Source organism: Dipteris shenzhenensis, chromosome 17 (assembly GCF_047967505.1).
Source record: "Dipteris shenzhenensis isolate YYH24624 ecotype China chromosome 17, Dip_SZ_1.0, whole genome shotgun sequence".
In the NCBI taxonomy this organism is placed as follows: Eukaryota; Viridiplantae; Streptophyta; class Polypodiopsida; order Gleicheniales; family Dipteridaceae; genus Dipteris; species Dipteris shenzhenensis.
The window spans coordinates 33100125-33388482 of record NC_141612.1 but is presented as its reverse complement, the minus strand read 5'-3'; the positions used below and the strand labels follow the sequence as shown (position 1 = coordinate 33388482).

Below are 288358 nucleotides of genomic sequence, written 5' to 3'. Positions count from 1 at the left end.
TTGATGAATTCGTAATCAAGGGGGTAGCGGTTATGTGGAGAGTGCACAAGTCCGCGTGGGAGTATAGAGGTAAAGCAAGCACTTTAGAAAAAGCATACAATTTTTCAAAGGGAGGTGGGCTATTAAAAGACACTAGTTAAATTCACAAAAGAGCTTCAATCCTTCACTATAGAACTACTGCTAAGGAGTTGGTGCTAACATACCCGTGTATGTTGCACGTTCTTGTGTTCCCATCGCACCTTCTCCATAATTTCTTAGAAGCTTCTCCAAAATTCAAAAATGGACAAGAGCGGGGTGGGAGTGTGTTGGGCAAGGCTTCTGGGGGAGGATGGAGAGGGTGCCACACGGTAAGCCCTTCGTGCACTTTTTGTGTTATTTCTTCCTCTTTTTAAAATCTCATTTTGGGGAGCTTTGTGAAGATGACACATGTGGAGAGAGAGCCTCTAGTTCTAGAGAGCAAACAACATCAATTATATAGTATAGATTTGATAATAAAGTTGAACTAGTAGAAGTGCTCCAGCATAACATGAATGTACCCGGTGGCAAGTGCAAATTCTGACAAGTGGTGAAGGATGTGGAGAGTATCATTATTCGCTTGTTAGCCACTCTTGAATGTGATGGATGTGGTCTTGGGTTCTATCCTTGAAGTCAAGCATGGTAACTCAAATTTTGGTGGACAGTGCATAGCCACATGGAAGGCATGCGCAATCGCCTTCTCTGCTCTGGTCCCTATGCATAGCTAGATTGCCACATGATAGTCGTGTGTTCATTCGCCTCTCCAAGAAACTAGCAATTTCTTTGTGTTTTTTTAACCTCATTTTTCAAAGTATTCTGAAGGTGACACTGTAGAAAGAGCTTTGAGTTCTAGAGACTGAACAACATCAATTATATATAGTACAGATGCAGATTTTGGAGTTAAGCCTTGCATGAGTATAGCTAAGACAAGCAACTCATTCAAGACTAGGAGGAAGTCATATAGAGAAGAAGAAACAATGAGCACTGAGGGAATCTAACCTATGAGCAACACGAGTGTAGTAGGATGAGGAGGGTAGAAGAGAGAGTGAGCTTAAAAAGGTTAGCCAAGGGAGCAAGCTATTTTAAGCGATACTTTTTTTCTCCTTAGAGGTAGTGCTATAGAGAAGGATCAAAACTCCTTCTCTGAAGTTCCACCTATAATTTTAAAAAAATTTTAATTTAGTTGTTTGCCATTTATGGATAAAATTTGCCTTTGAATACAAAAGCCCTTTTTGCTTTCTCTTTTACCAGTATACTAGGAGGCAATGCCCATGCGCATTTATGCATTCTTGTTAATGAAAGGCCTACCTCAACTTGAAGCAAGCCCCAAAATGTGGTGAAAGTTCCATCTAAAAATAGAGACCCCTACCAAGGCCCAAAAAGTTGGCTTTATTGGGCAAGGTAAATTAGGCACAAGGTGCCATGTGTTCGGCGCAGCTACAACTTTTTACTCTGCTAGAAGTAGCAAATCGTGCTCATTTTATGATGCTAGCTAGCATCATTACTAGGCACATTAGCAAAATTTTAGGAATATTTTGAATTGTCAGGTCATTTCTCACCATTAGCCTAAAATAGGGCTCAGCAAGGACAAGGACATGCATGCCTTCATCTAACTGTTTTTTATGCAAAGAAATTGATGATGGGCATAACATTTAAAGAATGCATTGCTTTATTACAATTGATGAATGGATTAATGATGAAACTAAAATTAACTTTCAAACCCTACCTGCTAGTAGCTAGCAATATTGTCCCTTAATAGAGCAATAACCTAGGTGTCAAAAATAAAATTGTTAATTGTATGTTAACCTAAGCTAAAATAAAATCGCATTTAAGGCGAGTCTAGTTTTCCAATGTGCCTCCCTTCATTACATAACTTATTGAGTTGTAGGCTTGCAATGTAATTTTGAAATGAACAAGGATTATAAGGTTTCACATTTTAAGAGTTTTAAGGGTCAATAATCTTGTGACAAACCTTTTGCCTTGGATTTTTTCTTTTTTTTTTAACTTGTGGAGAAATCAATGCCTTATTATAAGGACATGTTGGAAGTTAGGGGTGAGAGTAATCACGAGATGACTAACTATACAACACAATTTGAACAAAGATAAGGGGACTATACAAATCTTAGTAATTAAGGGTTTCTTAGTTCCATCCACATGTCCATGACAAGATTGCACCTTATCTAGTACAATTATGCTATGCCCTAATGCCCCTTGTTAAATTCTGCTGGATAAGTAAGGTGTGTTTTACATTTTTGGATTATTTGAAATTGAATGTTATGGGAATAAAGGTGATTTGAAAACATTGAAATAAGTCAACAAAGTGCAAACTGTGTAGCAAAATAAATTATGTATATAGCATATAACTTAACCTTTACTTCTGAAGGGGCAAATTGATGTGTGTGTGTGTGTGTGTGTGCCTATGGGCTTAGAGTCCTATGCAAGAAGTGTGTGAGTGTAGGTGTGCTAGAAGGTTCTAGTGACTCATCAGTTAGGTGTGTTAGGTTGGTGTGATGAGTGAGTGATCATAGGAGGTGATTGATTGAGATAATCAGGGAGATGATTGTGGATCTGGGATCTACCTACATGGAGGCAGTTGCCTATATATGTAACCACTCTTGGAATAAAGATTAACATTGTGTGCATCATTGCTTCCTCATGAATCACACGTGGTATCAGAGCTTGGTTAGAATCTGAGTGCCTAGAATGAGATTCCTAGAAGATTCCAACTAGATTCTATTTTCTTCCCAAATGCCTCCTATCTCTCCCTCTTCTACCTTGAGCTTGGGAAGCTCTGTTCTCTCCATCCATGCAATGCTTTGAGGAGCCCCTTCAGCCAGGACCTTCCTTACTCTTGGGCGACCTTCCGGACCGGTGGGATTGACGAAATTCGTCGCCATGTCTGTGCACTGTCTCTCTGTCTTTTCCGCCTCATTTCTACAATGTTACTCACCTCAGTCAACTACCTTGCAATTCCTCTGAGCCAAGTTTACCCTACATCAAGAGTTACCCTCTGAAGAATTTTGGGGCGACTTGGTCCAGAAATGAGGGAGAACTAGGCAAAAAACCAGTTGATTTTTTTTTAGAAGACAGTTTCCTCAAGCAAAGGAGATGCTACTGCCCTAGGAGTTATAATGCACCATTTTGGCTATGGTCTGTTTTGAGCCTTTCTTGCATATGGATCTATGATTGCGTAGCAAAAGCCCCTATCTTGGTGATGCTTGGAGTGAGGTATTAAGCCTCCAAAGTTTCCATGTACTCTGCAAGCATTTCTAGTGTATTTTTTGAATTTTTTTATGCCACACTAAATGCTTGAGGAGTAAACATTTAGTTCAGAGATTATTCTTCCAAATTTCAGTTCAAAGTGTGTCATTTTAGTTCAGAGAATGTTCTTCCAAGTTCAGTTGGTGCTAATCTCTTGATAACATGCCAACCTCAAGCTCTCAAAGCTCTTCAAATGTCAAGAAGACTACAAAGACAAAGTACAAGGTGAAGAAGACTCCAGTTAAGAGGTTGTGGGAGAAGCCAACTAGTTATGATTATGCCAAACAATTAGGTTTTTTGAAATTCTTATCTTTTGCAATTTGCATCTATATGGTAAAGGTGATTTTTTTCTTTAGAAAGATTGACCTTTTGTAAAGGGATTAGACATTGCCATTAATTTGGTAAGACCTTCCCAAATGGCTTCCAAACTAAAAATAGATTAGTTTCAAGGAGAGGGGTTCCACACTTGGCAAACAAAACTAAAGTTTATTCTCATGAAAGAGGGAATATGGAAGGTAGCAAATGGAAAAGAAACTACCTACAACTAGAGAAGGAGAAGCTTCATGGCTTCGAAAAGATGAAAAAGCACTTGCTATAATTGCTCTTGGTTTGAGTGATTCCTTTATTCATCACATTGATGGATGTGAGACTGCTCATGCTGCATGGACTCATCTTGAGCATGTGTTTGGAGCACAGGGAAGATGCTCTAAGTTTAGCTTGCTTATCAAGTTCTTTGACTTAAAATTGGATAGAGGGGAGTCCATCTCTTCACATCTAAATTCAATGAAGAGCATTTTGACATAGTTATCTGGCATCAAGTTTAATCTTGATGAAGATATTGTAATTGCCATCTTACTTAGAAGTCTCACTAAAGAATATGGCACTATTGTAACCACACTCACCAATATTCCAGAGATAAGTCTGGTAGAAATTGAAGCATCGCTCTTGGAAGAGGAGAGAAAGATCAAACAAAGAAGTGATTACAAAGAAGGGGCATATTTGGCCAAAAGCAACTTAAGCAACTTCAAAGGAAAGAGCAAAATGAAATGTAACTTTTTTGGCAAACCTGGACACTTTGAAAAGGAACGTTATGCCAAGAAGATATGTTCAGCCAATCTTGTTGAGGAAGCAGAAACTAAAGAAGAAGAAGAACCAGAGAATGTCAAAGCTCTCACTGCTTACAACACCCAAGTCAATTCTGACAAGGGTAAGGATCCATATGTTTTCTAAGTTATGTGTGTGTGAGGTCAATAATGGTTCTCTGCCATGGATAGTCCATCCTTTAATGATTGTTAGTCTTTTGAGATTTTTCCTTGTTGGACTCATTGGGCTTTACATACAGAGTCATTGTCTATCTCCCAGTTGTAAACCAAGAATCCTAAGAGTGAGTCACAGGTTGGAGCCATGTGTGTTGCCACATGATGGTGGGCAAGCCATGGAGCATCCCATGTACGATTGCTGAGGGATGAGGTCATCAATTTGTGGGGGGGAATGAAGGGGCGAATTGATGTGTGTGTGTGTGTGTGCCTATGGGCTTGGAGTCCTATGCAAGAAGTGTGTGAGTGTAGCCGTGCTAGAAGGTTCTAGTGACTCATCAGTTAGGTGTGTCAGGTTGGTGTGATGAGTGAGTGATCATAGGAGGTGATTGATTGAGATAATCAGGGAGATGATTGTGGATCTGGGATATACCTACATGGAGGCAGTTGCCTATATATGTAATCACTCTTGGAATAAAGATTAACATTGTGTGCATCATTGCTTCCTCATGAATCACAACTTCCCCCCTCTTAAGTTGCAACTAGTTTTGGGACAAATACCAAGACAAGGATAACTTTCTCTCTACTGAAGTGATAGGGTACTTTAATATTCTTGTTCAGCCATTAAACATTGGGTTCTTTACCAGCTAAATGCCACTCATGTTGTCAAAGTAATATGTGGTACGATCAGTAGATAAAATCTGAAGCTTTCATCATACAATCTCAAGCTTTAATCGAGACCTTCTAAATAAAACTAAAGTTTACATGTGGATCCTCTTACTGGAATGGATCATAAAACCAATGTTGGCTACTTCTTGCCCTAGCATGATAAGGCTTTGGACCCAAGACTAAAGAAAAACCATTGGTATATCTCATGTCATTTATTACTATTAGTCGAACCTGCATCAGTAAAACCATAGACATGTAGGTCTTATGATTTAACATTTTTTATTCCATAGTCCCATGCACCTTTCAGATAAGTTGCATCCAAACGACCCTTTTTGGAAATTGTCATATATTGACTAATATTGGCGAAGGGCTCCGGCTGAGTTTGACATGTTGGGCCTAGTAATAGCTAACTTCCAATAAGTTGTGTACAATTCTGAGATGTTGTGTATAGTATCAAGCCTCTATGCATGCGACTTGTCATAAGCTAAAAGCTTTATGTTGGGATGAGCAGGGGTTTTCAATCATGCATGTGGAATTGCTTTAGAACATTTTAAGTGTACTTGCCCTTGAATCAACATAATTCCACATGCATCTCTCCATGTTTCTATGCCCAAAAAATAATGGAGGTTTTCCATGTCTTTTATGTCAAATTTAGATGTGAGCTACAATTATACTTCTGTAATGAGCTTATCATTGGAATGATAGCAAAACTATTACGTGTATGGTTTCATAGCCACCGTTAAGTTATCCTTACACATGAAATTTATATGTAATCTTGACCATGGGTCAAGGTTATTATAATGGGAATTGGATCAGGCATCTTAAACCCATTAAGTTGCTCATACAATAGGACGAGGCAACAAGAATGTTGCTTTGAAGTCATGATGGGCACTTCATGATAGGCATATCCTAGGAAGAATCCCTACTACCGGCTGATTGCGGCCAACTGCCCGAGGTGCCTTGTGCTAGAGCATGGAACTCATCACTACCTCGAGTGTGATACCATAGCATGTTACAAAAGCGTGCTTGATGGCTAGGAGGTAAGGAACACCGGGCTAACTTTATAGTGTCACATGAGAGAAGCCCGCCCGCTTGGCGAATCGAAGCTATCTTCCCTCTAGTCGACTAGCCACCTAGTTAACCCGTGCCATAAGCACGGTGGAAATGTGCGAATGTTGGTGTGCTTCCTACCTGTCGAGGTTAAACAGTGATGACAAGGTCTAGATTGGAGGATTTGGAAACGGCTACATGGGAGGTGATTATTCAACCCCTTGGGGACAGTTAGCAAAATGATATCCCAAGACACCAGAACCATAGGTTTTATTGGTGAGATCCAACGGTGAACTGAATCCCCGACTGGAAGTCATAGGACCCTTAGTACCTACCTAGCGCTCCATGCCACTTCGGCCTTTGTCCCATGAGCCAACTAAGAAAGAAAAGTGGCTCTAAACCCAACTTGAAGGGTGGGAAAGCATGGGGCACTGCAAGCGCTCCTCTACCTCATTCAGTTCAAGAAAGAGATAACCTCCAAAGCGCGCAAAAGCGCGGGCAGAGAAAAAGCGCTTCGGTTTCCTCCGCGACTGTGGGAAGCTGGCCTCTGACACTCCCACTTCGTTCCCGTCCCAGGTTTCTTCGAGGAATTCTGTTGAACGTACTTGTTCACTACACTTCCGTCTAACTCATCACGGACAGGGAAGCTTGCAGCAACGAAGCTATGGCCGGGGTTGATTAGTGCCATAAATTGAAACACATAGTGCCGTTGGCGAGAATGGAATGCAAGAGGTATCTGTCGATTGCCTTGCTTCGGCAGAATTATCAACGGAAGTTGAACTTGCAAGAAAACCCTTAGTTTATAAAGTGAAGACTAGACCCTTTGGTTGGTAAAAACTAGACCTTGTGAGCTAAGTTTTATTAGTTCAGATATAATGTAATCAAGTTCAACTAGTTCAATTGGATGGGAATTAAGTTCACCTAGTTCGTTTGGATGCAAACTATGTCCATTTGGTTTCGTTATAGTGTACTAATTCCATCTAGTTCATATGGATGGGAACTAATTCCATCTATCTCGGTTACCTAGTTTGGTTGGATGGAAACTAAGTCCATGTAGCCTAGTTACATTAACTAACTTCATATAGTTTGGCTACATTGGAACTAAGTCCATTACATAGAATACCATGGATTTTTAAATCTAAATATCAAAACCATGAACAAAAACCATGGCTTATCAAACCATGAGCCAAAACCATGACTTATTCCTATCAAAGCATGAGGTAGTCATTTTCTATGAAATTATGGGTTATCACCTTGTGTGTTAACTAGATAAGATGAGCTAACTAGTTAACCAAATTGGTCTATTAATTGATGGGTCATCAAACGGACAAGGCTTGCTACTCTTAATTGGTGGAGGAACTAGTTAAAACTAGTTACAACACCCGGAATTCACCCATAGAAGAAGACACCCCCACTTTAATTTGGCGAACACTCCACCCAATGCCAATGCACCCAAATGCTACTAGAAAGGGAACTTGTTATTTCCCCCCTCTTCCTTGCTTTTGGGATACACCTTTCTGGAACTTTTCCTTAGATTGCCACAAGCCCATATGCCCCCCACAGCCTTTTCTTCATGGGTGTCCCTTCTTTCACTATGAGAACATGTTGGAGGTACTTTTAGAGAAGTGTTTGGAAGTGGAGGAAAGGTAGTTCCTCAAAAAATTCCCTCTTCTTAGTCTCTCTCTTCACCCTTTCCATGCATTGGGGGCATGAAAAATGCATGAACATAAATAACTCTCAGATTGCATCTTCCTTAATATACAATGGTTTGTCATGTGTTTTGTTGCATTTTTACTCTATTTCAGTGGTGCAAGCTATGTTGTGACGAAGATCGTGTTGAAGCAATGAATTACCTTGAAATTTCCTTTATTGAGATCCTTTTCCTCTTTGTTAGAGGTAGGAAGACTAAGATAGACTCTTCAATAGAGCATAAATTTATTTCTGTATGTTTTGATAAAGAGTTAGTTAAAACTACTTGAGTGTGACATGAGCATCTAGGCGTTGTAGTAATTATTTTCCTTAGTGTGCTTCCTCCTTGGATTGTAAGAAGCATGGGACATGGATGATGGAATGCAAAAGATCATGACGAATTCATTGGTGTCTTATTGGAGATGATAAAAATCAATGGTGCCTAGATGGTTGATCAAGGGCTCTAGATAGATGTATCCTTGGCGAGTGAATAACCATTTGGGCCCCATATCGTGCACCATGAGTAATTATGATGTTTGCATCTCTTTCATGAGTTTTCTTCTATGTTTTGCAATTCGATTTCACTTATGAAATCTTTCCTTATGGACATTGTATAGCATTTGTTGAATTGTTATGTTAAGGAATAAATGGTGACCACATTTCAATTATTATGTACATGGGAGCACTGCCATATGTATATGTAGATAATGAAACACTACTTGTGCATAGCACTAAGAAAGCATGTGTGATTATGACATTTAGAAGCCTTGTCCAAGTTCTACTTGATCATCATCATCAAGGCCTAGACTATGGAGGATATGGCCACATTGGGCATTCTAGTTAATTCTTGCTTAATGACTTTGTTAACATTAGATGCAAAAGGTCACAATTGGCATCATTGATCTTCCACCAAGACCAAGTCGATGTGTTTTTTATCAAAGTTTGGCATTGTTCATAGTAGATGTGCTTTTTGTCAAAGCTTGATCATTGCTCAGTGTGAACACCTCCTTCTATGGAGACTTCACTAATTCATTGCAACACCTTGAAAATTCATGATTCTATAGATAATATGTATGCACCACATTAAGAATTCATTTATGACTATGGGTCTCTCTTTGGTCTTCAAGTTCACCATTCTAGATTATAGACATAGTATACGTGTTTGTGAGTTTGCCCTCATCATGAAATAATTGTCTTGCATTTTTGTAGCTCTTGACTATGAGACCTTGTTCAATACTCCAAAAATGCATCCAAGATTTGTCAATAATTGGACTCTTTGAGTTCAAAGCCTTGAGGGCATACATGATAGGTTTCATAATATTCGCAGCATCCTCAAGCAACATCCTCACTCTATTTCCATAATTTGGGCAATCCTAGTGTAGCTTTCACATCATGAATTTATCCTTTGTCATCCTATTAGTCAAAAAACCACAATATCACAAGCTTCGTGCACAATCTCCTTGAACCATGCCATCTATTTGTACCAATATTTCAACAAGAGGTTTAAAATGTGCTATTTGCATGTGTATGAACATGACATTTTGAACTCCCTTTGTAGTACTTTACTAGCCCTTGTATAGTTCTTAGCATTGAGCATAACCAATCTCCAACTATGCATCAATGAACATTTTGTTCCTCGATCATGTTCTTTGCAACAACAATGGAGACTAAACCCTTCATTTGTTTGATGGGAATTAAATTAGGATTAACGTTTTCTTTGTGAGGTCTCAAAATTTCCCTGCAACCTCCATATTCTTTTTCCATCATTGTTGGGTGAGACGTGGTAAGGGAATACCATTCACATCTAGAAATAAAATTCCATGCATCTAACATATGATCATTATCCACCAAACTAATTGGATATACATCCACAATGTAAAATTGATGTTCTGCTAATAATATATTGCCTATTATTCAAACCTTGAATCTAGATGCTCTCCACAATTGTTGGTGTCCTAAAACTAGGACTCACAATGGTTGCTCCGAAAATTCTTCTCACATGCTACATAGGAGTATTTGCACCATGAAAGGTATTGCACAATGAGTATTTGTAGTTATTTACATCCTTGAGCATGTGTACTTGGAGACTTTGATAGGATGATGGATCTTGCACCCTAAATGTCGCAAAATCGTCTCTTCTACAACTTGCCACAGTTGTCTTTAACTTATCTCTTAGATGCAGCTATTCCCAGGCATGGTAAATCTTTTTTATCAAATTGAGCAAATGATCCTTTATGCGAGATTCTCTATTGACTTTATCTTTTTCGAAAATACCTCCATTTCCACTCAACAAAGTCATGTCACACTTATCACATCATGGAATGCCTCTTTAAAAGGATTTGAGCCCTTTGTGTATGCCACGCTAATTGAGAACTCTCATGGATTGCATTTATCCTGTATGCTATTCTAATTGAAGCCTAGCTAGAACTCTCATGGATTGCATTTAACGACATCCTAGTATGGTATAAATGAGGATTATGCCCCACCAAGATTAATAATCTTTTTTTGATACTTGAATACAATAGTATCTCATAGTTCCAAATGTAATCAATCTAAAATCCTAAAACATATCATACAATTGAAAGATAATGGCAATGATTACTACTCATCTTAGGCATTCAACAAACATAGTAACAGATCTCAATGAAAAAGCATCAATCTCCCATGTGAGCTTTGCCACAAGCACTTTCAATTGCCAGTATCTCCAATTCAAGCCACTAGATAGGAAGAGAAAGATTTGCATACATGGACGAGCTCGGAGGTGTAGAATGTGGAAAACGAGCAATGAGAAAACTAGAGAAAGGAAACAAGGTACTAGAAGCCACAACACAATCTATATCCAAATGCACATTGGCTATATATTGGAGTGAGATGTATGTCTCTCAGTCAGTCTTAGTTATCTGGCAAGACATTGTTTCACACAATTGTAGCCACTTAAAACAAGATTCAAGGCTCCTCACATATTGCAATGATCACAAGAGTTGCTTTTATGAGAGAGCGGGACCATGGCCTATTCTTCACATATACCATCACACGGCCTTCATGGCATTTCCACAAATGGATTGTTTACAGCAATCTTGCTTCTTTTTTGCATGATTTTGTATAAGAGTTTTATAGGGTTTTGTCTTGTATTTTTGTGGGACAAAAAACTTTTCTTGGGGGAAAGAACCCACAATTCAAGAAATGGATTGCAATAGATTGATCAAGGTAGTCTAAATTGGCAAAAAGGTAAATCTTTCAATAAATTAGAAAGCCAAAATAATTCATTGAATAAAAACAATTGATAAAGTACTTAAACCAAGTTTAAGGATCAAAATTTAGAGAGTTTTAGTTAATTTAATTGGACTTTTTAGAGCTAGCATCATTACCTTCTATCCTTCACACCATAAATAATCAACTCAGGCTTCTTAGGCTCATAACTTAGGTTCAAAGCTCGAGTTAATATCAAATCTTCAACATGAGGAAAACCCAATGTGATCTATCTAATGTGCTATGAGTGTCTAGACGTGTATAAAACTCTTCAAAAGTTGAATGGTTTTGGAGATCATCTTGTCTCATTGGATATATATGTATTCTCAATCTAGCTGAAAATAAAAGTTATGCATGTTTGAATAGTTATAAAGTGTGATTTAACAAATCATACAAATCACTTTGAAAATGAAAATGAATGACATGGTGCTTTGATAGACACATTCTTTATACAATTCACGAGTAATGATAAAATGTTCAAGAGGTGAAAGTATTTAGAATCTTCTATCTGAGAATCACACTAACCGAACAAATTGGATAATCATTCCCTACACAAAATATAAACATAATGTGTTATGCATTTGATTAAAATATACTAGAGCCTCACATAATATATGATTAAAATATAAACATAATGTGTAAAATCATATGATTAAAATATAATAGATTCTAAAAGATTTGATTCTTTTTTATTAGCAAATTGAGAAATTAATGTATGTCATTATTGCTTCGAAAATGTGTTAGGATATTGACTAAGATTGCACATTCTCAACATTTTAGCATGTATTATTCTAACACCTTATTGTTTGGAATGATGTCAGGTTAGCTCACACCACTCTTAAAGATGGTGTACAATAAAAACATGTCAGGCATGTCACACACAAATATGAATCGTTTTTCATGATGTCTAAAAAGCATTTATCAAATAATGAAATAGTCCAAGAAATACAAGGATGTGAATGTCTTGTGAGTGGCACAATGCTTTGAATAATATCTATTTATATGTATGCTCAAGAACTCCATCAAAATGTTAGCATTTGATAAGGTGGGATGTCTTTAATCATTGTGTTTGACAAGTGAAGACATTGACATACATGCTCATGCAAAGTTTGATTAAGTTTTGTTTATATGTGCTACTATGTGCATGCACTTTGTGTGTCTCTATGTTCACATCCTTGCCTATGTGCCTCTTTGTTTTTCTGTGCGCGCTTGTTTCTAGTATGTGTGCATCTTTGTAAATATGGAGACAAGAAGAGTTGGGATGCCAACTAGAAAGCATGTGCTTTCCAAAAGCTGGGCCTACATTTCTTGCCTAGAATAGGCAATTTTCTCTAGAAAGCTAGGCTTTTTCTAAAGCAAGGGCTTTCTCCATAAAGGGACGTGATTTTATTGTTTTAACTCAAATGGGCCCTTCATTCCATGAGGCGCCAATTGTCTTGTGCTTTTTCCCTTAAAAAGTGGGGAAAATTAAGCACTCTCCAAAGGCGTGCACCTTGCACAAACAATATCCAACACTTTAACCTATTAGAGATAAGCCAAATGCATGCATTCTAGCTCCTCAAACTAATCCTAGCCCCTTGTGGGCATCCCCACAGTGTTCTTCTGACCAATGCAATGCAATGCAAAGCAAAATGAAAGTTGTTCCAGTTAACCGAAGTTAACTTTCTTTTACCATCAAAATTTCTCTTTTTATTTCTTGGGAGAAGTGCAAATATGTGACATCCCCTCAGCTTTTATATAATTGCTCTCAACTGAAAAGCCTTTTGGTACAACTGTAGAATTTGGGGTACTTGGAGAAAAAGTCTTTATCTACATAGTTGGCATCAAGTGACAAATAGTTCTTGAACTTGACAAGGTACCTATGGGTAACCTTGCCTCTAGGTCCTCTCTTCTCTATGTGATACACAATTTGTTTTCGTAGGGGGATCTCCTCCATTTCTTCCACCTCTGATGGCTCTTGTTAAACTGGTTCTATGGGTTTTGGTCCTTGAGAAAACTCACATGGAAAGAGTTGTGAATCTTCTAGTTTTGTGGGAGCTCTACTCGATACGCGACTTCATTTATTGGCTCACTCACCCACTATCTTATGGATGACTTGAGGATGAATCCTGATTTGATGGTAACCACTCTTCAAGTCAATCCTATGGAAATAGTGACTCTTTTCAACCTGTTCAACACATCATCAATGTGGAATCGGGAATCTTTTCTTGATGGTCATCTTGTTGAGGGCTCTATAGTCCACACATTCGACAAGACCCATCCTTCTTTTGAACCAATAACACAAGTAAGCAAAAGAGAGAAGAACTGGGTCAAATAAGTCCTTTGAAAAGCACTTGTACCTGAGTCATGCTTTCCTCATACGGGGACACACTCACCCAATAAGGGTGGCCATTGGGGGCTCACTTCTTGGAATGAGTTTGATAACATGATCCTCCGCCGCTCTAGAGGTAGCTCTCTTGGCAATGAATATAAAAAACAATCTTTAAAAGAATCTAAGAACTCAAATTTTCTTGATCTAGAGGATCCACTTCATGTTCTTTTTCCTTGACATAAAATCATGTAAGCTGAAACTAAAGGTTTTATTAATTTTCCAATGGCAACACTAGATACCACAGGGATAGTCTCTCCCTTTAGCAACAATGCAATGTTTTTTAACTCTATGATTTAAAAAAAGCGTCTTTTCAAGCAGAGACACTTGTTTTCGATAGAACCAAGTCATCCCCAAAACCACATCATATTGTTCCAAAGGTGAAACCATGAAGTTCTCGTGATCCACATAATTCTGAATATGGATCCTAATTTTTCCAATGAGAGGTGTCACGGGCACTAGCTCTCCTTGGAAAACCTGTTAGGCATCAAGAGACTACCCTCACTCTTCAGTCTTAATCCCTAGCCCAATGGCTAGATCATGAGAAATAAAGTTATCTCTTGCTCCAATATCAAACAAAATCAAAACATTATGATCTCTTACTTTGTCCCATGAGAGAGAGTTCTTTGGGCTTTGGATCAGCCACTCTAGCTAGTACGTCAAGGACTCGTTCCACCAAAGGCTTTGGTGGTTCTCTTGGCTTTTTCTCGTCATTTGAATCCTTGGATCTTCTGAGGCAATCCTCTGCCAAGTGTCTTGATGTCCTGCATCCAAAAGGCTTCCCCTCCTTTCGGAAGGTCTTGATCTGTTCTAGAGTGAATCTAGACTTTCCTTTATAGGGCTTTGGTTCACCCCTCAGCTTTTGTGGTTGAAACTCCTTTTGTCTTCATGCAGATACTGCACTCTCTTGATGGCATCTCCGTTCTTGCTTGTTGATGCTGCTACTGCTCATAGTAAATCTTCTTTTATTAACTTGACCACTGAAGCTGAGTGCATCAAAGCTTAAAATTTTGTCTTCGAGTCAATACTCACTTGGGCACAGATACTAAGCTGTAAACCAACCCTATACTTCCAAAGCTTTGTCTTTTCTGAGATATCTTTGAAGGGGGTAATCTGCTGACCAAAACTTCTTATTATAGGTCTTGACAGTATCTAAGGCAAGCTCTCCCACGTTGTATGAACATCATCATAAAAATCTTTGGGCAAAAGTCTTCCCACCAGTCTGGTGCTTCATTTACAACAAAGAGAGCTCCCCAACATGCACTTGTGGTACTTGTAATATATAAACTTGCTATCTTCAACTTTGACTTCTCTCAATAATGCCCTATCTTAAAAGCTATGTGAAATTGACGAATGACTTGTAAAGCTTTTTCAATTTCATCATATGTACCATCAAAAGTGGTGAAACAAATAGACTCGCCACCTTCTTGCTTTGAGATCTGGATCTCTTTCTTTTCCAACCATATGGGGATCGCTCCCTGGATGTTGAGGAAGAAGAGTTGCTAAAAGATGATGAGTTGAGCTCGGAGATCTTCTTCTTCGCTTCTTGTTCCGACCCTTGTGGCAGAGTCGAGATGATATCTTTGAAAAAGATGAAGAATCGTAGATATAAGCTCGAGATACATGCTACAAATTTCACAGTATAAAAAACATTGACATTGTCATGGGGATGGGGGTTTTGTGAGCTATTTTAGACACACACACACAACCTTTCCTTTGAACTATGTTGGTATCGGGAAGATATTGGACTAGGGGAGCAGCGCCAGCTTGCTTCCTTAGGAACAACCACTTGCTTAGTCAAATGTGGGCCCTTGAAAAGATGAAGTCATGGGATCTTCTTCTAAACTTCCAATTCGTGGATTTTAGTCTTTACAAAATCTTGATTGAGATCATTATCAAGTACGATAGACCCCTTCTGAGTGGGCCGTCGGGAAGCTGAATTGCCATGCTCCGAAACCATGATGTGGGAGATGAGAAATCAAACCCAAACTGATTCAAAGCTTGGCTGAGCCAAAAACAGACAATTGCCCTTCCCACTCCTCTCAAGGAGGTACAAGCAAGACGGATGAAGACCGGAGGCAGCCTGATGCGTGATGAAGTAAGGGTGGGAGTGACTTTTGGTTATATGGTTCAACCAATAGTCTGGGATTTGGCCACATAAATAGTAAACATAACATACCAACTTCTCCAATCGAAATTCACTACAATTTAGGGTTAATTGTGAGCCAAATCGCATGTATTCGGAGCGAATGGGCCTAGCTGAGGACCCAAAAACAGTAAACATAGCATAATCCACAGTGTGTGGGCCTGGCTAGATGGCCTGAATTGAACTGCAATCGAATTGGGGGCTCCTTGTCAAGATATAAACTTGCTATCTTCAACTTTGACTTCTCTCGATAATGCCCTGTCTTAAAAGCTATGTCAAACTGACGGATGAATTGTAAAGCTTTTTCACTTTCACCATACGTTTTAGCAAAAGTGGTGAAACAAATGGACTTGCCGCCTTCTTTAAAATCTTTGTTTTGAGATATGGATCTCCTTCTTTTAACAACATGTGGAGATCGCTCCCTGGAAACTGAGGAAGAAGAGTTGCTAGAAGATGATGAGTTGGAGCTTGGAGATCTTCGCTTCCTACTCCGACCCCTGTGGCATAGTTGAGACGATCTCTTTGAAAAAGATGAAGAGTTGTGGATATGTGCTTGAGATACATGCTTCGGACTCCTTTCCCTTTCCTTAGAACTGTGCTGGTATCAGGAAGATATTGGACTAGCGGAACGGCACCAGCTTGCTTCCTCACTTGCTTAGTCAAATGTGGGTCCTTGAAAAGATGTTGAAGTCATGGGATCTTCTTCCAAACTTCCCAATTCTTGAATTTTAGTCTTTACAAAATCTTGATCAAGATCATTGTCGAGTACAATAAACCCCTTCTAAGTGGGCTGTCGAGAAGCTGAACTACCATGTTCCGAAACCATGATGTGCAAGCTGAAAAATCAAACCCAAACTGATTAAGCTTGGCTGAGCCAAAACCAGCCAATTGCAAAGCCCCGGTGAAGGCGGGAGCCAACGCGATGCGAGATGAAGTAAGTGGCTTTTGGTTGTATGGTTCAACCAATAGTCCCGGATTTGGACGCATAAATAGTAAATATAGCATACCAGTCAAAATTCCTTGCAATTTAGTGCTAATTGTGATCCAAATCGCACGCATTCGGAGCGTGCGGGCTAAGGACCCAAAAATAGTAAATATAGCATACCAACTCCTCCAATTGAAATTTGCTGCAATTTAGGGGTTGATTGTGAAACAAATCGCATGAATTCGGAGCGTGCGGGCCTGGCTGGATGGGCTGAACTGAACTGCGACCGAATTGGGGGCTCCATGTCAAGGTCTTGGCATCAAAAAACACTATTGCGGGATATTGGATCTTGCAAGTTGCTGATGTCCTTCGTCAATTTGACAATTCTTTGGATCGCGGCCACAAAGGAAAGTGGCAAGACTGCGGGGGCTCCTTGTCAAGATCTCGGCGTCGAAAAACTCTCTTTCGGGCTGAATATCTTCTGGCTCTTGCAAATTGCTATTGTCCTTGGTCAATCTGACAATTCTTTGGATTGCGGCCACCAAGAAAAGTGGCAAGGCCGTGCTTTGATACCCATTGCAACCTTGACCAACCATAAACTCAGCCCTCATAGTCAAATCGCAACGGTCTAATTGATTCGCAATCATGAAACTAGGCATAGAAGTTTCTAGAACTCAAATCGCCTCAAGGGAAATCAATCGCAGCATGTTGGGGTAGATCACATAATTCGTAGCTGGAAACTTCCATAGAAACTCAACAATGGGGCTGAAAAGTAAATTGCTCTAGAGAGACAATATAGGAGAGAAAAAGAGAGGAGAAGAACACAGCACTAGGGACCATAAACAAGGATTGCCCCCCCCCCCAAGGTCTTTATTGCAATAGGAATCTCTTTGTACAAAGTGGCTCACAAGGGAGCAGAGTCTGGGTACAATTCTCGATACAACTGGGAGCCTAGAAGCCCTTAATATATAGACTAGGCCAGCCAACTAGAAAGCACAAAATACTTTTCTTGCCTAGAATAGGTGATTTTCTCTACAAAGCTAGGCTTTCTCTAAAGCAAGCGCTTTCTCCTGCTTTCAACTCAAATGGGCCTTTCATTATATGAGGCGCCACTTGTCTTGTGCTTTTCCCCTTAAAAGATGGGGGAATTAAGCACTCTCCAAAGTCTTGCACCTTGCACAAACAATATCCAACACTTTCACCCATTAGAGGTTAGCCAAATGCATGCATTCTAGTTCTTCGAACTGATCCTAGTCCCTTGTGGCGTCCCCACAGCGTTCTTTTAACCAATGCAAAGAAAAGTGAAACTTGTTCTAGTTAACCAAAGTTAACTTTCTTTGACCAAGGTCAGTAAAACATTTCTCTTTATTTCTTGGGAGGAGTACAAATTTTTGACAAAGACAACCATTGCCATGGCTGCCATAACCACTATCTGTATTGTGTGCATGTGCATGCACCCATATGTAAATGCATGTTCACATTCAATACATATGTGTATCCACCCTCACACACCACGAATGGTACATTTACATCCTAAACCTGCAAAAGAAACCCAACATTACTTGTCATCAAAATTCTAAAGTTCTCAATGATCAGCAAACTATAAAGTAACACCAAGGTCTCATCCAATTTCTAGGGCCCTTAATAGGATGGATACTGCTAGTGTTGAGAGTTTAACAACTTACGTACCTTGAATTTGTTTGTCACATGCATCATCCGTTAGATACAGGTGCACTCTACACTCTGAAACACCATTTTGCACCAACTCCAGTTGTGCTGTACGATGTGTATGGATTGACCATACATTCTACAGCTTGTTCCATACAGTTTTGACTGTGCCCCTTTTGCGTACACACTGCATTTTAGCAGAAATTCGTGTTTGGTCCCTCTTGAATCGTTCTGCACTCTCCCAAAACATCATTTTGCACAAACTCCAGTTGCATCAACCCCAGATCAACACCCCATGGTCCTAGCCGTCCATCTACTCAGCTCGCTCAGCAGAGCTCGAGGCGAGGAGCTAGACTTGTTGGCCCATTACAGGGGCAAAATGAGGAACCACCAAGGTGCTTACTTTCAGTACCAGCATAATAGCCCCACCTATCCAATAGTAAGAGTGAGGGGTTGGCTTGTTTAGAGCACTTCCCTTGCTCCTATATAAAGGGGCTCCTGCCTCCTTCCCTTCATTGGTCATTTTGAAGCACCCTTGAAGAAGTGTCAGGCCCCATTTTCCTTCATTTTAAAACATCATCCATGTAGCACTCCGTCATAAAGAAGATGGTGATGACTATTTATGCATCTCCTCTTAACGGTTAGTAAATTTCAGCATTAAGTGGTCAATATCCTATATTTTAGCAACTTGTAAGGTGTGCCACAAGGTGTAATGGTGATCCCACAAGAAAAGGCTAACTCAGTCTGCAGAAGGCACTCTATCTTCCTCATCTGTCGTTGCATGCAGCACCAAATCCAGACATGGCACATATCCCTCCCTTTTTGTTTGTCTACTTAATGTATTGAGCTTTCCATATATGTAATAAGCTTTCTGGTGGCCTTCATCACGCACAACAAAATTATGCACCTCATCCTTCACCTCAATAAAAGATTTCCCTGGCTTTTTCCATGCTTTTGCATGCTTTCTCAGTCCTTGCACATTGTCTGCATCCTCTGACATGCCAGCATCGGCATATATGCTTGACATAATCATATACCCAGAAGCAAATTCAAAGTCCAATGTAACAGCCGAATCAAAACAATGCCTTCCAAGCTTCATATTACCGTATGATTTGCAGTGACTCAGCAAAGATGTCCAAGTGATAATAGTTGGTCCAAATGGAAAGGTAAGAAGTAAGTCACTTGCCTCTATCAAGCATCCTGCACGGCCAAGAAGTTCAATCAGACAGACATAGTGAACAAAGCTTGGCATAATGCCGTGATTTTTGTTCATGGACATAAAATGGTAACAACCTTCCTGTACTAGGCTCAGCTGACTGCACACTGAGAGAAGACAAATAAATGTCACTTCATTTGGCTTGAGTCCTTCCATTTGCATGTCCTCAAAAGACCGCAGTGCCAGCTTATAATCACTATGCTGGGCATATCCTGCTATTAGTGCATTCCATGTCGCCACAGTTTTCTGTGAGACATTGTCAAAAACAATAAAAGCATCTTCCAAGCTTCCACATTTTGCATACATATCGAGAAGAGTGTTTCCGATCAGAACATTCGTCTCCCAACCTCTTTCAATGATGTTGGCATGAATTACCCTACCCTGACTAAGAGCTGACATGCTTGCACATGCTTTCAGGATGCAAAGGAATGTGACATGATCTGGTTCTATGCCATCCGACTGCATTTCCATGAAAAGTTGGAGAGCCTCATGACCATGCCCATGCTGCACATATCCTGCTATCATTGCACTCCATGTTACCACATCCCGCTTTTGTAATTCATCAAACAACCTACGAGCAGTGTCAAGATTCCCACCCTTTGCATACATGTCAACGAGAGTATTCCCCACAAATGCATTTAATTGAAAACCCATTGCAATAATTTTGGCATGAATCTGCTTCCCCTGAGCTAGGGAAGACATAGAACAACAAGCTTTCAGGACGCTGGCACATGTTATGCTGTCTGGCTCCACACCCTTTTGTTGCATGAGCAGAAAATAATGAACAGCCTCATCACTATGTCCAGATTGTGTATATCCTGCTATAATTGTATTCCAAGGTGCAACAGTTTCTTTTGGCAGAGTTTCAAACACCTTGCAGGCATCCTCAAGGCTGGAACATTTGAAATACATGTCAATGAGGGAACTTCCAATAAAAGCATCCAGCTCATAGCCCTTTTCAACTATGAGGCCATGAAATAGCTTGCCTTGACACAAAATTGCTGTGTTAGAGAAAGCTTTCAGGATGCTGACAAACGTGACATTGTCTGGTTCCATGCCTACATATAGCATTTCCCAAAAATGTCCAAGTGCCTCCTGACTATGCTCATGCTGGGCAAAGGCAGCAATCATTGCACTCCATGTTACCACGCTCCTGTTAGGGATGTTGCAAAAAACGCTGCATGCATCCTCCAAGCTCCCACATTTGGCATACATGTCAATAAGAGTGTTACCAACAAGTAAATCCATGTCACAACCACTTTTCATGATAAGAAAATGAATCATCCTGCCTCGCTCTAGGCATGCTATGCTGGAACACGCTTTCAAAATGCTCACAAATGTGACAACGTTTGGCTCCATGCCCCCTTGTTGCATTAGGTTAAACAGTTGAAGAGCTTCCTGGCAATGCCCATAGTAGGTACATCCAGTAATAATTGAACTCCATGTCACTACATTTCGCTTTTCCAGTTTGTTAAACACACTATGTGCATCTTCAAGACTCCCACATTTTGCATACATGTTGATAAGGGTGTTCCCAATGAATAAATCAGACTCAAATCCACTTTCAATGACATGGGAATGAATTAGTTTTCCCTGATCTAGAGCTGCTATGCTAGAACAAGCCTGAAGGGCAGCACTGAAAACATATTCACCTGGATTCACAGATGACTCTTGCATCTGGGTGTATAGTTTGAGAGCCTGCTCACCTCCTCCAAGCTTTGCATGTGCAGAGATAATTGCACTCCAAGAAAACACACTGGGATTTTGTAATTTACCAAACACTTGGTCTGCTTCCACCAGACTTCCACACAAAGCAAACATGCGCACCAGATGGCTCCCCAAAAAAGCATTTGACCCATATCCACCTCTTACAATAAGGGAATGTACCTTTCTTCCTAATGCCAAATTTTTGTTCCTTGTACAGGCTTGCAGAAGATAGTAGAAAATCCCAGTGGAAATACCAAGTCCTTGCTGGCTCAGGAAGTGAACTGCCTGAATTGCCTCATCAAACTGTCCGTTCTTGCACAGTTTCCACAAACCTTGTGAGGACACAGAAGGACGAAAACAGCTGTCATTGGACACTCCCTGCAGAGATCTCCCCCACAGAAAGCAGTGAAGGAACTGAGTAACAACAAGAGTAAATACCCAGGTTGGACTTCCTGAAGAAATTGATATGAGCTACCATAAACGGACGACATGTTGAACCTCACACATTCCTTAGACACTAATATGGAGCTGCAAGTTAACAAAAAAGAACAAATAAATGTTGATAGTACTAGCTCGTCAAATAATCAAAATTTGGAGAACTGTCTATAAAGTTGCAAAATTCGCACTGGCCCTTGTGGGTTAGCTAATGTTACTTCAAGCCAAAATTGTAGCTAGCCTACTTCTACCCAAGGCTTTAAAGAACAAGCTACAAATGTCGCTCCAAGACCAGACTAAGTTTGAGTTTCTAAATGACAGATCTTCCCTACCCAGGAGGTTCAGCTTATTTTGGCAATTTCCCATTTTCCCTGTATTGAATAGGACTCTATTGCAAGGAAAAAAAGATCTGCAGTCACCACACATTCTCCAAGAAAAATCCTTCATGGCTGAAAACAATAGCAGGGAACAAAATGGAGAACGGCTTATCGATCCATGATCCAATGATCATCTATGACTTTCCCGCTGCCGTGCCTTGCTCGCCCGATAAGGTGGCCAATCAAAAGGAGAAAGGAATAGGATCCAATAATCTATGGATTTCTCCCTGCCATGCCTTGCTCATGGCCAATCAAAGGGAGAAATACCTGGAATGAGATCAATCTTAAGACCTTCCAATCTCTGAAGTGGCTCACTCACGCAGCATTCGACAGGCTGTTCTAGGAAACCCACATTTATTCTAGGTGAGTTTATCATCATTCCAAACTTCTAGCAAATCTCTGCCACGTTCTCGTCTGTCTAGTGGAAGACTTCACAAGTGTAAGCTGAATGGTAGCGGCCAATTCCTTTGGATTGAAAAGGACTACCTCTTCAATGTTTGTCGGTAGGGGCATGAAATGCTCGCAAAACATGTGTTGCTAGTCATAATGAGAACTTTCTTTGCTGATTATCTGAAAAGACTATGCTTTTACAATTATGAGGAGTTGCAACAGAAAGCCTCCATTTTGGGTACAAGGGACATGATCTCTAAAGCCCATGATAAAAAAATAGAGGATACAGCGCTCCTCATCCATGGGTGGGAGCTCAAGAAATACTTGCACATTCTGACAATGAATTTCTGAGCTAAGTGGTTGCTGAGCTTATATGCTACCTCCCCAACTCTCCAAATGATCTGCTATAGCTCATCCCATTGACAAATGTTTGGTGGTGGTGTAACAAATTTCAGAAAGTCCAACCTAAAATATGCCTCCACCTATTTGTTCACCCTCTCACACTCACCATCAGTCTTAGGGTGATATGCTGCATTGGGAGTGAGTATATGGTGCCCACTGCTGTAAATACTTCCCATAGAAAAAGACCTGTAAATTTTGCAGCTTTGTCAGCGATAATCTCTTGAGGAAACCTATGGTGCTTAAATAACTGCTAGGTGAGATGCTGAATACCATGTCTTGGCATGGATAAAGTGGACTTGTTTGGTAAGCCTGTCGACCAGCACATACATGCTGTCCCATCCCCTCTCTGTCGAAGGCAGCCTTGTAATAAAATCCATGGCGATATACGTCCCCTTGCCTTCTAGAATGTGCAATGGCTGCAACAAACCAGTGGGTAGCTTATTGCCCATGTTGTTCTGCTAGCATGGCAAGTATGCTATGACAGACTTCACTACATCTCCCCAAATACCTTCCCAATGAAAACTGTTTTTGATCCGTTCGTAAGCTTTATGATGCATGTTTGTCTTGCCCTAGGAGATGAACACATTTCCCTCAAAAACTAACATGATAATACCATGAGTCTTGAACCAAATAAATCCTGTGATGAAACCACAATAAGCCATTATGCAACTTAAATTCACGATGATTTTGGCATGCTTTAGGTCTTGCAATATGGCCGCTTCCCTCACATCTGCATAAGCTCCTCCTGAATTCGATGTACCAATCCTAGTAGACAGTGGAGATAGAACACCAAGCCCACAGTCTGGACAAGGCATCTGCAATCACATTTTCTTCGTCCTTGTATTCACGGTCAAAGTCGTACAGTTGCATTAAAGCCAACCACCTCTTTTGCTTGGCTTGCAAGTTGTTCCATGTAAGAAAATAACATGACATCCGATGGTCTACCTTGACTTTGATCTTCCATACGGGTGGCGATGCCATCTTTTGAAGATAAGTGGGATTGCCAACATTTCCTGGTCAAAGACAAGGTAGGTGATCTCTTTGTCCTTCAAACTTTATGCTTTCAAAAGCTATCATCCCCTGCTCAGAATTGCTCCGCCTTAAAGCAACCCCCAATCTGGAACTGCTTCCACAATGAAAGATCATGAAAAGTTTGGCAACACTTTGTATCAATCAAAGCAGATTTCATAACTTTAACCCTGATTAGTGCTTCCTTTGTCCATAAGGTGGCATCTTTGTTTAGGAGATCTAACAAAAGAGCTGTCCTTTTTACAAAATGGCATACGAATCACCTGTAGAACATGACAAGGCCCAAATATCATCTCAACTGAATGGGATTCCCATTCACATTTCACCTTTAAGGATACGTACACAATTGGGGCTGTTACAACCCTCCCCTTCGGATAGAAGCGGAGGTAGTCTTCCAACTTCATAAGACATTCATTTAGCTCACGAGGGGCTCCAATGTCCCCTTTGAACTAATGCACCATGAGCTTGTCCTTTACATCTTTGGCAACATAGTACTAGGTCTAACCCACTCCAAAACTACAACCCTGATCTCTCTTAGGCTCATAGAGTGGCGAAATCGCATCTCATTTGTGATTCCTCGGGTCAAACATAATATGCCCGTAAAGCATTGGATAACATATCACTAATATCTAGTTGGCCACCCAGGCGATTCTGTTGCTTTGTGATGGGGAGGGCGTCAGTCCCTTGCTCCATGATCCTGCCAAAGGCATCATGTTGTGGACATTGCGAGCCAAAAGGCTAGGAGAAGGATTACAAATTACGATGTGAAGCCATTGCCTCACAAGGCAAGGCGATTGGCAAGGTAACTAGGCCAATGGTGCTCATGTGCCCTGCATGCCGTTAGGCCATCCACGAATAGATGGTTACACCTGGAGGGGCATGGAAAGCTGCAAACTATATGGTAGCCTGGTATCTACCATGAAACCGCCAGGAGAGCATACAACTTTACATGAGACGACAACTCACTCTGTGTGCATGCATGTAAGTAAAAGGCACTTCAGACTGGATAGCACACACTCAGAAAAAGAATATATATATATATATATATATACTGCCGACCTGGTCTGTAAACACCTGCATGCAGCCCTGCTGACTGACAGGTTGCTAAAAGTCCTCTTGCTTCTGCCTGTTCTGCTGGTCCTTCCCAACTCATTGGCCCACTGGAAGACCTCATGGCTGGGCTAATGCCAGCCCTATGCCAGGGCTTAATACCAGCTCTATGTGCTGGACAGGGTGGCTGACATGGCTGTCATAAAAGCAATCCAAGAAGAAATGATGCATGCTGCCCCATGTGGCACCCAGCTTGCTACCCATATGGCGGCTCCATCGTATGCCCCTTGTTCCCATCCCATGGTTCGTCATCCTCCCCATGTCCTCTTCATATTGGGGATCACAGGTGGGGAGGTGATCCCTAGATTCCAACAACTCTTTGATACCAACGTAAGGAAGAGGGGAATAGAGTAGTGGAAGGGAACATAGGGGAAGTGAGGGGAGGGAAGAAGGTACTGAGAGAGAGGAATGGACGTTGAGGCTGAAAGGGGAAGGCAGGAGCTCTAAGTATTTTAGGGAATAAGGAGTCAAAAATCAATATATGAGACTTGATGAGAAGACTAGGCCTTTTATAGCCCACCCCCCATGTAGCCTGCTCAAGCTAATTATACCCCTATTGTTAACCCCCACTAACTTAACATAATTTTCGCCTTCATTAAAGAATCCCAAGAGGGATGGACCCAAGATGCAATTTTCAAAGAGTGATTCTTTGGCAGTCAAGATGCCATGACGACAACGTCAAGTGTTTCTGCTGCATGAAGATGGAGCACTACACCAAAGAACTGCAATGGGAAGTAATCCAATAACTCCACCTAGAAGAGTAGAAGAAGCCCAATACGACATTAGACCGTAGAGCAACATTGTGCGACGGAACTGTCTTTGTCTGGATTGAGGAGCGACCGAACGAAGGACATGCCCAAAAGGAGTGCCATGGAAACAGTGAATCCCAACACCTGTCACAGTTACTCAACAACTCAAGGTGCTCAAAGAAAGGCAAGAAAACATCGCTGTGGTATGAACCAAATCTGCTTTCAGTTAGTACCACGCCAAAGTATAAGACTTTCATCATTAAATCTTAAAACGACAATGTAAATGCAAGGCAGGATACAACGCTTGTGGCTGAGGCAAACACCAGGTCCAGCACATTGCTGTAAAACACACCCTTGGACAAAAGACATCAGCATCTAAGTTTGAGTTCTCTAGCTTAGATGCAGAGAGATTTAACATGGTTGATCAGCTAATGACTGTTTAGGATTCCACTGACATTTGCAAACCTTGCCTACAAGGCAAGCATGGCTGCCTTCCCCTAGGAGGCAAGATTCTATGGTTTCGTTCCTTTATAATTGGTTAATTCTGATCTCTTTTCTGGCTAATTTCACAGGGCCAAATACTTTGAGACTTCCATCAACGATCAAGTAGGACAGATTAACTAAGAAGTCAATTGCTCTGAGAAAGTTCAAAGGCTGTCAAGCAACTGGTACCGAGCAAGTCTAGCAAGCGGCACAATACCTTCAGAATCCAAAGAGGGGGTGAGTTTCAGGGGGTACTGAGCCCCAACAAAAACAACAAAACAAACTGGCAGAACAAAAGAACAGGACTTGCACCAAAGGACCTTTAAATTCCTATTGGGCAGAAATAATACACAGGGACATCCACTTGCTTAACTGGAGGATGACAAAGGCCATTTATAGCGAGACCCCAACCAAATGAGCGCATATGCATCTTCATTGGCTACAGTACGCTGCAGTCCCTGTCGTCTAGTGAGCTGAAAGTTCATAGTCAACAGAGACACTATGCTCCAAGAGCGCTCCAAGAGCAGAAACAACTGCCTGACATAATGCCTCAGAAAAGCCAAAGACGAGAATTAGACACAAAAAACCAGGACCATGACAACATGAGGGGTGCTTCACCTCAGGTCTGCTTAACCATACACACTAACGTGATGTATTTTAACCAAAAAAAGGAAGCATATGTGAAGACTTGAGAAAGACACAAGCACAAACTTGTATACGTTATTCCTCAGTGGTTGGCCTAATGGTACATAATCTAGCGTAGCAATATGGCGGGTCCAAACTCCAATTTCCTAAAAGCCCTGCCCATATCCACCGACAAGTCTTATCTCGCAATGCAGCGGATGGAGCCATGCATGGATAGTACTACAATTCACGTGTTACACGTTGCATCAAGAAACTAACATCCAAGTAGCGTCATCTTGTATATAGAAATCCAGAACAAATCACTAACCTTGCCCTCTTCAGACACATCAATTAAAAGAAACTGAAGTTCCACTAAGACCAGACCTGTTGCTGCAGCTGCCTGGCATCCACCATAAGGGAGTTCATCAAAGTGCTGCAAGAACCCGGCTCCTAAAAACAGCCAGAATAGACCAGAATTCCGAGGGCCAAGCAAATTGCTGTACAGCATCCACATCATTGACTAGTTGGTAACTCCATGGAATGCGTCACTGCACTTGTTTCTTGATCAAGAAGGTTTGTCTTGTTTTGTTACAACTCCTGCAATGCTACTGAGGTAGATGATTTTCGTTGAGCCTTCATGGATATTGAGGTTACAGAAGCCGAACACAATACAGCTAGCCTCCACCGATGGGACTGTTGCTTCCAAGTTGCCACAAAAATGATCGTGCACACATGTAAACAATAACTGCAGAGGAATCACAGTAGTGTACAAAAGCTTGGTCAGCCTTGAATGGCAATAAAACAAGCAAATTTGAAATTCCTACCGCAAATTGGCTAGCATTACAACCTATTCAATAGATTCCGAGCTCGATCAAGTTCACTTTTTTGGCCAACCACCCAATTTGAAAATTTACCGGCTTGATGTTAAGCACGTGAGGTACACACCCCCTCATGAGGTACACACCCCCTCAGTGCCCGCCCAAGCTAGAAAAGTGTGTCAATAGAAGGGAAACAAGGTGAATGATATATCTATCATTCATTAGGCCCGCCTGTGCCTAGGTTAAATGCTCTGAGAGAGCATAAAATTGGAGGCCTCACTATGAAAAGGAAGAAGGAGATTAACAGTCTCCAAAGAGGAGTAATTGAGAATGGCCCAAAAGTCATACAATGGGACCCCAAATCGTCAATACTCTACAATTGCACCAACCACAAATTAACACTTAAGAGAGCATAAATAACAACAATGATTTTATTTTTCCCATCTCAAAACCACAACCTTCACTAAGGCCTACCTATGGGAGGCCAAAAAGGAATGCATTCATTACACAACCCAATAAATGCCGGCGTGTCTTAGAGTGGTACATATTCGAATCTAGCTGCTAACCTCTTGCCAGACATGGGTTGGTGATTAGCCTGGATGGTGGGTGCCCATTCCATGGGCACTCTTTTTTCGGAACGTGTCATTGCTATGGAGATGTGGTTGCCATGCAAGCAAATGCCCCTATCTACCCATACTTAGGTGGTCTTTGTGTAATCGACGTGAGGCTCTATTTTCTCAAACCTTGAATCACATGAGTCTGCCAAAAAATTCTACGCTAAAGTTTTTGGCTTGGCCCCAATGGGGTAGGGCTTAGTAATCGTTTGCCTTTGAAAGAGAAAAATCACGTATTTACTTATTGCTATGTTCACTTTTTTTTTGCATGCAGCAGCATTTGAGTATTCTATTTCTATCCCACTGAAATTCTCCACCTTTTTCCTCCCCTTTATCTCTTCTTCTTCTTCTTCTTCCCTTGACATGCTCCACTTTTTCTGCCCCCCTTTTTCATAAACCACTTGTTGTGGCAACCTTTCCGAATGACTTCAAATTCCTATTTTGTGCTTCAAATTCTTGTTGTGCCATCCCTATTCTTATTCTACCGTTTGGATTCCTATTCTAAAAAGAGTAAATGGTGTCCTCAATTTATGTTTGTCCGTTTGGTTGCTTGCTTTGTGTGGCATTGCTCTTGTTTATGCTCACTAATCTTAGTCAATCTAAACACCTCAGGTTGGCTCAACAACAAGGTTGGTGAATTAAATTCTTGATCATGTGTGCATCTCCCAACCTTTTTCTTATGTTCTTCATGCATTTGTTTGATAGTCAACATTGAGAAGAGAAGCGATGTTGATAGAGATCATGAGGAAAAGGTGTGGAACTAGAAAGTTTGTTTAGGGCCTACTCCTATAGGAGCTTATGGTCTTCATCCATAAAAGAGTTTGGTGATTAGAGACCGTTAAGGCCTTTTGAGGCTATTCATGATAGACGGCTTAAATGCTTTAGCTCACTAAAACCAAAGCTTGAGCATGATGTGATGCATTGTGGTATGTTTTAGTGGTAGTTGTATTGTCTATACATTCCACATAATAGGATAAATAGTGATTGACTATGTAGCATTTTAATTATTCATTCGTAATTTGTATTTTAAGCTTCTTGCTCTCTCTTTCTTTTCTTTTCTTTTCTTCTTTTTCTATTTCTCCTTATATTCTAAGACTTATACTTTTAATTTCCTCCCCTCTATCATTTTCATTCTTTTCTATGTTTTTCCATTTTTTTTCTTATATTTCAAAATTTCGTATTTATGTTTAACCTAGTTCGTTTGATTAATTCGTGTGTTTGGCTTTGGCCTAGTACTTTAATTTTTTGGTTAATTTGTGAGTAGTTTATATTTCATAATTAGTGGGTGGTATACTAATATTGTTGCAAGGTTATGTAATTTGGGTTCTTTGAGATATACCAAGTGCATTGTATTTCTTAATAACCCTTGAGATTACATGATGCTTGTCAATGTGTGAGCTACCTAGGAAGTGTGTAGCATTATTTATGGTCCATGATGGTTGGTACATAGTTGATGCATTCAAAATTGATATAATTGGCCACAAGTAGTAATGCTTACTATGAGCTTCTTCCATTTAATTTGGAGGCCATGCTCATTCATGTATGACTGTGCTTAGAAAATGGCCACTATTTTTTAAGGCCTACATTGTGGCATGAGTGGCAACACTCTTTAAAAGCCGAACACCACACCCTCCCTCTTAACAAAGAAATGGGTGGTAGCTATCTTAAGGGGTGTGTAGAGTACCACAAAGACATGCCCACTGGTGTATGACTATGCCTAGACAAGGACCACTATTTTTGAAGGCCCACACTGTGTATCTATCTCAAGGGGTGTGTTGAGTAGCACTTACACATTCCCACCATCCTATGACTGTGCCTAGACAAAGTCCACTATTTTTGAGGGCCTACATTGTGGCATGAATCTTTGCAAGCAAGACAACCCCCCTCCCCTTGCTAATGCAATGGATGGTAGCTATTTGAAGGGGCTTGCTAAATAGCACTTAGATGTTAGTAGGGAGCATTACATTAAGAGTGTACAAGCAGAGGATTGTTAAGCAAACACTGATAGCATAAGTTCCTTGCATGTCTTCTGCAAGATCCTTGTGAAATTTTCAATCTATCTAGGTACGCTGAAATGGACATTCCACCTAGAGTTAGGAACATGGACAAGGCATACACCCACTCCTTTTAACACTACAGCAGCCTGGAGATCGATAGAGATTGCATAGAGTATCAATTAAAAGCATTGGATGCTTGAATGCCAATCTCAAGAATGCCCTCATCCGTATAATATTTTTACCCGTCCATAGGGCACATTTATGTCATGTCTTAGAGGGAATGGGCACAAACATGCATCAAATTTAGCACATGAGAAGGAACCATGGCTCAAAAAATGAAGTGCCAATTCCAAGGTGAGGACCATTTCCTTTTCCAAGGAGATCCTATTTTTTCTTGTTATTATTCTTTCTCAACATTTCTTAATCAAGATGAGGCTTTATATTTTGTTATATATTATTATTTGGTGAAGATGGACTACCAACAACATTTTTGCTTGTAGTTCTTATCCCAACCCTAGAAGGTTTTGGATATACATAAATTTCCCATTGAGTATGATCCATTTCAATACCGCATGAGGAGTGGAACGCCATCTAACCTTCCCTGTATCTATCAAAAAATCCTAGATAATTTGGATGAGGCCAAAAAATGCGAACAAGCAAGAGTTTTGTTTGGTACTTGGGAAATTGTGAAGTTTTATTAGTTTTTGAAGTTGGTCAAGAAAAACCACAAAGAAATTGCTCAAGCAAAACCAATCCTTTCCATTTGATCATCTCTATGGTTCTCATAATAATAAAAGTTATTTGAGAGATGGTGGGTTTTGTCTCTGGAACAACACATAACCAACCAAATATACACACTTTTGGATGTAGGCAGCTTCATTTGGTTCTTTGCCAACCATTTTAGAGGCACCTATTGAGTTGATTGTCTTGCCCCCAAAAACTGGTTCTAGACCTTTGAGAGTGCTCCTGTTTTTTTGATTGTAATGACTCCATTTGGTTACTGCCAACCATTTTGGAGGCACCTATTTAATTGATTGTCCTGCCATTGGTTCCCAAAGCTCGCACTAGAGTTTTTGAGGGTTCTCCTATTCTGGATAGTTCTTGTTCATAGTCACCTTTCCATTTGCATCAATTTTTGGAGAATCCCACTATCAAAGGACTATCCATTTTGGCTATCTCTTCTTTGGAGATTGTGGCAAGGTAGAGATGAATTTTGAGGGGTACAATCCATGCAGCGAGTGACAAGATATAAAGAGTAGAAATGAAGTTGCAAATCTAGATCGCCGTCAATTGTTAGTTAAGGTCAAGATACAAATACTCAACTATACTTCTTGTTATGGAAATTTGGATTACCAAGTGTACTTTTTCTGTAACGGCTCTTGTTTATCTCATGGGGTGGATAATGTAAACTATGATAGAACAAAGTATGTAAATGGCATGATTTTTCTATGCCAATGACTCCTAAGAGATCCATCTTACTTTGCTTCATTGGGTTGTTAAGGTTTGACACTCAGAGGGGGGTGCATCTATGATAATGAATTAAGGCCAATGGAGTACAAATAGTGCATCTATGATAATGAATTAATCACTATTATGCATGCCCTAAGAATGTGGTAGCATTATCTAATGAAGGTCAAATTTCTCATCAACATAGATCAACAAAGCATTAAATAAAGTTGAGTTAGCCATCATTTATGCAAAGCTTCCAACCAATCGGGTAAGGGAAATGTTATTACCGATGTCTTAAGCACAAACCAATCCTTAATCATATAGTTGTTCTAGAGATTCAACCATTTGAAAAAACAAGGAATTCTTAAAAAGAAGATCCAAACTTTTCTAATATAAGAGAATAACAATTGGAATCCTATATCAAACTATTCTTATAATGATAACTATATTTTCTATGAAAATAGAAAATGCATCACTCAAACCTTTAGGCAACAACTAATGAAAGAAATGCATCAACCACCATATATGGGACATAGAGGAGTGATCGTACTTTGTAAGTGATAGCAAAGGGAATTTTATCGACCAACCTAAGGAATGATGCGGCTAGATTTGTTACAGAGTGCATCACTTGTCAAAAAGTTAAAAGGAAAAGACTCCTAGACTATTGATGCCTTCGTAAACTAATGATACCTTTACATATCCCTACTCAGCCTTTGGAGCAGATGTTAATGAGTTAAAAAAATGCCTACCATAGCAAGTTAAAATTATATGATCCAGACCATAGTGGATTACTTCAGCAAATAGGCATACTTTATTCCATGAAAAAGGCTCTATTTGCTCAATAAGCCTCTCACATTCATTGAGAAAGAAATTGTACATCATGTCTTGCAAAAAATAATAGTGTCTCCAAGATTCCAAGTTTTGTAGCAAATTTTGGACATCATTAATTGAGAATTTAGGCACTAAGATAAATGTCTCATCTTTTCATCCAGAATCAAATAGAAGTCACTAATAGTACCATCTATGGCCATGGCCCAAACTTTGTTTTTGCCTACAATTTTGCAATATTTTGTTGAGAAGGCTTAAATGCCTTCAGTAATTTGTGTTCCGTCTTGTTCTCCCAATTGTTTGATCCTGTATCTCAAGCATCCTTCCGCAACGAATCAAAACGCAGTATACACATGGAGTAAGATAGCCAAAGGAAGTCTTCATGCGTGTTTCAGATCAGTTAAGGGCCATCTCTGGATAAAATGTTGATCTGCACTTGACAACTGTCATATGCATCCCAACTGGAATAGTAACACTAATTCTCAAGTATGTAGCCCCCAGTCTCCATTCTTTTGCCCCTTTGCTAGGCTCACAAATAAACCCAGCCAAGGGCCTATGTATGCCACCTTGCTGGTCATTCCAGTAGCCCGCATGGCTGTGCATCCTCCCATGCACCAGCACTTCATGATACCCTGCAGCCAGCTCCGCATACTGCCCTTTTGACAGCGACGCTGCTGCGCCCATGGCAGCCTTAGATGGAGCTTCTAGCCTCTAGTTGGATCTATCCAGGCCTTCCCCAGGTGTACATAAGACCTTCAGGCATTATATCTATGTGATAGCCCATAGATATTCAGATCTGTGTACGTGGGAACCTCTACTGCTGCCCACATGCCTGTCATCTGTTGCTTTAATATCTTGCAGACACGGTTTTTTCCATACAGGTATGGTATGGATACCAAACGTTTGCAAATGTCTGAAAACAAGATGTATGAAATTTTTCAGACGTATGAAATTTCATACGTGACCAGAGCCCCAAAAAAAAAAGCAAAAAAAAGTTTTTGATGATAATAATGATCGTGATCATGATGAGGGAGAGGAAGAGGAAGAAGTTGACCATTGAGACTCTAGAGCCAGCATAATGAAGCTAGAGTGACTTTTGTAGCCTCATTCCTTTTTTGCAGCCTCATTTCTTTCTTGCCTAGGCTTTTAGAGTTTCCAGCTTTAATGCTTGAAAGTTGAAAGTTAAAACCATGGAAGTCTTTCCTAGACTCGTCTTTTAAAGTTTTAAGCCTCATGACTCTTCAATCCTTGATCATTGATATATTCGGCGACTGATGTATCATGAAGTGACAAGTCTTTCAATGTTTGTGAATCTAGATTCTGTAACTGTTGGTTTAAGATATATTTTTGGAATGCCCAAGTAGTTCAAACTTGAAACTTGTTAATAAAAGTTCCTTTACCTTATGTTTTGAAAGTATGAAAAATTTTAGGGCAGCTTATGGTTCAGCCAGGGGCATTTTTCCATACTTCCATACCAGTATGCATAGGCCGTATGGAAATGTATGGAAAAGACTATGCTTGCAGGTCTCATGCCCTGTAGTTGTTCTCATTTGGTGGCTCACAAGTGGAGCATTGACGTTCATATTCCAACAATCCAACTGCTGAAATCAGCTCAAGAAGCTATGCAAGAAGGCTGAAGAAGTAGGGAACTCGGAAAGAGGGACTCGCAGAGAGAGGGATTCATGGGGCTACTAAGAGGTAGCTTTGAGACGTTTTAGACAGAGTAATACACTGTTTGCAGCAGGGATCCAAGCATTCAGCCTGCTGCCACTTCATACACCGGTACGAAGGGCACTAAGTGGAGGGAAAGGGGGGTTTTGTTGCTACCCAATCTATTGTGTCATGTCCTCTCTTTTCATGCCACATGGATGAGGACATTTGACAGCCAGATCCAGGGTGGATCTGCTGCCCACATGCAGCCCTTAGATGCTGCCTTCATGCAGCCCACCATGCTGCCCACTTGCCTGCCAGTTTGCCACCCGTGTAACTGCACATAGAACTGAGATCTCCCCACAACTTCTGAGAAACTTTCTGCTCAGGAAAGCTTTGAATGATAGAGCGACAATAGAGATGCACAACTTGAATAAGCAACTGTGCAAACTAAAGAAACATCCTCAAAATAAATGCTCACCAAAACTCATTTCAGTGTCAATGAGTACTTTCAGTGTCTCCAGCACGGCCAAGGAAAATAATTGTAAAAAATATGTACGTGTTTGTATCCAAGAGATGTGGTTTTGCAGAGGTTTGAAATCACTTGCATTCAGCAGCTATCCTCTTCGCTTAGACCAAGAAAGTGAAAGTATTCAACAGACGTGCTTCTTCAAAGAACTTTGTTATTAGTACAGTCCCTTACAACAGCATGTCCCCTCCTTGAAATGATGGATACAAAACGCATCGGTCACTACAATTTCTCGCAATTCAATATCTGATATCATCTCGGCAACATTGTGGCAGTCAGTGCACATTCAAAGATTTTTTGCCACACGAATTGTTATGCCTTGAGGTGCAGCGCAGCACGGCCAAGGAAAATAATTGTAAAAAATATGTACGTGTTTGTATCCAAGAGATGTGGTTTTGCAGAGGTTTGAAATCACTTGCATTCAGCAGCTATCCTCTTCGCTTAGACCAAGAAAGTGAAAGTATTCAACAGACGTGCTTCTTCAAAGAACTTTGTTATTAGTACAGTCCCTTACAACAGCATGTCCCCTCCTTGAAATGATGGATACAAAACGCATCGGTCACTACAATTTCTCGCAATTCAATATCTGATATCATCTTGGCAACATTGTGGCAGTCAGTGCACATTCGAAGATTTTTTGCCACACGAATTGTTATGCCTTGAGGTGCAGCGATGAGCCCAAAGGCTATAGCTAATTTCTCAGAATGTCCACATAGTGTGTCTTCCTTGTCATTGTCTGACATGGACTCCAGAACTAAGTCCAACGGGGGCACATACCCTTGCTCCCTCATTTTCACACGTAAAGTTTTAAGCTTTTCATAAATATCATTTATTCGAGGGTGTGTGTTATCTCCAACGTTAAAATCATGTACTTCACTATCAATTTCAATAAATGCCTTAGCGGGCTTCTTCCATATATTAGCACATCTTCTCATATCTTCCACTCTCTCAGCATCAGCCCTGAGACCAGCATGCAAATAGATATTTGACATAAGCACATATCCTGAGGCACTTCCACCTTCCGCTGTTACAAAATGATCAAAGCAACGTGTTGCAAGACTCACATCACATTGTGTCCTGCAGGAACCGAGTAAAGAAGTCCACCCTACAATATTGGCCTGAAACGGAAGCGATTCAAGTAAGTCTTCTGCCTCTGTCAAGAAACCTCTCCGGCCAAGAAGATCAACCATAGTGTTATAATGGTCAAGCTTAGGGTCAATGCCATGCTCATCTCTCATATTCCTAAAGTGATTGTGTCCTTCATCCACAAGGCCAACACGACTGCAAGCTGATAGAATAGAAAGAAAAGTAACAGCATTTGGCTTCAGGCCTGTTTGCTGCATGGCCTCAAAATATTGTGATGCCATCACATAATTGCTATGCTGGGCATAACCTGTAATCAATGCACTCCATGTCACCACATCTCGCACTGGCATTCTGTCAAACACCATGCATGCATCCGCAAGACTCCCACATTTGGAATACATGTCGATGAGGGTGCTGCCAACAAACAAATCTGATTCGAACCCACCTTCAATAATCTGTGAGTGAATCTGCTTGCCCTGCTCTAGGGCAGCTACATTTGAGCATGCCTTCAAAAGACAGACATATGTAACATGGTTTGGCTCCAGGCCTGCCTTTTGCATTTTTGGGAAGAGTTGGAGAGCAGCCTGACCTTGACCATGCTGGACATACCCGTCTATCAATGCACTCCAAGTGATCACGTTGTGTTTTGGCAATCTTCCAAACACCAGGTGTGCATCCTCTAAGCTCCCACATTTGCTGTACATGTCAATAAGAATGTTGCCAACGAATAAATCGAGCTCAAACCCACTTTCAATTATGCGGATATGCATCTGTTTGCCCTGCTCTAAAGCAGCTATACTAGAACATGCTTGCAATAAGGAAACCCACAGGACCTTGTCGGGCTTGAGGCCAACCCCTTGCATTTGCTGGAAAAGTTGGAGGGCCTCCTGACCGAAGCCATGCTGGGCAAATCCTGCAACCATAGCACTCCATGTGACCAAGTTATGCATTGGTAATTTGTTGAACACAATACTCGCATTCTCAAGACTACCACATTTCGTGTACATATCAATGAGGGTGCTGCCAACAAATATATCAAACTTGAGCCCACTTTCAATTAGGTGCCCATGTACCAGTTTGCCCTGTGCAATGTCTGCTATGCTTGCACACACTTTCAAGAGGAGAGCAAATGTCGTGACGTCAGGTTGCAGACCCTCATGTTGCATCTGCTGGCAAAGTACAAGAGCCTCTTGACTTTGCCCATGTGCACTATACCCTGCAATCAAGGCAGTCCATGTAACCACATCTCGCTTCGGCAACCTGTCAAACACTGTTTGTGCATTTTGCATGCCCCCACATTTGCCATACATGTCTATGAGGGTATTGCCAACAAATATATCTGACTCCAATCCGCTTTCAACTATGTTGAAGTGGATCCGCCTGCCCTGTTCCAATGCCACTGTGCTCGCACACGACTTCAGGACTGCAACAAAGAGATGACCATCAGGTTTCACAGCAGACTTTTGCATTTGATGATACAGCTTGATAGCTTCCTCGTCCTGTCCAAGTTTGGCATGTGCAGTAATGATTGCACTCCATGAAAATACGTCTGGATTTGAAAGCTTGCTAAATACTTCCTTTGCTTCTGAGAGACTCTCACACATAGCAAACATGCGGATGAGGCAGCTCCCCAAAAAGGTGTCTGACTCTAATCCTTTTCTCATAATAAGAGAATGCAACTCCCTCCCGGCTGCGAAGTTCTCCTCTTTCATGCATCTCTGCAGCAGACCAAAGAGAATATTTGATGGAGCACGAATTCCTTGCTGCTCCATATTACCAACAGCTTGAAGTGCATCATTGAGCCGCCCCACATCACAGATCGTACTGTAAGCTCCAGAAGACACAAGAGCCAAAATAACCATCATTTCCTGGAATCCTGCATGATCGAGATCAAAAGTAGAAGCGATACACCGTGATTCAAAAGCAACTTACTAAGTGAAACACTCAACCTCAAATTTGAAATTTTGTTAACGAGCTTCCGCAAAAGACCCGTGTAGCACATTACAAGCTTCCGGTGTACTCAATAGATCAAAACTTTGTATACCTGAGGCAGTTTATGGCATAAGCATTCCGGCTGTCTCCTGCTCTTACTCCAGGATAGGCTTGGACGTCACCTTCCTGCTGCAAAGCGGATAGCTCTGATTCCAACAAAGAAGTGTTGCCGCATCTCTCAATCAACATCGCGTCTTTTACGGAACAATCAACAAATTCAGGGTGTTTTGAACTCTTCTGTAACAAACAAAGACGCTCATGTTGCAAGGCTCCAGCTGTAAACGGCATCTAGTTATGTGGAAATTCACATGATTTCCAAACATCAGGTGCTCATACTTACTCTTTTGAAACTGTTGACCCACCATAACTCGGGTGCCAAATTCGAAGTTTCTGAATACAAGAGACATGGCACGTCATAACCATTCAAAACGTTGTGGCATAACCGTGCGCAGGAAAGATAGATCTATATAAATTATGCATCCGAACACTCACCTTCCTTTCCGATGGTCACAGAACCCAAGCTACAGACTGCCCTGATAGGATATGAAAAAAGGTCAAGCTGGTGGCGAGGAAAGTTACGAGGTTCAACGGATTCGGGGAGGCCATCGGGAGGCATACATGCAGGCTTGAGGGGGATGGGAGAAGGACCCAAAATGGCCATTGGCTGAATGGGAAGCAAAAGAAGGGAAAAGCAAGGAATGGAGGCGAGGAAGGACAGCAAGCAAGAGGGCGTTCTTCTTCTTCTTCTTCTTCTTGAGTTCTTTGGGATAGATACTCTTCTGTTTTGTTCTGTTTTGTTTTGTTTTGTTTTCAGAGCCGGCTCTCTCTCTCTAGCCCACTACATGAATGGCCTAGTCACATTCATTTGGGTGTTTATAGACTCAGGCACCATAGGCATCGCGTGCATATCATCCATGCAAGAAGATTGCCGCCCACATCCAATGCATCATGGGCAAGCTCTTGGTGAGTAGACTTTTGTTGGTTCCAAGATTGAGTTCGATCCCCACGATTGACGCCTGATGACTCCATGAGAGCCCCGCCTTGTGGCCTCACAACGTGAATGATATTCAATCATTCATAAGGCCTACCCAAGATCAAAAAAGTAAACAAAAAGGAATCCAGTGAAAATGGTGTGGAATGGTGTGGAGGAAGACTCGAGGAGATGAAGGGGGGGGGAAAGAGAGAGAGAGAGAGAGAGAGAGAGAGAGAGAAGGGGGGTGTGGGAGAAAAGGTGGAGATAGTGTGTAAGACTTGAGGAGATAAAGAAGGGAAGAGAGAGAGAGAGAGAGAGAGAGAGAGAGAGAGAAAGTCAACCACTTTAAAGTCTTCATTCAAGTCCAATGAAGAAGAGCCAATAGGAAAAATGCACTTCCAAAAATTCAAGAAATGCCTAATTTCTGCTTTGCCCAAATTGCATCGTTGTTGCTAAGGCTACCTAAAGGGCATGCTAATTATTCTTCTCTTCTTCTTTTAGTCTATAAACACCCTTAGGCCCCGTACACACCAAAGCCACCCAAAGATGGGCAGTGATGTGAGGAGCTGGGCAAACGTAGGCAGTAGGGGTGTTGCACACCCTTGGTAGAATCCTAACGGTTGGTTCAATGTAGGTTTGGAGTGGATGTGCCCCTTGCGATGGACCATGAGTGTGTGAGTGGGTGGGTAGGTGTGAGGAAACCAAAAAAGGATGGGCGACGATGTGGCTCGATCAAAGTTTTAAAGTAGGTGAAACCCTCTACACATCACAAGGCCTCTTGCATTTCTTATGTTGTGCCCATGATAAGTAATTTCATGGGCAGTGGAGAGTTTCTGCCCGCCATTTAAAATCGTCAACAATGCATTAGATACTATACTTTTAAAGATTCTTGCTCTGGCGGTGTATAAACACCCTGTCCATTGAAGAATGCCACCTCTTGCCCTTACATTCAGCACACATTGGTGGGCGGGATCGGACGATGTGTACCAAGCCTTATTGCTACTTAGTACTAGGCACTTGACACTCACTAGACATTCATCTTTTTGTGTTGTTTTGAAAGCTGTCTTCCTCTCTAAGCACTCACACCCAATAGGCATTCCTCTTTTTGTTATTAGGTAACACTTAACAATTTGTTCGCTTCCCAGGCTCCAACTCTCTCTTGCGTACAACGACAATACTCTAGGCCGTCATGAGCACATGTGAGGGTTTCCCTTTTGATGGGGGGGGCTGTGAGCTATCCGCGCTGCCATGGCCTATCGACCCAATTTTAGCCAAAATGGACCCAATTGCCATTCCTGATGCATTTACATGCACATGAAATTTTGTATTCAAGTGTGGCTTCTAGAGTATTGGTGCTTTTATCACCCTCTGTTGCAAAGAATACTCTTGTGGATGTAGTGAGAAACTTGCCTCGGTTCTCAAAAAAGATTCCTTTCAAAACCATATTGGCCACTTTTTGAAAGTACTTTATTTTTTATAGGTCTATCTCCATGTGTAGTCCGACAGTGACCCATGTGTCTTGGGGATCTTGGAAGAACGACGACGGAGCCTTTACTTTTGATCAACTCCTTTTGGGAGCTTCATATGCATAAGCCTCACACTTGTGTCAACCAAGCATCTACCATCGGATTGTGTTCAAGTGATTCCATGAGAGAAGAGGGAGAATGGGGGAAGAGGGAAAAGGGAATGAGAGATGGGAATGTGGGTGAGATGAGGGAGGGAATGGTGAAGGGAGATAGTGGCAATCACAAAGCAATTAGCAAAGGCAACAAGAAGGGTCAAGTGTAAGATAATGTAGAGAAAGAGAGAGCTTCTATTCCCAATGTTGCAAGTACACAATGAAGACCAACTCAAACTTTTGTCCTTAAATACAATCCACCTTTTGAAGGGAGGGCTAACCCTTATACTCTCTTGTGCCTCTCTCATTCTCATATTACAAACACTTGGGCCGATACAGCTCTAGATATAGCTCCAAGGCAAATAGCATATGCTAATCCTCACACCCTCTCCTACATCTTTGCTTTGCTATTACAACATATGAAGTGTTAACCATTGTGATGGTTAACATGCCCCCCACTATCCATCCATGGATTGTGTTGGGTGCATGATGTCAAATTTTAGGGCATTGTTCATTATTCGGTACCGATCGAATGTCCTGTGATAGATGTAGCAAAATGAGTAGAGCGGCTTCCAAAAATGTGTCTCAAAACATAACTTCAAAGGTATGAATATCATGACCATGAAGCTTGTGGACATGTATGTACAGGTGCATGACTTGAGGGAATAAGGACCCCTCATTCAAGTTGAAAATAATTTCCACCCGGAGTCGTCGATGATTTTCTGCCGGTGGGTCTAGTGTAGGTATGTCTTGAAGCGAAATGATCACCAACCTGAAAGAATGCATCGTGGTGATGAATATAGGATCGGGGCCCCAGCAAAGGCAGTATTAAACTCCTCCATTTATTTGAGCTACCAAGGCCAAGGATGACCTAACTTCTAAAAAATCAAGCTTTGGGAAGTTGTAAGCAATAATCGAGTCAGCTACCCTCATTCGTTCAAAATTTGATTAGCTCCATCTGCAGCGTAGAGGCATATATGTGGGATTGATGCATCATTCTAGGCCCGCGCAACAATGAGTCCTAAAAAATGTTGCATGTCTCAAAAAGGGGACCCTCCATTGTGGTTGGAGGCCTACATCCGTATTGGTTCGGGGGACATGATTATAGTTGGGTCTATCATAGCCTCCCCTTGTTTATTGCTTATTCTATTGCTGCCAATTTTGGAAGCCTTGTTAGATCAAGTTTGTGAGTGCCCATACTTCCATGATATCTTTGCGGCTTAGGTAAAAGCTTTGAATTTTGCCTTTCCTCATGTTGACATATGCAACATCCTCGATCGTGCAAAAAGAAGGAATCGCCTCGTACCAAGTATCATGGTTGGGAGTTATCTCTTGGGGTTGCTAGTCCTCCTCTTCATGGTGGTGCTCATCCACCTCTTCTTGGCCTTCCTCCTCATATGGGCCTTCCCTGTCTAAGAAGAGCCTGGGCTTAAGGATTTTGTACCATTGAGTTGTGCGCATGTCTTTGAGTCCCTCCTGGCTGACCAATTGCTACTATGTATCTGTGGTATTGTGTTGTGAGGTGGATGGTTGTGATGGTTGGCCAGTGCCAATGACAATGGAATCGGGGTCATTGTTGGGTGTGGTGTCAAGTTGTGAGGTCGGTGGTGGCTGTGGTGCAGAGCTAAAGAGGGTCCAAGCCATATCCATATCCTCTTCCCTTACATTGATGGGTAGGCCACATGAGAGTCATCAAACTGGCTTATGTTGGTTTGAATCATTTTCTTTAGGGCTTTGAGGATATTGTTATATAGAACTATTATACCTGTAGGAGGATACCTTTTACTATTGGCCTAAAAAAGGCGGTTGAAAATGAATTTGGCATCACTGCGGCCATATCCTTGCGTCCATTCTAAGCTTCGACGTAGAATGTCAGGGTTTAAGGGAAGTCTTCTAAGGTAGTTGGTTTGATAAGTTCAAGCATAGGAGTATCATTAGTGAAGCCTAAAAATTCATGCAACACTCTCGCGATTGTAGACAATGGGAGGTAGAAAATTGTGAGAATGTCCACATCCTTGTCAAGAACTATATCTTTGTGGAAGTAGGCCATGATGGCGATTAGGGGGTGTGCTTGAGTTGACGTGCGGCGAAGGGTTCTTCTAAGTCATGCAATGTAAGAGCGTTATCAAAATTGATATTGTGTGGTAGTGCAGTGGCAGAGATGGTCTGGAAAAAGTAGTTGAAGGTGTCTTCAACTGTGCATGTAGTGAAGCAGAGTGTGGAGGCACATGTGGAGGCACATGATGACCTTCCAGTAGCCATTTGTGGAGGTTCCCACGCTCTTGCTATGGTGGTGTCGATGCCCTTGCTGCATGCAGGTCCATTTGTAAGGATATGATTTGTGGTTGCCACTATTGTATGATTGCATGCAGTCGTTTGATTAGCTTGGCCTATTAGGCCACCTTGACTTCCAAGACTTGTTTCTCCTCCTAGGCCCTTGTATATTGCTCCTAATCCATGGTCACCTAGGGCCTTGTAATCTTCCTGGAGCGTATCATTTCATGAGCATTCAGTGGCCAACTCCTCATGTGTCTATAGCAGCTTCCTTTCAAACTGTTTATTGATTTCTACAACATTCAACCTGCTAGCCTCTACGACCAGTCGGACCACCTTCTCAATCTATAAGGCCTTCTTCGATTCTAGGAGCTTGATGTTGGCCTTGGCTACTGCAAGATTCTGATGAATTGAAAATTATTGCCTTCATGCTAAGATGTTGCGAGCATTAACTGTCGTGGCCGTAATGGACTCTAATAATGCTAGCTCCTTCTATGCAGCCTGCCGGTCTTCATGAATTAACTTGTTATACCCCTCAACCATTGTGTAGGAACTAGGATGTGCAGAATTCCATAGCTTAATGATATATGCTTGGGCGGTAAGGGGGCTATAGCAGCTGGTGTCTGAGGCTTTGTACTGGTTGCCTTAGCTACGATGGAGGATTCGCTCTTATGTCATATCAATAATCTCCTTGCCATCCCCAATGGGTCTCTTTAGCCGCTGGCGTTCTCTGCAGAGCTTTTCTATATTTTCTGCCTCCCTCTTGCCAGCTTCTTCCTCTCTGATCCTTTGAAGCTCTTCTTGTCTCTTTTAGGTCGCTTCCTCATCCTGTATGCTTTAGGCTTCTGCCTCCTCTTGCTATCATTTGACGGCCTCTTCCTTTTGTTGCCTTTTAGCAGTTGCTTCCTCCTGTGCCTGTTGGCTAGGCTCCTCCCTTCTCTTTGTGGGTGACAACTTTGTTGGTGTAGACCTGGTAGCTGGGACTGATACAAAAGTAACATCTCTGGCCACATCGATGGATGGGCATTATGAACATTGGATTTCCAATTTTTTCCCCGTGTGTGCAGATACTGACCAATTCCCTGTAAAAGAAATCTATCCAGTTGGTTTCTTCTGATTCGTGAAGGTGGGCCAATAGATTATGCAACACCACACTATGATGCTCCATCAACTATATCTGTGCGAGAAGAGTGACTACCCGAGCTGCTTTTGCCAATGGGACATTCTGGATTAAGTTTGTAGGGACACCACCCCTATGTACCTTTGCATTGTAATTGATCACCCTCACAAGCCGCTTCTCCATATTCCTCAACTTTGCAAATGGCTAGAAGATGATGGGGAGGCCGAATGCACGTCGGACTATTTCCACTGTGAAATGCTAGTGGTGGTACTCGCCATTTGCATGAAGCTAGCTTGTCATGCTTGTGGACTGATTGTCCCTGTCTCTTCCACCTGCCTGCAAATTAAGATGGCAAGGGAGCCTCTTTTTCACTTTATGCAACCCGATTGCTTGGATGAGGGGTACCACATCTAGATCCTAAAGAGCTTGATAGGCATTGCCGTTGTGGTAGTACAAGTGGTAGTCCTTGGTGTTGCACTTGTACTAAGAATGAATGATTACTCCTTGGATCTACTCGAGCTATACTTGCTAGAGTGGAGAAAACTATGTGACTTTTACTACATCTTATAAGAAATTTTGCACATCCTCCATATCTAAGATACATCACTTCTAGAGTGTGCGAGTAGTAGATTATTGTGCCGATGTCTCTGGCACATGTGTAGCCACTTGCACAGATGGATCCCGCTCCATTTGACCTGGGAGGGAGGTGGAAAGAGTGCAGGAAGATGAGGCAGTGATGAATGATGGGAAGGCTAACGAGAATTCATTGGTGGGGTCGAGTTCCTCTATTGAGAAGAGACCTTGAGCGCTAATGGAACATAAGCAGGTGGTGGACATGAAGTACGAGTGTGAGCTGGAGTGATTTTGGAAGTTTTTGGAGGCTTTGAAAATTAGGAAAATTTTTAAAAGAGTTCAGGTACACTTCTAAGTGAGGACTTACACCTAGTAATGTAGTGGATCAGCATTAGCATTAGCATAGTGACTAGCGTTATTAAAGCAACACCTTGCGTTAGCAGGAGATTAGAGCAGTGACTCAGCATTAATAAAGAAATGGGTCAATGTTAATATAGCAACGGGTGGCATTAGCATTATGGCGTGTCGCTATGTTAGGAGTCGGGGCGTTAGCAGCGAGTGGCATTAGTAAAGCAACAACTTGCGTTAGCTTTAGTGTAGCGAGTTGTGAGTCATTGTGCTAGGCATATAGTAGCAATTGAGTCAGTCGTTGCATTATCAACCTGCGTTAGCCTTAAAGTAGCAACTTGATTTTGTGGGCCCTTTTTAGGAATCTGACTGACTGGCTGACCTCCCTGGGCTTCACCTAGGTGAGTGTGAGTGCATGTGGAGTGATATGGTGGGTGAGCCAATGAAATGTTGACTTTGTCGTTGTGTGACTTTGGCCGCGTGCTCGTTAGTGACCCTATGATTGGAGTGCCTGCGAGCTTGTGGACCCTAATCATTTAGTTGGACAACACTAAATCTTGATTGATGGTAGGGACTCTATTTTCATCTAAAGATGAGTTGGACTCGAACACTCCCTATTTTCACCTATAATGCCAACTCGCTATTCTCACCTAGACAGAATGCATGGATGGTGAACTGGAGTTTCTAGTACTTGAAGTTCCTAGCATCTCTCCAAGCCATGTACTTGCCCAATGCACTGATAAAGAGTGTGAAGAGCTGCATCCTTGAGGTATGCATGAACGGCATTGCTAGCTTGTTAGTATCAAATTGCCTTGGTCAAACACCCTCCTCAATTGGTAGTAGGACAGCTTGGAGTTTGGCATAGACTTGAGGAATCCTTCGAGTTTGTGTGGTACTGGTGAGAGGATCAATGCTTGCATCCAATGGCACAGAAGCAATGTTAGGTTCTTATGGGTTTGCCCACTTTTTCGGTGTAGGTTCTTGTGGGACTATTACATTCCTTGCTGATACTGAGGCAAAAGTAGAGGCTATCTTTGGTGGGTGGGATTTGGAACCTAGCGAGCCTCACTTTTTCCTTTTATAGCTTCTTGTGTTGCCGTACCATTTTTTGGGATAGGTTCTTGTGTGACTACTGTGGTCACCTGTATAGTTGTCTCTCGTAGCATAACTACGAGAGGATACAAGGGAGTTCCCTGTGGTCACATCTTAGCTAAATTTTCCCTTGAGGGTCCAACAGTAGGTTCTTATGTGTCTAACTCATTTTTAGAGGTAGGTTCTTGTGGCACTACTGCGGTCCTTGCCGTAGATGACATTAGAAGTTGCTTGGCATTAATAGGAGATTTATTGGGGTACAGGGTTGTCGTAGCCTAAGTTTTGGTCACTCATATGACGTTGTTACCTTTGTAAAAACCTTGATCCTCTAGCAACTTCTTGGGGACACACCTGGGGTGGCACTTCTATTTCCCCTTGATTGTCTTGCATCTTCACAAACTAGATATCCTAGGATGTGTAACTTGAACCTTCGTTGGTGTAGGAAGTGGGTGGAGAGGTGAAGCTGCATAATGGATGATCTTCCATAGACCGTGAGGTTGAGGGTAGAAGTGTTTCTTTTGGATGCCGGTAAGAGCTCTTTCCTTTGGATGTACTAGCCATTGGTAGATGGATGAGATGGTTGTTGATCCATTGTTGCTTGTAATTAAATCTGCAAGGGGATCACATTATTGCATGGATATTGTTGTCGCTGGAATAGCATCCGAAGCAAATGAAGAAGCTTCCACCGATGCTAGGGGACTCATGGACTTCTTGGTGGGTATCTGGATCACAAGAGGCATTGGACCTAAGGCCTTATTGTCGATTGAGATGATAGAGGTGTGGCAATCGTTGGTTAGAGTCGCAGTGCATTCCCACCAATTGATTTGGCATTTAACCGCCCAACACCAAGTCCTTTCGAGGATAACCTATTCATCCATAGCACCTGTAGGCATCACATAGCCATGCTGTGGTCATTAACTAATATATGCAAATTAATACAACCTATCACAAGTGAGATTTTTCCATTATTAACACGCACCATGGTAGACGTGGGTTCCAGGGTTACCTTGAACTTCAAAAGCTACGTGCACATCTTGTACAAAATCAGATTATGGCTTGCACTAGGATCGACGAAGGCTTCTGCACAGTAAATAGTGTTCCTACAAAACTGGAAGTTTGCTTTTACCCTAGTAGGGGCAATGGTGATATCTTCTATGGGGTGTAACCCTTCCATGGATGCCTTGCAGATAGTTATCAGCCTTAAGTTCTTTGCATTGACCTCCCATGTCCTAGCTTCCTTTATTGCTTGTTGATTCATTCAGGCAATGTGTAGTCTCAACGGTGACTCACGTGTCATGGGGATCTTGAAGGAATGCCAATGGAGCCTCCACTCCAAGCTACTTCTTGTAGAGCAATGCAAAGCACGGGTCATCCGCATGTGTCACTCAAGTGGCTCTCAGATTGTTGCAATGTATTTCCACGAGAGAAAGAGAAAAGGGGGAGAAGGAAGAAGAGAGGGGAGAAGGGAGGGCGAAGGAGGAGGGAAGGGGAGAGTGAAGGGGGATGGAATGGCAAACCATAAGGCACTACAAGGGAAACAAGAGAACATCCAAAGACACTCTTAGAAGAGAAGAGGGAGCTTGTATTCCAAACTTGTGCATACAATAATGAAGACCAAAGTCAACCATTTGGCCTTTTATACAAGTCACCTTTTGAAGGGAAGGCCAACCCTTTTCCTTTTTGCACATCTTTACATTCATAAGACTCTTGGGCCCATAGGGTGCCAAGGCATCTTTACTATCCTTTCCATCTCTCCTCTATTGTTCCACTCTTTGTGTGTCGGAAATAGCACTTGTGTTAGCCGTATAAAAGTGCTTGGGACAATCTTGGCATTAGGAGGTGGTCCTAGCCGGGGGGTCCCAAATAGTGCTTGTGTTAACCTTGCTCCTCTGAGTCCTAAGCCATTTGAGGCTCAAAACCTGGAGTGGTGAGGCCGATCTTGAGCCATTTGTGGCTCAAACCCTGTAAGGCTTGTAACCGCTTGGGTTATTTGTGGCTCAAACACTGAGAAGCCTGCAACTGGACTCACTCCTTGGCTATAGTCGTTGAAGTAAATCATGAAGCCTAATTACCTCTAATCACTCACGCACTAGCTAAAATACCTATACTAAACAAAAAAGAGCAAAAAACAACAACTTTTGATGCATAGATGAAAGATTTCTGCAAGTTGGGTTGTTCACTCTTAAGAACCATTTCCAAATTGAGCTTCTATCACCATTTTTCAGTGTTTTTGTTAGGATTTTCTATCACACCCTTAGCAATCTTAGAAACTACCTTCCTATCATGTCAAAACACTAACAAATATAAAAAACAAGTTTCCCATGCTCAAAAATGCTTTCCAACAGAAAATGACAGTTTTCCTCTCTTTTCTCTCATCCAAACTCACACTTCCTTTCTCATTCCTCTCCTACAACTCCACTATAACAAAGCTCCAAGTTCAGCTTGAAGCAATGTGCAATGGGTAGATTACAAAAGAAAGCAAATGCAATGCAAAAGCATACCTTGAACTCCTTGACAGCAACGCCAAAGATGTGTAGTCTCAATGGTGAGTCACGTGTCATGGGGATCATGGAGCCTCCACTCCAAGCTACTCCTTGTGAGAGAAATGCAAAGCATGAACCATCCGCATTTGTCACTCAAGCAGCTCCCAGATTGTTGCAATGTGTTTCCATAAGAGAAAGAGGGAAGGGGGAGAAGGGAGAAGAGAGGAGACAAGGAAGGGAGAAAGAGAAGGGAAGAGGAGAGTCAAGGGGAATGGAGTGGCAAACACAAAGGCACTACAAGGGAAACAAGAGAACACCCAAAGACACTCTTGGAAGAGAAGAGGGAGCTTGTATTTCAAACTTATGCATACAACAATGAAGACCAAAGTCAACCATTTGGCCTTTTATACAAGTCACCTTTTGAAGGGAGGGCCAACCCTTTTCCTTTTTGCACTCTCCCTTTCTTTACATTCATAAGGCCTTGGGCCCGTAGGGTGCCAAGGCATCTTTACTATCCTTTCCATCTCTCCTCTCTATTGTTCCACTCTTCATGTTTCAGAAATAGCACTTGTGTTAACCATATAAAAGTGCTTGGGACAATCCTAGTGTTAGGAGGTGCTCCTAATTGGGTCCTAAATAGCGCTTGTATTAACCTCGCGCCTCTGAGTCCTAAGCCATTTGAGGCTCAAAACCCATTTACGAGGCTCAAAACTTGGAGTGACGAGACTGATCTTGAGCCATTTGTGTCTCAAACCCCGTAAGGCTTGCAACCGCTTGGGTTATTTGTGGCTTAAACCCTGTGAAGCCTGCAACTGTACTCCCTCTATGGCTACAACTGTTGAAGTAAATCATGAAGCCTAATCACCTTTAATCACTCATTACCCTACATTTTGTGATTGTACTCTGTGGATGTTAACAGGCAACTTCTTTCCTTCTCCTTTTATTAAGGGCGGGCAATCACAGCGTAGTTCTAGATGAATCTACGATAGTAGCCCGTGTGCCCAGTGAATTTTTGTATGCCCTTTGCATTGGTGGGTGGGGATAATTCTAGGATAAGTTTGATCTTGTTCTAATCTGTGGAGATCCCATTCTTGGAGAGTACATGTCCAAGCATAACCCCATGTTTCACCCAAAACTGGCATTTCAAGGGGTTGAGGGAGATTTGGTAAAGATGGCATCTTTCGAACACTAGTCTCAGATACTTGAGGTGATCATCCCAATTGGAATGAACACACAAGTCATCTAAGAACACCTCTAGAAAGTCCCTTAGATACTCCTTGAAGGATGTAATCATTACTTTGGCATGTCGTGGGAGCATTCGTGACCTAAAGAGCATCACATTGGAGGCATATACTCCCCATTCTATGGTGAATGCAAGTTTGTTCTAATCCTATGGTGCTAAAGACACCTGGTTGTATGAAGGTATTTCTCCATGGCATGATGAAAAGGATAGGGTAAGAGAGGCACACACATGTAGATGGGATGTAAGCCTAGTCAGCCATAATGAATACCCTAACCCTACACTTGAGAAGCAATGCCTTGCAGAAGCCCTTGCCTACCCTAGAAAAGGTGGACGAGATAGTCTCAAATAGCACATCAGTGGGAAGGTCACTATTTCATCATAAGATGTTGAAGAGGATCCTATTTGGCACCAAGCTATAGGTGAGGATCACATGTCCTTTTATGGGTTTGAAGAACCATAGTCTAAAGGCCGAGAGTTGATCGAACAATCTCAGGATGTGGTAGGCTCGCTGCATTCTTGTCCACAGAGGTAAAGATGTGCATAGCTGCTCTGTTAAGAGGGAACCCCATCCTTTGGAGAGAGATCTCCAATTGGATGAATGGACAAAAGGTCACTCGAGTGGAAGTGTCCCACCGAGGTAGTCTAAGCCCCCATAGAAGAGCCAAATTTGCTAAAGATACTAGTAGTTTGCCTAGCGAAAGGATTGACTAGGCCGGGATAAGACAAATCAAACCGTCCAATAGAATTAGAGAATGACTCCCTCAGATGCGAGGCTATAGTGGAAGGTGTGGGGGATTTGGGGTCTTATAGAGCTGGAATCAGGTGCCATGGTGGCCCCAGGATTTGAATTCTCCCCCATTTCAGCATCAAATCTCATGGTGTCCTCTGAACTTGAGGACTTTGTGTGTGTGGGACCGTGCACTGAATATGAATTTAGGTTGAGATCTCGAATAAAACTAATAGTGTGGTGGTTGACAGACTGGCTAGGATGTTGTTTGAAGCACTATCGTTCAGCTCTGGGTCAATACCTATCACCCGACCAGACCTCAGGTGCATGTGTTTCTTACTCAGCTTGGTAGACTAGTCAGAATCAATCACTGGGCCCTTAATGTAGCAATCGCCATGTTAGCCTTATAGCAGCGACTTCATGAGTGCTGTGTTAGCCTTATGACAACAATGTTGCATTGGCTCTATGGTAGCGTCTCTTAATGCATCGAGTCCTCTCAGTGGGTAGTTAAAGCAACAACTGGTATAGTAGAGATAATGGTTGATTAACACAATAGGTCAGATATTGCAATGACTCCTGATGCAGCAAGTTGAGAGTCACTGTGTTATCAGTCAGTCGTTGCTTTAACACTAAAGCAATAACTCATAGTCTGAATATGTTGGTGGTTGGTTTTTGGTACTTATTGTGGATTTCTGAGTTTCCATGCAGGGTTTGTGAGCACAAGGGAATGCTATGCTACCTATTTTGCCTACTCAAACCAAAAAACACGAAAAACAACAACTTGAAAGCGTTAAATAGAAGGTTTCTGAAGGGGGTGGCTAAGAACTCACTCACGCCTCAACTAAATGTAATTCAACCTCATTATTTAGTGTTTTTGAGTGAGATTTGACACCACACACACTTTAGAAATCACCCAAACTAGATATTAAGATTTGACAACAAAAAGCAATAAAAAACAAGCTCAAATGCATTAAAAACACCCTATGGATAGAAATGATAGTCTTTACAAACACACACTTTCGTCCTTCAATCCCATCCTATACACCACTAACAACACTCCTAGTTAAGCTATAAGCATCGTGCAATGGGAGGGTAATGGCATAAAGCTTATGCAATACAAAAGCATACCTCAAACTCCTTGGCAGTGGCACCAAAAATGTATAGTCGGAGGGTGACTCACGTGTCATGGTGATCTTGGAAGAATGCCGATGGAACCTCTACTTCTAATCAACTCCTTATGGGAGCTTTGTATGCACAAGCCTCGCACTTGTGTCACCCAAGCGTCTACCGAATTGTGCTGAAATGATTCCATGAGAGAGAAGGGAGAATGGGGGAAGAGGGGAAGGGAAATGTGGATGAGATGAGGGAGGGAATCATGAAGGGGGCAACTAGCAAAGGAAACAAGAAGACTCAAGTTCAAGAGAATGTAGAGAAAGAGAGAGGTTCTATTCCCAATGTTGCAAGTACACAATGAAGACCAAAGTCAAACTTTTGGCCTTAAATACATTCCACCTTTTGAAGGGAGGGTTAACCCTTGTACTCTCTTGTGCCTCTCTCATTCTCATATTGGGCTCATACAGCTCCAAGGCAAATAGCATATGCTAATCCTCACACCCTCTCCTACATCTCCACTTTGCTATTACACATTGCTATTACACAATAGGGACTAATAACCATCAATGGTGGCAGCAGTTAACACTCCAAAAACCATTGATTTTACAAAAGAGCACAAATTTACATAATGCAACATTTCAAGTGGACTAAATACAAGTAGTTAGACTTTCATACTTCACTACACATAACCCTCACCTTTGAAACACATAACAAATTATGATTACTTTATTGGATTATAAGAAATATTTTAGATCCACAAAACTACCCTACCCTAAGAATCCATCATCGTTGGGTGGTACTGAAAATATTTTTTTTTAGTTCTATCTCAAAAAACAATTGATTCTACAAAAGAGAGTTATGCAACTTTTCAAAGTGGACTAAATAAATATAGTGAAGTTTTCATACTTAACTACACCATTCATAGGACATCTTCACTATGGAAACTTATTTCAAAGCAAATGAATGCCAAAGATCTTTCTTATGACATAAGTCATTAATAACAACATCAAATTGCATCACATAGTTTTTTTCCCTTTTAAAAAAAAATAAGAATAACAACTCATAACATGACAAGAATAGCATAAAGGTGTGTCATTAGGATTTTTATTAATTGATTTTGTTAAAAGAAGAAAATACGACACAATTTGATGCTATTATAGAGTTGTGTCATAAATAATGACAAAACTCGATGCTATTATTGAGTTGTCATAAGTGGTGACACAACTTGATAACATCATGGAGTTGTGTCATAAGTTATGACACAACTTCATAACAACATTGAGTTTTATGATGAGTTATAACACAACTCCATGTTGTTATTGAGTGTTGTGTCATAACTTATGACAAAACACAACATGATAATAGCATCAATTTGTGTCATATATCTATATTGATCTAAGAATAGGGGAGGTACATCGCCATGCTCTTGTGCTCTAAACAAAAATCATAACTCTTGTAGGCTTCCAATTGCAATATAGAGGTTAATTTAATGCAATTCCAGTTGCAAATGAAACAACTCCTCTTCCTACATAACTAGAAGTTATGATTCATGCACAAACAAGAGAAATGTATTTGGGTGCATGAAGGTCTCATTAATGATAGGAGTGACTTGCAAAAATGTAGATAGGAAGTGTGCAAGGCATAAAGGTTGTTTACATGATTGGAATACTTGCAAAGGATGATCCCCTTGGCCATTTATTTTGTATTGAAAAGGTGATTGGTTTGGTTAGATTAAAATCTGGAGCTATTGATTCCCCTGAGATGCATTGACAAGAGTCATGACACATACAAAGGAAAGTACACCCCTGAAATGGTGGCAAATGCTTCTAGCAAGGGAAAGTGAAGAGGGGTAAAAAATAAGTCTCATGTAAGTGTTGTTCTTGATGAGGTTGACACGCTTATTTATTATTTCAATTAATCAATTTTGGACATATTTGCACAAGGCCATAATTGACATCATCAAATAGAAGTTGCCCTCAAAGAATTGCATTGATAAAAATGGACCCTCTTCTGGAGTTTACTTGAAGTAGCATTGGGATTGCACAGGGATAAGGACATTGTGATTGTTGATAGTTTTGAAGATGATATATCATCTACTTCATTCATTGTGAGGAACTCAGGGATGTGGATATAGATGAGATTGAATACTTTATGATTTCTAAGATATTTTATATGATTGTTGGACTAGGAATATACAAAATTTATATGTTAAAGAATGGGTATTGGCTTCTTTCATTTTAATATGGAGTATAAATAATTGATATGATTGTTGGACTAGAAATATATTTTAAAGAATTGGTATTCACTTCTTTCATTTCGATATGGAGTATAAATAATTGATATTATTTTAAAAATTTCCCATGTCATTCAATGGTTCAATGAAAAATGTGCTAGTTTTTATATAATTTTTCAAACTAAGTAAAATATATAATGTTTTTATTTTCTTGTGATAGGAAGCCATGTTTTAATTTTGAATGACACTTTTTAATGGGGTAAGAAAAATAACGTTCCATTTAGTTCTTATTTTTACACATTAGTTATCACTTAATCCATAATAGTGTTGTGGCTTGTTCATTGTTCCATTCAACTCCCTTGTTAGTTGATGCAAGAGTTTGCCTACTGCAGTGAATTCCTTAAACCTTGAGAGAAGCCAAGGAATCCCTTGAACAAACAAACATACTTTATGTTGCTTGGCTCCTCCATTTTTTGAATGGTATCAATATTTGATTTCTCTATCATGATTCCTTCACTATTGTGCATTCTAGCAAAAGTCCCAAAAGATACAAAATATGCACTTGTATGGATGGAGGGACATTTGAGTTTCTTTGCATTTTTTGAACACTCTCTTCAAGCACTCAAAGTATGTTGGCTTTGTGCTCTACACTAAGAAATTGTCCAAAAAAATGGCTAAAAATTCAACAATGTATTCTTGAAGGTTTCCATCTCATGAGTCTTGAAACGTGGCTGGTGCATTCTTCAATCCAAATGGAATGACCTTGCCTAAATTTGCCCATCCATTTGGTGATGAATGTAGTCTTTTCATTGTCTCGTTTAGCTAGTGCAATCTAGTTGTGTATCCATCTTGCCCTTTGTCTAGGAATTATGTGTATGAATGGTAGTGGAAAGGGGTCTTTGATTTTTTATTCCATCCACTTTGATCTATTAAAAGTAGATGAATCCTTCCCCTAGTAGTTGATCTATTTTGACTTTAACTAACTTTGCATAGTTGGGATCCATTTGATATCTTTGTTGCTGTCTGATTGGCCTCACATATGGAATTAGGGGGATTCATTGTTGAATTGAATTTGGATCAATGTTGAATCAAATTTGGTGGTACTCTTCAGGTCTATGCACTATTTAGTAGGAGCATTATTGGTCCATTCTGGAAGGTCTATCTTCTTGGTAGACAACCTAATATGCTTTTTTTTGTTAGTATTATCATTCTTGGTCAATCCATCGAAAGCTCTATTCTCCTAGAAGGCAACTTAATTTCTTCTTTTGGTCTCACTAATGACCCCCTTCTCGGTTGCAATTGCTTTGTGTCATTATTAACATTCTTGGGTTGGTCATCAAAAGATCTATTTTCTTGGAAGAGAACCTAATTCTGCTCTCCAATGAGCCCCTTCTCAATAACTCTATGTTAAGGGGGTTATTGGTGAGCCCAAAAGAAGGAATTAGGCTGTCTATCAAGAAAATAGACCTTCTATTGACCGACCTAAGATGCTAATATTGAATCTTTCTTCTTTGCTTTGTTTTTTGTACATGTGTGTGTGAGCATGTGTGTAGAGGGATATATATGTGTGTGTGTGTGTGTGTGTGTGTGTGTTTGTGCATGCATGCATGTGTTTGCGTGCACTCTTGTCATAGACTTTTAATGTTTATGTTTGTCAACTATGCATCATTTGGTGAGGGCACGTAGCAATGAGGAACGAAGAATTATTTTGCCATAAGTGCATCATATTAGGGTACATTACTTGCCAATCTGGTGTAGATGAAAATACTCTCCAAGCATCCTTCATTGACAATCCTTCACAACCTGCATTAAGAGTATCGACAAACATTTGTAGCTCATTTGTACAACCTGAAGCATCCATAATGTGACCACTATGAGCACACTCATTTGATTGGTCACACTTGCCAGCTGATTGGTGAGCATCCTTTTGGATCACAAGTCAAAAATTAATTCTCTAACTTTTTGCTTTATTCCATTGAGCTTGAGCATGACATTTTGCTTGCTAAACTCATGTTGAAACTTTGTAAAAAGGATTCTTTCAATGCCATCCATGTTGTGACATGTCCATTTGGATACTTGTCGAACTACTAAATGGCTTTGTTTATAAACATGGTGGAAGAAATACTAGTTCATCCTATGCCTCGTGTTACATACTTGCTATTGTTCATAGAAAGCTTTACCAATGTGAATGAGGTTTTTCATACTCTCATCCCATATATTTGACCTTCCGTCCTACCATTGCTAGTTGATTCGCACTCAGAGTTGTTGGAAGCTTTGTGAAGTATTTGCCATTCTCACATAGCCTGCTATTGAACTTGGATCCCTTTCTTGCCTTTGTGGATTCAGTGGAGTATGCCTTCCTATCGCTTTGTCTCGCTATGAAATAAAATTTCCTTTGGAGGTAGAGGCTTGACTCTTTTGGTCTTCTTACACTTCGTCCCCTTTTTGCCCTCAACATTGTATTCAGTTTCAATATTCGTCAATTCTTGAATACTAGACATAGCCTAAAGCATACTAGAAATAAGGTATGTTATTCCAAGAACTTAGTGACCCCTTTGTTGAGAAACTTGTATATTCATGTGAGTGGAGGTGTAATTTCCATTGAGGAGTATAGGACACCAAATAAGTAAGTCATGTTTTTAGAAAAAAATGTGGATGAATTTTGGGGAGAATCTTTCTATTTACCAAGTCCTCATTGAAATACGGTTTATTACAATTCACATGACATAGGTTGTTCTGGTAATCTCCTATATAAGATAAACAATCATTGAAACATACATTGATCTCATTATAACTCATCTCTAAAGCTGATAACTTGGTCTTTCATTCATCCTAGTCTTGATGTTAGTAGAGTATTAATATTGGGAAGTAACATTGCTAACAAAAACCTACAAGAAGAGGTGCCAAGCCTATTTTACTCACAATTACTGAAAAAGGAAGTAAATACCTTGGATGTTTCACTCATGAGTACTTAAAATAGATACGTATGGAAGAAGATGATTCACCAAGTTATTAATCTACCATGCTTAGCTTGTAGATTTAAGATGAACACTTCTGGTAAGCCTTGGTAGCTTTGTATCCCTGACCAAAAGGTACTTATGTCTTTTTAGGTGCTTTATCTTACTTTTTCAATGTCCTTGTCCCTTGTTGAATCATAAAAATACATAGTCTTAAAAATTATCAAGTAGTATGTTAGATGTACCATTATCATTTGGGTCATCATCAATTGATTAGTCTAGTATTTATGTGCATATGATTTCCATATTTTACAAATTAACATGGGGTAGGATCCTTCTCTCAAATGACGTTTTTGTAACATTTTAGAAATTGCAAAAAGGTGTGGTCCTCTATGAGGTCTATATCTTTGTCTCAAATATAAGGTCCACATCTTGAAAATAATCATGTAGCATGTCATTTGTACCATCACCACTTGGATCATCATCAATGGACTACTCTATTCGTATGGAGTGGGGTCCTTGTCTTGAATAAGGTTTGAAAAATCTATTGACAATTATCAATGTCTGGTCCTCTATGGGTTCCAAAACTTCATCTTGATTTTTTCTCTAATATGTGGTTTGGATCTTGAAAACGATCATGTAGCATGTCATATGTACCATTACCACTTGGGTATCAATTGACTAGTTTGTTATATTTATATGACTTCCATATCTTACATATTCATATGCACAAGATCCTTGTCTTGAGTGTGGTTTCTATAATATCTTTGCAATTGCAAAATATATGGTCATCTATGAGGTCCATATAGTGAACCATAATATGCATGAATCACAAAAAAGAAGCAAGGGATTCATATTTGATTAAATTACCAAGATAGTGCTATTACTAACCATCTTGCAATTTAGTAATGTCTCTCCATCTTGCAAAGACCAAATGGTTAAAACTAGTTTTTTTGACACACGGGCATCCACTAAAGGAATTTTCTTCTATCTTGGTGATTCAGGCATATTATGGCTTAGTAAGAAGCAACCCACAGTGGCTACCTCAAGTTGTGAGGTAGAGTACAAGGAAATCTTCACAATCAAAGTGGAATATGTATGTTGTTGATATGGTATGGGTATGGATGAGCCATCCACAACTCCCATCTTCATTGACAATCAAAGTGCTTTGGTAGTAACAAAGATCTAGTATTCATAACCACATAAAGTGCATTGAGACTATGTTAGGGAGAGGTTCTTTACAGAAGAGATCATCATGATCTATGTGTCTGCACATGAGAATGTGGCATACATTTTCATCAAGGCCTCCATCACGAGAATTTCCTTGTACTTGATCAGCACATCACTCCATGGTGTTTCATAGACTATCAAGCTATGCTAGTGATGGGTACTCATCTAGGAACCTAGCCAAAGCACTTCTTATTCCAATTAGTGTAGTTTTTCCCTCCATGCATGGATACTCCTTTAGATTATGAATCATCACAATAGTGCATCCCTCCATTTCATGTGCATCTCCTTCTCATTTCATCAAGTATTTTATTCAAGATGTATTTGGTAATCCTTGTCACATAAGAATGAAAGAAGTAGTTGTTATTGGCAACTCAAATACTCTTGAGCAGATAGTTTGCCATGGTGTTTTTTACATTCCACTAATTTATTGCTTTTTTATCATCCATGTAGTGTCTCAAGTAATCAAAGTGGTCCCATTTATATATGTACTCAATTAGTGTATGATGTATGAGCATAAGAATTGGCTAGATTTTTGTGTAAAGATGTATATTCCATTTGTTTAATGATTAGATGATAGAGGGCATAGATACTAGGATAAAATGAAATGGAAAGACACTTATCCTCATATCAAGAGGCATATAATACTATCTATTAGTGTTGGCTTTCATATCCATTCTAAGATCTTAGGAAAAACATTATAAATATTGACAAAATGAACAACACCTCACATTACTCAATAAGGAGCAAAATAACAATACAATCCAAAAATTCAAGACATGTTGCATTACAATGCAATATTTTTCCTCCCAACAAGAGATAGAGTTCCTTTTATATTACACTAGCAATTCAACAAGAAGTATAACGACCTTAACAAAATTGTATAAGTTTCAATATGCTATTGATTGTGTAGTGAATAAGTGTATGAGTATGCCCACTTCCAATAAGAAATATTCACCGTGATAAAGACAACTAGGGTGTTACAAAACTTTCCATAGCTTGCCAAACATGTCTAATTTCTTAGCCTAGCCTTATGCATAATTGCCTCATCTTCTTACCATTTTTCCTATGTGGTGGCACTAGTCAAACCTTATCACTCTTGATGGGAGGATCCTTGTGGAAGAGAGGGTCAAATGTTCTATGGATGAACAACAGGCCCAAGTAAGGTGGTTGATGAGTTTGGATAGGAGGTAGTTAGGAGCAAGGGAGGGTTGGTTTGAGCAATATAGTCCAAGCCAACATTCTTGGCTAGGAGGTAGACAAAATTGGGAAGAAAAAATGCAAGCATCATAGCACAAAATGACCATTGTGAAAAAATGAATTGAATCGTTGTGAGATGGGGAACGAAGACATTGATCAGCAAAAGCATCGGTGGAGATGACCTTTGGCCCATGGGACTAATGGAATCGAAAGAAAATTGGAATGGGAGCACTAATAGTATGGAAACTAGTAGAATGGAAGGTAGTGGAATGAAGACCAATAGAATGGAAGGTCATGGAATCAAGACCAACAAAATGGAAAGTCTAATAGAAAAGCACCACCAGTGAAATGGAAAGACCAACAAAATGGACACTAGCAATATGGCCAATGTCACAAATATATTGCATATTAAATTCTTCAATGCTATCAACCCATAACTTGGTATCAAAGACTACTTAAGCCACATGCTTTGGTAGCTAAGTGAAGACTAGTATTGTCTTGATTCTTACTAATTCAACATTTGATTTTGATGCTGATAGCACAATTTTTTATATTCTTTTTGTCCACTGTTAGTGATTCCAGGAGTATAAGCATCACCATTGTTGTGTCAAAAGCATCAATTTTTCATCGATAAAAGCATTGATATTAACACTTTTATTGATGAAAGTATTGAAATGTTTTTAATGAAATACTGATGCTTCTATTGACACTTACATTGATTTTTATTTTGAAGATGCATTTTGTATTTTTCATGATAGATCGGGGTTTCCCAAATTTTCCAAATATCATATATAGCCATATAATAAACATAAAAACAATGAATACTCAAGATATTAAACCCTTGTATTGATTTGATTGATTGAAGCTATAACTACCATCTATGAAGAGGCTATGAAGACACTATGGTGGGAAGAAAAAATGCAAAGAGGAAAACATTGGGATGCATCGAGGATAAGCAACATCCACTATTCAACCCTAATCATTATTAAGGTTGTGTCACTCTTTCTCCATAGTTCTATCCATTGCCACCATGTTCTAAAGCATGAAAATAATAGAACAATTGAGTATATAATTCAATAATCACATAACAAAGTAATTGAAAAACACATGAATGTGAAAGAGTAGTCACTTTTGTAATTTCACTACAACAAGCCCATTAAAACATTTGTACCATTATTATAGGCATAACAATACTTATTCTTCTAGGGTAACATCCAAACACCATCATATGGCATATATGCATGATATGATAACTATAACTTGCATATTCAAAGATAAAGAAAGATGAGAACATACTTACAAAATAGGGATGGAAAATTCCCTTGCTTCGCTAGCCAAGTTGGGATTGTCCCAACCCATCCTTATGCACAATGGAATTACTTGTTCCATGGGCCTCTTCCTTGGCTTCCTTCTTATGATTTGATATGAGCAAGTGTGCAATAATATATGTCAAGTGTTGTAGGCATATCCTCAGGCATCTCCTCTCTACTAATGATTGTAGATGCTATTCATGCATCATGTCAAGAGGCCAACATTTGTCCATGGAGAGCCCACCCCTGAGTGGTATCCTCTTTGTTAAGGAATCTGAGATAGCCAATCAGACCATGTATTTCAAATCTTCAAGGCATGGAGAAATATGGAAGATCCAATTATGCACCTTTTCTCAAATCAAAAGATTCAAAAAATTGGATGCATCTACTAGCCAAATTAAATCTAGCAACCATGCTAATACAATGGACTTCTTTTTAGAATTTGGCCTATCCCTTTAGTGCTCATTTCTCTCACGTTTTCATACATTTACAACCATGTACAATAGACAAACATTTTAATGAAGTTCGATCTCCTCTTAGCACTCATAGTAGCATCAACAACACTTGCCAAATAGGACAACTTAGGCGCAGAGTAGACCGAGGGAAAATACCATCAACATTTTTTTGGAAGTTTTTTTGTGAATAGTGCTATAAGTCGAGTAGAGTGAGCATTAAAATCCATAGCCACAAGATCATGGTCAATGAGTGAACAAGGATTCATGTTGATATTTGTATCACATGAAGATTTGTCCCTTCTTAGGACCTAAACATTGACAGGTGTTTGCATGGAAGAGCGGACAAATCATTAACAAACCCTTGAAGCAATAGAAAATGTCATAAACATTATCCAAACACCATCAAAGGTATGCTTCTTGATGTGAGAAACATTGAATGGAGAAGGCTCAATAAAGGATACCCTTGGTATCAAGGCCCCACAAAGTAGCCCAACCATAGAGGTGAAGATTTAGGACTTCAAGGGAGCAGAAGATGAAGACCCATATAGCTGCATACAAAGTTTTCTTGGTGTGTGCACTATCAATGAATGCACAACCAAACATGACTATATGAATTAATTCCTATGCACATTGGTGAGACATGCATAGAGGTGGTTCAATAAATTTCCTATTGAATATTTTCAAGATGGCATCATAGGAAATACAATTTCTTGAGGCATTTTTGTCAAGAAGTTAATGAAGAGGATGTCACAACCAAGCTCAACGACTTGAAATAGAAGAAGGGAGAAGAAATCAATAATTTTTTGTGTGGAGGAGTTTCTTGATCAACCAATTGAGTAGGCTAGCAAATGACAAAACAATGCCCACCTGGCTGTCGAGGGGGATGCATCTAGACCTCCAACCATTAGAGATCATGAACCCACCAAACCTATGAAGACCTACTTGACAGAGCCACAGCCTTGGATAAGACTGGCATGATCAAGCATAAAAAGACGAATAAAGTCAAGGAGAGTGAGGGTAAAGGAAACCCATCTCCCACAAATAAGAAAGAAGAACTGACAATGTAGCTTTAGAAAATACTAGAAGAGATGGGCATCCGAGGAAGACCCAAAGCCAATGAGAAGTGGTGCAATAAGTACTAGTGGTAACACAGAAGCAAATTATGGACAAAATATTGTGAGGCTTGTATAAATTTTAGCCATGATACCTCTAAGTGTTAGTACAGTAACAAGCAAACAACTGACATTAATCAAGCTACCCAAGAGGTTGGACCTTGGGCATGATAAAGCCACCATGAATTGATAGAGGAATAGGTTTCAAAAGAGGCAAAGGCGATCAAGATCAAGAATCACACTAAGAGGTAAAACAAGGGTTAAATGCTACTTTATGAAGAAGAGGATCATTTGAATAGTGAGTGCAAACTACAGCAAGAATACATCAAACTTCTCTGCAATAACTTGGAAAGAAAGAAGTAGATCCAAATGTGGAATACTCATGAAAATGTAGGAGAAACCGGATGCCAATGCACCATCTCTGCAATAACTTGGAAAGAAAGAAGTAGATCCAAATGTGGAATACTCATGAAAATGTAGGAGAAACCGGATGCCAATGCACCACCTCATTCAAAGGGACCAACAATGGAGATGCAAAAGACAGAAAGAGAGAAAGATATATCCAACATAAAAGAAGACAATAGTAGTCAATCCTCTTTCTCTTTGACTTTCGAGGTGCTTGGGTACTTGTGCATCTTGAGTGACTGTTCATCCTTAACAGAATTGGGTCCTCTTGCAGTAATGGTAGGTCCTCTCACAATAAGATTACTTGGAGAAGGCACCTTAAATATATGAGCCAAAGGAGATGGAGCCTCCGAAATAGTTGACACGGTGCCATTACCACAGGCTTGGATACCAATGTCTCTCTGGTAGTAATGGGAAACTTAGGATCCATTGGGTACTTAACAACCACAATGTGGGATTAATATTGGCATCTGGCAGCATGGGTCTCGAGTTCCACATTCAAATAGGTGTGGGCTTCATTGTACACTGGCATTTGGCATTTGGCGTCTGGTGGCATTATGAGTTCTGCATTCAATTGGGTGTGGGCTTCATTGTACATTGCAATATACTTCTCGAGTAGTCTTTGTTCATGTCCCACCATTCCAAAAACATAGCATCAGCATGAACATTTACATTATTAAGCTAATAAATTTTTTTCGCTATTCAAATAAATCAAACGGCATGTGCTCTAATTTGCATCCATTTGTCTCTTTTAACTTTAGTGGCATCCCACGACAGTATTATTTTCTAATTCAAGGGTTCACCTTGAGCAAGTACACCATCTTTTAGATTTCCTTGCATGAGGACAGGCTACAAACAAGTGGAAGACATCATCCCTAGCCCCTTAGCATCCATTGGATTGACCATACTTTTTCCCGTCTTTAGATTTCTGGCATTGGACCACACATCCGTATGAAACATGGGTGATAGGTATGGATATACTACCAGTGGTGGTGGCTGAGATTGACATCTTCCAGCAAGTAGCAATTGAAATTAGAAAAAGACAAAAAGAGTAAAGCTAGTGAAGTAGAAAGACCTCTACCCTGAGCTCTACTCCAAATATGTCATGGGAGAAAGTGATTTGGTAGAGCCAAAGATGGCACTAGGACAACTCGGCATAGAAAACTTAGTTCTCAATTCAACTCAAGATCTAAACTTAGGCATAGAGGAAGGACCTCAAACCATCAAGGTAATGCAGAAGATGATGGTAGACCAAATCATGAATATAAGGCCTTGTTCACAAACTTTAAGGACATTTTTGCATGGAGCTCCACTGCTCACTGAGGAGTATCATCAGGGATCTACCAACACAAAACTCCCTTAGTGCTAAACACCAAGCTAATGCAATGATAAATATATAGGATAAATCCCATTTATGCTAAGTAGATAAAGGACAAGATTGACCACTTAATTAGAGCAAGACTTGTTTATGCAATTAACAAGGTCGATTGGCTAATTTGGATTGTGGTGGTTTCAAAGAAGAATGGAAAACTACAAAAAGTTGAATGCCCATAACATACCTTCTACATTGCATTTATGAATGGTATCTTTGAGCAAGTGGAAGGCCACAAGATTTACTCTAGTTGATTAGGGAAGGATTCATTTATGCAATCAACAAGAGTGATTGTCTTTGAGGGAAGAATGGAAAACTTTGAGTGTGAGTAATTATAGTAGAAAGCTAAATGCCCAAACTTCATCGGACCCATCATAGATAGTATCTTGGACCAAGTCATAGACCACAAGATTTTACTCGGTCATGGATGGATACAGCAAGTAGAATCAAATATGCTTGGTGCCCAAAGGCCAAATGGCCTTTATCATCATGTGGGGTGCATATGCATGTAAAGTCATGCCTTTTGAACTAAGAAATGGGCCATCAACATTTCAAAGGCTAGATGAATGAAAGTATTTGTCTATCTTGCCTACAAAATATCTTTAAGAAGTATTGAGAAGTGGGAATCTTACTAAATCTTGTTTAATGTTGTATGTTTTACGTAAGTACTAGAATCTTTGCTCGAACATGTTATCTCTAAGGAAGGAATAAAAACCAAGCTATCAAAAATAGAAGCAATATGAAAGTGCCAAAACAAAAAACAAAAAATATACCCCAACGATGTTGCTTCATTAGTTTTTAACTTCTATAGGAGATTCATAAGAGATTTTGCTAAGATGGTAGTGCCACTATATGAAGTCAACAAAATGTAGGTGAAATTTCTATGGAATGAAGATTTGTCAAAAGCATTCCAAGCTTTGAAGATCCAAGAAACCACAACACCCATTCTTCACCAACCGAGATGAGATGTAATTTTTTAGGTGCATGTTGATGCCTCGAGGTATGTCATAGGCATTGTCTTGGCACAACCAGATGGATAATTGCACTACTTGGTCTCCTATACTAATCGAATGATGGCATCTCTTGAGAATAATCATAGCACCATAAAATAAGAAGCTCTTGCTATGGTTTACATTGTCCAAAAGTTTAGGCAAACAAGGCACATATCAGACTAGTTGGATGACTATATAGCAATGAGCTGATGGTAAGAAAGTGGGACTTTGGTGGAGCACTCTGTTCAATGATGCCCATGCTTCGTGTTTGGAGTGCAATGCATGACAATGGTGGATGGGAAGATGTCTCCCTCAGCATCATATGCATTTACACCCAAATTCACCTTAAGATGCATTTCAAATATGGGAACTTGACTTCATGGAACCTTTTTACACAGTTGTCCCAATATACATAGAATAAGTACACCATTGTAGCCATAGATGATGTGACCAAGTGGGCCGAAGAAAATGCAATGCATCACAACTCGGCTTGGAGCATGGCCAAATTCATGTACAACAATGTCATCTAGACAAGGGGTTGGATAGAGCTTTGTTAATGACTAGGGAATGCGCTTCATGAATGAACATTGAATTTGTCAATGACTAAGGGATGGACTTCATGAATGAGGTATTAAGCATATTCCTCTATGAGTTTGGTTGTAGCAATGATTTACTGTCTAAGTTGCAATAGATAGGCAAAGCCACAAACAAAGTTGTGAAATTGGTCCTCATCAAGACAGTCAATTCACATTGATGAAACTAGGGTATCAAGCTCAATGTGGCTTTTTAGGCCTACAAGACAGCATACAAGGTCATAGTCAATGTCATAACTTTTCGAATGGCATACGGTTTGGAGGCAGGGGTGCCATTGGAATTCTTGGCCTTGAGCCTCCAAGTAGCTACCGAGCTCCAGTTAGACGAGCAAGAAACCATCACTTGGAGACTACAACAATTGGCTAAGTTGGAAGAGCTCTGAGTTTGAATAGCATGGACACAATAAGTCATACAAAGATAGACGAAGGCATGGCACAATCAACACATTGTCAAGAAGCATCGTAAGAAGAATATGTTGGTGTTGCTTTACAATAGAAAAATCAATCCCCTCAAATCAAACCTCATCTAGTTGGCTAAATCTAAGGGAGGGTGATACCCAAACTGCTCAATGGAAGTAAGTTAAAGCTTACCATGTGACCACCGTTGAGATCTTGCATTTATGGCTCTTTAAAGAGGGAGTACAATTGCATGTGCTTGGTTCACTGCCACATTGTATCATCATCCAAAACTTAAAGCCAATTACTATATTACATTAACAAGGATTTTTTCATGCATAGTCACATTTTTATCTTCATGAATTTTTCATGCATAGTCACATTCTTGAATTCACATTTTTGCCTTCACTCATCTTCATTGCAAACAAGCATCATCAGCATGTCCTCCACACTCTTTCCACAGCTTGCATATAAAAGGCTTCCCTACTCATTCCATAGCCCTTTCTTATGCCCCCCATAATGTCATGTGTGAATGGCATATTTGGTTGCAGACTTTCCAATCCGTCTGTCTCTCTTTATCTCTCTCTCTAGATTTTTAGCTCTCTCACTCTCTTTCACTCTCCACCTCTCTCTGTTCCAATTTCCCTAAGTTTTGTTTTGTAAAATTTCATATTGTAGACATGGACAACCATTGTAATAACAATGATTTTAAAATATACAACGAGTTCTTTGAATTGTACCCACAAAACAAATGTATTTTCTTGTGCATGCCCTATATGCTTGATTGAATTTCACATTAAGCCAAAATCTTTAAGTAATATATTTTCTTATGAATCAAGAAATTTTTTGGCCGAGAACGTATTACAAGAAGAACAATGGGGGCACAAATTCTTTGGATTTGAATAGTTCACTAAACTTGATTCAGGCATTGAATAGTTCACGAAACATGATTCAGCCATTGAAAACACAGAAGGAGACTTGAAATTGATAGAGCATGATGGATATTGTTTCTCTCCAATAGATCCTTTCTTGCAAACATATGATACTTGAAACATTTTCTTTTAAATTGGAAATACATCTTTTAAACATTCTTGAAACAAGCATAACTGTATCTTTAAAAATATTGCTCACATTTTAAATCGTAAAAAAATTAAAGAAATTTCAAAAATAAAAGATAGTTAGTGGACATTAAATAAAATAAAACAAATCGAGATAATGAATGATCCCATGAATCAAATGAAGGTGAAAATGATATTCCAAGAAAAAATGCAACAAATGAAAGACTTGTTACAAATACAAAAGCAATAAATTTTATATATAAAAAAACACAAGCAATAAATGAATTTATAACTGAAAAATAGTACTTGGAAATGTTTGAAAGTTGTTCTAAATACACAAGAAATTATATTATTGGAATTAGAGACACTCCATTACATGAATGCTTAACTTGTGAAAATGTATGTTGTTCAAAAAACAAACCAATCACATAAAAGAAGACATAAACATCGTATTTGTATGGATTGCAAAAAAGCAATTTAATTTAATAAAACATCAAAGTACTTCACACCTCATCAAATTTAAATAAACAATGAAGCAATTGATGTGAAACTTTTAAATGATGTTGAAGTCCTATTAGTGGATCCTAGAATAGCATTTATTAAATAAGAGAGCTAAGTTGTAATGGACAATATGGAGTATAAGATAGTATCGTTAATGTGTAGCTGATACATCTAAAGTCCAATCGGTTTTGCCATGATTTATCAATGATGAATCATGTATCATATTTTATACAAAGATACAAGTCAATGTACCAAATTGGCAAAGTTCAACTAGGCTTATAAGAGCAATGTATGCACTAATCTCTAGTTATTCTAGTTGAAATTCTCGATGAAGAAAGCCAACAAGAGCATAGGCATATAGATGATTCCAATGAAATTCGCAAACACTTTGATGCATAACTTGGTTAGCGTAAATCAAATCATTAATGTTGTTTCAAGATAAATATAGTCAAGAGTTAAATTTCCCTACACTTTTCTTTGGTTTGCTAAGACAAATTGGAAACTCTAAGTTGACATACTAAGATATTGCAAAGTGGGAGTTAACACATAAATCCACACAATTTTCACAAAACATACCAAATGTTTTCTTCAAAATCAATAAAATAACTTATGCATCAAGTGATGCAATCTATTCAAGTATGCCTACAAAAAGGAGCACTACAAAATAGGCCACTTAGCATAAAAGATGTTATGAACAATACCAATATTGAAGACATTTTAAAATCCAGAATTGGATGTAGAGATTTTGAAAATCCAAAATTGGATGTAGAGATTTTGAAAATCCAGAATTGCTCCAAACCATGAAGAAAAGCTCTGCAAAGAAGCATTTACTATGATGAGACACTTGGGACCTCCATCATTTTTGGTCACCTTATCATGTGCAAAACGATTGTGAGAGCCACTAAAATAATTCTTAATAAACAAATATTATTCTACAAATAATACACTTGGCTTACCAAAAAAAGAAAATTCAAATAAGGCAACTAATCATACTAGAATATATAAAAACATCCTTATAGAAATAAATTGTATTGATCTTGAAATGAATACCACATTTGAGGATTGGATAAACCATATTAGAATAGACATATCAACATACATATTGTTGATAAGATCACAAATAATGAAATCAATGTAGCTTCCAATAGCAATTAAACATGGACATACAATGCATTATGGATTCATATTCAACAACAGCATATTAATCTTCATACATCACAAAAATGGATGACACAATAATCAAAAGTCTTCAAAAAAATGGATGGCACAACTTATTGTACTTTACACTTCAACCAAAATAGGAGAGCTAGCTTGCAGCTTGGTCTTGCCTTGGTTTGTGAGAGTGTGTGATTCCTATTGGTTCCTAGCTCTGCATGTGTGAGGGTCCTCATTAAGGTGATCTCCCTCATGTGAGGTTAAAGAGGAGGTGGTGTGAGGTGCCTGCATGTGAGGATTTTGAGATTTCTCCAATGAATACAAGCCTTAGCAAGGTAGGAGAGCTAGTATATGAGAGGATTTTGAGAGCTCTCTAATGAATATAGGCCTTATCAAGGTAGGAGAGTTAGTATATGAGGAGATTTCAGAGGGGATCAAGTCCTAGTCATATTGAGGAGGTGCCTGCATCGCTAGGGGTGCTTAATAGGAGTGATAACTAGGTGGTTGAGGATAAACCAGAGCTAAGAGAAGATTTTGAAGCCTGATCACATATCTTATGCAAAAACAGTGACTAGAAAGCTAGAGTGGATTCTCCACTCTTTCAAAGGATGATGGAATGCAGTTTGTACAGATGTGACATGCAAAGAAGTAGAGCCTTCTTCGAGAGTCAGGTGTGCATCACAAGACGGTGTGTCAATTGCAGTTTGCAGGATGAGAAACTGGAAAACGATGGAGTTTATTTGTTCTTTACAGGTCGTGATCCTACAATTGGTGAGTTGCATGAGTTTTTGGTATATGCGTGTGATATTCTAGAGGAGGATATATAGTGCGATCTTCTTCCTCTTGCAATGTCTTTCAGAGAAGATTTGTAATGATGAGTTGGGACGATCTTTTATGTGTATGGGAGTTGTGGTGCTAGTCTTTCCATGGAGTTCTTCCTTTTTTATTGGTGAATTTTTATATCAAGAATGCATGGTATGGGTGGAATTTCCTGCTAGTGGTTCCTCCATCGATGCATGAGTTGTTTGGGCTAAAAAGAGCCTGGATATTGTGGGACAGAGGCCAAGATTTGCCAAATTTTGTTGAAGTGCAACTATCAGATGAGGTTGTGTTATGCAAAAGGTATGTTTTGGCCCATTCCTTGATGCATGCTATATTTGTCAAAAATGTGGTCACTTTATAAATTCATGTTCATCGAGAGAGGAGAATACTCACTTGGCACATGGTGATAAGACAAAAGGAGACGATGTCCGTCCAAAGAAATCGTGGGATTTCAATGCAAAATCAGTAGATGTGCAAGCTATTTGTGGTGATGTGTCTAAGCAAGGACTGAGTTCTATCAACCAAGACACTTTGCATGCTATGGAAGGCTGAAAGGGTGACATGCAAGAACTGTTACACATGCCTAAAGTCCCTTTTGATGATCTAAAGGACATTCGGACTGGTAAAGGTGACATGTAAAAATGGCTTGAGAACTCAAGGGGGAGGTTCTAAAGGTTCAATGCCACAATCTAGCAAGGATTTGCAAAGCACAATGGAGATTGTCATTGATGGTTTGCCAATCTGCAGTGACGGAAATGATGATGGTTCCTAGAAAACTATGGGGAAGAAAGGACGGGTTCAGCAAGTCATGCAAGATCTCCCACCACCTAAACGAAAGTTAAAGAGGTTGTGGTGGTGCATACTAAGAAATCAGTGGTTGCTGCTAAAGTGGTGGTGGCTAATGGCGGTGAAGAAGACCTCCCAAATGCTAATCATAAGAAAAGACTCATGGAAGGAAAGGTTGCAGAGCAGAAGCCTTTGGAGGGAGGTGCTCTCAACAAATCGGCTAAGGACATGTTCAACTTCTTTAAAGATGCCTATAAAGGGTTTGCTCAGTATTTGCAATTGGAATGCTGAAATAGTGCTATTGCAAGAGGTTAAGTATGGGATGAATGATGGTATGTGGCTTACTTTAAAGCAATGTGGGTATGAGCCATTTGTGAACTCCCATGTGCAGGGGCATGGAGGTGTGGCTTTGTTTTTTTGGAGTCTGGTGAAGGCGATGGAGGTATTTAGGGATTGTGAAGGGTCATTAGTGGTTGTGTCCTGTGAAGTGTCGGGCTTCCTCTTCAATGTTGTTTGTTTAGACTATGCCTCAAATAACCCGTCCATGTGGTTTGAGTGTTGGAAAAAGTTGGGAAATTTATCAGTCGGTTCTAAGTGCATTGTTGGGGGGGATTGGAATATGAGTGAGTTAGAGGAGGATCGTTCTCATACAGGGAGAGGTCTTTTGGGTGAGGACGTTAAAGTTTGGGTTGATCTTTGTCTAAGAAAAGGGTATATAAATTGTTGTGAAATTGTTGGAGGGCTTGATTGGTTTCACTTGGAATAACAAGTGTAAGGGAGAGGATTTAGGGCTAGTCGGATAGATAGATTTTATCTTTCGAAAGAAGGTTGGTGGGTTAGTGCTCCTATGCGAGGGAGTATTTTTTTCAACTCATGTCTGTCTGATCATAGTCCCATTGAGTGGTAATTTTCAATCCCAAGAGAGCTAAGTAGATCTCTTGATGTTCCATTCAAGTTTAACAAGAGGTTACTAAGGATGAGAGGGTTCTATGAGGAGACTAAAAGTGTGTAAAGGAGGGTGGCAGGTACTAAGGAAGATCCATGTGTGAGATGGGACAAATCCATCAGGGTGGTGCTAAAGCTCTCGAAGGAGTGGGATAAAAGGGATAGATCATTTATAATAAATGTATGGTGGATTGTAGCTTGAGGTTGAAGATGGCGATGTAGGAATGCCCGAGGGACCCTGTGGTGGCCACCCTTTTTGTGGAAGTGGAGGAGACCTTAAGAGAAGAGGAGCTAGAGAAAGTGGAGATGGCAAGGCTTCAAAGTAGGTGGTTGTGCTTGTTGCAAGGGGATGCTCTGACAAAACTTTTCTTTCAAGTGCAAGAAGAAGTAGATGATTGAAGCTATTGATTGGGTTCAAGATGCAGAAGGTAAGATTGTCACCAGCTTTTGGCATATTGTAGAGGTCTTTAAGAGGGAGCTTGCAAGCATTGTGAGACCCCCTGGTTCTCAAGAGGGTGGGTAGGAGGTTCAACTTAGTGAAGTGTTAGAGGGTATTCAGTAAAGAGTTGATGCTAGTCAGAGGATGGGTTTGTTGGCTAGGGATTTCTCGGTTGAGGAGATGAGTGAGGCCATGAGCTGTTTGGAGTAAGATAAGTCTCTAGGGCTTGATGGCTTTTATGGCAAAAATTTTTTTATGTATTCTAGGATATGATTAAGATTGATTTTGTGGAAATGGCCAATTCTGCCACGGATAGGGGGATGCCTTTGGAGGATGTAAATGTGGGATTAATGAAGATGTTTCCTAAGAGGCAAAATAGGATGAGGGTTAGTAATTGGAGGCCCATTACAATGTTGAATAGTTCTTACAAGTTGGTTGCCAAAGCTGTAGCTATGCAGATTAGTGAGTTGTGCATGAAGGTGGTTGATAGAGGACAAAATGTGTTTGTGAAGGTGAGAGAGATTTTTGAGAATATTTTGAATGTGACGTCAACACTGGATTATGCAAGTCCCTTCAGGCATAGGTATGTGTTGCTAGGTTTTGACTTTAGGCATATGAAAGGGATAGGTGGAACTACATGTCGATTCCGGGGATGTTGGGGTTTGGGGAGGTGTTTTGTGGTAAGGGGAGCTCTCTTCTCAAGAATGCTTTGACGATGTTGTGTTTAAATGGTGGGGTGCTTGGTAGATTTTAGCTTCAGAGATCTATGAGACAAGGGTGCCCCTTGGCCCAATTGTTGTATTGCTATATGCACTATGCCTTTGATACATATGCTTAAGAAGGGGGTGGTTGTGGGAAGTATTAAAGGACTATGTTGCCTTTTGGGAATCAAGTGTGTCCCCAGATTTTTGCAAATGATATGGTATCCAGGATCAGTGGAGTGTGTAGAATTTATGCTTTGTGTTGCAAAATTTTTGTGATGTTTTGGGGTCTATATGTAGTTTTCAAAAGACATTTGGTTTGAGGACTGAGATCCTCAAGTGCACCCTGATTGGTTGAATGTGTTGCCTATTGTATGGGTGGAAAGAGGGATGATTATTAGATATATGGGGGCTCCATTAGGGGTTGGCCTCTAAGGTAGAGATTTGATTGGTTCAAGGAGAAACTATGGCCAAAAAAGAGGATTTGGACCTTGGATTGTGATCATGTGCTATCGACAGCTACTACATACTTGGGTACCTTGTGGAGATGTAAGGAATGCCGTTGGAAGGAGATAAATAGCATTTATTTGGGTGGAGGAAAGAGAGAGGATGAGGTGGCACTACGTTTCATGGGATGAAGGTGCCTAACTTCTTGGGAGGCTAGGAGTTCTTGATGTGAATAAGTGCAATGCTACTGTAATTTGTAAATGGCTACCAAGGATTTTTTAGTGTAAAGATCTAAGAAGGGTGTGGCGGTGTGGGTGTGGCTCTCTTGGTATGATAATCTTTGCTCTTGGTTTCCTGTGAAGATCTCTAGCTCGGATGTGATAGAGGGCTTGATAGATGCTTGGAAGGCTTATGGTGCTTTGATGAAATGGAAAGGTCCTTCGGGTCGAAGGGGTGATGCTAGTCTCCACGAGGGAATTTGGTGGAGCTGGTTAGTCTCTTACCAGGAAAAAGCTTTAGCCTGGATGTATCTACAATGGCAAGATTATTGCAAAAGAAGGGGGTTATACAGTGGCTATAGTTGTGGAACCCCAAAAGGGTTGCGTGGAGAACAATAAGGTTAATCAAGGATCAATATAGCTTAGGTGAGAGCTCACTTTCAATAACTATGTTCTTAGTACTGTTGAGGTGGGTTACAAGGAATCTGTTATTTTGGGATATGTAAAAAGTCTATTAGCTGATATGGGGAGGGTTATAGCGAAAAAGGACTCTTGAGTTGGTCGGTTGCTTTGTAATTTGAGTGTTCTGTGAGTTTTCTTAGCCTATATGGCAAATGTCTCAAGGAGTCTGCACATTTAATGGGCCAATTTTTGTAATTTTTACTTTTTGTAAATAATACAAGACTGTGGTTCGTGTTTTTTTTTTTGAAGTCTTCAAGAAACAATGAAAACATGCATGCAAAATAACTCAAACACACAAGAAAAATGAAAAATATATTTCTACATGCATAACAAATCAATGCACAATTAGCATCAAGAATAAAGAAAAAAGGAAGAAAACTTTAAGATTTATAAAATTCAACAAAATAAGACAAATAATCATTATTATGGCAAACAAATTTCGTTGTTCAGAAAAAATCCCAATAATCAAAAATAGAAGTTTATACACGCATAACTAAATTTTCTCGATAGGAGAAGAAAATAGCATTGAGGACATCAACATACATGACAATACAAAAGAAAATAATTTCCAAAGTACATCTGATCTGGGATTCTGCAAATCACAGATGTCTTCTCAATTCCCTCGTGTGTAAGTTCTTCATATTGAGGATGACTCTTGATTGATGTCGCAACGGCAACTATTGTCGTCTGAGAGAGACAACATACATGACAATACAAAAGAAAATAATTTCCAAAGTACATCTGATCTGCGATTCTGCAAATCACAGATGTCTTTTCAATTCCCTCGTGTGTAAGTTCTAAATATAGAGGATGACTCTTGATTGATGTCACAACGGCAACTATTGTCGTCTGAGAGAGACAACATACTTGCCCTTAATTCCTCCAGACAAGTAGTCTACAAGACAGCTATCCACGGATACTTGCTGCAGCTCTACCATTTTCATGGATAAGTAAAGCAATGCCCTGGCCACGAACAATTTCTGTGGCTGGGAGGATACAGTGAGCAATAGTCCCACTCTGCTCAAAGAGAAGATGTTCAAACCAAGAAATATAGAATAAGCATAAATTAGGCAAACACCACTAGATTGGAAGAACTCTTGCAATACAGACAGGCTACACCTACACCAAAACTTCTAAAAGGTGAGAAATGCGTGCTCATCAGTGCAAACAGAGCTTTAAAAGGCAGATATACACCAATCTATGAATATGTCTAATACGTCCCCTAGGACAAACATTAAGTGAGATCTGTTTGTTTGGAAGCGCTTTAGACTCTTGAGCTGAGGTCCCAAAAACTACTGCGACTAAATCATTGGCTAACAGCCATGATGTTGTAAACAAGTGGATCTAAACTTCACAAAAGCCCCAACTCACTGTTTACTAGTGTGACTTGGGAATTTTCAAATACCAGTTGGAACCATGATTTACAAAAAAGAGGCCAATGCTTAGTGTAAAGTAAACAGAACGTTCACTATCCCTGAGTTTCCACATTGCTCTGTATACAAAAGAAAATATGACTGCAACTCAATAGAGCAGTGCAAGGGCTGGTGTTAATTATAATGATTCGGGCACTATACATGATCGTGCAACATTTACAGTTAGTAAGTCAAACAACCTAGAAGTCAACCTTAACTGCTGAAATAGACATCCATTTGCGACCATGGAAAGTAAAAGCACATTTCCTTTTACTGTCAACTATTAAAACATGCCGACCAAGTTGAATTAGCCTACGAGGCTAACTAACCATAAATTTGCTACTACATTCATACATTCTTTATCCAGCGTCCATAAATTAGCCTAAGGCACCATCATGTAATAGCGCATTCGACGTTAAGGTACATTAAAACTCACGTTGGACAATGCAAACTTGAAACAGCATTCTTACAATGACTATATATCCAAAGGGAGTTGATAGAGGTCGTTCACATAGGTGTCTAAAGAAGGGAGTTGAATAGGTGATTCATTAATGGACACAAAGGGGTCCCTTAGAGTGAGGACAAATTCCCTTTCAAAGATTAATGCAGACTCCAGTAGGTCTGACGATATGTAGCAACAATTTAGCAATCATCTACCTAGATGAATCCAGGAACATTCCCAGACGACTCCTCTAAAAACACAACATAGTGCAGTTTCAATCTCACGATAGTCACTCATAAGATTGAAAACCATAAACTCCATCACATAGCAAGGACTAGCTACTATGACATCCCCACTGACATCATCAGCACCCAGCAGTGGGTGTAGACCATACTATAAAAATATGCTCTCACATGCAAATTGACACACCCACACATACTTGAGCATCCATTTGTACAAAGTCTTTGTAATGAGTTCTTGTCGGCACTCCGGAGGTGAAGGGCAAACTCAGCCATGACAAAAGCTACCACTAAAGGAGAAGGCTAATCAAAAAGTAGTCCAAGTCTCTTCAATCAAGCTACAACTGCTTGTGTAGTCTCTCCCATACGAGCATCTAAATTTAGCTAATAGGGCAACGCACCATTTAAGATCAAAGAATTATCACAATACCAGCAGGCCACTACTTGGAAAATTTAGCAATCATCAGTGCTTCACATGTTTAAGTATATCCACCAGAAACAAAATCTTGAGATATATCCACATGATTTCTCTTGCATTGAAATGCACGCTCACTAACACAAAAAGCTCACAAGAACATGCCCAAAATAATCCCACGCTAAACAGGCCAAAAAACTATGGATTTATCCACATGCAGAGCAAAATGTAGGTAAAGACACCCAAAAAAAAGTAGAGATACATTCACATGATTTCTCTTGCATTGAAATACGATATGATGCACGCCAGAACAGCCAAACTAATCCCACCCTAAACAAAGTTGAAAGGATTCCACGGATTTAACACTCGGCAAACACTCCAGGGCTGCAGGAAGCCAATAATTCTACCGTGTAACAACACAATAGCCTACTTCTGATCCGGCCATAGGCATAAAAGTATATTTTGACACACCATTCCACTAATCCAAGCAAAAAAATCATAACAAACCATTCTAGAGATATCATTTCAGAACTCGACGATTTAAGATTAGTAGCTACCGTGGCAAAATATAAAGCAGATACAAAAACACAAATGCGAAAACAACGCTGTTGTAAGAATTTCCAAACCGTTTTGATTTCTAAAAAGCTACATGGTCGCAATGCCTGCAATGGTATGCTCGGGCAGTCATCGTAGCTGCTTTGACAAGATAGCACTACTAAGTTACAAAAATCATCCTAGACACCATCTGTCAAATGCCATCGATGCATTCAACGCAGACCGAAAAGAGTCGTAATATACCTTAAGAGTTTAAAATGATAAGGGAGTTAAACCAACGTCTGTGCACCGCAGCAAGGAGGCAGATTGCCAAAGAGATGTAAACGGAAAATATAACGAGCTCGATGTTACAGGGGCATCCAAGCCCAGAAGTTAAAAACAAACTCCTGGTATCTGGTAATCCAAACTGCCACTGATGCTCCAGCTGCTTGCTGAGCATGACTTCTCAACACCACGCAAACAGAAATCCAAAAATGATTATTATCTTACCACAGGAAAGTCATAAATCCAGTTCACGGCTCTGTGAAGGTTTTGCTTTAGATTTAATCTACTACTGCTTTGCGGAGCTATCTAAGCCTAATTTGTTATCTATCGTCCACATTTTGAGGTACGTCTGCATTGCTGGAAGGGATAGTTCCCCAATCCTCTTCCACCGGAGCAGCCGGAGAGTCGAAACCGCTAAATCCAGAGTCGGAAGATCCAGAGCCCGAGCCGAAACCACCGAAGCCGCCTCCCATAGGTCTCGCCGGAGGAGGCCGAGCTGAGGCCCGATCCACCCGGATAGCCCGGCCGTCGAGGATATGTCCATTCATCTTCGAGAGCGCGGACTCGGCGTCCGTCTCGGAGAGGTAAGTGACGAAGCCGAAGCCGCGAGAGCGGCCAGTCTCACGGTCGGTGATGATTCGGACGTCGGTGACCTCGCCATGGCTGGCGAAGGCGTTTCGGAGGCCGTCTTCGTCGGTGCGGAAGGAGAGGCCACCAACGAAGAGCTTACTATCGGTGAAGAAGCGGGTAAAGGAGAAGGAGGAGGGGAGGGGGGAAAGGGAAGGGGAAGGGGTGTTGGAGAGGCGGGAGGCACCTTGGAGGATCAAGCGTCTAGCGAGAGACATGGCGATGGCAGAAGAAGAAGAAGAAGAAGAAGAAGGAGGGAAGAGAAAGAATAAACCAGAGGAAGAGAGCTCGGGAGTTCGAGAGCTATGGCGTTTTGCAGAGCTTTGAGAGCTTCTTCTTCTTCTTCTTCTTCTTCTAAGGATGGCAAAATGGAGAAGAAGAAGTTTTCTACCATATGGACATCGTCATCTTTATACTTGGCCCTTAGGGTTTAGGGTTTTAGCTCCCTTCCATTCTAATTCGCATTTGCCCTAACTAGTAACCACAACCCAAAAATTATCCTCTTAGCAAGACGTGGCCATGGCAAAAAGCAGCATGCCAAAAGAAGCAGAGGAGTCAGACGCTGAAAAGAAGCAGAGGAGTCAGACGCTGAAAGAGTGATGTGGCGTGTGTGAGACTTGGTCTCTCTCTCTACTTCTTCTTCTTCTTCTTCTTCTTCTTCTTCTTCTTCTAGAGGGCAATGCAGACAAAGAAGGAGACTCTCCAAAAGAACATCACCTCTATGTCTCGCCCTCAGGGTTTAGGGTTTTTAGCCGCCGCTGCTGCTGCTTCTTCTTCCAGATAGGGCAATGGAGCAGAAGAAGTTTACATCTTCTAAACATCATCATCTTTATACCTAGACCTTAGGGTTTAGGGTTTTAGCTCGTCTTGGTTTTCTAATTCTCATTTCACATTTGCTGTAACCACAGCCCAAACCCCCACGCCAAAGAGGGTGTGTGAGCAAGGAAAGAGGTATTCAAATCGAGAGACACCTTGCAACAGCTAAGACATGGCAATGGTAGAGGAAGAGACAGAAGAGGCAGCTAAAAGCAAAGAGCTACGATGTGTTGAAGAGCTTGAGAGCTTTGGCCTCTCTTCTTCATCTTCTTCTTCTAGAGGCCAATGGAGAAGAAGAAGAAGAAGATCACTTAGTATCGACAACATTACCTTTATACCTTATAGGGTTTTAGCTCCCCCCTTTTGCTTCACTTCTAATATGCATTTGCAACCCAAACTACAAGATCTAATTTAGTGTAAAAGCAAAAAAAAGAGAGTAATTTAGTGTAAAATCTAGCACATTTGAGATGCCAAAATCAACTAGCTTGGAGAGTTTGATGTGTATAACGAGAGACATGGCAATGGCACAAGACAGAGCAAGAGAGCTCAGAAGTTGAGAGCTATGGCGTTTTGAAGAGCTTTAGAGCTTCTTCTTCTTCTAGAGGGCAATGGAGAGGTGGACATCTAATGAACAACATCATGTTTATGATTGGCCCTTAGGGTTTAGGGTTTTAGCTCCCCTACACTTCTAATTTGCTTTTGCCCTAACCACAACCCAAAACCCCCAAATTATACTACATTGAAATGAATGCCAGTTAAGATTTTGAATAGTTTAGTGTAAAATCCAAAAAATGTGTATGTTTTGAGATGCAAAAACCATCTGATTTGCAAAGTTTTATGTGTATGTCTAGCGAGAGACATGGCAATGGCAAAGACAAAGATAGAGAATCGAGGGAGAGAGCTCGAGTATTGAGGGCTATGGCGTTTTGAAGAGCTTGAGAGGTCCTTCTTCTTCTAGAGAGGAATGGAGAAGAACAAGTTTGCATCAATTGAACAACATGATATTTATACTTGGCCCTTAGGGCTTTAGCTCGCTTCGAATTCATTCACCTTTTCTCTAAACCACAACCTAAAACACCCACAATTATACTAGGGTGAAACAAACAGGAGAGGGCGACAGAGGAGTGGAGAGGGGAAGGGATATTGCAAGAGGAGGGGAGAGGAGGCGAGGGGAAGGGGTATTGCAAGAGGAGGGGAGGGGAGAAGAAGATCATTCACAATTTAATGTCAACCTATTATATCTGCCCTTAGGTTTTAGGGTCTTAGCTCTTTTTGGTTTTTGTTATTTGCATTTGCCCTAACTACATCCCCAAAAGACCCCAAATTATACTACAGTGAAGATCATAACACCCTCTCCATGAAAGAGGCATGGGAAGACACACGGCAGAGGAAAAGGACAAGCTAAGAGCTATGGCATCATAAAAGAGCTTGTCTGGCCTCTCTTCTTCTTCTTCTTCTTCTAGAGAGCAATGTAGATGAAGAAGACGAGCTCATAAATGAACATGAGCTTTATATTCGCTCCTCGTGGTTTAGGGTTTTAGCTCCCCATTTTGTTTCACTTCTAATTCGCATTTGCCCTAACCACATGGTGCAATCAAAATATTTTGAGTAATTTAGTCTAGAATGCAATAAATGTGTATGTTTTGAGCAAGGTGTCATGGAGATTTTTAAGTGTAAGTGTAGCGTGAGACATGGCAATGGATGAGAGAGAGGGTAGAGGATAGACAAAGAAAGCTTAGGAACTGAGAGCGATGGTGTTTTGCATAGCTCGAGAGCTTCTTCTTCTTCTTAAAGGGCATTGGAGAAGAATAAGTTTACATAAATTGAACAACATCATCTTTATACTCGGCCCTTAGGGTTTAGGGTTTTAGCTCACCCTCTTGGTTTTCTAGCCAAATAATACTAGGGTGAAGCAACCAGAGAGGGTGTGGGAGTAGGGTAGAGGAGAAAAGGGTATTGGAAAATTAGGAGATGCCCTAGAAGACCAAGCGTCTAGCGAAAGACATGGTGATGGTGGAGGCAAAGAACAGAGGAGGGAGCTAAGAGGTAAGAGCTATAGTGTGTTGAAGAGCTTGAGAGCTTTGGCCTCTCTTCTTCTTCTTCTAGAGGGCAATGGAGATGACAAAGAAGATTACTTATTAGGGTTTTAGCTCCTTCACTTCTAATTTCCATTTGCTGTAACCACAACCCAAAACCTCCAAATCATACTCTGGGCTAACACAACTAGAGAGGGTGCATGAGCATGGTAGGGGGGCAGGGATAATGGAATATCTAGAGACATCATGCAAGAGCAAAGCATCTAGCAAGAGATGTATGGCAATGGCACAGGCAGAGGTAGAGTTACAAGCACATGCAAAGGCAAAGGCAGAGGACAAAGGGAGAGAGGGAGATAGGAGCTATGGCGTGTTAACGAGCTTTGAGAGCTTTGGCCTCTCTTCTTCTTCTTCTTCTTCTTTTGGGCAATGGAGAAGAAGATGATTCACAATTCAACATCACCTTTATACCTAGCCCTTAGGGTTTAGGGATTTAGCTCCCTTGTTTTGCTTCAATTCTAATTCACATTTGCCCTAACCACAAGCCAAACTACGGTGAAATGAAAAGATTTTGAGTTATTTAGCATAAAATCAAAAGATTTAGAGTGATTTAGTGTCAAATGTGTATGTTTTGAGATGCAAAAACCCATCGATTTGGAGAGTTTTATGTGTAAGTCTAGTAAGAGACATGGAAATGGCACCAGCATAGGCACAAGACGAAGCAAGAGAGCTCGGGAGCTGAGAGCAATGGCATGTTGAGGAGCTTGAGAGCTTCTTCTTCTTCTAGAGGGAAATGGAGAAGAAGAGGTTCACAACAAAGAGCTTCTTCTTCTTCTTCTAGATGGCAATGGAGAATAAGTGTACAACAATAGATCAATAGCATCATTTTTATACTTGGCCCTTAGGGTTTAAGGTTTTCGCTCACTTCTAATTCATTCGCATTTGCCCTAAACACAAGCCAAAGCCCCCCAACTTAAACTAGGATGAAGCAACAAGCAAGGGAGGAAAATGAGGAGATGGCCTGAAGGAGCAAGCATGTAGTGAGAGACATGGCGATGGCAAAGGCAAAGGAAGAGGCAAATGATAGAAGGAGCCACGAGTTATGGCGTATTCAAGAGCTTCAGAGCTTTGGCCTCTCTTCTTCTTCTTCTTCTTCTTCTTCTTCTTCTTCATCATCATCTTCTTCTAGAGGGCAATGCACAAGAAGATGATTCACAATTCAACATCACCTTTATAGTTGGCCCTCAGGATTTAGGATTTTAGCCTCTTTTTCAATTTTAGCTCACATTCACCCTAAGTACAACCCAAAACCCTTAAATAAGACTATGGTGAAGATTAGAGTGCTCTCTCCACATGGAAAGAGGCATGGCAAAGGCAAAGCTATGGTGTGTTAAAGAGCTTGAGAGATCTTGCCTCTCTTCTTCTTGAGAGCAATGGAGAAGAAGAACATTCACAATTCAACATCCCATTATATTGACCCTTACAATTTAGGTTTTTAGCCCCTTTTGGTTTTTGCTTCGCTTTTAATTCGCACTACAACCCAAATCCCCCAAATTATACTCTGGTGAAGATCATAATGTGCTCTCCATGGATGGTGATGAGAAGAAATACAAGAGTTATGGTAGAGGCAATGGACAAAAGCTAACAAACTTGGCATCTTGAGCTTGAGACTTCTTGTAGAGGGGAATGGAGATGAAGAAAATTATGCAACACAATGACACGACATTTATACCTGGCCCTTAGGGTTTAGGGTTTTAGCTCATTTTTGGCTTTTCCTTCACTTTAAGTTTGCATTTGCCCTAACCACAACCCAAAACCCCCAAATTGTATTCAATGTATCTAGTACTCAAGCTGGCTCATATTTATTGCCGTCTTTAGAATGCTAGTTAGGATTTTGAGCAATTTAGTGGAAATCAAGTAAATGTGTATGTTTTGAGATGCAAACACCACCTAACTTGGAGAGATTGATGTGTATGTCTAGTGAGAAACATGGTGATGGTGACAGTAAAGGCATAAGACACAGGGAGAGAGCTCAAGAGCTAAGAGCTATGGCACCTTGAAGAGCTTGAGAGCTCCTTCTTCTTATATAGGGCAATGCAGAAGAAGTATACAACAAACCAACAACATCATCTTTGTAACTAGCCCTTAGGGTTTAGGGCTTAGCTTGCCTTCTTTGTTTTCTAATTCCATTTTCCCTAACCATAACCCAAAACCCCCCCAAAATTTACTAGGGAGAAGCAACTAGAGAGGGTGCAAGAGCAGAGGAGGGGGAAGGATATTGGAAAATCATCTATGCCCTTGAGGAGAAAGTTTCTAACAAGTGACAACACAATGGCAAAGGCAAAGGCAAAGGACAGAGGGAGAGAGGGAGCTGAGAGCTATTGAGTGTTAAAGAGGTAGAGGGCTTTGGCCTCTCTTCTTCTTCTAGAGGGCGACGGAGAAGAACAAGAGTCGTAATTCAACATCACCTTCATGCGTAGCCCTTAAGGTTTAGGGTTTTAGCCCCTTTTGTTTTTGTAATTCGCATATACAATTCAAAACACCCAAAGTATACTCCACCCTCGACATGAATATTGATGTAAAAAATTGCAAGAGGCATGGTAGAGGTAAAGCATAGAGGGATATGAGAGCTATGGCATCTTAAAGAGCTTGAGAGCTTCTGCCTTCTTCTTGTAGAGGACAATGAAGATGAAGAAGATTCATAATTCAACAAGATCACCTTTATACCTTGCCCTCAGGGTTTAATGTTGCTCCACATTTCATTCTAAACACAACCCAAAACCCATAAATTATACTACAATGTAGATGATAAAGCTCTCTCAATGTAGTGTTCATAGAAACCTAGCAAACCATGTACATTGAATTTGAGAATTTTCAAGTCTATTGCTTTTGTAATTTATAAGTCCATAAAATTTGTCATGTTTCAATTATATTTTGGCCTTTGATATTTTCAGGAAAAACCTGCATGTGAAAAGTTGTCGGTTTCTCTATCTACAAATGTAGAACCTCACTATGAACACTAAGAAGATTATGGGACTTTTTGCAAAGGTCGTATGCATCCAGCTGGGCGGACTCACTAGTAGTATTGCAGCACTTGATATAGTTGCATTCATTTATTAATAGACCTCAATGCTTTTTAGCCTCTTTTATGTCATGGAGAATGCTCAAAACTCGATGTGGATCCTGCCATTATATCATGTTTTTTTAAGGAGAAATAAAATCAACAAGTACAATCCTCAACATGAGACATGATTCAAGGTCTATCGGAACCCAATCCTCCCTACAAGTATCAAGAGTACTACTATAACAACCGAGTTAATGATGCTCAAGAAGAACATTTTTTGGGAAATAAGCCCACAAATACATGAATAAGGTGTTGCTTGCATGAGCACATAAGCTTTCTATTTGACAACTCCAACTATAATCTAAAACTTAGATTTGAGCCTAGCCATGATTTCCCTGATCTCTTCCTTATGGGTCACAAGAAGGATGATATAATATACTTATGTAATCAAATCCTCATAGATTCAGCGAGAACTACATAATCTACTTGCAAGGTGATAACCAATCGCTCCCCTTGTTAAGCAATAGAGATTGGCTCTATTGTGAGCATTTCTTATGAAAGCATTGGTGGATACGTTGGTATAATCTTTGAGGAGCGTATTTTAACTCACAAAATGATGGATACATATGTTTATACATTGATGGATGTGTTGGTATAATGCACGAGTGGCCTATGTCAAGCCACAAAATGATATGTTGTTGGTATAATATGCCAAACTGCGCATCTAGGGGGGATGCTAACATTAGAGAGTACTAGAGATAGAACCAAAGAGAGAAAGAAGGCTCGAGAGGGCTCAAGCGTTAGGCTCAAGAATACAATTGCTATGATGGAAGATGGGAGACTTTCAATTTCTTGATTTTGTATCTTGTCAAGACCCTGTCAAGACAACTCACCTTGCATACTTCTCCAATATAATGGAATCTCTTATGAAATGCCTTTTGTGTCTATGTGTGTGCATTTTTTGTATATGAACATTTTCATGGCTATTTACCACTTAAGCATATTTCATTGAATGTGTCATGGAATTGTCTAGTGTTCAAATGATCATCTTACGAGAGCACTCTATGATTAGTAACGTAAGAATTTCTGAGAACCACATATGAGATCTAGGTGGTGATAAAAAGTCTTGGAAGGAAAAATTTATCATAGAGTGACAATAGTTCTACATAGGCTGCCTTGTGATCTCATCACTCCATTCCTATGCCATTGAAGAAGAGAAAGGTGTAGAGTATAGATTTTAGCAATCATGATCCTACATCAAGGAACATGCCTTTGTTCGTATTGAGTTTTCCCACACCATACACTAGGTGGGTAGAAACTTTTCTAACATCTGGTGCATTTCTCGAGAGTTGAAACTCCAAGATGACAATCATACCTAAGAAATATGGACCCTCTTGTAACACCTTAATCTTAGGGAGCAACATGCGAGATTTCAATATTATCAACATTTCTTGTCTGATAGCACATGCTTATTGTGAGCCAAAAGGATATGATATGGACTATAGTAGACCTGTTTAGTGAGCAACCATGCTTTATGCCATACAAAAAAACTATATATACTCAACAAGCTGCACATATGTTTATCAAGCAATCTTTGTACATCATGGCTTGCCAAAAAGAATAGTGTATGATCAAGATTCTAAATCATGGATGCTAAAAACAATAGTATTAGATCAAGATTTTAAATTTGTAGCTACTTTTGGACTACATTATTTGAGAATCTATGGACTAGGTTAGACTTCTCCTCAGCTTTTCATTGAGAATCAAATCAACACACTGAAGTAACAAATAGTTCTAGATATGCTAAGAGCTTATGCAAGAAGTCAACCCAAAACTTGGGATAAGTATGTTCATCTCTTACAGTTTGCCTACAACGATACACCTCATTCAACAACTCAAAGGGCACCATTTGAGATAGCATATGGGAAAGTTCTACCTGTACCTATCACTAGATGGACCCATAGAGTTGAAGCACTTAATGATTTTAGCCACAATTATGAGAATTTTCTCAGAGAGGTAAAAGAAGCCATCAACCTTGCTCAAAAGAAATATATTGAAAAGGCTAATAAGAAGAGAAATTGCATGATCTTAAAAGAAGGTGATTATGTCCTTTTGAGGATTGAGAAAATAAGCTGATGTTCATGTCGTGATGACTAATCTACTAATTGATTTACTAATCTAAAGTGGTGATGGAAATTGAATCCATAAATAATGTACTATGGTATAAATCTCCAAAATTTGGTGGTGATAAAAGAGCCTCATCGTCTCAACATAATGTGTTCATATTGTGCATAGCACTAACACAAAGAGTGCTAAAAGGCACAAGGGTTGGAAACCCTAACCCCAATTTAACACTAAAGGGTATGCATATATTCATCGTTTCAAATAATATAATGTAAAGTTAGTCATTTGCGGTGTGCTATCTAGATGTGCCCTCCCTCCTCATCTCCACTCTTCTCCTCTCCCTCTTCATATTTATTCATGATATCAGAGCTGCTTTATCTTTTGATGAGACTTTGAGATCCTTATGAGAGTGACAACAATTGAGAATTCACTTATGTTGAAGAGATTTTCATTCATTCTTGTGTGTGTGTGCGTGTTTGTGTGTGTGTGTGTGTGTGTGTGTGTGTGTGTGTGTGTGTGTGTGTGTGTGTGTGCATGTGTGTGTGTATGTGTGTGTGTGTGTGTGTGTGTGTGTGTGAGAGAGAGAGAATGAGAGAGAGAGAGAGAGACTTTAATCTCCTTGGTGCATGAGAGAATTTGGGGTGTGAGAGATTTGAGTGAAATCTCATTCCTGTTCTAATTTCCAAGAGATTTCCCTAAAGCATCTATTCTACAAGAACTTCGTCCTAGCCTATTGAACTTTGGCCTATTTGTTGCAATTAAAGGATGCTACAAAGCAAAAAGCGATGCCCAAGACTCGTATCAACAAAGCAGACTGCAGCTCAATGGTAAACTAGCTACCTACAACAAGAAATCGATAGCCAATTAAGAGAAGTGAGGAGGAATGAGGGGAGGAGAGAGAGAGAGAGAAAGTGACGGGAGGAGAGGAGAGAGACAAAGATGCTCCAGCACCACTTCACCACAAAGAACAACGCTTCAAGCTCGCTGTGAAGTATAGAGGGAAGGTTTGCCATCCCCACAACCACTGAACAAGCCTGGCGATGAGCAATCAAGCAACGGATTGACAGGGCATGTAAACTTCAAGAAATAGCGAGCATGCACCGACTATTCTTATGGGAAACACTGCAGTTAATGACTTCAAAGCTAATAGGTGCCCACAACGATAGAAAAATGGGCATTGTAATTAATCAAAGGGAGTGCGATGCTCGATTAACCTAAGCTTTATGAAAGAATTAATCGAAGGAGTAATTAACATAAGCGACTCTGGGGGAGCTTTGAAAAGGGTTGTGACGATGGCGGAAATTGTGGGGGAAGCTAGGCAAGGCCATTGGATATTAATTTGGGCTTCAAACTTATGTTAAAAGTTAGATTAATGATTCACTAATCACTAATTAAATAAATTAGAGCGAGTATCAAAGCGTTATTGAGAGACAATGATCAGGTACAAATGTTTAGTGATAGGATTTTTTTACAAAAAATTAGCTTTCGATTGCAATTGATTCTAGTTGAAGATCGTTAGGTGAATAGAAGTTATGAATTTTAGAAGTTAGAGTAGCCATTAGAGTAGCATGTGAATATAGAGGTTCAACCAATGCAACAAAAGAATTATGATACAAAAGCTAATGTCATAGGGTGTCACTCACCAATCATCTAGAAATGGCAATTGCTTTGCCATCCAGATGCAAGAAAGGGCCTTGAGACAAGAGACCAAACCACATCACACAATTTATGCAATTCAAGATCAATATACATATTTTCTTCTATGTTTTGACTAGTGCATATTTCTTTTATGTTTTAACTAGGCATCACACTTATTTTCTTCTATGTTTTGACAAATAAGTTGAGGTTATTTCTTCTATGTTTTCTTATTCTAGGGTTTCTTTCCCAAATTCAATTTGCAAATGTACTTGTTGCCATGAATCGAGGCATTTTCTTTTATGTTTTGACTAGGCGTCACGCTTATTTCCTTCTATGCCATGACAAATAAGTTGAGGTTATTTCTTCTATGTTTTCTCGTTCTAGATTTTCCTTCCCAAATTCAATTTGCATATGTAGTTGTTGCCATGAATAAAATATGTGGCATTTACTAGTCATACTGGTTTGACTTTCCCATTTTGCCTCAATCCATTGGCCCTTTCCCACCTCTGAAGCTTTTCTCTCTAGCCTCTATGTTGATACCACTATACCTTTGGATCCTCTCCTTGCTAATTCTAATTGAGCCTAGTAAGCATATGGCTAATCTTCCCTCAACCTCTTGATATAATACATTGCCTCCACAAAATTGAAACTCTATTTTCCTCCTCCATGGAGACATCTAGTCTATATAACAAAATAATAGTAGCTATTTGATGGACAAAGCTATACTTCCCTTTTCCCTTCAGGGGTCCTCATCTCTTGAAGCTTTGACTAGTGCAAACCTACTTTCATTAAGCGACCAGGTTGGTGCCATGTCTCTTCTTCTTAATTTCTTCCAATACTCACATAAAAACAATCCAGGTCCTTTGTATTTATATTGTACTTGGATAGTCTAGTGTTGTGTCTACAACTCTAGTATGCTAACTAGGATATTGGTCCTTTGCATAACTTTCCTTCCATGCTTCTACATTTGATGCACTATTTAGGATATATGAGTATAACAAACTAAAGGGCACACGGCAATGTGTCGGTACTAATTTAAGCACTTGGATGCTTTATAAGATTCATTGATTTAGTGCTTGACATCTAACAACAAGGAAGTATAGCCTATCATTAAAAGGGGCTTTCTTTGAGAACTAGCAATGCATGACCAAATCGAAAGCTTGGTTTGTCTAGTGGGAGAAGTGGGCCACTTTGTGTTTGTGCTTTGTTGCTATCTAACACTTTTATCGATTATTACAAGTTTGTTGCCTCTTTATCAAAGTCAACTATGTATATTTTGTTTAAATCGAATATTAGACATCAATGGTATATCTAACTAAAACAGATAAAGTGACATGTCAAAGCTAAACCAACTCAATTATAAATAATATTTCAATGAGATTTCAAATGGACAAAATGATTTTCTTTGTGATGCTTTGGGTCTATAGAAACTTACATGGTTGTTTGATCTTTGTTTGTAACATGTGCGTCGCCTTGTGTCACTTCATTGTTCAAAACATTGATGAGACACCTCTATAAAAATGATATGTTTACTTTCAGGAGCTTACTTTGAATGCGATTGTTGTGCTTTAAGAAAAAGTTCTTCCACTTTATGAAATAACAAAGTTTAGAAAAGTCTCTTTGGAGACATCAGATAAAATTGGAACGATACAGAGAAGGTTAGCATAGCCCTTGTGCAAGAATGATACACACAAATCAAGAAAGTTTTCTGAAAAAATCCATACGTGATGTATGGGGAGAGGTGGCACACTTCCTCTCCAGTTATTTATAAAATGAGAGAGCCCCTCTCTCATCAGCTTTTGTTTTCAATTCTACTTCCAGCTCTAGCTTTAGTTTTGCATTCATCTGAGCTCCCTATTCAACGTTATGTAATCAAGGCATGGAAAGGAAAGCTTCTCTTTGATGAGCTAGCCATACATTGTTGTTGTCTCGATAATGGTGTTATTTAACGCAAGACCTGCATGGGAAGGACAACGCGTCAAGCACATCAAATTAGCATCACACAACATATGATGACCTGGAATCCTTTTTCTATATGCTTCTCTCTCACACACACACAAAGATGCACACACACATACATATGAATTTTTTAATTACATAGTTGGTGTTGATCATAGCCCTCAGTCTGAGAAATCAATTAAGTTTCATGGAATCCAGTTCTAGTTTTTATTCCTATTAGTTCCTTAAGTCACGGTGCTATTTGAAGAAAAAGACATTAATTACATTTAAATAAGCGTCAAATAACAGTGATGTGACTGATCCAATCCTTTATTTATCTCTTTCTCCCTATAGCACATTAAGACACATATGGTTAATTTTTTATATGATTACCAAGCATTCAGCCCGCTAACTAATGCATACGTACATATACGCAATTTGCATACATGTAATGAAGTGTTCCTGAAAGGTTGGTAGTATAGCCAAATTTGGAGAGTCCCTTAAAACCTTGAAAGAAAAGGGTTGTCAAAACTTTATTTTCAAATTGTTAACTTTGAGATCTCCCCCCCCCCCCCCTCTCTCTCTCCCTCTCTCCCTCTCTCTCCCTCTCTCCCTCCCTCCGTCCCTCTGCCCATCTCTCTCTCTCTCTCTCTCTCTCTCTCTCTCTCTCCTCTCCCCTTCTCTCTCTCTCTCTCTCTCTCTCTCTCTCTCTCCCTCCCTCCCCCCCTCTCTCTCTCTCTCTCCTGTGTGTGTGTGTGCGTGTCTCTCTCTCTCTCTCTCTCTCTCTCTCTCTCTCTCCCCCCCCCCCTTCTGTGTGTGTGTGGGGGGGGGGGTGGAGTAGTCCCTTCGCATGTCTGACTTATCAAGAGCCATAATTGAGATGGTTGCAACACAGACAATGCCTTCACAAATGTAGGTATATGTTTTAACATTGGTTGGAAGATAATATACAAGCTAAAGGAAAGCCCATACATAATAGGGCTCACAATAAAGCAAAGGCATTCCATTACGACACTTGCTAGGGGATTCATGTTTCATAGAGAAGTATTAATCGTGTTGAAGCGAAAGAAAAAAGTCAAATCGGTCGTTGGATTTTCAATCTAGAAAAGCAATTTTGTCATGGCCTTTAGGCAACAACGCGTATACTTGTTCAAGAGAGCACAATTGATGACCCTCGATCACTTAGGTGGCTTAACCATATAGTCTCTTTTATTTTTTTCCGTCACGTGTTGGGACCTATCGCCCATTACATTCTTCTCAACCTCCAGTGACCTCATAGCAAGATTTTGGTTCTTCATTTTCACTTCGAGGGATCCATCATACAAAGATCTAAATTGCTAAGAGCAGTTCACTAAGTGTACTTGCAATGCCAAAAGACTGCCTATTATCTCGGCTTGTTGCTAATCGTCAGTAATTCTTTCTCAATCTTTTTTGTTTCACACTTGCAATCATCTATACGGTCAAAATTTCTAAACGCCAGTGATACCTGATGTTGTGCGCTACATATAGGTTAGAAAAGATTCAATCGAAATAGATTAAATCTTTGGGAATCTATTGCGTGTAGTGGTCATACAAGAAGCCTCCATGAACAATCAGTATGTTTTATAATACATTGATTGTATATCATGCATCATGGTAGCTACAAGCAGTATAAGCTACCCGCCTTTAGAAGCCAGCAACTTAGAGTGCGTTCCCACGATATGCTACACGGGCAAAAATGCTGGGATTTGTCAATGCTAAATGTGTTCCCTCGTCTCACACCGCAACAGCTGGTGCCAAGATGCAGCAGAAAAATGCCCCGTTGGAGATGGAAATCTGAGCTCTCCACCTTAGCATTTCGGGGTTGAAAGCTGTTGGACAAATCCACAACCTGCATTTCGGGCTGAAAGCTGCAAAGACCTACAAAAACGGGCCCCTTACTTGCAACGACCTGCAAAAACAGAGAAAGAGACCAACTAGCTAAACGCGGGAACATTCGCCATCCTTTGCTACACAATCGGGCATATTTGCTAGTGTAGCCTCACGCGGGAAAGGCCTCTTAGCAATGCTTAGGCAGTAGGGGGAAAATTGCGGCCTCCATTATGGGATATGGCTGCTTGATTCCTCTATTGCTTTTTATATGATCGATGGCAATGGGCATGTTCGCAAAAGATCAGACAAGATGACCAACAGCCAAACAACCATTGTGCAACGCAAAACGAGGAAAATAACATAGCGCATAAGGTTCATCTAACCAATAAGACTCTCCATTGCGAGTGTCCCTCCATGTAAATTCAACCTACTCTTCAGACTCATCTCCAACCTCTCTGCTAGGCCGTGAGCTATTTTACACCGTGTGGTCTGCTTTGCTTCGCCTCTCAAGGTCTCCTACTCAACTTGCTGTGGGAGATGAGGCCTCAGCACGACTATGTTTTATTGCACGCCACTGAACCAAGCTATGGTGCTTTAACAAATTCTCAGAGCCTCTTACGCTTTGACTATAAGCATCTGGATTGATTGCAATAGCTTCGACCTCCGCTCTGTGTAAAATGGTGCTATGCTCATGCTATCAAGTCGGTTGCAAAGGCAAATTGAGATGATTAAGCAATACTGTTTTAGTACCTGGAGGGTATAGCGCCAACAATTCGCACAACCTTATTTTTAATTCTTCAATAGAGATTATCTTAATTCTTGCGCTCATGATTTGGTGATTATTTAATAAAGCTTTTGTCTACTTAAAGCGAATCCTTTATCTTTATGGTGCTTTCCGGCTTTTAGGTTTGAGTTTTTTCTATTGTAGGCTTTGATCTCGTCCATTAGAATCATGACATGTGGCTTATTATGGTTTTAGATAGCTGAAACTTGCTCTAGGCTGGTCATGTAACTAGCTTCTCGATGTTTTATGTTCACCTACAACACCAACAATAGAGCCAATGGGAGAAATCTATTGGCTGCAACCCAAGCTGGAGCTAACTTTTTGTGTGACCTTGATATCGAGAAGCCGTTCGGCAAAGTAGGGGCCATGTGTGACCATGCTGTAAACTGTGCCTCAAGCTGGGATCACACTAGACAACAACCATCCTTTGAAATGATGTGTGAAGGGATGGACCAATGAAGAGCATGCAATTAACAATTTGATGGACAACTTAGGCAAAAAGAGTGGGGTGGCATGTAGGGGTCAGAGAGCGCGAGGGGTGTCGATCGTAACTGGCAGCCCCTACTGTCCCACATATTGCAAACCAATAATCGGCCATCCTCGAACAAGTGATGGGGGGCCCGGTGTGAAAAAGAAGATGACCTCGACCCGGTGTGAACGAGAGGTTGCCCGGCCATATGTCTGGCTTGCATATGGCCGCGGACCCGGGCTGATCCTCCAAGATTCTCAGGGCTGAGTGGAATATCCGAGAATCTCCTTCGTGTGGCAAATTCCATATATTCATATGAATGAAGGCTTTTGATGTTCCCTGCAACAAATGCTTCGTGTGAGCATGGCTATGGCATCTCCTTTTGTTCTTCACCATCGAATTCCTCGTACATCTTCTTCACCTTTCCATCTCTTGTTTTGCTCTTCAAATCGATCAGTTTGTTTCTCCAACGTCTCAACCTTGGTGTTCCCTCTGGAATTTTCAGCTGCTACACCATCTTTGCCCAGCATAGTTTAGTACATATGCAGAAAGGCTTAACCTGTGCGTCGATATGGAGATTAATCACGGCATCTAGGATCTTTATTTGGGCAGTAAGAAAGTTGGCTGTTGGTTCGTCCGTGTGAGATGAATCGACTAAGGGAATATGATTTCTCTTTGGAAGGCAGCAAGTAGAACGTTATCGTAAGGGCTAATTGTCATATGTTACTGGAGTAGCAGTTGCTGCGGTTGCTCAGGCATTGCGTTGCCTTGGAGTGGTCCTAGCGGCTCTCAATCACATTAATTTGCAGATTGTACTAGCCCTTTGCTGCCTACTTTTTCGGCATTATCACTAGTCCTGCGGGTTTCTCAGATGGCAGGCCACACCGCTAAACTTGCTGTCTTGCAAGCCTGTTTAAGGCAGTCCTTCATCCCCTCTGTATATGACAAGTGCCACACTGTACTATATATAACCATTGTCATATATTGTCACATTTCTTGTCCTCTGATACAAAGATTGTGGGTCGCCTGATCCTAGCAGAGTCATGGTTCTAAGTTGACCATTTGTTTGTAAAGATTGTTGATAACGTTACAAGCTCTCAATCTAGAGCGATAGAAATTGCAAACATACAACAGTACTGATTTCAAGCACACAAATGGACAGACAGACATGCTAATTTGATTAAGAATGCCTGAAATTAACTCAAAACGTGTGGAAAGGGCTAGTTACGAGTGATTCCTTCACAATTTGTAAATGGTGAGCTAGGGGTGACTACTGCACAATTTTATAAGTTCTCTCAGCTTTGAAAGAAAATGACGTTAGTCTTGAAACGGACATAATTTGAAAACAAAAACGTTCTAATTCGAGGTAGTGGTTGTTGATCTTTCGGAATTTAACTTTTGCCATGTTTAGGACATCCAGCGAAAATGAAAAAACAAAGTGGGAAGCTTCAAAGCTCACTTTCTTGTCAGACTTGAGAGGTGTTCTCGAGCTCCTCTCTCTCTCTCTCTCTCTCTCTCTCTCTCTCTCTCCCCATTTGGATGCCTAAGGAAAGTGCAAGTGAGCGGAAGCCACTTTATTTCTGGAGTCCTACGTGACAAAGTGCTAGTAGTCAAGCTAGATGCTCAGCAAAAGTATAATACTTGGAGGTAGGGTGTGTGCCTTGATGACTCATCTCTAATCTGAAAGCAGATGCCAGTGACTTCAAGAAAGATGAAGATATTATGATCATAGATGATCGCAATGCCAAATTTTGCAAGTGTTTACTAGGGAAGTGACCACTGTGGATAGATGAAAGAGATGCGAGGGAAATGGGCCTTGATAGAGCCTCGCAGATGGAGGGGCTGCCATGGCGAAACTCCACTACGAATGTGTGGACCTAGTGGGATGGTTAATAGTCAATGGCTCATGCAATGGATGGGATAGAGCATGATACTTGCTAAAAAACAGCTGGCTCCCCTTCCTTGGTGTTTCATTCATCTTGTGGAGCAGCAGATCAGTTCTTTCTAGGGCCTGGCAGAGGAGGAGGGCCAGCCCAGTCTTTCACGCGAGGAGCAGGGTAGTGGAGCAGTTCATCCACTCTCTTGTGCTCCCTCACTTGGTTGTTGAGCTGTGTGTTCTGAGCTCTCGAGCAGCCCGTTGGTTCTGAGGTTTTCCCCCAGTTGTAGCGGGGGTTTCTCCAGATTCACTTGCAGTTCTCTTGTGCCTCTCTCTCCTTTCTCTCCTTCTCAGTGTGTGTGTGTGTGTGAGCCGTGCTCTCTCTCTCTCTCTCTCTCTTCCGTTCATTTCTGCTGCACTTCTCACAGGAACGCTGCTCCCCGGTAACTGTGAGATGAGGGGGTCCCCAAACTGAGACTGTTGATAGAGAATCCAAAGTCCATCGCGGAGTGGATCCTTCTCGAGACTCTCGAGGGGGGTGAGCTACGTCAAAGGATTGAGATCTTAGGATTACTGGGCCAGTGCCTCTGATGTAGAGGGCATGGACACCTAGACAGGGATTGTCTGAGAGGCCAGAGACACGCCCCCAACCGTAGGAGCGTCAATGAGAGCCTCAGGTGGACATGCAGAGTCAACTAGGCAGCAGCAGCAGTCCTAGACCCCTTGGGTCGACCCTCGAGTGATGGGAAACGGACGAAAGTAGAGCATAAGAAGAAACCAAGCAAGAAGACCGTGAAGAACCGACGAAGGAGAGCCCGTCTTAAAGTGAGGGCGACTACTGAGCGTGAGGCAGCCTCTCAATCACAAGGAGACCAGACCATGGAGGAGTCGTTTGTCCCCCCTAGCAGATCCCATTGGGGAAGGGACTCAGGGCACGCAGACAACCACTCAGCAACAGTAGCAGGGCCTAGGAGGTGTGCGGAGCCCCGCTCAATAGGTCGACAGACTCACTTCAGTGGTAGAGGAGGAGACCCCGGGGCTCAGGCCAGATCTCAGAGACCGGCTCCGTCCTCATCCCAGGCTTCTTCCGCGTCAGTGGTGGAGGCTGCCCCCCCTCCCTCCCAGCCCTCTCGCCCTCCTAACCCCTCTCCGTTGCCACTAGCCACCCCACCTCTCGCTTCTGTTCTTCCTCCCCCCGCCCACTCGTCTAGCCATGATCACCCTCACCACCCGTTCCTCCATCCCCCCCTCCTCCTCCCTTGGACCTGGCAGCCCCCCTCAGCATCCTGAGCCCCATCTTAGAGCGTGCATGACCCTCAACCCGTGGGCAAGGGTGGGACCTTCTAGACAGGGGCTTCTTCGTCCTCTCAGAAGCCTAGCCCAACGGCTTCTCAAAACACGGCTCCGTCTCAGCAAGTGAATCCCCCTTCTCCTCACCCCTCAGCTTCTAGACGGGCCTTAGGGGGAAGTGGCTCGTCCTCCCAGTCCTCAACTCCCCAACTCCAGCCTGGGTGCCCTCTTCAAGGGAGTTATGGAGGTTGGGGCCCAGGAATTGCCTAGAGATCCGAGACTCCTATCCTTTGCCCTTGGAGGTGACGCTTCTAGTCATGCAGCCCCGGAAAGGGGGTTTGATCAGTGTAGTGGGCTTCCACATGCATCTAGCTTGGAGGTTCCAGTTCGCTTCCATAGGGGTGGACGTGGACTCCAACGATGTTTGACGCCATGCTGGGTGATCAATTATTGCATATGATGGATGAGTGGTTGGGTCGGCAGGGATAGGATCTATGGCTCGCCCATGGTGCCGAAGTTATTTTTCAGCTGGGCTTCGTGTAGGAGAAGCCGCTGGTAGTAGGAGTGATAAGACAACCACCCGAGGCAAAGCTTGATCAGTCACACTAATGGCCAGTCTAGAAGTGTGCTGAATTGTTTGGGGTGGATGTCTCTTTTATGTTGCAGTGTAGGCGCGGAGCCGATCACCAATCTGGAATGTCGACGAACAGATACAGACTATTCGCCTTCCAAACCCCAATCGAAGTTGCAAAAGGTAGTTTCCCTTGAACAAGTTCCCACTCACAGGCAAGCCTTGCTTCCTGCTTCCCTCTCCCCATGAGTTGGACCATGGTGGGTTGGAACATGCACAGTCTCCACGACCGTGCTCGTAGTCCGCTACAATACTTGATACTACTTCGCCAGGAGTCGCAGAGGACAGTGGTTGGTCAGGCATTGGATTTTCTTTTAATTCAGGAGCATGTGTTCTCAGCGGCAGACATCGGGCATCGTCATCACCTCCTGTCAGGAAGAGGCCAAGAGGTTTGGTCCCCAGCAGTAGGCAGGAGCGGAGGAGTTTGCATTTCGGTCTCGCAGGCAGTTGCCTCGAAGGTTTTCGATCAGGGGGAGCTCATTGCAAGGCGTGTAGTTTGGATGTGAGTTCAGGCAGGTGAGTAAAGGATTGGGGCCTTGAACGTATACGCACTTGCTTGTCGTCAGCATCGCCCCACTTTTTGGAGGTGACTTTTCGAGTGCCTCCTAAAGGTGGACTCTTGGATTGTTGGAGGCGACTTCAACAATCTAGAGCACGGGGAGGACAAGTAGGGCGGTCCTTCGTTCTCCGAGATGCCCGTAGCAGAGAGGAGCACCTGGGAGCAGTTCATCTTTGCGACCAGAGGGAGGGACCCCAAGCGAGAGGCGGAGTTCACAAGGGCCTTAGGCACCCTGCAGTTTTCTTTTGGCCAATGAAGACAGGATGGGGCTGCCGGAGCACCTAGATAGATTCTACGTAGGGGACTAGGCATTGCACAAGGGCGGCTATGGGAATCTTAGCAGGTACCATGTCAATCGGCGGTACTTTTCCTAGAGCAGCCCCGCACCGGCGGACTTCCTCTTACAGGAAGAGGAGGTACAACGGGGGCACTGGCTTCAATATGGCAGCCGCTAGCAATTGACAGGCGGCCAGTTGAGGGATGGGTGGTTTGGGTTGCAGATGCGATTCAGAGGAGCAAAGAGGAGCTTCAGTCCCCTCGCTTCAAGAGCGAGAGAGAGCGTTGAGGTGGGGGCGGGATCTAGCCTCCATAGAGAGACCTTAGGAGCACGACTCAGACTCTCAGTGGCTTCGGGATCCCGTCATGAGGTTGCGAGACTCATCGTATAGGATACAGAGGTTCACAGTGCTGAGTTTTTGTATCACTCGTCCCGGGCCAGATGGGTCCATCAAGGGACAGGATGACTAGGTAGTTCTTTCAGACTACCAGGCTACTTTCAATAGGGATACAATTGCAGAGGTTGCAGGATGCACATGGATAGATGCACGCAGACCCTCGGGAGATCCTTGAGATGACCACAGCTTTCTATCAACAATTGTTTCAGGCAGAGGTGGCGTCCCCTGAGGTACTTATAGCATGCGAGACAGTTTGGACCAGGTTCCTATAGTGGTCACACCGAGTTTGAGTAGGTCTCTGGAGGCTCCGTTCACGGACCAAGAGCTCAGGGAGGCCCCCAATGCCCTCCCTCCTCAAAAGTGCCCAGGGGAAGACAGCTTGACCCTAACTTTCTTCCTGAGCTTCTGGGAGAACATAAGTACGCCTTTTCGGCTCGCCTGTCAGGAGACCTTTGACTTTGGTTCACTCTTGCAGCCCACGAGTCAAGAGGTTGGATATGCTTGATCCCAAAAGGGGGAGATAGATCATACATTCTCCAGTGGAGACTGATCACGCTTTTGGATACCGCATACAAGATCTTGGCCAAGATCTTGAGCTTGCGGTTGCAGCCCCACCTTCCAGACAGTATTCATGACACACATACGTTTTGTTCAGGAGAGGAGCATCTTGGACAACATTTAACTTTTTGGGAGGCGGTGGATTGGGCTAGGGAGGAGTCACAGCCTCTCGCGAGTCTTCCTCGGATTTCAAGAAGGCCTATGACAGGGTGGAGTGGTCTTTTCTGCAGGGCACGATGCGGAGGCTAGGCTTCACGAACAGATGGATTAGAGGGGTGTTGGCTGTTTTCGTGGGGAGCTCTAGTCAAGTGATCATTGGCGGACACACGGGGGAGACCTTTTCTCTTTCACACTAATCTAGGTAACGTAATGAAGGCATAATGATTTTAGGGTCGAGATATCACCGCTCTCCGAATTGGACGTGAAGGTCTCCCCTCATCTGGCTCTTTGTGGCTCGCCAAGACTATCCTCTCGCCTCCTTTCTCTTCCTCTTTGTAGCGCAAGCTTTGGGTTACTTCCTTCGCTCCCAAACAACTGGGTTAATAGGGATGTGGCTTCCCATTAGGCAGGGGGAAGAGCTGCTAGACCCGGAATTTGCTGACAACACAGCCTTGTTTGTCGAGGGCACCACAATGTGCCTAGAGGCGGTTAGGGGAGCTCTAGCCATTTACTATGAGGCTTCGGGGGCTTGAATCAACTGGATCAAATCGATTGGTTTCTTCATAGGTGCAGAGAAGGTCCAGGAGTTTCGCGATTGGGGTTCAGCTTGTGGCTTTTGGTGGATTCCGCGTGGGTAGATTGCGAGATACCTTGGCTGCTAGTTTGGGATTGAAATCTCAGTGGAGCAACAGATTGCCCCGGTGCTGGAGAGTGTGCGGCGATAGCTCTTGTACTGGAGCTCAGCCAGACTCTCTATTGAAGGAAGAGCATTGGTGGTCAACCAGGTCCTCCTTGCTATGGCCTAGTACATAGCCTCTTGGTGGTGCTTCCACAAGGGATGCATGGGGCAGTTGAGACGCCTGGTGTGGAATTTCCTCTAGGCGGGATCGGATGGCACGCGGAACGTAGGCATTGATTCAGCCTAGTCATAGGTAGGACTGGGCATCATTGAGATCTCTTGGGCAAGTTGGTTGTAAGAGATCTCACCCCAGGCGCGGAGCCTTGGAAGCTCCTCCTTCAGCGCGGGCTTCTTGGGAACACTCCCTGCACTGGTGGGTAGTCGCAATAGTCACATATATGGATCTTTTCAGAGGCCCCCCTCACAGGGAAGGGCTCCCCTTTGATCAGGAGCCTTTTTTGAGTCTGGGAGTGGCTTTCCAGCGGACTCATTCGCCCCATCCCATCATGCAGTGAGGAGTTTGAGCTTCAACCACTTATTTGACATCTAGAGGTCCGGGATGCGGAGGGACACATGTTAGGACAAAAGAAAAGATTAGATATATTATTGTCCTCAGGAGACCTCACGGGTCTATGGGACAAAGTACACACCAAAAAAGACGACTTACAACGTCTGGATACACCAGAGGGTCAAGGAGTGCACATGGCATCTCAGCTCGAAGTTATTATAGCACACATCTAGATTCTATGTGTTCTCAATAGCACACATCTAGATTCTAATACTATGTTTGAGAAATTGGCATTCATTGCATCAGTTTAAGATTGAGGGTCTTTGGGTTTGGATTTGAAGTCTCCAATAAATGCTTTCCCATCTCTGTAAACAGCCCATTTACCTTTCTTGCGAGCTTCCTTCACTCTGGCTGATTCTGTGGCTTTCATCTTGAGCTGAGTCGGAGTGAGCTCCTGATAAAGGACACACATTGGTTGGGCACGGTGGGACAATGACCCGACGAGGTCGTTCAGAGCCTGGAGACAGCGTTCTCATGAGATGCAAGCCAGGACACGAGCGCTTTCTCATTTGAGAGGGGCACGCACCAGGATGATAGAGATCAAGGGAGATCGAGGCAGCAATATTGGCCTCTTGGTGGGAGGGCCTGCGATCGCCCTGAACTCCACATTGCTGGGATGGTCAGTTCTCGAGGATAGGGGTATCCCTTAGGTCTGCTTCTACAAGGACACTCTTCTCTCTTTCCGCCATTGTTTCTATAGGGTGGGACCAGGTGGCCTTTTAGAGGCGGAGTCGGAGAGCGATGGCGAGAATGTGGGTGACTGGTGAGGGGATAGAGTGGCAACGGATCAAAGTAGTAGGCCGACTAGGCAATGCTTGGCACATTGACTTGAATACAATTCTCTCGGGCCCGGAGGGAGCAATGTGGTGCCTTTGACTCTGGGAGGGTCAGCCTCTTCGTGATTTGTAGTAGGACCCTTGGGAGTGGTTTTGGCCAGTGCGGGTAGAAGAGTCGGACAAAGTGTTTCTTCTCTTACACGGCTTGCATCGATCGTCAGATCCGATTAGAGGCCATAGCTTGGACCCCGTCAGGGGAGCAACACTAAGTAGAGTAGGATGTTTCCAAGGAGGTTATCTTATAATTTTGGCCTCGCCTCTCGACCAGCGTGAGACCACGGAAGATATCCTACTTTTTCAGGTTGATGGCCCATGGAGGATTGGCCATAGGCCCTTGACTAGAGCAGATGCGAGTCAATGGTAGATGCCTTTGTTGTGCAGAGGGCGTGCTAGAGACGATTCCCCATTGCCTGTGGGGTTGCGTAGCGGCTCAGAGGGTTTGGCTTGCATCTTTTCGGATAGTGGCCAGTACATAGCGAATGCAGAGGGACTTCACTTGGGGGATGGTAGCATGGCTCATAGAGGGTGGGCACGCTTTTTTCATCGACCCACTGTCACCAGCTTATAGGATCCATGGCCAACAGAACTCCCGGATAGAGGTCTATGATCGAGTACCTCTTTCCCGCTTATGCCCCTCTTTCTCACCAAAGGACAGTGTTTGGGAGACGGTGGCTAGCATTACCGCCTAGAAAATTTGGGTTGCTCGTTGCAGTCAGGTGATGGGGGGACGGACAACGACTCCTATGGCCATCCTAGTGGCCATTTGCCAAGATGTCATCTTCACGCTACGTGCGACTTGGGAGCGTGGCACTCCAGGATCAAGAGGGACCACGGGAAGACCGGACCGCTTTTGCAAGGCTTGGCCTGTTGGGATTTGTTACACTTTCTTTGCTAGTGCTATCCGCCGGACATATAGACCACGTCCGTGGCTGTTAGCCCTTGTTCCTGAGGCAACCTAGGCAATGAGCCGGTGCTCTGGGAATAGGTTGTTTTCTTTCCTAAAAGTCTTTTTATTGTATTTACCATCTTCAGCCCCTTTATGGAGGCTAGAAGCACGAGGTTTTTCAAGCATTAATAGAAGTTTATTTTCCTTGGAAAAAAAAAGCCACATGCTTCAAGCAGCTCACATCCTCCTCCCGTTGGTCCTGCTCAGCTTGATATTCCTCCAGTTGATCCCCATGCTATTGAGCAAGTAGTTGAAGAGGTGAGGGCTGTCATTAGACAGCAAAAATCAGTCCCTCATTGGCTTTTGGACACCCTCAGGGATAGCAAGCAGACTGAGCCTTTACTTGCCCTCACTAGACATGCAAACAAACAAATGCAACGTAATTTCTTGGCTGTAGCTTTGATTGCCACTGCTTGTAATGAAGAGCCTCTATGTCACAAGGATGCTTTTGACAGCAAAGAATGGATGGATGCCATGAGAGCTGAACTTGAGTTCCTTCATGCAAATGGCACTTGGGAGTTGTGTGACTTCGTGCAAGCAAGCATGCTATAGGCACAAAATGGGGTTTAGAAGGTCAAATGTAAAGCTGATGGCAGCGTCAACCGCTTCAAAGCCCACCTGGTTGCAAAGGCATATGCACAGCAACATGGCATTGACTTTGAGACCTTTGCTCCCACCTCACGTGTTACAACCATACGTTGTGTCATTGCTCCTGCATGTCACAGACATTGGGAGGCTCTTCAATTGGACATTAAGACCACCTTCTTTATGGTGATTTACAGGAAGAGGTCTATGTCACTCAGCCACTTGGCTTTGAGCAAGAAGGTTCTGAAAATCAGGTCTGCCGGCTGAAAAAGGCCCTTTATGGATTGAAGCAGGCACCCTGAGCATGGTATGCCAAGATACATGCATATTTAACAGCCCGTAGATTTCAGAACAGCCCTACGGAGGCCACTCTTTATGTCTGAAAGAGTGCTGCATCATTTTTAATTCTCATTCTTTATGTGGATGACATTGCAAGCCAGTTTCTACGCCATTGGAGCTTGGCTTCCGTTTCTCCTTTGAAGATGGGAGTGCCCCATTTGATGCCACCCTTTATCAGCATACTGTGGGCTCCCTCATTTATTTATTTCATACTCAGCCTGATCTTCAGTATGCCATCTCCTAGTTGAGCAGATACATGCACAAGCCCAGCACACAGCATTGGCATGCAGTGAGGTGGGTCTTTTGTTACTTGAAGGCCACACAAAATTTGGGACTGTTCTATGGTGATGAGTCTCCACTGGTCTTCATGCTTTCATGGATAGTGACTGGGCAGGTTGTTATGACACCTGAATGTCCCGCAGTGGCAACTATTTCATGCTTGGATCTTCATGCATCTCATGTTTCAGCAAGAAGCAGCCTATGGTTGCCACTTCCAGTTGTGAAGCTGAGTACAAGGCAACTTTCATAACGCAAACCAGAGAATACAAAAAGTGAGATTTTGCTGTACATCATTGCTTTCCAAACATTGCCCATGATTACCAAAGCACATAATTTTTTGCAAGCCCACATATACAAGAATTAAGTGAGATGAGGAGAATGAGACAATATGTAAAATAGTTTTGCCAATATCAATTATGGGGCTACGGTTCAATCTTATCCTCAATGAGATCAACCCTTGCCAAACTATCTACTTCAAAATCCAAACAAGTGTTTAGATCTACAAATACATTCAACCCACTACTACTTGTGCCACTCATGTGCTCATCGAAATCAGCATCTCGAATGGTAGGCTCGTCCTCACGGGTAATGGTCTCAATATCTGTATCTCCAATGATCAATCAACTGTGTCTGGGTTCCCGCACTGGCAATCTACTGACCCATTCGGATCTCCAGTAGCATCAGAAATAGCTGCAGCAAAACACTAGGAGACCCCCTTCGGATCTGCCAGGTCGTAACATCCAAACAAAATAGAAACTGGTAACAAACTACCACTTGAGTCAGCGGGAACAAATCATCGTGCTTGAGGTCCTACCTGATAGCTTGCCCTGATAAATGACTCCCTGCTCAGTGCACCTAATTGGCAGGTCCAACTGCCACAGACAAGCAAGCAATCCTCCGTCTAGATCCAGAAAGCTTGTTGGTAGTGCTTGCCTCGTGCTACTAGAAGGCTGGAGTATACGTGGTCGCAACAGTCACACTAGAAGAAAAGTCTCATTTCTCTAAGCTGGAAAAGCAGCGGACAGATTTTCTTCTTCAGTTTAAGGAGTCCTGTCTGGTTCCTACAGGCTTAAGTAAGCATCCAGAGACAAGGGCGTGCTTGGGAAAGGCCAGGGGATAGAGTTGTTGCATGTGAAAGTCCTAAGGCTACCTTGAATGTAGTTGCATGTTGGTTTGGATGCCTTTCAATTGGGTCAAGTCAGAAGTGGATGCCTAAGATTGCCTTGTCAGTGGGATTCTAGTGGTGCACCGTGAATAGATGCCCAGAAGATAGTCAGAGGATTTGCAAGAGGAACGGTACAGGGGTGAGCCCCTAGTATAAAGCATTTCCATTTAAAAGCATTAAATAATACTGAAAGGGGTGCCAAGGCATTTGGGGCCAGTGGGTGTATTGTGTAGTGTTTTCATTGAGGAGGAGCATTCTAGTCTCCCCATTGTTGTTGTTGAAGGCATTTGGGGCCAGTGGGTGTATTGTGTAGTGTTTTCATTGAGTAGGAGCATTCTAGCCTCCCCATTGTTGTTGTTGAAGTTTATTTCTAAGTAAGTTAAGGAAGTGTTTGGTGTGATGCATTTGTGGTTGTATTTGTGGCACTTGATAGTTTGGCAACGGTTCACCACCCCTTAGTTATCTGAAGGATGGTTACAGAGGGCATCACCGACGGACTGATCTGGAAATCTGAAATCTGTCTCCCCTCAGCCCTCCGATAAGCACCTGCCTGTGGGCTGATCTGTGCAAGCCTGAAACCCCTCTGATCCATGCATCTAAAATCCAAAATGATGAAGGGTGCCCTCTAAGAAATCCCAACCTACCCGGTCATAGGCTTTTTCGAAGTCCAAGAGAAGAATGGCTAGCTGTTGTCCGCTCTGCATGGCCCACTTAGAAGCTTCCCAAAAAGAGAAAATACTATAAGAAATGCTTCTGCCATGAACAAATCCCGTCTGTGTATCATGGATAAGATCCGAAAGTATGGGATGCAAACGCAAGCTAATTGTTTTTGTCAGGATTTTATAGCAAGTGCTCAATAATGTGATAGGTCTCCACTGTGACACTAAATTTCTGCACCCCTCTTTTGGGAATAGATGTATGAGACTCTTTGTAAGTGAGTTAGGCATCTCACCGCAGTCCGAAACACCCTGCAGGGATGAGGTGATGTGCTCCCCAATCATATCCCAAATGGTGAGGAAAAAAATGGTGTAAGCCCGTCTGAACCTGGGCACTTCCCCTTATGGAGGGTAAGAAGCGCACACTCGAACTCTATGTTGGTGAAAGGTGCATCAAGAGAGACTCTCATACCTGGTTTCCAACCATAGGAACATTGCCATATGACCTGTGTGGCATCATATGTGGCCTTGGTACCAGGATTTGTTGAGAGAAGGGAGGCATAAAAATCTGTAGCTATGCGCATGACGGCATCTGGATCTGACTGCAAAACTCCGTCTAAGTCAATAAGCTGAGAAACACTCTCTCTACTATGCCTGGGTCCATGAGTAGAGAAGAAATACTTATTGACTCTACCTTCCATCTGGATCCAGAAGGACTCTCGTGCATGAAAGGCATACTTTTCTCTTTGATCCAACAAAATTTGCCGATGAGCCCTTGCTGCAACAAGGTGCTCTTGAATCCAAGCATCATGGGGCCTCTTCTGCTTTTCCCTTTGCAAGGCTGCCAACTGTTGGCGAACATCAATCTCTGGCCTAAGAATCTAACGTCTCCTGGTACCAGCAACCAGATGGTAAAAGTCACAGAGGAGATGGTAGAAGTCACAGAGGGTTGTTGCCATATGTGAAGGGGAGGGCACTCTACCCTACATGTGAGAAACTTTGATCTGCAAAGCTGCATTTGTGAGGTCCTCCTCTGCATAAAGGGCATCGGGAATCTTAATACTGGTAGAACGTCCTCGCAAGTGTGGCTTTGAAACCATCAACACTACCGGAAAGTGATCCTAAGTGGAAACCCTAGGGATCCCTTGGATTTGAATGTCTTCTATCCAAGGTCCAATCATCAACACAAAACCGGTCAATCCGTGAATGAATAGGTATCCGCGGCCTCTTGTTTGACCAAGAAAACAGTATTGGCTGTGACTGAGTGTGAAAGGCATCATCCAACAAAGCATCTCTGCCACTGAAACTGAAAAGGAAGGCATCCCAAGTTGCCTACTCTAAAGAGTGAATGCCGCCCTCTTTGCCCCCTTTTTTATTTGAAGTAACTACACCATGTTGAAGTCCCCTCCAATGACCCAAGAATCTGCTATGGAGGCCCAAGAGAGCAACTCCTTCCAGAACAGGACACGATCCCCTCTATTATTGGGGGTGTAGAGATTGAGGAATCCAACCTTACGTCCCCCAATCAAAAGAAGAATCCACTGAGCTCTAGAGGGAAGGATAACTTCATGTCCAACCACCAAGGGGAAAAAAGAGTCCAAAGCTGAGATGCATGTACCTCCCCTAGTGCCCAAAGTAGGTGATCAAAAGGTGTGACCTGAAAGTAATTTACCTGACGTTGCGTAATCTCTGGTATCCAATTTGTGCTCTTGAATGAATAAGACATCAATGGAGCCACCACGGATTAGTTGTCTGCAGTGGCAACGAGGAACACCACCAAGGCGCTGTATGTTCCAACTAATAGTCGTCATCGACGGGAGGATGTAGCGTGGAACATCTTACTCGACGTGGTGGTGGAAACAAATCCCTCAATGGGGGAAGACGGACTGCTCCACAAGCGAGGGAGGGAGCCAAGTAGCGGAAAATCTACTAGGGATTGTACTCGTCCACTTGAGAAAGAAGACATCCTATCAGCAGGAGTCCCAACCACTGTCTCACCAAAAGCAGAAGGCACTCCAAGAAGTCCGTGAGCTTGCCAGGGCTGCGAAAGAGTTCTTGTGAACCAACCTTGACATAGGGGTACCAAGTATCCTTGCTGAGGAAAGCGGATCAATAGTGTACACAACACCTTCCACTCTAGGCCGGGGGGGGGGGGCTGAGCCTATAAAAGAAGGCCTCTCCCCTTCATTCCACACATGAAAAATTGGTCACTTTTCTTCTCCCTCCTTTTGGATGATGCAGCAGAACCTCTCCAACTCCTTGGGTGCAGCCAGCTTCTCCCCAAGCCATTCTCTCACCTCAGCAGCACTTTCTCTCTCTACAACAGCACATTCTCTCTCTACAGTTCCAACCCCTCCTCTCCAGAAATCTGCCCCCTCTCAGCTCTTTTGGAACAGCAGCAGCATCCTCTCTCCTTCTCCTAGCCTGGAGCAGCCACAGCCCTTTTCTCTCTCCTGCTGCAGTCTTTCTCTCTCTACTGCAGAATTTCTCCCTCTACTGTTCCAGCCCATACCCCTGGAACAGCAGCAGCTCCTCTCTTACATCCCCTCCCTGGGATCAGCATTGGTACTCTCTCTCTACAGCTATCACTCCATAAAAGCTTTCTCTCTCTAGCCTATAGGCTGTTTTTCTAAGCTGTTCTCATTCCAGCCCCATTTCCACACTCTCCTCACCCAAGGTAGCTTCAGAGGCATCAAGGACTTCATCTACAAAAGGGTCAAGTCACGAAGGGAGCCTGTATTGTCAAGTTTATCTCATTTACCGCACTATTTTATGTTGTTTCTACTATCTTTCTAGAAACTAGTGCTTGTCTCTAATGTTGGATGTAAGTGGTGATTGTTGCAGGCTTCTTCCTTGTGGATTGGGCAAGCCAAGAGTTGAAACCTGAGCTTGGAGTCCTCCTTTTTGTTGTCTACCTTGCACATATGCTCTTGAGTCTTGTATCTAGGTCCAAGGCTTTCACTGAGTTCATCAGTTTGGAAGGTGCATTGCACCTTGGTCTTGTATCTCCATTTTCAAGAATAAAGTGAGCCTGGATAAGGGGGGGGGGCCGTCTTGGCCCCTCAATCATATTGCAATTTTCCAATGATGTCACTTTGTGTTTAAGCTATATAAGTCTTAATTCCAGCTTAATTGCAAACTCTTAAGTTCAAGTATATGTGTTTGGTAACTCGCAATCATTTCATTCAAATGCCTCTGTAAAATCCGTTGTCTGAATTGATAGAAAGCGCCGAGTAGTTTACATTGGTATCAGAGCTTAGGCAGTGGTCCTGTACTCTGTGCTTTCTCTTGTTGAGTCTCTTCTTCATTGAGTCATCTTGTCATCATGGCAGCCAATGGACTTGACCTCCTCCTAACCTGCATGAGTTGAGTGCTCTCTTGTCAAACATCGCTCAACAGGTTCAAGTGCTAGAAAGCAACCAAGCAGAAACTCATGACATAGGTCCCCAATCCCAAGGAAGAGACCGTGCGGACAACACCAACTCCAACAAGGAGGGAAGATCATCCTCTTCTTCCCCTCCTGGAGGTAGACGGCGTCATCGGAGTCCATCTCCTTCGAGACGTCCATGGAGACGAAGGTATGCAAAGCATAAAGTACCTCTTGGAGATAAGCTCTTCAAGTTTACCAAGTACAAGGGAGAGGACAAGCCCGAGGTCTTGCTGGCCTGGATCCGAGACCTCGAGTATTTCTTTGAGGGGGACGAGTACGAAGACAAGGCAAAGATCCGGTTTGCCATCTTGCACATGCAAGACCGTGTTTCACTCTGGTGGGCAGCTATGGTCAGCACTAGACAGCAAGCCCACACCTGGAAGCACTTCAAGAAGAACTTGATGAGGCACTTCTTGCCTAAGGAGTTTAAGAGAGATACAATGGTGCAGTGGGACATCCTCCACCAACGCCAAGAAGAAAAAGTTAGTGAGTATGTTGATCGTTTTTGGGATACTTTGTTAAAGGTTCAAGCATTCAGTAGGAAGGATAAAAAAGAGCAGCAAAGGAAGTTCTTTGCTAGCCTACGGTATGTCTTTTATCATGAGGTGGACATTGCCACTTCTACTTCTCTCGAAGATACCATCAACATCGCCTTGAAGGTGGAGAAGAAACAGTCTTTCTCCAACAAGTGGAACGGCATCAGCAACAAGCGGAAGTCCCAGGGAACCTCATCCAAGGAACAAAAGGGTAAGGAGACAGCAAAGGACGCACCAAAAGAGCAAAAGTCAGCCAGCGAGCCTCCTTTGAAGAAAACAGCCCGCACTTTCAGCTCATTGTCTCCACAACAGAAGCAAAAGTATTACTCCGAAGGGTTGTTTCAAGTGTGGCGATCGAGGCCACAACTTCTACGAATGCCCTCAAGCTGCCAAAAACAGCGGCAACAAAGAAGCAGCCCTCAAAAAGCCAGTTTTGGTAGTTAACAAGGTGGAAGCGCCTCCAGAAAAGGGAGCTGTAAACGACACCCATAGTTTGTTGAAAACATGGGGTCAGGTAAAGGATCAATCCGCTTTGTTTTTGTTTGATAGTGGAGCTACTCACAATTTTATTTCTCATGAGATGGCACAGAACTTGGGGATAGCCCCAGAGGATAAAGGAGAAGCCTTGGAGGCAAGTGCAGCCTTCAAGAACCAAGAAGAGAAGGTGTACCCCATCATCGGCAAGCTTCGGGTACACATCCAGGGGTACTTGGATCATCTACTCTTCATGATGGCACCACTTCAAGGATCAGATGTAATTCTCGGCATGCCCTGGCATAAGCAAGTCAACCCCCGAATCGATTATGTGAAGAATATTCTAACCCTCCAACATAAGGGTAGAGATGTGAGCATTATAGTAGGAGTTTCAAGAAACACCATTCCTATGGTAAGTCATGCACGATCTTCCAATTTGCTTAAGAAAGGAGTATGTTCTTTTCTAGTGTTTGTACGTGATAAGCAACCAAGTGAAGAAAAGTCTGATCCTCTCACAAAAGAAAGATTAGATTTCCTTTAGGAATTCTCTAGTTGCTTCTCTCAGGAACTTCCTAGTCACCTCCCTCCTAAGAGACCAGAGGATCACAAAATTGACATAGTTCCAGGGTCTTCACCTCCAAATAGACCCCCATATAGAGTTAGTCAATCTCAACAAGATGAAATCTTCAAGCAAGTCCAAGAACTCTTGGACAAGGGATTGATCCAACCCAGTAGTTCTTCTTTTTGCTCTCCTATCTTACTAGTCCAAAAGAAGGATAAAATTTTCAGGATATGCATAGACTATAGAGCCTTAAACAAACAGACGGTTAAGAATCGTTTTTCGATTCCTCGTATAGATGATATCTTTGATTGTTTAGGAGGATTTGAAATTTTCAGCCGCATAGATCTTAAGAGTGGCTACCATCAGGTACGAGTTGTACCTGAGGACATTCATAAAACAGCCTTCCGAACCACATTTGGGCTGTATGAATATATGGTAATGCCATTTGGCCTTACTAATGCCCCAACCACGTTCAATCAACTGATGGAACGGTTGTTTCAGGAACTATAGACAGTTCACTGCCGTCTTCTTTGATGACATCCTCATTTTCAACAAGAATGAGGAAGAGGATAAGGAACATCTAAAGATTGTATTTCAAATCTTAGCTGAAAATGCTCTTCACATCAATGAGAAGAAAAGTGAGTTCTTTCTTCTTGAGATTCACTATCTTGGTCACATTATCTCACGAGAAGGTGTCCGTATGGACCCAACCAAGATACAGACAATTGAAGAGTGGCCTGACTTGAAGTAAGGTCTTTTCTAGGCCTATGCTCATATTACCGAAGGTTTATTTGGCATTTTGCTGAACTTGCAGCTCCTCTACATGACCTCACTAAGAAAAATCTGAAGTTCAGATGGACCCAAAAAGAAAAGGACTCTTTTAATGCTCTAAAGCATGCCCTGACTACAGCTCCTGTACTTATCATTCTTGACTTAAGGAAACCATTCCTAGTAGCAGCTGATGCCAGTGGCGATTGCCTTGGGGCTTCTCTTACCCAGGATGGTCATGCTGTGACCTTTGAAAGCCGACGGCTAAGAGATGCTGAACTTCATTATGATATCTATGAAAAAGAACTCTTAGCTCTAATTCATGCTCTCAAACTTTGGAAACATTATCTTTTAGGGATAGATTTTCTTGTAAAAACTGATCATGAAAGTCTTAAATATTTTCTAACTCAACCTCTGATCAGAGAGAGACATATGAAACGGTCTACCTTTTTGCAATCATTTCATTTTCAGATACGATATACTCCTGGAAAAGAGAATGTAGTGGCTGATGCCCTTTCTCGTAGACCACGGCTTCACCATATTTCAGTTCCCTATCATGATGAGCTAACAGCCCTCAAAGAATTCTATGAGGGAGATGTTGATTTTGCTCAGCCATGGGCACATTTGAAAGATGGAGGCACCCATCATGCCTACCACATCAGGGATGGCTATTAATTCATGGAGAACAAACTATGTATCACAAAGCAGCTTAGATCTAAAGTGATGGAGGAAAGCCATAACCTACCCTATGCTGGTCATAGGGGTATTGTGGCCACTTTTTCAGCCATGGATAAATTTTTCTACTGGCCTAACATGAAAAAGGACATTGCTGCCTACATTTCAGCTTGTCTCGCATGTCAAAAAGCTAAGTATGAGAGAGGAAAACCCAAGGGTTTACTTCAGCCCCTACCCATTCCTAAGAGACCATGGGAACACATCACCATGGACTTCATTACAGGAATTCCCAGGACCAATCAAAATCATGACATGATTTGGGTGATAGTAGATCGTTTCAGCAAGCAAGCCCACTTCATTCCTTGCAGAAAGAATCTCAAGGCACCTGAACCTGCTCATTTATTTATTAGACACATCTTTAGACACCACGGCATGCCCAAGTCTCTAGTATCAGATAGAGACTCAAAGCTCACTAGTAACTTCTGGGAGGCTTTGTTTGAGAACCTTGGAACTCTTCTAAGTTTCTCCTCAACTTTTCATTCTCAAATGGATGGCCAAACTGAAGTTACGAATAGTACACTCTTGGATTTGCTGAAATTTTATGTGCATGACCAGCAAACCTTTTGGGAGAAATTCCTTCCTCTTGTGGAGTTTGCTTATAACAACACAATTCATTCCTCCACTGGAAAAGCTCCTTTCGAAATTGTATATGGTAGATCTTTACCAACTCCACTCATGCAAACAAAAGAGAAAATCTTTGCCGCTGATCAATTCGTGGAGGATTATGACTCTGCTTATGCCACAGTTCGAGCAGCCGTTCAAAAGGCACAGGACAAACAAAGAGCAGCTGCAAATAAAAGACGGAGGGCGTTTGTAGTGAAAGAAGGCCAATGGGTCTCATTTAAATTTGAGAAAGCCCGGTTAAAAACAAAGTGGGCAAAAAGCGCATCTACTTCAAGCTATCCTTTCGATATTATGGTCCTTTTCAAGTGTTGCAGGTAATAAATGATGTCTCAGTCCGATTGAGACTTCCAGAGCATTGGAAGATCCATGATGTCTTCCACATAAGCTTGGTGAAACCCTTCATTGGGGAACCACCTCAAGATCCCACACTGGACGATGCACCTGAAGTAGAGGACACTGAGATCTTGTTGATCCCAGAGCAAATTATTTTGCATAACTTCACTACGGGACGTCGAGGCACGACTCGCAAGATGTACCTTTTGAAGGTCACAAGGCTCCCATCCACCGATGCCCAATGGGTGGATAGAGCTACATTTCAGGAGTGTCCTGAAATCCTGGATGCTTATGAGGAAGCATTTCAGTTGCGGACAACCGAATGAAAGACGGAGGGAATGTCATCATGCTTCAACATGTATCCACTTGCTTGGTACTATTTCTTTTTGTTTTTCAATAGTATGCTTATTAAGAAATGAAATGTTTTCCTACTGTTCAGTTACGGACAATGGGGACTAGGTCTAGCATTTGAGGGTGGACCCCCTTGCTTGGGGTTATGGGCATTAGTGACCCACAAGAGTGATGGCCTCTCTTTGAGAGGGACATTTGGAAACCACACCCCACCTGAGTACCCAAACATGGGACCAATCAAATGCACAGATTGCATACTGACCTAGGAACCATTCAAGAGAATGTTCCCTGAGCTTTGGGTGTGGGCCTAGCAGCATGCCAAGAGTAATGGAGATACAAGATAAGACGACAAACAAATGAGCTCAGTATGGCTCAATTATGACCTTAGAGTACGTCAATAGATAGTCCAAGCTGTTAGGAACCCGTGGGTGTGATCAGAATTGAATTTTGATAACTTTGAAATTTTATGGTTTTTGGGAGTGACATGTGGCAGCTGACACATGGCAGACTGCCACATGGAATCTGAGCTGGCAGGTTAGTCCACCTATCCCACACATGTGGCAGCATGCATGGCAAGTGGCAGGGCATGCAGACCATCTGGCCCCAAATCTGGTAGATTTGGGGCAGGTTGTGGGTTGTCCTCTTTGGGACTGCAGCCCACCAAAAATCTGGGACAAGTGTCCACCTTCCACTCTAGGCTTAGGGGGGGGGCTGAGCCTATAAAAGAACGCCTCTCCCCTTCATTCCACACATGAAAAATTGGTCACTTTTCTTCTCCCTCCTTTTGGATGATGCAGCAGAACCTCTCCAACTCCTTGGGTGCAGCCTGCTTCTCCCCAGGCCATTCTCTCACCTCAGCAGCACTTTCTCTCTCTACAACAGCACATTCTCTCTCTACAGTTCCAGCCCCTCCTCTCCAGAAATCTGCCCCCTCTCAGCTTTTCTGGAACAGCAGCAGCATCCTCTCTCCTTCTCCTAGCCTGGAGGAGCCACAGCCCTTTTCTCTCTCCTGCTGCAGTCTTTCTCTCTCTACTGTTGAATTTCTCTCTCTACTGTTCCAGCCCATACCCCTTGCAGAAATCTGCCTTTCTGTGCACCTCTGGAACAGCAGCAGCTCCTCTCTTACATCCCCTCCCTTGGGATCAGCATTGGCACTCTCTTTCTATAGCTATCACTCCATAAAAGCTTTCTCTCTCTAGCTTACAGGCTGTTTTTCTAAGCTGTTCTCATTCCAGCCCCATTTCCACACTCTCCTCACCCAAGGTAGCTTCAGAGGCATCAAGGACTTCATCTACAAAAGGGTCAAGTCACGAAGGGAGCCTGTATTGTCAAGTTTATCTTATTTACAGCACTATTTCATGTTGTTTCTACTATCTTTCTAGAAACTAGTGCTTGTCTCTAATGTTGGATGTAAGTGGTGATTGTTGCAAGCTTCTTCCTTGTGGATTGGGCAAGCCAAGAGTTGAAACCTGAGCTTGGAGTCCTCCTTTTTGTTGTCTACCTTGCACATATGCTCTTGAGTCTTGTATCTAGGTCCTAGGCTTTCACTGAGTTCATCAGTTTGGAAGGTGCATTGCACCTTGGTCTTGTATCTCCATTTTCAAGAATAAAGTGAGCTTGGATAAGGGGGGGGGGGGGGGGCGTCTTGGCCCCTCAATCATATTGCAATTTTCCAATGATGTCACTTTGTGTTTAAGCTATAGAAGTCTTAATTCCAGCTTAATTGCAAACTCTTAAGTTCAAGTATATGTGTTTGGCAACTCGCAATCATTTCATTCAAACTCCTCTGCAGAATCCGTTGTCTGAATTGATAGAAAGCACCGAGTAGTTTACATGGCAGGCTGTGAAGTGTGTCTTTCCATACTTGAAAGGCAGTCAAGGTTTGGACCTTCTCTATGGAATCATTCTTCACTTACCCTGCATGCTTTCACAAGCAATGACTGGACTGGATGCTATGATACTACAGTGTTGCACAGTGGCAACCGTTTATGCTTGGAGCCTGATGCATATTCTTGGTTCAGGAAAAAGCAGCCTACAGTTGCCACTTCTAGCTGTGAAGCTGAGTAAGGGGAGCTTTTACGCTATACCTTTTTGGATGGACATGTACAACCTTGGCATTAGTTCTAAGTATCTCTGAGACGTTTCTAGAGTGCTTCACCCATACCATGGAGGTGGGTTTGTTAGGTTTTAGCCCTTGGTATGGCCTTGTAGGCTAGTTTGTATGCTAGTGTGCACATTGTGCACTATTAAGTCACTTGGATAAAGTCAACCCTTAAACTTAATTTTTGCCCCATGGATTCACTAGGCTAGGGCCATAGGTTCAGCCCCCAAAGTGATGTCCCATCAGTTTCAGTTGCACTTGAGTGCTGCTGCAATAACATAGCTCATTCTTGAGCTCTCCAACATTGTTTTGCTGCTCCATTGCTTCCTTGCAACCCTCAAATAACAATCATGAATCATGATGATGAAAATGGAGACTGGGATGAAAAGGTCCATCATACATCTCTCTTTATTAGATAGGTAAAATACGAGATACAAGGGCTTTATGGTGTCTAAGATAATTCCCTCGATATGTTACTCTTTTGTAGGCCTTAGGGGTCCTTTGATTTGATCTAGGTTGTGCTGGTCATCGTGTGATATATGATTGTTTTGACCAATATTAAAAGATTTAAGCTGAGCGACGACCTGAGTCATAAGCTTAGATCTGAGACGAACAAAGGACAGAAGCAACGGCGGCCTGAGCGGCCTGAACGACGAGTGACGGGAAAGAGGATCAGCGACGGAGTGCTGGGAAGATCAGCGACGGAAGGACCAGCGAACTGGAGGAGCGACAGCGGACTGAACGACGAGTGATGGAGAGAGAGAGAGAGAGAGAGAGAGAGAGAGAGAGAGAGAGAGAGAGAGAGAGAGAGAGAGATGTTCATTTTCTGAGGGTATCAATCTATTGCAAGACCTTCCAAGCCATCTTTCATTATTTGTTCTAATAGCTCTAGATAGGCAAAATATCTATATATGGTCTCAAATACAGTAAAGAGAGAAAAGGTTTGAAATCTGGTTTTGGAATTTGGATTCTTCATAGAAGTGTGTTTCGAGTCTTGAACATGTTTGAAGATGCAGTGGGTGCTGGTGACATTTATGCTCGCTTTATTTCCCGAGACAGTTTCATTTTTATTTGAGTGCTTCATTTTCATAAGCTAACACTCTTAGGGCTTAGATGGATGAAAAAATGTGCCTCTTAACTTTTGTTCTCTGTAGCAGATGGAAACTTCGAGTGTAAGTCGGGATTTTTAAAATATCTATTTGTTGCTATCTTTGTATGTTGTATAGAGCTTGGAGGACTTTATTGTTTGAGAAGCAGCAGCGTGGGTCTAATTGTTTCAAAGAATCTGTTAAGAAGGCAACAATACTCTCAGTTTGTCATTGAGCGGCGGAGGCGATTGAGGTGCTGCATGGATAGTAAGAGTGAGGTGAAAGTAAATGATGATGGTACTCAGCAAAAATTGTTTATACCTTTTCAACAACTGATGGAAGCTCGAGTCATCTTCTGTGCAGCTCCAGCAATGGGTCATAACCAGGTTCCTATTTTAGTTCTGACACTGAAGTTAGCAATGGAACGTTTTCATAATTGGCAGGTGAAAACTTGTAATGACAGCAGTGTAGACTGTTATGCTGTTTTATTATTCCAGCTCTTTTCTCAATACTTATGCACTAACTTAATTTTGGACAGGAAGCCCATCCAGAGTGTAATGCACGTGTGCCCGCTATAGTGGAGGCACTTCAAAAGGCCAATTTGACTCCTGAGGTGAGGTAAGATGCCTTCATGCTTTGTTGAGAAACCCTTTGGCTAACATCCAATTTTTGATTCCGGCAGAAAAATCCCACCACGGAACCAAATGTTTATGGAGAAGGTAGATGAGGCTACAGCATCAGGTCGTCCAAACAAGGGGATGAATGGAAGCACCTGCAGACCAACTTAACTGGTGCTTTTGAAACTGTCATCCAAGCAGTTCTTAGACTGTAGGGCTGTGCATCTGCACTCTACAATGATCACAGAGTTGAAGTACTCAATGGTGCAAGCCACAATTGTAGCTATGTGTTTAAGATGAAGGGACCTTGTCCCTATGCAAAGATGCAAGGCCAGTTCTCTAAGTCATTCCTGTCCCCTCAGGCCCTTTTGAGGAAGTAGACCAGAGCTGATGATGAGTGGCTAGGCGACCTCACTTAGAGGTATGCAGCCCTTTACAAGACATAATTTAGGAGTCCTTAGCAACTTTGAGATGGTATCAGATTGGGAACCCTACGGTAGGCTGGTATAGGTCCCACATGGCACATGGAGGAGATCTCAAGATAATAGAGTGTCGCGCACATATACATACACACTTTTTTTTAATTAGTCAAATCCATGTATATTTATATTACAAGAGGCTGTCCCCGAAGTGGAGAACAACAAAATACAAGATCAGAAAATCTCATTCTAAGACAAGTAAACAATGTAATCTATCTAATGAACAGATAGGGAGCGACATGCGGAAATAGTAGAACATGGAAGAAGTAGGCTCTCTAAAGACTCTATGGTTCATGTCTTTCCACAAAGTCTAGAGTGCCCAATATTGAATCCATGTAAAAAAAAGATCAAACTCCAAAAACTACACACACACACACACACAAACAAACATAAACACATTTTTTAAATGTAAAAGGGATTTTGCATTGAGAAAGCATTTACATTCATAGCTGTCTGACTCTGGGACAGCTACTACTCCTAACTAAAAGCAGTAATGAAAAACTTCCAACTGGGCCTGAGGAAGGTCTCTAAAGGAATGATCATCCTTTAGGGATCAAACAAGAGAAGCTCGAATATATGGAAGGACAATCACTGAAGAGTGCTTATACAGTTGAATGGTATGAGCACAATACAATGACCAAAGAGCCCAATATCGACACCAGGAGAAAAAAAGATCATACTTCGGAATAGAAGCATATCTTCCAAATAGTGAAACTTCCCAAAGGAAGTCGATGGAAAACGAGCACTGAAGAGTGCTCATACAGTCGAATGGTATGACCAAAGAGCCCAATATCGACACCAAGAGAAAAAAAGATCATACTCCTAGATAGAAGCATATCTTCCAAATAGCGAAAACCAATTTCCAAAGGAAGTCGAGGAAAACGAGCTCGAAGCCTTGTCGTCAATCTTAAAAAGAAATCCTGTGCAAAAGGATAAGACCAAAACAAATGCAAGACCATCTCTCTTGCATGAGAGCAAGTGGGGCAAGTCGAGTAACCAATGCACCTGGAGGCCAAGAAAGATCCCACCGGTAAAGCCCCAACCAAACAGCGCCATAAGAAGACTCTTTGCTTGAGAGGGAGTTTGCTGTTCCAGATGCGCCAATGAGAAGTTCTCCACCAAGAAAGGGACTTACTTAGATGCTAAAAGTGATTAATCCAAGGGTGTGGAAGCAAGATAATATATTCCTTCTTGGCACATAAAGATCCGCAAACAAAAAAGAGGAGCAACCTGGAGTCTAACGATCAAACCGCCAATCCAGCAAGGGAAGAGTAGAAAATAGATGAGGGAAGGCTGAAGAGGCTGCAATAAGGTGGCAATAATATGCCAAATAGGTCTGTGATGTAGCCCCAAGCAATATTGTCTCCTGGCTCGTGGAAAGGAAAGTATATAGCCCTGATCATCCACAACATCTGCCACTGTAGAAACTCCCAATCGGTGTAAGAAATACACCTTTCGAGGCTGCAAGTGAGCCAAAGGAGCAAGAAAAACCTGACTCAGTGAAGACTCTACAATCGAAGTGTGTTGCTAGGATTTGGAGGGTCTACGATACGAGTGGAGATGCTGCCAGTCTCAATCGAGAAGAAAACAGACAGCCCGGAATGCGATGAGAAGAGTGACCAAATATCACATTAGATATGCCTGACATCATCCTTCGAGTCGCAGGAAGAACACACATATACATACATATATGTATGTCTAGTGTATGTATGTCTAGTGGAGTTACAGAATTGTGGCACGCATTCGGTGGACAGTTGGGCAAGTAGGCGACTTGCACTTGGTGGCAAAATCCCTCGTGGCATATCAGAGCAATAGGCTTTGAACAAAACCAAGCAAGTCCATGCACTCCCAACATGTGATGGTAGACAGATGAAGGCGGCGATATAGGCTACAGATCTAAGGATAGCCTGCAAGATAGCACGTCACGTGCAGTTGGCAGAATCCTCATAGTATGCTGGCATGTGGTGGCTGCACAAATCCCTGCAGGCTATGAAGACACGTGGCAGTATGTGGGGATACCACCTGATTCAAATCAAGGAGACCATAAAGGGGAATTGAACCCTCCAGGGAAATCTGCACAAATCTGTGCAGGCTATGAAGACACGTGGCAGTATGTAGGGATACCACCTGATTCAAATCAAGGAGCCCATAAAGGGGAATTGAACCCTCTAGGGGTGTCTAACCACATGGAACCCCCAAGCACATTTGTGGCTTGAGGAGGGTGTTGAAGAACTCAATGGTGCAAGCCACAATATGCTCAAGATGAAAGGATGTTGTCCAATCTACAAGTAATGGGGAAGCCATATAATGGCTAGTGCTTTGGGTCACCCAATGCCGCTCCCTCGAGAGGGTCCACCTCGAAGAGTCCATCTGAAGCCTCCTGCCAATCCGTGTGGTGTACGAAAAGAAGGGCACCTTGTCCATTTACTCGGCAAGGCTGCCCCTGGAGGGCTAGAACCACTCTCCCGGATCCCACTGGACCTCCCTCAAGGGTCTACCCTCCCACAACCAGAGGCGCCAGCTGGGGATATCTTGCTTTGAGATACTGGGAGAGTCAATGTGCCACTCCAAATGTCCCACCACTCCGATCATCTGCCAATGAATCCCATCAAAACTCCCATCCATCTCAGGTTCTCTCTCAGTGAGCTGATGAAGTAGGCCTCCATGTCCTACACAGAAGAAGCTGAGGTGCATGCTGCCTCGCTGCATCATCATCCTCAAGGGGACACCAGTTCGAGAAAACTGCCTAACCAAATGCTGTCCCTCCAAATGCGAAGTCCCTCCCACCAGGACTCAGGGATGGCTAGGTCAATCTCTCTCATCTGCTGCCCTGTCCCTCGCAGATGCGCACGGCGCCAAGCCTCTGCGTCTGCCTCCATGGGTAATCTGCTCCATTTGCCAAAAGACTTGGCTGAACCATTGACCCACAGTGCCCAACCAATGTGAGTTTGCTGTCCGAGCATACACCCCTCCTGATCTCGGATCTCTGGGTGCCACATAAGGGGTTGACACTCGAACTCCTCTATGCATCTGGGCGGAGCACAAATGAGACCTCATGCTTATCTCTGCCAGACCCTGTGAAGGCTCCTCATCAAGGAGGAACCCTTCCCTGTAAGGGGGGCCTATGAGAAGATCCATTTGTGTGAAAGCTGCCACTGTCCTCGAGTGCGTGGGGTTCCTGAGAAGCCCTCGTTGTAAGAGGAGCTTCCAAGGCTCTGCACCTGGGGTGAGGCTGGGAACAACCAACTTGCCTAGGAGGGCTCTACTCTGCATCTCCAGATCAATGATACCCAAGCCTCCCAGTGCCTGCGGCATGATCACCATCTGCCAAGCAACCCGGGCTCTAGTATTCCGCGTGTTGTCCGAACCTGCCCAAAGGAAGTTCTGAACCAACCGTCGGAGCTGCCCAATGCATCCTCTGTGAAAGCACCAGCAGGAGCCAACATACCAGGCCGTGGCAAGAAGGATCTGGCTTGCCACTAAGGCACGACCTGCTAGGGAGAGCTTGGCCGAGCTCCAATCGAGAAGCTTGCGCCAAACACTCTCAAGGACGGGGGCTATCTGCCGCTCTGCTGTAATGTCAATACCAACCTGGCATCCGAGGTATCTCGTTGTCTGGCCCCGTGGTATCCATCTAAAGCCAAAGTCACTCCCCCTCTCACGAATCTCTTGCGTCTCCTCATAGCCCGTGAAGAAACCTATGGACTTTGTCCAGTTGATCCGCACACTCGAGGCCTCGCAGTAAATAGCCAGGGCTCCCTTGACTCTCTCCAAACTCGCTGTGGTGCCCTCAACATACAACGCCATGTGATCTGCAAACCCAGAGTCAAGCAATTCCTTCTCCTGTCTGATTGGGAGCCTCAACCCTGTGAGGCCCGCCACCTGTGATCTCAACTAGTAGCCCAAAGCCTGCGCCACACGAACAAGAAGAGGAAGGGAGTGAATGGGCAGCCTTGGCGGACCGAGCGCGAGAGAGGAAAGGCCTCACCCATGTGTCCTCCGATAAGCATCTGGCTAGAGGTCCCCGCATAAAGCGCATAAACTCCTTTGACCCATCTACCTGAGAAATCCAATCTCCGCATGGTAACCCTCCAGGAAGGACCACTCCACCCTATCGCAGGCCTTCTCAAAATCCAAGAGAAGGACGGCTAGGGGCTGTGACTCCTCCCTGGACCAATCCACTGCCTCCCGGAACGTGAAGATATTGTCTAGGATGCTACACTCCTGGACGAATGCTGTCTGTGTGTTGTGGATGATGTCAGTAAGATGGGGCCGTAACCGCAAACTCAAGACCTTGGTGAGAATCTTGTATGCAATATCAAGCAGAGTGATTGGTCTCCATTGCCGGATGTCTGACCTATCTCCCCCTTTCGGGATCAAACAAATCCACCCCCTGCTCAGGGACTGGGGAGGGAACCTATGTCGAAAATCTCCTAGCATGCTATTCGGAAAGGGGTGGACGTGTTGGTGCCAATCACAAGGATGCATTGCATAGCTAAAGAGGCCTATCCAGGATTTTTTATGGAGGTATCTGCAGATACTAGAGCGAGAGGGACTTGAGGATGTTGATCCTCATGATGCATGAGAGGGTTACTAAATATCGTTGATGTAGATATTCAATGCAAATCTTTTCTTTGCGAATCGATTGTTAGGGGATTTATGCCAGGGTAGGAGTTGTGGAAGGCTTTCTTCTTGTGGAGCATTATTTCTTGCACTCCCTCCTTGAATGGTGATTGGCGGGACAACATTAGGTGGATATTTAATTTGACAGATATCAAGATGCCTTTCTCACCTCTTATGGCAGCTATCGTTGGGGCTTGGAGCAGTTTCAAGGGTTTGCTAAGGTATACTCCTCCATGCACTCAGGAAGAGATTCTAGGCAGCCCATTATATGGAATACTTTTATTTGGGGTGATCATGGTATGCCTTTTGGAGCATCAGGCGGTATATGTAGTTGTCTAGGTGAGAGAGAGCATTAGGGGGTATATGTAGTGGTCTAGGTGAAAGGGAGGACTAGATACCATAGTGGGATCTCAGAAGACTTTCGAAAGTCTTCTTAGAGGGTACACCTTCTCAGGGGGAATGGGAGGAGAATTGCTCAGATCGACTCATCTATTTCTTTGGAGTGGACTATAGAGGACGGTGGACAGCCAACCCCTTGAGATGGATGGGTGCCTTCTCTGGCATAAGTATTCCACCCCAGGTTATTGGATTTTTGGGGGATGCAGACGGACTGTTCTCTTTTCAGTGCAGTCTAGTGGTAGTTGGTGAGGTCAGGGATGATATTATGATTTCAGCCGTTTTGGGCTGGCGTATTGATCCTATTCGATGGATGGTTCTTGTTGGGAGATGAAGATTATGGTTATAAAAGGAGTGCTCCAATAAAATTCTTGACTTGGGACCCTCGTGAGTCAAGTTGGGTGGTAGCACATAATTACTCCAAAAGTCTTCTCTTATTCTAGTTTACAGTTAGCAATGCATGGAAGTTTCAGATTCAAGCTAATGATGGATGGAAACCTCCAGAGCAGCCCTCTGGGAGAGTTTTCAGATTAGTTTGGATTTATAGAGAGGTTTTTTGGAGGTTGCTTCGGAGATCCCTCAAGAATAGGAAGGCCATTCTTTTCTTTTGGCTTCCTTCTCATGGAGGATGAAAGTAAACGAATGGAGGGAGAAGTTTGGAGCTGATCCTGCTTGCCCATGGTGTATGCATGTTACGTCGTCTATCCAGCATTGCCTCAGGAGTGCAGACATGCCAGGATCATTTGGGCAGGGATAGCTGGACTTATGGGAAGGTTCATCCCATCCACTTTGTTTATCACTTGGGATACAAAATAGCTTGGGTCCCTTTGACTGGACGTCAACTTTTCTATGAAAGCCAAGATTCCTCTTTTCTGTAATTGCTTGCTGCTTCACAGCCATCTTTGCACAGCCTTGTTAGATCCTTCTATTGACATCGCTGCTGCACCCACAACTGAGCTGTGCTTTAGCTTAATGCAAATCTATGGTTTCCCACAGCCATCGCAAGCAGTTTAGAAACTTCTCAACCTAGATTTGAATCTTCACAGATTTTTTGAGCTTTTCAACATACTTCCAAGAGAAAGTTCTCTATAGCTCAAAATGAGGTAGATCTTCTTTCTAAGGTCTTTGAGAGCTTAGCAAGCTTTTTTGCAGCCTCTCCTCACCTCACCTCACATGAGATGAGATGAAGTTCTCCTCTGACAACATGTTGGAACAGAAGAGGACGAGAATGACAACAGTAAATCACATACATAGAGAGAAAGAAAGAAAGAAAGTCTATTAATGTCCACGGGAGACCAAAAGGTCTATGGGACAGCAAGAAACCCTCTAGTACATCTGCTTTAGGGAGGGCACATGGGGAGTGCAAAAAGTAATTCTCATTATTCTAGAGTGCCTACATAATAGTCTGAAAGAGTAAACAGCCATACATCAGTTTAAGACTGAGAGTCTTTTGGTTTTGATTTAAACTCTCTGATTAGGGCTACGCCTTCATGGTAAACTGCCCATTTTCCATCCTTTCTGGCAGCCTTGACTTTAGCTAATTCAGTTGCCTTATTGTTGAGTTGAGCTTGTGTAAGCTCCTCTCTCTGCTATCCATACTTTGGTACCCTTTAGCTTGTAAGATTGTCGAAGAGTGTAGACACAAAGACGTACAATGTACATCTATTAAAAATCAAAGGAGTTATATACAAGAGGGCCTTGGAGTTAGGTCCCCATACCACAGTGTACTAATCAACCTACATACCTATGTTCAATAACATGAGACCGCAAACTAACTATTCCAGCTTTATCTTCATAAGCTCTAACATACCCTTGGCTATTGTGGGGAAGAACTCAAAACTTATTCTGACTTTCAATTACTGCTTTCCCAACCAGATCCAAAAAGAGTGACAGTATGTATTTGAGAAATGCAATATGCATACGAATAGTGTCACTTCAAATGATCCAAAAGATGTTACATTTGTTTTCCCTTTGTGATAATGCATTGACATTGATAAGCTGGGATGGAATGTACATACATACATACATACATACAAAGGCTTTCTGGATTTTTAAAAGCTCATCCCAGGTGCTCTTGGAGATGGTCTACCCCCATACCTCCACTCTGTGAAACAGGACTTGCATAACCTCTATGATTGCATTTGTTCTTGAAAGCATAATATTTGTTCCAACATGCCTGAATCCTCAGTTCACCGGATTTATGCCATTGATACTGTAATATATATGTGTATACGTGCACACACACATACATATATCTACATATCAAATAGATAGATAGAAAGATAGATAAAATATTTGGAAAACACTATATGGCTTTTTATGGGAGGAAAGATCTAGATCAAGATTGCATGACACTTTTTTCTGCCCCATGAACATATTTGGAGACAGGGTAACGGAATGTTTTCCTTCTGATGTTATGCTATATCATGGCTGACTTTAAGCTAGGCTATTTTACTTTTGTATGTGGCAAATCATTAGGCTCTTCCGTTTTGGATTTCATCCATGGCAGTTTATTGTCTCATAGACCCTTCAGGTTTATTCGAAATGTCCATAAAAAAGGTCATTTTCTTCTTCCCTCAAATGTGTAATTTAAAGGTTTATAACGGTCAAGGTTTTACTGAGCTCTGAAATTTTCACTATCAGGCAGTTCAACGTCTTAATTTTAGCCTCTTGTATAAGGTCCAAGCATGAACAATCCTGCATGAACAAACAGCTAAAGTAAACATTTATTTTGTTGGAAATAGCTATGGCTAGTTAATAACTCATTGTTTTGCATTTTTCTCCACTATCTGCATTGAGAATGGATGCATTGTCAAACATCATTTCTTGATCTTGTAATTTGCTGCAGTTTCGTGGCAAGGAGGTCTTGAGGATTGAAACTTTTGATCCTGCCAGCCCTGATGATATTGTTGCTGTACACAGTAAACATTATGTACGAGGTCTGGAGAAGGTATTGAGATTTGTATGCCATGATGTTTGTGGCCTTTCTAACCTTAACAATGTTAACAGCTGCAAAATGGTTCTCTCTATCATGCAATTAAGTGCACTAATGCAGTCATCGAGGATTTCAAGGCCCTTAGTGTTTCATGCCATTTAGTTCCCACTTTACTTTGTAGATTTCTTTGAAAAAACCCCTCTGATCCATACTTACGGATGAGTAAGAGTAGGGAAAGCAGTTTTATATCTGCTTGAATTTTGAAAGATGTGTATATATATGCCTACATTGGTATGTAGTAACTACATACATACATACATATAGACAAACATACATACATAAGGGCTTAGATAGCTGTGAATTATGTGGTGAACGCAACTGTAGCATGCTGTCATTGTTATGTGAGCATTGATTGCCTATTTCCTCAAAACAGTGGGTATATTCCCTATAGGGCATGGAGGTAAAGAAAAAAACCATATCTTTCTTCTGTAATGGTATTTTATCATACCCATTCACACATGTGAACATGTGCGTGTGCGTGCACACGTCTGTGTGAACACACATACATACATAAATACATTTTATCGCTCTCTCTCTCTCAAAGATTCCTAGCTGAGTTTGGAGCACCTCCACTCCACCTTGATGCAGCATTCCAGGTTATCACGTATCTCCACTGCGTCAGGGACTATGTCTCTTGCACTATGGGACACATGCTACTGTGGTTGGCCCTGTCCTCATCCATGGCTTTGGCAGCTGAGGGTGACCTCTTTAGGGAGGTAACCATATCACTGCTCAACAAAAGAGGAGACCATAACACTTCAGGGAGGTAGCCAAGTCATTGCTCTTCGAGTTTGACATTGAACTGAGTAAGTTGTCTGCTGCTTTGTCATGCAGCCTGGAAGTAGGTACTGTCAAAGTACTTTGTCAAATGTGCTTCTCTCTCCTTGATGAGCTGGAAGTAGGCTTCATTGTAGTTCATCCTGTCAAGGTCCAACTGTTCCTATGCCTTCTCATGACAACAGTAACTTAGTCTTGCTGGTTAAACAAAGTTTTCATGAAGGAGAGCTGTCTTTGGAACTGAATTTGTCAAGCCAGTTGCAAAAGACTTCCTGTGCATTAATGAGAAGGTTGATAAACTGCAAGTTGTTCCTGGAGACCCAAATCTGCCACAGTGCTTGTGCTCTAACAAGTGTCCAAGCAGAATAGTTTTCTGGGCATCTCCTAGGAGAAGTGATTTCCAGTTGATAGGTTCCCCTAGTAAGTTGTGGCTCGCTGGTATTGTGATAATTCTTTCAATCTTAAATGGTGCGTTGCCCTATTAGCTAGATTTAGATGCTCATTTGGGAGAGACTAAAATGAAATCGTTTAGACTTCACAAGCAATTGTAGCTTGAATGAAGAGATTTTGGACTACTTTTTGATTGGCCTTCTCCTTAAGTTCTAGCCTTTGTCATGGTTGAGTTTGCCCTTTACCTCCGGAGTGCCGACAAAAACTCAGTACGAAGACTTTGTATAAAAGGATGCTCAGGTAATCTGGGTGTGTGGATTTGTATGTGTGAGAGCATATTTTTATACTATGGCCTACACCCACTGTTGGGTGCTGATGACGTCATTGGGGATGTCATAGTAGCTAGTCCCTACTATGCGTGATGGAGTTTATGGTTTTCAATCTTATGAGTGACTATTGTGAGATTGAAACTGTACTATATTGTGTTTTTAGAGGATGAGTTTGGGAATGTTCCTGGATTCATCTAGGTATATAGATTTTTGTAGATGAGGGGCTGCTCTTGAAGATTGATCCATTCCTATTGAGTATGACCAGAGTCTCATGGAGTTCTAGGGTAAGGTCCATCTTGATGCAAACATGTGGGTTTCCTCTTGGATTGATGAACTGTTTTCTCTCAAATTCAATTACCTCATCGAGGTCTTGGCAAATTCTATCATTTTGGTTGCACAAAGAGAGAGGTAAGTCGGGTAATTCAACCCAGACATGGATCTTGGCAGATCTCTGTCTATCTGGGGAGAAGTCTAAGGACCAAGGGTTCAGGTATAGAGGCTGATTTCTAAGAGTCTAGAGGCTCTGATTGAGAGCAACATAGACCTCTCCTCTTTGTCAAGAGGAAAACATGAAACCCTTTTCTCAAGAATCTTACTTTGGTGACAATAAGCCCTTTGTTGACCCAGTTTGCTCTCACCCAATTTTCAATGACAAGGGCTGGGGGTCTTGTGCCAGGAATGAACCCAATGAGTGTATGAGTGGCCAACCAGTTAACAGAATCATGATGAAGCTTTTCATAAAAAAATTAAAGGCAGAGACACGAGTACCTGGACCAGTAGACTCTGCCTCATCTTCAAATTCCCCTCCCTCTTCTTGTATATCCTGTGCCATTCCTTATGCTCTTGTGTCTGCTCCTGGCACGTTCTTGGTTCCTATTTTACCACATTCATGGGGGTGGGTGTGGCTGGTTCCTCCTGAGTTGGTTCCTGGTGTTGGTTCTCTGGCTGGTGGGATGTCCCGGGAGCAGCACTCTCCCTCTGCGTCTCCATCTGTGGCAGAGGGGAAATCGGGGATCCTGTGGGTGGCAGGTTCACGGGCAGATTCTCTTCTTCCTTCATTCGAGGGGATTCCACCACCTTTTCGTCTTCCTGAGGGGGGACATGCTGCTGCTGATGTGAGGATTCCCTTTTGGAATGATGAGCCATTTGTTTAGGTCTTGACTTCAGTACCTTGTCGTTGTCTGGATTTTGGGGTTCCTCATCCTCCAGTTTGAGTGAAGCTATCTGCCTTCCATTCATGATGGAAGCGCTCTTGCCCCTTGGGCACCTGAAGTGCTAGCACTATGAAGTCTAACAAAAGGGGTTGCAAAGAATCCTACCTTATTCCTCAAGGACATCGAGTAGTTGGGCCTTGAGGTGGGAGGTGTGGATCTGGCAGACAGGGCCTAGCTGGTTCACCTCTCACTGTTGAGCCGCCTCTCAAGGTGTTGCTTCCAAGGGCCGTTGCTCCTCAATAGATTCCTCCAATCCCAGAGGGTCTCGTTGTAGTTCCATATTCCTCTTCCCACTCAGGGTAAGTCTTGTGAGTTGAAAAGTCGATCTCCCTCTCAGAAAAATGAGACAAGAGCACAGGGAAATGCATATGGGAGTCATAGTCAGTCTCCCATTCAAAGGGAGTCAGGGGGGACTTAGGGAATGTCTCTTGTCCTTCAGGAGTCTTCTCCATGATTGACGTCCCATCAGCTTTTCCTTGGTAGCTAAAAATAGCGACAAGCTAGAAGGAGCAAAGGTCTCCCTAAGTGTTTGCAGATTTAGCAGTAGTCTATCTTGCCGGGTCGAAGTCTGGGAAGGGAGAGTAGAAGTCTAGGGAGGGAGGGTAGTCTGTGGAGGTGGAGGACCATCAGAGGCCACCTCCCTTTCCTTTTTCGAGTATATTATATTTTGTTATTGTGTAAATGGATTTGGAACCAAGGGGGGTACCAGGGGGGGATCCTGGTGGGATGAGCGGGGTGCTTGCATTCCCAAAGCTAAATCCATCTTTGAACCTGATGAGTGGGAGATAGTAGGGGGAAGGGGAGGGGGGTGTTTGAGGGTCTCTGGTACATTTGAATAACCTTGCTGTTTCAGGAGCAGACAACTCCTTTTTACAGGGAATAAAATGAGCCTGTTTACTCAGCCTATCTATAACAGTGAAAATCTGCTCAAACTGACCAACCTTGGGGAAACTTGACACAAAATCCATTGTAATGTGTTCCCACCTTTCAGAGGGAATAGGCAAAGGCTTCAAAAGACCAACTTGTGTCAGATTTAATGTGCTGACATACGTCACATTGTTGAATGAAGGCTGAAACTTCTTTGCGAAGTTTAGGCCAATGGAAGTACCTCTCAATATCATCAATGGTCCCTCTAATGCCTCTATGTCCAGAATATGGACTCGCATGTAACTCACTTAAAGTAGGTGACAATGCGAAAGTGCTACCATATGAAAGCCTTCCCTCTGTTAGAACTTGAGATCTCATAGTCGATCTGATCGCTATTTCTAGCTCTTGAGGGGAAACCTTCAGCGAAAAGGAAGGGCTCCCTTGCTTTGGTTCGTCGGCCAACAATGAGAAAAAGATCTTGCTAGACTCAAAATCTACATGCAACTCTACAAAACATACCCTCCCTACAAGAATTGTGATGCACGCACAAGTAGACGTGTTTTGTAGAGTTCATAGCATACAGCCCCTCGCTGTGTAGATGATTCACACTCCCTCTCCACGGCCTCTTTTCTTCTTATCTCGGTTCCTGCTGCTCTCATGTGTCCATTCCTCAATGTCTCTTCTTTTCATCTTGTATGGGGCTCTACATGGAGGAGAAGCTCTTGGCTCTAAGTCTATGGCATGATCATCTTCTCTCTCCATAGGCAATTCGAATGAGTCATCTCTTGAACATCGATCCTCATAAGCTCTAAGGAACTCATTTCTCTCTTGATCTTCTTTTGAGATATGAAGATCTCGTGATATACACTAGATTACAATCTACCTCTCTTTTTACCAATCTTTTCGCTTAGGTAGGAGTAATCAATGGAATTGTATACACGTCTCGATCCCCTATGATCCTTATGTTCAAAACAACAATGATGAGTATGAGGATGAATAGCAGGGTTAAAATCATACCGCCATGGTTTACCTAGAATTTTGTCAATGTCTTGTAAAGGAGCCACTAGAAAATCCCTTCGATCTCTATATTTTTGTATACAAAAAAGGGATATTCCGTACTATGGATGTGTCTTCTTCATTATGTTCCCTAAAAGCTCCTGAGAGTGACATGTTTTTTATAGGTTTTGGTTTAAGATGGGGTAATTTTACCAATCTATCACTCACTAAGTCATAATTACATCCATCATCCAGGTAGACCACTATTCTCCGTCCATTTACGAATTCATACACCTTTAAAAGATCATGAGGCCCAAAGGTATTGGTTGAGTGGACAGCATTCACTATTGGCTCAATAGTCACGGTAGATTTCAAGGGTGACACCTCACCCTCTTGCTTGGATGCCTTGGCTTTCCCTTTTGCTGAATTTGTCTTGGCAAATTTAGCCAAGAGAACGAGACACTTATGCCATACGTGCCGTGGCTTATGTTTCTTACACCCGAAACATTTTCCTTCGTTAATCAACTTCTTCTTCTCTTCGTCCGTCACAAAAGGAAATGGCACCCATCCAGGACGTGATTGGCTGTTCACATTCCTTACAAGAGCTTTACCCTTCCCTTCATTATTCTTAAACCGGTTTGGTTTCCTAAAAGTGGGTATGTTGTTGGTCTTAGATGTTGACCCACCCTCCTTATTGAAGGGTCTACGAGGATTCAATTTCCTCTCGGCTGTTTTAGCCAGCTTAGTGAGGTCCTTAAGCGTGGTCCTGTTAAACATTTCAACCTCATATCTTGCTTTTGGGGCTTAAGGCTGCTAAATACTTCTTTCTCCTATCTTCCTTACTCTTTTTGGATAACTCTAGAGAGAGTTTTCAAAACCTGGCTGTAAAATCTGCATTACTCTCATTATCGAACTGCATAAACCTCTCCCAACGAAAGGTTAGGTTCTCTTCATGCCTCGGTGGCATGAAAGTGTCTTTCAGTTGCTCCACAAACTTAGCCCCTTCATGAATAGGCTCTTTTCCAGTTTGTGATAAAGACCACCACATTAGAGCATCCTTTTGTAGATGCAATGTGGCAAGAGGAAGCTTCTCTTGCTCGGTCTTGTCTTGATGGGCTAAGTATGATGAATCCAATTGAGGATTTTGTCAGCCTCGCTTGCCCCATCATATTTGGGGAACTCAATTCTCTCTCGCGGTAGGAATTCGGTTCTCTTAGAAGGGGTACTCAACTCTTCATCCCCAAAGTTTAAAGTCTTCTTAGTAACAATGCCATCTTGAGCTGCTGCTCCTCCCCGCTCCCTTGCTGCCCCCTCTCCTTCAGCCCCTCCCTCAGCCCCCTCCCTCTACCTCAGCCGCTCCCCCTCCCCCGCCCTCAACCTCTCCCCTCCTCCCCCTTCTCTCCCTCTCAGCCCGCCCCCTCACCTCTCAGCCCGCTGCCCCCTCCCCTCCTCTCCCTCTCAGCCCGCCCCCTCCCCTCTCAGCCCGCTCCTCCCTGCCCTGCTCCCCCGTTTCCTCTACCCTGCTCCTTGCTCCCTCTTCCCCTCTACCCTGCTCCCTCTACCCCTCTCAGCCCGCTCCTCAGCCCCCTCCCTTTGCCTCAGCTGCTCCCCCTCCCCCTCCCCCGCCATTAGCCTCTCCCCTCCTCCCCCTTCTCTCCCTCTTAGCCCGCCCCTCCTCTCCCTCTCAGCCCGCCCCCTCCCCTCTCAAAGTGACTGAAAATCCTGGCTACCCCCATCCAAATCATCCTCGCCTGTCTGCAATCCCATAAACAATGCTGAATAGTCTCCAAAGCAAAGAGGCAACGAGGGCAAGTAGGGTCGGCTCCGAACCTGGATCTCCAAAGGTTCACTGCAATCCCACCATGGATAGAAAGCCAAAAGAAGAGAGTGATCTTTCTATTCCTGTGGGATTTCCAGAGTCTTTTCTAGAAGCAGCTCTGCAGATCCGTAGTGATATCAAATGTCTCCCAATGAGGAACTCTGGAAGGTCTCCAACCCCTACTATTAAGCTGAAATCTCCTGGCATTACTGACCGTGTAATGAAAGAAGGGGATGCTCTTCTCTCGATGCCCTACGTCAATCCACTCCCACTCTCCAGGGTCCCACTGCAAATACCTAATGGGAACTCCCCCGTAGAGCCAAAGCCTCCAAGACCCGGTGGAGAGAAGCCGAGGGTCTAGGTCGAGGAAGCACTCTGAATCTGATCCCTCCACCAAAAGACCTACAACCCTGATAGGCTGAAAAGCAGACTCAAGCAAGATGTTCTCTGTGGATCTGAGCAATTTGCCACCATCCTGCATAGTATAAACTAAAGCATCCTCCTGTGCATCTTGAAAGGCCAAAACCTGAAGCGGAACACTGTCTCTCGTAAAAGTACCCGCCCAAGTGGAGCAAGTGAGTGGCATATCATCTGTGTCTACCCACTCCTCTGGAAGGGCTGCCTCAATCTGCAAGATCCTCCCTGCACTCCCTCTGAGATGTCGTGTCAACTCAGACTTGGTCTCCTCTGGAAGCCTGCGGAAAGCTTTCCGAGACCCCAAAGATGATGTAGGTCCCCTCTCCCACCTGGACCATTGCATGTAGAGTGAGCCACCAAGTGGTCTGCCATGATCATCTAAAATACTGTCATTCCACATGATGGATTGCCTATCGATCTCTTCACGAGAGGAAGGAGGAATCCTCTGAAGAGTGCTCCTGAAATTGGCCCATGCTTTCAGAATGGCAACCATGAGAGGGGACGAAGGTGATCTGAGGTGTGTTGTGGTGAAGATCCACCTAATACTGCTCATCCAGTCTCCTCTTGAAGAAGGTGTGCACCTCTGTATGTTGTCAATAAGAAAGGCCTTCCACGGTTCCTGCTCTGGCATAAGTCCCTGCACCACCATCTTGCATAGTAAAGCTCTGCACTGTAAATCTGGATCAATAATATTGAGACCCCCTTCCTGTGTAGGGAGGATGAGGGTCTCCCAAGCCACCCTGGCTAAGGTATCTGCTGTGCCATCAAGCCCACTCCAAAGAAAAGTCTTTTGAGCTGAGTGATGTAGTCCCTAGAATAGCACCAGCAAGAACAAACAAACTAGGCTGTGGCCAAGAGGACCTGGTTGACCACCACAACTCTAGAGGAAAGATCCGGCTTGGCTGATCTCCAAAAAAGGAGCTTTCTCCTGATGCTCTCCAACACGGGAGCAAACTGCTGCGTGGAAGAAATATCCAAGCCGACCTAGCAGCCCAAATACCTGACAGGCACACCCCTCTGAACCCAAGTGAATCCTATGTCAAGCCCCCAAACTGGAGTGTCCTCATCACTGATGCAAAAGCCATTGGATTTCTGCCAATTTATCTGCGGCCCCGCCGCCAAGCAAAATAAATCCAATGCTGTCCTGAAAGAAGTGAGCATCTGTGGAGTGGCATCCAAGTAAACTGCTGTGTCATCTGCCAACTCATTGTCAAGTAACTCCTCTTCCCTTCTAATGGGAAGTCTCAGCCCAAAGATGTCAGCTTTAGATCTAACATAGATACTCATAGCTTCGGCCACGAACAAAAAAAGGAAAGGAGCAAGGGGGCATCCTTGACGGACTGATCTGGAAATCTGAAATCTCTCACCCTCTACCCCACCAATAAGCACCTGGCTGTGGGCTGATCTGTACAAGGAGGAAATACCTCTGATCCAAGCATCAGTAAAGCCACTCCAAAAAACCCCAATCTACTCTGTCATAAGCTTTCTCAAAATCCAAAAGTAGGACGGCTAGATTCTGGCTGCTCTGCATGGCCCACTCTGAGGCTTCCCAGAAAGAGAAAATGTTATAAAAAATGCTTCTGCCATCCACAAATCCTGTCTAAGTGTCATGAATAAGATCTGGGAGAAGGGGCTGCAATCGGAGGCTGATTGCCTTGGCTAGAATTTTGTAACAAGTCCCTAGAAGTGTGATAGGCCTCCACTGGGACACTAGATTTCTGCAACCTCCTTTTGGGATAAGGTGGATGAGACCTTCTGTAAGCGACCCGGGCATCTCACTAGAGTCCCAAATACCTTGCAGGGTGTAGTAATGTAGTCTCCAATCATATCCCAGAATGCAATGAAAAAAGAGGGGGTAAGGCCATCCAAACGTGGGCACTTGCCCTTGTGAAGGGCTGAAAGTGCAGTCCTGAACTGTGTGTTGGTGAAAGGTGCATCAAGCAAAACATGCATATCCGATTTCACCAACAAAGGGATGCTCTGCCAAATAACCTGTCTAGCATCCTCTCTATCCCGTGTCTTAGGATCAGCAGTAAGAAGGGTGGCATAAAAATCTGAAGCTATGCGCAAGACATCATCAGGATCTGTCTGTAAAACCCCATGTGAGTCAATAAGTTGGGATACACTCTCTCTACTATGTCTAGGGCGAAGAGTAGAGAAAAAGTGTTTATTGACTTTGCCACCCATCTGAATCCAGAAGGACTCCCGTGCATGAAAGGCCTACTCTGCTCTCTGATGAAGCATTATTTGCTGATGAGCCCTTGCTGCAGCAAGGCGCTCTTGAATCCAAGCATCTAAAGGTCGTTTCTGCTCTTCCCTCTGCAAAGCTGCCAACTGCTGGCGAACACCAATCTCACGTCTGAGAATATCTCGTCTCCTGGTATGAGCAACTGAGAGGTAGAAGTCGCTAATACCAGAAAGGGCAGCAGCTACCTGTGATGGCAATGGCTGCCCACCCTGGACATGAGAGACCCATATCTGCAGGGCTGTCTCTATAAGGTCCTCCTCTGTGTACAAGGCATCTAGAATTCTGATGCTGGCAGATCGGCCTCTCAGTGAGGCTCTGAGATGGCCAGCACAACAGGAAAGTGGTCTGAAGTGGAAATCCTAGCAGCAATGCATACCGATCCACCTCAGTCAAGTGCCCAATGATCTACATAGAATCTGTCAATGCGTGCATGAATAGGCATCTGCTGCCTCTTGTTCGACCAAGAGAACAGGAGGGACTGTGGCTGAATAAGAAAGGCATCATTCAACCAAGTATCTCTGCCACAGTAGTGAAAAAGGAAGGCATTCCAAGTTGCTCTCTCCAAAGAGTGAAGTGCTCCTTCTCTACCCGCTTTTTTGTCTGACGATAACTCAACCATGTTAAAGTCACCTCCAATCACCCATGAATCCGCAATGGGGGCCCAGGAGAGCAAATCCTTTCACATAAAGACACGTTCCCCTCTAATGTTGGAGACATACAGGTTAAGGAAACCAACCTTACACCCTCCAATCAAGAGAATAATCCACTGAGCTCTAGAGGGAATAATGACTCCGTGTCCAACAACTAAGGGGAGAACCGACTGCGAAACTGAAATAGAATTTTCCCCTCTGGTGCCCAAGGTAGGCGACCAAAAAGTATGACCAGAAAGCAGTTTGCCAGACTTAGAGCAATCACTGGCATTCAACTTGTGTTCCTGGATAAAAAGAATATCAAAAGCACCTCTAGTGACACCTGGATGAAGCTGATTCCGGATTAGCTGCCTACGACGACGGTATGGAACTCCGCCTAGGCCCTGTATGTTCCAGCTGACTATCCTCATTGACAGGAGGATGCAGGATGGAAAGGCTTACCCGACCTAGTAGAGGAGACGAGCTTCCCCTGGGTCGAAACACTCCTGCTGAGGGCCGGAAACTCAACAGGTGAGAGGATCCCTACACGTGCTGAGGGGGAGGCCGTGTCAAAAGGAATCCCAATGAGCGGGACCCCTAAGGTGGAGGGCACGAACTCATCATCATCCATGAAAGTCGCCGAATCAGCCAGTGTCGAAAAAGAGTTCCCCAGAATCAAGTTTGGCCGAGGAGTGCGAAGAAGACATGCACTCGTGGAGGAAGGAGGAGAAGGACATGCTAGGCCGCTATCAGCAGATCTGGAGTTGGGAGCTGAGGAGACCTGTGGCTGGGCTGAAGAAGGATATGTAGTCCTCATCCGTGCAAACACTCCCTCAGTTGTGGCATGAACAGTCTGAGGGGGAGAAGTATTGGTAGCCCCCTCGTGATCAAAAACGAAAATGACTGGGGCTGGTGTATCTGAAGTCCCCTCCTGATGTGGAACTGTAGTATCTGGGGCTGCAACAGCATCCACCTCTGGAGTATGGATGGCATCTGTCTGAACCGATCAAGGGTCTCCTCCTGAGGTAAAGGAGCCACTCTGACCGCTCTCCAACGTGGTACTGGGAGTGCTGCAGGCTTTGGGCGCCCTGCTGCCCCTGGTGGTCCTGGGGTGCGCGAGCAGGGCACCCTGCTGCTCCTGGTAGTCCTGGAGTGCGTGGTACAGGCCACAGGGGAGGTGCAGACGGGATAGTACGTGAAGGAGCCGCACCAGAAGACCTCTTGGGTCTTTTTCTCTTCCTTGGGCAATCTCTAGCAAAGTGCCCAAGGGTCCTGCAAATCCTGCACTGATCCTGTCTACCTGCGATCTCGATTCTCTGTCGAAAAGAGAGAGCCATCTGGACGCTGAATCATGATGTGGTCATCTGAGATGTTAGGGTTAGAGACAATGACCCTAACTCGAGGCACCTTGTCCGCTGTGACTGCCTCTGCTGAGGAAGAAGGCATGCCAGGAAGGGGGGGAATCTCAGTGACCACTCCGAAAGTGGCTCAGATAGTAGCAAGAAGTCGATGGTAAACCTGAGGAAGACCAGGAAACCTGATGAACAGTGATGTGACCTGATTGTCCTCCTCGACCGGATCGAAGCCCAAGGTGTAGGGCAAAAGAAAAATCCTCCTCGAACGCAACGACAGGGGATTAGCTTTGAGAACAAGGGCTGTGGACTCGTGGGAGTCGAAAATCACTTGGAAGAATCCATGTCCCAGAAGTCGAATATCCCTGAGGTGTGGGGCGAGATCTCTTGGTAACGCTGCCAGCATCCAGTCTCTAGCCTGTGATCTGGAAGGATGTGACCCAAAGATGCGGGCGAAAAGTGATGTGGAGCCCTCTAATTCCACTTCTTTCTTGAGCTGCTGCAACTCGTCTTTTGAAAAAATGACGGTTCTCGCGGCCGGTGGAAGTGGACAGAGATTGGGTGAATGGGGATCCATTCGCCAATGGAAGTGAAAATTGTTAAAGCTCCGTCCGTGAAACTACTGCCTAGGACGCCTTGAAACGGGCGTAGGAAGGAGGAAAAAAGGAGAGAGTAGGAGAGGGGGGGAGGGACGGAGAGGAGAAGCGGAGGGGAGCTGAGATAGGATAGAAGGGAGAGGGCTGACGGGGAAGGAGAGGGTAGGCGACGGAGAGGAAAAGAGGGGGGGTTAGGAGGGAGGGAGGGGGCAGGTTAGGAGGGAGGAAGGGGGCTGAAGGCGGGGAGGGAGAAGGTGGGCGGGGGAGAGGAAGGGAGGGGGCAGGATAGGAAGGGAGGGGGCGGGGGGGTTAGAGGAAGGGTGGGGGAAAGGGGCGGAGAGGGAGGGGGTGGGGGAGGGGAGGGAGGAGGGGGGGGGAAAGAGGGAGAGGGAGAGGGAGGGTGGGGGAGGGGGAAGGGGAGTGAAGGGCGGGAGGAGGAGGGGGTGGGGGGGCAGCGGGAGAGGGAGGGTGGGGGAGAAAAGGGCGGGGGAGGGAGGAGGCGGGGTGGCAGCAGGTGGGGAAGAGGGGGCGGGGGAGGGGGAGGGGGCGGGGGAGGGAGGGCAGCGGGTGGGGAGAGGGAGGGCGAGGAGGGAGAGGGAGGGGGCGGGAGGGCTGGCAAGGGGGGAGAGGGAGAGCGGGGAGGAGGAAGGGAGGGAGGAGGGAGAGGGGGCTGGCGAAGGGGAGGGAGAGGAGGAGAAGCAAGGGGAGGGAGAGGGCGGGCAGCGAGGGTGAGGGGGAGGGAGAGAGAGGCAGAGGGGGCTGGCTAAGAGAGGGAGAGGGGGGGGGGGGCAGCAGCTCACAGGGAGAGGAGCAGCCGCATCATTTTTTTGGAGCAGGAGGAGTCCCAAAAATGTTAGAGTCGGCCTCCTCACCTCGATTGGTGATGGATATTTCGTCAGCCAATCATACTCCACCTCCACCGGCCGTGAAAACTATTACTTTTTCGAAAGACGAGTTGCAGCAGCTCAAGAAGGATGACGAAGGACGTAGAGATTGAATGCTCTACCACGTTGCTAGTACGCACCTTCCGGTCTCACCCTTCCAGATCCCAAGCCAAAGACTAGATGCTTACAGCTCTCCCCCCAGGCCTCACTCCACGATTGTTAGATGTTCGTCTTCTGGGACGAGGTTTTTTCCAGGTTGTTTTTGACACTCCAGAGGCTGCGAGCACTGTGCTCAAAGCTGAGTTTTTACACTTGGGACACATGAAGATCTTCTTTGACACCTTTGATATTGGTTTCGACCCAGCGGAGGCAGTTAAGGAAATCTTTTCGCTCTTCATTAGATTTCCCAGGCTTCCCTAGGTTTACCATCGACTTCTTTCTGTTATTGGGGAGCATTTTGGCGTGGTTGCTGAGATCCCATCCCTCCCTGGGTTGCCATTGGCTGCAGCAGAGGCAACCAAGGCTGATGGGGTACCTAAAGTTAGGGTCCTCGGTAAGGATCCTAACCTCATGATGGACCATGTTATGATCCAGCGTCCGGATGGTTTCTTTTTTTGCCAGAGAGTAGAGATTACAGGCAGGCACGACCAGTGCAATATACGCAGGACCAGTGGACACTTTGCCAAGGATTGCTCCAGGAAGAAGAAAAGGCCCAAGAAGCCCTCTGGTACAGCTACCGTCCCACGGCGTCGACAGGGGGGTGGTATAGGTCCAGCACCTGCTCCTTGGCCTCGACATGGGGGTGGTACAGGTCCAGCATCTGCTCCTCGACCTCCACTTGGCGGTCCTTCTCAGGATGGTGGTGGTACAGGTCTAGCACCTGCTCCTCGGCCTCGACAGGGGGGTGGTGGAGGTCCATCACTTGCTTCTTGATCTCCACATGGCGGTCCTCCTCAGGACGGTGGTTTAGCTCCTTCTCGCCAGAGTGCTCCTCCACTGAGCGCTCCTTTGGTACCGCCACCTTCTACCTCAGTTACCTCGTGACCTTCTATCTCAGGGGCACCCGACGCATTCCGGTGGGTTCTAGTTCGTGTGCAAATCCCTCCTTCAGTTCACGAGGGTACACTAGTGGACTCTGCTTCACCTCGGGTTGTCCCTCCAGTCTCACCTTGTACAATCCAAGACGCTAAAGCTTCGACCTCCTCCCCGGTTGCAGCTTCTCCCCTAGAACCAACGGTGCTAGACACACTCCTTGAGGCAGTAGAGGTCTCCGCAGCTAGGCAGACACAGAATCGAGAGTAGTCCTCACTTGCTTCCTTGGATAGGGGGAAGGGGATGGTTTACACTATTGATCCTCTTCCCTCGGAAGGGATCCTTCGCACTCCGGTGTCTGGCTTGCTTCACAGGAACTCATTTTCAGCGCTGGTAGATGATTCAGATTTCCCAGAGGAGTTTGTGCCCTCTACTTTTGGTGAGCCAGTGATTGGGTTTCCTGTTGATAGGGCTTCTTCTTCAGGTGGCAGGGTTCTTTCCCCTGTTGATTTTCTGCCACTTGGTTCCATTCCTTGCTCCTCGAGCAGGAGGTCTTTCCCTGTTGAGGGGTTTGTTTCCGCCACTAGGTCGGGTAAGGTGTTTCACTCTACATTCTTCCGTCGATGAGGATTATTAGTTGGAACATATAAGGCCTAGGTGGCGTCCCACATCGCCGCCGTAGACAATTGATCCGGGATCAGCTTCATCCAAGTGTTACTGGGGGTTCCATTGATATCTTATTTATTCAGCAGCACAAACTGGATTCTAGAGATTGTGCCAAGTCAAGCAAGTAGCTTTCTGGCCATACTTTTTGGTCGCCTGCCTTGGGCACCAGGGGGGGCACTTCTATTTCAGTTTCGCAGTCGGTTCTCCCCTTAGTTGTTGAACACGGAGTCATTATTCCCTCTAGAGCTCAGTGGATTATTCTCTTGATTGGAGGGCGTAAGGTTGGTTTCCTTAACTTGTATGCCTCCAACATTAGAGGGGAACGTGTCTTTATGTGGAAGGATTCGCTCTCCTGGGTCCCCATTGCGGATTCATGGGTGATTGGAGGTGACTTTAACATGGTTGAGTTACCGTCAGACAAAAAAGGGGGTAGAGATGGAGGACTTCACTCTTTGGAGAGAGCAGCTAGCGATGCCTTCCTTTTTCACTTCTGTGGCAGAGATACTTGGTTGGACGATGCCTTTCTTATTCAGCCACAGTCCCTCCTATTCTCTTGGTCGATGAGGAGGCAGCAGATGCCTATTGATGCACGCATTGACAGATTCTATGTAGATGATTGGGCACTAGACAGAGGTGGATCGGTATGCATTGCTGCTGGGGTTTCCACTTCAGACCACTTTCCTGTTGTGCTGGCTATCTCAGAGCCTCACTTAAGAGGCCGGTCTGCTAGCATCAGGATTCCAGATGCCTTGTACACAGAGGAGGACCTTACAGAGGCAGCCCTGCAGATATGGGTTTCTCATGTCCAGGGTGGGCAGCTATTTCCATCACATGTAGCTGCTGCCCTTTCTGGTATTAGCGACTTTTACCTCTCAGTTGCTGGTACCAGGAGACGAGATATTCTCAGGTGTGATATTGGTGTTCGCCAGTAGTTAGCAACTTTGCAGAGGGAAGAGCAGAAATGGCCTTCAGATGCTTGGATTCAGGAGCGCCTTGTTGCAGCAAGGGCTCAACAACAGATATTGCTTGATCAGAGAGCAGAGTATGCCTTTCATGCACGGGAGTCCTTCTGGATTCAGATGGGTGGCAGAGTCAATAAACACTTTTTCTCTACTCTTGGTCCTAGACATAGTAGAGAGAGTGTATCCCAGCTTATCGAGTCACATGGAGCTTTACAGACAGATTCTGATGATGTCTTGCACATAGCTTCAGATTTTTATGCCGCCCTTCTTACTGCTGATCCTCAGACACGGGATAGAGAGGATGCTAGACAAGTTATTTGGCAGAGCATCCCTTTGTTGGTGAAACCGAATATGCATGTTTTGCTTGATGCACCTTTTACCAACACAGAGTTCAGGACTGCACTTTCAGCCCTTCACAAGGGCAAGTGCCCAGGTTCAAATGGCCTTAGACCTTTTTTCATTGCATTTTGGGATATGATTGGAGACTATATTACTTCTGCCCTGCAGGGCATTTGGGACTCTGGTGAGATGATTGGGTCGCTTACAGAGGGTCTCATTCACCTTATCCCGAAAGGAGGTTGCAGAAATCTAGTGTCCCAGTGGAGGCCTATCACACTTCTGGGGACTTGTTACAAGATTCTGGCCAAGGCAATCAACCTCCGATTACAACCCTTTCTCCCATATCTTATTCATGACAGTCAGACAGGATTTGTGCATGGGAGAAGCATTTTTTGTAACATTTTCTCTTTCTGGGAAGCTTCAGAGTGGGCCATGCAGAGCGGCTAGAATCTAGCCATTCTACTTTTGGATTTTGAGAAAGCTTATGACACAGAGTAGATTGGGGTTTTTTGGAGGACACCCTTCTACGTTTTGGCTTTACTGATGCTTGGATCAGTGGTGTTTCCTCTTTGTACAAATCAGCCCACAGCCAGGTACTTATTGGTGGGGTAAGGGGTGAGATTTCAGATTTCCAAATCAGTTCGTCAGGGATGCCCCCTTGCTCCTTTCTTTTTTTTGTTCGTGGCTGAAGCTATGAGTATCTATGTTAGATCTCAAGTTGACATCTTTGGGCTGAGACTTCCCATTAGAAGAGAAGAGGAGCTACTTGACAATGAGTTGGCAGATGGCACAGCAGTTTACTTGGATGCCACTCCACAGACGCTCACTTCTTTCAGGACAGCAGTGGATTTATTTTGCTTGGCGGCAGGGGCGCAGATAAATGGGCATAAATCCAATGGCTTTTGGATCAGTGATGAGCACACTCCAGTTTGGGGGCTTGACATAGGATTCACTTGGGTTCAGAGGGGTGTGCCTGTCAGGTATTTGGGCTGCCAGGTCGGCTTGGATATTTCTTCCACGCAGCAGTTTGCTCCCGTGTTGGAGAGCATCAGGAGGAAGCTCCTTTTTTGGAGCTCAGCCAAGCTGGATCTTGCCTCTAGAGTTGTGGTGGTCAACCAGGTCCTCTTGGCCACGGCCTGGTTTGTTTGTTCATGCTGGTGCCGTTCTAGGGACTGCATCACTCAGCTCAGGAGACCGATCAGAAATTTTCTTTGGAGTTGTAGGATTGTTGAATGAAAATAGAGTGCAAGGTACAAAGAGTCGAAGAGTCACAGCCGTCACGTCAATCTTGAGTAGTGTGTGAAAAACAAAGTACATAGTACTTGTACCTAGACCTAGGACTAAGTGTCCTAGGTGTCACATAGGACTAAGTGTCCTATGTGGCATAAAAGGCACACAATAAACTAAGTGCCTATACCAATGCCTACAAGCCACATACCAAGGCCTATAGGGCATCACTAGAACTAGGAGAAGATGGCCTACCACTAGAACTAGGAGAAGATGGCTTACAAACCCCCCTCCATGGTATGGGCTGAAGTATTCTGGAAACGTCTCAGAATACTTGGTATTTTTGATCATGGTGGCACATGTTCATCCAAAAGGATATAGCCACCTCTGAATGTACAAGGTATGTTAGATCATGTAACAAAGGGAACCAAGTGTAAAGCCTGGCGGAAAACTTCAAATTTGGGACGAGGAAGTGCCGTTGTAAACAGATATGCTATGTTGTCCTCTGTGGGAAGATAGGACAACTCTATGTCTCCTGCTGACAACCGCTTCCGAACATAATGATAGTGAACTTCAATATGCTTGGTACGCGCATGAAACACTGGGTTACGCGCAATGGCCAAAGCACTCTGGCTGTCAATGTAGACCATAGTGGAGGATGTGGCGAATACCAAGATCTGTAAGTAATTGTCAAAGCCAGACACACTCTATTGTAGCGGTGAAAGCTGCCTTGTACTCGGCCTCACAGCTAGATGTGGCAACTGTTGGTTGCTTCTTGCTGAGCCAAGAGATACATGAATTGCCAAGCAAAAAATAATTGCGAGGACGTGACACTCTGGTGTCGGAACATCCTGCTCAGTCACTATCTGTGTAAGCATGCATGGTAAGTGAACACATGAACATATGCAAGAGACCCAAAAGCTCTCATGTGTGAAAGTGAAGGCTTCTTGCCTTTCCATGCTTCATAAGGTGTAACAGTCTTCAATGCCCTTGTAGGTGATCTATTCAGCACATAGTTGGCACACATCACTGCATCAAGCCAAAATTTCTTGGGCAAAGACTTGGCCTTAAGCATGCATCTTGCCATCTCCATTGTGGACCTGTTTTTCCTTTCAGAAATAGGATTTTGCTGAGGAGTGTAAGGAGTAGTACATGAGTGAATAATGCCCCGTGAAGAGAGAAATGCATCAAACTCCTTTGACATATACTCCCCCCCCCTATCTGTGTTGAGGGTGACAAGCTTGCATCCTGATTCATTCTCAACCATATTCAGCCATCTCTGAAAGCATAAGAAGACTTCAGATTTGGCTTTTAAAGGATATATCCAGCAATATCTTGTGAAATCATCAATGAGAGTCATGAAATACTTGTACCCCCCAATGGCATTTGTCCTCATTACGCGAGGGACATCACTGTGCACTAGCTGCAATTTCCTTTGTGAGAGTTTTGGACAATTCTTTTGAAAAGGAAATCGGTGCATCTTACCCAAAAGACAACCCTCACACACATTTGGAAACTGTGTGAGTTTGAGGTACATCATTTGCCATCTGCTGTGAATATAGCTTTGCAAGAGTTCTATAATTGAGATGGCCCATTCTCTCATGCCAAAGATGTGTTTCAGTAAGCTGTGAATATGAAATTGCAATTGTTTCAATAGAAAGTGCAGCTGAGTGATGATCAAGGTGATAAAGCCCATTTGGCAGAGTGCCAGTGAGAACTATGGCATTGTCATCACGAAGATCATAAACTAGGCATCTGTAGCCATCAAAAATCACTCTGAAACCTCAGTGGCAATTGCTGAAATTGAAATCAAGTTGACTTCAATTCCAGGCACAAAAAGAACATTTGTCAGAGTGACAGGATGGCTTGAAATGGATGTGAGCTGCACATCTCCAATTTCTTTTACAGCATATGAAGCATTATTAGCACATGTGACAGTCCCCTCTTGAGGTGCATCAGCTAAAGAATGAAACAACTGTCTGGAAGATGTGACATGCTTGGAAGCACCACTATCAAAGTACCAGGACTGAGCATCATTGGCAGTAAAGAATACATCAACTTTGGAGGGATCAAATGAGCAATGGATAGCCCATGCCCAATCATCCTGAAGAGCATGTGCATGTGAAGCATCTTCTGGCTCATGGGATTCAATAGCATGAGAGGCATTAACTGTCAATCCTGCTTTCTTTTTCTCTGAAGCAATGCACTTCCTGCATTCTGAAATGTCATGTCCAGGCTTGCAACAATAGTTGCATCTTTTCTTCTTTGACTTATCTGCTGTATTTTTAGATGCATGGGAGGAATTGCAGCTGCTATGCGCAGATTTTGGCTTGCCATAGGCTTGGAAGCCTTGCCTCTTCCAGTCTGCTGTGAAGCAAACGCACGATTAGGAATAATGGCTTGTCTATTAGCTCTACTTTGCTCTTCCTGCAAAAGCAAAGTAACTAGCTGATCAAAAGAATAGTGGTTTGGATTACCCATGGCCACTAATCGAAGGGTTGTAACAAACCCTTGATATGTATCTGACAGTCCATTCAATGTGGTACTGACAAGCTGTGAATTTGGCACCACCTCATCAATGTTGGCAAGTTGTTCCATGAGGTCCTTGACCTTTGTCAGGTATGCATCCATAGAGTCACCTTCATTCATGCTGACTTCGTGTAATTGCCTTATCAAATATGCAACACGTGCCTCATTGCGAATCTGATAGAGAGAAGCCAATTTATCCCAAGCATCCTTTGCTGTCCTGCAAAACCGGATGTGTGGAATAATGATTCTCTTGCATGATAAAGCAATACATGAATGTGCATTTGCATCTCTTGCATCCCATCTTGTCTGTTCCTGAGTTGGAAGAGTAGTAGTAGGAGTGCTAGAAGATGAGGCATCAGGAGTAATACCCACTGCAGAGGGAGCAGCAGTAGAGGCAACCACTGTAGCATTGGCTGGCCTCAGATCAACCCCAGAAACAATATTCCACAAATGCTTCGTAACAAGAATATGTTTCATGAGATAAGACCACATCGGATAGTTGGTGCCATCCAACTTATCATCTTCACGAAGAATGCCAAATAGATCTTGATTGTTCCCAGCCATAGCAAATGTGATACCCTGAAAAAGACCTGAAAACCCAAAAGCCTCAAGGCAATCACTGCAAAAAGCTGGCTGTCCAAAAATGACAGCAAATATATGCAAATTTTCGACCCAAATTAAAGGGCAAATGCAGATCTGACCCAAATGTGACTGTGGCAGGTAATGTTCACTGCAAAAACAGCAAATCTGGCAAAAGATTGAGGGCAAATAGGCCAAAAAGAGGGCAAATGCAGAAAAGCCCCAAATTTTGCTGAAATTTTTGCAAATGTGATCCAATGTATGCGAATCTGACTCAATGTCCTGCAGAAAAGACTCAATGTCTGAAAATCTGACTCAATGTTCTGCAAATGTGACTTAAATGTTCTCGAATCTGTCCCGCAATCAAAAGCGAAATTGCAGACCAAATCCCAAAAATAGCCTCAAGGCTTGCAATTGCAAAATTAGGACTCGCTGTCCACAAAATAACTGCAAAAGTGCACCTGTCCCAAAGTATGGACCTCAAAATGTAGGCTTTCCAATGTGTTGAAATGTCTTGAAATGATTTCAAATAGTAGAAGGAAGATAAGGATAACAAAAATCCTCAAAAGCCCCAAATTTTGATAATGTACTGTAAAGTACAAGCTGTACGGACTGCAGGTACAACGTGTTGAGCAAGTACGGACTGGAGTGTACAGAATAAGTACATGCAGTGTACGGATGTAGGTACCTGACTATATGGGTATAGATATGCTGTACGGATGCAGGTACTATGATGTACGTTGTACGGCTGTACGGTAGCGCAGGTACAATGCAGTACGGCGGCACAGGTACTAGTATGATTGCACGGTGATTGTACGGAACGCACGATGAAGGTACGAAGCCTTGTATGGAGACATACGTAGTGCAGTACGGAAATAGGTACGGAGCTGTACGACGTAAGTATAGCGCAAGCACGGTTATACGGGAGCTGTGAGTACAGTTGTCCGTACCGTACGACTGTATGGATGAAGGAGCAGTGAAGTTGAAGGGAGCTGATGCGAGTCCGGGTGCAGGAGACGAATCTAAACGCAGCTCTAATACCACTGTAGGATCGTTGAATGAAAAGAGAGTGCAAGGTACAAAGAGTCGAAGAGTCACAGCCGTCACGTCAATCTTGAGTAGTGTGTGAAAAACAAAGTACATAGTACTTGTACCTAGACCTAGGACTAAGTGTCCTAGGTGTCACATAGGACTAAGTGTCCTATGTGGCATAAAAGGCACACAATAAACTAAGTGCCTATACCAATGCCTACAAGGCACATACTAGGGCCTATAGGGCATCACTAGAACTAGGAGAAGATGGCCTACCACTAGAACTAGGAGAAGATGGCCTACAGGATTGGGCTTGATGGCACAGCAGATGCCTTAGCCAGGGTGGCTTGGGAGACCCTCATCCTCCCTACACAGGAAGGGGGTCTCAATATTATTGATCTAGATTTACAGTACAGAGCTTTACTATGCAAGATGGTGGTGCGGGGACTTATGCCAGGGCAGGAACCGCAAGGCCTTTCTTATTAGTAGCATACAGAGGTGCACACCTTCTTCAGGAGGAGACGGGATGAGCAGTATTAGGTGGATCTTCACTACAACATACCTCAGATCACCTTCGTCCCCTCTCATGGTTGCCATTTTGAAAGCTTGGGCCAGTTTCAGGAGCACTCTTCGGAGGATTCCTCCTTCCTCTCGTGAATAGATTGATAGGCAACCGATCATGTGAAATGACAGTATTTTAGATGATCATGGTAGACTACTTGGTGCCTCACTATACATGCAGTGGTTTAGGTGGGAGAGGGGACCTGCATCATCTTTGGGGTCTTGGAAAGCTTTCCACAGGCTTCCAGAGGAGACCAAATCTCAGTTGACAGCACATCTCAGAGGGAGTGCAGGGAGGATCTTGCAGATTGAGGCAGCCCTTCCAGAGGATTGGGTAGACACAAATGATATGCCACTCACTTGCTCCATTTGGGCAGGTACTTTTACAAGAGGCGGTGTTTCGCTTAAGGTTTTGGCCTTTCGAGATGCACATGAGGATGCTTTAGTTTTTAGTGTGCAAGATGGTGGCAGATTGCTCAGGTCCACAGAGGACATCTTGCTTGAGTCTGCTTTTCAGCCTATCAGGGTTGTAGGTCTTTTGGTGCAGGGATCAGATTCAGAGTGGTTTCTCGACCCAGACCCCCGGCTTCTCTCTACCGGGTCTTGGAGGTTTTGGCTCTACGGGGGAGTTCCTATCAGGTATTTGCAGTGGGACCTTGGAGAGTGGGAGTGGATTGAAGCAGGGCATCGAGAGAAGAGCATCCCTTCTTTTCAGCCAGGAGGGCTTCTTTCTTCAGGGAATGGAAGGATTCTCCTTTCTTCTCTGAGACTCCTACAGGGTTGAGGTGGCAGGTTCAGCCTCAGCCTTGGTTGTTTTCCACCTCACTCTGAGGGGGTTTTATTTATCCTCATGATTTCATGATGTATTCCGCTTTGAGCTTGCTCGCGCGGGCTTTTTCTCTTACTTAATAGAAGTCTCTTTCTTGAAAAAAAAAAATCCTCTTAGTCCCTAATCTTGTCATAATGGACTGCTCAATCATATTGCTAAGCTGGAAAATCAGCTTATCGATAGGAGGCTCCTCTCTTTTTCTTGCACTTGGATTATAATCCATGTGTGCTGGGTTTTGAGTTGAAGGCGTAAACTCATCACCTTGTTCTTGGCTGGTCTCATTTCTTCTTTCATTACGAAAGAAGAACTCCCTCTCAAGATGCTTTTGAAGGACAGATTGTTGTAAATCTATTTGTGGGTTATCATACTCAAGATGTGTGTAACTCTCACCTAATCCATCCTTTTTAGAATGTGTGTAACTCTCACCTAATCCATCTTCTTCAAGAGGGGGTGAAGGTGTTCTTTCTCTCTTTCCTTCTGGTAATGGAGGAAAAGGAATAAGTTCATTGTTATATGTCCCTCTCCCTTCCAATCTTTCCTTTTAGTAATACAAGAGAGAAAATGACTTGCTGTAATTTAAAAAAAGGGTTTATTTTACAGTAAAAGTCAAGTGTTGTAGAGTTGGTGGTAGTTATCCGACTCCCGCTTCACTTGTGTCCAAAAACCTCTTCAAATGACCTCTTCTTCCCTCTCTTTTACGCTTTTCTTCTTGTATTTCTGTTGTAAACTAGTACACTCCGTTTGGGCTACTTATTTTGTGGGCTACTTATTTTGAGTGGATTGGTTATAGGGGGTACTTGGTGGGTGGATCACCCCCTTAAAATCTTGTTCCGATCTGACTTTCCATTTGGGAGAACAGGGGGGGGTCTCTTTTCCTCACGGTTTAAAAGGTGGTCATCCTGTTCCCTGTCCAAGAGCAAAATTTTCCAAGAAAGCCGTTGTCTCAGACCCTAGAGAATTCAGGGTTTGAGGAAAGGAGAAGTTTGTTTGCAGCCCGAAATTAGGGGTATGTGCATAAAACACTGCTCGCAGCAGCAAATACGTGCCAAAGAAAGATTCCGCCACTCGATTTCGCTGTTTCGCACTCCCAGATTATTGCTTCTTGTTCTCACGTGTTGTCCGCTGTTTGGTTTTGAGCGCCGGCCCGGGTCACTTCGTGTGTTCTTTCCGCTGTGCACGAGTGCTTTCGTCGTCATGTCCGTCACAATTTCGCGTGTTGCTCACTTCTTCCCGATTCGCAGCGACCTCTGTTCGCCCATGCGTTGCTCCCTCACTCTCTTCCCATCCCGATCGTGGACTATCACCGCTATGATACCAAATGTGAAGAACCAGACTTTTCGAGAATGCAAATGTGTGCAATGATGCAGAATTTGAATGCCAATTGGCCCTCCAATAGGGAAGAGGGCCCTCGTTAGAGTACTTGTTTCTATTTCGACCTACATGCAAGGTGGAGAGAAGGCGGATGAATGCATTGTGGTAGAGAGAATGCTACGTGAGATTCACAATGAAGGGTGATACCCTTTCATTAATGTCCCTTGAGATCACTCAAGTTCCATCTTCCCATTTACACCTACCCTTATCCTATGACCCATGCACCTACCATTCAATGCACTCTAATACACCCTTCCCTTTCCTATTGCTTCTAGAACCTAGACACGTGTGTGCACATCTTTATTACTAATCATTGGCCAATGTTACATAGTTTGGCGGTACTATTTATATCATAAATACAAACATATAACCGCACTATCAAATTGGCGCCTAACAATAATACAGTTCTAATAATTAACTAAATAATAATTTCTCTTTTCATGACAACGACAGTCACTCCGGTCGGTCGCGTACCCACCCTTAACATGGATGGGATGTCACCAAGTGTAATTGGAGCATCTCCCCTCTGCTTGAGTTGTTGGGTCTTTGGTGATCCCCCTCTGGCTAGATATCAATTCTTTTGACCCTCTCTACAACAATCGTTTCATGATTGTATGCATGCTCGGGGTATAGATTATCTTGCCTTCTTGTGATATAATGACATCTTCGATATTTTTAGCTAGTTGTCCCTTCCTTTGGGACTGTTCTTTGTAATATAATGACAAATGGATTTCACTAAAAAAGAAAAGAAATGTGTGTGTGTGTGTGTGTGAAGGAGTTTGTTGAGTACATGAAAGTGTGAAGGAGTTTGTTGAGTGTGTGTGTGTGTGTGTGTGTGAAGGAGTTTGTTGAGTACATGGGAAGTTCTTCTGGCTAGATGGGTTTCATCCATCTAGACCAGAGTTTCATCTTTTCTTCGTTTGGGTTCACTACTGGGCACTATGGACTTTATGGACATATAGGAATTGTAAAGTCTTTGGTGATCCTACTTTCTCTCTGTTTGGGTTTTTTAGGCATTCTCTGCAACAATCTTTCTTTGATTGCTTGCAGACCTGCTGCATAGATCATGAGGTCTTTTTGGCATATACTGAAATTTTCAGTTGATGTAATTGTAGCACTTTGTTTTGAGGTTGCTACTCATATAATATAATCAATCAAAAAGTGTGTGTGTATGTGTGTGTGTTTGCAAAGGTGGTTGAATGTGTGCGTGTCTAGTGAGAGTATAAGCCACAGTGAGAAAACAGGTGAAATTGTGAAAGCTTGGAGAGAGAATGGGCTGGCTGAACATTGATGTATAGTTTGAGTCTCTTGTTTTTCTGACTAGTATAGGCTGTATTATCCTGGTTTTCAATAGTCAATCGTGGTAGAATTTCAATGTAATAGCTATGTCTAGTCGTCAGTCATCTAGATCAGAGTCAAGCCAGAGATCTGTGTTTTCATAGATCGTGCAGATGAGTCATACGAGATGCCCAATTTGGTCTCTAGCATGACCCCTGACCAATTGGAGGCATTGCAGTCCGCCCTTTGGGATCAGAGGTCTTGCCATAGGTTGACCTAGTGTTAGAGGACTTGAAGGACTATGCTAATGATATTTTGAGGTTAGATATTAAAGCAGTAACATTTGTGTTAAACTAGTTGCAAGATCAAGAAAGACATGGGTTTATTTAAAAGAAATGTAGCCAAAAACTTCATGTCTATTATTACGTAGCAAGAATATGACAGTACAGTACCAAACAGCAGGCTGCTAAAGTTATTCTCCTTCTAATAAACAGGTAGTAAGCAAAGGTGCTTTATATTTTTAAGTGTGTCCTGCATAGATATTCAGGGTTAAAACCTACAATTGCCAGTCATAATTTGAATTTTGAACATCAATAAATAATGTTATACAACTCTCAAGATAATGTTTTAACGGTAAACTATTTTTTTAAAATTGCAGGCCATGGATAAAGCTTCCGAGGAGGGATTGATCTTTGTTGATAGCACTGGGCCCACTTATGCTACTTCAACTGTATGTAAATGAACACAAGGCTTATATCTTTAAATGATGAGGATACAAATTTGTGGGTTCTGACTTTACCTCATTTTATGCATGTATAATTAAGTATCCTAAATTCATTAAGAACTCTGCAAGTATGTGTTTTCTGACCCCTCAGCCTTGGGGATGTTGAAGGCATCTGATGGTCACAGACAGCCATATAACAGGATTCAGAAGTGGAACATTCCAGCCGCCTACTCTGGTTGGAGGGAAGGTTCAGAAAGGAGTGCTTTAGGAGTCATTACATTCCTCTCCCAAAAGATGAAAGACCTGCATAAAGTGAATGAAGCAGAGGGATGAACGTCGATGAATGGAGCAGCACCTGCTGTGCCGCCAATTTAATCAGATTTTGTTATTTTTGTCAAGCACAAATTTTCCATTTTCTTGATGTGGTTCTGCAGAAAATGCTTAGCTGAAGCAATTAGATGTACTAGACCAGACTTGTCAAAGTTGAAATATGAACCAATTGATGGGGTGAATTCGGTGGAGCCCAACTACCTCTCCTAGCACCTACTCGCTGGCTTCTTTCTTGTCACTTCTCCTCCTCCTCCTCCATGCCACCCATCTTATAGGCCATTCCTTGAAAGCAGGCTCCTCTTCCAAGGCTAGAAGTTCAAGATTCATGCATGATTCCGGCCTCAACACATGACACATAATATATACTTCCCTATCCTTCCATGCCATCCCAAATGTACAAACAACATTCAAAATGTTCCAAACAACTTTATTCTGTACATAATACATTCATGAAGTCGTTCCATATGTATGCTCCAGTGTTCCAATCTCACCTTGCTCCTCCTCCCCTTGCATGCCTCTCATTGCCCCTCTCTTCCTCCCTACAACCTATTTATTGGAGTAACTTCTCAACATGTACGTCTAGCTCAAGTCCTGGCTTGTGGCACCATGTTAGAACATGCGGCAGAAAATGAATCATCCATGAGATCACACGTGAGAACTCAGATCCTACTCAGGATGTACACACATATATGCAAAGGTAAACCATGCCCAGATCTGAAATAGACAGCAAGATATGACAACCAATGCTTGAATAAGAGTGTCCAAGAGAGGACCCAAAATGTATTACAAAATGGTGCACTTACAAACCAAAATACGTGAACAGCGGGGTGCTGCCCACTAGTGCTGGATCTGTCTGATTCTGAGGCCACAACAGTGCTGCCCTAATCCACTGCTCTCTACTTCTGCTGCACGCCTCTGATGAGCTATGGAAGGAGCCTAAAACTCTGACTGTCTGTTCTGCTCACTAAATGAGCCCTCCAATGCTGCTGGTGCTTCTGTTGCACTCTGCTGGAACCTCTGTCTGTGTCTTCTCTGGTGCCCTCATGCATTCTGAAGCCTGGTACAGAACTGCTGCATTCTTGCTACTTCCTTCTCCCTGTCCTTCTAGTGCCTGGGGATGGTACTCCCTTCTTCCTGTCCTTCTAGTGCCTGAGGATGCACTTTTGAAGGAGTCTGCAATGCTTCTCTACGAGTACGCTGACTGGCCCCCAAAGTGGTCTTTATGTAGGGCTGAATGCCCTTGCAAATAGGCTTGGAACTGGCCATCCCAACCCTAGGGTTTGCTGACCAGTCTGCTGGCTGACCGACCCAGACTGTAGACTGGCCAACCAGACCAGCCCTTCTGGGTCCTGACTCCTATACACCCCCTAATGACTGTGTGTGTTGTGCCCAGGTCCAGGGCTAACAGAAGTCCTTTAAAGCCCTCCACTAAACACTCAAATATTCTGTAGACCTGCCCTAAATCAGGGCCCATGTGTGGTCCAATGAATGGCCAACACTATGGCAAGTCCAAAGGTCATAAGAGCCTGGGGATCACAACTACGAAGAATACCTGCCCGTGAGACAAAGATGGAGCATGGAACATGCTACAGTGATACACATCAGCCCGTCTACCACATGAAGGAGATAGAATGAGTGAGAGATAGCAAGAGAGAGTAAGAGAGCAGGAGGCTTGGAAGCTGAAGACGTAGTTGCAATAGAATAGAGTGAGAGTACAACACACTAAAGGAAAAGATAAGGTTTTGTCCTAGTGACAAAACCTTAGTAGTCACTAACCATAGTTAGTGAACTAACTGCGGTTAGGGGGAAAAACCTCTTAGTGAGGGAAAAGTGCCCCTAACTAGCTTATTGTATTACATTGGTCACTGCTGAATTATGTCTATAATTCTAACACCCCCCTGCAGTGCCAATGTCATGTACAAGGCTGATCAATCACCAAACGGATATAAGTTCAGGGCACTGCGAAATGCCTCAAACTTTTCACGTGGTAGTGCTTTGGTGAAAATATCTGCAACGTTGTCATGTGTGGACACAAAGATCATACTGATCTCTCCTGCATGCAACTTCTCTCTGACGTAGTGATAGTGAACCTCAATGTGTTTCGTGCGAGCATGAAACACTGGATTCTTTGCCACTGCAATGGCACTCTGACTATCAGTGAGAATTGGAGAGGGACCCTCCAAAGACAGATGAAGATCAGCAAAAAGACGTCGCAGCCAGACACATTCAACTGTTGCTGTGAAAGCTGCCCTGTACTCAGCTTCACATGATGAGGTAGCCACTGTAGATTGTTTCTTGCTCAGCCATGAAATACAAGATTTACCCAAAAAGAAACAACTGCCACTAGTGGACTGCCTAGTGTCATAATCACCAGCCCAATCTGAATCACTGTAGGCATGCATCTGCAAGTCACCCCCCCTGGGAAATAGTAAGCCAAAAGACTTTGTGCCCTGCAAATAACGGAAGATGCGCTTAACTGCCTGCCAATGCATAGTTTTTGGGCTGTGCATGTACCTGCTCACCTGAGATACTGCAAACTGAATATCAGGTCTAGTGTTGCAGAGATATATGAGGCATCCAACAGCCTGACTGTAAAGTGTGGCATCAATTGATTCTCCTGCATCATGCATTGTGAGTTTCAGCCCCGGTTCCATAGGAGTGGATATGGGCTTACACTCTTGCATGTTAAATCTGTCCAAGACTTGGACTGAGACATAACATTGCCACGTCTCTCATGAGAGAACTGGATCCCCAAATAAAAGTGAAGCAGCCCCAAATCTGACATGTCAAAGTTGGTCTGCAAATCAGCTTTGAAATCTGCAATTTTTTCTTCATTGGACTCTGTGAGCAGTAAGTCATCAACATAAAGAAGGATGACTAATATTTCCCCCCCATCCATCTTGATGTAGAGGGTGCTCTCAGTAGGACTATTGTGCAGCCCCTTGCTGGTCAAAAAGGCATGTATCTTGGCATACCATGCACGAGGGGCCTGCTTCAGCCCATATAAAGCTTTATTGAGCTTGCATACTTGAAGTGCATTTGCTGTAATTTCAAAGCCCGGAGGTGGTCTGACATACACTTCTTCCAACAAGTCCCCATTCAAGAAGGCTGTTTTTATGTCCAACTGATGAACATTCCACTCAAAATGTGCAGCCATTGCAATTACTGATCGGATGGTGGTCATCCGGGATGTAGGAGCGAATGTCTCCTCATAATCTATGCCCTTTTTCTGAGCATAGCCCTTAGCAACCAGCCTGGCCTTATATCGGTCAATGGAGCTGTCTGGCTTCCGTTTGACTTTAAATATCCATCGTGTGCCAATGGCATGTTTACCCTGTGGCAAGTCCACAACATCCCAAGTCTGATTTTTTGCAATGGACTGCAACTCATCGTGCATGGCATTCATCCAATGCACATTACCTTTTGCCTCTTCAAATGTGGCAGGCTCCTCCTCATCAAGGAGAGTACCTGCATATGCTGATTCCACTGAATTAGCACCTTCCATGTGCCTTGCTGCACTGCGAGTCCTGCCAGGTAACGGAGCATCAAGTTTACTCTCCCTGAGAGTCTGTAACAGCCAGTTTGGGACTGTTTTTGCTGCATGTATGTCTGCAATTTCTTGCTGCACCACCTGTTCCACTGCCTGTGGAGGGGGCAAGACATCCTGTGGCGGAACTGAAGCATTTGGAGGTTGCTGTAAATTCTGATTTGGATTAGAAAAGTCAGCAGGGGAACCCAAAGCAATGGGTAGCAACCCTTCAAAGACATCTTCTGAAGATGAAGGCATTTGAAATTCAGCCTGAGTGTGAGCTGAATTTTCAGAAAATATCACATCTCTATTTACAATGATTTTGCATGTAGCAGGATTGTAGAGACGGTACCCCTTGCTTTTTGCACTGTATCCAACAAATATGCATATGATGGCTTTATCTGACAATTTGTGCCTAAATTCAACTGGCACATGTGCATAGGCAAGGCATCCAAAGACTCGGAAGTGATCCACTGAAGGCTTCCTGTCATTCCAGACCTCAAAAGGAGTTTTTGTTTTTAAAGCCTTAGTGGGAGCCCTGTTCAAAATGTAATTGGCACACATCAAACCCTCTAGCCAGAATTTATGAGGCATGTGTTTGCTTTTCAGCATACATCTGTCCATCTCCATGAGAGTTCTATTTTTCCTCTCAGCTTTGCCATTTTGCTGAGGGGTCAGTCTGACTGTGAGCTGATGCACAATACCCTTTTGCTTGAGAAAAGCATCAAATTCTGCAGATAGGTATTCCCCACCTCTATCCATGCGTAATGTCTGTATCTTGAGTCCGGTTTCATTTTCAACCATGGCTGAAAAGTGTTTAAACACCGTGAACACTTCAGATTTCTTTTTCAGCCCATAAACCCAAGTAAAATTGGAGTAGTCATCAATAAATGTGACAAAGTAGAGATGACCACCCAATGACGGAGTCCTCATGGGACCACAGACATCACTGTGTATAAGCTGCAATTTGCGAACAGCTTTAACTGAACCATCCTTCTTGAAGGGGAATCTATGCATTTTACCTAAAATGCACCCTTCACAGGCATGTGGAGGAGGTATCTCAAGAGGTGGCAATGCATCAACCATTGAAAATTTCTGAAGTGTCATTAAGCTGTTGGAATGCATGTGGCCATATCTGGCATGCCATAATTCTGCATTTTGCATGGCAGCTGTAGGGGTAGAAACTGCCGGAGCATGGGCTGCTCTTTTCTCAAAAATATCAAGCTGAAAAAGCCCACGCAGCAAAGTACCAGATAACCTTAAGGCATAGTTAGCTTCCATGTCTCGGACAGCACATTTGTCATCCTCAAAGATGACCTGAAATCCCCCTCTGTTAAGAGTGGACACTGAAAGAAGATTTTTGGTTATGCTAGGCACATATAAGACATCTGAAAGTCTGAAAATTGAGCCATCAATTGCAGTGAGCTCAACCTCTCCTGTGCCACGTACTGAAGATGAGGAGTTGTTGGCACAAGTGACTTTCTTACCAACGGGAGGTGGATGCAAGGAAGTAAAAAGACACTTCCTAGAAGTGATGTGCTTGGATGCACCGCTGTCAAGATACCATGTGTTCAGTGTTTCATTAACACTGAGAAAGCAGATGCATCTGTAGAAGAGTCAAAGCTGCAAGTCAAAAATGCATATGTATCATCACTGCAAGAGGCTGTACTATCCCGAGCATTTGGAACAACCAATCTAGAATCTGAAATGCAAGATAAAAAGGCATAATCTTGACCAAGTTGGCTGCAGCATCCCCACTGTCAGATGCATGAGGGGCTGAATCTGAAACAGCCATACCTGAGCTGTTTTTCTTTTCTTTTGCAATCCTTTTCCTGCATTCTGCTATGTGATGACCTGGCTTTTTGCCGTAGTGACAAAAACCCTTCTTTTTGGGTTTACTTGCATCACTTTTAGCCTTTTGTGAAGGCTGTCCTGACCCACTGGAAGGCTGATTTGCTGCTGTCTTTGCCTGTCCCTTTGTTTTTGATTTAAATTTTGAGAGCATGGCTTGTTCACCTGCACGTGAAGCCAAATTTTTCCTGGTCTGCTCTTCCTGAAGCAGAAGTCCTATCAACTCATGAAAAGTGAGGGGATTTGCACCCCCCCTCATTGATAAGTTCAGCGAAGTGTGAAAGCTGAGATAAGACTCAGGAAGAGAATTCAGAGTGGTTGTAATCATCTCTGAATCAGGAATAATTTCATCTATGTTTAACAATTGCTCTCTGATATCCTGTAGCTTTGTGAGGTGGACTGACATGGAGTCACCCTCCTCCATATGTGTATTGCTCAACTCTCTTTTTAAGAAAGATACCTTGGCATCATTCCGTGCTGCATACATGCTTTCCAATATATCCCACGCTGCCCTGGAGGTCTTACACGACCGGATATGCGGAATGATAGATCTTTTCACTGAAAGAGAGATGCATGACAAAGCTAAGGCATCCCGTGAATCCCATCTCTTCTGCTCTGGAGTATTGACTGTAGCTGCACCAACAACTTGTCCTGCAGCTGCACCCATTGCACGACCTGTTCCACCTCCTTGCTGAGGAGGGGTAGCAGGTGCAATATCTGCTGGTCGGATCTCATCCCCATTGACATAATCCCATAGATTTTGAGAAATCAGAATATTACGTACCATAAAACTCCAGAGGGAGTAGTTGGTACCATCCAACTTGTCTTCTTGTGAAAGACCACCAAATGGAAACTCATTCTGATTTTGATGGGCCATTCTTGAGAAAAAGATTGAAGCAGATACAGATCTGAATTCCCTTACTGGGAATGGAATGCACAACTTCCAAAGAACACAGCCAAGCACGGGCTGTATATGCAACTTAGATTTCTGTACTTGAGCTGTCAGAAATCTGTCCAAGCATCAAAAACTCTCCAAAATCTGCCAAAAGTGTTTCAAACACTCCAAGAAAGGCAGTATGTACTGAATACTCCAAAGAAATGCTCTCTCAACACAAAAGCCCCAATTTGTGGCTAGAAATTGCAGCCAGAAAGGGGCAAAATTACTAAAAGCCCCAAATCTGCAATTTTTAAACAAAAGCCCCAAATTTCAGACTAGATCTGCAATTTTGCTCCAGATGTAGCTCCAAACCTGCACAATGATTGTAATGTCTGCAATATAGAAAATGCCCCAAATTTACTCCAAAACAACTGCACCAAACTATGGTTTTCTGCAAGATGAGCCTGCCCAAGAACACCTGTGGCTGAAGGCAACCGGTGTAGATCTGCAAGTACAGATTGTACGGATGAACAGACTGTTGCCACACGTGTGGTACTGAATGACTCCACGCAGATCTACGGAAGATACAGTACGAAAGTAAGGACTGTACGGTAAGTACGAACTGTACGGTAAGTACAGATTGTACGAACTGTACGGTAAGTACCGAACAGACCGTACGATACTGATGGCGCAGGTACGGTCAAAAAGGCGAATCTGTACGGGAGATTCGGCGCTGTACGGCGAATCTGTACGGGAGATTCGGCGCTGTACGACGGCGAATCTGTACGGATGGTGTACGGCGTTGCAACGGACCTGCACGGAAGCTTTTACGGGAGCGTACGGAAGTGTACGTCGAGTTGTACGGATGCAGTACGGCGAATTCCGTACAGTCGTACGGACTGTACGGACGACTTGGAGCAAGCTGAAAACGTGAGGCTTAGAGGTGCCACGAAGGGAGCAAGGAGCCCGAGGCTCTTGAACCCGCTCTGATACCAAATGAAGGAGATAGAATGAGTGAGAGATAGCAAGAGAGAGTAAGAGAACAGGAGGCTTGGAAGCTGAAGACGTAGTTGCAATAGAATAGAGTGAGAGTACAATACACTAAAGGAAAAGATAAGGTTTTGTCCTAGTGACAAAACCTTAGTAGTCACTAACCATAGTTAGTGAACTAACTGCGGTTAGGGGGAAAAACCTCTTAGTGAGGGAAAAGTGCCCCTAACTAGCTTATTGTATTACATTGGTCACTGCTGAATTATGTCTATAATTCTAACACCACATATATTAGAATTCGAGCAACTTGCTGTGCCAGCTCGGCCAAGAAGTGCCCTCCTCATACAGAACAAGCATACAAAGATCATATCCACAGCAACAGTTGTTGCAAAAAAAGTACTTCTATTAAGTATGATAGAAAACCGCAGGAGCAAGCTCAATGCGGAAGTACATCATGCAATACATGAGAGAAATTAAGCTCAAAAAGAGCTAAGCAAATAACCAGGGTTGGGGCTGAAAATGCGATGTTAACCCTAAAAAAGAATTAGAGAAGAAAGCAGATCCCCTCCATACTCTGAAAAAAGTGTTCCTCCTAGCAGAGGCTGCTCTCGATGACCCTTGTATGCTGGTCTAGATGGCCATCAAGGTATCCAAATACTGGCCCATGTCTGAGAGGGGTGAACCTGGGATCCATCCAATGCCTGTGTACATCTGGCTCTCCAAATATGCCATGGTGCAATACTAACCAAAATCTCGTATGAAGTGTCTACAGAAGCATGTGCAGCTTTGAAAAGAGTGAAAGAAACATCTTGGAGAGAACATGACTCTACTAAGTGTTGACGAAGAGAAAAAGCCCAATCTGAATCAAGTCCCTTGAAGAAGACCTGAGGCCCCGTAAGAGATAGCCGAGCAACTGAGTCCCAGGTCATGAAGAAGGGTGAAGTATGGAAAGTACATAAGATCCTAGCAACACCCTTCGTCCTCGCCTATCTGGACTCTGCACCCCCAAAGACAATGCTGAACTGTCTCAACTGCAGAATGGCAACGAGGACATGTAGGGCCAACCTCGAATTTGGACCTCCACAGGTTCACTGCAATCCCTCTGTGAATAGAAAGCCAAAAGAAGAGAGTGATTTTTCTATTTCTAAGGGATTTCGAGAGTCTCCTCCAAAAGTTTTTCTGCACATCTGCAGAAATGTGAAAGCTGTCCCAATGAGATCTAGAGGGTCTCCAACCTCTACAACTAAGCTGAAATCTCCTGGCATTTCTAACCATGTAACAAAAGAAGGGGATGCTCTTCTCTCGGTGCCCTTCATCAAGCCACTCCCACTCCCTAGGGTCCCACTGCAAAGATCTGATGGGGACACCTCCATCAGATCTTTGCACAAAGAGGGTGACATTTATCATCTTAGTGTCACCTAAAATAAATGAGAAATAGCTTGGGTGCACAAGATCAAAGATTTTCAATTAGAAGGACCAATGTGTCTCTAGTGAATGGTCATAGATTGGAAGTGATGTACCTTCCATCCCAATGTGAGCAGTTTGTGGGTACAAGAAAAGGGAGTTATTTGCTAAGTGATGTTGTTCTTGCACAACAACATGAGAGTTTCCAGGACATGTACAAAAAAGGAACAGGATGCAATTAGTTTGATGGGCACATCATAGACATGCTTGAAATAATGTATATTAATAAATTTCATTGTAGTAAGCTAGGTTGTCTAACTAGCTCGGTCATTTAAAGTGTGGTTTTGTAATAGTTTAATTGTTATTTTAATTCTACCATATTTTTTACGATAAAATAAATTCCTATTATAAAAAAGAGAAAATATATGTGTGTCAAGCTCAAACATTGGGCTAGTTGGAGTCCTAAACTTGCCCAGTGATTTTTTTTTTTTCCGGAAAAAACAATGCTGATTATATTACTTCGAAAAAACAAGATACATGGGGTCAGTTTTGCAGCTGACGGGGCTGCGTTCACAAATCAGACGCAGCCCTAAATGGAAACAAAAAGCTTTCTCTCACGGAGGGATCAGGCGGGTGTGAATAAACAGCCAGAGAGGCGGTGAATAGCGCCAGTGAAGGCCCTGAGAAGTATGCTCGAAGAAGAGGCCCTGCGTATCCCAATCTCGGAGGAAACGTCTCCGCTTCTCCCGGCCAGCCCGGGAATCCCCCTGGATCTAGTCCCACTGGCCTCTGAGTGTGTGGATAATCTCGCTCCAGATGTCGGCCATGACCTGGGCAGTCGAAAGAGAGGTACCACCGAGGATCTGCGCGCAGCGCGAGGTCCAAATGTGCCATCCGACGATGCTGCTAATAATCTCCCAGACTGGCTGCCTCTCCTGAGATCCTGTGTCCGCCTCTGCCAAGTGCTGCGGGATGCCCTCAAGCGGCCCCCAAGTCCCCTGTGTGATAAGGAACATGGGGTCCTACGGGCCTGCCTCGAACAACTGATGATAGCCAGGTGTGGTGCTGCACCAGCAGAACGCGCCCCAGGTGATCAAACCTAACTCCGGTACTGCGCGAGTAAGGATCCCGAAGGCCCACCTCCACACGTCCTGGGCGCAAGTGCAGCTCCACAGGCAGTGCTTTGGTGACTCCTTGTCCTCATGACAAATCTGACAAAGTCCATCCTGACCAGTCTGCCACAACCAGCTCCCCACTGGAAGACCCTTGTGGGCGAGTAGCCAAAGGAAGTAGGAAATCTTCCGCGGCCGCCAGCTCTCCCACAAGCCCTTCTAGAAGGCCTGCAAAAATAGCCTGGAGATACCCTGAGCATACCAACTGGGCCGCTGGGTGGGCGGTCGGCTCTGCATCCTCCCGAGAACTCTCCTGCCCAATTTCGTGCTGAAAGCGAAGAAAGGGGTCGGCCCCTGGCCTGCCACAACCTCTGGCCATCTCCACTCACCTGGGTCCCAATCAAGCTCTGAAAGGGCCCGCCCCTCCCAAAGCCAGAGGCGCCATAACTGCAGCTGATCCTGCTCTATACTAGGATCGATCCACCAAACCTTCCCCACGAGGCCTACGACACGAACCCTCTACCACGAGAGAAGGGGGTCGATGAGCACACCCTCTCTCCTGAGTCGGCCGTCCCCCAAAACCGCGAAGAAGGATACAGAGGTGTCGTCCAGCCGGCCTGCAACCACGAGGAGGCGTGATAAGAAAACTCTGAGCGGCGTTGGAGAGTCTCCTCAAGAAGGGCTCTGGCTCGAAGGGCCTGGATCCGAAGCTCCTCCGAACCCGGAGCTGCCTGCTAGAGTCGCTGAATGGAGGCGAGGTCCCTACGAAGAGCTCTCTCTCTGTCCCACCACTCCTGGCGAACCTGAAGGGCTGCGAGCTGGCAAATCTAGCTGGACTCCTGCAGAGCCTGCGCCACCGACTCTACCAGATCCACACACTCGCCCCAATCTCTGTCCCAAAGGCTACCGATACTACTGCGCACCTCCTCCCTAGAGAAGATGGAATCAGGAATCCTGCACGAACGGGGAGGAAGGGACTGAGCTGCCGAGTCTAGTGATAAGAGCACTGGCGCGTGTTGGAGAGCGTCGTCCCTGGTACTACACCCACCTGACCACCTCTGCTGATGGCCCAATCACTGACATAAAATCTGTCCAGTCGCTCCAGGAGTCTGCCCCCTTCCCTGCGGAAGCCCCACGAGAAGTCCAAGCTCCCGTGCCATCGGCGGAAGGACGGGTCTCTCCAGCTGTCCCTACCTCCTGTCGCGAAGAGAAAGGAGTCCCAAGCGGACTGCTCTGCCTGAGCTATACCTGTACCTGTAAACTCTGGTCCTCTGCCCTGCTGGTCCTCCAAAGTCTCCAGATTGTTGAAGTCACCTCCAACAATCCACGAATCCATGTCTGGGAGAATTTCTGTGAGTGCTCTCCAGAAGGTGGCTCTGCGTCGGAGGTCTGTGGGTGCATAGATGTTGAGGATTCCTATTTTGGAGCCCTCCAACTCTAGGCCAACCCAAAGTGCACGGCCTGGGATCAACGTACCATGGCCAAAAACTCCCTGGGCAAACGACTCGCAAACGGAAGTGCAGACACCGCCACTCCTCCCCTGTGCACCGATCGAGGGCTCCCAATAAGTGTGAGAGCGTCCAGGGAGGATCTTCCTGCAGCTACGGGTATGAGCCACTGAAAGCTTATGCTCCTAGAGCATGAGTATATCCAAGCGACCAATCACTGCTGGTTGAAGTTCTTGTCTCAAGATGAGCTTCCTAGGACCACGGGTGCCAGAAGAATGAAACCCGTTCACGTTCCAGGAGACAAGGTGTAAGCTCATGATGAGGGCTGGTAGGCTGCGAACAACTATCTGCTCGCGGCTGAGGTCGATGAAGAGGCTGGTATTTCGGAATGAAGGCGCTGACGTTTCTGTGAGGGTTTGGAGGGGGAGGCGGGGTCATCCCGCCCGTTCTTCAAAACTTTTAGCAAAGGCGTGAGGCCTTTGGTGCCATGGACAAACGCTTTCTCGAGCCAACTTGAGATCTCTGAGGTAGTCATCCCGTAGAAGGCGCGAAGTTTTTGAGGAGTCCAGGCTCTGACATCCTGGGGGAGGGGCCATGACAGAGGGGGCCTGAGGATCACAATCAATCTGAAACGCTTGGCGGCGCATCGCCACCGCAGGCGCACGTCACCCTCGGACCACTGAGTCTTGAGAAGCTGTCCACCCGACGGGCCTATCCAGGAGCAAATCTGAGCGTGCGTCTGCTCTCTGAGAGCCTCCCAGACCGAGTCGTCTGTCCAAATCTCGGTGCCGTCGATGAGAAAAGTGAAAGCAAAGCTGGGGCCATCCCTCGGGGCCAAGGCTGCGATCTTCCCATCTGCCCCTTTACGGAGTAGGAAGATACTGATGTCGAGGCAAGCTGGGAAGGTCCCGAGGTTGGCCACATCCAAATAATCCCAGGGACCGGACCTGTAGAAGTCGCGAGGAAGCTCTCTCTCCTAGAGCTGAGGCCCGCCAAAATCTGCAACTGAGGGGGCCGGGCTAGCAGACAAGGAAGACTGCTCCAGGGGTGGTGCAGTCTCGGGGTGTCCTGCCTAGGGTGAGGAAGGGAAAGGAGGCTGGGGGTTAGGCGACACAGACTCCCCGGAAGCGACTAGCGGGGGGGTCAGAGGTGGGGGAGTGGGGGCTGCACGCGGCTGAGAAACCACCGGTGAAGCTGACACTGCGGAAGAGCTAAGAGGGGCGGGGGACGAGGGATGGGGCTGGGGCTGGGGCTCGGACTGGGGCTGAAGAGGAAGAGGCGGGGGCTGAAGAGGAAGAGGCGGAGGTTGATGCTGCGGGTCGGAAGAAGGGGACTGCGGCTGGGGTAGGGGCTGGGGCTGGGTGGAAGGGAGCTGGGGATCGGAAGAGAGGGGGACCTGAGGCTGCGGAGGGCGGGCTACAGACGAAGAAGAAGCTCTCCCAGGACCCTGGGGCGGCTGCCTGTCAGGTCTCTGAGGCGCTGCTGCAGGCTGGGTAACCTCTGCCTCCTTGCCTTTGTCAGAAGTCTTCTTATTCTTTCCTCTTTTCCTTCTGACCTCGGTCTAGCCGCCAGCCACCTCTGGACCGGACTTCGGCTGCCTCTGCTCTTCCTGACGTGGCTGCTCGGAGGGAGGGGGAGGGGGCTGCGGGGGGGGGCGGGGGGGGCCGAGAGGAGCTGGAGAAGCGCGGACAAGCAGCAGCCAGGTGCCCAAAGCCATGACACCTCAGGCACTGGCCTGGCTGTCCTGTGACTACCATGCTCTGAGTAATGCTGCCAGCATAATCTCCTGGCATTTCTAACCGTGTAACGAAAGAAGGGGATGCTCTTCTCTCGGTGCCCTTCATCAAGCCACTCCCACTTCCCAGGGTTCCACTGCAAAGATCTAATGGGGACACCTCCATAAAGCCAAACCCTCCATGGACCCAGAGCTAGAAGACTAGGGTTGGGATCCAAGTACTACTGTGAATCTATACCCTGCTCCATATAGCCTGTAATCTTGACCGGCTGGAACGGAACCCCTCAAAGGATATTGTCAGAAGACATATGTAGCCTCCCTCTAGATTGAACATAAATTCCTAGTGAAAGAACCCAACCAAGTGGAATCCGTAATAGGCATATCATCTGTATCCATCCACTCCACAGGAATGGCTGCAACAATCTGTTGAATCCTCCCTACACTCCTTTTTTTTTTTTTTCATGAAAAAGACTTCTATTAAGTAAGAACAAAAACCCGCGAGAGCAAGCTCAAAGCGGAATACATCATGAAATCATGAGGATAATAAAAAAAAACCCCCTCAGAGTGAGGTGGAAAGAAACCAAGGCTGAGGCTGAAAGTGCCATCTCAACCCTGTAGTAGATTCAGAGAAGAAAGGAGAATCCTTCCATTCCCTGAAGAAAGAAACCCTCCTAGCTGAGGCTGCACGGGAGTCCCCCTGCATACCCGTCCATACGGCCATCAGAGTGTGTACGATGTCTGTCCAGATACTAGCCAATGTGTGTGAGGGATGAACCTGAGTACCCTCCATAGCCTCTGTGCATCTGGATCTCCAGATATGCCAGGCTGCTATGCTCGCTATAATCTCCCAAGAAGTATCCACAGAGGCATGTACAGCTGTAAAAGGACGGTGTGGAACCATATCCAACGAGCAGAGCTCAACCCGATGACGTCGAACCGAAATGGCCCGGGAGGAGTCAAGTCCCTCATAGAAAACCTGAGGTCCTGTAAGAGAAAGCCAAGCCACCGAGCCCCAAGTCATAAAGAGTGGGGAATGGGCAAAGTGACTGAAGATCCTGGCTATCCCCATCCAAATCAATCTCGCCTGTCTGCAATCCCATAAGCAATGCTGAATAGACTCCGAAGCAGAAAGGCAACGAGGGCAAGTAGGGTCGGCTCCGAATCTGGACCTCCAAAGGTTCACTGCAATCCCTCCATGAATAGAAAGCCAAAAGAAGATAGTGATCTTTCTATTCCTGTGGGATTTCCAGAGCCTCCTCCAGAAGTACCTCTGCTGATCTGCAGTAATACCAAAAGTCTCCCAATGAGGAACTCTGGAGGGTCTCCAGCCTCTACTACTGAGCTGAAATCTCCTGGCATTACTGACCGTGTAACGAAAGAAGGGGATGGTCTTCTCTCGATGCCCCGCGTCAATCCACTCCCACTCTCCGGGGTCCCACTGTAAATACCTGATGGGAACTCCTCCATAGAGCCAAAGTCTCCAAGACCCGGTGGAGAGTAACTGGGGGTCAGGGTCTAAGAACCACTCTGAATCTGATCCCTGCATCAAAAGGCCTACGACCCTGATAGGCTGAAAAGCAGACTCAAGCAATATATCATCTGTAGATTTGAGCAATCTGCCACCATCCTGGACACTGAAAACTAAAGCATCCTCCTGTGCATCTCGGAAGGCTAAGACCTGAAGTGGAACCCCGCCTCTCGAGAAAGTACCTGCCCAAGTGGAGGTAGTGAGAGGCATATTATCTGTGTCTATCCAAGCCTCTGGAAGGGCTGTCTCAATCTGCAAGATCCTCCCTGCACTCCCTCTGAGATGTCCTGTCAACCTTGACTTGGTTTCCTCTGGAAGCCTACGCTGGAAGCCTACGGAAGGCTTTCCAAGATCCTAAAGAAGAAGCAGGTCCCCTCTCCCACCTGGCCCACTGCATGTAGGGTGAGGCACCCAGTGGTCTGCCACGATCATCTAAAATACTGTCGTTCCACATGATGGGCTGCCTATCAATCTCTTCCCGGGAGGAAGGAGGAATCCTCCGAAGAGAGCTTCTGAAACTAGCCCAAGCTTTCAGAATGGCAACCATGAGAGGGGATGAAGGTGATCTGAGGTGTGCTGAGGTGAAGATCCATCTAACACTGCTCATCCAGTCTCCTCCTGAGGAAGGTGTGCACCTCTGTATGCTGCTGATAAGAAAGTCCTTCCACGGTTCCTGTCCTGGCATAAGTCCTCGCACCACTATCTTGCAAAGTAAGGCTCTGCACTGTAAATCTGGATCAATAATATTGAGACCCCCATCCTGTGTAGGGAGGATGAGGGTCTCCCAAGCCACTCTGGCTAAGGCATCTGCTGTGCCATCAAGCCCACTCCAGAGAAAGTTCCTGATCGGTCTTTTGAGCTGAATGATGCAGTCCCTGGAACGGCACCAACACCTACACTCCTTCTGAGATGACCAACGGATAAAATTCTCTGATCCTCTGAAAGCTTTCCAAGATCCCACAGTGAATGTAGGGCCTCTCGCCCATCTGAACCGCTACATATAATGCGAAGTGCCTAGTGGTCTGCCATGCTCATCAAGTATTCTTTCATTCCACATAATGGGCTGCCTATCAATTTCTTCACGAGAGGAGGGGGAACTCTCGGAATTGTACTTTTGAAGCTGGCCCAAGCTTTTTAGAATGGCAACCATAAGAGGTGAGGAGGGAGATCTGAGTGGGGCTGAAGTAAAAATTCATCTAGTGCTGTCCATCCAGTCTCCTCCTGAGGTGGGAGTACATGACTATACGTTGTGTATGAAAAAACACTTCCAAGGTCCTGTCCGGGCATCAATCTTGTGACCACCATCTTACTGAGCAAAGCCCTGCACTGCAAGTTTGGGTCAATGATATTGAGACCCCCTTCCCCACCACTGGGGAAGATCAGGGTCTCCCAAGCCACCCCGGCTACGGCATCTGCTGTCCCCAGGTCTCTTGACTATACCTGGATTGGCACCAGCAAGAACAAACAAACAAGACAGTGACCAGTAACACCTAGTTGACCACCATGACCCTAGATGCCAAGTCTAGTTTGGCCGAACTCTAGAAGAGGAGTTTCCTCCTTATGCTCTCCAACACAGGAGAAAACTGCTGTGCAAAAGAGATGTCCACACCTACCTAGCATCCCAAATATCTGATGGAGAGACGCCTCTCAATCCAAGTGAAGCCATTATCAGCTCCCCAGTCTGGAGTGTCCTCATCACTGATCCAAAAGCCATTGTATTTGTGCCAGTTTAAATGTGCCCCTGCTACCATGCAAAACAAATCCAAGGCTGTCTTGAAAGAAGTGAGCGTCTGTGGTGTGGCATCCAAAAAGACAGCCATGTCATCTGCTAGCTCACTGTCCAAAAGCTCATCTTCATGCCTTAATGGAATTCTTAGCCCAACAATATCAGCTTGAGATCTAATATAGATACTCATAGCTTCAGCCACAAACAACAAAAGAAAGGGGGCTAAAGGGCATCCCTGATGGACTGATCTAGAGATCTGGAACCAGTCTCCCCTGACTCCTCCAATAAGTATATCTAGCTGTGGGCTGATCTATAGAGAGTGGAGACCCCTCTAATCCAAGCATCCGTGAATCCAAAATGAAGAAGGGTTCCCTCTAGAAAGCCCCAATCTACCCTATCATAGGCTTTCTCAAAGTCCAAGAGTAGAATGGCCAGCCTTTTGCCACTGTGCATGGCCCACTTAGAAGCCTCCCAAAATGAGAAGATGTTATCAAATATGCTTCTTCCCTGTACAAAGCCCATCTGCGAATCATGAAAGAGATTTGGAAGTATGGGTTGCAAACGTAGGCTGATTGCTTTTGCCAAAATCTTGTACAAAGTGTCCAATAGAGTGATAGGTCTCCATTGAGACACTAGGTTCCTGCAACCCTCTTTTGGAATAAGATGAATGAGACCCGAATGAGACCCTCTGTAACTGAATCAGGCATCTCACTGGAGTCCCAAATGCCCTGCAGGGCCGAGGTAATGTGATCCCCAATCTGATCCCAAAAAGCAATGAAAAAAGAGGGAGTAAGTCCATCTAAACCTGGACATTTGTCTTTGTTGAGAGTAGTAAGAGCAGTCCTCAATTCTATGTTGGTGAAATGTGCATCAAGTGAAACTCTAGGTCTCACCAACATAGGTATACACTCCCAAATAGCATCCCTAGCATCATTTGTGGCCTGCGTGTCTGGATCTGCTGTAAGAAGGGAGGTGTAAAAATCTATAGCAATATGTATGACAGCATCAGGATATCTTTGTAGAATGCCAATTGGGTCAATAAGCTGAGAAAGACTTTCTCTACTATGTCTGGGGCCAAGAGTAGAGAAGAAATGTTTACTGACTCTACCTATGATTTGAGTCCATAATGACTCTCTGGCATTAAAGGGATACTCTGCTCTCTGATCTAACAATATTTGGTGATGAGCCCTTGCTGCAACAAGGCACTTCTGAATCCAAGCATTTGTAGGCCGTTTCTGCCTATCCCCATGAAGAAGGGCTGCCAGCTGCTGGCGAATACCAACCTCTCACCTGAGAATCTCACATCTCCTGGTGCGAGCAACTGAGTGATAAAAGTCGCTAATATCAGTAAGGGCTGCAGCCACATGTGATGGGTAAGGCTGTCCACCCTGCATGTGAGAATCCCAAATCTGCGAAACAGCCTCTGTGAGGACCTCCTTTGCATAAAAGGCATATGGAATCCTAATACTGGCATAGTGGCCTCTCGACCGAGGCTTTGAAACCATCAAAACAACCGGAAAGTGGTTTGAAGTGGACACCCTAGTGCTAATGCATACTGACCCACCTCTATTCAGAGCCCAATCATCCACATAAATCTATCAATGCGTGCGTGGATAGGCATCTGCACCCTCCTGTTCAACCATGGAAATAGGAGTGACCGTGACTGAGTGTGAAAAGCATCATCATACCAAACATCTCTGCCATTGAACCGAAACAAGAAGGAATCCCAAGCAACTTTCTCCAAAGAGTGAATGCCACCTATCTGCCCCCTTTTTTATATGAAGGCATCTCAACCATGGTGAAATCACCTCCAATAATTCAAGACTCTGCAATGGAGGCCTAAGAGAGTAGTTCCTTCCATAGAAGGACACGATCCCGGGGGCGTGCAGGTTTAGCAAGCCAACCTTATGTCCACTAATCAATAAAATAATCCACTGAGTTCTAGAGGGAACAATTACCCCGTGTCTAACTACCAAGGGGAGCATAGAAGAAGAAACAGAAATGCAAGTACCTCCCCTAGTGCCAAAAGCAAGCGACCAAAACGTGTGTCCTGAAAGCAACTTGCCTGACTTAGCACAATCTTTGGCATCTAGTTTATGTTCTTGCAGAAAAAGTATGTCTGTAGAGCCCTTGGTGGCACCTGGATGAAGCTGGTTACAAATAAGTTGCCTACGGCGGCGATGTGGCACACCACCTAAGCTCTGAATGTTCCAGCTAACAATCCTCATCGATGAGAGGAGGTCGGGTGACAAACATTTCCCGACCTGGTGGCGGAGACAACCCTCTCCTGTGAAAAACCCCTCCTGTCAAGTGGAGGAAAATCAATAGGGGAAAGAACCCCCACACCTGCATAGGGGGAGGCTCTGTCTATAGGAATCCCGATAACAGTCTTCCCTAAAGTGGAGCGAATAAACTACTCCATATCAAACTCTGTCATCTCTGCCAGAGCTGCAAAAGAGTTCCTGTGAATCATATCTGGAGACGAAGCGCGAAGAATCCCTGCACTCGGTGGTGTGGAAGAAATAACCCCCTTACCTCTATCGAGAGAGGTAACACGATGATGCGAAGAAGAAGGGGGCTGCTCAAGTGGAAGGTCAGGGGATTGAGTATTAGCGTGAGTGTCTGCTGCTCAAAGCTCTCTACGCTCAGCCTACGCTCCTCCCGCTCCCTACGCTCAGCCTCTCCCTACGCTCAGCCTACGCTCCTCCCGCTCAGCCTCTCCCTACGTTCCTCCCGCTTCCTACGCTCAGCCTACACGTACGCTCCCTATGCTCAACCTCTCCCTACGCTTCCTATGCCTACCTAGCCACCCCCTCCCTACACTCAGCCTACCTCTCCTCCCGCTCAGCCTACCCCTACGCCCCCTACGCTCAGCCTACCCCTATGCCCCCTACGCTCCCTACGGTCAGCCTCTCCCTACGCTCAGTCTACCTAGCCACCCCCCTCTCTGCTCCTCCCACTCCCGCTTCAGCCTCTCGCTGCTTGCCACTTTAGCTTCTCCTCCGCCACCACCTCCTTTAAAAAAAAAATTAAAAAAAAATCTCCTCGCCACCTTAAAGAAGTCCAAGAGAAATGGGGGACAAAGCCAAGAAAGACGACAACAACAACAACAAAAAAAAGCAAACGACACAATTGAAACTGGAGGATGTGAACACACGTTACAACCGAAGTGGACTCGGGGTAGAGAGCAAGCAAAGGCAGGACCCGCCTCAGCTTCTTCAGTCTCTATCTCTACCTCGACCTCAGCTCCCGCTACAGTTTCAGTTTCAGTTTCAGTTTCAGCTCCAGCCTCAGCTCCCTCTATCTCTATCTTCAGCCCCCGCTTCAGGCTCAGCACCAGTTCTAGTCTCAGCTCCCTCTACATCTACGATCAGTGACATACTCATGCCCATGGCGCCGGTTGTTCCCTTCCTGTCCTCTCCTGTTACAGCCCTCGCATCGCTTATGACCCCTACTTCGGAGGTGTCATACACTTTTCTAGCATTACGCTTCACCCTCCCCTCTCCCTCTCAGTCAGCCCACGCTCCCACACCCCGTTGGGACTACCTCATCCATTCCACTATCATCTTCGTTCCTCACCTAGTTCACCCAGTCACCGTCCAGTTTCCGGACTGAGTCCCACACTTTCATGCAACAGTCATCACAGTTTCAGCATGGACATAGGTGGGCCGATACACCAGAGGCCTGTGAGACCTTGCTCATGGAGATACATAGTTTCCGTGAGCGTGAGATGGAGTTGATTCGCTTCGCATGGGAGTAGGTCCTCTTCAGCCAGGAGCAGAGCTGCATCATACAGGAGCAGGCTAGGGTCATTCGGGAGCACGCGGGTCTTATTCAGGTACTCAGACAGGATATCATGCAGCTCCGACAGGAGGTCACAGCCATACACAGTCCCAGGAAGTACCTCGATGGATGAGGCACAGATTGCGAGCATGCAATTTGCTCTTGAGGAGACTTCCAGATGGGTTGATGTGGCCAAACGGAAACCGGCAAGGATAACCGTTTCGGCTACCCTCATGGAGCAGGAGTAGAGAGCCAATAAGGCTCCCAACATCAGAGTACGCGGGATCCCACGCACTGAGGCTACACCGATGGTAGATGCGAATGCGTTCATGGCCGCTACCGTGGGTGTGGCTGAGCACAGGATAGAGAGGGCATGGCGGGTGGGGAGAGATCCCAACCGAGAGCAACCCTTGATCATACGGCTCCATGACACTCAGGCACGACTTTCAGCTCTACGACGAAGGTCAGTCCTTCAAGATCAGCCAGTGATCTCTATGGATGAGGAGCTCACACCTCTTCAGGTTGAGGAGAGGCGCTCTTTGCTACAGCAGCGGGATCAAGCTTGGAAGGAGGGGAAGTGGGTAGTGGTATGAGAGGGACGACTTCTTACAGGCTGCCGTAGGGCACCTACCCCCTCCCCTACATAGGGAAGTAGGGTCTAGGAGACTCAGATATCTGAGACCGTGTCCTGCATTGTAATGGTACCTTATGGTTAGAAGTAGGGAACTTCTTGGAATCCTATACAGGCCACAGCATAGTCTTCTATACAGAGACACATCCGAGTCCAGAGCGCCCTCTTCCAATAGTCAGTGGATATGCATGGGAGTTTGCCTATAGAGATGAGATGAGGGGTACAGGAGGAGTTCGAGGTTCAGGTGGAGTTGCAGTCCTTTTCAGATCCACACTTCTGGGGACCATTTCAGTAGAGCAGAGAGATACACATTCCATATTTCTTTGGATCCGGATTCGACACATGGACAAATGGGATTTGTTTGTTGCAGTTTGCTACTCCCCCTCTGAGACCTCCCACTTTGCCAGAGATATCCGAGGTGATGATGAGGCATCCCCATTTGCTACTCTTTATCAGTCCATTGTTGACTTCTCTAGCCGCAGAGAAGTCCTCCTAGTGGGAGACTTCAACGCGAGGACAAGGGCCCGTCAAGTACCACTTCTTGACTTTAGAGATGATTTCACTCTACTGCCAGATATTGACCTTGAGGAGGCAGGTATGCTACGGGTTTCGGTTGACAGGCGAGGTCCATTCTCATCTTATGGGCAGGCCCTATTGAGACCTCGGTAGGATACATGATCTCATTATCTATAATGGTCTTGACAGATTGCCCGCTTCAGGTGGTTTCACATGCTTTCCACATGGGGGGGCTCGAGTGTTGTTGATTACATCATAGGATCCCCTGTCTTCACATCTCGCATTACTGACTTCATTGTAGCACCTATCCTTCCAGGGGCTGATCATACATACCTTTTCTTTAGCATCTCCACCCCCCTTCACATAGCACCTTCCACCCCACTTAGTTCTTACTCCACCTACCACGATATACGCTTTGATCGGGATCACTCACCTTCTTACTCTGGCCGTCTGTACATACTTCTCGCTTATATTGACTTCATACCCCTTTTAGAGAATCGTGCTGCCCTTGTCACCCGCTCACTACACGAGGCTGCCATTCACGCTTTTTCCCCCACCACCCGCTCCACCCGTCCACCACCCCCTGGAACCGTACCCTGTAATAGTTGGTACAATGATGAGTGTAAGACTTTACGCCGTCAACTCAGATTCGAAACCAAAAATAGTCTTCTGAACGCACCAGGTACGCTACGCGAATACCGTAGACTGGTACGCAGGAAGAAACTAGACTTCGTTCGTCGGAACGAGGAGGAGCTACTGAACATTTTGTTTAGTAACAACTCTAAAGGACTTCTGGCGGAGATTTCTAGAAGGACGGTCCCCTCTGCCACTCACTGACACTCAGATCTGGTTTGATTATGCATGCATAGTTTTTGACATCCCAAATTAGCCAGTCCCTAATCTCTCACACATGCCTCGCCCCACATGTTGCACCCTCTTCACTAGAGGAGGGGTAAAGGATGCCGTAATGAAACTTCATAATGGCCGAGCGAAGGATCATGAAGGGTTATGCACTGAGTTCATTGCATATGGGATTAACCTCCTAGTCCCGATCTTAGCAAAGCTTTTTAATGAAGCTGTTTGTTTGGGGTTTCCACACACTTGGACCATTAACACTATCTCACCGATCCACAAGGCAGGGGATGCCATGAGCCTGGAGAACTACAAGACGATTATGATTGGACATGTCATGTCCAAGTTTTATGCATCAGTACTTGACTCCGAGGTTAGCAGACTTGTAGAGTATCGAGGACTTCGAGCAGCAGGACAGGCCGGATTCCGGCATGATCATGGAATCATGGACCACATTCTCACGCTCAAATGTATCATCGAGGAGGCGAGGTCACGGAAGCAGAGGGTTTATTGTTGCTTTGTGGATTTCCACAAGGCATTTGGCACGATTCTGATTTCACAAGGCATTTGGCACGGTTCTGAGAGCCCTCCTCATACGGCGCCTACAAAACTTGGGTTATGACCAAGAGATCATTTGGGCTGTTATGGCACTTTATGAGAGAGTTTCAGGTAGAGTTCGGATAGGATCTGGGTGGACAGACGCGATCATGAGCACCATCGGGGTCAAACAAGGGTGTCCTTTGTCGCCTACCTTGTTTGGCCTCTTCATTGACGAGCTTCAGAGAGTGATGTAGACACAGGGGGGTGTAGATTGCTCTCTTGTGGACACGCTGATCCAGATATTGCTCTACGCAAATGACGTGGCTCTCTTGTCTTCCTCAGCAGAGGGGCTTCGGAGACACCTAGACGCATTACAGTCCTTTTGTGAGTCTCATGATTTGAAGGTCAACCTGGGTAAAACCAAGGTCATGATCTTCAATACATCTTGAGCCATCACGCGTCAGGAGCAGTTCACATTTGAGGGGTCACCTGTTGATAGATTGATCTTGGGGCTATCTTCTCTAGACCTAGCTTCACTATGAGACCTGCGATGCAGGCACGCTTGAGCAGAGGGTATGCTTCATTGGCTAGATTAGAGAGGTAGTGCTTCCGCTCGCACTTTCAGGATCCACGCACCAAGGGGTTGCTTTTTGACTCCTTGTAAGGGGCCAGACTTGTCGGATACAGAGTGGGCCCGTGTGGAGCGGCTGCAGGTTCTCATGTTATCACAGATGATTCGTGGTAAGCCATCCGTTCCTCACCAGATCATTTAGGCTGAGTTTGGGTCATCACATATTTGTACTGAGTTAGGGAATATGGGGATAACACCTCGGGGCGTAGCAGGCTACCATGGATAGCTTTATCCTCTTCTATGGCACTTGTAGCAGGAGGAGACTAGAGGTGCTGGTATGCACGTACAGAGAGATGGTTTGAGCAACTGGGGCTCTACATGGATAGACTACCTCCCTTCCAGTATAGCATGGATGCTCCGTTTTCTCCCCTCCTATCACAGGAGGTGAACCATGAGTGGGTAATCCCTCCTGCTTTGCAACTGGGGGAATGGGGGCAACCACATCAGCACTTGAAACTACGACAGGGTTTTCCCCTACCTGTAAAGAAGAATCTGTGGCACTTGTGGCGTCCTCCTATGGTGAAGTAGGAGTGATAACCCTCATTGGTACCCAATGGGGGACAACAGGAGGAGGACGTGCTAAAGGTCCTGGACAAGAGGCTAGTGCCGAAGGTCTAGGATGATGTGTCGAAGGTCTGGTTAGCACGTATCGAAGGTGCGAAACATGCAGTCGGTGCCGAAGTAGTGGTACGAGGATGAGCTGCACCAGAAGACCTTTTAGGTCTTTTCTTTTTCCTTGGGCAATCTCTAGCAAAATGCCCAAGAATCTTGCAAATCCTACACTGGTCCTGTCTCCCTACTATCTCTACTCTCTGTCTGAAGAATGAGCCATCGGGACGCTGAAGCATGATATGGTCATCCGTCATGTTAGGGTCAGAAACAATGACCCTAACTCATGGCACCCCATTAGACCTGACTGCCTCTACTGCCGAAGAGGGCATGCCAGGAGGGGGGGTTCTCTGTGACCAAACCGAACACAGCTTCAATAGATGCAAGGACTCAATGGTACACTTGTGGGAAGCCTGGGATCTGATGAAAAGAGAAGTGACTCAGCTATCCTCCACAGGATCAAAACCCAAGGAAAAGGGCATCAAGGAACTAAGTGCCAATGAGCACTGTAGCTGTTGAATCTAGAGAGTCAAAGACAACATGGAAGAAATCTTATCCAAGCAAGTGAACATCTGTCAAGTGACTTGCGAGATCTCTAGGTAACGCAGAAAGCATCCAGTCCCTGTCCTGTAATCTGGGAGGATGGGACCCATGGATACATGCGAAAAGGGAAGGTGCAACACTCAATCTCAGTGTCTTTCTTGAGATGTTGCAACTTGTCTTTTGAAAAAATAACATAGAGCCATGCTATTTTGGTCCGAACAGGGGTTAGTATTCAGACGCGGTGTTGTTTTGGTCCGAAAAGGACTTGGTATTCAGATCCTAGAAGTTAGAGCCGAGTATCCACACACTCTACGTTGACAACTCCAATTGACAATCGAGCTACTAGGATGTAAATACCAAGTCCTTTTTGGACCAAAATAGCATGGCGTCTGAACACGAAGCCCTATTCGGACCAAAATAGCACGGCCTCTGAGTCCTACACCTTTAGGATCAGCAATTCAGGTAAGAAGGCATAAGTTCAAAAGCCCAGCTTAGGTACAAAGGACCAGATTGAAGAGCCTAGCTAGAGTGAGAAAGTCAAGATAATAAGTCTACGTGGAGCAAGAAGGACAAAACCAAGGAGTCTTTTACTAACTACAAGAAGGGGCACCTCAGTAATGGTTTAACAAATTTCCAATTTCATTGCACTTTAGCAAAGACAATTGAGTGAGGGTTTAACCAATTTCCAATTGGTTATTTTTTGGATTGGTAGCAGATGGCTGAGGAAAGTGAGCTTGTGTTTGTGCATGCAAACTTATGTTTGCTTCAGAAGATGAATGCTGGGTACAACCGTGAGGAATTCATTGGATGGCAGGAGAAGAATGATAAGGCAACAGGCCAGCAAATCGTTCCTGTGGTGGGTGCATCCATGGATGATGTTGGAGATGACCAAGAAGATGGAGATCATCCAGATGATGGAGATGATGAAGAGGAGGAAGAGGGCAGCAACCACAATGCTGCAGATTTAGATTGATCATTGATGTTGACAGTGTCGAGTGGATCATGCATGTAGCAGCTGGTATTTTAAGTTCTAGGAACCTCAGTAGTAGGAGGTGTCACTCTCCTTTTCTTGTATCCAAATTCAAGATTCCAAGACTCAAGATAATCTCATATGTTTGTGCCTTGTCTCTGATGGAATTTGCTTTTGTATGCCATTGGCAAGCTATAATGATTAATCTAGATTCTATTATCAATGATTATTTGTGAACTATGTCCTGAGTCTTGAGTCCTTATGTAAAGCACTAATATTTATCTAATTCCTACTGCATATCACGGGAGCAGCACCATGAATATCCTCCCAGCCAAATCCTGCTGAAGCTGATGAGCAGACAGAGAAATTTCGATCACACAAAAACCATACGTGAAATCCTTCTCTTCTCTCTCTAGCCTCAACAAGCCCCAACTCCCTAGATAGATCTAGATGCCACATGTCGTCTATATAGGGCCTTCCTAATGCAACATTTCACCCCTCTCTTGGGATGCATCAAATCCTTTGCCCCTAGGCAACATCTTTGCATTAAGCCCTTGGCCTTAGATCTACCTAGTCTGGTGCTATCAGCCCTCACCTAGGACCTTGACATTAATTCCCTCCCGATCATTTACATGAAGCGCAAACAATTATATTACAAAGATAGATCCTTTAAGGGAAATGTCGACTGATTCTTCCGAGGTCATGCTACCTCGGCTAGAGCGTAACATTCCTTCCCTCTTCAGACATCAGCGTCCTCGATGATAAAATTTGGGAACACTCTCCGCAACTGATACACGGATTCCCAGGTAGCTTCGGATAGAGGTTGACCATGCCATGCAACCAACACCGTGGGTATCTTCCGATTTCATATTTGCATTGTTCCTCGGTTCAGGATTCTTGTTGGTTTGCGCCTCGCAATATCCTCTATCTCCTGAAACAAAACCACACCTTCGATTAGTGAGTCACCTGTATGTAAAAATTTCTTTAAGCGTGAAACATGAAAAACCGGGTGCACCTTACACCCCTGTGGCAATTCTTATTTATAGGCTACACTGCCTATTCTCTTTAGAATTAACCACGGCCCACAGTATCAAGGTGATAACTTAGCACACTCTCCTGAAGTCAATGACTTCGAGTGCGAAGGAACTCTGAGAAAAACTTTTTCTCCTTCCTTAAATACTCTTATAGACCGGTTTTCATCCGCATACACCTTGGCTCTATCCATAGCCTGGCGGATATTAGCTCTCGCAAGTGCTAGCATCTCCCGCAACTGAACTATAAAGTTCGCGGCACTAGGCACTTTCTGAGGTACTCTAACTATAGTTGGATTTGCTGGTCTATAACCATAGTTCAGTTCAAACGGACTGAACCCGGTAGAGGAATGTTTTCTATCATTGTAGGCAAACTCCAACAATGGCAACCACTTGTCCCACGTATGTTGCCTCAATGACACATATGCTCTCAGCATATCCTCTAAAGTTTGGTTGACTCTCTCCGTTTGACCATCCGTCTTAGGATGATCCCCACTACTCATTCCCAACTCAGTCCTTATGTCTCAAATACCGCAATCCAAAAATGACCGGTAAATCTAACATCTCTGTCTGACACTATGGATCTAGGCAATCCATGCAGACGAAATATATGTTTAATAAACAAATCCGCCACTTGCGGGGCACTAACAGACTCTCTAGTCGGAATGAAGTGAGCCATCTAGGTTAGACGATCGACCACCACAAGGATAGAATCATACCCTCCTTGTGTCGTAGGCAGCCCTACAATAAAGTCCATGGAAATGCTCTCCCACTTACTTAGTGGTATCTCCAAGGGCTGTAAAAGTCCGGGTGGCTTCACCCGTTTGGCCTTACTTACCTGACACGAAAAACACCGTGTCACATATTCATGAATATGCTTTTTCATCTTTGGCCAAAAGAAATCTTGCTTCATGAGATCATATGTCTTTTCTACCCCTGGATGTCCCGCACAAAATGGGCTATCATGGCACTGTCGAATGACTCTCTGCCTGAGATCATTCTGACTAGGTACTACTACCTTGCCATTCCTTTTCAGCATACCATCCCTTATGGTATATCTTGCATAAGTTTGGCCTTTTCTGGATGCCAGGTCATCCTTTTCATTTTCCCCGGGTTTTAACACATGAGCCTTAGGCCATAAGCTCTGGACAAACTCGTCCACCTTTTGAGTTTCTCTGATCTCGGTCATTAGAGCACTCTTTAATACCGTGAAATTGAGGTTGTGCATAATGCGAGACAACGCATCAGCCACCTTATTATCTTTTCCTCTTTGGTACCGAATTGTTAAATTAAACTCCTGCATGAGCTCTGCCCACCTAGCTTGGCGGCCCCTCAAGTCAGGCTGTTTACAAAAATGTTTCAGAGTATCATGATCCACATCCACATAAAACTCTAAACCATACAAATAATGCCTCCATGTTTTCAAAGCATGGATAACAGCATATAACTTCAATTCATGAGTTGGCCAATTCCTTTGAGAGGGAGAAAGCTTCTTGCTTTTAAAGGCTACTGGCCTTCCCTCTTGAAGGAGGACTGCTCCCACCACAATGCCACTTGCATCGGTTTCTAGGAACAACGGTTTCTGGGGATCAACTATTTTTAACACTGGTCCTGAGACCACAGCTTGTTTTATGGTGTTAAAACTTTCTTGTTGATTCTGTCCCCAAATAAAAGGTACTTTAGCTGAGGTCAGATCAGTCAATGGCGATACTATTCCGGAATATCCTTTGATATGCCTTCTATAAAATTGGACAAATCCCAAGAATGATTGCAACGCGGTCAGACTCTGAGGGATTGGCCAAGTTAGTATCGCAGCCACTTTCTTCGGATCCATTTCTACCCCCTGTGGAGTAATTATGAATCCTAAATATTCAAGCCTAACCATACACAGTATAGTTTTCTTTTTATTTACATAAAGACTGGCTTTCCTCAAAGTACTGAACACTATTCTTAAGTGTTCACGATGCTCATTAATACTTTTACTGAATATCAGGATATCGTCAATAAAATGTACTACGAACTTTTCGATATACGGACGTAGTAAATCGTTCATAAGCATAACGAATGTAGCTGGAGCATTGGTAAGTCCGAAGGGCATTACCAAGAACTCATAATGACCAAACCTGCTTCTGAAAGCAGTTTTATGCACATCCTCGGCTCTAATTCGGATTTGATGGTAGCCACATTTAAGATCTATCTTGCTGAAAATCACGGCTCCATGTAATGCATCTAGCAAATCATCAATCCGAGCCATCGGATACCTGTGCTTAACAGTGATATTATTCAATGCTCTGTAATCTATACAGAGGCGAAACGTATCATCCTTTTTCTTCTTTAATATCACTGGCGAAGCAAAAGGTGAGAAACTTGGTTGAATCTGCCCCAACTTGAGGTATTCTTCCAGTTGTCTACGCACCTCCGCCTCTTCAGTAAAACTCATTCTATAGGGAGGTCTATTTACAGGTTCTGCCCCCGGTATCAGTTCAATCTTATGCTGAACTTTCCGCTCTGGAGGTAACCCATAAGGTAGTTCATCCCTAAAACATTCAGAGAACTCCTCTGTTATAAGATTAGCCAGCTTGGCCATCTCACCACTTTGCATAACATCAGTGCTAGCTGAAGAATCATCAACGGGCTCTACCGATGCTGTGCAAAGGAATAAAAACTCTTCTTGAGCTTTTCGGATTTCCAACACGGAAACCAACGGTCCCTGAGGTATATCTTTCTCACCTTGCAAGACATAAAGCACATCATTCATCTTGAATTGATATACGTGCTTTTTCCAATCAATGGCTGGATTCTTCCTAGAATACCACGCCATACCCAGGGCTATATCTGCATGAGCAAGCTTGGTCATTTCAAAATCAAGCTTCTCAGCATAGTCTTGAATCCAAAGTTCCAACTGGGTAACCCTTTGGTCCCATACTTCAGTTGAACTTCCATCTGCCATCCTGACTGTATACGCATAGTCAGATGGGCGTGTCTTTAATCTCAGCCTCTTCACGAGCTTGGAGTTAATCACATTGTGAGTTGACGCCGAGTCAAACAACACAATGACATCATGATTGGCCACTTGCCCTTTCATTTTAATTAACTCTGTATCATTAAAGGCTGTACACTCCGTTGCTGCGGGCTTAGATAGGATGTTATCAGGTGCACTCGTCACTAGCTTAGCAACAGACACACATAACAAATAAGGTACTAACCTATGAGAAGATCCTGCTAGCTGAATCTGCATCTCTTCTGCTCTGGGACTTCGCTCCATTTCCACGTCGCACTCTGAGATCACCATCTCAACCATCCGACGATCTTTGTTACGTGGACAATCCTTCCACTGATGAGGCTGAAGGCAACCAAAACATAAGCCTTCTCTCCTCGCTTTTTCCCTTTGTTCTGGGTTCAAGGGAGACTTGGACCAAGCCCGGGCTGCCATTGGGGTTACTTTCCTCTTCACTCCAATGGTGGTACTTGGTTTAGGAGTTTTAGCCGGTTTCGCCTACTTGGCTTGACCACTCGGCTGAGAACCACTCCCTCTACTAGTCCACTTCTTCTTAAACCCAGATTTCTTCGGATACCCATATTGGGTTCCGACCTGTGCAAACCCACTTGGCTTGCTGCCCTTGGCATCCTCATAGTTCAGGGCTATAGCTATTGCATCATCTAACGTGTTCGCGTACTTAGCCCGAACTTCCATTTTTATTCGATCATTCAATCCAAATATGAAATCTTTCACTTGGATTGATTGAGGCAGGGGTTCGTCAACCTTCATTACACTCTCTCGAAACTTATCAGTGTATTCTGCCACTGATAAATTATTCTGACGAAGGTTCCTATATTGATCCCAAGCTCAGGATGCTTCGTCAGGAGGTAAGAAGTGCTTCCTGAACTCTCTTTTAAACCCCTCCCAGGTAGTGGATGCTATACCATCTTTTTGTTGTTTAATCCACCACCGATCCGCTGCCTCACTAAACATGTGGGTGGCCTCACGGATCTTCTTGATGTCATTTCTGATTTCACAAATGGTGAACGCCTCGTCCCATTTGTGTAACCAGGTCTCAATGACATCGGAGCTACGGTCGTTCATCCGACCAGAATACTTTTCCGGTCTATAATTGGCAATATTTGGCACTTTAGCCTTCCTAGGCTCGACCGTATGGACACTAGACTCCGGTTCCATTGGAGCCTTTCCCTTCTCCTCTCGAGAAGGTGTGGCAGACATACTGTGTATCGCTCTCCTAAGTTCGGACTGCCCTGCATTGGCCTGTAATTGCTGCACTAACAACTGTTGCAAGGCATCCTCCAGCAATGCAATCCTGCCAGATAAAGTATGAGCTGTTGGGCGCGACACCTGCTGGGTCGGCCGGACTCCTGATTCACCAGGGCCCCTCCTGGAAGCTCCTTCTCCTGCTTCTATTCAGTTCAATGGGTGTTTTATTCTGTTTTGTTTTGTTTTGGTTTTTTTTTTTTTAAATTTTTATTTTTAATAACCCTGCTAGAAAACTGTATTTACAAACTGACGCAATTCAGTGTACTGACACTCTGGCACAATTCCCTATACTAGGGAATTCCTGCAATCCCATATTCACACTGATCAGGCATTTAACATAGGCGTATATCTCAGACCGTGCTTTTTCCTATACTAGGGAAATTCCTGCAAACTGACTCTGACTGAAGCACACAGGCATATGCACATGCATAATCTGTCCTTGCTACAACATTAAAGCCTCATGCAGGTTGAGCACTCATGAGATCCTGTATATGAAAGTAGAGCATCACCCGACTAAATCGAGAAGAAAAAAAAAAACAACACGAAACTAATGGAGGTCAAAGAAAGCTCCCTGGTCATCAACGATTTCACCACTTCTTGGTTCCATGCAAATTCCGCCATCAGTCCCCGCAATCACAGCCTTGGATCTCCCTCAACACTGATCTGTGTTTGCGCGGCCTTTTATACTTGCCTACCCTGTTCAAGGCCCTGCGCTCCTGCGTCAAATCTGCGTCCCAGAGTGTTGCTAGATCGTCGTCCCAGTCACGACTTACGTGCAAGCTGCTTGGCGTTGGAGATCTCTGAGCGTACGTGTGCCAAAGAAGCAGATCACGGGCTAGCCAGGCTGCTCTGCGTTACCTCTGCGTTCCAAGCGTGCAATATGTTTGACGAAACACACGGGTGGTGATGATCCCACATATTAATTACTGACTTACGGGATCCCCATGCTCCAACAACAACTCAGAAGCCTCCATCAACATAGATCACTTCAATATTCGTCGATTGCCCCGCATGGGATCTCCGTTGATTTGAGGTCGGTCACGGACTGTCAACGTCGAAAGGCCTGCCTGATTCCTGAGTTCCAGCTACCCCCCCCGTCCGGTGTAGTTACGGGAGCGCCAACAGCCCTCTTTCCGTTCGTGGAACACGTCGCAAATTATCAGCTGTCGACTCGCCACCTACGCTCCAGGCCTGCTGTCCGTCGTCACGGCAGCTCCACTCTCTACGTCAAAGACCTTCTTATCTCCCTATACTAGCTTGCGTAGGCCCGTTCGTAGGCCAGCGTCGATCGATGCTTCAGCCAGTCCGTACCGGCGCCAAAGGATCACCGCGCTGTTCGTCAATCCCATCCTAATCGTAGCCTTAGGCTCTGATACCAAATGTAAAGCACTAATATTTATCTAATTCCTACTGCATATCACGGGAGCAGCACCATGAATATCCTCCCAGCCAAATCCTGCTGAAGCTGACGAGCAGACAGAGAAATTTCGATCACACAAAAACCATACGTGAAATCCTTCTCTTCTCTCTCTAGCCTCAACAAGCCCCAACTCCCTAGATAGATCTAGATGCCACATGTCGTCTATATAGGGCCTTCCTAATGCAACATTTCACCCCTCTCTTGGGATGCATCAAATCCTTTGCCCCTAGGCAACATCTTTGCATTAAGCCCTTGGCCTTAGATCTACCTAGTCTGGTGCTATCAGCCCTCACCTAGGACCTTGACATTAATTCCCTCCCGATCATTTACATGAAGCGCAAACAATTATATTACAAAGATAGATCCTTTAAGGGAAATGTTGACTGATTCTTCCGAGGTCATGCTACCTCGGCTAGAGCGTAACACCTTAAGGCTTACTCCAAAAGCAATTGCAATGTTTTTGAGTCTTGGATTCTAAGTTTAAGCTTTCTAATGTATAGAATAGTATGTTTGTTTATGGGTATGGTGACGTGGCATTCCCTTCCCGTTCACGTTCCCTAGGATTTGGGCGTTCTCGTTCCCCAGGGGGTTGACGTTCCGTTGCCGTTCACGTTCCCTAGTAACTATGGCTGATACTTCACTTGTCATGCATGGATTCACTGGTAGTGATTGGACTGGTTGTTCGGACACTCGTGTGTCACATAGTGGCAACTGTGTTATGCTTGGTACTTCATGTGTTTCTTGGTTCAGCAAGAAGCAGAGTACAGTTGCTACTTCTAGCTGTGAAGCTGAGTATAGAGTAGCTTTTACAGCTATAGTGGAGTATGTTTGGCTTCGGAAGCTACTTGCAGATCTTTGTGCATGTGAGGCTGCTCCTACCGTCATCTTCACTGATAGTAGAGTGCTTTGGCTGTTGCACGGAATCCTGCTTTCCATGCTCGCACAAGGCATATTGAGGTTCACTATCACTATGTAAGAGAGAGAGATATGTAGTACTTTTTGTAAGATCTGTTGAACTCTGTACAGTCACAGGTTGCTATATCCCTACAGTGCGACAATGTGCAACCATGACATTAGATATTTAGGTATCCTGAGCCATGTCCAGGATACCTCAGCCCATACCATGGAGGGGGGTTTGTAGGCCATTCTATGGGCTATCTATAGGTGTCACTTATTCCTTGGTATGTGCCTTCTTGTAGGACTAGTTATAGTCAGTTAGGACTATTGGTACAGTTAGTACATGTACCACCTAGGTCAGTTAGGACACTTAGTCCAATGAGGGCAGTTAGCCCTAGGGTTTTGTTATGTTAGCTCTCCCTTGAGCCTCTACTCTCAGTTTTTGCAGCAATCTATTACAGCATATCGTTTTTCTCTTTGCTTCCATTTTTGAGCTTCCATTGCTTGTCATAGCCAACATCTATGTACTAGGCGTGACACAGAAGTGCAAAGAATACTTGCACTCGAGAAAGGAGAAGAAGACGAAACCTCCTTGCGTTGTGCTCTCATCTCTGACAGAAGTCTTTGATAGAGTTTACTCTATAAATCTCTAGGAACTATATTTCTTTTCTTTTTTTGGTTCATAAAAAAGGCTTCTTCTAAGTATGAACAAAACCCACGAGAGTGTCACGATATGTGACATATTCCTTTCTCTATACCTTAGACTTATGGATGGTTTGATGAATGGACACTTGTGGAAGGGTATGCCCTTTCGACGGGACACTTCCTATGAGGCACAACCCTTCACAAGAGACATTCTATTGAAGAGACACTACCATTGTAATGTACCCTCTCATCAAGGGTCACACCCTTCACAAGGGGTACACACCTCTTCATGCACATACACTTTGGAGTACACACCTTTTCATGTGTGACTCTTCACTCTCTATATAAGAGAGGCCCAACTGTATGGATGACACACTACAGACATTCAAGCAATACAAATATTCCTTGTCCTTTGCTATTTCAGTCTCCTTTTCTGTTCCTTAGCACATTTCTAAATATAGTAAATCTAGGATTTCTTACACAGAGCAAGCTCAAATCGGGAATATAACATGCAATGCATGAAAACAAAGCCTCAAAATGGGCCAAAGAAGCTCCTCAAAAGGAGCTACAAAACAACCAAGGCTAAGGCTGAAAATGCCATCTCAACCTTGCAGGAGACTCCAAGAAGAAAGGGGAGTCTTTACATTCCCTAAGGAAAGTAACCCTCCTAATAGAGGCAGCCCGGGAGGACCCCTGCATGCTCATCTAGGTAGCCATTAACGTATGTTAGTATCTATCCAAGTATTGGCCAAAGTGTGAGAGGGGTGGACTTGGAATGATCCAAGGCCTTTGCGCATCTGGCTCTCTAGATATGCCATGCTGAAATGCTCGCCAAAATCTCCCAATAGGGATCCACAACAAAGGCATGCACCGCTTTGAAGGGTGAGGTTGGAACATCATCCAGAGAGCATGACTCAACTAAGTGTCACCAAATCGAGAAAGCCCAAGAAGAGTCATGCCTCTCATAAAATATCTGAGGGCCTGAAAGGGAAAGCCAAGCAATTGATTTCCAGGCATAAAGAAAGAGTAGTGGGCTAAAGTGCTGAAGACCCTGGAAATCCCTTTCCAAATGATCCTTGCCTGTCTGCAATGCCATAACCAATGCTGAATTGATTCCACATCAAAATGGCAACGAGGACATGTAGAGTCTGTCCTAAACTTGGATCTCCACAAGTTAATTGCAATCCCATGATGAATAGAAAGTCAAAAGAATCGAGTGATTTTTCTATCCATGTGGGACTTCCAAAGTCTCTTCAAACAAAATTTCTCCAAATCTATAGAAATTCTCCCAATAAGGAGCTCTTGAGGGTCTCTAGCCTCTACAGCTGATCTGAAACCTCCTGGCATTACTTGAAGTGTAATAAAGCAAGGGAGGCTCTTCTTCAATGCCCTTCATCAATCCATGCCCACTTCCCTTGGTCCCACCCCAAAAATTTTATGGGGACTTCACCATAGAGTCACAATTTCCATGAACCCAAGGCCAAGAGAAGTGGGCTGGGGTCTAGATACGACCGAGAGTCCAAGCCATGCTCCACAAAACCAATGACCCTAATAGGTTGAAAAGCAATTTGTAGTAGAACATCATCTGTAGATCTAGATAGACTGCCTCCCACCTCGACATCAAAACCAACACATCCTTGTGTGAGCATCTAAAGCAATAGCCTGAAGTGGAATGCCTCCTGTATTTAGGTGGAACACGAAGTAGGCATATCATCCATCTCCATCTAATTCATTGGAATGGCTACATCGATCTATTGAATCCTCCTCAGAGATGACTTAGTAATTGTATTTTATGGTGCTCTGGATGCTTTTTGAAAGCTTTCTAGGATCCCATGGAAGAAGCAGTGTCCCTCTGCCACCTGGACCACTGCATATAATGAGAAGTGCCTAGTGGTCTGCCATGCTCATCAAGTATACTGCCATTTCACATGACCGGCTATCTATCAATCTCTTCTAGAGAGGAAGGGGGAACTCTCTGAAGAGTACTCTTGAAGGTGGTCTAATCCTTTCAGTACAACAGCCATAAGAGGGGAGGAAGGAGACCTAAGACGGGCTGAAGTGTAGTCCATCTAGTACTACCACCCGAAGAAGACGCACATGACTGTATGCATGAATGAAAAAATATTTCCATGGCTCATGCCTAGGCATAAGTCCGTCTTGCAAAGCAAGGCCCTACATTGCAAGTGTGGATGTATAATATTAAGACCCCCTTTCAACGTAGGAAAAGTCAAGGTCTCCCAAGCCACCTTGGCTTGACAATTGTCCTTGTCAACTCCATGTCCTCCAAGAAGGCCACATCACCAACCTGCTCAGCCATCATGCAGAAGGTGTCATGCCCTAGAAGCTGAAATACAGAGGTGGGCCAAGTCTGGGGAATAAATGGGTGAAGGAGCGTGAGCCTACACGGGGTATAGTCAAGGCAGTAAGGGGGCAGGGTGTTTGCAAGGCCTAGAAGGAGGGCGAGTGACAAGGGTGTTTACAGCCAAGGTGACGAAGAGGAGTGAGAGGCAGGCCGGTTTGCTGGTGTAGAGGGGAGGGCGGAGCGAGAAATATCGAGGTGGAGATATCATCAGGAGAGGCAGAAGGTTGGGTAAGGGGGTGGCTGGGGGGGGGGGCGGGGGTGAAGAAAGGAGCAGAGGTTGGGCTGGTGGCAAGGGCAATGATTGGGAAGCTGGGATACATGAAGGGAGGGATCTCTTAGAGTAGCCCTGTAGCAGCTGCTAAACCTTGTGGAGCCTGCCGTTGATGGGTGAAAATATGAGAAGGCAGCAGAAGCACACAACTAAGCACTCAAAGACCAACCCCACACTTGAGTAATACAAACACCAACTCAGTTGAGATCATCTTCATCACAAAACTCCATATGATGGATACACTTAGGATGATCTTCTTCATCATGACGCATCACAAGCATCCACTCTTCATCTAGCGCACGCAAAAGCAGAGACCAATAATCACCATGAACCAGGGATAGCACAACCTCTATGTGAAAACCATCAAAGAAAACACCAAGTTCCTTTGTCCCAAGCTCAAGAGATAAAATCATCATTCATTTTTTAACTACATCTAAGAGGCAAACTGAAGCCGGGTCTCCAACGGGATCAGATAACAGTGTGAATGCTCATGAAGGTAGAACATATGCGCCAGCAACCAGAGCAAGGTATCCAAGGTACAAGGACTCAAAGCAAACACCCAGAAAATTTGACTGGATGCTTTCACACAAAAAACACACAGGAAGTCTCCGTCTCACAAAACCCTCGTAATGAGCTTCTTCAAATCGACACCTTTTCCACACAAGCCTCAATCCACGATCAAATCGTGGATTGAGTCCACGATCAAATCGACACTTTTTCCACACAAGCCTTAGTCCACGATCAAATCGACACCTTTTCCACACAAGCCTCAGTCCACAATCAAATCGTCACCAGCAACAACTGCTCACGTGTGACAGACTCTTCTTCACGCCATCGACACCAGCATCAAGAACACCTGTCCATCACCCACACTCAACACATCTTCAATTTAGCATCCATCCCGACCTGATGAAGGAGCACGTCCAGTTCCTTTAGGATCTCCCTCTGTACGTAACAAACTCTGTGTGCGTATCTACAATATGCAATTCACTCTGCCCGTACACCCGTACTCAGCAACTAAGCTCTCCACTGATGATCCGTGTAGCAGTCGTAGGCAGTCCATACGTGGACCAGCTAGTAGCTCTCACCTCTCTTCAGCCAGAAAAAAGCTTTCTCCTCATCCGGTCCTTCCCCTCTCTTTTGTGCGACTGTCCTTTTCATGGTGATTACTAAGTTCTCTTCCAAGACTCTCTAGCAGCTGCCATTCCATGTAGCTTGCGAGCTCGTTGATCCAGAAGCACCTAGATTCTCTTCACGCAGCCACCTTGCATGCACATGCCAACCTTTCCAGAAATTCCAGCCACATCACCACTCGAATTTTACCACTCTCTGATTCCCTTCCCCAAAGCATAGACCAAGGAAATTAATGCCAAATTCCAACCTTAGACTTCACTCATGCACATAACTTTCAAGCAAGGCATTCATTGCACACATGACCACGATAAAATCAGGCTTAATTCAATACATAGATGTCCATATGACAGTACACCGAGACAGAATCCACTCTTGACAATATGAACACATGGCAAAGGACAACAATGAAAAACATGTGTCATTTACAACCAACACTGTAACATATGGGATACTATGCTCTGGAGTGCTTGGTGCACCCACACTGCATCTTATCATCTCATAGGAGTCCTTGCATAAACCATTTTTTAGTATCTTTAAATACAAAGCCAACCTTGTTACATGTGATGCTAGTCACATTGGCAAAACCAAATACCCCCATACCTATACAAATATGTGCATAGTGCCTACCCTCATGTAACTGTTTTTATGACATCCCAAAACAGCCAGTCCCACTAAAACCGGCCTTCAGTTTCCTTAAGGGCAGTAGACCATAACTTGCATTGCACTTTCATTATTCACAGCCACATTGCATCATTTCCAACCACTAACTTTAAACAATACCACTTAGAAACAACTTGAGAAATAACTGGATGGAGGCTAGAATGCCCCTGTTCAATGAAACCAAGTACAAGGCACCTCATTGGCCCCAAATACTTGGCGCCCCGTCCGGTATTTATTTATTTCTTTAGCAATGAAATTGGTACATACAACAAGGGTTCAACCTTGCACTGTTCCTCTCTGCAAATCCTCTACTTGTCTTCAAGGCATCTAATCCCAGTGCACTACTAGAATTCCCACTGCCAAGGCATACTCAGGCATTCACTTCTGATCTGACACAAGTTAGAGGCATTCAGGCATCCAAACCACTGGCAAACTGAGCTCAAGGCAGCCTCAAGGCTATCACATGCATCCACACTGTCCTTAGGCCTTCCACAGGATCACCCTTGCCTTTGGGTGCTTCTGAGAACCTGTTGGAGTCCTGAAAGGACTACACACAACATGCATGCATTGCAAAAAGCTGCAAAGCAAGAAAGAACAAGGAAAAACCGAACATGGAACCAACTCCTGCTGATTGTGGTAGAGGGGCGAGTTCCTTCCTTGCACCTATCCTCTATCGAAGCTCCCCGCAGGGTGCAGGTGTCTTCCAGCAATCAGGAGAAGAGAGAAATGAAGGTAGAGAGCGGAGGGTGAACAAGAAAGAGCTGTAGAGGAAAGATGGTTCACAGATCTGCCTCGAAATGATTGCCTCGGGATCTGTTCGTGAGTCCTCCTAAGAGAAGGTGCCAAAAGCAAGAGGGAAAGTTCCTCCTGCAGCCTGCACTGGTCCAAAACAGCTCCAGAACAGCTCCAGAAGCCACCACGCAGCCAAAAACACGTGCACAAAGGTCTAGCACAACAAAAGACAACCCCGGGCACCTGCTGGAGCCAGCTGAACACATCCGTACGAAAATTTTCCAAAAGTTCAAAAATGAGTCCTGGCACTTTCTAGAAGTGTGTACTAGCCTTGGAACAGTCAAAACAGTGTTAAAACGACTGAAAACAGGCTTGAAACAGCTCAAACAGCTCAAAAACTGCACAAGAACAACTGAAAACGTCCTACACCTCTGGGAGAGTGAGGGGAGAGAGATGGAAGGTGGGAGAAGGGCGTGCATACACATGCTTGACAAATGGCGCCTCCTCCTTGCCATTTGCCCCTTCATTAAAGTCCTAACTCCCATACCAAGGACAACGTTGGTTGTCCTTGGGCCACGATGGGGGGAGTAATGCCACTGAAGACCTAGTGGTGCCATTTGTCCCCACGTGCCCCTAGGACAAACAACCACGGTGGGGGGGAGTAATGCCATTGAAGACTCTGAGCAGAGTGTTGGATCTCGATGGTCCCAGTCGCAAAGGAAGCGCCGTCTCTTCTCCTTCCCTGCTTGGGACTCCCCCTGAATCTGATCCCACTGACCCTTGAGCGTGTGAATGATTGTGCTCCAAATGTCCGCTAGGGTTTGGGTAGCAGAAGAAGCCTGATCTCCTAAGGTCTACGCGCATCTGGAAGTCCAGATATGCCAGCCTACAATACTCCCTATGATCTCCCAAACTGGGTGCCGAGTCATCGCTCCTGCATCTGTCTCTGTCATATGCCAAGGGAAGCTGTCCATGTATGCCCAGGTGGCCTGCGTGATGAAGAAAACTGGATCTTGCCTAGAGAACTCATAAGCCAAGTGATGTCCCATCTCGGTGTTGCACCAGCAAACGGCTCCCCAAGTGGCTGGTCCTAGCTTGGGTGCAGCCCTCGCTAAGATCCCCATGATTCCCTTCCACACTGTCTGAGCATGCGAGCAGCTCCAAAAGCAGTGCTTCAGGGACGACTCCTCCTGAAAACACATCTGGCAGTGCCCCTCCTGCCCCATCTGCCTCAGCCAGCTGCCAACTGGTAGCCCCTTGTGGGCGACCATCCAAAGAAAGTAAGAGATCTTCCTCAGCCGCCAGCTTGTCCAAAGAGTCTTCCAGAATGTGCGAAGAAAGACCAAAGATATCCCTTGGGCATACCAACTATGTGCCTGTGTGGGTAGCCTGCGCTGGAGAGCCCCAAGAGCATGCCTACCAGTACTCGCACTGTATGAGAAGAAGGGGGTAGGGTTCTGTGAGGTCTCCAGTGGTGGCCAGCGCCACTCCCCTGGGTCCCAGTCCACCTCTGTCAAGTAGCGGCCCTCCCAAATCCAGAGTCTCCAGTCTTGGTCCTGCATAATCAGGGGGTCTATATGCCACATTTTCCCTTGCAGCCCTATGATGCGAAGGCGCTGCCAGGGAAGCTGGGGGTCGATCACGGCCTCTCTGCTCTGGAGACGGCTACCATCGGCGACGGAGAAGAAGTGAATCGAGGAGTTCGAGAAAAGGCGTGCAACCACCAAAGGAATGCCATGGGGTGTGAACTCCCCTAGCCACCTCTCATCTCCCGGGAGGAGCTGCCTGGTGATCATGGGAATCCTCCAACCTGCAGGAATGGCAGCATTGATGTCCGCTCGCCGAGCCTGGATCCCATGTGCCGTACCTACTGCTGCTGCCAGCTCGCCTGGGCTCAATTGGCTGTAGACGTCCCTCCAAACCCGGAGCGAGCGTGCAGGCCCACGTGCCCAGAGCGCCCAAGGGATATGGGATCTCTCTCCAAGCTGGCGACCTGTATCATCTGTCACCTGGCTGTTCCAGATGAGGGGCTGTTTGTCTATCTCCTCTCGACAGCTGGGGGGAACCTGAGAGAGGCTGGGCTGCAGCTTCCTCCAGACCGAGACGAGGCTACAGAGGAAGGGGGAACGGGGCTGAGTCAGTGGGGCAGAAGTGAAAATCCACTGGATAGACGGCTGCCAATGACCCCCTCTCTGGGGGGTACACGCGCTGAGACCATGCTGAAGCAAGAGCTTCCACGTCTAGCCTCCTGGGGTCAGACCGCGGATGACTAACTTGCCAAGTAATGCCTGACTCTGGAGTTTTGGATCTATGATGCCAAGACCGCCCTCTGTCTGGGGCAGAATGACCGTCTGCCAGGCGACCCGGGCTCTAGTGGTGTCGGAACCATTTGAGCCAGACCAAAGAAAGTTCTGCACCAGTCTCCTCAGCTGGGCTACACATGATCTTGAGAAACACCAGCAAGATGCCAAGTACCAAGCGGTGGCAAGGACCTGGTTGACCACAAGGGCCCTGCCTGCCAAAGATAGCCGAGCTGTGCTTCAAAAGGCTAGCTTCCGTCGTATGGAGACTAGGACCGGTAAGAACTGCTGAGCCGGCGTGATATCCAAACCTACCTGGAATCCCAAGTAACGTGTCGTCTGTCCTCTAGGGATCCAGCGAAACCCCAGGAAAATACCCCACTGTGAGCTGGCTCTCGGATCCGTAAGAAAACCAATTGACTTATGCCAGTTGATTTTCACCCTAGCGGCTAGGCAAAAAACCTCTAAAGACAGTCTCACTCGCTCCAGTGACTCGATATCATCCTGCACATACAGGGCCGTGTCGTCTGCATACTCGGAGTCCAGAAGTTCTGCATCGTCCCGAATAGGGAGGCGCATCCTTTGAAGACCAGTGGTACGGGCTCATAGGAAGTGAGTCATGGCCTCCGCCAAAAATAGAAAGAGGTAGGGCGCAAGCGGGCAGCCCTGACGCACCGAGCGCTTGAGGGTGAATCTCTCCCCCATCTGATGATAACCCGGCTGGAGGCCGACTTGTAGAGACTAGCAATACCTCTGATCCACTCGTCCGGAAAACCGAACCGAGAGAGTGTACCTTCCAAGAAGGACCAGTCTACCCTGTCGTACGCCTTCTCAAAGTCAAGAAGGAGTATGGCAAGGTGTTGGCCACTGTGCTGGGCCCACTCCGTCGCCTATGAGAATGTGAAAATGTTGTCCAAAATGCTGCGATCTTGGACAAAACCAGTCTGGGTGTCATGGATCAAGTCATGTAGCAGGGGGCGGATGTGGCTACTGATCATCTTGGCGAGGATTTTGTAGGCAGTCACGAGGACAGTGATAGGGTGCCACTGTCTGATCTCCTGACGGTCCCCCCCTTTGGGGATGAGGCAGATCAAGCCTGTCGCAATGCTCTCTGGCATCTGTCCGCTGGAGAAGATATGCTGGAAGGCTGTGAGCAAGGGCTAGTGGACCTGCTCCCAGAAGGTGGTGAAGAAAGCTCTAGAGAGCCCATCCTCACCTGGGCATTTCTGCCCATCAATAGCGCTCATCGCATCGTGCATCTCTGCCACAGTGAAAGGGGCGAGAAGGGTTTCACTCATGCTAGGCTGCACGAGCGACGGTGTATACCTCCACACCTCCTCCCTGCAACGGCGGGCACGAGGGTCTGAGGGCTCCTGCTCGAATAGGGATTTGTAGAAATCTATCGCCAAGTCCCGGACCTCGTCTGGATCCGTCCTGACACTACCATCCTGCGCTCTAAGAGATCGGAGCTGTTCCCCTGCTGACCTCTGGCCATGAGTCCTGAAGAACTCTCTGCACATCCTGTCGCCTTTCCTAGCCCAAAAGGACTTGGAAGCATGAAACAAGAACTCTGAGCGTCGCTGGGTGATCTCCTCTAGCATGGCTCGGTGGGCTCTAACCTCCTGTCGTCTAAGCTCCTCAGAGCCTGGAGAAGACTGTTGCATCCGCTGTATCGAGGCAAGATCTCGTCTGAGACCCCTCTCCTTCGCCCACCACTGTTGCCTGACCTGAATCGCCTCCTGCTGACAGATGAGACTAGACTCGGCAAGAGCTTGAGCTACCTGAGCTGCCATATCCCCCGTGGGGTCTCGATCCTTCTCCCACAGGTCCACTATCCTGCTGCGAACCGCTGCTCTGGAGTAGATGGAGTCTGGGATCCGGCACGAGCTATGAGGTAAGGAGTGAGAGGCTGAGTCCAGGACTAGGATGACTGGGGCATGGTCAGAGAGGGTCGTCCCTGGAACCACTCCTGACTCTCCACCTCTGCCTAGCGCCCAATCGCTGACATAGAAACGGTCCAACCGCTCCAGAAGTCTGCCTCCCTCCCTCCTGTAACCCTAAGAGAAGTCCAAACTCCCTGTCCATCTGCAAAAGGAAGGCTCCCTCCAGCTGTCATGACCTCCCACAGCGAACAAGCAGTCCCAATCTGCTTGCTCCGCCTGAGCTATACCGAGGAACTCTGGGCCCCGTCCCTGCTGATCCTCTAAAGTCTCAAGGTTATTGAAGTCCCCTCCTACAATCCAAGAATCCATCTCTGGCAATAAGTCTGTCAAAGAACTCCAGAAAGCAGCTCTCCGTCTGAGGTTGGTCGGGACATAGATATTGAGGATGCCAATGCAGGATCCCTCAATATTCAAGCCCACCCAAAGTGCTCGTCTTGGGATCAGGGTGCCAAAACCACACACATGCTGAACTAGAGAAGCGTCGATGGAGGTACAGACACCCCCACTCCTCCCCTGTTCGCCAATCGAAGGTTCCCAGTAGGTGTGGGAGCGTCTTGTGAGGATCTTCCCACACTTACTGGTCTGAGAAGCCGAAAGCTTGTGTTCCTGCAATAGGAGCACATCTACCCTTCCCACCAAGGCTGGTTGGAGCTCGTGTCTGAGCACCATCTTCCTGAGGCCGCCGCGGGTTCCTGATGAGTGGAACCCGTTGACGTTCCAAGAGATAATGCGTATACTCATGAAGAGGGGAGATGGGCCACAAACAGCTGTCTGCTTGCGGTCGATGTCGAGGTGGTCGGAGGATGTCCAGTGTGCACCTCCTGTGCATCTCGGAAGGCTAAGACCTCAAGTGGAACCCCGCCTCTCGAGAAAGTACCTGCCCAAGTGGAGGAAGTGAGAGGCATATCATCTGTGTCTATCCAAGCCTCTGGAAGGGCTATCTCAATCTGCAAGATCCTCCCTGCACTCCCTCTGAGATGTCTTGTCAACCTTGATTTGGTTTCCTCTGGAAGCCTACGGAAAGCTTTCCAAGATCCCAAAGAAGAAGCAGGTCCCCTCTCCCACCTGGCCCACTGCATGTAGAGTGAGGCACCCAGACGAAGGCGCTTCTGTGAGGGTTTCGAAGGAGAGGCCGGATCATCGGACCCATCCTCTAAAACCTTCAATAGAGGGGAGAGGCCCTTCGTCCCATGGTGGTAAGCTCTCTCTAATCAACTCGAAGCCTCTGCCAGGGAAATACTGTAGAAGCCCGCTACCTCTGAGGTCTTCCACGGGCGGAGCCTTTCCGCGTAGATCCACTCCAGAGGCGGTCGAATGATGACCAAAAGGCAGAATCGTTTGGCGCTGTGGCGCCATTTCAGACGAACGTCACCCTCCTTCCACTACTGCTGAAGAAGCTCTGCTGCTCTGCTACCGATCTAGTCCTGCACCTGCTCCTGGGACTGATCTCGAATCATCTCCCAAACATTTTCATTCGTCCATTGCTCATTCCCGTCACTGGTGATAGTGAAGGAATAGCTAGGACCATCATGGGGGGCAAGGATGGACACCTTACCCTCCGCCCCCTTTCGGAGGAAGAAGATGCTGATGTCTAGGCGTGCAGGGAAGGAGCCAAAACCCGCTGCATCCAAATAATCCCAAGGTCCTGCTCGGTAAAACTCCAAAGGTAGAGCTCTAGGAGCTGCCCTTGGGTGTGGGGACGAGGATGAGGAGTCTGAACCAGAAAGAGGGGTGCTGGCTGTCGAACAAGCTGGAGTGGTGCTGGCCATCTGCGGGGAAGGGCCTCTCCCCTTCACCGGGCCAGGATGGATAGGCGCGGAGGAGGTCTGTGCTGGCTTCGAGGCCGCAAGCGGCGCAGGCGGAAGGGGGGGTTCCCTTGGGATCATGCTCGAGGGAGAGAGGGGGGCTGAAACCAAAGGTGCTGGGGGGGATCTTGGAGGGGGGGGAGGTAGGGGGACCGAGGAGGAGGGGGGAGGGGGGGGGGGGCGGGGTGAAGGATGAGGGGGAGGCTGGCTGATCTTCTCCTTCCCTTTCTCCTTCCCCTTACCGGGTTGTTGCTGATTGGTGACCATAGGGGTCTCTTGCTGTAGATGGAAAGGCTTTTTTGGTCCTATTTTGTTTCCTTTCCGTTTTCTTTTGACCTCAGTCCAGCCTTCCCCTTCGGGAGGGGGTGTCGATGCCTGGTGGGGGGGATCCTGAGTTGCCTGGATGGGGGCCATCTGAGGTTCTGTCCTCGTGAAGCGAGGGCAGGAACGCGCCTGGTGCCCGAAGCCGTGGCATCTCAGACACTGATCTGGGCAACCAGTGACCATAATGCGCTGCGTCACCACACCTGTGTCCGTCTCAATCTCGAACTCCGAGAGGATACTCTGCGGATCTAGGACTGCCACTTTGACACGTGGCACCCCTTGGACTGCCGCCGCATCAACGAAGGTGTCCTGCATGAGCCAGCCAAAGTGCGCCCCCAGGTCCTTGATGATTGGGCGAAGCTCGGTTGCGAGGCCCGGGAAAATGAGGGTAACTGGATGGCGAGGAATGCGGAAGCTGGCATCGAAGTCCGCTACACTGAAACCCCTATACCATGGGACCATAAGGATGATCTTCCCACCCACAGAAGTAGGGGACCGTCTGACCATATCGCTCGCAGCTTGTGCTGAGGAGAGCTTGAGCCAGAAGATACCACGTCCCATGAGTGCAACCTCCTCAATGTGGCTGTCCTCAAGGTAGAGGGTGGACTGCAACCAGTCCCTGATGTCTGCTCGTGAAGGGGCGTAGCGAATGACTCTCCCGTAAACGGACGTCTGGGAGAAGTCCGTGGCGACCTGCTTCACCAAGGAGACCTGATGCTCTGTCAGTGTTATGCGGTAGGCTGATGGAGGGGGGGGGTCTGTGTGGGCCACCGGTTCCGGGCTCACGGCCGCCATACCGCACCGACAAACTGCGAACGCTCCAAAAGGCGGGGGAAGGAAATGGCAGAGACGAGGGAGGGGGGAGTGGGATGGAGGCGAGGGAGGTAAGAGGGAGGGATGGAGAAGTAGGGGGAAGCGGGGGGAGGAGAGGTAGTGGAGAGGGAGTGAATGGCGAAGGGGGGAAGGAAAGGAGGAGGGAGGGGGGGGGGGGCAGCGCAACGCATGGCAGGGAAGAGGAGGAAGGAAAGGGGGGGGGTGGCAGCGCAGCGCGAGAGGGGGCGGGGAAGAAAGGCGAGGAGGGAGGGGAAGGGGGGGGGCAGCGTTGCGTAGCAGCGGGGAGGGGGAGGAAGGGGCGGGGGGAGTGGTAGCGCAACGCGAGGGGGGGGAGGCGGGGAGAGGACGGAGGGGCGGAGAAGGAAGGAGAGGGGGGGGGGATGGCGGGCGGAGAAGGAAGAGAGGGGGACGGAGGGGCGCGGTGGAGAGAGAGGAGGGGGAGGGGAGAGGGGGCCACGTAGTGCGAGGGGGGGGTAGACGGGAGCGGGGGAGGGGAGGGGGCATTCGCAGGAGCGGGATGCGATCAAATCAATACAAGCTGACATACCATTACAACACTTAACCATGGTTAACCCCAGGTTAAGCGTAGGTTGAGTTACGAAGATACTTTACATCACTTTTCACGTCCTTGTGACACCCTAAGCTCTCACACATGCCTCGTCCCACATCTTGCACCCTCTTCACTAGAGGAGGGGTAAAGGATGCCGTAATGAAACTTCATAATGGCCGAGTGAAGGATCATGAGGGGCTATGCACTGAGTTCATTGCATATGGGATTAACCTCCTAGCCCTGATCTTAGCAAAGCTTTTTAATGAAGCTGTCTGTTTGGGATTTCCACAAACTTGGACCATCAAAACTATCTCACCCATCCACGAGGCAGGGGATCCCATGAGCCCGGAGAACTACAGGACCATTATGATTGGACATGTCATGTTTAAGATTTATGCATCAGTACTTGACTCTGAGGTTAGCAGACTTGCAGAGTGTCGAGGACTTAGAGCAGTAGTATAGGTTGAATTCCGGCGTGATCATGGAATCATGGACCACATTCTCACACTCAGATGTATCATTGAGGAAGCGAGGTCACGGAAGCAAAGGGTTTATTGTTGCTTTGTGGATTCTCGCAAAGCATTTGACACGGTTCTGAGAGCCCGCCTCATACGGCGCCTACATGACTTGGGCTATAACCAGGAGATCATTTGGGCTGTCATGGCACTTTACAAGAGAGTTTTTGGCAGAGTTCGGGCAGGATCCGGGTGGACAGACGAGATCATGAGCACCATCGGGGTCAAACAAGGGTGTCCTTTGTTGCCTACCTTGTTTGGCCTCTACATTGACGAGCTTGAGACAGTGATGCAGACACAGGGGGGTGTGGGTTGCTCTCTTACGGGCACTTTGATCCAGATTCTGTTCTATGCAGATGACATGGCTCTCTTGTCTTTCTCAGCAGAGGGGCTTCAGAGACACCTAGACGCACTACAGTCCTTTTGTGAGTCTCATGATTTGAAGGTCAACTTGGGTAAAACCAAGGTCATGATCTTCAATTCATCTCGAGCCATCATGCGTCAAGAGTAGTTCACATTTGCGGGGTCATCTGTTGAGATAGTTTCATCTTGGGGTTATCTTCTCCGGACCCAGCTTCACTATGAGACCCGTGATGCAAGAACGCTTGAGTAGAGGGTATGCTTCATTGACTAGACTAGAGAGGGAGTGCTTCCGATCGCACATTCAGGATCCACGCACCAAGGGGTTGCTTTTTGACTCCTTGGTTTGCCTAGTGGGGATGTACAGCAGCCCTTGTTAGGGGCCAGACTTGTCGGATGTAGAGTGGGCCCGTGTGGAGCGGCTACAGGTTCTCATGTTATCACGGATGATTTGTGGTAAGTCATACGTTCCTCACCAGATCATTCAGGCTGAGTTTGGGTCACCCCCTTTATAGTTAGATGTTGCATTTCAGGTCATCACATATCTGTACCGAGTTAGGGAATATGGGGATTATACCTCGAGGCGTAGCAAGCTACCATGGATAGCTCTATCCTCTTCTATGGTACTTGCAGCAGGAGGAGACCAGAGGTGCTGGTATGCACGTACAGAGAGATGGGTCGAGCGATTGGGGCTCCACATGGATAGACTACCTCCCTTACAGTATAGCATGGATGCTCTGTTTTCTCCCCTGTTATCACACGAGGTCAACCAGGTTATCCGTGAGGATCTACTACAGCTACACACATTTCGGACCTGGTTGGGACCGAGTGAACTCCCAGTGAAGCTTAGCTTCTACAGAGATCACTTCTTACATATCACAACGGAGGGTTTCATTAACCCACCAGGATACACGCAGATTTACCTACCCCACTCGTTGAGGATCTCTCTTAGGCAGTTCCGGGTCTCTTCACATAGACTTAGCATTGAGAGCGGTAGAGCAAAGGGACTACCTAGGGAGAGGCGCATATGCACACTATGTGACATGTAGGATGTTGAGACAGAGGAGCATTTCATCTTCAGGTGTCCTGTGTACTATGAGATCCGAGGGCGTTTCCACTGCCTCTTCATGGATAGTTATGGGATTTTGGCCTGTTTCCTCTCCTACCCCGACCAGCGATGTTTGGAAGGTTTCATTCATGAGGCACTTAGACACCGTGAGAGGATACTTCGAGCACGAAGACAAGAGTAGACTTCTTCCTCGGCTGATCCCTCTTAGAGCTCTATCACGGAGTTCTTTCAGCTAGATCACATGGACCCCCACGAGATGAGGCCTCGACATGACCGTGACCCGGAGCCTGTGACCCGACAGCTCAAACAGAGGGTCGACACACAGATCACACTTGGGGACATCCCCTGCTTCTTTAGAGTCGCGGAGCCGGACCGACGGGGGTCACAGTAGCCCTGGTCAGACGCAGAGCTATGACCAAGAGACGTGCCAAGACCGCACCTCTGAGTGGCCGACATCACTATTGCCGACTTCATGCCTCCACTGCCTCATCCATCCTGATATCTTGCTGCTGCCGATGATGATGATGATATTGATGACAATGCTGAGACTGATATATAGTCAACCATCGACATGACTATGTTGCACTTAGGACTTAGTACTGCCATTCTGCATTTTTGCATTTTGCATTGGTATGGACGCTCGTTTAGTACCACAGCTTGTTGTATCAGGATTTTCAGTCTCATAGACCCATCGGTCTTCCGAAGACTTAAATAAACTTTCTTTCTTTCTTTCTTTCTCGACTAATTGGGTGGGTGGGGGGAAAGGAGGGGTATCTTGGCCCCTCTTGCCCTCCTATTGATGGTTTGAGGGACCCTAGAGCACCAAAAGGAGGGATGGCTTACCAAGCATGGGCAGCCCTGGCGAGGTGGCTCATTTGTCTTCAATATAGGCACTGCCATCATAGACCTGAATCTCGGCATGCTATCTCTCCCTTTACAGCCTGCAACAAGCTATCAACTTTATTTTCTTCCTCTCGAATTATGGGCTTTTAGTATGTGTATGCCCTCAATGCAAGAATGCCTTTTTAGCATACACGATAGTGTTTTTTAGCCATTTGTGCCAGAGGTAGGGAGAAATGAGGTCAACAATGAGTATGCGAGGCATTCATATATGATAGATTTGACATTGTGATATCGACATTCATTTGCCTTTTTACAATATTTCTCTACAATTCACCAGCCTTTTTAGCTATTTTCACAGATTTAAACCAGAGGTAGGAATAAATGAGTTCAAATTGGGAAATGAGTGTGCAGAACGTAGGCATCCAAAGCTTTCACAACACTCAGCTGTTATGCATAGAATCAGAGCATGCAATTGTGGTTCTCTTAATAGCCACTTGATAATGAGATGCCACTAACTAGCTATCCTAGCATGCGAGTGCTCCTGCTCTCATACATAGAGCAAATCAGCCCAAACACCTGCTAGAATCCTTGTCTAGACACAAGCCATAGATGTTAAACTTGCTCTAACCATTTTGCACAACCAAAGTTCCTAAGCTCTGCATGGAAAAGCACCCATACAGAACCCGAACACAATGGATGACCAAGCTGAGGGAAACTTGTTCTGTAGCTAGCCCACAATGTGTAGCGATCAATTGTGCAGATCCCAGTTGTTCCCCAAACACAAGCATAAATCAATTGATTGGAAGCTAAAGCAATGACGGTTGAGTAGACAAGCGTGATCGATGGTAGCTTTAAGCATTAACCTAAGTGATTTGGAAAAGAGTGATATATTCCATTCAAAACATATCATACAACAGGTGGGAGAGAAAGTACTCTATCCCTAGCCTCAACAATGTGGCAAAAAAGCCATGGAGGTGGTCTAAAATACCACGACATCCCAAAAGGGGTCAAATGAAAAAATAATGAGCAGTCCCATGTCCTCATGAAGGATATAATTCTGCCCAAATGGAAGTGAGAGTGTCAGCCTCCATGCATAAATGGCCCCCAAGGACAAAAGAACATCGCAAACACCATATCCGCCATAGGGTAATGCTGGAAATCACCTCCCAGGCTGACCCTGCAGCTGAAGTAGGCATGGAATCCTGAGCTGGTACCGGTACCAAAAGTAAATCCTGCGGCTCCATGATGCTGGCCTCTGTGGGACCCGTCTCTGGCGACGCTGCATGAAGAAACCGTGGTCTCCTGGCTCTCACTCAAAGAGAGTAAAGGCTCCAGATCCTCTCCCCCAAAGGGCAGCGCCCCAAGTCATCAGAGAGGACTCAGATGTAACATATGAGAACAACCTGAAGATACTTGTCATACCACTGTAGAGCTGGTGCAACTCCATAAACAATGCTTGCTAGATTCCTCTGCAAGCTGACAACGCATACACAAGGAGGGTCTACCCATCTGCTGAAGCCAAGTATCCACTGGTATGCCCCTATGTATAGTGAGCCAAAGAAAGTAGGAGACTTTCCTAGTTCTACTGATGCCCCAAAAGTGGGTCCAGTAGCTCTGCAAGAGCTCTGCAATAAGTCCCTGTGCGTGCCAATGCTGGGAAGCAGATGGTAGGTGATGAGAGTCTCTCTGCTGAAGCCTGTAACCTGCCCTTGTCGAGTACTAGAGGATGAACGCCTGCCACCGGAGCAGGCCATGCCCACTCACCTGGGTCCCAGTCAAGCTCCGCAAGAGGTCGACCCTGAAAAATCCAAAGTCTCCATCTAGTATCCTCTGCAATGGTCAACCTGGAAGGATCTGTGGCCCATTCCTTACCCAGGCAACCAATGACCCTGACTCTCTGCTAAAGGAGCTCTTGTCGATCCAGGGGCTGAGTGGGATACAATCTGTGAGAGGAGTCCCTCTCAAAATAAATAAACGGTGCCGGTCCTAAACGAACTCCAATGCATAGCCCAGCCTCACTAAAACAACCTGACCAAGTAGAGATGGGATGAACATAGGCTGGATCTATAAGTATATCCCTCCACTCCTGAGGAATAGCTCTCATGATCAGTAATCTGGTGGCAGCAATGTGTCCTAGTGGTCCATGTCTATCTCTGATCACCTGCTTTGACATCTCCACACCTCCCCTGAACCAATCTCCGACTGTCACAACCCCCTGAGCATGCCATCTGGCCAAGGGAGTCCTAAGTTCTGTACTAGGGGAAGATCCCTGGTACCAAACCAGGGAGTTATGGTACAGTGGTTGTCTGGCAATTTCCTCTTTGGAGGAGGAAACTACTCTAATGAGGTGCTGTTGAAAATGATCCCATATCTGAATAAGCCTTTTCATAAGTGGTGAGGAAGGCTGAGAATGCTGGTGCGTCAGGAAGATCCAACTGACTCTACCTGCCCACTGACCTGCTGCTCTGGGGGTGCGCTGGTGAATCTCATGCAGTAGGAACTGCTTCCACGGCTGATCTCCTGGAGTCAAACTTGTAACAAGAAGTTTGACTAAAAGGGCTCTGCTTTGCATCTCTGGATCAAGAACCCCAAGTCCTCCCCTCGAGAAGGGTAAAGTGATAGTATCCCATGAAACTCTGGCCCTAGTGTCCTCAGAACCATCACCACCACTCCACAGAAAGTTCCAAAGCAATCTCCTCACTTGACGGATCGAGTTAGCATGAAAGCACCAACATGACGCAACGTACCACATAATCGCTAGTAGAACCTCTTTGAGTACCAGCGCTCTTCCGGCCAAAGAAAGTCTAGCTGTACTCCAGTAGGCTAGCTTTCTCCGGGTACTCTCAAGAACTGGGGCAAACTGTTGCGTCGGGGACACCTCAATGCCAACCTGGAAGCCTAGATATCTCGTGGAGGTGCCTCTGGGTATCCATACAAAGCCTTTGTCTCCTCCCCATGCTGGGGTATCCTGCTGAGCTCCAGTCCAGATGCCTTTTGATTTGTTCCAATTGACAAGTCTCCCTGAGGCTAGGCAGAACTTGTCAATTGAATTCGCAACAGTATCAAGACTATATGCATCTCCTGTGACTGTCAGTGCCGTGTCATCAGCAAACTCAGTGTCCAGAAGCTCCTGCTCCTGCCAGATAGGCAGATGAAGGCCCAAAGTGCCATGACTGGTAGCCTGCATAAAGTATCCCATAGCCTCCGCTACGAAAAGGAAAAGGTAAGGTGCAAGCGGGCATCCCTGTCGTACCGATCTGGATAGCCGAAAAGCTGGTCCTTTGCCTCCACAGGCCACCATCCTGCTAGAGATAAGCCAGGCGGATCCCAATTTGTCCTCCTCTGGCCTGGCCCCATTGGCCAATATAAAACGTGTCAAGTGTGACCAAAGAAAGAGAGCCATGGCAAACCCCGGACCAAGAGAACTGAAGACTGTCAGCCAAGTGATGAAAGTCATCCAATCGAGCTGCATCATCAGTCCAGCATGCAAAAGAAAACTATCCCACTCCACTCTCTCCCTATCAGAAAGGCCACCCTCTGTCTGGCCCGACTTGTCTTCAGAGAATTCGACCATGTTGAAATCTCCTCCAACAATCTAGGTGTCTGCCTGAGGAAGGGACTCTCTGAGTTGTCTCCAAAAAGCCCGTCTGTGGGCTGGATCCGTGGGAGCATACACATTGAGAACACCAACTGCTGTGCTCTCAATCTGAAGAATAACATAGCATGCCCTGCTCTCCACTAGTGTACCCTCTTGGGTGATCTCTGAGGCCCACCTGGCTGAAACTGAAATGCAAACTCCCCCCCTCGTGCCATCTGCTGGGCTCCAATATGTCCGGCTCTGTCCTCTGAGTAAGGATCTGCATCTGTCAATCCTTTCTTGGGAGAGCTTATGCTCCTGGATAAGCACAATGTTTGGAGAGGACCTTGAGGAAATAAACCGAAGGGAGTCCCTAAGCAATTGCAATCTAGGAACTCCCGATCTACGACCATCTGCATCTAAGGTAAATCTGTGGCCGTTCAGTCCTCTCACATTCCAAGAAATGATGGACAACCTATACATCGGATGGAAGTGAGGGGGTGCCAGTGGCAGCGGCACAAATCACTCTCTTTGATGGCGCAATTCAAAGTCGGTCTCTGATCAAACTCCAAATCTGCCCCAACTCATGTAAAATGGCTCCATCCAAGGGAATAGTACTCTGGCGCGAACTGAGGAGCTGAAAGTCAAACCAACCAGCACTCCTGGGCAAATCAAAGTCTCCGTGAACCTCAAAGAATAGAAATAGAAAGGCCCTACCACTGAAGCCAAGTCGAAGAGTCCTAGGGCAAGAATGAATTTGCGAGCTGACAATACGGTGAACCGAAGAAAACTGAGTCATGCTCATGAGCTGTCTAGCAATCTCGCTGTCAAGTAACTTAGCTGACCAGCTTTCGCTCCCCCAAGATCGAAAGCTGCCTGCGGAGAAACGAAGAATGTGCCCCTTTCTGGAGAGAGTAACAGATCTCAAGTACTCCTCTACCTCCTCTGACCATCGACAATATACCGGGAGAAGTTCCAATCGAGTGAGGGAGTCTGTGGAAACCCCTCGAGCCAAAAAGGGCCAAAACTCAATGGGCAAATCTCTGTCAACCATCCTGGGGTTAGGTCTAGGAGTCAGAAGAGCTGAAAAGGGCTGAGCCGTCCTAACTCTTCTCATGGAATAGGTGAGAGGGAGAGGAAGAATCTGCGACGAGGTGCCTGTAAGCATGGGTGACTGATAATCTCGTTCGATCTCATCTGCTAGGATCTCCCAACCCTCACGCCTGTTTGGGTACTGAGCGAAATCTGTGACCGCACTCGCAAAAGATCTGGATAAACCAGGAGTGAAAAGCTGCGAGGACGAGGCTGTACTGGGAGGGGTGTCTAAAAGGACACTCCGCATAGCAACAAAAGAAGGTACTGTGCGACGGGGAAGAGAAAGAGGTCTCGAGGGAACCTCATGCAGGCGCATGAGATCCTGGGACGGGCTCTGACTCTGACCTGTCGTGGAATACCACTCTCTCAATGGACTGCTGGGAAGAGGCATCCGTCACCGTAACTGCAGCCTGAGCAGTATCCTGCTGGATAACTGTCTCAGTAACCAAAATCTGAACCTCCGGGGTAGTAGTGTCAAGAGTCAACAAATCCCGAGCTACTGTCTCCTGCACAGTGTGAAGACCTGCCTGCGGATGGTCCTCCGCATCTCCCCTTTCCGGGGTCTCCTGCATGTGTGTCTCGACTCCCTGAGCTACCATCTCCTGCACAGTGTCAAGACCTGCCTGCAGATGGTCCTCTGCATCACTCCTTTCCGGGGTGTCCTGCATATGTGTCTCAACTCTCTGCCATCTGTGAGCTCGCACCTTGGGCTGCTCGTACTGCTGACTCTCCCTCTGTCTCCGTATCCTCCGAGCTCTCCGTGAAAGCTGTTCTGTTGGAGGCACCTCCAAGTCCTCTGAGTCCACTGGAGGCTCCCCCGAAGGAGTCTCCTCTTGCTCTACTGAATGAGTCGAAGCAGGCTCAGAGACCCCTGGAGGCTGTGCTGTAGGTTCTGGGTCACTCGTAGGATGAGGTGGATCTGGAGTCTCTGATCGAGGCCGACGACTGGGGCAATCCCTAATAAAGTGACCTCTCTTCTGACAAAAAAGACACTGATCAGGAAGACCCTCATACAAAACCCTCTGCTGCATCGGGACCCCATCTCCCGTGGAGTACGAAGTCAAAGTAGGCAAAGGTCGAGGAGGGGGGAACTCTGAAGTGAGTCTGACCCTCGTAACACCTGTACCAGCAAGTGACTGAGCATAGGAAAGTCTAGCACTTGATGGGATGACTGTACCTTCCACACTAGCCATATGCTCCACAGCTCTGTGACAAGAGCTAACCTCATCAGGAAGTCCAGGGAAATTATCCAAAAAGGGACCTGGCGCGGTCCCGAGGAAGTAGAACTGAAGTGCTTCCGCCAACGCCAAAAATGGATGACTCTGCTCTAAAACTGAATCGGTGAGCTCATAAGTACTCTTTGAGCCTGCTCTGTAGACTGAAGGCCAAAAGAAAAGTACCCTCTGCCAAGCAATCGGAAAACCGTAACTGAGACACCCAATGAGGCCATGCTGGTGTACACCCAATCACATAACTGTTGGCCTCTAGTGGGTAGAAAGCCAATGATGTGCGTCAAACGAAAACCCTCCTCTGCTACCTCAATCATCTGCACAATGTCGGGAGGAAAAGAAACTGTGACTTCAATCTCCTCAGGTTCGGCGACGGGAGTGGCATTAATGTCCTCCATTGTCTCAGCTTGCGCTGTCCTGAGGGGAGGAGCTACCTCTACTGAAAATACCCACCAAGAACTCGCAACCAACCACAAGTAAAACCCCAAAAACCTGTATAATGAATGCCCCGAACTTCAGCCTGTGTGGGATGAAAAACAGGCTGCTCAATGCTGAAGCAGAAAGCTCTGCCAATGCCTGGAAACAGCCTAGGAACTCAGCTCCCCGGAACACGAGCAAAACAGCCCCGGAGAGGGCCCTGAAGCAGCCCAGCCTGAAACGCAAGGGAGGGGCGGGCAACAGCAAGGGAGGGGCCTGAAAGGCGGCCTAGATGGCGGCCTGAAGGGGCGACCTGAAGGGCAAAGGAGCGTGACCAGCAGGGTGCGGTCAGACAGCAGGCTGAAGGGGGGGGCGCGACGCGCAGCCAGACGGGCTGAAGGGGGGGTGACCTGAGCAGGGCGCTGCCAAGGGAGACTGCGCGGCCAAGGCAGCAGCCAAGGCAGCAGGGCGCTGCCAAGGGAGCTGGGTGCGGCCAAGGGGCTGGGTGATGGCGACGGGCGGTGGCGGGCAGCTGCAGACGGGAGCTCCTCCAACGATTATCCAGTTTTGGTCCAAATCAAGTCTTATTAACCTAAGTGATTGAGCAGACAAGCTTGATCAACATATAGCCCTAAGTGTAAACTTGAACGGACAATATGATTAACAACGAGCTGAAGCAGACATTGACCATCGGCAAGCTTTCGTGGGCGATACCCAAGCAAACAATCCTGATCTACCTATGTTTGAGTACATGATTCCATGTCTCAGTATTGGTATGATAAGACTACCTCTGGTTTGATCCTTTAAATGTGAGAAAGATTTGTTGGTTTAGAATGTACTAATGTTTACATGCTTGTTGGAGAGAAGGAAAATCAATTGAAGACGTGTGGGTGTCTTTTTAAGCCAAATTTATCCATCAATGAACACTTAAAGGAGAGCTGCAAGAGGGACATCGTTGTTGGCTTTGATGACACTATTGAAAAGAAACAAAAATAAATGGTTGATTAGTTTGCCAGAGGGCTATTTCTTCTTCATTTATCCCACATGTTTTAAAGTCTAGGGGCTGGCCTTGAAATGTTGGTACCCTTTGGCATTAAAATGCTTTTCTAAATGCAATGAAATGGCAATGTAAGATGCTGCTATAGTCTTGTTATCTTTTGTCCATTTGCTTGCTCTTTGCTCTCAGAGGGGGATAGGGTCATAGCAGCTTGGCTATGACACTACTTGCCACGATTCTTCCTCACGTTTTTACACCCTCTCTATATGGGTGTGATTTCTTTGATTTTGCATGGGAACGATTTTGTTTAGTTGGCATTCTTTAGGAATACTTCTTGTATGGGATGTTTCTCTTTTCCACTACTTGGACACCTTTGGTGGGCCTTGCTAGTTACACACTTTTTTTTTTGGTAAAATCCAGTGCACTGTATTTATATTGTCATAACTTTACAAGAGGGAAAGTCTCCAAGAATGGAGAGTATCCCACAAATCAGAAGCATAAAAAGAAAAGCTCAATGCAAGATGCATGCATATCACCCTCATGGCAGGCATCATATAAAGATTGCCGCAATGAGGCTCTAAAAGATTCATATGACTTTTGAAACTGGTGGCCCAAGTATGCCAAATTGTGCTCTTCCCAGATTGTCCAAAGAGCCCAATATCTCACCCATGAGAGAAAGAGTGAGTATTGAGATAAAGGCCTCCTAAATCTGCCAAATAGCCAAAAATGTTTCCCAAATATGTGACTCGGGAAACGGAGGCGAAGATGATCTGAAATTTTCCCAAGGAGATTCCGAGTAGACGGGCAATGCCAAAGCAAATGAGGGACAGTTACACACACACACACACACACACACACACACACACACACAGTTTTTCTCTCATCTTTATAGTGGAAAACTAGGGAAATGTAGTTAAATTTTCGACATGGAACTCTGATGTGTTTTGTTCTTTAGACCTATGCAGAGTCACTGAAGGCAGCCGGTGCAGGAATGGCTTTGGTTGATTCTGTGGTAAGATTGGGTTTATGTCGATCTTTTTTATTAATGCTTTTTAATTGCAAGTATAAGTTTTTTTGCTCAAATCAGTAGGTAGTACAATGATTAATTGCTCGCTTGAAAATTTTATGAATTACTATGCGTTTCAAGTAGGTACATTACTATATAATGCTTGGTGAGGTTGTTCATATCCAATGCATGTAGTGGATACTAACATTCTTAAATGAAGTGTCAAATCTAGCTATGTTAGAAAGGAGGCATGGTTCCTTTGAACGTTTTTACGGTGCTCAAATAAGGAACATCATTAATTACCTTTAAGCTCTATGCCCAAAGTAACTGGTTGAGGGCGTTAATGCTTGCTTTTTCCTTCACACAATAACTCAGACCATGCCTTAGAGGAACACTCTTACCTTTTTGCGATCTCCCTAGACCCCCTTGTACCCTGCTTATAGATGGCTTATTGAGTATATGCGATATCATGTCATATGTTGCCGATAGTGGGTTCCAAGACTTGTCTATTTCTCCCCTTCTAGTAAATTGCAATGTGCTACCAAGTGTCATGCTAGCGATTGTCTCCCAAATGCCATTGTTTGGCAAGGGCTTGTGCCTCTTCTAGGAAGGCGCGACCAAGTGCTGAATGTTTTGGCATGTGGCACCGAAGTCCATCTATCCTATAGGCTAGAGAGATCATCTTTGGACAATAGAAGGAAGCGGGAATGCAAGGAGGAGACACGAAGCTTGAAAGAATTGAAGTGTATTTGCAAATGGATAAGGAGAAAGTACAAGAAGTGGGCAATATAAAGCCCAAAGTCAACCAAAGTCAACTTAGAACTAAAACGTCCTAAGTGTACTAGGTGTCCTTATAGGACTAAGTGTCCTTACTAATCTACAAGGCCATACCAGGGCTAAGTGTCAACAAACCCCCCTCCATGGTATGGCTATATTCTGGATACATTTCAGGTATCCCTAGAAGCTATATCATGATTGCACATATTTGTCCACGATGAATATAGCAACCTATGATAGCAGAGGGAAGCAGAATCATGTAACAAATTGTACAAACTGTAAAGCTTGCCAAAAAACTTCAACCTTGGGTCGTGGTAGAGCCTTTGTGAAGAGATCTGCTAAGTTATCCTCCATGGGAATGGACAATTGTATATCTCCAATGTGCTTGGTACACACATGAAAGACATGATTACACGGAATGGCCAAAGCACTCTGCCATGTACTCAGCCTCACAACTCGAAGTAGCAACTGTAGAAAGCTTCTTGCTGAACCAAGAAATGCATGAAGAGCCAAGCATGACAAAATTGCCATTATGAGATACATGAGTGTCATAACAACCAGCCTAGTCACTAACCATGAAAGCATGCATAATCTGTGAAGACTAACCATCATAGAACAGTCCCAAATGCTGCATGCCTTTCAAGTATCAGAAGACACGTTTCACTTGCCGATGCTTGTACTAGGCTTGTGGATGAACCTACTTAACTAAGAGACTGCATACTGCAAATCAGGCCTGGTATGACATAAATAGATAAGGCAGCCCACAGCCAGCCTGCTGGTAAAGGGTAGCATCAAATGGGTCACTCCCATACTTTGAGGAGAAACTGAAGCCAGGCTCCAAGGGTGTAGCGACCGGTTTACAATCGTTGAACTGGAATTATTGTAAGAACTGTCCAATGTAGTTTGATTTGCTCATCGTTACACCCCCCTCAAAACTAGCAAACTGGATGCCAAAATAGTAATGCAACCTGCCCATATATGTCATAGCAAAGGATTTCTGCAAATCAGCTTTGATAGGTGCAGTTTATTGTGTATTTGGCCAGTAATAAGCATGTCATCCACATAAAGTATTAAAATCATAAAATCTGATCCACTCTTCTGGACATAAAGAGTGGCCTCTATGGGGTTGTTGAAATCCAAGCCATAACAAATATGAATGTATTTTGGCATACCATGCCTGAAGTGCCTGCTTTAGTCCATAAATGGCCTTTTTCCACCAGCAAACCTTTTCAGGCCCTTCAACCTCAAACCCAAGAGGTTGGCTGACATAAACTTTTTCAAGTAGATCACTGTGAAGGAAAGCTCTCTTAACGTCAACAAGTTGGTGAATTTCCCAATGCCTATGAGACGCAATGGCTATGACACATCGAATGGTTGTGATGCATGAAGTGGGATTAAAGGTCTCCTCAAAGTCGATTCCATGTTGCTATGCATATCCTTTTGCAACAAGGCTGGCTTTGTAGCAGTTCTACGCATCATTTGCATGAATGGAATCGATTTCAGCTCTCATGGCATCCATCCATTCCCTGCTATCAGATGCATCCTCATGGCATAAGGGTTCTTCATTGCAAGCAGTGGCAATCAATTCAACATCAAGAAAATTGCCATGCATCTGTTTCTGGCCATCTCTTGTGCGGGCAGCCAGGGGCGCAGCTTGCTTGCTGTCCTTTCTGCTATCTAATGACAGTCCTCTCCTTTACAACTGCCTACTCAATAGCATGATCATCAAGTGGCTGCAAATCAGGCTGAACATTGGCATCATGAGGAGGCTGTGAACTGCTAGAAGCATTGGGATTTGTACCCTACAAAATCTCATCTAAATTTGTGTTTGATTGAAAGAGGGGAACCAAGGAATGAAGTACATCACAGGCTTCTACTAATGGCTGTTTTTTACAGCCCAGCCATTGTAAAGCTGCATTCTTAGCAAAAATCACGTCCCTACTAACAATAACCTTGCTTGTACTAGGCTAATATAACCTGTATCCTTTGCTATGGGAGTTGTAGCCAATGAAAATGCATTTGACTGCCTTATCTTCTAGCTTATGCCTCAGCTGGGAGGGAACATGTGCATATGCCAAGGTCCCAAACACACCTGCATGTGTGAAATCAAAGGCTTTCAGCGTGTCCATTCTTCATAAGGAGTGATGGTCTTCAATGCCCACATGGGTGCTCGATTGAGCACACAGTTTGCACACATTATTGCATCCAATCAAAACGTATTGAGCAAAGACTTTCCATTAAGCATGCATCTGGCCATTTCCTTCAATGTCTTTCTTCCACTTGGCAACTCCATTCTTGATGTGGAGTGTATGGCACTGTGCACTGACGTATTATGCCACAGCTTGCTAAGAAATCTAAAAATTCACAGGATATATCCTCATTCCCCCTGCAAAGGAGTGAGAGCTTGTTTCCACTCTCGTTTTCAGCCATGGCAAGAAAGTTCTTGAAACAAGAGAAGACATGGAGGACCTCGTTGAATGTGAGCTAGCGGATGACACTATTATTTTCTTGGAGGCCTCCTCTCAGACTCTCACTTCTTTTAGGACAGCCTTGGATTTGCTTTGTATTGTAGCAAGTGCTCACATTAATTGGAACAAGTCCAATGGATTTTGGATCAGTGACGATAACACTCTGGACTGGGGGGCTGATTTAGGCTTCACTTGGACTCAGAGGGGTGTGTCAATCAAATATCTAGGGTGCTAGGTTAGTATGGGTATCTCCTCTTCGCAGTAGTTTGTGCCGGTATTGGACAGCATTAGGAGAAAACTCCTCTTTGTGAAGTTCAGCTAGTTGCACCTTGCATCCAGGGTGGTGGTTGTTAACCAGGTTTTGTTGGCCGCCACGGCTTGGTATGTTTGGTCTTGGTGGTGCAGCTCCAGGGATTGCATCACTCAGCTCATAAGGCCTCTAAGGAATTTTTCATGGAGTGGGCTAGATGGCACAACAGACACTATTGCCAAGGTGGCGTGGGAGACCTTGATCCTTTTCATGGAGTGGGCTAGATGGCACAACAGATACTATTGCCAAGGTGGCATGGGAGACCAGGATTCCATGCAGGAGGGGGGTCTCAACATCATAGACCCAGATTTACAGTGTAAGGCCTGGCTTTGCAAGTTTGTGGTTAGAGGTTTCATGCCTGGGGATGAGTCATGGATTTTTTTAAAAAATCATTGCATTCAGATGTGCAGCCCCTCAGGTGGAGACTAGATGGACAGCATCATATGGTTTTTCTTTTTCCAAAAAGATTACTTCACTAAGTATGAATGAAAACAACAAGAGCACCATGCACGAGAAAAAAACCCAGCTAAAAAAGAGCTAACAAAAATCCAAGGTGGAGGCTGAAAATGCCACCTCAACCCTGAAGAAGACTCAGAGAAGAAATGAAATCCTCTCCAAGCTCTGAAAAAAGTCTCTCTCCTGATACTAGATGAATTTTCACTTCAGCCTGCCTCAGATCTCCTTTCTCCCCGTAGCCCGCTTATGGTTGCTATTCTGAAAGCTTGGGCCAGCTTCAGAAACACCCTTCGGAGAGTGTTACATCAGCCATAATCACGGTAGGATCATGACATGGTTATGGCAAGGCAGGGAACTAGAGGGCTTGACAACACTTGCTTTTGGTGTGGCTACGAAGGCTTGGGTCTAGGCTTATACCTAAGCTTAAGCATTAATGAGGGGTGCAAGGGGAGCAGGCCTCCACTAGGAGAGCTACAATCTTTAGGAAATGGAGAGGCTTCCCTTTCACAAGGTTGTGGTGGCATTTTTAGCCCCAGCCTTGGATTTTTCCTATTTCATTTTGAGGGGGTTTTTTTTTTACCGTTTACTTCATGCTTTGCATGCTGTTTTTTCGCTTTGAGCTTGCTCTCGCAGGCTTTGTTCATACTTAATGTAAGTCTTTTACATGGCTAAAAAAAAAAGACTCAGAGAGTCTATTCAATGTCATGGACACAACTTGCAAATCTAGTACAATCTCATTAACATTGATGAGATGCTCTCTAAATTCCTTGAGATAGGCATTCATGTTGTCCCCTTTGTTCATCTTCACACTATCCAGGTACCTGCACAAATAGGCAACCCTGGCCTCATTCCAAATTTGATATAGATTGGTCCAAGTGTGCCATGTAGCCTTGGCTGTCTTGCAAGGCTGAAGGTGAGGTATAAGAACCCTCTCTTCAATGGCACCTGTTAGGCTTCTAATGTGGTGTTGCAATTTACAGAAACTTTTGCATCACATAGGAGAATGAATCCTCTGCTCCTGGAGGATGGCATATTGTTATGCTAGAACTCACCTCTTTTCATATTCATTACAATCACCTCATAGAATATAATCTGAATTATTGAATTTTTGGGTTGATAGACCAAGTTCCTTTATTCATCAGGAATGGTATGAGGGATACTCTTTACCAGTTTGAATTATTTGATATTGCATGTGCGCATGTGTATCACTAGGTGTTTTCATGGTAGATGTGTGCTCGTGTGTGTAGGACAACCAAGTGCTGTTTTTCAGAGCTTACATTAACGATTTACATAAGCTTGATCATCAACTCTTTACTTAATCAAACGTGAATTACCTTATTAAAAAGAAGATCTTTATCAATGAGCTGCCTTGTCAATGTGTTTTCACTCTTTCTTTTTCTTTGTTGTTTGAGGACGTGTATCTATTCATGGGTGAGTTGTTTTCCTCTTACACTTTTCAACGCAAATTTCATGCTGGAAGGTTGCAGCCTCTAGGCAGATGCAAAAGCCACCAATAGGTTTTGCTTTGGTTAGACCACCAGGTCATCATGCTGTACCATCAGGACCCATGGGATTTTGTGTCTTTGGAAATGTTGCAATTGCTGCTCGGCATGCACAGCGGAAGCATGGACTGAAAAGAGTTTTCATAATTGATTTTGATGTACATCATGGGAATGGCACGAATGATGCATTTTATGAAGATCCAGACATCTACTTCTTATCTACTCATCAGGTATGCAATGTTTTGATAAATTGTATGTAATTTGCATAATTGGTAACAATTTGGTTAAATTTTATGTAACTTGATTTTTTTTTTCATGAAAAAGACTTCTATTAAGTATGAAAGAAACTTGTGCGAGCGAGGTCAAAGCGAAAATACATAATGCTAGGCATGAGGAGAAAAGAACGGCTCAGAATGAGCTGGAAAGAAACCAAAGTTGAGGCTGAAAATTTCACCTCAATCTTGCTGTAGTCTCTAAAAAAAAGGGGGAACCCCTCCATTCCCTAAGGAATATATCCCTCTTGGCAGAGGCTGCCCGAGAGGACCCGTGCATTCTTGTCCAACTGGCTATAAGTGTGTGAACTGTATCAGCCCATATATTGGCCACAGGCTGTGCGAAGGGTGGATCTATGATCCATCTAAGACCTCTGTGCATTTGGCCCTCCAAATCTTCCAAGTAGTAATACTGGCCAGAATCTCCCAAGCAGTATCTATATCAGGATGTATTGGTCTGTAGTGGGAGATAGGAACATCCTCCAGTGAGCAAGGCTCGACCACGTGTTGTCGAATCGAGATGGCACAAGAAGCATCCTGCCACTCATAGAAGATTTGAGGACCTGACAAAGAGAGCCAAGCCATTGATCCCCAAGTCATGAACAAATGTGAAGGAGCAAAAGTACAAAAGATCCCGGAAGCTCCCACCCATATGACTCTCGCATGTCTGCAGTCCCATAAGCAATGATGAAGTGACTCCTCAGCAGACGAGCACCTAGGACAAGTGGAGTCTGCCCCAAACCTTGACCTCGACCTGTTCACTACAATCCTTCCATGAATAGAAAGCCAAAAAAATAAAGTGATCTTTCTATTCCTGTAGGATCTCCAGAGCCTCCTCCAAAAGACTCCTTGCATATCAGCTGAAACCTGATAGCTCTCCCAATAAGGGGCTCTGGAAGGTCTCCAACCTCTATAGTTGAGATGAGATTAGCGAAGCCATTAGAAATACAATCCCGTACATAATGATAATGATTTTCAATGTGTTTCATGCGAGCATGAAAGACGGGATTGTTGGCTATGGCAATGCAACACTGGCTGTCATAGAAGATAGAGTTTTCTTCACCATCCTGTGCATGATGCAAGTCATGTAAAAGCTTCCTTAACCACATTAACTTTGTAGTGGCTGAATTCGCAGCTTTGTACTGTGCTTCACTGGAGGAAAGAGAGACTCGCTCTTGCTTCTTACTGAGCCATGAGATACAAGCTGAACCCAATGAGAAGCAATAGCCAGTAGTGGACCGTCTGTCGTCAATGTCCCCTAACCAATGTGAGTTGGTGAAACCACTCAGCTCTAGATCACAATCTGAAGCATAATGGAAGCCAAGAGAGAGAGTGCCATGGACATATCTGAGAACCCTCTTTGCTGCATTCCAATGTGTGATCGTGGGACCATGCATGAACTGGCTCAAAAGCCCTGTGGCGTAGGCAATATCAAGCCATGTGGAGCATAGATATATCAAACTGCCAACCAACTGCCTGTACAAAGTGCCATCAAACTTTTCAGCAGGATCATGCTTACTCAGCTTGAGTCCCTTTTCCAATGGAGTAGTCACAGGCTTATAGTTCTCCATCTTAAATTTCTGCAACAACCCCTTCGAATACTTTGTCTGCGACATAGAAATCCCATCATGGGTCTGCCAAAATTCAATGCCAAGACAATAATGCAATAGGCCCAAATCTGTCATGTCAAAGTTGTGACATAAAGTGGACTGCACTGCTGTAATTTGCTCATTGCACAGTTTGATGGCCGTCATTGTCATGCTTTGTTATTGGTTCCATTCTAGTAGTCACTCACCTTTCCTCCATGGGGGGGTGTTAGGAAATGGAGTCAAGATGAGTCAATTTGGTGTGTTCTAGTGTGAGTTCTAGTCTAGTGCGTCCTATGGATGCCACATGTCACATTGGGAGTTATCCCATATACTTTGGTGTTCATATGTGTGTGCGCTCTATATAAGAGCTATACTTGTCTAATGTCAAATCAATCAAGTATCAAGACTACAAGCTCTTTGGTCTACATGTGAATACTTCCATTTTGTTCATTGCTCTTGCTATTTCATTTCCATTCCATTATGTCTCTCTTTGAGTATTATTATCTCTCTTTAGCCTACCCTCTCTGTCTCCCTCTCCACCATGCACCTTTAAGAAGGACCTCGTGGATTGTGAGTTTGCAGATGACACTGCTATTTTCTTGGAGGCCTCTCCTTAGACTCTCACTTCCTTCAGGACAGCCTTGGATCTATTTGCAGATTACATTGCTATTTTCTTGGAGGCCTCTTCTTAGACTCTCACTTCCTTCAGGACAGCCTTGGATCTGTTTTGTATTGCAGTTGGACAATCATGAATCTGTTTTGTATTGCAGCAGGTGCTCACATTTGGTTGAATTTGTGCAACCATGGTACTTTAGGTACTGTAAGGTACACCTGAGACGTTTCCAGGGTACTTTCAGCCATATCTTTGAGGGGGGATTTATAAGAGATTACAAAGATATGGTGTTGTAGGCATAAAGTCAACCCTATGGTTGACCAGTAGTACTTGGCTTCTATATATACCAAGTACTTGTATTGTTTCATTTGAACATTTCTATTGGAGCTTTCTTGTGTGTGCACTCTTGCTCACTTGTATTCACAACCTGTCTCCACTTTGTTCCTACACTCGGTCACCATTCATGTGGGCATTAGTGGGTGTCTTGGTAGAGGAAAAGAGACAGCTCGTTTTTTGCTTAAAAACAATTATTTTTTGCTATTTTGGGGGCGTTTTTGTGAAGGAAGTGGTTGCTTACTGTTATGGAGATGTTTCTACTATTGCTTGCCCTAATAACGACCTCATTTGGAGCCAGTTTTTAAAGAAACAAAGTACTTGAAGAGAGTTACTGCTACATCGACCATTGGCAGCATTATGCGTGCCATTGCTGCTCATTGCCTCTTCTCCACATGAGCTGGGCTATCCTCATTTTGCCCACAAATGCTGCTCCATCTCCCACATGATGACATCTCTATCCTCCGTCTCTTCTACCTTCAATTTCAGCCCTCAATTTCATCTCTTTTCCCACTCCTAAAGTGCTGAAGACTGAAGTTGCCATTTCTTGAGATACACAATGAGTTCTTTCTCTTCAAACTCATTGCTCGTGGAGAAGTTCAAGGGGGAAGGATTCCCTAATTGGCAAACGAAGGTTCGATTGCTCCTCATGAAAGAAAATGTATGGGATGCTATTAAGGATGACGTTCCCACAACGGATCCTCAACAACTCAAGACATGGAAGCAACAACTCAAAAGCTATTGCCATCATCGGACTTTGCCTCGATGATACTTTGATTCATCGCATCGACTTCAAATCAACGGCCAAGGCGATATGGGCGAGTCTCGAGAATCTTTTTGGTAACAAAATCACAAACTCCAAGGTTTTCTTGAAGTTGCAGTTTTATACATTGAAAATGGATGATAGTGATACCTTGAGTGCACATTTAGCAAAAATGCAATCTCTTGTGCAACAACTTTCCAGCTTGACGTGTTCACCGGACGACGAGGACAAACGGCTATCCTCATGAAGAGTATGGAAGGAGTCACTCGTTTTGAGCATGCTCTTGAAATACTTAGGCTTGCCACGACTACCGTTGATGATATGGTGACTTTTCTCCTGGAAAAAGATTGCTGGAACAAAGAATCTCTGATCTCTTCTTCAGATACTACAGAGGCTCTTGCCTCCACCAGCAGATGGAAACCTAGGCCTACACCAGCAGAACATGGAAAGACAAAGCCATTCAAGCCTCTCAAGTGCACCTTTTGTAACAAGCTTGGTCATATGGAGGACAGATGCTACTAGAAGCTTGGCAAATAGCAAACTAAGGACCATGCTAGTTGGGTTGTAGCGGCTACGAGTGACAATCAAGATGACGACCCTGAGACACAAGTTCATGCTCTTACTGCTGAAATCCGACATCTCTCTTCCCTCCAGAGGATGATGGAGATGATGATCCATATATTTTCTAAGCATGTTCTATTTGGGTACTTTGCTCTGGGATGTTTCCCAAAAATAAATGCAATAAATTATATGTGTTGAGTCGATAAGGTTCTCAACCTTGGATAGTCCTCCTAAAATGATGTATTCATTTGTTTATTTTCTTGTGTGTGACTCCATGTCCCTCATGAGTCCCTAGAACCAAGAGGGGGATGTATTGTGGGAGCCATGTATTGGATTTGATAGGTCTATTTACCAGACTTGGCATGTGAGTTCCAAGATGTTGATGCATTGGTCTCCTAGACTTCTGAGTTGGTCATGCATCCATGCATGATGAGCCTTTGGGCCATGCTAGGTAAGCCTCTGAGTCTATACCATGCTCACTAGTCTTTGAGCCATTGCTAGTGAGTATGATGTCATCCACATATAGTACCAACATGACCATATCTGAGTTTTGCTGCAAAACATACATATTTAGCTCTATATGAGTGTTTACGAAGCCCTGTGACATTAAAAACTGATGTATCTTCTGATACCATGCACGAGGTGCTTCCTTCAGCCCATATAGATCCTTCCTGAGCTTGCATACCTTGTGCTCTTATCCCTTCACCTCAAAACCTTGGGGCTGATGTACATAGACCTTCTCTTTAAGATCTTCATTGAGGAAAGCAGTCTTGACATCCATTTGGTACACTGACCAATCATAAAACGCAGCAAGACAGATGACAGAACAAATGGTGGTCATCTTGGCCACTGGAGCAAAAGTCTTCTCATAATCTATCCCCTCCTTTTGTGCATACCCCTTGGCAACCAAACGGGCTTTGTATTTCTCAACTGTGCCATCTGAATGGTATTTCACCTTATAAATCCATTTCGTGCCAACCACATTTTTCCCAATGGACGCATCAACCAAGTCCCATGTGGTATTCTTTTCAATGGATTTAATCTCAGCTTCCATAGCTTTTTGCCATGCCGGATTATGCTGAGCATCCTTCAAGCTCTGAGGCTCATTTTCAGCTTTCATCATTGAGGTCATCAAAGCAAAATTGACCTTTTTCTGATTTTTCTGAGTGCTGGCCCTGGTATTCCCCAAAGTAGGCTGATCCTTAGCATCTTAAATGGCCAACCTTGCCCAACGTGGAATAAATTTCTCTGTTGTACCACTCGGGGCTGCATCAACATCTTTAGTGGCCTCACGACGTTGATAATGTTTCCAAACATGAGGCCGTCTATTCTCAATAATTGGCTGCAAATCTGAAACATTTGAGGGAGAGCCATCCTCAACGTGTGGCAAGCCATCTAAACTATGAGAAGTAGAAGGTGAAGCATCAAGAGACTCCATCTCATCATCCTCAAACTGGATGATGTCTAAAGGGGTGTCATCAAATGGTAGCAAGTCTGCACTAGCGGGCTGCATGCACTCATTCTCAGCAAAGAGAACATCTCTGCTGATTATTACCTTCTTGGTAACGAGATTATAAAGCCTAAATCCCTTGCTTTCAGTGCTATACCCCATGAAAATGGATTTGACACTCTTGTCATCAAGCTTTGTCCGACGTGCATCTGGAACCAAAGCATATGCTACTGAGCCAAAAACTTTGAAATGACTAACCTTTGGCTTAAAGCCTTACAAAGCCTCAAATGGAGTCGCATTAACCAAAGCTTTGGTAGGGCGGCATCTGTTCTGAATGTAAGTGGTTGTCACAACTGCTTCTCCCTAAAAAGCCTTTGAGACTCTCTTGAATTTCAGCATGCATCTCGTCATCTCCATGAGAGTACGATTCTTCATCTCAGAGAGTGGATTATGCTGTGGTGTGTAAGGGCATGTCAAGTGATGTTTAATCCCATGCTGCTTCAAAAATCCCTGGAATGCACGTGACATGTACTCTCCCCCTCTATGTGAGTTGAGTGTTCCAATTCTAGAATTGGTTTGGTTCTCAGCCATAGCTTTGGACTCCTGAAACCAATAGAACACCTCAGATTTTTCTTTCATGAGAAAAAGCCATTTGAACCTGGAGAAGTCATCTATAAAGGTCACAAAGTAAATTGCTCCTCTATGCGTGGGAATAGGCATGGGGCCACATACATCACTGTGCACTATCTGCAACACTGTGGTTGCCTTGACCCAATTCTTGCCTTGTTTATTGAATGGCAAGCGATGCAATTTGCCAAGTGCACACCCCTCACACAATTCATTTGTTGGTTGCTGCAATTTTGGCATTCCCTGAGTCATATTATTGTTGTACAACTAATGAGAAATTGAGCGCACAGTACAAAGTTCTATAGACAGGGATGGAAGCCTTGTCTTGGGCAGGTTTCGCCCAATTCCCAGCCACAAGCTGATTTTTGAAGAAGAACCTATTGCCGACCGAAGTTCCAGAGGACGTCACACCCCTCGGGAAAAAAAAACACTCTTGTTTTTTCCCTTGTAGATCCTATATTACAGAAGATACAAGCCAATCTGTGTGGGTTCCCTTTATGCCAAGCTGTTCTAGGATCCCTTTTTAGTACATTTAGATTAAAGATGTCAAGCATTTATCAGCTATTGGCTGTCCAAGAGTACTACGAGTATTTGGGGTATTCGGGATATTCTTCAGTCCACCACTAAAACAGGTACCTTTGATAAGTAGCTGCATAAATGTGCTCACCCTTTGTCTAATGGGTTCTAAGAATATTCATGTATCCACATTGCCTATAACAATCTCCTAGCTGGAGTGAAACCTTCCCTTCGGCCCTGATACATCTAGAAAGGATATGACTTGCATCTAAATGACACTACGCTAATGCCCAAGCCCTAGACACACCTATCATAATTGTTGTGCTTAGGGCAGCTAGGACAGCTGATCATAATGAGCCTGAATGCTATTCTTGAGATAATTGAAAATATTAACAAAAGAAGAGAGCATGTTGTCATTCATCCATGACACTTACAAAATCAAATTTGTTGGATTCAAGAGCTTACAACCTACAGAAGTGACTAATCCACCAGAATGAATGCAAAGCAACCTCACACAAAATGATACATGAAATAACGCAGAAATCTTCTGAGATCACTCTCTCCCTCTCAATTTCAATATACCAATAGAAATATTGATTGAAAGACTCTTTAATATTCAAGAACTCAAAAAGTCTGTAACTCAAAAAGTGACTCAGACACCTGACTTTGATGCACCACTACTGTGGACTGTTGCCATTACAAGAGACTTCATGGACTTAAGACCCCAGCTGGTGACTTAGACATGACGACCTACAAACTAGAAGGGTAGGAAGGCCTTGTGCCCTCGACTCAGCTACACTAACTGACTCTCATGAGAAGAGTCTTTAAGGAGAGAGAATTTGAACAGTCGCAGCACGCATGTGATTCCAGGCACCACCTCAAAGTCACACCACCGCTCACAATTGGTCACACCATGCACCACAAGCTTCTAGCCAATGCATGGCTTCCTTCCACGTATCAACCGATGACCATTTCTAAGGACCAATAGGAAAGAACCTCCTCAAGGTCCTGAAGAACCTTATTGGGGATGAGCCCCCCATGAGGGTCACACTCCAACAATCCTCTGAACTGAATGGGGGAAAACATGAGAATGGCCACAGCACAAAACTACCAAAAAACTCAAATAGGAATAAATGAGCCACAAATGCTAAAGATAAACATGCCCCCATGAGCCATTATCTTAAAATAAGCATCATCTTAGAAGGCCCAATCGTCATGTTCACCTTCTCTCATTGATATCTTGCTTCAATGAAGCCTTGGATTGCTTCATCTTCACTTATAATCCTTGGAGGATTTTTCATTTGTCAGCAGCTGTCTTCGTGACATCCAGATGATGAAAATATATCTCTCCCAGTGCACGACCCATCATGCCTATTGCCTTCTCCTTCTTGTTTTCCCATGAAGCTATCTTTTCGACGTCGTGTTGGTTCTTGGGCTTCTTTTTAGTTTTAAAAACAATCCTCTAAAGACCTTTGCATATAAAGGCGTGTTACTAGCTGCCAAGACAGAAAAATTCAGCCATTAAATTTAGTGACATAGCCCTCCACACCTTTGTTCTTCTTTCTGTTAGAATTATAGATATAATTCAGCAGTGACCAATGTAATATAATAAGCTAGTTAGGGGCACTTTTCCCTCTTTAAGAGGTTTTTCCCCCTAACCGCAGTTAGTTCACTAACTATGGTTAGTGACTACTAAGGTTTTGTCACTAGGACAAAACCTTATCTTTTCCTTCAGTGTGTTGTACTCTCACTCTATTCTATTGCAACTAAGCTTTCAGCTTCCAAGCTTCCAGCTCTCACACTCTCTCTTGCTTTCTCTCACTCACTCTATACTCACATTTGGTATCAGAGCGGGTTCAAGAGCTTCGGGCTCCCTGCTCCCTTCAAGTTCCAGCCCTTTACTTCACGTTTCAGCCTGCTCCAACTCGTCCGTACAGTTCGTACGACTGTATGGAATTCTGACGTACTGCCTCTGTACATTCTCCGTACTGCCTCCGTACAACTCCCGTAAAGACTCTGTACAGGTTCTGTGCAGCGCCGTACATCGTCCGTACAATTTTCGTGCAAGCACCATACAACGTACGTATAGTCTCTGTACAACACCGTATAGACTGCCGTACCTGTATCGCTTCTCTCCATACAGACTCGCCGTACAACTGTCGTACAGCAATCATACAAGTCGCCGTACCTGCGCTGCAACGTCCCTACAGATTCGCCGTACAATTGGATTCCGTACCTGCGCTGACAGTTCCATACATGCTGTACAGTCCGTACGTACTGTACCGTACAGTCCGTACTGTACCGTACCATCTGTACCTTTCATAGATTTGCGTGCATTTCTGTATTTTCAGATCTGTATTTGCAGATTTACACAGGTTGCCTTCAGCCACAGGTGTTCTTTGGCAGGCACATCTTGCAGAAAACCATAGTTTGGTTCAGTTGTTTGGGAGTACATTTGGGGCATTTTGTATATTGCAGACATTGCAATCATTGTGCAGTTTTGGAGCTACATCTGGAGCAAAATTGCAGATTTTGTTTAAAATTTGGGGCTTCTACAGACAGATCTGCAGATCTAGTCTGAAATTTGGGGCTTTTGTTCAAAAATTGCAGATTTGGGGCTTTTAGTAATTTTGCCCCTTTCTGGTTGCAATTTCAACCCACAAATTGGGGCTTTTGTGTTGGGAGAGCATTTTTTGGAGTATTCAGTTCATACTGCCTTTCTTGGAGTGTTTGAAGCACTTTTGGCAGATTTTGGAGAGTTTTTGATGCTTGGACAGATTTCTGACAGTGCAAGTACAGAAATCTAAGTTGCATTTACAGCCCGTGCTTAGCTGTGTTTTTTGGGCATTCCCTTCCCAGAAAGGGAATTCAGCTTTGTATCTGCTTCAATCTTTTTCTCAGAAATGGCCCATGAAAATCAGAATGAGTTCCCGTTTGGTGGTCTTTCACAAGAAGACAAGTTGGATGGTACCAACTACTCCCTCTGGAGTTTCATGGAACGTAATATTCTGATTTCTCAAAATCTATGGGATTATGTCAATGGGGATGAGATCCGACCAGCAGATATTGCACCTGCTATCCCTCCTCAGCAAGGAGGTGGAAGAGGTCGTGCACAGGGTGCAGCTGCAGGATAAGTTGTTGGTGCAGCTACAGTCAATACTCCAGAGCAGAAGAGATGGGATTCACGGGATGCCTTAGCTTTGTCATGCATCTCTCTTTCAGTGAAAAGATATATCATTCCACATATCCGGTCGTGTAAGACCTCCAGGGCAGCGTGGGATATCTTGGAAAGCATGTATGCAGCACGGAATGATGCCAGGGTATCTTTCTTAAAAAGAGAGTTGAGCAATACACATATGGAGGAGGGTGACTCCATGTCAGTCCACCTCACAAAGCTACAGGATCTCAGAGAGCAATTGTTAAACATAGATGAAATTATTCCTGATTCAGAGATGATTACAACCACTCTGAATTCTCTTCCTGAGTCTTATCTCAGATTTCACACTTCGCTGAACTTATCATTGAGGGGGGGTGCAAATCCCCTCACTTTTCATGAGTTGATAGGACTTCTGCTTCAGGAAGAGCAGACTAGGAAAAATTTGGCTTCACGTGCAGGTGAACAAGCCATGCTCTCAAAATTTAAATAAAAAACAAAGGGACAGGCAAAGACATCAGCAAATCAGCCTTCTAGTGGGTCAGGACAGCCTTCACAAAAGGCTAAAAATGATGCAAGCCCAAAAAGAAGGGTTTTTGTCATTACTGCAAAAAGCCAGGTCATCACATAGCAGAATGCAGGAAAAGGCTTGCAAAAGAAAAGGAAAACAGCTCAGGTATGGCTGTTTCAGATTCAGCCCCTCATGCATCTGACAGTGGGGATGCTGCATCCAACTTTGTTGGTCAGGATTATGCCTTTTTATCTTGCATTTCAGATTCTAGGTTGGCTGTTCCAGATGCTCGGGATAGTACAGCCTCTTGCAGTGATGATACATATGCATTTTTGACTTGCAGCTTTGACTCTTCTATAGATGCATCTGCTTTCAGTGTCAATGAAACACTGAACACATGGTATTGTGACAGCGGTGCATCCAAGCACATCACTTCTAGGAAGTGTCTTTTTACTTCCTTGCATCCACCTCCTGTTGGTAAGAAAGTCACTTGTGCCAACAACTCATCATATTCAGTACGTGGCACAGGAGAGGTTGAGCTCACTGCCATTGATGGCTCAATTTTCAGACTTTCAGATGTCTTATATGTGCCTGGCATAACCAAAAATCTCCTTTCAGTGTCCACTCTTAACAGAGGGGGATTTCAAGTCATCTTTGAGGATGACAAATGTGCTGTCGGAGACAGGGAAGCTAACTATGCCTTAAGGTTATCTGATACTCTGCTGCGTGGGCTTTTTCAGCTTGATATTTTTGAGAAAAGAGCAGCCCATGCTCTGGCAGTTTCTACCCCTACAGCTGCCATGCAAAATGCAGAATTATGGCATGCTAGATATGGCCACATGCATTACAACAGGTTGATGACACTTCAGAAATTTTCAATGGTTGATGCATTGCCACCTCTTGAGATACCTCCTCCACATGCGTGTGAAGGGTGCATTTTAGGTAAGATGCATAGATTCCCCTTCAAGAAGGATGGTTCAGTTAAAGCTGTTCGCAAATTGCAGCTTATACACAGTGATGTCTGTGGTCCCATGAGGACTCCGTCGTTGGGTGGTCATCTCTACTTTGTTACATATATTGATGACTACTCCAATTTTACTTGGGTTTATGGGCTGAAAAAGAAATCTGAAGTGTTCACGGTGTTTAAACACTTTTCAGCCATGGTTGAAAATGAAACCGGACTCAGGATACAGACATTACGCACGGATAGAGGTGGAGAATACCTATCTGCAGAATTTGATGCTTTTCTCAAGGGCAAGGGTATTGTGCATCAGCTCACAGTCAGGCTGACCCCTCAGCAAAATGGCAAAGCTGAGAGGAAAAATAGAACCCTCATGGAGATGGACAGATGTATGCTGAAAAGCAAACACATGCCTCATAAATTCTGGCTAGAGGGTTTGATGTGTGCCAATTACATTTTGAACAGGGCTCCCACTAAGGCTTTAAAAACAAAAACTCCTTTTGAGGTCTGGAATGACAGGAAGCCTTCAGTGGATCACTTCCGAGTCTTTGGATGCCTTGCCTATACACATGTGCCAGTTGAATTTAGGCACAAATTGTCAGATAAAGCCATCAAATGCATATTTGTTGGATACAGTGCAGAAAGCAAAGGGGTACCATCTCTACAATCCTGCTACACGCAAAATCATAGTAAGTAGAGATGTGATATTTTCTGAAAATTCAGCTCACACTCAGGCTGAATTTCAAATGTCTTCGTCTTCAGAGGATGTCTTTGAGGGGTTGCTACCCATTGCTTTGGGTTCCCCTGCTGATTTTTCTGATCCAAATCAGAATTTACAGCAACCTCCAGATGCTTCAGTTCCGCCACAGGATGTCCTGCCCCCTCCACAGGCAGTGGAATAGGTGGTGCAGCAAGAAATTGCAGACATACATGCAGCAAAAACAGTCCCAAACTGGCTGTTACCGACTCTCAGGGAGAGTAAACTTGATGCTCTGTTACCTGGCAGGACTTGCAGTGCAGCAAGGCACATGGAAGGTGCTAATTCAGTGGAATCAGCATATGCAGGTACTCTCCTTGATGAGGAGGAGCCTGTCACATTTGAAGAGGCAAAGGATAATGTGCATTGGATGAATGCCATGCACAATGAGTTGCAGTCCATTGCAAAAAATCAGACTTGGGATGTTGTGGACTTACCACAGGGTAAACATGCCATTGGCACACGATGGGTATTCAAAGTCAAACGGAAGCCAGATGGCTCCATTGACAGATATAAGGCCAGGCTGGTTGCTAAGGGCTATGCTCAGAAAAAGGGCATAGATTATGAGGAGACATTCGCTCCTACATCCCGGATGACCACCATCCGATCAGTAATTGCAATGGCTGCACATTTTGAGTGGAATGTTCATCAGTTGGACATAAAAACAGCCTTCTTAAATGGGGACTTGCTGGAAGAGGTGTATGTCAAACCACCTTCGGGCTTTGAAATTACAGCAAATGTACTTCAAGTATGCAAGCTCAATAAAGCTTTATATGGGCTGAAACAGGCCCCTCGTGCATGGTATGCCAAGATACATGCCTTTTTGACCAGTAAGGGGCTGCACAATAGTCCTACTGAGGGCACCCTCTACATCAAGATGGATGGGGGGGAAATATTAGTCATCCTTCTTTATGTCGATGACTTACTGCTCACAGGGTCCAATGAAGAAAAAATTGCAGATTTCAAAGCTGATTTGCAGACCAACTTTGACATGTCAGAGTTGGGGCTGCTTCACTTTTATTTGGGGATCCAGTTCTCTCATGAGAGACGTGGCACTGTTATGTCTCAGTCCAAGTATGTTCAGAAACTCTTGGACAGATTTAACATGCAAAAGTGTAAGCCCATAGCCACTCCTATGGAGCCGGGGCTGAAACTCACAATGCATGATGCGGGAGAATCAGTTGATGCCACACTTTACAGTCAGGCTGTTGGATGCCTCATATATCTCTGCAACACTAGACCTAATTTCAGTTTGCAGTATCTCAGGTGAGCGGGTACATGCACAGCCCAAAAACTATGCATTGGTAGGCAGTTAAGCGCATCTTCCGTTATTTGCAGGGCACAAAGTCTTTTGGCTTACTATTTCCCAGGGGGGGTGACTTGCAGATGCATGCCTACAGTGATTCAGATTGGGCTGGTGATTATGACACTAGGCAGTCCACTAGTGGCAATTGTTTCTTTTTGGGTAAATCTTGCATTTCATGGCTGAGTAAGAAACAATCTACAGTGGCTACCTCATCATGTGAAGCTGAGTACAAGCAACAGTTGAATGTGTCTGGCTGCGACATCTATTTGCTGATCTTCATTTGTCTTTGGAGGGTCCCTCTCCAATTCTCACTGATAGTCTGAGTGCCATTGCAGTGGCAAAGAATCCAGTGTTTCATGCTCGCACGAAACACATCGAGGTTCACTATCACTACGTCAGAGAGAAGTTGCATGCAGGAGAGATCAGTATGATCTTTGTGTCCACACATGACAACGTTGCAGATATTTTCACCAAAGCACTACCACGTGAAAAGTTTGAGGCATTTCGCAGTGCCCTGAACTTATATCCATTTGGTGATTGATCAGCCTTGTACATGACATTGGCACTGCAGGGGGGTGTTAGAATTATAGATATAATTCAGCAGTGACCAATGTAATATAATAAGCTAGTTAGGGGCACTTTTCCCTCTTTAAGAGGTTTTTTCCCCTAACCACAGTTAGTTCACTAACTATGGTTAGTGACTACTAAGGTTTTGTCACTAGGACAAAACCTTATCTTTTCCTTCAGTGTGTTGTACTCTCACTCTATTCTATTGCTTCTAAGCTTTCAGCTCTCACACTCTCTCTTGCTTTCACTCACTCACTCTATACTCACACTTTCGACTATCCATGACTTCTATCCGAGACAAACTGACCAAGAAGAACTCGCAGAAGATCACACATGTAGTTGGAAGGCCTCAAACAACCGCAAAGGACCTCAAGAATATCCACAAGGACAGAATAGGTTCTAATACCAATTGTTGGATTCAAGAGCTTACGACCTATAGAAGTGACTAATCCACAAGAATTGGTGCGAAGCAACCTCACATAAAATGATAAATGAAATAACAAAGTATTCTTCTCAGATCACTCTCTCCCTCTCAATTTCAATATACCAACATAAATATTGATTGAAAGACTCTTTATTATTCAAGAACTCAAAAACGACTCAGACACTTGACTGTGGCACACCACTACTGTGGATTATTGCCATTACAAGAGACTTCATGGCTTAAGACCCTAGCTGGTGACTCAGATGTGACGACCTACAAACTAGAAGGGCAAGAAGGCCCTGCACCCTCGACTCAGCTACACCAACCAACACTCATGAGAAGTGTCTTTAAGAGTGAGAGAACCCAAACTGTTGCAACACATTATATGATTCCAGGCATCGCCTCAAAGTCATGCCACCACTCATGATTGGTCATACCATGCACCACAAGCTTCTAGCCAATGCATGGCTTCCTTCCACGTATCAGCCCATGACTGCGTCTCAAGACCAATAGGAAATAACCTTTCAAGGTCCTCTAGAACCTTAGTGGGGATGAGGCCCCACATGATTGGTCACACTCCAACAATTTTTTTTTTTGCGCAAAAAGCTTACTTCATTAAGTATGAATGAAAACCGCAAGAGCAAGCTCTAATGCGGGAGTACATCATGCCATGCATGACAAAAAAAAACCAGCTCAAAGAGAGCTAACAAAAATCCAAGGTGGAGGCTGAAAATGCCACCTCAACCCTAAAGGAGACTCAGAGAAGAAAGGAGATCCTCTCCATACTCTGAAAAAAGTATCTCTCCTGGCTGTAGCTGCTTTGGAGGATCCTTGCATGCTCGCCTAGATGGCCACTAATGACAAAATTAATGACTAAAATGTAAAGATACTATATTGAACAAGTAGCTAACATGATCTGTCAAGGGAGTTCTCGGGAAATGAAAATCTCTAAAGATTAGAAAAAGAAAATAATTCATGTCTTTTTCATTGCCATGGGAGGATGTAAATATACAATGAGGCCAAAATCTCTTTCATATTATGTTGCATGTGGGATAAATCCTCTCACCCACATGCTACACATCGTTAAAAAACTTCAAACACTTTTAAGAACATCGATCCATGCCTCAACCTCCTTCAAGACACTTGCAAACCCATGCTATATGAGGGCCCATCCTTGTAAGCATGATGCTTCCCTATTGGAGCCATATTTTACACCCCAAATTGGTGTAGAGATTACCCATTGGGAAGGGTGTAAAATCATGCCAACCATACCATTGCCACACCAATTTGGGGGTGTACCATACCATCTCTCACCGATTTGGGGGTGTACCGTACTGATTTTTACAGCATCATCATTGGATGTTTCCTTCAAAAGTTATAGATATTCAATGACATGTAGCGAAGAGGCCTCAAACATCCAAAGAAATTGCTAACCACGTGTCTACATTTATAAGTCCACTTGAGAACTCTTCACCTAGACATGTGAAAAATGCAAAAGACAGCAACATCATAGTTCTAGACAAGTCTGCGCTGGCACCTCGCCGAGGCCATTGCCATTGCTAGTGCCAAAATCCAGCAGACTGTGGTGGTCACACATACACACATGCATGTGTGTGCACGCACACACACATGAAATGGAATTAAGTGAATTGTATGAAGCTCACAAGAGAAGAAAGAAACCAAGAAAGAAAGTTTATTAACATCTGTGAAAGAACAATGGGTCTATGAGACTGGAAAAAACCAGATATAATGAAAGCTAAGTGATAGGGCACCCCTACCCAAGGCTGATGTCTGTGATCGAGATCCCTAGTGCATGCAGGAGATGAATGTGAGTGTAGCCCAGTGGTTTGGTAAACCCCTCCTCTGAGATCAGCAAGCAATTATCTCTATAGAAGCTGAGTTTTACTGAAATCTTAGGAGGCGCCAACCAGGTAGAGAGAGAGGGGGGGTTGCACAATAAGCTGATTTGCTATGAATTAGTGAAGAAGATGCACTGTAGAGGCTAAGAACACCGCGCGTGCGAGAGAGAGAGAGAGAAAGAAAGAAAGAAAGAAATTTTATTAAAGGTCCACGGAAGGCCATACATGGCCTATGGGACACAAAATCATCCGAAAGGAAAATACATCATCAACGATGCGCCAACTAGGTGGCCTCATCGTAATACAGCTAAGATGCCAAAAATGGCTACAAAAATCCTAGATACAAAAATGGCTACAAAAATCCTAGAGAGAGAGAGAGAGAGAGAGATATTAACGTTCGTGGGAGGCCTCGCGGGCCTATGGGACAAAGTACGGAATCAAGTAGCTCATACAGACCACTGTGGGCTGGGGCAAAGGGCTCACTAAGGCCCTTGCTGAGTACTAAGATGCTATACTAGTACAAAATAGAATAGCAAAGTAAAAATGCAAAATGAGAGAAGATATCAAGTGCTTAGAGCTAGAATCCCAAGTGCATGGACCGGCCCTATGTATCCAGGCTCCATGATGGCTCTTTGATGAGATGCAAGAGCTCACGTATCTGCATCTGTCGGGATGTCTCCCGTGGTGGTGGAGGACGTGGTCTCCTCGATCTCTGGATCCGATGGGCTATGTCAAGAGTGATTCCTCGCCTCGGTCGATCTCTCCTAAGGAGAGCTGAGATAGGTCGAACCTCGATTGTGTGCGCTCTAGTCGTCTGTTGCGCCGTGTACGGTCTCTGTGTCCCTCGTCTGTCAGTGCTGTGCTGGCTACCTCCTCTGATCCATATATCTCTCATGTCGACTAGCTCCTCCTCCTCTATCCCAGAGTGCCCTGGGGCCGAGTCAAATGCATAGAAATTTGTGACTTGTCTCTGCACTTAGTCTACCTCGGTACCCTGTGGTGCGGTGGTCCCATCCTCCTCCTCTTTGATATGTTGTAGTAGTAACTCCCTGTGTCATCGCATCTCCATCAGGTAGAGCCCAATGCAGACTTGGTCCTGGAAGTGGATCAGTCGTGAGAGTGGGCCAAAGCTGTATCCCTCCTCAAAAAGACAGTGGTAGCGCTCTCGGATCTCATAGTAGGCTGGGCAGACATACAGAAAGTGCTCCTCTGTCTCGACTGTCCCCATTGGGCACAACCTGCAAGTTCGTTGCTCTCTAGGTATGCGTGCAGCTCTCCTTGTCTCGATCCTCAGCTGATGGGACGAGACCCGCATCTGTCTAATGGCAATCCTCAATGCGTGTGAGACTCCTCTGTCCTTAGATATTGAGGTCTGATGATGAGCCCGTCTTCCGATACTCTCAGAAAGTGGTCATAGTAGAGCTGGGTCTTGGTGGGGAACTCCTGGTTCCCCCCCCCAGTGCGAGATGTGTGGAGATGGAGGAGACCTAACCGTATGATGCTGTTAATTTCATCTCGTGGGATTGACTCGGGTGGTGCATCCATGCTATATTGAAACGGGGGAAGCCGATCCATCTGAATTTCATGACTAGCGAACCATGCGATGATGCGTGCAAACCATGCTGTACCTGCCCCACTCTCAGATAATCGTATGGAGGACTCTAGTGCCAGTCTTGGAAGTCTCTCACGGGGTAGGTCCCAAACTCTGTGGAGGAAAGTCATTGTCTGAAAGATGGCATCAACTTGGAGAGGGGTCATGGCAAACTCTGCTTGTACTATATGATGGGGAACCGAGGGCTTACTCTGAATCATCCTGGAGCCCATAATCACCTGCAGCCGCTCGAATCTCTTCCACTTTGCTGCTGAGATATCACACCCCCAAAACGGTGCCGCATACATGGCGATCGGCCTCACTAGAGTGTCGAAAAGCCAACACTTCGTCGATGGATCCTGGAAGTGCGCATGGAAGCACTGTTGCTGTAGTTGGGCCAAGGCACCATGCCCTTGTGTGAGTCGTGCTCTGGCTGCATGGGTCATCGTGAAAACTGGCCCTGTGAAAACTGCACCCAAGTATGTGTAGTACTGCACAATCTCCACTGGCTGACTCTGGTATGTAAAGCTATGTCGGTGAAGCTCTGTGTAGGAGGTGTTGAAGATCATGACCTTGGTCTTCCCAAGGTTAACCATCGGGTCTCTCTCTCTGCAGAACACCTCTAGGGCATCTAGATGTCTCTAAAGTCCCTTTGCCGAAGATGATAGGAGGACTATGTCCTCCGCATATAGTACAATCTGTATCATCAAGTCCGCTAGTGGTGCTCCCTCGCCTCCTAGGCGGTCTATGAAAGATGTAGTCTCATCAATGTAGAGTCCAAAGAGAGTTGGTGAGAGAGGGCACCCCTGCTTTACTCCGATCGTGCTCTCAATCCAGTCTGATAGGCCTCTTGGGGCACGAACTCTCCCTCTAACGGACTCGTATAGGCTCACCACTCCCCAGATCAGAACCTCTAGAATTTGCATATCCTGTAGTCTCTTGATCATGCGGGATCGCGGGACAGTGTTGAAGGCCTTCCAAAAGTCTACAAAATAAAGCGTAGACTTTATGGTGTCTCGACCTCGCCTCCTCAATGATAGCCCTCAAGGTGAATATGTGGTCTAGAGTGGCGTGCTATCTCCGGAAGCCTGCCTGCCCTAGAGCACGCTGCCCATGTGCCTTTGTATGACTGCTGATCTCCCTCTCCAGTATCGATCCATAGATCTTGGCCAGCGTGTGGCCAATCATGAGAGTGCGATAGTTCCCAGTATCCATGGGGTCGCCTGCTTTGTGTATCGGTACTATGGTGGTGGTACTCCATGAGGGGAAGCCATGACATAAGGCGTGGTTGAACATCTGTGCTAATACTGGAGCCAAGACCTCGTGTCCATGATCAAAGTGCTCAGCCCATAGTCCCTCATGGTCCTGTGCTCTCTGGTTATGAAGCCGTGGCTGAGTGCAGCCCGCACATTCTGTGCAGTGAACAAGTGGCAAGTGGTAGGCCGGGGCATAGTGGACATATCAAGTGGTGCCTGCATCGGGACATCATAAAGAGCGCATGCATAAGTGTGCCAAACACCTGGGTCTGTGATGGGTATAGGTGGCTTCCCCTCTGATAGAAGCCCCCATCCAATGGTGGGATCCCCTCCTCGAAATAAACTGATCACCTCGTCCATTCTATGGATGAGGAAGGCTCGCTGCTTACGATGTGTCAGTCGCTATGAAATCTGCTGTGCCTCGAGTGATGTCCAGTGGCCAAGGGCTAGCTCACGTGTGAGGTGAGCTCTCATCTCTCTGCACTCTAATCATACCAGGGATTCTGTGGCATCTTCCCTAGTGAGGCAGGTGCAGATCGAGTCATGGGGAAAGACTTGATGGCTGCGTCCATGACTACCATGGAAAGGGTGTTTGAGGCATGGGCGAGGTCTACAGCATCTCCAAGTAGTAGGGATGGAAGTCCCTTCGCCAAGTTGCTCACATAGATGGGGTCCAGGGCGCGATCAAAGTGAAACTGTACACGAGTGGGCGCGGGGGGGACCCTTTCTGTGGCTGGCATAGTGGTAGAGATACAAAAGGCTAGGTACGAGTGATCAGCCCCGAGTGGGGGAGGGGGCACAATGAAGTCGTATATCCGTGAGGTAAAGGTCAAGGGACCCAAGAGGTAGTCCACTGTGCTTGTCCCGGTCCCCCCTCCGCCATGCGGGAAACACCACCGGATGATGGCCGTCTCTGTAGACCATTATAAATGATCAAATCATAAACAGCCCCTAGCTCAAGTAGATGTTGTCCATACTCTTTTACCTGTGGTGCATCTGCAGAATGTCTCACTATCCTGAGCTCAGCATACCATTATAAATGATCAAATCATGAACAGCCCCTAGCTCAAGTAGATGTCGTCCATACTCTTTTACCTGTGGCGCATCTATAGAATGTCTCACTATCCCGAGCTCAGCTGCATCTACTATGAGGGAATCTGATGCAAAGTCCAGTAGGCCCATCTGCCTATTACCTGTGCGTGCATTGAAGTCACCAAGAAGAAGGATGTCCCCTTGCCTGGAGAATTCGGTGATATCATCTTGAATCGACTCATATGGACTGTGCTTTCTGTGGTGACCTCACGTGCATAGGATGAGGTATCTGGAGGGAAATAGGACACTGCTATAAGAATCGCTTGTGCGCCTGGTAGCTGGACTCATATCCACATGTGTCGTGCATGCTCCTCTCTTCGTGCCACTGATATGAGAGGTCTCATGTGTGATCTAAAAAAGATAGCCACTCCCCTTGAACCCCGCACACCAGTGTCTCTCCTCGTCTCCTTCCTATGAGATGATTCCCATGTATATCTTGTCACGGTGTGCAATCCTCTCTCAGGGCTCTCAAGTGTCTTAGTGTAGAAGACCATATCTCTCTCAGTGTATGTCTCTGAGAAACCACCTGGATCAGACCAAAGTGTGCCATTGCAATTCCACTTTGTGTCCCTCAGGTCCGGCACCGTCACAATTCACCCTCCTCTTTCTCTTCCTTTCCTTCCTTCTCCCCCCGGTCCTGATCTCCTCTCTCGGATGATCACTCTACCATCTCTGTATGCAGCCCATTTCCCTGCTTCTCTTGCTGCCATGACGTGTACCATACCTTCCCTCCGGTGTTCCTGCTGTAGGAGGGTGAGGTCATTGTCCAGGTAGATCCAGGTTCCTGTCAAGGTCACCCTTGTGCTCATGAGGGTCTTCCTATCAATGGCTGTTCGTAGCTTCATCACAAGTGGCCTTGTGGGTGCATTGGGCTTACCAACTCTCCAAGCTGTCTCACATGTCAGGTTCACACCCATTTTGCTGAACAATGCATTTGCATCTGCCATAGGGGTATCTCCTATTGTGAGGCCTCGGACTAAGACATATAGGGCTTTACTGTTTCTCCTTTTATCCTCCTCTAGAGCATCTGAAATGAACTCTTTCTTGGGGACAGCAGTGCCTTTCTTGACCACGTCACTCCATTCTAGAATTGCAGCCTCTCCTTTCTTGATTTTCTGGGTGAATTCAGTGTGTTTACCCTTCATAGTGTCTTGCACGGATGCCAAGTCTTTTCTGAGTCTTTCATTCTCAGATTTCAGTTCATTTATGATCCTGCATCCTTCTTCTGATGTCCCCTTCGCCCCTTTGATCTGCCTCATTTGTTACTTGATGATATTCAGCTCCTTGGGGGAGAGAGAGAGAGAGAGAGAGAGAGAGAGAGAAGCTTCTTGGTCTTGAGTTGATGATGGGTCCAGGTAATTGACGCAGGGTTTTGAGACACGTTGATTGAGACTGGAATATGCCCAAATCATAAACCCTGTCATCTGAAAACTCCATGATTTGAAGCCAACTAAACAAAAAGAAAAGTGTCAGAGATGAAAACCACAGAGCTATCTAGCAAACCTGTGTAGCAACAAAATGCGTGTACTTCAATATTAATATGGTGTTTTAAAACCTGAATTTTGACTTTACATCACCCAAAAACATATATCCCCTTCATTAGATAATTGAGATACAAAATATTCCCTTGCAGGAGTAGCATACAGTCGTGTGGTGCCTAGATATCCGGAGTCGAAAAGTACAGGAAAAAAAAAGTGTTAAGGAATAAGAGTTACCAGTTAATCCCAAAAAATGGTATCAAATCTGTTGATCTGAGCATTTTGTCAAGAGGTTATCCATTTTCTAGCAGTAGCATGAGTCAGGTAAGAGATGACTTGCAACTAGCTGTGAGGTCCAGTAGTCAGCAGCTCAACATATGATCTTTAAACACGCATACAAAGGGAACATGTTAGCCGCATGTCAACCAGCACACAACAAAGCCTTTCACAAGTTACTACTTCCATTCCATGTCCATCAAGACAACTTCCAGTTCGTGCCCATCAAGATATCTATCTATAAGTCTTTTAATATGGTGCGGCTTCTCGTGCAGTCATGGCTTCTGGCTTGTGTGCCTCCAGACAGGTTTTAAAAGATTGGGTCCAGAACAGGTACTTTCAACTACCTCCAAGAGAGGTTCCTTTCTGTGGCTTCCACAACATTGATGAGCTTCATAATTAAGATCAAATATTTGGATGAATGCCTGAATATCATTTCAAGTAACAGTAAAGATGATTGAGGATCTCTTTTAATAATCATTTCTGGCAGCCTCCTCACCTTATATTACGATCAATGGAATTCTTTTTTGCCAGTGACATATTTCATGCTTTTTCTTAAAAGAGTGAATTTCCCAATGGAAAGGGGGAGACGGATTCAATCCTTCTGTTCTAAACATGCCCTTATTCCAGTGTATAAAGCAAGATGTTAAAATTGGACTGGCTATCAGGAGGAAAACATGATATGGCAGGGCACTTGCATTTCAGTAGAAGGAATCAACCCGCACCAACCCCCTAATTAGGGAGTTATGCACGAGCTCCAATTATTGTTAACTGTGTCTCTTCATGAGACTTGGTCTATTAGATGGCTACTAACTATTGTATCTACATGTCTAAACTAGCATCTGGCAAGAAATGGAAAGTCTCTTTCTTAATGTTCTGCAGCACATGTTCGTGGGACCAACTCTGCCACTTTCAAATCATAACGTTTATTGGCTTCAAATGACCCATGTTCACACAGATACTAGTGAGTGTATTCTGCTATCTTTTTTAGTTATGAGCAGATGGATCCATTTGAAGTTACTATGGAGACAGGTGAAAAGGCTGAGGGCAGGCGATGGGGGTAGAAAAATTTGAGATGGCATTGAGCTATGCTTTAACTGACACATCTACTAACTCTTGCAAAATTCCAGAAAAATGTTTTCTATGCTTTGTCTCAAGCTCTCTATTCAGGTGCTTATACAGATACTTTGGGTTTTAACATTTAATTCAAAGGCCCCCAGGTCTGTTTGAGGGTTGTGTTTCCTTTTTCCCCTTTCCCTAAAGGAGTATCAATCAAGAAAAGAAAAGAAACAAGGAGAGGAGAGTGGAAAATATAAAAAGGGGGGTAGCAAAAGAGAAGAAATGAGTAGTGTGAGTATCAATCAAGAAAAGAAAAGAAACAAGGAGAAGAGAGTGGAAAATAAAAAAAAGGGGGGTAGCAAAAGAGAATAAATGAGAGGTGTGAAGAGGAGGAAGAGGAAATAAAAGAACAGATAATAGAGGTGGACCTTAAAAAATATGAATACAGTGCAGTACAGCTACTTGTTGCAGTTATTTATAGAGCTCTTTATTTATGTCATCTCTTTCTCCAAATGTGCATGGCATCCATGAAAACTTTTGCAAATATTTTGTTTGCAGGAAGGTAGCTACCCTGGAACAGGGCGAATGGAAGAAACTGGAAAAGGTGCAGGAGAGGGAAGCACCTTAAATTTGCCTTTGCCCGGAGGATCTGGTGATGAAGCTATGTCTGCAGTTTTTCACGAGATCATAGTGCCTGCTGCACAAAAGTTCAAGCCTGATCTTATCCTGGTCTCTGCAGGGTGGGTCCCCCCCCAGGCCCCAGACTCTCTCTCTCTCCCCAAATAAAAGGGACAGCCAGTCAAAAGCATCAGAATTACACACACACACGCACGCGCGTGCACGCACACATGTTGAAGCCTGATGTTTAGACATAGATACATATCTAGCTACATCTGCTTTTGTAAACCCTCTCATTTACGTGAGTGGGAGACGAATAGAAACACATCCCTAAGAGCGTTATTTAATTGTTTTTACAGAAGGAACTTTATTCGTTTGCCTCAATCGGCACATGTACCCGTGCTGAACCCTAATTTTTAAAATAAATGCATATGTGGTTATATTTGCACTTGCACAGACTCTCATGTATCTGTCAATTGTGGCCTTGTAGAGTTCTTGTTCAGATTGTAGATGCCTGGAGGGATTAACATTTTCCACACAATAAAAAAGTTCTCTGACGGTCTATATAGCTTCGCAAGTGGCATCAAAGAGTTCATCTTAAAGAAAAACTGTGGATAATACACAAAAGTACCTCTCTAAATGGCTGCATCAGTAGCTTGGCTGCATTTGTCTTTATACACAAATCTTTCTATTTGAAACCGGTGTCACAAAAAACGATATGATGTCTGTCTTCACTAATTTTTATACATGTTCTTTCTTGGGTTTGGTTACAGATACGATGCATTTTCTATATGTTCTTTACTCATTTATCTACATGTTCTTTCTTGGATTTGGATACAGATACGATGCGCATGTCCTGGATCCCCTGGCTGGTCTGCAATTCACGACTGGAACATATTACCGTTTGGCTTGTAACATCAAAGAGCTTGCCCAAGAGCTTTGTGAAGGCCGTTGTGTCTTTTTCCTAGAGGGTGGCTACAACCTCAAGTCACTTTCAGACTCTGTGTCAGACACATTCCGTGCATTTTTAGGGGATGCAAGCTTGGCTGATAGGATAGATAATCCAGCTATATTATATGATGAGCCTTCTTTGCTAGTTAGGAAAGCAATTGATAACATTAAATCCATCCATGTGCTTTGAGCTTCACATTATTAAGTTGTTTACCTATTCACACTAGGTTGTATATTTATGCTATATTTTGTGTTTTGGGACCGTATTGCAAAAGAATGCCATTTTCATCCCCCAAAATAATGGTTGTACTACTATTTGAATCCATCACAATAAACTAAAGGCACAAAAGAAGCGTCCATTTGCAAAAGCTTTTTTTGTAAGGTAACTTCGTATTGAGATCGTTTCTAAAGTATACACTCGCTTCATATTAACTTTTGACACGTCATCTTATTCTATGCTAATGAAGATCGTTACCTTTACAACTTATTGCACAAATTTACAACTTAATATGATAATATGGACAGGTTCAAGATAGTAACTACGTAGGCATCGTTTAGTTGTACGTGTTGGTCCTTGGACCAACTAGTTGCATTCTCTGCTACACAAAAACAACCAGTTGCATTCCAAAGTAGCTGCATTCTCAATTAGGTGTGTAACAATTGTCCTCATGCATATATTCCTTTGCATTGTGTCTAAAGATACTTTTAAAAAGGTAGTAAGATTACTTCCATTATATCTGCTTGAGACATGTAAGGGGTTCTCCACCAACATACGATGTGTGGCAAATCATTTTGATTGAGAGAAGAGGTCCTACATAAGCAACCCTTTGGCTATAGTTTGACAACTTGGCTTGAAGTATAATAAGAGGTACAACCCTTGATATAAATGATGAAATATGAAGAGGGGGGAGGAGAAGAGTGGAGATGAGGAGAGAGGGCACAGCTAGAGAGCACACCACAAATGACTAAATGTACACTAGATTTAGTTGAAAATGTAGAATATATATAAACCCATTTAGATTTAGGGTTGTAGGCTCAGGGAAGCAAAAGGATGCATAAGAGTGGAGCAAGAAGTGAAAGCCATCACATCAACTAGAATTATGAAAATGAAAGTACAAAGTACTATGTAAGAGAACCCTAGGACCTAATGTCCTAGTGGTACCACTAGTACTAGGTGTCATAAGACGCTAAAAGTAATAGGTGACCTAAGTGTCAATAACTAAAGCTACATGGCACATACCAGGGCTCAGAGGGCATCAATATGATTGGGAGAAGATGGCATATAAGGGTTAGGGCATCTAACCCTTTCCTTTATAGCACTCTATATGTGTTGGTGCTATGCATATGTAATTACATAATGTCGAGTGTGGTCTCTCAACACCTTCTCTCAAGATCAACATCATGAAGTAGGCCTTTCCTCAAGATGATTCTGGGGAATCGAAGAAGAATTGAGCAATACATTCTATCACACCCTTTTAATGGGAATGTTGTTTCTTTGCGTCAAACCAAGAGCTTGTCGGTGTTTCTTGAAAAGCTCTTTACTGAGTGGTTTGGTAAAGATGTTTGCAACATTCTCTTTGCTATCACGATGCTGCAGTGTGATGTCACCAAGTAACACTCTTTTTCCAATGAAGTGCTCTCTAACATCAATGTGCTTTGTCGTGGAGTGATACGGATTCTTGGCCAATGCTTGAGACGATTGATTATCATAGTATATTGTTGTTGGCTTTGATTCATCAAAGTAGTTTGTTTTTAATAATAGTCTTCTGAGCCATATAGCCTCACATGCACCTGTAGTGAGTGTCTTATATTCTCCTTCAGTCGAATGGTTTACCGAGTGGTTTGGTAAAGATGTTTGCAACATTCTCTTTGCTATCATAATGCTGAAGTGTGATGTCACCAAGTAACACTCTTTTTCCAATGAAGTGCTCTCTGACATCAATGTGCTTTGTCGTGGAGTGATACGGATTCTTGGCCAATGCTTGAGCCGATTGATTATCATAGTATATTGTTATTGGCTTTGATTCATCAAAGTAATTTGTTTCTAATAATAGTCTTCTGAGCCATATAGCCTCACATGCACCTGTAGTGAGTGTCTTATATTCTCCTTCACTCGAAGACAAAGAAACAGCTAGCTGTTTGTTTCACAATCATGATATAGCACCTTGACTAAGAAAAAATGCATATCCTTGTGTCGATCTCCTAGTCTCATGATCTTCGACATAGTCACTGTCACAGTATCCATGCAACCTTGGATAACTTCCTCTGTATTCTATCTCAAATTGTCTTGTATCTTTGATGTTTTGGATTTGTCATGAACTATACAAGTGAACTTACTGGATAATAAATATCTAGCCGTATGATAGTAAGATACATAAGAGATCCGATAAGCTGCTTGTAGTACTTGTCATTGACTATAGGCTTTTCTGAATCTTTTATAAGTTTCAAACTCTGTTTTATAGGAGTGCTTACAATCTTGCAGTCTGCCATATGAAACTTCTTTACGAGATTATCAACATACTTGAGCTGACTCATGAAGGTGCTGTTTGAATCTCTTCAGAACTCAATTCCAAGACAATAGTGCATAAGTCAAAGATCTTTTATGTCGAACTCTAAAGATAATTCTTGTTTTAGCTTTTTGATGGAGCTATTCTTGCTTCCGATCACAATCAGATCATCTGCGTACAAAAGTGCAATAGTGATGTCTTCCCCTTGAACTTTGTAGTAGAGAGTATGATCTGTATTGGATTTCATGTATTCCAGATCGGCAAAATATTTATCGATTCTGTAGTACCAACTTCTTGGTGCTTGCTTTAAGTTGTAGAGACTTATTTTGAGATGGAAAACCTAATTCTCTTTTCTTGGTTCAACATAACCTGCTGGTTGTTGCATGTAAACTTCCTCGTCTAGGTAACCATTAAGAAATGCACTCTTGACATCGAGCTGATACACATTTCATTTGTTGAGTGTCTCTAGTGATATCAAGAACTGTATGGAATCCATCTTTGCTACGGGAGCATAAGTCTCATCATAATCTTGACCATATTGCTATGCAATAGTCTGGCTTTGTATCTTTGAATATTGTCATCTAGATTGTACTTCACTTTGTATACTAATTTGTTTGCTATGGCCTTCTTTCCTAGTGGAAGGTCGCATAATTCCCAAGTATTATTCTTGTATAAAGCTTCCATTTCTTCATTCATAGCAGTTTGCCATTTTGGCTTGTCTACTGCATCTTTGACGTACACTAGCTCTTGTGTAGCCATGATGGTAGTCATAAGAGCATAGTTGATGGTTTCAACCTGAATTGCTTTGCCTTTTTGAGCATATGTCAATCTGGTTGGAGGTCTGATTTCCCTAATAAACCATTAGAGGAGTTGTGGTTCTGCTTGGGTGTTTCTGGCAATTCTTGCTCTTCTTCATCAACCTTTTTTGTAGATGATTGTGTAATCGGTGCATCTATCTCCATTGTATTTGAGGTTTTCCATTCTGATTCCTCATCAAATATTACATCTCTCGAGATAATGATAGGATCATACAACTTGCTTGTATGCTTTTCTTTCTTCATTGTAGCCAACCATGATGCATTTACGTGACTTCACATCCAATTTCCTGCGATGATTATCATGTATGTGGGCATGTGCTTTGCAACCAAATATGTAGAGATGCCCAATGTGTGGCTTGTGTCCAGCGAATGCTTCATAAGGTGTCATACCATAAATCGGTTCGGTAGGAATTTGATTAAGCAAGTAGTTTGCAATAGCTATTGCTTTTACCCAATATTGATTCGGAAGATGCTTCTTACTAAGCATTGCTCTAGCACTGTCTACTAAAGTATCATTCTTCCTTTCAGCTCTTGCATTCTACTGAGGAGTATCTGCATAAGTGAATTATCTTCAAATGCCGTGACTTCTACAAAAGTTTATGAATGCTGAAGACATGTATTCACCTTCTCTATCTGATCTCATGACTTTGATCTTTCTGCCTGTTTGGTTTTCTACCATGGCTTTGAATTCTTAAAATCTGGAAAAAACTTCAGATTTCTCTTTCAGAAAGTAGATGCAACAATATCTACTGTAGTCGTTGATGACAGTCAAGTAGTAAAGTGAACCATTGATGCTGCGGGTCTGGGCATAACCCCATACATATGTATGTATCAAATCAAGAATACTTCGTGCTTGAGAGGTGCTTATGTCGAAGTTTGTTCGCTTTTGTTTGTCGAAGCAGCATGCTTCACAATCTTTTTCAAGAAACTGTAGCTTTGGAATCCTAATTGCCATATTCAGATTCTTGAGATCTATCAAGCTCCTTAAATTGACATGACCATATCTCTTGTGCCATTTTGTGAAAAGTGGCATTTGTTGCGGTTGAGTTGACATGGCATGCAAATCTGATACTCTAGCTAGCATTCTGTACTTCCTTGACTCCTTTTCCTACTAGCTGAAATCCTTTGGATTTGACTCTAATAGTGCATTCATCTCCGTTGAAGATGACTCGGTAGTTGTGTTTCGTCATTTGACCTACTGAGAAGAGATTCTTGCTGAGCTTCGGAACATAGAGTACATCTTTCACCAATCCTTTCGTACTAGTGAAATTATTCATAGGGATAATGAATGTCCCTTCAACTGGATTTGCTGTATTATTTGCCGTGTAGATGACATTTTTCTGACCTTTAATGGTTTTATCTCTGTGAACCATTCCTGATGATTTGTCATATGAGATGATGCACCGTTGTCGATGTACCAAGGATCCTGATCTGCTTGGTCGACTTGATAGCTAAAATCTTCTTTTAAATTGCAATCAGTGTCTAGATACACTATATCAGTCTTCTGCATTTCCTTGTTTGCAAGAAACATATTCCCATGCTCATTTGTATAATGATTATGACTAGAATGTCCACCACGATGATTTCTTATTCCATGAAAATTTCCTCGATTACTGCTAGATTGACTGCCTTGGTCGTCCAAACTTATGACACTAGTTGCACTAAATGTTTGACACGTTGGTGGATGCATTCCCTTGTCCTTGGAATCTTTCTCGGTTGGAATGATTTTCTTTCTAATGTTGCTGAGGATGATGTTGATGCTGATTTTAACTTTGATGCTGATTATGTTGTTGATGATGACCACTTTGCTGGAATGGTCTACCTCTGTCTCTACCTCTGCTTCTGTCTGAAGCCATGAATGCCTTATCATTGGAATGACCTTTGCGTGCATGAATGGCATGAGTCCTGAGTCCTTTGCCAAGTAAAATTGACTGAAGTTCTTTCAAAGTCGAAATTTATCATTGGATGGCAATACTTTGGACTAGATTCTCGTATCTCTCTCCTATTCCATTCAGAATGACTTGAACCATTTCTGCGGGATTCATAGTCTCTCCTATTGTTGCGAGTTTATTGTTGTAGTCTTTGATCCTGAGTACGTAAGCATGACCAGTTTTGCTACTGTTACGGAAACTTTGGTTGATTTGGTTTCTTAGTGTGAGAATCTTGGAAGTGTTCTTAGACTTGTAGAGAGCTGTGAACATATTCCATGCTTCTTTTGATGTCTTGACTGTATTGAGCTATCCTAGCATGACATCTTGCACATTCTGCTTGATTAGATGATGTGCATACTTATCTTTCTTATCACATTCTGCCTATGCTCGGGCAATGGTAGGATCTGCTATAGGTGTAGAAACTATTGGTGTAGCTGGAGATCCTGTTGTAGATCTCGCTGCTGGTGCTGTGACAACAGGTGGAGTAGAGCTACTGTTGGGTGGATTGTCCAATCCTTCAATGGTATTTCTACATCTTGCAGTAGGCTTTGAGCATCAAATGCAATGGTTGCAATGGCCATTGTAGAAGTTTTCTACACAGAAATTTACAAAGGGCGTAATCAAGAGTTGCCAAGGTGAGGGTAGGCAAGGACAAGAAGAGAAGAGTACTGCGAGAGGAGGTATAAGCGAGGGGTGGGAGCGAGGGGTGGGAGGGGAGGGAGGGAAGGGAGCAAAAGAGAAAGGCGGGGACCAAAAGAGAAGGGCGAAGTACCAAGGAGAGGGTGCAAAAGAGAATGTTGGAAAAGTGTTCAAGTGACTGTTGAAGGGACACTTAATTAAAAAATCGTCATGCACACGCCTCACGATTACTTTTTAACTCATGCACAAACATCTCTTTCTCTTTTCCTCCCGACTCCTCGTATTCATCCTCCTTCCTCCCCCGCCTTCGTCCTCCCTCCTTCCTCCTCAAATCCCCCTACCTCGCCTTCGGCCCCCTCCTCCCTCGCCTCCTCCCTTCTGTGCACAGCTCCCCACGCTCGGCTCCTTCTGCTCGGCTCCCCACGCCCAAAGGTAAGTAGGCTTCTTCCTCCTCCCTCGCCTTTTTCCTCTCCCCGAAATGCTGGCGCAATGTTTTTTCGACCATTTGCGTTGGGTGCAAATGTCTCCTGGCAGAGCCACATGGCCCAAGAGGGCCTTGTGGTGGCTTACCAAGCCATTTGCATTGTGCACAAATCACTACTGGCAGAGGCAAATGGCCAAAGGTTTGCAGGCGGTGGGTAGATAAGCCTGGGTGCAAATGGCTCCTGGAAGGGCCAAATGGCTGATAGCTTCGAGAGGCTTGTGGAACCTCCATTTGCGCTGGACGCAAACAATGTATAGAGGGGCCAAAAGAGCCCGTCTTGCTGGTGGCTTGGCCATTTGCGCCGAGCGCAAACGGCTCAGCCCAGAGCCAAACGGAGGCGTGAGCTTTTCTGTTGTTGGAAAACTGCCTTGGGAGGTGGTTGTTTCCTACGCTACTGTGTTGGTGGAGACAGGTGTTGATGTTGTAGGCATGCATTGCGGGGTCTTGGAGAGTTGGTGCGATGTGCTGTTGGAGTCACTGAAGTCCATTGTGGCTCTCAGTTGAGTCGCTCGATCTTTGGCATTGGAGAACTCAACCGAGATAAGTTAATGACAGGTGCAAATCGTGGAAAATGTGCCGTCGGGATAGGTTGCATGAAAATAAGGGGGGACAATCATCGATCTCTTTCATGCCAAGAATGTGTCCAACGATAATCATCCCTACCGGAGGCTGATGCCATGGCTTGGATTTGAGCATTAGCACAAATGCGGGCACATAAGCAAATATAATTGACTAGCACAAAAGTAGAACACCAAAACTTTGCAGTGAGTAGTGGTTGTTTCTGCAGTGCTTTCAACCATAGTTTCTGTAGCAGTATCCTCAAATATCAATGATGCTGTCGAAATAGGGATTACCAAAACTGGAACAGCGGTGGACAGTATGACAGATGATTTTTTGTTGTACGCAGGACACTTTGAAAGTAGCTAGCTTCTTCCTTCCAGCATGCTGTCAAACATCAACGATCCCAATTTGTCACATGGATCCATAAGAGATTAAGGATAGCCTGTCTGCACAAAGAACTATCGTCGTTCTCTGCTTGTATACAATGATCTGGACTACCTTGCATATTTATACCTGCTGATTGAATGTTTATATTATAAATCAAAGCACGAGCGACTCTCAACCGAGGGCCACAATGCCAAAGCACGAGCGACTCAACCGAAAGAGGAACATGTAGCACTCCCATTTAATTAAGTTATTATTATTATTAAGGGGAGGAGGAAAATCACGAGCTTTGGCTTTTATTTAATCGTAATTAAAACATCCGTGAGATTCTCAATATTCTCTTCTTCTTTTTTTAATCCGAGCCCAACGGGAAAACGAGGCTTTGAGCTTGCAGAAATTTGATAAGAGGCTGTGATGTTGCAGAGGCAAACAAGGTGGGAATCAACCAGCGTGTATATTCTCCTGCGAAATGTTTGGATCTTGTTTGAGAGCCAGTAATATGTGTTCTATGTTTGCCCAAACAATTGCAACAAGCAACATGCCAATAGCATTCAACACCACCAATGCTCGCTGCATATACAGACCCAGCATCTTGTATTGCCTTGCTCCATATGCTTGCCCAGTAATATGTGTTCTATGTTTGCCCAAACAATTGCAACAAGTAACATGCCAATAGCATTCAACACCACCAATGCTCGCTGCATATACAGACCCAGTATCTTGTATTGCCTTGCTCCATATGCTTGCCCACATAGAGTATCCAAAGCACATCCCATACCAGCCTGCATCCAATGCTGTTTTGAATTTCGCCAACCTGTTAGATTGATGCCAAGTGAACTAGCAGATTATATTGGTTTGCTTAATTGTTGTGAAGTGAACGAGCTTTTGGTATTTTTTCGTATAAGAACTCTTGATTAACGTGTGGACACTCTCCTTCACACTAATGTGCCTTTGCGAGATAAAGGACTCTTCTCTCTCACCAAAGAAATTATATTCGTGTTGCCCGTATATAAATCCCAGAGAAACCACGTGCTCCCCAAACATTAGCTCTCTCTCACCGGTTAATGTCCCATTGTCTTTTTAAACACATTACTCCCATGCTCCCTTTTAATAGTTAATCCCCTCAATATCTACACGTCTTCACTTGATTTCATGGATGAGGAGGAAAATGTGTCCTCTTAGATTTGTTAGCTGGAACGTGTAGAAAAGTATGAAAAATGGAAAGGGAGTAAATTATCTTGTGCAAGGAGACTCACTCAGATGGAGTGGTTCTTTCCTAAAATGTTGCAGATGGAGTCCAACAGTGGACTTGGATCCCGCTATTCCTTGCGATCTCAACGGAGATGGTAGGAGACTATAATGTCAGAAGGTCCAGAGGTCACCTCTTGCCTGCGATGGATGTTTTTATCGAAGCTATGCTTTTATATTAATACAAAATCTTGGCAAAAGATTTTCAAGCTAAGTTTTATAGTGGCATACTAACTGAGCCACGAACTAGTGTAGATTAGGATAGCTGTCATCCAGCTATTATTCGTGGGCGGTGTACCAACCGCATCTCCAGCTAACAAGTCGGTGACATAAATGCACAACAGTCACCCTGGCATATCGCGAGTGGAGCTCGATATCTCAACACTCCCCCTCGAGCTCAATCCCAAATCCTGCACACCAAGCAGGTCTCTGAACTTGCGCAACTTCTCTGCGCCCAATGCTTTCGTGAATATGTCAGCTACCTGATCCTCTGTGCTGACATAAACTAGATCAATAAGACCTAATAAAACCTTCTCCCACACATAGTGATAATGCACCTCAATGTGCTTTGTTCTAGCATGAAAGACTGGGTTCTTTGCCAAATGTATACTGCTCATGTTGTCACAATAAATGACAACTGGCCCATCTATAGACTGATGCATATCATAAAGTAGCTTATGCAACCAAGCTACCTCACATGCAGCCATTGTTGCACCCCTGTACTCAGCCTCTGTGCTCGACAAGGCAACTGTAGGCTGTTTCTTGCTGCTCCAAGTGACTGCAGCACTCCCAAAAGAGAACACATATCCACTGGTAGATCATCTATCTAAAATGCTACCAACCCAATCAGCATCAGTGTATCCATGCAACTGTATCTGAAACCCCAGCCTCATAAAATAGTCCATACTGCAATGTGGACTTCACATACCTGAGTATGCGTCTAGCCGCATCCAAATGCGGTTTCCTTGGAGCCTGCATAAACTGACTTACCAACCCAACAGGATAGCTCAAATCTGGCCTGGTAATAGTCATGTAAATCAAACTTCCTACTATGCGTCTGTACATAGTAGGGTCCTCCAGAAGCTCACCTGCATCTGCGCTCAGCTTCACATTCTGCTCCAAAGGAACTGAAATAGGCTTACAGCCTGTCATCCCATATTTGGACAGCATGTCCAATCCATACTGCCTCTGTAAGAGCTGTATCCCACTTGGTGATCTAATCACCTCAATGCCCAAGAAATAATGCAGCTCTCCCAAATCCTTCATCTCAAACTTCTGCCTCAATAGCATTTTCACATGAAGGATATCTTCATCACTATCACCTGTGATGATCAAATCATCAACATAAATGACCAGCAGCATAATCCCCTTCTCTGTTTTTCTCACATAGAGTGAGAAATCTGCCTTGGAAATCTGAAAGCCAATAGTGACAAGATACTGTCCTATCTTGTCAGACCATGCTCTAGGTGCTTGCTTCAAGCCATACAAGGCTTTCTTCAACCTGCAAACAAACTCGGGATGAATAGCATGAACATAACCTGCTGGCTGCTCCATAAAGACCTCTTCTTGCAAATCACCATGCAAGAAGGCATTCTTTACATCCATCTGATGTAAAGACCATCCCTTTGATGCAGCCATAGCAATGGCTGCTCTTACGGTTGCCATCCTTGCAATCGGGCTGAAAGTTTCTTCATAATCAATGCCATATGTCTGTGCATACCCCTTGACAACTAATCTTGCCTTGTATCTATTCACAGAACCATCTGCATTGTGCTTGATCTTATAAACCCATTTACAGCCAATTGCATTCTTGCCTTTAGGCAAAGGCACCTTTTGCCATGTAGCATTAGCATCCAAGGCATCCATTTCTTCATCCATGGCTTTCTCCCATTTTTCATTTCCCATGGCTTGCTCAAAAGAAGTGGGTTCTGGTTCCTGTATCACTTTGACCATATAGGCATAGTGAATGGCTGTAAATCCATCATATTTCAGCCTATCCACAGGATACCTAACCCTGGTAGACCTGCGCAAAATAGGCTCACTTCCAGGTGCTCTCAAAACATCCCTGGTCTTCCTTACTCCAGGTGTAACAACAGAAGGAATACCCAACTCATCATCTATGCTCTGTTCTACAACAAATACTGAATATGGTTTTGCAAAAAAGTCCTTTGTTACTACAAGCAGATATTATGACATCACTAGAATTCAATGGTCAAAACGAAATAGAAATCTTGCATGATTGCACAATACTACTGGGACTACTTCATGAATTCAAAAAGATGGAGCATGCCAACTTACCTTAGAGCATGCCAACTCACCTCAAAATGAAATAGAAATCTTGCATGATCGCACAATTCTACTGGGACTGCTTCATGAATTCAGGCAGATGGAGCATGCCAACTTACCTCAGAGCAAAGTGACATATACAATGAAATCATTTCTAAAGGGAAAGGACTCCATATCATTTGTGGCACACCTAGAGTAGGGAAATCCTCCTTGATCACATATATCACATACCAGCTTGTAAAAAGTGACAAATCTGTAATATTGATTGCAACCATACGTGTTGTAGCAATGCGACTCAAGTGCATAGCTACATCTATTCACTTCCGATTCAATTTGACAAGCTACTCGCAACTATACCCCTCCTTCATTCCCAAAAAAGATGAACGACATCAAGCAATCGACCAAGATGATGTGATAATCATCAACAAAATATCCATGATGACTAATACAATGTTTGATCTCGTTATCAGGATAGCTATGTGCAATAACTTCACAATCGATTCTCAACCCATTTGATAATAAACTCATGCTGCTACTCGGAGACCTTGTGAAGCTAATTTCATATATGTAATTGATGGCATTTGGCACCCATCTTCAATATAGGTGGTTTTTCATCCGGATCATTCTGATGCAAGATGGTGATACGTGATCCAAGTTGCACCACGAAGTAAGCAAATTTTTGAAGATAGAGATGTGGATATGGAGATGGCACTACCAATGCTGAATCCAATTGATCTAGATGGATCTAGTAAAGAAGATGAAGATCACAATATGAGCCAAGAGGAAGATGCTCACAATGACATCGTACGGGAGGAAGATGGAGATCACGATATTGAGAAAGAACATGACGATCATCAAGAATCACCACACTTTATTGAAGAAGATGATCAAGTACTCTTAGGTGAATGTACAATGATGATATAGGAGATCAACTCGGTATAGAGTTAGAGATAGACTTGTTTGGTGCATTAGACTTGGCTAAGACTTGGCTCAAGATGAAGCCATTGATGTAAACGCTCTTCATTGATTTTTTTCATCTCAAACTTGGACATGAATATATGAGCTTCAAAGGCTTGATGTACATGCTCTTGTACTTTTATTCTCTCAAAGGATCAAACATATATGAAAAGGAAAAAAAAAAATATCATTGGGAAAAACTATCTTTTAAGGTCGGTATGAGAAAAAACACTCTCTGTAAAACATCGTTATAGAAAACTGTCTCAGTGTCGCTATATAGCGACCATTCACAAGTCTAATAAGTGTCGCTATATAGCGGCCATTACATAGTTATTCAACTTGTATAAATCACAAGTCAACATTAAGCCAGCATAAAAAAACCAACCAAAAACATCCTACTTGTGAACTCCCCAAATGAAAATGGCTAACAATGCCCGCACATACATATTGGGGATTCCAATATACTCAATACCGAACGAGTTCATTAGTGATTACAAGCACGACTCTTGAACAAGAAGAAGCCTGATGGGTTAGCAAATGGTAATAAAACTATCCCAAAATAAAATTCAATGACTACAATAATAATGAGTTTCCCGTGATCAATTCCAAATAAATTGATATCTAGGACTTATGAAAACTATACTAAGGGAGTTAAATATAGAATTTGGTAATCACCACGAATTCATGATACAAAAAGAAGCTCAAGAGTTGCTAGACACAAAAGAAAATGGAATTTCTGGCTATTGTATCAAGCTTCTACATTATGGCTTCAACATCTCATTAGATCGGCTTACAAGTTTGGATCGTAACACGAGATTAGCTATATTGAATAAATTTATGGATGACTATGGGTATCAACACACAAGACAAAACACTCCACTAACAATAGAAAGAATAATAGTAAACTTAGCTCCAAATGTTGCGGCTGAGCAACACAGACAAGGCTTTAACCCGTTCGCAAAACCAAATGAAGGTAAACATCCGGATAGTATGTGGATGCGTTCTATACCTGTTTTATAAGTATCCAAATTTATATGTTTAAAAGTTGAATGACAAAGACCTAAACGTAATGATATATTAATTGTATATTTGCCAATCCAAAAAGTAGATCCATTAAGAATCAAAGACACCGACGGCCGTCCAACAAAGTGCCAAGAAAAAGGAAAGATAGTCATGTGATCTATTCCATAACATGCATCAAAAATGTGGAAAAACACATTGGTCATACCAACAATCTAGTAAGGCATATAGAAAGCCACAAATAATACCCTCCTTATAAGATGGAATCCGACATTGAAATTTTAGTCCTTTTGAGAAAAAAATTATTGTAGATATATTGGCCAAATCAAGTAATATAGACAAGGCAATTACACTAGAAGAAATATACATATAATGATTTCATACAATAGGAGAACAAGGATACAACAAACTCAAAGGCAAGCCCTCCATATCAAAAGAAATACTACTATTTGAAAGCCCACAATCTCATATAAATTAATTAGTGTAAATAAAAACCACAACAGTATCGTGCTAGCAATATTTCTCAACGATTCTCCCGTTTAAAATTTATTTTACAAGAAATTGCTCTTTGATAATTAGAAGATCTTGAATATCTTGGGAAACATCAGTATCTAAATTTCATTATCTTAGATCTAGTCATGGATCATTCAACTCAAGTAATCATAAATATTTGTTTCCTCTCGTTAGCTTGAGCATATCACAGGCATTAATATGATTGGGGGTTCTACCGTCTGTAATATGAAAATCCAACCAAAATAGAGGCCAATCATATTATGAGAGTACTAACGATTTAAACATGTTCTTGTGGTTCATGGAATGATACACAAAGACCATGAATCTTAGGTTTATCAATGTTGGCATGCCATGTTCAACAAACACAATGAAAAGGAGCATAAGACTAATATTTTATGTACATTTTAGTATTATGACTTTTTGTTCAAAAGCAATGACATCATATATAAATCGAATTCCCTACTTTATATTTCTTTCATGTGTCCTCATTGCCTTGCGAGTAGCATTATCTATAGAAGGAGTACAATACCAAACAATCAAAGGTAACAAACATGAGCACAAAACATAGGTGAAAGCAGAAATGAAAGGAAACAAGTCTAATGAGAAATATATATATTAATTGCACGAGTATTGACGATTTCAAATTTCTATTTAGCAACATAAAACATGTTAGGGTCAAATCTGGTCATGCGTTACTAGTCAATTGGCTTAGACATCAATCTCTGTACATCTATGGGAGTATTGAAGATGAAGGGCCAAAACTTGGTCTTAATACTGGCATTTATACACAACAACACAAAGCAACTATAGACGTGCTTGGTAGACGCGCAAAATAGCGGGCGCGTCTATAGGCATTGCTTTAGAAGAGGAATTACGGGCACGTCTAAATGTGTGTCTAAAAGCTCATCTATTTGTGCATAAATTACCGCGTCTACATGCGCGTCTAACCTAAGAAAATACGGGCCCGTCTAACATCCCATTTATTAGCGCGTCTATTTGTGCATGTATTAGCGCGTTTACATTGAGAATCAGACGCGCATTTAGACACTTAAATAGATGCAAACTAGAGAATACAAAAAGTGAGACTTTGGTGTACATCATTGCTTTCCAAACATTGCCCATGATTACCAAAGCACATAATTTTTTGCAAGCCCACATATACAAGAATTAAGTGAGATGAGGAGAACGAGACAGTATGTAAAATAGTTTTGCCAATATCAATTATGGGGCTATGGTTCAATCTCATCCTCAATGAGATCAACCCTTGCCAAACTATCTACTTCAAAATCCAAACAAGTGTTTAGATCTACAAATACATTCAACCCACTACTACTTGTGCCACTCATGTGCTCATCGAAATCAGCATCTCGAATGGTAGGCTCGTCCTCACGGGTAATGGCCTCAATATTTGTATCTCCTATCTCATGATCATCCTCCTCTCTTGGATCACGGTCATCATCACGTCCATGGCAATGATCATTCTCCATACGCTTCATATTAGTAAATGTACTATACATCACTTTGGAATGTGGCATAATAGGTATGACATGCCACCATCTATTATTATCCACCATTGGTTGATAGACAACCTAATTCAAACACAAATACAATCATGTTACTTTTCTGGCATCAAATATTTAAAAGCGAGTATTTTTATATGTGTGCAGAGTACCTGTTCACATTGTTGCGGTAGTACTAGTGTGTCCTTCCTACTTTGTCAAAACTTTGTGGAGTCAATAGTTACAGAGCCACTTGCATGGCGTTTGATTGTTGCATTAGGGCCTCTTTCCACCACGTCCTTAAACCACTTTACATCCAAAACATACACAAAGAAGCGTTTAAAGTCAAGCATAATAATATCTTGGATTATGCCACAATAATCATCCATGGCTCCATTGGCTCCCTCAAAGCTAGCAATGACGCTGCAATCTTGTGTGTTTCTCTTATCATCGATGCGTTGTGTTTGAAAATGCTTGCCCTCACACCATATAGCATTGAACATAGTGCACTACACCTAGAAAAAATCAATTAAATAAGCAATCTAAATTATTGAAAGCTCCTAACTTATGCATAACATTCTATATACCGACCTTGCTCATGCATCCCCTAGCATACTCCCATTCTTCCATTGTGATATGCATCCCCTCGTCTTTCTCTGCTTTCTCCATTTCATCAAGTAGCCAATCCACATGAATATCCTTTGGAAGTGCTCTTAGACGCTGAGGGTATGGCACATGAGATCTGTGGTGTGTACGAAAGAGGGCCCTTTCTTCTTGTCTTCTTGCCTTTGCATCCTCGTATCTTGTCACCCATCTTTTCATCACATCAGTATTAAGCATGCAAAAGAGATTGATACTATTATGCAACTCCGTGTCTATTACTTTGTTGCGTCCTTTCCCTTGAGGCACAATAGAGGTCATCCTTAGGTCTTCATCATCTCTCCATAGTCGTGGGAGAGAGCTATCCACATCAACAAGAAACTCAGAAATATATACAAGTGACTCTTGTACCGACCAACCCTCGGCCATGCTACCTTCGGGTCTTGCATTTTGTCTCACGAAGCCCTTCAAGGTCTTCATGAAGCACTCGAGGAAGAACAACCATCGTGCATGTATAGTACTGCATATAGCAATCTCATCCACCAAATGCACTATGAGATGTAGTTGGCTTGTGAGAATAGAACGTGGAAATGTCTCCTCCACTAAACAAACCACCTCCACTGACATAACTCGAGCATTCTCAAGTGTGGTGGGATCTATTTCCTTTGAGCTCACATACCTCACAAGCTCGCCCATCTTGTAAATACAATCTTTCACGTCCTTCGATGCACTATGTGAAATGCTAGTAGGTAGTATGAACTGAACCCGCGAGGAGGTGGTTGATTAGTTGCTTATAGCTATTCACTCACAAATTTGAAAGGAAAAAGATATTATGCAAATAAAATACTTACTTGGAGCATCTTGTGCCAATCATGAGATTTCAAGCCATATAATTGCTCTACACCTCTTTTCTTGCTCTTTGTAAAGGCTCCCTTCAAACACCTCATGCATCCAGTGGGAGTACGAATTGTAGTAATAGCACGCTTCACCGTCGCCATCTCTAGCTTTGATAACATCCACGGTGCACGAGGTAAAAAAACACGCCCATTTGGTCTCTCTTGAGGCCAAGCTTCATGCATCCTCCTTGTGGTACGTAGATCCTCCCTTATGCCTGCCGAATCTCGTGTCCCATTCAAATGCTCCCAAATGGTAGATGCCACATTCTTGAATATATGCATGGGATCAAGCAGGTGATGGATCTTGAGGTGGGACTAATATGGTAAACAATAAAAGATGGAGTATCTAAACAAAATAAAGTGTTAGCGTGCAATCTTTACTTTCAGCCAATATAGCCAATCTTTACTTCCAGCCAATAGTTACAAACCCTTACCGGCTCATGCCAAGTGGTGGAGGAATCGTGGAACCATCCCAAATTCTCATCCAATCTCCCGCGGTGAGTGATTGTGGGAGGACTTCATTCCAAGGGGCAACATATCTAGGATGATCAGGTGGGAGAAATCGATGGTGATTCTCATAGATGACCTTATTCAATGCATCTGCTCGTGAGGCAACTAGCGAAGGACCACAAATAGGACATGCATGGTAACCCGATGTAGTGAGACCTGAACAATAGATGCAATTAAGAGTGGAAGGTGGGTTTAGGATGCCACATCCTTTGCCTATTCTTAATTAAAAATGCAATGCTTACCTGAACACTCACCATAGCCTGGGAAGTCATGCATCATCCACATCAAGACTGCTTTGCAATTGAAGTCTCATGACGAGGGAGGCCTACTCACATCATGCACCTCGATACCTCTCCAAAGTATCTCTAGCTCATCAATCAAAGGCTCCAAATAAACATCAGGGTTTTTGACTTTATGTTTCCCTGGAATTAGAAGGGACAGCATGACATGTCCTTTCTTAATAGCCATAGAGGGTGGAAGATTGTAATTCACCAATACCACTGGCCATACACTGTGAGACGTGCTTTTGAGACCAAATGGGTTCATACCGTCCATACCCAATCCAAGTATCAAGCTCCTAGGTTCTTCCTTGAAGCTTGGCCATGTGTCTTCAATATGCTTCCACGCAATACTTTGAGATATGATTGAGTGTAATCCTGCATGCACAATACATGTTTTCTCGACATCGATCAGATAGACATTTGATTTTTTGCTCCAACCACATTTTGCGATGGTGGATACGGAGGGATTCATCCTCACTGGAGCTACTTGTTGAAGATGAAGACATCCTACAAACAAACAACCCACCAAATTTGCTCTTCTTCAAATGTTTAATTTAAAATCTGTGGTGCGTCTAAAGCGGCGTCTATAGTCGCGTCTAAAATCGCATCTAACGGTGCGTCTAAATGCACGTCTACTCTGTGTATTTAGACGCGCCTATAGATGCGCTATTAGACGCGACTATAGATGCGGCTTTTAAACCTGCTTTTCAGCGCACGGCTCGCTTTGCTTTTCTTCACATTACTTATACTTCGCGTGGCTTGCTTCCTTCTTTATTAGCATATCCATAGTTTCGATGCTTAAGAGGGAGGCTCCCATACTTACTTCCAAGCTTACACTCAAGAGAAAGGCACCCACACTTACTTCTAAGCTTAAAGGAGAGGAGGACGAACAAGGAGGAGAAGCAACTTTGAAAAAGAAAGAAGAACCTTCCATACCTCTATCCAAGTAAGTCTTTTTGCAGTTGATCTTGTTTGGAAGTTTGCTCTCTTCAGATTTGTACTTTCTCGTATCCAAGAAGCGCATGATCTGGGTATCAGTGTCACGTTTTTGTGTCGGGCGCAATGTCCTTTTCTACTTTTTAGAAATCCCGCCTGTCGGAGCGCGTCTATAGACACGTCTCAGAGTGCGTCTAAAAGCGCATCTACAGGCACATCTAAATGCGCATCTAGCTTGTTGCAGACACAGATAGACGCATCTATAGACGCTCTATTAGACGCTCTGTTAGATGCTCTGTTAAACGCTCTGTTAGACGCTCTATTAGACGCTCTGTTAGATGCTCTGTTAGACGAGTTGTTAGATGCTCTGTTAGATGCGTCTATAGACGCGCAAATCAGACGGGTCTATAAATGCGCTCTGACAGTAAGCCTCTCTTTTCTTCCCCTTTCTTCTCATCTCATCAGTAATATATTTTTTTCCTTTTTTCCAGTTCAACATGTGGCCAGGAAGCGCTTCTAGCTCACCTGATCCCCAGGAATCTATTTGGAAGGACTTATATAATCTTTTAGGGCACCCTCCTAGTCCTGCGGAGTTATACGGGTATATGATGGGTACTCTAAACACTCCCTAGGAGTCGGCACTACAGACTCCAAGCCACCCTACACCGCCTGAGATCACCCCAGCGGAGTCAGCACAGCCGTCTTATGCCCCTTCTTATGCCCCTTCCCCCGTACCATCTTATGCCCCTTCCCCCATGCCGTCTTATGTCCCTTCTGCCATCCTGTCTTATGCCCCTTCCCCCATGCCGTCAGGAGGTCCTTCTGTCTCGGCGAGCCGTCCACATACTCCTGTGCCATCGAGACTCGGTTCTCTAGCTACGAGTGGTCAGCGTGGTCTCGTGTAGTCCCCAGCTACGAGTGGCTAGCGTACGAGCTCGACACGACAGGGCAGCAGGTGTAGTAGTAGGGAGAGCGGTGGGGGATGCATGGCACAGTGCTTTGAGCCATGTGGCAGTGGGGAGGATGATGATTCAGATGATTTAGATGTGCCTCTGGGTGATGGTATGATTTATTATGACATCACTCAGACAGGAGGCATCTTGATGGATGCGCAGGGGAAGGACATCATGGCCTTCATGCGCTCTGTAATTGCTAACAATTACAGAGATTGCTTTATCCACTACAAAGACCACCCAAAGAGGTTGGCTAATGAGACCCTCGCTACTGTTCACTCTAGGTATCCTAACCCCCCCAATTGCCAGTTCACATATAAATGGGGGAAGTCAAAGATTGTTACGATACTTAGCAATAAAAGATCTTCGCTTAAGAGGCAGGCACTAGCGGAGCTTGCCAGGCTTGAGGCAGGTCAACCACCAAGGGGCCCGCTCCACACCACTCACAAGCGTGAGTGGAAGAAGGCAATGAAGTCAGCGAGGGAGGACCCCAGTCTGCAGCACGTGGAGGCACGGAGGATCCAGATGGAGGAATATGGAAGTGCGCATTTTGGAGCAAGGGGTGTTGAATCATGGGAGGCCCAATTTGTAAGTATCGATCTCAAATTATATTGCTTATGTAGTTTATTAGGAGGTTGGTTGTTTCTTTGTACTAATCCCTCTGCAAAGTGTGTCGCGGTCATGCAGCTTGAGATCGTGGGCAGATACCCTACTCCAGTGGAGACAGCCTACCACCGCCACCATCGCAGAGGAGATACATGGAGGCACTTCTATGATGACGGGTTGATTACTGAGGAGCAGTATACCCGAGCTACTGGAGCGGCCCCCCAGATATTTGAAAGTAATTAAATAATGCAAAAATTATAAGTAAAGATTTGATTTTTCATACATTGATATATGTTCTCCCTTGTTTACAGGCCCGTGCACAAGACGATGAGGAAGAGGAGGAAGGAGGCACAGAAGGGAGCGCAGAAGGAAGCGTGGAAGGGAGCGAGGACCTGGAGAACATAGATTAGTCATATAAGTAGTGTATCTACTCTTTTTTATACTTAAAGCCACTGGCTTGGCTTTGTGCCTCTTGTATATACACTCCTCTTATTTTTTGTACTTGAAGCCACATGACATGGCTTAGCTTCATGCTATATGTATATACAACCACTTTTTGAGCTTTCAATTTTATTGCGTTTTGGAGTTGTAATGTTTTATTTGGAATTGTAATTAAAATGGGATTCTTGTAACTATAAAGCATCTAACTGCGCGTGTATATGCATGTGTGTCTGATATATAGACACGCAATTAGACGTGGGTCTCCAGACGCGAAAATAGACACGCAAATAGACGCGCCCATAAGTTTTTTATTTAGTTCACGAAACGCGTCTGTGTGCGCGTCTATGGGTGCTTTGTCTTGTTGTGATACCACTGGTCCACAATGTTCAAAGAAAACCTGCAAACTATATACAATGAACTTGCAACATTTTCATTTTCACCTGTAAAAATTATTTTCTCAATTTTGTAAAATCTGCAAAATTTCAAGCAGTTAAGTTATATTTTAGCTAAAAACTTGCCAACTTCTTAGGAAAAACCTTCAAAATTTGAACCTATATCATAACATTCTAGTTGGCAGTAACGAGTCATCCCTCTCTCTCATCAGCTTTCGTTTTTGTTGCAGTCGCATCCACGGTGCGTAATGCTTTGACAATTCAATTACGCTTCATAGAATCTGGATTGTTAGAACCTCCTGGTGTTGCATGATCTCAGCTATGGCATCTATACTGTGAAATACGGTGCACTATCTGTGCACGGTGATCAGAATTTTTGGCAATTTTTCCAACCTATTGGTTTTTGTCTGGCTATGCTGCAGAATACCGCGGGAGCATTTAGATAACCTCATCGGAAAAAAACCATGGCGATTGATGAGTCGTCTCTAAATAAGCACGATATTGCCCGTTCTCTGATCTTTACATCAATTTTGATGCTCTCCATTGTGGGCGCAGATCCCCGTCCCCAAAGTCCACCCACCTACTTTGAGTTGAGCTATTACGTGCACTGGTTTGTGGGCTATAATATCATTCCCTTAGTGCCAACCTACGACACCAACGCCACCATCGGCTTTGGTTTGGTAATCGCGATGGATCTGCCTCTGACCCTTACATCGGATCCTAACTCAACATTGTTGGGTGCCGAGAGGTGTTTGGCATCGATTCTCCACGACAGTCTAGGTTATGTAGGAAATCTCCATCTCTGCACTGTCACTTACGACTACGGTGGCTATAAGGGCGCGTATTCGTTACATGGAGAAGTGAACATCGATCAACTGAGCAGGTGGGAGTTGGGAGTAATGGGAGGCACGGGAGATTTCTGAGGAGTCAAGGGTTATGCTGTTGGATCAATTCTTCCGACCAATAGCACAACGCATATTTCATACCATTACTCTACACATCTCTATTTCCCAGATCCACCCATGAATGGGAGGCCAACTCCCGACCTCACTCGGGGGGGTCACTATGTATAAACCCTCTATATCACGTGCGTTCAAGGCCTATATTTAAAATCCCTTATTTGTAAATTTTTTCATTAATAAAATGTACCCCTTTTCTATACAAATCTGTAAATTTTGTCCAAAACTATTTTAAATAGTCCCTTATGTATATTTATTTCTGTAAATTTTAGAAATAAAAAATATCCTTCTGTTAAACTCACGTGATAGGGTTACATATGATGAGTGATCCCCCCAAGCGACCTCATGAGAGAATGAGAGCTCGTGACTCATCTACCTGCATATTGAAATCGTCCATTCGGGTGTCAAAAAAAGGTCGCCTGTTATTTATTGCCCATCGTATCGCGCATGTGTTTCTCTCGTTAAGATGCGCATGAAGCGACAAGTTACAATTACTTTCCCTAATTCAAGCTACCATTCGGAGTCTATTCTATTTCTGTTTGCCATGTAGCTCGATCTGTACTACATTACCATCTCCACCGGATCGGTATCCTCTGCAAATACCGTAAAAATTAGCATGCAGCATCACAGCTAGCATGATGTCGTTGCCAAGATGTGGTAAATGTTCCGAAAGCCTCTTCTCAAGGTACGTTCATTCTGGAAAAACTCTACTCCTTGTAATGCGTCCATTTCCTTCAATAAACTAACTGGCTCCCTCTCTCTTTCCTTTGCTTCCCTTGCTCTCTGTTTACTCTCCTCTGCCCTCTCAAAGATCCTTGTTTTGGCACGCCAAGCCCTTTCTTGAGCATAGTGATCATAATTCTGACGTGGATGCTGTTGAGATATGTTATGCAATGCATTCGCACCAATGTAGTGAAGCTGTGCGTCAATGTTTGGTTGCTCTTTCAGTTTGTGTTGGCCTTCCGATTTGATGCTCATTCGACTTAGCTTCTAATTTGCTGTGTGTAGTCTCTTGATTGGTTTGCTCCCGATATTATAATTGTTGCTTGTAACTCAACTCTACTACGTAGAAACTTGTCGTTCTTTATGCATGACAAGGTAAAGCTATAGCTATTATCAAAGAAGGTACAACAAAACACACACATTTCAAAGGAACCCAAACAAATGCATTATGATCAACGTCTATAAAACACTGCAACCATCCGATCGGAAACTTCAAAAATAATTACAAAAGCAAGAGGACAAAAACAAATCGTGTAGGATTGATTTTGATTCTCTTATAACACGCTTGTCCTTTAAAGATTGACTAGACTTGGCACCCGGAAGTGTTACGATTGCCCCCTTCGAGGTGACCAATGCTCATTTTTCACAGCTTGCTCGTACAGCTCTGGAAGGGCAACTCAACAAATTAGGACACAATGACAATATCAGGTGTCAAATTTTGGTCCACTTGATCTAACATAGACCGCGATGGATTGTACAAAATGTGAGTCTATTTGAGCACAGCATCACGGATGTAAGAGGAAGATATATACCAAAGCCGGGGCCACAGTCAAGTAGAGCAACTATACACGAGTGAGAATGTTGCAGTTTTGAACTAGTTTCTTGCTTGTTTTACCATGGGACGAGGTCCAGTACAGATTTCTCCCTAGAGAGTTTGTCGTATTCTCTTTAGAGGCTTTTCCCAAGGATGCTAGAAGTGTTCAGTCTGAGGCCATGGAATCGAGACACCTTTAACTCCTCATTTGTTAGATTCGCAACTTGGGTCAACCCAAGCGTGTATGAGGATCCATGCTAATTGAAGTGTATGGAATCACTCCTCTCCTCATGGTCTTGAGTGCCATCGGCTAGCGCAATATCACTAATGTAAGAGGGGAGGTTTGCAGAGCAACTATACACGAGCAAGAATGTTGCAGCCATGGGCAGAGTGCGGTGAAAGAGTGTAATGAAAGAGAAAATGGATCAGTGGAGGATTGACACATTGACCTATGGGGAGAAATGAAATGGTAATGTTTGCACACAAGACATACATCCAATGGCCTTTATAAACATCCAATGGATGAAAATTCTTCTATCATCCTAGCACCATTAAGTGAAACCTCTTGTTAATAGAGAAAAAGATATGCATAGAGTGTCATCTAAGAGGGCATTTTCCCTAGAGAACTAAGAAAAAGGTAGAATTTATGAGAGTTGGCAATGTTTAATGTCCAAAGTTTCACACTCCTTGCTTTAGCACTTGTCGCACTTTGTTGCAACAGATTGGCTTGCATCCCTCCAAATCCTCTCTCTCCCTATTTTCAAGCCTAATTTCACCAAAATCCTTCACGTTTTCCATGAACTTATAGCTGATGAAAAAGGCGAGTCTCATGGATAAATTCTATTATTTACCTCCTTCGGAAATAGAGACTCAAAGTCCTTAACATGGGAATGCTCTCTTGTATTAAAAAACCATAAGTTACGATTTAGAAGTCCAATGAGAATGGTACAAAAGCCAAAGATTTGTGTAAAGCATTCCTGTGGCAAAAGTTAGATTTGCATTGAGTTTTGAAAATTCACATTAATTGTAACTTCATTAACATAATGGATTCATAATATCTTAATTCAAATACTTAAGGTATACTAAGTCCCCCTGGAGTACAACCCTATGTCCTACTAAAGTATAGTCATTGCCCTCACATCCTCCTTGGCAACTATGCCGACTTCTTTGCTATCCTTCGCTTCTCCATGCCAGCTGCTGTGGTTATACCTCAATGTGGCTACCTCGATTATTTCTTCTCCTCCTCATCCTCACCTCAACTCTACCATGTTGGTATGGGTTCTCCATCGCCCTCACTCCTCCCCTACCTGCCTCCACCATGCCTTTGCTACCACTTACCTTCATTGTTGCCATCCACCCTTTCGCCTCCCCACTTGAAAACAAGTTGTGGTCAGTTGTACTGTGATCGAAGAAAAAGAAAGGTGGAGGGGATATACTATTAGCAGTGGATGAAAAACAAGAATCCAAAGCTCGCTACCAAAGCACGAATGCAAAGAATGTAACCAAGACTAGCATTTTGTTGCATTTGCCGAGCATCTTTGACATGGATTTTTTGCAAGGAGCATCATAGAAGCCACTTTTCATGATTATGGTCTTGTCTTTGCATCAAAAAATGGCAACCTCACATATGAGTTGCACCAACATCTGTTAAAATTGAAAAACATTTTGATCCAGGTTACAGTACACAATATCTAGGATGCCACTGGATAGATATGGCATGTTGATATGGCCCTTGCCCCTAGAGGGTGAAGGACAAATTAATGTAATGGGGTGTACCTAGGGGTACAATCGTTGTGTGCCTGAGTTAGGTGTGACTGATGATGTGTCAGTTTAGTAGGTGCGAATGAGTGAATCTAGGAGTATGGTGTGTGATTGAGAGATTCATGGAGATGATTGTGGATCTAGATGCTCAATGTTGAGCTCACATATGATGTAATCTATGGATGTACCCAGTGTCTATATAATGACACTCTCTCAATGAATACACTAGCTTCATTATTCATCTTGTTGCCTTTTTCTTGTCACCGTGCTACTCCAACATGTGGTATCAGAGCCATACTTCCCTCCTTGATCCTCCTTGAGCCACGTCATCATCTTCCCGTTCACCCTCCACCTTCTTCTTCCATTCTTCCCTCTTCTACCCATTTTTGCTTAAGCTTGTTCTCCCTCTCTATTGCACCATTTCACAAGCCCTTTTAGCTGAAGATTCCCCTTGATAGGGCCACTGTGTTTAGAGGAATTGGGAAAGTATGACCTACACAGCCCATGCCGATAGAATTGTTGCCCGACAAACTTTTATTTCATATGATCTGTAAAAGTGAAATTTCAACTAGTCCTCCTAGGCATAGTTGGGCGACCTTATGAGCTAACTTCCACTGAGCGAGTAGAAAACGTGAAAAAACTAGTCGAATTTGTAGCAACTCCAACTGGTGATGTGACATAGCATTACACGATTTCTTGCTGGAGGATCTTCTCTACTATTGAGGGCTTTTTTTGCCACCAAAATCCCCTTCATAGCCTTTGTAATCAAGGCGAATTCCACCCTTAGTCGATCTCTGTCTCTATAGGTAGATTTGTTCATATTTTGGTCAAAGATAGTTGACTAGGCAATCAAAATTTGTGGCTTTTATACTTGACTGAAAGTTTTGAATATGTTTACTATGTTTCACCACAACAACTCAATCATGAAGCTTATATTCATCATTATACTCTTGCCTTTCTATGTGGATGATATGATGCTTGTGCTCTCAGAGAATATGTTGAACTCATGTTCCACTCGCTTGAGTCTATTCGTCAAACCTTGTAAGGCATTAGACACTGCCCATGTGGTAAGACCTTGCGTAGAATTGGATACTTTGTTTCATATTGACAAAAAGATTATGCTTTGGTATACCAAGAAGATACACAAAGAAGGAAAGCTTTGCTTCATTGATACCAAGTACAATTTGCCATGGACAAGCAAGTTTATGAGTCGGAATATACAATGGTGGCTTGGAAACGATGCCAGAAGTAGACTGCCATCAAGGGGGGGAATTTCCCCACATCTTCAACTTAGAATTTTTGTGATGTGGTCAATAATGATTCTCTGCCATGGATAGTCCATCCTTAAATGATTGTTAGTCCTTTGTTTGAGATTTTACCTTGTTGGACCCATGGGGATTTCCATACATAGTCATTGTCCAATCCTCTAGTTGTAAACCAAGAGTCCTAGGAGTGAGTCACATGTTGGGGCCATGTGTGTTGCCACATGATGGTGGGAAAGCCATGGAGCATCCCATGTACTACTACTAAGGGATGAGGTCATCAATTTGTGGGGGGGAACGAAGGATAAATTGATGTAATGGGGTGTACCTAGGGGTACAAGGGTTGTGTGCCTGAGTTAGGTGTGACTAATGAGGTGTGGATAGTTACTTGGTGTGAATGAGTGAATCTAGAAGTATGGTGTGTGATTGAGAGATTCTTGGAGATGACTGTGGATCTAGATGCTCACTATTGAGCTCACATATGATGTAATCTATGGATGTACCTAATGACACTTTCTCATTGAGTAAATAAGCTTCATTGTTCATCTTGTTGCCTCTATCTTGTCACCATGTTACTCCAACAAAGGGGACCCCTCAAGGGCCATATCGTCAATTGCATTTTGCTTGGTTGCACAAGGAAATACATTTTCCTTAGTAGACAAATATATAACTCCAAGAACTAGTGCAGTGGCTGTCATAGATCTCCTTCTGTTTGCCAATGCATTGGTCATCATAGACCTCCTCCTGTAGTATGTAAAAATAGGTAATAGAGCTATAACTCCAAGAACCAATGCGGTGGTCTCTCCAAGACAACCTTGAACTCTGGACGATGATAGGTTGCTAGGCCAGGGACTGCACTGAGGTGATGCTCAGAATGATAGATTGCATCTCATTACTATGCCAAAAACTAGCACGGTGGTCTCCCTGAGATAACCTATGATTTGCATGGGCACCCTTCCTAGTGGCAGGTAGCAAAGCTACGACAAAAGGCTGCATGATGACAGGTGGTCAAGCTAGAGACTACACTGTAGCGGTGTTTAGAATGATAGATTGTGTATCATTATCACGCCAAGAACCAAGGCGGTGGTCTCTCCAAGCCAAGGTAGAATTTTAATGACTTGCATGGGCATGGTGCCCAATGACAGGTGGCAATGTTGTGGTAAAAGGCTACGCGATGATACGGTGTTCAGAATAAATAGATTGCATCTCATTATTATGCCAATGCGGCATTATGATGTCAGGAACATTTCCAACGAGAGCACGGGTCTGCACAAAATTCTAAATTTCATTGAAGAGTGCATCATGTCGCGGCCCTAAAATGGCCCCGAAAATAGTTCTGCAATTGGCTACACCTAAGCAAACATTAACCCACATGGCACACCACCACCTTTTCCAATTGATGTTGACTCCTTCTTTCTCCTTCTCCTTAAACCAAGGCTTGGCTCCAATCCTAAATTCCCTTCTGTACTCCTCGTCGTCTTATGGATCCAAATTAAATTATTTAGATATGAATGACAAAACATTTGAACAACTGAACATATTAGATATTTAGTAGAAGATAAATGTATACTTACCACCCATGCCCCGTTGCCTAGTTTGCCACTGCTCCCGAGGTGCAAAGGATCTATTGTCTGCAGGCGTATCCTCGCCGCCCTCCGCTGAGCCTCAAACGCATTTGGATTCTCCTTGTGCTCCTTCTTTGCTATACTCAAATCTTTCGGGTCTGCCCACCCTGGCTTGTGCTTACCCTCCTTAACAGCCAAGCCTTAAGTCGTATCTAAAAGACTTAAGGAGCTCTCCCATGCATGTAAGCATGGCATTTCCATCAAACTCATACCCTGTAGGGTTGCGAAATTGTCTCTTGAGGGCATCTATGATGGCCTCTTTGGCTCTATTGTCTTGTTGTTTCTAAGGTTTGAATATATCCTTGGGGAAGTGGGTGCTCATCAACCTTTGCATCGTGTATCTTGTGACCTACTTCCTGTCATAGTCCTATATAACTTTCCCAATGTTGTTCACTTTATAGGATAAGTCCTCAAGCAAAACAAAGTCTGAAGGATTCGCGGTTGATGGAGTAGCAGAGCTAGACAAGGGTTGGAGCAAGTGCTTAAGGATGAGTAGGGGAGCGAGTGGTCTCTAGGGTGATGTGGCCTATGACTGGGGAGGGCAAGGGACCAAATTGGTACTGCGTCCCATGAACAAGGGGGGACCTAGAGTAGTGGGAGTCTGCAAACTCTGTCTACATCTCCCATGCCGCCACCAGAGCAGCCTTGACCCTTACTACTCTTTATGGACCTACGATGTTGATGCTAAGGTGATGCAAATTCCTCTGAATGGGTAATAGGGGATGATGTTTAGTAGGTAAAGCCATGAATGTCCCTAATCTACCCTCAAGGGGTGTAGGAGAGGGAACAATAGAGGTTCTTTGGCATAGGAGAGAGAAGAATCTTGCTGCATCCATGTCGCTCATGGCTACGATGAACTCATCGGGACTCCCGACGATGCTGTGGATGAACAATAAAGGAGCTCCCCGAGGGGTAGTCCCCTGAGGAGTTGGCCCTTGGGGAGTCCACCCAGGGGTAGTCCCATAAGGAGTAGGTTGAGTGGAATCAAAGTCCTCTAGAGAGTAGAGTCCATGACATCTCCTCCTACGAGGGGTCTCATGATCATGGGGTAACTGCTCTCTGGACATGCAACATGATGACATGTCTAATTTGGGGAGATTGGGCAAACACCGACACAAACAAGAAAACAAACACAAACACAAGAGTGGGTAAGAATTAAAAAACCCAATAAATACTTACACTTTACCTAAAGGATAATTTACTACTTAAAACTCAAGTTCAATTTACTACTTAAAACTCAAGTTCGATTTGGGGAAATTGGACAAACACTGACACAAACAAGAAAACAAACATGAAAGGAAATGTTAGTGGTAGCGCCAATTCAAATTCCAGTGAGTTGGAACCTACAATTTTAGGTGTTCGTAGATGCATAAACTCAAGTTCAATTTACTAAAACTATGAAAAATCCGTATTGACAAACAAAATTTGTATTGATAACAACATTGGTCCTGATAGAAAGATTTTAGCATATATTATCATATATCTCCATAAAATACATTACCAAATGTATCCAAAAAGAGAATTCATAAACAAAATTTATCTCTAAAAGAGTATTCATAAACAAAATTTGTCTCCCAAAGAGTATTCATATACAAAATTCTCCAAAAGAGTATTCATAAACACAATTTGTCTCAAAAAGATACATTCTCGTGCAAATGTTAAAGAAAGAGGAGGTCTATTGCTTTGCATTATTATCACTCGTACTGTCCTCCTCCTCATGGCTAGATGGGTCACTCGGGACCTCATCTTGCACATCTTCTAATATATACTGAAACTCTTCTTGGACGATGTATCCACAGTCCAAGAAGAGTTGAACACAATCCATGATGTCTTTCACATTCTCCTCCTTGTTGGTTTTTGGCTTGAAGTGGTCCCTCCAAATCTTGCAGAGATCCCGTAGGTTGGTTCTTACAATCCTCAAGAAATGTGGCTCCCTTGACGATCAGTCTTGACCCCTCCCACACGTGTGCACTTCAACATTAAACTTTATCCAATCTTGCTCATGCAAAATTTTCTCTGCTACATGGGATAGCAGAGTATCCATGTGCTGAATGGTCGCAACATGGGGAAGAGGGTTTAGGTTTAGGGAAGACTGTTAGGGAGGAGGGCAGTCCATTTATAATCTATTGGGAAAAAACAACCAAATAGGAGCATTAAAAAAATAAAAATCATATCAGGGCACTCAGTTAAGAAGTGTTAAAAAAATTAGGGTACAGACAAGGTACAATCACATTCACTTCTATTCAAAAAATTAAGGGTACTAGCAAGCCAATATATATTGTACAAGCTAATAGATTCCAAAATGATAATTCTAAAAAGCTTTATTGCATCCCCTCTCCTTTAATTTGCAATCTTTGCCAGTGACATCCACAATCACCTTATTCCGCTTTATCCTCCTTAGCAATTGTAACAGGTTTCTCTAGAAGATGTTGCCTGTCCCAAATTATACCATGCCCAATTCTAGAGACAAAGCAAAGAAGATGTTGACGATGGTTGGGATGGATTATGACACCATCCATGCTTGCCCTAATGATTATATTTTGTTTCGTCCTCCATTTCTTGTGGAGCAAATTGCTGTTGATCCATGATGCTGTAGATGGTTCTAAACGGGCTTTCTTCTTTGCTTGTGTTTGATCCATTGCTATTTTTGCTCTTTCTTTTCTATTTATTGGTGTCCTTCATTAGATAAGTTTATATAGAGTATTCACGTATTAAAGATATTTTTATTTATTTAGAATGATGACTATAAATAGAGAAAATAGTTCTGTACAATTTTTAAGTTTCATAAATTAAATTACATAGTGATTAAACAATAACTGGTGCATTACATACTATATATATATTTGATCTAAACAAATTCTCTACATGTTTTGTAATTGAAACTCAAATTAATTGTAAAGGAGAATGTTGATGTCTCATATGTAGTTTATGCTTACATGGTTGATTTCTTATGCTTAATTTGTTGTCCGCAACTCCTTTTTCTTTTTGATGCGGCAATCTTAAATTGGAGAAGATGGCTACATAATTGAGCAAAGGTACATCAAACAAGATAGTATTTTGGATATGATGAATCTTGAAAGGGAAATATCATCTTTGATCTCTCATCACGCCCTCATGAAAGTTCCATGGATCATTCTGTAATGAGCAACATGATCTCCACATAAAAATCATGGCTATGATTGATAACAAATAGATTTGCATTAGGCGAGTGATCTAGCTCACCAACTGGCAATTCACTCATGTCAAATCGAGATAAGAAATCATCCACCAAACACTCACATCCAAGAGTATGCTTGAGTGGGGAATCAAATTCCTATAGTAACAACATCCACCATGAAAATTTTCCCATTAGTGTAGGCCTATTGATTAAGTACAAGAGCACTTGATGGTCCACATGACCAAAAGAAGTTCCAAGTAGATAATGGAAAAAGTTATATATAATGGCTAGGACCTCCTTCTTAGCTGTAGAATAATTAGCTTCTATAATGTGAGCACTCTACTAGCATACTAGATAGAATGATGCTAACCTTTGTCTGTAACTTGAGTCAAAACATTTCCAATAGATATACCAATCCATCCATACAAACATGGAGTTTCCATGACCAATTAAGATGTCTAAACAAATGCACTATTGACACCATCCTCTTGAAATCATTAAGTGCCTGCTCACACTCTTCTATCTAATAATAAGGATAATCCTTTCTCATCAAGTGCCTTATCGCACTCTTCCTTAAGTTCCTGCTCACACTCTTCTATCCAATAATAAAGATAATCCTTCCTCATTAACTAATATAAAGGACGATCCACATCTACTGGATAGTGTAGGAGCTGACTATGTCGACTTCTTTTCTCATTCCTCAAGCCCATGGGAGCATTAAGTGCAAGATAAGATAGAAACAATGATATCCATGGTAATGGTGATGTCAAAGAGAAGGAAACATTTGAGGAGATACAAAAAATCACTTGCCTACATGGTAATGGTGATGTTCAATAAAAGGACAACAGTGAGGATCTACAAAAAATCACTTACCTACTTGCAAGCCCCATACTACTTCTTTAAGCAATATAACACAAAAGATCTCTCTAGGGAGGGCACAAATAGGGAGCACACCAAAAATGACTAGAGAAGAGAGAGAACAACTAGATAGGACACCACAAATGACTAACTATAAACTAGATTAGTTGAAAAGAATAAATATATACGTATTCCTTTAGTGTTAGGGCTAGGGTTTCCAACCTTTGTGCCTTAGCACTCTTTTTGTTAGTCCTATGGAAAATATGAACACATGTATCGAAATGAAGCATAAACACCTCTCCTCAAGATCAACATCATGAAGTAGGACTTCCCTCAAGATGATGATTATGGGGAATGGAAGAAGAACTTGAACATTACATTCCATCACACACCTTAATTAGAAAAATTTCCTTCTTCTGAGTCAGACCACCATGACCTTGGTGGTGTTTCTTGAAAAAATATTTTGAAGAAGTTTTGTAAAGATATATGCAACACCCTCTTTGCTAGCACAGTGTTGCAATGTGACGTCTCCAAGTAACACTCGTTCTCTAATTAAGTTCTTTCTTTCTTTTTCTTTTTTTTGCAAAAAGATTACTTCATTAAGTATGAATTAAAGCCACAAAGCAAACTCAAATGTGGGAGTACATCATGTCATGCATGAGAGAAAAACAGCTCAAAAGGAGCTAACAGAAATCCAAGGTGGAGGCTGAAAAATGCCACCTCAACCCTGAAGAAGATTCAAAGAAGAACAAAGATCCTCTCCAAACTCTAAAAAAAGTATCTCTCCTAGTTGTGGCTAATCTAGAGGATCCCTGCATGCTCATCTAGATGGCCATAAGTGTGTGTATAGTATCAGTCCATATACTGGCCATAGATTGGGAAGGGTGAACCTATGAACCCTCCATCGCCTCCTACATCTGGCCCTCCAAAATTTAGTTCTTTGTTACATCAATGTGCTTTGTCTTGGAGTGATATACTAGATTCTTGGCTAATGCTTGAGCTGATTAATTATCACACTATATTGTTGTAGGATTTGTCTTATCAAACTAATCTACTTTTTACAGTAGACTTCAGCCATACTGCCTCACATGCACCTATTGTCAGTGCCCTATGTTCTGCTTATGTTGAAGAGAAGGAAATAGTTGTCGTTTTTTATTACAAGAATGATATAGCATCTTGACCAAGGAAAAATGCATATCCATGTGTGGATCACATGATGTGATGCATAGTCATTGTCACAATATCCATGCTACCTTGGATGGATGACTTCTCATTTATTCTATTCCACATTGTCATGTACCTTTGATGTACCTCAAGAGTCTCTTGGATGCATTCCATTGAGATTATTTTGGATTTTCCATGACCTATGAGAGTGAGCTTATTGCAAAATGAATCTTTATCCTTGTGATAGTCAGATATATAAGTGATCCGATGACTAGTTGCTAATGGTACTTGCCATTAATAATAGGATTTTCTATATTTTGAGAAAGTTTCTAGTCCTACTCCATGGGAGTGGCTATCTTGCAATCTATCATATGAAAATTCTTTAGGAAACTATCTACATATTGTTCCTTTCTTATCAAGGTGTCCCTCTTGAACTCAATACTAAGACAATATTTGCATAATTCCAAGATCTTTCATGTCAAACTCAACATATAAGTATTGTTTTAGCTTGTTGATGAAGCTATCAGAGCTTTCTATGACAATCAAATCATCTACATACAATACTGCAAAGGTAATGTCTTCCCCTTGAACTTTGTATAGTAGGTTATATATGATCTGGATTTGACTTAATATTTCCCAAATTCATAAAATACTTGTGCTTGCTTTAAGCCATATATTTTTTTCTTAAGATGTTATATCTGATTCTCTTTGCTTGGATTATTATACTCTAATGATTACTATCCATTTGTTTATGGTCAGTTCTCCTCACAGCTCAAGTGCCTAGTGGTTGGTGCCCAATGACTAGTGTGTGCATGGTGCTTGGTGGAATATGTCCTCTCTTTCACTCCATTTTTGGCTCAGTACCTAATCGGTGATTGGATTTAGAAACACTCCTATTCGACAAACGTTGCTACTTGGTGCTTGGTTGGAGAAATGCATTAGAAACTAAATGGGGTTTGTGTTGTGTGGGTGAAAACCATAAAAAGATGGGTGGGTGAGCATGTAATTAATACAAGTGAGTAACAATAAGTAGAGCAAAAGGTACCTGTATTAATAAAATATCTCAACCAATACAAAAAGCCAGGGGTTGCATAGACACTTTTCACATGTTGGCTCGAGGCAAAGCACTCATTCTCACAATAGGACTCAGACTCACCTAGACTTGCCACTTATAAGAGACATTTAAGTGAGTAAATTTTTTTTGCTCTCAAATAGACTAGTATTTATAGATTGGTTCCCAATCTACCAAGCGGTTCTACCAATTGACCTGCTAAAATCCTATCCAAGAAACTCTCAAAACTATTAACACCTATTGGACAAAAATATTGGCAACTTGATGACCATCATTGCCGCTTGGATATCCACCACTTGGAGAAGCCTGTCACATGACTATTTATTGGGCTAACTAGGGTGCCCGTTTGCATGGCCACTACTACACACGGATCCTATTGTGACGTTTACATACCAACATTTAGCGCCCGCTTAGCGTTAATCGTCGGTATGAAAAGCGGGTTTCCTAAATCGTCGCTATATAGCGACTGTTGCTAAAAGTCGCTATATAGCGACACTGATACAAAATATTATAGCGACATTTTTACAGAGGTGTTTTTTTTTTTGATAGGCCTTAAAAGTTAGTTTTTTCCAATGACAAATTTTTTTAAATTTTCATACATGTTTGAGCTCATAGAGAATAAAAAAATGAGAGCATGTACATCAAGCCTTCGAAGCTCATATATTCATGTCCAAGTTTGAGATGAGAAAAATCAAATAAGAGCATTTACATCAACTGTTTCATCTTGAGCCAAGTCTAAGGCACCAAGCAAGTCTATCTCCAACTCTATACAGAGTTGATCTCCTATATCATCATCGTACTCTAGCATCATACGTTCACCTAAAAGTATTTGATCATCTTCTTCAATAAAGCTTAAGTGTGGTGATTGATCTTGATGATTGTTGTCTTCTTCGTCAATATCGTGATCTCCATCCTCCTCCCGTGCAATGTCATTATGGACATCTTCCTCTTGGCTCATATGGTGATCTACATCTCCTTTGCTAGATTCATCAATTGGATCCGGCATTGGTAGTGGCATCTCCATATCCACATCTCGATCTTCAAAAATTTGCTTAGTTCGTGGTGCAACTTGGATCACGTACCACCATCTTGGATCAGAACGATCCGGATGAAAAACCACCTATATTGAAGATGGGTGCCAAATGTCGTCAATTATATATATGAAATTATGCTCAAGTACATGTATCAATGGACTTTAAAAACGAAAGCTTCGACTAATTAAATCATTAGTATGCACCTGCTCACAGTGCTCGGGAAGAACAAAAGTATCACTTTCATCGGTCCAATGTTTGGTGGAGTCTATTGCAAAGAGACCACTACTATCTTTTCTCACTGTCACATGGGGACCATTGTAAGTAGTTCTAAACCATTTTACATCAAGAATGAAAATAGTAAATCGTCTGAAATCAATTTCATAGATGTCACATATGGTTCCACAATAATCCAACTGTGAGGAGAGAATATTGGTATCTGAAGCACTTGCTCGGCTATCTTGTGTGAAGTTAGCCATGACTCCACAATCATACGTGACTCTCTTTGAATCGATGCGTTCCACATGAAAATGTCGTCCATATGACCATAATGCACTGTACTTTTTGTACTGTAAAAGAGCATCATTAAAACAATGAAGATGCATCTATTTTATAGCATATATTGCCACAAATAATTTCTTAATTACATCAAGAGCTAAGAAACTTACATGCACCATACATCTAGATGATAACTCTCACTTGCGCTCGTTTATTGTCTCTCCATCATGTTCGGCTTTACGTAGAGCCAGTTGGAGTCAATCAAGTGACATGTGAGTAGGGAGAAGAGCCAGATCTCATGGATATGGTTGTGATCGCCTGTACATTACTCTGAATCTCGTCCTTGCATTTATTCTTTCTGCTTTGGCCACTTCATATCTCTCAATCCATTTCTGCATCTCAGGGCTATTGAGGACACAAAACTTATTGAATTTCTCCATTTGCTCTTCACTCATCTTTCTTTCAATCCCTTTTCCTTGGGGAACCTCGCCAACGATGCGATCATCATCCTTGTTGTGCCAAGATTGCGGCATATCAGGATCATTGGATGCAAGAAACTCTGTGATATATACTAATGACTCTTGCACAAGCCATCCCTCTACCATGCTTGCTTCCGGTCTTGCTCTTTGTCTTACTGGTGGAGACAAGAAATGCACATGCATCTCAGACAGAAATTGAATTGAGTGAGACACAACATGCATCAGATAAGACAGGACATGCAAACGCATCTCTTGTTCATGGTATTACTCACTTAGATGGTGTAACTCATGAAGTTAATGGAATAACAGAACAAGTGAAGCCCTTAAGTATACATGAAGTTGAGGCAATAGAAGAAGAAGTAGGGTGATCTAAAGCGGTTCACATAGAGCCCCTAAGAAATAAACCTCGACGTCAAATGCAAAAGGCAAGTACTTCATGAGTTACAGTTCCAAGTCTTATAACTGGAAAAAGAGGTCGTTCATATACGAAGAAAGGGCAAAGAAGAGAAGAGGAAGAACATGAAGAGGATGCGGAGGGTCTTGAAATGGAGTCAGATCTAGAAGCAGAAATGTTATCAATGAAGAACCTAAATCTTCGCTTGAATGAGGCTGTGACAGATGAGGATCCAGGATATATATGGGGCCAGAAGACTCAAGTTATACATGCTTCAACAGTGGTCAAAGCAAGTGTCTTCACCAACAACAGGACCTTAGATACAGCCTATGCTGAAAAGATTTTTCAGGCTTTGATTGATGGAAAAAAACCAGTTGTTTCTAATTTGGTACTCCGTCCAAGAACATTTTGGCCAGTCATGAGAGATTATAGTCAATCCATCAATTTCTCTCAGCCTATAGATTTTGAGATGCAATTTACTAAGTTTCTCAGAAAACAAGTTTCCTCACTTCAAGAAGGACAGAGTTCAGTGAATGATCCAGAACGACATATAAGGGATGCCAAGAGAAATTTCTTAGCTCATTGTACATTTGAGGCAATAGATGGTCAGCACTATGCCTATGCTTGTAATGAGCGCTCTAGAGATGCATACAAGAAAGGAGAAATTACTTATCAAACCTTCGCGAGTGTGCCTCAATTTCACTACTATTCTGCATGCATTTGTATCTTCAAGAACGAGAAAAAATATTTGATTGAGTCGGAAAGACTTAATCATGACATTTATGCACTACGAAAAATCACCTCCACTTCAGAGATGTTGCTCAAAGCTAGGACCATATGGAAAACTTTTAATTCTCCTTTGACCACTCTCAAAAGAACTGCAACTAAAGTGGAAGCAGATAATCTTGTTGACTTCTACACATGCTTGAGTGCCATTGTACCAAGGGGAAAGCAGGAAAGAGCAGAGGTGATTACAAGCTTTAAGACAGTAAGGGATAGGTATCAAGACTACACAAGCATACTTTTCCATAGTGATGAAGTTTTTCATTAGATCAAAGACGTGTGTCTTACATGTGAGAAAGGATATGTCACATATGAGGCTCCATCATTGATTAAAGAGAAGGCAAAGAAGATTGAGAAAAAAGAGATGACAGATCGGATGTGGAGGCCTTTAAGAAACTTACCAGACAAATATGCAAGTCTTGCTGCAGAGAAATTAATGTCCAAAGAATGGTTTTTTGGCAAAACGGATAAAGATTGTTGCATGGAAGATTGCATCATCCAACAGGTCAAGCGTGATGCAGTAAAAAGTGCAATTGAATATTTATTGATAGAAAAAAATATTCCAATTAGCCAATGTAAAATTGATCATAACATTGTGAGGCAGATGGCATTAGCTTTACCGTCAGCTAAACAGAAGGCTTGGGCGCATAAATGGGTGAAGGTAGAAGATGATGGATCTGAAATTACTCCTTCTATGACAAGTGACATTCTGGAAAATGTGTATGCATATGCACAAAAGGTCATCAATAAGCACACTCTCAGAAAAGAAAAAACTTTGAACAAGGGCTTTTTTTTCATACATGAAATCATTTCAGAGTCTGGAAAGAGTGTTGAGTGCAAGGGAGTTTCATTGAATGATTTTTTGTCCGATGACACTACTTGGGAGAGACCTCAGCTTTTCTTTGTCTATGAAATATCACCGGATGACATTCGTCAACTCCTTGACAGAACATTACATACCACCATTGGTAGAGTGGGACAATGTAACATAGTCATATTTGCTGATAAAGATGACAAGGAACAAATGTCTGCTACCCTAGAAAAACAATATGGCAATGAGCTTAAGATTTACAATGGTATATACTCAAGAAAAAGGGACAAGAGAGAATGCGGTCTCAAGATACAGAGTCTAGAAACCTTTTTCTTGTGCATGAAGAGCCCTTACAATGATCACTCCTTACAAAACAATATAAGAGGGAATGCAAAGAGATTGCAACTACTGCTGGAAGAGCATGAAGCTCCAAGTCCCCTCCATCGCAATGCAAATCACTATGAAAGGCCAGCAAAAAGTGCTGATCTTTTAATTAGTATGATCGAATTTTTACTACCGTCCGGATGGGAAGTCACATTGTGTCGAATGGGACATTTGTTTGAAGCTCTTATCAAAAAAGGACACAATGTAAATATTATTGAGAGCCCTGCTTGGAATACCTTGATACCGTGGCTTCTCTCACAATAAAGTTTGATAAGAAAGGTCCGATCTCACATGAAGAGGATGCTGACATAGAGATGGTCATGTATGATGAGAGCAAGAAAGATGATGAAAATGATCAAAGCTCTGGATATGATAGTGAGGACACCAGTGATAGTAAGGAAGCAGAAGAAGATGGATATGACACTGACCTTGCCTCTGAAGGTTACATAAAAAGACCACGAAGATATGTAGAGGTATGAAAACTTATGTTTAATTTTCTTTATTCATTTAAAGGTCTTTTTAAATTTATAATTAATTTAAAATTTTGAATCTCATAATTATTTTGTCCTTTTATAGGAGAAGGGAAAGGAGGAGGATGAGGAGGACATAGCTGGAGTAGAGAATATAGAAAGCTCATCTCAAGAACGCAAAGCTTCTCTGGCTATCCATCGGATACCTCTAGAAAATAATCATACCTTGCAGCAAATGGAGAAGTCATTTCAAGTTAGGTTTCAAGTTCGAGAATGACCTCTTAGTTTTCTATTCGATGAAGAGGACATTTCAATCCTTATAAACTTCAAGAAAGAGGTTAATGACAAGGTCATAATAGCCATCCTCAGGTTTGACACAAAATTTTTACTGACTTTATGCTTTTGTATTTCCATTGGATCAAATGAACTAATATTCTTTTCTTTTTATTGCAGTATGGTTTTACAACAGCTTCCCCTATATATACAAAGATGTGCATATATGGTCGATCCTCTTGTTTCTAGTGTACTTAGCAATAAGCAGAAGACCATAGATGACGTTTTTAAGTGGTTGCAACCTATTGATTTGACTACGGCACGAGTTATCTTTACTGCATATCACGAGGAGTGAGTATCAATCCCTACCTAGCTTATCTCTTACATTGTGGAGGATTATATCAAATAATAATTATTCTTAATTGATAATGCAGCTTGCATTGGAGCTTGGTAATTGTGGACATCTTAGCCAAGCAATGCTTCTTTGTCAATTCAATAGCATCTATACATGGCATTGTGTCAGAGTAAGTATAACCTACTTGTGTCATAATTATGTCAATGAGATGCATCCTATGCAGTGCGCACATTCATTTATGTTTTCTATTTTGATGTGTAGATCAGCTCGAAAGTTGGTAGGTGCTATAGATGCACTTATGCAAATGGAAGGTGACTTAGAAGATCAAATAGAGTATGTAACATGCCCTGCAGCGAAGCAGAATTATGACCACAGTTGTGGGTGGAGAGTTGGATATAACTGCTTTTTGCTCCTTGCTCAAATTTTTAATTTGAGCGGCAGTGAAACCTCATTGTCGACATATACAGACTTGCATCTATATGCATTTATGTCATCTATCATTAAGGCATTTATTGATAACGTGGTGGAGCATCCAGAGGAAACATTGGTTGCTACGCCCATAAGTTGTCCTAATGTAACCGCTGTATTGGACGAAATGGGGAGCTCTTTTGAGGTTAGGGTTATCATTAGCAAGCAACCTCGTGTTTTGACTTTTGGTAGCGAGGAAATTACAATCCTCTCTGACCCTTTGAAAGAGGCTAATGACAAAGTCATGATGGCCATCCTCAGGTTTGATATGAACATCTCTTGGCTTGATACTTCAATCATTTGATTCAATCTACTCTTAACATTTGTTTATTTATTGCTACAGTACGGTTATATCTCACTTTCCTAGATCAGTACAGAATCGCATCTGTATGCTCGATTCTCTTCTTTTAGCTGTACTTAGTGATACCAAGAAGACAGTAGATGATGTTTGTTCAATGCTACAACCTTTAGACTTGGATGGCATGCTAGTTGTCTTTATGCCATATTATGAGAAGTAAGTATCATCTCAATCTTTCTTTTACTCTCTTATTTGTAATATTGTGTCAATTAATACTTAATATTGTGATAAATCTTATCGCTCTTTATTGGTGATGTAGTTCACATTGGAGCCTGATAGTATGGGATCTTGATGACAACCATTGTTGGTTTGTCAACTCATTTACAGGCTTTCTCTAGGTGTTCAGGTAAGTGTTCTTTTATCATATCATTATGAACATGCATCTTACTATTTACTACACAAATTCACTTTGTCATATGTCATGATGGACAGGTCTGCAAACAAGTTAGTTTCTGCGATTATGAAAATCAGGGAGCATCAAGACCAACCAAATTTCTAGACACGCCTCGTAGTGGAGCAGAAAGACATGTTTAGTAGTGGGTGGAGAATTGCCTACAACTTCATGTTTTACCTCAATGAAATTTTTGAACATGTCTCAATAGAAGCATATACCAAGCTCGAGCTACAAGATTTTGTGGCTAAGACTGTTCACTACCTAACTGCTACCATTGGGAAACAACATGATGGACTCAATGAAGAACCTTAGGGAGCCAAAGAAAAACAAGAGACAATTTAGTCTCCTTCTGTATCACAGCCTCAAGTAGAAGCATTACAGTCTACACTTGAATTAGAGACTCAATGCATTCTTCCTACACAAGAAGTGGAGACTCAATGTGCATCTACAACATCACATCTTGTAAAGGAGGAAGAGATTAAGTCTATCCTGATTGCACCAGAAGTAGAATCTCAATGTACACCATCCACACAAGTAGAGACTCAATGTACTCTTAGAGAATCACAGCCTCAAGAGGACTCATCAGACTCTATTCAGTTGTAAAACATGTAGAAAGAAACATGAGTCCTTGAAGATTTTTATCTTGTTTGTATTGATTAATGATAGTGTTTTTTAATATTATGTTAAATGTTACAATACATTAGGATATTTTATGATATTTATTCATTACAATACATTAGGTTTTACTTTTTTGAAAGTCTAATTTATTATGTACAATAAATATCTTATGATGAGAATCTAATAATTATATCATTCTTATGTTCCATCACTTTATTTTATAGATTTCAATGTACTCAAAATCTATCATCTCACATGTCTCGCATTACGGTCTTGCATCAACAAGTCTAACTTATATTATATTAAAAGAATATCTCATGATGAGATTCTAATAATTATATCATTCTTATGTTCCATCACTTTATTTTATAGATTTCAATGTACTCAAAATCTATCATCTCACATGTCTCACATTACGGTCTTGCATCAACAAGTCTAACTTATATTATATTAAAAGAATATCTCATGATGAGATTCTAATAATTACTAACTTATATTATATTAAAAGAATATCTCATGATGAGATTCTAATAATTATATCATTCTTTTGTTCTACCATTTTATTTTATAGATTTCAATGTACTATCACTGTCTTACATGTCTCAAATGTCTCCCATTACGGTCTTGCATCCCATCATTTTATTTTATAGATTTCAATGTACTCACTATCTTACATGTCTCACATGTCTCGCATTACGGTCTTGCATCTAGTCATCTCAACCTCTACCAATTCTTTATTCTAAATCTTTCATCCCACATTATGAGTCTGTAGTTCTATAAATCCCCTAGTAGTCGTTCATCTTCTATATCTCACCCGCAGCAAACACTTCTTCCACTTTGCTCTTCTTACCTTACTCCTCTCCTCAAGCTTGCTCCTTCCATCTTGCCGGTAGCCTTACGTCCTCTTCTCAAGCATACTCCTTTCATCTTGCCTTACCTCCTCTAGTTACCTTCCTCACTCTCGTTACCTTCCTCACCTCGTTCGTCTTCTATATCTTTCCTCACTCTCGTTACCTTCCTCACCTCGTTCGTCTTCTATATCTCACCCGCAGCAAACACTTCTTCCACTTTACTCTTCTTACCTTACTCCTCTCCACACTTCTTCCACTTTACTCTTCTTACCTTACTCCTCTCCTCAAGCTTGCTCCTTCCATCTTGTTCGCAGCCTTACCTCCTCTTCTCAAGCATACTCCTTTCATCTTGCCTTACCTCCTCTAGTTACCCTCCTCACTCTCGTTACCCTCCTCCTCTCATTTTTATGGATCTTTTTAAGGTAATCGATTCTGTCGAGCAAGCCATTAGTAGCATCAAAGAATGGATTGCCGAGAACCAAGGAAAGAGAGAGGAGAGAAAGCAAAATCCAGCTCCATTAACCCAGTACGAGAAGGATGACTTTGCTTGTCAGAAGGGCTTAGAGAAGGAAGAGGAAAGAAAAATAAGTATGGCTACTACTGAAATAGATAAATTGCAGTCATATAGGAGAGAGCTGATAGCCTTTCAAAGTGAGATATCTTCGTGTGTAGCTCGTTATGGAAGATTCCCCCCCAGGAAGCGCAAGCCATTCGGAATAAACAAAGTGTTATGCAGGAGAAAATTCATCAATCCTTACTTCTCTTCTATAATTTTAACTACATCGATGAGGATGAGATGAGCTCAGCTCTTGAATGGGTTGAATTTAGGCTAAAGACTTGAAAATAGAAAATTCATCAAATTGAATGGCTGTAGTCTTGAAAATAAATTTGCCTTCCAATGAGAGTCTTATTGTAACTTTTGGTGTAATTTGCCTTCCAATGAGTCTTATTGTAACTTTTGGTGTTTTTCAACACCTAAATTATAAATATTGTGAGAGTTTGCTACTTCCACCTGTAACTTTTGAAAGTCTTTCCTAAACACTATTATAAATATGAAGAGAGTTTACAATTATTGAACCACTCTTTTTTTTGTAAACCACTCTTTTTTGTGTAACTTATCTCAGGCTTAACTTTTGAAGGTGTTTATTAACACCATTAAATATTAAGAGAGTTTACAACAACCGAATCTTATTTTTTCATGTAACTTATCTAGGCTGCGTTAAATTTTATAATTTGAGTTTCATGTCCTTAAAAAATATATAAAAAAATGCTTGTTTTTATGTTTTCATATGTGCTTTGAAGATTGGGTTTTTCTTAAATTTTATCTGAAAACTAGTCCAAAAGTATATGTAAAAATGAATTTGTACATTGACAAGTCCAAAATTAATGAAATAAGTGTTACCTGTATTAATAAAATATCTCAACCAATACAAATAGCCAGGGGTTGCATAGACACTTTTCACACGTTGGCTCGAGGCAAAGCACTCATTCTCACAATAGGACTCAGACTCACCTAGACTTGCCACTTATACAAGACATTGAAGTGAGTAAATTTTTTTCGCTCTCAAATAGACTAGTATTTATAGATTGGTTCCCAATCTACCAAGCGGTTCTACCAATTGACCTACTAAAATCCTATCCAAGAACCTCTCAAAACTATTAACACCTATTGGACAAAAATATTAGCAACTTGATGACCATCATTGCCGCTTGGATATCCACCACTTGGAGAAGCCTGTCACATGACTATTTATTGGGCTAACTAGGGTGCCTGTTTGCATGGCGCTTAAGGCCTAAGCCTCGTTTGACTAGTGATCAACATTTTTCCTTGGTTTAGCTTCACGGATGTCACTCCTTTAAGAATTGGTGTCGATGAGCCATTCTTATATATATTTATTTGTCATGTAACCTTTGTTCATACTATCTTATTTACTTATATCTATTTATTATTATTATTCTTTGTATCTTTACATTTAATTATAAATATTTGTTCCTATTTACAAGCATATGTTCTATACAATTATATATTCCTATTTGTTATGTACATAACTTTTATGCATACTTTCTTATTTACTTGTTAATATATGCCTATATATTTATTTATTTTTATTGTTGGATTTTAGCTATCCTTGCTTCCATAGGTATTTGGAAATCCCTGTTCATAATTTTCTTAGGAATTAATTCACTTATTCCTTTTAAAATTTATCAAACTAGTTGCTTATTTTTATTAAAATTTATGCACATTATTATTGGATTTATGCAAATTTTATTGAATTAATTCAACTTAACGTACTATTGTGCATGTGTCAAATCACTTCCTTGAAGGATTTTTTCAAACAAAAGAAGATGGTCTATTAAAGGGTGTTGATTACCCACCTTGAATGTTTTTTTCAAAAAAAGATGTCGGTTAAAGGGTGTGGACTACCCCCCTTGTTGAATATTGTATGAGCTGATACAATAAATATGTTAACTTCTACACCATCAGCAATTATCTACTCAAGTTTGAGCACTGTCCCAAAAGGTTGGGTAGTACATACTCTTGCACCTTTGTAACCATAATATTTTAAATAGAATCTGAAAGGTGTGCTTGCTCCTAGGTAAAGCAATAACAAGCCAGGCAGCACATGCATTACCTGTCCACCCAAATCAAACTGAATATTTTTCTAATATATGTTTTATTTTGATGACCGTGGCAAGTAAGTGGACTCTAACCCCAGAACCTAGACTACCTGACAGATTCGACACTTTTTTACCTATCTTGTGTAACAATACAATATTAGTAAAAATTCAAAATTTTGTTCGAATTTTGTGCAAATTCTATATTAAGAAAAACTCTCAATCTATTACAATTTTGTCAAAATATTCAATTTAGTTGTCTCAAATAGTTTTGTCCTTGTAACATTTCTATCCAAATGATGGAATTATGTATTCCAAAAATAAATTAAAATTTGCATTCCAAAAAAAACCTTCAAATCATTAATCTTCAAAACAATGCAATGATTAGAAGCATGCTTTCAAAGCATCTTTTTAGTCATGCATAAAAACCATTGTGTATTTGAAGGCAAGCATTCTAAACTTGCATTCCATGGAAGCACTACAACCAAGGAAAACACACCAATAATGTAGTAGATCCTAATCTTGAAGAAATTTCATGTCTCTTTAATCACAAGGGTTGATGAAAATATATGTAATCCTCAAGCCATGTCACAAGGAAATCATGAAGATACTATTTGGGTCTCTTAAGGCCGATGAAAGCCTTTATGCCAACAACGTGTCCTAGCCCCACCTAGCTCTTTGGGCTCTCTAAACCAATTTCATAAGACAATTATAAAGATACTCTTTGAGGTCTCTATGGACAAGAAGCTAACCTTTATGCCAATAAGTCCTCCTAGTTCAAGTTAAAACCTTGCAAGTGTAAATGTTCAATAGAAAAGTTAAACCCAAACTTTTTAATTATGTAAAATTTTGACACTCTAACACAAGAAATGGATTTGTTCATATCACACCGATCGTTTTGACTACAAACATAACCATGTAATTTGGAATCATATTGACCAAGCTATGGCCAAAATAAGACTTGATGTCCAAGCCCCCAAAGCCTAGCCAAGGGCTGCGCTAGCGCAGCCCCCCAAGTGCATGGGGGCTTGGACAGCTAGTCTTATTTTGACCATAGCTTGATCAATATGATTTCAAACATCGTTATGTTTTTAGTAAAAAGATCGGTGTGATATGCACAAATTCCTTGCTTATGTTCGAGTGTCAAAATTTTACGTAATTAAAAAGTTTTGATTTAACTTTTCTATTGAACATTTACACTTGAAGGTTTTAACTTGAACTAGGAGGCCAGGAGGCCTTATTGGCATAAAGGTTAGCTTCTTATCCATAGAAACCTCAAAGAATATCTTATAATTGTCTTGTGAAATGGTTTAGAGAGCCCAAAGAGCTAGGTCTTGGCATAAAGGCTTTCATCGGTTTTAAGAGACCCAAATAGTATCTTCATGATCAATGATTTGAAGGTTTTTTTTGGAATGCAATTTTTAATTTATTACCTTTAAATAAAAAATGCATCCTTCCAATCTTTGCATTGGTTTCAAGATGTGCATGCTTCCAATGAGTCAAATGCTTCCAGTCACCACATTATTTTGAAGATTGATGCATCTTTAGAATCCTCTAAATATGCAACCACACAAGAATCTATCATTTGAAATCGTTACCCTCTTTTCTTAAGCTTTCACACTCCTCTAAATCCATGTCCTAGATCCTTGCCAACGAACCTTACTTCTCAAGTGATCATGGATCAAGGGTTGCTCAACATATGTGAATCTTATATCATGTAAAGTTCCCTAACACCTCCTCCTCCACCGCTTCATGAGGTAATGGCGGAGGGCTACTATCACCATCACTCCATGCATCCGTAACGGTCCCTCCTGAAAATCATCTACATACAATACTGCATTTGAGAACTCCCATGAGAGCTTCCTATGAGAACTTTGTAGTAGGTTATATATGATCTGCATTTGACTTAATAATTCCCAAATTAATAAAATACTTGTGCTTGCTTTAAGCCATATATTTTTTTCTTAAGATTTTATATCTGATTCTCTTTGCTTGGATTATTATACTCTAATGATTACTATCCATTTGTTTATGGTCAGTTCTCCTCACCGCTCAAGTGCCTACTGGTTGGTGCCCAATCACTAGTGTGTGCATGGTGCTTGGTGGAATATGACCTCTCTTTCACTTCATTTTTGGCTCAGTAAACATTCCTAATTGGTGATTGGATTTAGAAACACTCCTACTCGACAAACGTTTCTACTTGGTGCTTGGTTGGAGAAACGCATTAGAAACTAAATGGGGTTAGTGTTGTGTGGGTGAAAACCATAAAAAGACGGGTGGGTGAGCATATAATTAATACAAGTGAGTAACAATAAGGAGAGCAAAAGGTACCTGTATTAATAAAATATCTCAACCAATACGAATAGCCAGGGGTTGCATAGACACTTTTCACATGTTGGCTCGAGGCAAAGCACTCATTCTCACAATAGGACTCAGACTCACCTAGACTTGCCACTTATACAAGACATTGAAGTGAGTAAATTTTTTTCGCTCTCAAATAGACTAGTATTTATACATTGGTTCCCAATCTACCAAGCGGTTCTACCAATTGACCTACTAAAATCCTATCCAAGAACCTCTCAAAACTATTAACACCTATTGGACAAAAATATTGGCAACTTGATGACCATCATTGCCGCTTGGATATCCACCACTTGGAGAAGCTTGTCACATGACTATTTATTGGGCTAACTAGGGTGCTGTTTGCATGGCACTTAAGGCCTAAGCCTCGTTTGACTAGTGATCAACATTTTTCCTTGGTTTAGCTTCACGGATGTCACTCCTTTAAGAATTGGTGTCGATGAGCCATTCTTATATATATTTATTTGTCATGTAACCTTTGTTCATACTATCTTATTTACTTATATCTATTTATTATTATTTTTTTTTGTATTTTTACATTTAATTATAAATATTTGTTCCTATTTACAAGCATATGTTCTATACAATTATATATTCCTATTTGTTATGTACATAACTTTTGTGCATACTTTCTTATTTACTTGTTAATATATGCCTATATATTTATTTATTTTTATTGTTGGATTTTAGCTATCCTTGCTTCGATAGGTATTTGGAAATCCTTGTTTATAATTTTCTTAGGAATTAATTCACTTATTCCTTTTAAAATTTATCAAACTAGTTGCTTATTTTTATTAAAATTTATGCACATTATTATTGGATTTATGCAACTTTTATTGAATTAATTCAAATTAACTTACTATTGTGCATGTGTCAAATCACTTCCTTGAACGATTTTTTCAAACAAAAAAAGATGGTCTATTAAAGGGTGTTGATTACCTAGCTTGAAAGTTTTTTTCAAAAAAAGATGTCGGTTAAAGGGTGTGGACTACCCCCCTTGTTGAATACTGTATGAGCTGATACAATAAATATGTTAACTTCTACACCATCAGCAATTATCTACTCAAGTTTGAGCACTTTCCCAAAAGGTTGGGTAGTACATCCTCTTGCACCTTTGTAACCATAATATTTTAAATAGAACCTGAAAGGTGTGCTGCATGATGCGATGCGCTCCTAGGTGGAGATTTTGAATTTTGCATGGACCTGCGCTCTTGCTAGAAATTTTCTCGACGTTATGATGCCGCACGGGTGTAATATTAAGACATAATATTTTTATTTTGAACACTGTCGGGCTTGACACATGACAGATCTACAATACATTGTGTATCTCTACACTACTTTGCATAGCATAGTCTCTGGCGTAACCACCTATGATCGTGCACCCTTTTGCTGCAGCTTAGCCACCTGTCACTGGGCAGCGTGCCCATGTAAATCATGAGAATTTAAGGTTGGCTTGGAGAGACCACCACGCTAGTTCTTGGCATAATAATGAGATGCAATCTATGATTTTGAACACCACTGCCACAACATAGTCTTTGGCTGACCACTTGTCATCACGTAGCCTTTTGCTCTGCAATTTTACCACCTGTCACTCGGCAAGGCACCCATGTAAATCATGAAACTTCAAGGTTGGCTTGGACAGATCACCGCATTGGTTCTTGGCATAATAATGAATTTGAATTAAAAAACCCCTCCTGTTAGTGTAATCCTGTTAATTTTTTGTAAAAGTCAAATTAAAATACCCTTCTTTTTGAATGCACGTGGTATACTAAAATTTTTTGTGGTGAACCCCGCGAGGGCCTGACCACTTGTCATCATCGCACAACCTTTTTCCATAGCTTTGCCACCTATCAGTGGGCAGCGCGCTCATGCAGATGATGAAAATCCAAGGTTGGCTTGGAGCAATAACAAGCCAGGGAGCACATGCATTACCTGTCCACCCAAATCAAACTGAATATTTTTCTAATATATGTTTTATTTTGATGACTGTGGCAAGTAAGTGGACCCTGACGCTGGAACCTCGACTACCTGACAGATTCGACACTTTTTTACCTATCTTGTGTAACAATACAATATTAGTAAAAATTCAAAATTTTGTTCGAATTTTGTGCAAATTCTATACTAAGAAAAACTCTCAATCTGTTACAATTTTGTCAAAATATTCAATTTAGTTGTCTCAAATAGTTTTGTCCTTGTAATATTTTTATCCAAATAATGGAATTATGTATTCCAAAAATAAATTAAAAATTGCATTCCAAAAAAAACCTTCAAATCATTAATCTTCAAAACAATGCAATGATTAGAAGCATCCTTTCAAAGCATCTTTTTGGTCATGCATAAAAAGCATCGTGTATTTGAAGGCAAGCATTCTAAACTTGCATTCCATGCAAGCACTACAACCAAGGCACACATACCAATAATGTAATAGATCCTAATCTTGAAGACATTTCATGTCTCTTTAATCACAAGGGTTGATGAAAATATATGTAATCCTCAAACCATGTCACAAGGAAATCATGAAGATACTATTTGGGTCTCTTAAGGCCAATGAAAGCCTTTATGCCAAGAAGGTGTCTTAGCCCCACCTAGCTCTTTGGGCTCTCTAAACCAATTTCACAAGACAATTATAAAGATACTCTTTGACGTCTCTATGGACAAGAAGCTAACCTTTATGCCAATAAGTCCTCCTAGTTCAAGTTAAAACATTTCAAGTGTAAATGTTCAATAGAAAAGTTAAACCAAAACTTTTTAATTATGTAAAATTTTGACACTCTAACACAAGAAATGGATTTGTTCATATCACACCGATCGTTTTGACTACAAACATAACCATGTAATTTAGAATCGTATTGACCAAGCTATGGCCAAAATAAGACTTGATGTCCAAGGCCCCCAAGCCTAGCCAAGGGCTGCGCTAGCGCAACCCCCGTGCATGGGGGCTTGGACAGCTAGTCTTATTTTGACCATAGCTTAGTCAATACGATTTCAAACATGGTTATGTTTTTACTAAAAACGATCGGTGTGATACGCACAAATTCCTTGCTTATGTTAGAGTGTCAAAATTTTACATAATTAAAAAGTTTTGGTTTAACTTTTCTATTCAACATTTACACTTGGAAGGTTTTAACTTGAACTAGGAGGCCAAGAGGCCTTATTGGCATAAAGGTTAGCTTCTTATCCATAGAAACCTCAAAGAGTATCTTATAATTGTCTTATGAAATGGTTTAGAGAGCCCAAAGAGCTAGGTGTTGGCATAAACGCTTTCATCGGTTTTAAGAGACCCAAATAGTATCTTCATGATTTTCTTGTGACATGGTTTGAGGATTACATATATTTTCATCAACCCTTGTGATTAAAGATTGCATATCAATCTACATGTCAAGAAGTGACAAAAAGTGTAGTCTATACTTACTCTAACACATTGCCATGGACGAATGTCATTGAGTTGGCAAAGAAGCACTTCTTTGCAAGGATGTCCACGACTACCAGACTCCAATGTGAGCTGCATTATCAATAAAGAATAATTACTGTGTTTGAGACAATTCTAGCAATGCAATAGAAAAACCAAGTAGGGTTTGATGCGTACTTCTAATAATATGCTGTAAAAATAACTCGTGCGTCATTCATAGGAACGTGCTTCAACCACTTGCAAACATCCTCTATGGTTTCTTCTTTGTTGCTAAGCACTTCCGAAATACAAGGATCGAGCATATATGAAACGCTTTGTATATTTTGCGGAAAATTTGCCATAACATTACTATATTAAAAAAAAAAGTATTAGCTTCTTGGGTTTAATCAAAATAAGCAAAGTATAAAGCCAAGGAAAAGGCTGCATCAAACCTGAGGATGGTTATAATGACTTTGACATTAACCTCTTTCTTAGGATTCAAGAGGATTGAAATCTCTTCTTCACCAAATTCTGTTGTCGAATTAACAACATAGCGGTGAATGAACTTCCAATCTGCTCCAATAGATTCATATTTTCATGACTCATCTTATTGAGAGAGTAGT

At 43.5% G+C, this 288358-nt stretch overlaps 3 protein-coding genes, 1 non-coding gene and 1 pseudogene across 7 annotated transcripts; 2 read left to right on the top strand and 3 right to left on the bottom strand.

Moving 5' to 3' along the window:
• Nucleotides 1-18358: 18358 nt before the first annotated feature.
• LOC147892004 (pentatricopeptide repeat-containing protein At4g39530-like) lies at nucleotides 18359-27589 on the bottom strand. The gene is made up of 3 exons (XM_087389030.1): nucleotides 27203-27589; nucleotides 19590-21597; nucleotides 18359-19496 (listed from the first exon to the last, which is right to left on the bottom strand). Exons 1-3 carry the CDS (start codon nucleotides 27242-27244, stop codon nucleotides 19036-19038), a joined length of 2511 nt encoding a protein of 836 aa, XP_087245156.1. The 5' UTR covers nucleotides 27245-27589; the 3' UTR covers nucleotides 18359-19035.
• A 7464-nt stretch (nucleotides 27590-35053) lies between these two features.
• Nucleotides 35054-38605, bottom strand: LOC147892003 (pentatricopeptide repeat-containing protein At3g26782, mitochondrial-like). Of its 3 annotated transcripts, none has more exons than XM_087388969.1 (4): nucleotides 38274-38605; nucleotides 38122-38171; nucleotides 37834-38018; nucleotides 35054-37613 (listed from the first exon to the last, which is right to left on the bottom strand). In XM_087388969.1, exons 1-4 carry the CDS (start codon nucleotides 38440-38442, stop codon nucleotides 35201-35203), a joined length of 2817 nt encoding a protein of 938 aa, XP_087245095.1. In that variant the 5' UTR covers nucleotides 38443-38605; the 3' UTR covers nucleotides 35054-35200. The 3 variants fall into 3 exon arrangements, with proteins under 3 accessions (XP_087245095.1, XP_087245096.1, XP_087245097.1); XM_087388970.1 differs by having other exon boundaries at nucleotides 37834-38015; XM_087388971.1 differs by lacking the exons at nucleotides 38122-38171; nucleotides 38274-38605 and having other exon boundaries at nucleotides 35054-37665; nucleotides 37834-37969.
• A 37896-nt stretch (nucleotides 38606-76501) lies between these two features.
• Nucleotides 76502-77448, bottom strand: LOC147892002 (glycine-rich RNA-binding protein 4, mitochondrial pseudogene; annotated as a pseudogene).
• A 10926-nt stretch (nucleotides 77449-88374) lies between these two features.
• On the top strand, nucleotides 88375-88477 carry LOC147892001 (U6 spliceosomal RNA). Its single transcript, XR_015542538.1, has one exon. It is a non-coding gene; the product is annotated as a U6 spliceosomal RNA (small nuclear RNA).
• A 3640-nt stretch (nucleotides 88478-92117) lies between these two features.
• Nucleotides 92118-237685, top strand: HDA14 (histone deacetylase 14). Of its 2 annotated transcripts, none has more exons than XM_087388448.1 (9): nucleotides 92118-92208; nucleotides 114743-114990; nucleotides 115143-115217; nucleotides 123568-123669; nucleotides 149296-149367; nucleotides 207199-207255; nucleotides 212741-212992; nucleotides 236336-236517; nucleotides 237236-237685. In XM_087388448.1, exons 1-9 carry the CDS (start codon nucleotides 92151-92153, stop codon nucleotides 237534-237536), a joined length of 1347 nt encoding a protein of 448 aa, XP_087244574.1. In that variant the 5' UTR covers nucleotides 92118-92150; the 3' UTR covers nucleotides 237537-237685. The 2 variants fall into 2 exon arrangements, with proteins under 2 accessions (XP_087244574.1, XP_087244573.1); XM_087388447.1 differs by having other exon boundaries at nucleotides 114743-115047.
• The last annotated feature ends 50673 nt before the right edge of the window (nucleotides 237686-288358 follow it).

Excerpts from the sequence above, each read along its gene's own strand:
- LOC147892004 (XM_087389030.1), bottom strand. The coding sequence starts at position 27,244 with ATGAACTCCCTTATGGTGGATGCCAGGCAGCTGCAGCAACAG. Across the intron at positions 21,598-27,202 it reads CCAGGCAGCTGCAGCAACAG|GGAGTGTCCAATGACAGCTG; the intron begins GTCTGGTCTTAG and ends AGATCTCTGCAG. Across the intron at positions 19,497-19,589 it reads GCTGAGCCTAGTACAGGAAG|GATGCTTGATAGAGGCAAGT; the intron begins GTTGTTACCATT and ends TTGGCCGTGCAG.
- LOC147892003 (XM_087388969.1), bottom strand. The coding sequence starts at position 38,442 with ATGGCCATTTTGGGTCCTTCTCCCATCCCCCTCAAGCCTGCATGTATG. Across the intron at positions 38,172-38,273 it reads TGTGACCATCGGAAAGGAAG|AAACTTCGAATTTGGCACCC; the intron begins GTGAGTGTTCGG and ends TCTTGTATTCAG. Across the intron at positions 38,019-38,121 it reads GGGTCAACAGTTTCAAAAGA|AAGAGTTCAAAACACCCTGA; the intron begins GTAAGTATGAGC and ends TGTTTGTTACAG.
- HDA14 (XM_087388447.1), top strand. The coding sequence starts at position 92,151 with ATGCTTCGTGTGAGCATGGCTATGGCATCTCCTTTTGTTCTTCACCAT. Across the intron at positions 123,670-149,295 it reads ATGTACGAGGTCTGGAGAAG|GCCATGGATAAAGCTTCCGA; the intron begins GTATTGAGATTT and ends TTAAAATTGCAG. Across the intron at positions 149,368-207,198 it reads CCACTTATGCTACTTCAACT|ACCTATGCAGAGTCACTGAA; the intron begins GTATGTAAATGA and ends TTTGTTCTTTAG.